The 217,240-nt window shown below is 41.5% G+C and overlaps 3 protein-coding genes and 2 long non-coding RNA genes across 15 annotated transcripts; 2 read left to right on the top strand and 3 right to left on the bottom strand.

Moving 5' to 3' along the window:
* Nucleotides 1–357: 357 nt before the first annotated feature.
* Nucleotides 358–72,637, bottom strand: clmpb (CXADR like membrane protein b). Of its 10 annotated transcripts, XM_061827367.1 has the most exons (9): nt 21,435–26,773; nt 20,617–20,786; nt 20,397–20,495; nt 15,057–15,208; nt 10,032–10,230; nt 6,404–6,571; nt 4,906–5,028; nt 4,058–4,199; nt 358–3,642 (listed from the first exon to the last, which is right to left on the bottom strand). In XM_061827367.1, the coding sequence occupies exons 4-9, from the start codon at nt 15,168–15,170 to the stop codon at nt 3,306–3,308; spliced, it is 1,083 nt and encodes a 360-aa protein (XP_061683351.1). In that variant the 5' UTR covers nt 15,171–15,208; nt 20,397–20,495; nt 20,617–20,786; nt 21,435–26,773; the 3' UTR covers nt 358–3,305. The 10 variants fall into 10 exon arrangements, with proteins under 10 accessions (XP_061683351.1, XP_061683347.1, XP_061683348.1 ...); XM_061827363.1 differs by lacking the exons at nt 20,397–20,495; nt 20,617–20,786; nt 21,435–26,773 and adding exons at nt 56,504–56,643; nt 59,561–59,787; XM_061827364.1 differs by lacking the exons at nt 20,397–20,495; nt 20,617–20,786; nt 21,435–26,773 and adding exons at nt 52,483–52,529; nt 59,561–59,787.
* Nucleotides 72,638–79,063: 6,426 nt separating this feature from the next.
* Nucleotides 79,064–103,930, bottom strand: LOC133505088 (uncharacterized). Its single transcript, XR_009796146.1, has 4 exons — nt 103,594–103,930; nt 103,087–103,150; nt 80,774–80,827; nt 79,064–79,436 (listed from the first exon to the last, which is right to left on the bottom strand). It is a non-coding gene; the product is annotated as an uncharacterized LOC133505088 (long non-coding RNA).
* Nucleotides 103,931–109,688: 5,758 nt separating this feature from the next.
* Nucleotides 109,689–139,880, bottom strand: LOC133505089 (uncharacterized). The gene is made up of 6 exons (XR_009796147.1): nt 139,742–139,880; nt 138,385–138,488; nt 127,115–127,161; nt 126,889–127,015; nt 121,085–121,221; nt 109,689–110,743 (listed from the first exon to the last, which is right to left on the bottom strand). It is a non-coding gene; the product is annotated as an uncharacterized LOC133505089 (long non-coding RNA).
* On the top strand, nt 139,281–142,763 carry rbm7 (RNA binding motif protein 7). 2 transcript variants are annotated; one of them, XM_061827983.1, is made up of 5 exons: nt 139,281–139,481; nt 139,751–139,916; nt 141,547–141,616; nt 141,734–141,827; nt 141,944–142,763. In XM_061827983.1, the coding sequence occupies exons 1-5, from the start codon at nt 139,389–139,391 to the stop codon at nt 142,298–142,300; spliced, it is 780 nt and encodes a 259-aa protein (XP_061683967.1). In that variant the 5' UTR covers nt 139,281–139,388; the 3' UTR covers nt 142,301–142,763. The 2 variants fall into 2 exon arrangements, with proteins under 2 accessions (XP_061683967.1, XP_061683968.1); XM_061827984.1 differs by having other exon boundaries at nt 139,283–139,481; nt 139,754–139,916.
* Nucleotides 142,764–148,785: 6,022 nt separating this feature from the next.
* barx2 (BARX homeobox 2) lies at nt 148,786–161,814 on the top strand. The gene is made up of 4 exons (XM_061827813.1): nt 148,786–148,972; nt 155,160–155,478; nt 160,647–160,731; nt 161,492–161,814. Exons 1-4 carry the CDS (start codon nt 148,786–148,788, stop codon nt 161,798–161,800), a joined length of 900 nt encoding a protein of 299 aa, XP_061683797.1. The 3' UTR covers nt 161,801–161,814.
* Nucleotides 161,815–217,240: the final 55,426 nt, after the last annotated feature.

The raw sequence follows: 217,240 nt of genomic DNA, 5'->3' as shown, positions 1-217,240 counted from the left end.
TGTATGCTGATGCTAAAATGTTTCTTAATTTACTGTGCCGTAAATGATGAAGGCACCATGGCGATAGTTTGACTCTGGAACAGATCAATTCAATCTCTTTCCAGATGTTTTGAAATGAAACCAAATTGAAAGTTGAGAGCGTGGCGTTTGACTTTGAAGGTTCCATATAACTGTTCTGCATATCGCGAAAAAGTGGACAGGATATTCGTGGCATATTCCTGGTTAATCTGGCAAAAGCACAAGCAATGACCTCCATCGCAGGATGGATGCAATCCGTGCTTGTAGCAGTATTTGAAAAGCTGATTTTTCTAGCTTCTTCTCCATTCAAGGGTGTCATTTAGAACACAAAACAACCCATTTTCATATCACCTCTGGGTTTTCCGTTTGACTCTGGTGGAGGGAGCAAATCCCCCCTCATGTACCCGAAACTATTACGTCAAATGATAGATATCATGTGCATACTGCTTATCTATCTGTATTTACAATGCAAAACAATATTGGTTACAGAATGTACAATACATCGTCCCGTGGCACGGGCTTGCTCTACCATAACGGATACTTTCCACTGCTCCGGACTCGCCCCTTAGGGATGCCTCAACTTTTTCTTTTTTCTTTTTTTCGGCGCGACTTATTGAAGTGCATCGATATTCGTCCCGATTGATCTCAGCCGGTGAGACGGTGTGCTGGAGATAAGGACAGAGAAAGAAAGCGTGCAAAGGAAGAAGGGATTGCAAAGGCACACTAGATAGAGAGGCTACTTGCGCTATTTTAAGCAACGTTCAATCAAACTGCACTGGGTCTGTGACTATGTGACAAAAGGGGCATTGGCTGATAGCGCAGACGGTCCAATAACAAAGTGGGACCCGCTGATTCAGCCGGAGTGGCGGTCCGTTATAATGGATCCATTCAGAGTCCTGACAATGACACCGTACACACTCTACGACCAAAGTCATCATACTTCTCATTCCCTTTATCGGGCTTAATTCACTATGTTTTCACTATGATGCCTGAAAACGCCAGCCTCATCTCTTCTTTGGGTTATTATCAATAAGAATGGCAATGTCGAAAGTCGGAGGAAAGCGAGACAAGAGCAGAGGCTGCAAGAAACTCACGGAGGCAGAAAAGTTACTGAACTAGCGGACTGTTTTTTGTTTCTTTTTTTTGTGACAATCCTAACAACAGAGTGGCATCTCTCGTCCTGGCAACGCTATGAATCTCATGCCGCTCCAAAAAGTAGATCCGGCAACACGAAAAACTGCTGGGGAAATTCCTTTCGGAAACATTTACGATGATGATGGCGATTATGTAGTCCAGAGTGCTCAAGGTAGCAAATCTTTTGTCTACACTTCTGTATATCTGTGGGTTTTCTTTATGGAAATGATTTTTACCCGTAGGTCTTAGCAGCGTGCTATGATCTGCCAGGAACTCCTTTCTTTGCTTCCCATCGCATCCTCTCATTTCATGCGATGTGTTTTCGAGCTGTCATCAATTGCTTCTGATCAAATCAATTACCGTAATTTCCGGCCTACAAGCCGCGGCTTTTTTCACACGCTTTCAAACCTGGAAAAGGTAAGAATGAGACCGGTGGAATATATGTCCCGAGGAAGTAAATTTTACCAGCCCTATTAGCGCTGCGCTAGCTTTAGCGCTGTGCTAGTGGCCTGTCTCAGTGATATTTACTGGTAAGTTTTATTTTAACCGACCCTGTTAGCATTTGCTTTAGTGCGGCGCTAGCGTTAGCGCTGTGTTAGTGGCGTGTCTCAGTGATATTTACCGGTAAGTTTTATTTTAACCGACCCTATTAGTCTTAGCGCTAGCACGACTTAACTCTTTCTGTGTACCATCTTTTTTTGTAAATATCCCATGTTTCAATGTGGGTTTCAATGTGGGCACATCTGGCTTTTACACAGTTGCGGCGTATGTATTTACCAAATGGTATTTCCCTACAAATGTGCTCTGTGAGGCTTGTAACCAGGTGCGCTCTGTAGGCTGGAAATTATGGTACAGTTGATCCCACACAATTACAATCGTAAATAATAAAACATTACAAAGCTCAATTCATCTTTGTTATTAATTTCATCATCTTATTAGAAGAGTGAAAGCAGGTAGTAGAAGTGAAAACGAATTCTATTCGCTTGTGAATTCAGTAACTTACTGCAATGAAAACGACGGCATCGTCCTCGCTCCCCCCTTCAGCGCACATTCATGGTTAACACATTTTGGTTTCACTTCTGAAATGCAGCAGTTCAACAAAAATAAAGACAAAAACAATAACCCATTTTAAGGAATGGTGGCACTTTCTTATGATAACCAATCCGCCTGTCAACCATTCGACCAGTTCGGAAAAAAAAAAGAGAAACACATAAAACAAAGAAGGCGAAAAATTACTCCAGATGAGTTAATAGTTGCTTATTCCTTATATCAAAGCATGGTGTGTCTATAGGCCTAATACACGGGTACGTGTTTAATAGTAGTAAGGTATTCAGTACCAGAAAAGAGGTGAAGACTCGGTTAATGTCACTCCACTTGTTAGTGCTACATCCTTATACCTGAAGTTTGCCCAGCTGGTGGTGAAGCAGATTGGGCTGATCAGTCAGATGAGTGAGTCCAAGTCGGTTCCTGGTGGATTCCTCCCTTAAAAGAGAGGTGAACGGTGCACTCACAAGTACACGAATGCTCACTCACAAACACACATACACATTGAAATACTGTGTCTGGCCGCACGCACGGGGCACAACTGGGTCAAACCATGGGTGGCAAATGGAGTCTGTGGTTTTGGGTCAGGTGCTGGAAAGTGACATCATCCCACTGGAGAAGAAAACATCTGCAGTCTCCATCTCATACGTATCATTGGTGGAAGGGGTGTGGGGGGCTACGTCTACGATCATCCATTTGAGTGTTTTATCCGATTGTTGCCCCTTTTCTCCGTTACATCCCTAAAATTGTGATATGACAAATACTCGACGAGGCCGTCCGTCCAGCTCGCCGGGTGCAGTGCTTTCTTCCTTGAGTCGCAAGGCACAAACAGAGCCTTCTCTCTGAGCTTTTTTTTTTTTTTTTTTTTTTTTTTTACATTTTCTTTTATATAATTCAGTAGGGGGAAAGCATTTCATATTTTCCCTTTTTAGTATGCATTCATTAGAAGTAATTTTGGACTTATAGTATTGAATTTTTAATTACATCCCTTTAACTAGTTGCATTTCTTTGTTTATGGTAGAGTCTTAGTCTTTGGGAAGTGGGTACAGGGTTGGGGGGGCAGGAATTGGAGTCATGGCATGGCTGCAGGGAGGAGTTAGCTTTCAGTCCTACACAGTCTGGAAGGCCTTGGTCTGGGCAGGGACCATGAGGGTCGGCGGTGTCGGCCCAGACATATTCCTGGAGTTGAATTTGGGAGTGGTGGGGGGCTCGGTGTTCTTGGCCGGCACCACTGTGTTGTAGGCTGGAGGGGACTGAGGAAAACCCGGAGGTTGTCCATTTTCCTTGAGCGCCGCAACTGCAGGTGGGCGGGGGCGGTGGCCACGCTGGGCGCTGTTGTGCACCATCGACTGGGTGGAGGAGGCCCCTGAGCGTGAGCTGCCGGAGCGGGACGAGGAAAGCGAGTTGGGCTTCACCAGCTTGGCTTTGGGAGCCTCTGCGTCCTCCCTGTCGGGTGGACAAACACATAGGAACAAGAAGAATATTGTCAAGCTCCATGTACACTAGCTGACAAAATCGAATACAGTCCTCATCAGACCTTTGTATTTGTAAGGATAATGAGGAAAGAAATACAGTACAAATAAAGTAATGGCTGGGGGGTTGTTACCAACCTCACACCCAAGCGGTTGCCACATTGCCACTCCTCACTTGGTATACAAATAGAAAATATTCCATGCTGTATCACATTGCAATGTGACTCCAGGGAAAAAAGTTGGCATCTGCCCACCCGACAATTAATTGGGGTATTGCCTTTTAGAAAAGCGGCGACTACTTGAGGAAATGTAGTTTGTTCCCACAATTCTCAAAAATTTGACACAGACACGAAGTAAAGTAGTCCCAGCAAAAAGGAGGAAGCGCAAACCTTATCTCATTTGGAGTTTCCTCCTCCTCATACTTCTTTTTCTCTTTTGTTCTGAAGACAAGCCAGACGGTTAATATGACGATGAGCACACCCAGGGAAATTCCCACGACTGCGCCAGCCATCTTACCCATATCCTTCACACCTGCAAAAACACAACAGATTACATTAGATCCACGAATGACTTGGATGTTGCGTGATGGTCGGAGGGGCCGCTGGGGGCAGAATGGCCGCTGCACTTCTATCAAACTAACCCACGGGAGCTGTGGCTGCACATGCGACTTACCGCCACTAGGTGTCACTGAGCAGAGACTGTGTAATAAAAAATAAAGTGTCTTTGAGTCCTGATAAAAGTGTAACTCATACTGACATTTTTCTAACATTTTGACTGAATCTGGTAACCAAGCCAAACCAGAACACCCCCCCCCCAAAAAAAAAAAAAAACGAAAACAAAACTCAACCAGCCAAATCTTCAACAAATTGATTAGAAACTGGCAATTTTGCTTTGCTGTACACAATGAACTTATTGCACCATTAAGGGAATAAGGCCGGTAGTTCTGAGCTGACGTGCCAATTTGTTTACTTCTGACCCCCAACTGCTCTGGCGCTCTTGAAATGTATTAGTGTGACACTGAAACTTTAGTGCTGGAGCAAAGGTGGCGACCACTAACCACCAGTATGTTCAGTGCAGTCCCTTGTGCTGGTGCATTGGGGAAGTGTGGAAGTATGGGGGGAGAGAGAAAGGAAATGAATGCGATTCCATCTGCAGTTTGCAACAACAGCCATCAGTCAGTGTGACAGGTGGAGGTGAATGCCACAATGATTTGCCCCCCCCCCCCCCAAACACTCACGCTGCATTGGGACCTCAATGGTGCAGTTCTCCTCGCCCACGTCATTGCTGGCCGTGCACCTGTAGACCCCTGTGCTGTCCATGGTGAGGTTCCTCAGGGTCATGAGTTCAGGGTTCTTCAGATCTGAACAGCACAGACAAGTACGTCCACATTATGGTGTGGTGAAAGGTGGTAGCCTACTCAGGTAGGTATGACGTCGGAAGAGTATGCAATAAATCCGACAGACCTATTTAATGCCAAATGTCAAAAACAAACTGGTGAGACTCCGCCCACCTAGACACGAAACGATTAATTGTTTCAAATCAGGGGTGCCCAGACTTTTTTTTACCCCAAGATCTACTTTTCAAGCAGCCAGCCTCTCGTGAGCTATCGACAGGGGGTGGGGGATGATGGATGATGCTCCCCAAACCGTTTTAAGGTTAATGTTATGTTGCCTCCCAAATTCAAAATACAGAATTAGCTTTTTGTGCACTGTACTGTCTGTGCGCTCATCCTGGATCAGGCTGTGCCTAGGAGGAATTTTAAAATGACACACCATCTCATCCTGCACTTTCTACTTTGACTTCAGACCAGACCTTTCCCACTCGGAAAAGAGAAAATCTCGTCTAGTATAACCACTTTTTCTTTTATTAGTCACATACTCTGACAGTCATTGCATCTTAAAACAACAGCATTTCTTTTTTAACTTTCTCTCCATTAATATTCAAGGTAAACATAAGCAGCATGTCTAGCTCATCTTTGCTCTACGTTGCCCAGACTGTGTTGCTAACTAAAGCAGCGGTGGTGGACGCTGTCATTATAAAACACATTGACGGGCTGCGTAAGTACTGTGACATTTGTAATTATCAATGTGCGTCTTTAAGAGTCGTTGGGGGGAGTGTGGTGGAGCAGCAGTTATTGGAGAAATTTCCGCGTGCTGTCTAAAAGAAACCAGTGGCTTCTTCTTTTTTACAGTACGCATGTGAATTGTGCCGTTGGATGCAACAACCAGTCATCCCTCACTCATTGAATCACAATGCAAAATGCCACAAACTGAATAGCTATATGCTATACTTTCAATTTGCATTGGATTAACTTTTATTTTTTGCGCGCAACGCAGAATATCTGCGAAGAGACTGCATCAGCAGTGCACAATTGCGCACGCGCGCAGTTTAGAGGGAACATTGGCTGACATCTTTTCTTTTTTTTTGGCACGCCGACCAGTCGATTGCAATCGACGCATTGAGCACCCCTGTTCTAAAGTAACAGTACTCTCACTTAAGTATAATATTCAGCTTCTCTACTCACTTCTGATTTTAATTACTATACAGCTCTTTATGGAAAATGGAGATGTAACATATGACACATACTGTATAATAATGTCAAGGATTAAAAAAAAACGCTTGACTGGATAAATGAAGGACGTAAAAATTCCTATTATGAGAATGAATCCTTATTACACATCTTTGCATGCAGCGGGGTCAAATGCCTAATTATCGTATTTTTTTTCCCCCCTTACCTATAAGTGCCAGGTTTGGCAGTTTGCCAATGCTCTTCCCTTTGTCTAGCACTCGCTCCCACTTGTAGTTGATGGGGTCGGAACCGTCGCTGGACTTGCAGCTCAGCTTGACGTCGCTGCCTTCCAGGAGGTCGCCGTCCATCCGACATATTGGCTTGGAGGGTTTCACTGTTAAAGCAGGATGAAAACAACTCATACTTTAAATATTTATTATTAACACAATATTTGCAGTAGTGCATGAATAGAAGCTTGCTGAAATTGTCAACGTGTGTTCATGTGAATCTGTGAAGAAAACCCGTGTTTGCACTTTAGTTGTACTTTTGATTTGGGTGACCATTCATATCCAAACCTAGAAATTTATGCTTATCAATGGAAATAAAACATTCTATGGTGCGTCACCCAATTCCATTCATCCATTTTCTATTGGGTTTGGGTTCATTCTGGTCATGGCTGAGCTCGACCAACCTAACATATTTTTTGATTGTGGGAGGGAGCCGAAAACACGCACAAGAAAGGCGGAAAATATGCAACATTCACATGACAATGCTGGAGCCCAGCTTTGCAATATTAAAGTGGTAATATTACTGTAATAACGAAAAATTTCCTGTGGGAGAAATTAGGTATCTACTTATTGTAAGGACATAAAAGATCAAAAAGTGCCTGATATATTTTGCAATTACATATAGTGACTAAAGAATAACAAATACAATGATACAAAAGAACGAAGCCCGATAGTGTTACTAGTTTACTGTAGTACTAGAAAAGTAATAATTTGTAAACTAAAAAAGGTGCCTATTTTTTTTTTTTAACTCATAACCTCCTGTTTATTTTCCTCTGATAAGAAAACTCACTGTTTTTACAAGGCATCAGTTCACAACAATTTATACTGCATATAGTTCATAGTCTCACTGACCTATTACATGCAACACAACACAAATGATATTTCTCCTTCTACAGTATTGATCACCGACCCCCCCGAATATTTAGTACATAATATATCGATAAGGGCGGCACGGTGGATCAGCTGGTAACGCGTTGGCCTCACAGTTCAATCCTGGACCCGCCTGTGTGGAGTTTACATGTTCTCCCTGTTCCTGCGTGGGTTTCCTCCGGGCACTCCGGTTCCCTCCCACATTCCAAAAACATCCAATATTAATTGGACACTCTAAATTGCCCCTAGGTGGGATTTTGAGTGCGGCTGTTTGTCTCTATGTGACCTGCAATTGGCTGGCAACCAGGTCAGTGTGTACCCCGCCTCCTGCTTGTTGACAGCAGGGATAGGCTGCAGCGCACCCCGCGACCCTCGTGAGGATAAGCACCGAAGAAAATGTATGTACGTATGTATAAGTTTGATTACTGACCCGTGCTCCTCAACCGCAATTAAAAATTAAGATCACTTGTCAACCATTACCTCCAGCAGGCAAGTCTTCTTGCCATTTGAAAAACAGAAACTACTTAAAAAACGTAACACCGTTTATGGTCCATGTTGACACCTCTTGTACTGTTATAAACCTGTGAAATGTGAACATGTACCAAATAAAACTGACTTATTGTGAAATGTAATTTTTTTTTTGAGCGCATCAAGACTATAAAGCCAATGTATGTAGTGGTAAAGAAAATTGGTACGTATATTAAAAAGCTTGCAGACCTTAAAAGCGAAACATAACTTTTTGTTGCATAGATTTTGCTCATTGCAGTAACCCAGAGTGGGTTTTCTAGGCTGGCTTGTGAGTTGATCAGAATATTTGTGAGACATAAACAATAAACATATGGATGAAAATAAAGTTCAAACATGGGACTCAGTTTGCGACTGTTTAAACAGTTGATGGAGACCTGTTCAATGTCTGTTAAGCTGGCTCTGAATTCTGTTATTTTCTATTTTTTCCTCCCCGCCACAGCTCAAAGGTTTCAGTCGAGCAGCTGAACAGAGAGAACCACAGAAGAGAAGTGCTGGATGCTGCTGAAACGTGCGCTGCCTCTCTGCCTTTTAAACGCACCGGACAGCTTTGCTGAGCTATAAAAAAAGCGAAAATAGCTTGGCTTCTATCCCAGCAGCGTATTTTTAGATCAGTGGCGAGCTATTTTTAAACACTCCTTTTTCTATTTTGCCGTAGTCGCAGTGTCGTCTTTTGTGCGTTTGGCTGTGGCAAATTGTCTGCAGCGCTGCAGCACGTCCCAAAAGTTGCATTCTCGTCAGGTGACTTGTACGCAGGCGTTGGTAGCCCATCTGAATATTACAAGGAGTTTGTTGACGTGACTTAAAATGCTTGACAACAGGTCAAAAGCTTTTTTCTCTTTTCCAAATAACTAATTATTCAATTCATTTCTAGAAAAATAACTTATCAATTCTCCAAATAATTTATCAACACATCTATTGATGGGTCTTCAAAAGTCTGGCAGTACTTGTTAGTAGCTGTTTCACAGTCAAACTACAACTCACACCGATTGACAATTCTTCTCAACTGTTCAGTAAAACTAACATGCAAGCATAGGGAAAATATCTTCAAGGCAAAAGTGAAGATTTGAACCCCAATCTTGCAGCTTCGGGAGTGTCAGCTTAAAGTAACTGAATCAGGAATAAAAAGCTGCACAAGCACATGCGACGACCCTGCTCACAAAAATATACAATTCATGGGTGCAAGCTGCTGTAAATCTACAATTGAAATCCACAATCAGGTGTGTTTTCGGAAACTGGCTCATAAAAACGAGCATTCGCAATCCACAGGCAGCAGGGCCCATAAACAACCTGCCTGGCATCAAGCTATTATCTCGGGGAGCCAAATGCAAATGTCCGTCCCTCTCAAAATCGAAAGTGTCACCGTGGAAGCTGAGGGCAATTTGTAAAAACGGAGGCACTAACTCACTGAAATGTCTTTATGGAAGCGAGATGAGAGTGAGAGGATTAACAGACTGTTCTATTAGAAAACCAATAACCGCGGGCCGAACTAATCTCCCATGATGTTTTAATAAATCGCTCGCTTTTCCGTCACTGAGATGATCTCGCTCTTCCCGCCGGACTCTGTGCCTGGCTTGAGTGGTAGGCTCGCCACCCTTTTTTTTTTTTTTTTTTTTTTTGCCGTTTGTCCTTCGGAATTGTTTGGCGTTGAGCATGCAATGATGCACATTTCCACTGTGCTAACTCTGGAGCTTGTTGGACAAATGAGGGAAAATAGAAATGAATGCAAAATAGGGAGATGAAATAGACAATTATGACTTCGCTGAGGATTAAGGAGGCCAAAACAAGCTATCCAGCCCCCGCCCCGCGTACACCCACACACACAATTTGTGTAAATAATTTTCCTAAGAAGCTTATGTGGGGTTTAAGGGAAGGCAGTTGTAATTATAGATTTCACCTAACTTATAGAGCACATTTTCCTCAAAAGGCCACAAATGCATGGAGTGCAAAGTCACATTTATTGAGAATCAAAATCATAACTCAGTCGCATGTTTTTGGTCGCACCTCATTAACAGGCTAACAGAAAACCCAATCAGTCAGTCTGAATCAAATTGAATCATTAGAGCAGTCAGCACGGCGGAAGAAATGTGCGAGGGCAATGACCCATTCAAGAGGTGTGTGTGTGTACATGTAGCGGTTGTAATGCCTGTGTGCCTGCGTTCGGACCCTTACCCAGCACAATGAGGTTGACTTGGCTCCAGTGGTACTTCCCCCCAGTCTTGACCTTGCAGTAGTACTCCCCAGAGTCAGTCAGCAGCAGGTCACTGATCAGCAGGGAGACGTCGCCACCCAGGTACTCCCCGGCAAAGGACAAGCGGCTGGCATCGGTGCCCTCATTAGTGTACACGTGGCCGCCGAAGAACGTAATGATCTAGAAGAGAAACACATCAGAGGCTGCCATTAATGTTGCTTAGCCAACTGTGCTCAAACCTTCGAAACCAAATTTAGCTAAGTGGTCCCCAGCCACTGGCCCAACGACATTAAGCCCACAGATTAAATTTCCTCATTTTAATTTTTTCTTGCACTTACAGTGAAGAAAATAAGTATTTGAACACCCTGCTAAATTGCAAGTTCTCCCACTTAGAAATCATGGAGGGGCGTGAAATTTTCATCGTAGGTGCATGCACGCTGTGAGAGATGATCTAAAAACAAGAATCCAGAAATTACAATGTATGATTTTTTTTTATGGATGATTTATATGTGTGATACCCATGTAAATAAGTATTTGAACACCTGAGAAAACCAATGTTAATATTTGGTACAGTAGCCTTTGTTTACAATTACAGAGGTCAAACGTTTCCTGTAGTTGTTCACCATGTTTGCATACACTGCAGGAGGGATTTCGGCCGACTCCTCCATACAGACCTTTTCTAGATCAGACAGGTTTCTGGGCTGTCGCGGAGAAACACAGAGTTTCAGCTCCCTCTAAAGATTTTCTATTGGGTTTAGGTCTGAAAACTTGCTAGGCCATGCCAGAACCTTGATATGGTTCTTACGGAGCCACTCCTTGGTTTTCCTGGCTGTGTGCTTCGGGTCACAGTCATGTTGAAAGACCCAGCCACGACCCATCTTCAATCCTCTAACCGAGGGAAAGAGGTTGTTCCCCAAAATCTCAATACATGGCCGCGGTCATCCTCTCCTTAATAGAGTGCAGTCGTCCAGTCCCATGTGCAGAAAAACACCCCCAAAGCATGATGCTACCACCCACATGCTTTACAGTAGGGATGGCGTTCTTGGGATGGAATTCATCATTCACCTTTCTCCAAAAATGGTCAGTGGAATTATGACCAAAATTCCATTTTGGTTCATCTGAGCACAAAACCTTCACCCATGACTCCTCTGTATCATCCAAATGGTCATTGGCGAACTTAAAATGGGCCTTGACATGTGCTGTTTTAAGCCAGGGAACCTTCCTTGCCATGCATGATTTCAAACCGTGACGTCTTAGTGTATTACCGACAGTCACCTTGGGAACGGTGGTCCCAGCTCTCTTCAGGTCATTAACTAAGTCCTGTCATATAGTCCTGGGCTGATTCCTTACCACTCTAAGGATCATTGAGACCGCACGAGGTGATATCTTCCGTGGGGTTCCACTCCGAATGAGATTTACCGTCATGTTTAGCTTCTTCCATTTTCTAATGATTGCTGCCATTCACATTGTCTCTCAGTGCAGAAATATCTAACTTGCAGTTACAGCCAACTAGTTATGTAAAATTTTCATTATCCAATGTGATGTACATTTTCACGGAACAGCCAAATTGACTAAATAATAAAAAAGTATTCTGATACTGAGATTATTTTTATCCCGAGTGGAAAAGACGGGATGTTAACAGCGTTTATAAAATGTCTGACTTATTCCATTCCCACATCCAGAGAATCCTTTTACAACTAAGTATAAAATTAAAATGACCTTTTTATTTAATGCACTCACTTGGTGTGTGTGTGTTTCCTGCCAATTTTTATTTGAATTAAAAACCCTGAGTTAGTAAAAATAGAGAAGCGGTACAGTGGTTAGTAAAAATGGTAAAAGTAGAAAATTAGTATTAATAGTGGCTCAGATGAACAATTCCTCATGAGATTTGAATAGAAGTAAAACAAAAAAAAAAAAGAACAGTTTTTTGTAAGGGTGTAAATAGCATTTGGGCGCTATAATCTGGATCAGATGGCAAGCGTTTGCTTGTGTGTGTAACATCTTCCCAAAATAAACAAAGCAACATTAATACAGTATGACTAAAAGTGTCGTTGTTATGCTTTCAGAACTGAACTGTTATACAGTTCAAAGTTGGGGCTGTTGAAAAGAAAAGCGATGAGTTCTTTCTCTGCATCTCTATCTACCGTATATCTGTGAGCCTCTGTCTGGCTGCATGCATGCTCACAAATACAAACACAGCTGTCACAGTGGCCCATTACTCAGGGCGAATGAGAGCCTGCAGATGGGGCCCGCTAAGTGCTGGTGCCACAGCGCATCACTGGTGACCAAACAGGCGCCACCTGCCGTGACCACAGGTGACGAACTGACCCCTACATCCACCAAATCCACCCCCCCCCCAAAAAAAAAAGTCAGGCTCGTCGCATGAATGGTCATTGACAATACTGTACATTACAGTGCTACAGTCCCACAAAAACAAAATGTATCATCTGTCACGGTCTCCATTTTCTGAGCCGATTATCCTCACTAGGGTTCTGGGAGTACTGGAGCCTATCCCAGCTATCGAGTAAGAGGCGGGGTACACCCTCAACTGGTTATCGGGTAATCGCAGGGAACATATAAAAAAAAAAAAAGCAACCAACAGACTCTCATCGACACCTAAAGGCAATTTAGAGTCTTCAATGAAGCTAACATGCATGTTTTTGGGATGTGGGAGGAAACCAGAGTGCCCGGAGAAGGCACGAGGATAACATGTAAACTCCACAGGGCCGAGCTGGGGATTTGAACCCCAGTCCCCAGAACTGTGAGGCAGACTCTCTAACCAGACGCTGCCAAGATAGACATACCCACACAACATGGGTGTGCCCTTGGAGATGCACTTGCTAAATGAGACCTCGGTGTCAGAAAGTTTGCGTCGGAAGGCAGAGTGTAAATTTAACACCTACTGGGACTATTACCAAACAGTTGATTAGATACAGATGTAAAAACGAAAAACGAAAAAAAGATCGAGATCTTTTAATGAATTTTATTCGGTTCTGAAGGTGTACCTGATATTGTGATCGGGGACCCTATTTTAGTGATGACAGCTTGACCTAGAACCTGCGGTCTGGCCTCTCATGGATCTGAACAAACGTTGCCTACACAATAGCTGAGAGGGGCTTAATGTTGCAAGACGCACACTCTCTCTCTGACAGTACAAAAGAATGATTTATTCATTGGGCTACAGGCGCACTCTCTTCAACCTAATCAAATTTTCAGATGTTTGATTTTAATTAATGGCGCCTTCAATGTTATCTTCCCGTTAAATATTCATTGCATTGTAGCGGCCCACCCCCTCTGAATCATGAAAGCTTCAGACAGATGCTCCCTTCCCTTCTTCCCGTCCTCTTCCTGCTCTTTTCTGTGTCGCTGTGTTGCACTCCCATGTGCTAACGCACCAGGACACAAACAAACGACTTCCAAATGGAGAATATAAGATATCACTTTCCTCTACCAGACAGCTAGTGAGATTTGACACGCAGATGCTATGTTCATTTTGTCTCAACAAAGTTTATAACCCTACGACGGAGAAAGTTTGTTCCAAGGGACACTGGCAAAAAACATTTCTGTATCGTATGATATAATTGAGAGGAAGGAATTGAATTAGCTGGGAAAAGTACACCTCTATGGAGATTTATTGCACTTTTATTGCAACATTTTTGAGTGTATTGGCACATCCATATTGGCTGATAATCTCAGAAGTGATGTCACGAGTGTGCCAACTTGCCAGTTTCCTCATAGGCAATGCTTATTTGAAAAATGAAAATAAAAAATTAAGTACCTTATTTTCCGCACTATGAGGTTCACCGCATTATAAGGCCCAGCTTCAATGAATGGCCAATTTTAAAACATTTTTCCATGTATAAGGCGCAGCGGATTATAAGGCGCATAGAATAGACGCTACAGTAGAGGCTGGGGTTACGTTGTACGTTACATGTGCATCCATTAGATGGAGCTGCACCAAAGGCTTTTGAGAAAATTAAAGGCTTTTAGGTGCGTCTTATAGTGTGGAAAATACGGTACATACATAAAGCAACATTTTGTAGGATTAAATAAAAATAACACTTGGCATTGCGTCGTATGCCATTTACATGGAGGTGCTGTACATGAATGGAATAGTAGCTTTTATATTCCTGGCGATCGTTGACAATCAAAAATGCAAGCTTTGAAGATTAAGGTCGGCAGATGAAGGCCACATTTACAACTACATTGCATGGAGACTGTTTACTTATACACCTGAGCAACTTCACCCTAAAATTGAAGTCAAGCTCATGGTCACAATGACGGTAACGCCGCCAATGTGCTGCAAGGGCCAAATTCCTATTAAAAGCATGACAAAGCACTGATGTCTACGTAATCAGGCGCTTCCAGCCTCATAGCGGCAAGTTAACGCAATGCATAGATTTCAACTTTGCGTGAAAACACAACATGGCATTGCATCTTCCTCATGTGAAGGAGGATGTTGCTTTGTCAGCCTATTTGGGCGTGTTGTAATGTGGCCTAAAGACTATCATGAGTGTAGAATGTGTCGTGTATTATTTAATTTATAATGTCAGCAACAGATCAAGTTTTGCAGCACAAGACAAAATGTCCAACAACAACGTAATTGAAATTACTGCCTGCAGACAGCATTTGGATGGGTTGGAACAGTTGCCGGAAGGTGTCTGGTGTTCTATGCTAGAAATTAAATGGAGCTTCTTTTGAAGCCATTTATCCTCAATGTTCTTTACATAATGTCGTTTCTGTCTTGTATTAAATGTATATCTCTATCGTTCTGCATATAATAATTCAGATTGCTAATGTACATTCATGATACGGACATTATTATCCTTCAGTTTCTCACCATACACTGTATAATAAACTGTAATCACTTCCATTTTAGTTATAAGCATGTTCGCATTATTTTGGGTGCGATTATGAGCTCAAATGCAAATGTGCCAGTACTAAAAAAAAAAGGATGATTGCACTCATTTTGACAACAGTAAAAGATAATAAACATCTCTTCTCACCACTTTCTGTTTGGAGTTTGGTTTCTGCAGGAGCCACTCAATATCAATCGAGCCGGATGATTGGAACTGGTGGTGGCATGGCAATGTGGCGTTGTCCCCGACTACCTTCTTCATCTCGGTCTGGGCACCTCCTGACAGCGGACTGAGGAGGACTGGGGGTAGAGAAAGAAACCGAAGAGACAAATGTCATTGAGCGCCGACCGAACTGAAGACATGTGACGGATGTTGTAAATTAGATAAAGAAGCCTGCAGTGAGAGGAAAGAAACAGACTTGGGAGCACAGATCAACGATTGTCTGGGAGATGAAATGTGGAAAAAGATGACAAAGTGGAATTGTTTTTCGATTCTCTTGTAAGTAGTGTTGCAACAAAAAGGTATAATTTCATTTTATTTTTCTATTGCCGTTCACTGAAATGTTATCAACTTCAACATACAGTTCTAACCTCCCAAAAGGCAAGGTCAAAAGATAAAAATCAAGCCAGTGAGTGGAAGAGACTACAGGAGTACATGGCTCTGAGGTCCAATTCTGAATTTGAGCACAATTTTTAGGAACAATATAATGTCACATTTGAATAAAAAAACATCTAACCCATCTCATGAATAATAAGATCATTGTTCTACAGGGATTTTCAACTGGCGATTTTCAATTTGAGTCACCGACCCATCGAGGGTGTGTCGCGGACAGGTAGTCAAAAAAAAAAAAAAAAAATTCATTGGTTGCTCTGTTTATGACAATCTCGTTTTTTACTTTAATACAACAAAGGTGTACAAACCATTCATCATTTCATTTTGGGGGGGCTTTTTGCCAACACTAATACATACATGCTATCACTTGCTCTCAAAATGCCGACCCTCGTGAGGATAAGCGGTGAAGAAAATGGATGGATGGATATTATGGAGAAAAAAACCCTCAATCACAAAAGACTACATGAATGAATGAATTAGCCAAAGATCCAAATAACTGATGATCATTGCGCTAATTGCTTTCCAAGAATCATCAACAAAAACACTTGAACTCCATCATATTGTATGACAGCTCCTATCTACATTTATGATATAACTTTAGCTCCCGTGCTCATCTGACATCAGCCTGACATCTGAATAACACATGGCCGAAATAAAACTGCAAAATCTTCTTCCCTGTTAATTTGATAAAATCTTAGGACTACATTAAACCTAAGTCCTAAATAAATAACAAAACAAACCCCAGGCCACTCTGTTAAGTGCTCACGTTGCAGTAAACAAAATAATAAAAAAACACATATAGCTATAACTACATGATTGGGTGTGTGTTTTTAACGAGTGACTCAGGGCAGGGACTGTCGCATCCCAAGTCTCTGAAAGGGGAGCAGCGGTTCAAATACACCAGAGTACATTGGACCCCATGGTGGGCTTGAGTGGAATTAGCCAGGGGCGTCACGGAGGTTTTTAAAAGTTGTGTGCGCGCAATCCTGAGGATTTGTCCCATTGCTGAGAATAGTGGACTCCCACCACCTGCTTCAAACATGAAAATACTGCAGAGCTCCAGCGGGCTTGCACACTAAAATGTGTCCAGATATTTTTGGCCCTTCAACATTTAACTTAACTACCTGCTTTTAATTTAATTGCGGTGTGACTCAACAGCTTGTGGGGTTTGTAAGCTCTGAAAATAACATTATCCAGCCTCGCTCACGATCATTCGGTCCCACGTTGTATATCTTGTCTATATTATTCATTATAATGCTGAATAATCGTCCCTCCTGCTTTCAACTTTGTGCTACGTCTTTAACATTTTGCTCTGTGGACCGAACTCCTTACAAAGCACGAAGATGCAGACCCCTTTTCTCTTTTGCTTTGTCCCCATTTCTGCACCAAAAGTTGTAAAAGTGAGCGGAGTTCAACAAATCCATGTTTCCATGAAGCACATCCTCTTTTTCCCCATGGTACAATTTGGGATCGAGCTTCTTTTGCTGGACGGTTTTATTGGCGGTAACTCGAGAATTGCACAAGCTTGGGAATTGTGACAGGATTGTGGCACAATAGCGTGGGTTCAACTTGTCACTAAAGTCAAAGAATGAAGATATCACACTTCTTACAGAGATGCTGCACCTACTGTCACTCGAGAAAGGAAAGCGCTCGGTGTAAATGTGTTTATACTGTCAAATGTTATGGCGAGAGACAATGTGGTCCGAGACTGCATCAGCGCCAAGTGGGCACCTGTCCACTGGTTTCCCGGTCCATCCTAACACAGCAGGTCCTTCCGAGCGGTCCCACAAGTGAGCTCTGGGCCAATGAAAATGTCAGCCCAGGGCTGTGAAGCCAAAGTGTCAGCGCTGACGCAGGACACAAAAGGGAAAGAGCAGCCGTCCATAAACAGCTTTTTCAAGCATGCGCGTGCCATCATTTGCCTGCTTTCAGCAGTTCTTTGAGTTTTGTTGCATCTCTGTTTCTTTTTTTCCCCCCAGTACAGTCACTGTCAAGTCAGATGAAAAGAGAAAGAATACTTGACAGCATAGACATTTTTTTTTGTCTCCCTTTGACAGGAACTGTTTTTGATGTCCTGCTGTTATTGGACCTTTAAATCACCAGTCAGCAGAAAAATATGGGACATTGATTACCAGTGGAGATGTCTACGACTTTTTGATGCATTGTCATTCCTCTTTCAGGTTCCAATGTTTCAAGGATTTGGATTCATGAGTGTTTGGTGGCTTAAACTTCACGGGAGAGGTTAATGGTTGGTGGTGGGTCTTGATGCTATGTCCAATGTCTTCCCTTGACTCCTCAGTCTCTGGAATCACTCAAGCATGTCAGATACTCAGTGCAAAATCCTGCAGTGTGCCAAAGGGTTGATAAGAGCCCTCTGTGCGCCCTTTTCACCTCCCACCTCCTTCTCAACTGCTCCGACTGTAGGCTCTGTAAATCCGGAAGTCTCCCAGTAGATATGGCACGGTTGACCAGATAGAGTGGGGGGAGGGGGGCACTCTAATCTTTTTCAAGCACAACACACTATAAAACAATTTCCCTGAACCGACTTTTCAACAGTCCCACAAACAAGGAAGGTAAAGACAGCCCCTTCGTGATCATGTAAAAATTATATTGGCCACCCGTAACATTAACAGGCTTGCAAAATCCAACACAATTCACAATCTGTATCGAAACGTATGATTTTCATGGCTGTCCAGTTTTGTCGAAAACTGTGGAACTCCCTATCTTTTCTTCTTTGAGCGATCATTTGCACGATTAGTTGTTACTACCTGCTCTGCGTTGGACCCTTCTGCGCCTGCGCACATCGACTGCTGTGGTGAACTACGCCACCCTCGCGAGGACAAACTGTTCCTGCTCATTTGCATTGCCTACGTGACAGAAATGACATTGTACAGTATGTAGTGATGAGGCCTCTGCGAGCCATATGCAACATCAACAGAGCCAGATATGGCTCGTGAGCCATAGGTTTTCAACCCCTAGCCTACAATATCTTGCAAAATTAAAACAAACCATTATCCAGATCTGGGGACGTCCTCAAAACTGTTAGTGGAAAAACTGGTGAAGTAGCTTAGTTGCATAATTAGAAGCTGACAAAGTAACACTGAAGAAAACAAACAGAATGAAAACATAGCCTCCTTGATGTCCATGATAGAGGCAATAAGTACCTCTCTGACAGCAAATAGAGAGGGAGAGAATTTTTGATTCAGCCCTTAAATTGGCTCTCATTAGACTGCGGAGGTGCACGTTGTAAAATATCCACATAGTGTTGATGCCGAAAATGGTTTGTGACAGAAAGAAATCACACTATTTGTCAGAGTGAGAAATGAGGGGGGTTTGGTTGGTACGTAATCACCTCTCTCCAGTTTGCCAGTTATTTATGGTGGGGAGGGGTGTGTTTGTGACCGACGCCACGCTGCCAAAATAAGCTCGCTTCGATGGGAGTTTGTTCGCTTTTTCATAGTGTACGCAGCTGGGACATTTGGACTGCTGGACTGCATCATTTATGTCAACAACAACTGATACTGAATTTCCCCATTGTGGCATCTTTGCACACACAGTATATCAAAGTATGACAGCTTTCGAAACAGCAATCACTTGGAAAGCTACAGTAAAATCCATTGCAACCACAAAAGCATTCAGTAGAACACAGATCTCGAACAAGATTGAAATAACATGTTTAAAACAAACATCGTTAAAAAAAAAGTATTACATGTTACAGAAGTGCAATTGTATTCATTGTGAAAAAAAAAGGGGGTTTATGCACTAAGCATGAAATAAAAGGTTTTACAAACTGAAAATATCCCACCTCACCCCACAAGATTACTGTAGTTTACGGGCTATAAGTGGCGACTTTTTTCACATCCTTTCAACCCTGCGGTATATGTGGTGATGCGGCTAATTTGCGCATTTTTTTCCCAACGGCCACAAGGGGGCACTTGAACGGAAAAGGTAAGAGGGAGACCGGTGGTATATATGTGCCAAGGAAGGGGCTTTTACTGGTCCGGCCCCGTTAGCGTTGCGCTAGCGTGTTACTGCCATGTCTCAGTGATTTTTACCAGTAGGTTTTTTTTTTCCAACCAGCCCCGTTAGCTTGGTGGCGCTAGCGTTAGCGTTAACACGGCGGCGCTAGTGTTAAACTCTCTGTGTACCGTTTTTGTAAATATCTCGTGTTTCAATGTGGGTTTCAATGTGGGCACTTGCGGCTTTTACACAGATGTTTATGTGTAATCCTGCTAATCTAATCTACAAAACCGAATTAAAAAAATGCAGAAACCAACCAAGAGGGGTCAAAACTGTAATACACAACACTATAAAAGAGTTTAAAGCCAGATGTAATGTAGTCAGAGTCATGTTCATAAATTCTCACGCCTTCATCAGATTCCACGAGGACAAGTAAAAGGTCAACTAAAAGGATACGGATATGTTGCGGGAGGGAGTTAAATGTTGAAGAGAGTTGTGACCTAGTTGGTTCCACGTCCTGAGCTATGTCTATGGCTGAGCTTTGCGCTGCCATTCGAGTCCGAGGTTTGGACGTCCCTGCAGCACGACGGGAAACTACTCTAGCATGTCATGATTAACAAAAGAAAAACGGGGTTCAAACACAAGGTCTGCAAAGAGAAAGAGAGAGTGGAATGGACACAAAGGGTGAAAAAAAGGGAGGAACCGACTTCTATGAATAGGCCCTAGGGGGAGTTGTGCTCCAGTAAATCTGCCTCAAAGAGCCCTGCAATCTTATTATAGTGTGACCAGAGAGACAGACAGACAGACGGAATGACGGGGCAGGCCTGGATCTTTCACACTGCCTAAAGTCAAGCCTCATATCCTCTCAGTCAGCACAGAGGGGATGCGGCCCTCGCCATCTCCAATGCTCGTGACCTCTGGTGCGCTCGTCTCGTACATCAAAGAGGGTGAGCTGTGCAGGACGGGACGGGAGGGGAGGAGGACGGATGGTGCAATGCCTGACTCGCTGCAGACCTTTTGAAAGTCACAAGTGTGGAGGGAAAATTCCACCATCACAAAGGGAGTATTTCGACACAGGTTAGCAAATACACAAAAAGGAGAATGGGGCGAGGGCTTCATGCGTGACAACACTTACGGAGGGGGTGAACATGTCAGAAAGACACTTCCCGCTGATCTGCATAATGGAAACGTTGGGGTAAAATCAGCGCCTTTGCTATTGTACTCCGTGAGTTCGACTGCAGCTGTCACAGTCACACTTGCACGACTCACTCACTTTCCCCTTCTCCTTCCAACAGCACCTTTATGCTTGTTAGGAAAGGGAAGACATTTGTAAAGGCTGCCTTTATCAAAAGTCAAGCATGACCTAAATTAGAGATTCAAAGGGCAAACATTAGGGCCTATAAATACCACCATCGTGGCTGCAAGTTACATCTTACATTATTCTCTCTCTCTCTCTCTCTCTCGTTATCTTCGCGGGATTTCAGACAGTGTTGCTTGAAAGGCAGAAAAGTCTTTAGATGTCTCAGCAGACAGCAGGCTGCCTCCAGTTGTTACTCCGCAGTGCAAAAACAACCCGCATGCTCATTCTGTAAGACTTCTCCCATTTCATCCGGGCTCTGCTTTTATTAATTATCGCTTCTAAATGGCTAATTGTTTTAAACGTACTCTGTTACTGTGCATCATTTAAATACATAGATGTTTTGCATGCAGTCCACTAGTTGCTTTAGAAATTGACTCTTTCATTGGCTCAGGTCTTAAAATCTGCCCGACACTAGGTCAGCAATAGTTGTACAAAACTATACGGACGTTATCGTCATGTTCTTGGGACTATAGTGAAGCCTCTGAGGCTGAAGTAGAATTTCAAGTAAAATGTTTTTGTCATTGCGATAATTTAGGTGGAGATTTTCAGAATTTTTCTATAACAAGTGTGAATCACAACTTATCTTTTCTTACCTTATTTTCAGAAAGAAATCTCACAAGTCTCATGACGTAATTACTTTCTTCTTTTTCTTTTGGGTTGTCCCGATTAGGGGTCGCCACAGCGTGTCATCTTTTTCCATCTAAGCCTATCTCATGCATCCTCCTCTCTCACACCAACTGTCCTCATGTCTTCCCTCACAACATCAATCCACCTTTTCTTTGGTCTTCCTCTCTCTCTTTTGCCTGGCAGCTCCACCCTCAGCACCCTTTTACCAATATACTCCCTCTCCCGCCTCTGAACATGTCCAAACCACCGAAGTCTTCTTTCTCTAACCTTGTCTCCAAAACATCCATCTTTGGCTGTCCCTCTAATCAGCTCATTTCTAAACCTATCCCACCTGTTTACACCAAGCGAGAACCTCAGCATCTTCATTTCTGCTACCTCCAGTTCTGCTTCCTGTCATTTCTTCAGAGCCACCGTCTCTAAACCGTACATCATGGCCGGCCTCACCACTGTTTTATAAACTTTGCCCTTCATTCTAGCGGATACTCTGTCACATAGACGTGACATGACGTAATTGCTTTATTTTCTTTAAACACTGCATTATAAAAGCTGCCGATCAAACCTAGGAGTATACTCAGATGAGTCCCTTTTTGACCCTGCCGATACACGTAACCACGTTGGACTCACAGTCTGAGTCACAGTTCCTCCATTTTCCACTGTCAAAATGGAACAAGTATGTTTCCAAGTTTCCAAGAAGTCAAATGTCAAGGGTATAAAGTACCATCAAGGATCTCACCACGCAAGGTTACAATTTAGACAATTTTCAAATTATACATGTGAGAGAGAGATATGAAAGATGTGAAAAAATACCTTCCAAGTGCAGGCTTTACCCCTCATATTAACCTTAGCCCACACATTTCTGAGAGGTGTGATTGGAGTGGAAAAGAAGGAATGCAATCATTCTCAAGATAATCCCTTGAAATGGGAGGAAAGGGGTGCAGGTGAAAGGGAAAAGACAAGACAGACCACTGGGAAAGGGGGGAAAAAGGCGGCGACGAAAAACCTCAGAGGCCTGAATAATGTTGTTCATCTTGTGCATTCATTAGCATTGCTGAAATGTTGCACGAGAAGGACGCCATCCCATCGGCGCGTTCCCAAACCGGAGACAAAATTAGTTCCACGACAGCCATTTTTATTCCGCCCCAAGTATTCAGCTTTTTTTCTCTTTGCATATTAGGGGAGCAGGAATAATATGGCGAGGGGAAGTTAATTACACCATTGCCCATAGGATGGAAGGGCAGTAAAAGTTGCTTACAGTGCAATCCACAATGTATCAGCGCAGTATCTGCTGGAACCTTCCACACCCTTGGGTGTAGCTGTCCATAATGCAACAGCAGCTCCATTAATCTTCTGCTTTTAGTTTTTTTCCCCCTCCCTTCTTTTGCCTAAGCGTTTATTTAAATGGTCCAAAAACAGAATTGAGAACCATTTTAGGAAAACAACACTGTTTCTTTGATTCTACAGAACCTTTAATCATTTGAATTCAAGCTATTTTGTTGGATGTGACTTTAGTGATTTAAAAAAAATATATATTTCTTTCATGCTGACTTTACTCAATACTTTGATGTTTAGTACAACAACACTATCTTAACTAGCTAAATTATTTGGCGGAACAGCTGATGTAAAAATCTGAAGTGAAGCCATTTTTGAACCATTTTTACCAACCTGAATTGGTAATAACAATAAATGGGATTCATTCATTTTCAGATAAAAATGGTAATAAAAAAGTAGTAGAAGAAAATGTCACAATATCACAAGCATAAAAGAATACATTTAATTCGCTGAAGTATGTTCTTTTAAAGAAAAAAATGGATTGGATTTTTTTCACAGAAGAGGGACTTTTTCTCAAAATATTACCATTATTCTCATTAAATGCATTAAAGTGCCATCTTTATTTTTGTCATGCTACAACGTCTTTTAATTTAAGCAAATTTATTGTACCCCCCCCCCACTTTCTTCATTTCTTCTTTTGGTGGTTTCTTTAGAATTCAAACACCTTTCCCACACATTTCCATCTAATTAGTTAAAATACATGTAAACTTTTGATTGTACTGACCATTGTGGTCACACTGGCCACAATCACATCAGTTTAAATCTTTGTGTCACGCTATTCTTCCTCCCGTCAATGTGTCTGCATGATTGGCAAGCTCTCAAGCGGTCCATTTTCCAGCAGATAACGTGCCTCACTTTCATGAAGCACTGATGCCGACCTTCTTTTTTTATGCATTTCTGCAGTAATAGGCGGCCTAAACCCGACGCCACATCTGCTTATTTGATGTGTTTCACGATGAGTCTGAGACAATGGAAAAGCATGGAATCTCCTGTATGTCACACATGAAACTATGAAAATATTTTTACCTATTAAAGCTAAAAAAAACCCATATATACATATATATGTTTTTACAAATGAAACAGACTTTGGTATGTGTTAAAGAGCGGAGAATAATAATAATATGCGCTTCGTTTCAAATCAGCTATTTTTACCAAAACATATCCATATCCCATGAAAGGAATATTTTTAAGACATATATCAAATGTGGTTTCCCTTTCCCAACAGAACATTCCTGCTCGGTGTATTTTCTGTATTCCTAAGTATTCAATGAGGCTTTGTCCCACAGCTGAGCTTATTTTTCGGTCTGAGTGGCATGAAGTTATTTTTGTTGGCGAGGGTCGAAGAATAAAGGAAAATATTCGTCACGTTGCTGTTGCAGGAACAAAAGCCACAGTGTGCAACTTTTAAACTCAGAGAAAAGTTGCCCTTTTGCAGAATTATCATTTTTTTTTGTTCGCCCATATTTGCCTAACAGATGGTACAGTGCAAAGCAGAGTGAACAGTATTCATTAAGAGAGCTTTGCCTGCTGCTGATCATCTTAAATGTATCCTGTTGGGCGTCGGTATATATTTTTGTACATTAGCAAAGTGCTGCTGGTGAGATGCGGGACAGATGGCTTGATCTCAACTTCCGTACTCACAAGAGCTCATGCAAACAACTTTCCTCCTCAGGTAAAGTGGAGATCATGACGTGAGGCAGCTTCTTGATACACCCCCCCCCCCCTCCTTCCCACACACAATTTATGCCTTCTAATCAGAATTTGTGGCTGGCAAGCGTGAGAGTGAAACCCTCTCACATTGTTGGCACACAGAGACATGGGCACTGACCTCAGAGGATCAATACTGAATAAGCTTTTGCGCTGCCAAGTCCGTTTTGCTGCAATATGCAATTTTGTTTTTCTTTTTGTCTATTAGGTTGAAAATCGAGCTGACTAGGTGTAAGACCACAGGAAGTGGAAGGTTGCGTTTTCACCCACATTCCCGCTTGTGATGGTTGCTTCACAGTTTCGGGAGATAAATGAAAGGTTTGAATTCTCACCACCTCATGTGCTATGAAGGTAATAAATCCCTGATTTATGACGTGGAACACAATACTCCATTTTGAGTGGAGTCGAACAGCCTACCTAAAGACCACAGAAGACTACATTTGGTAAAACATAATGAACAAGAAGTGCAATAGCAGGCAGAGTGCTTGTCACACTTGTAGGTATCCTCATAAAAACCTGCCCTACTATAATAACGAGAACCACAGCCAGTCAAGTAGCCGAAACGTGACCCCATTTATGGTCTTTGCATCTGTTGAATGTAGCCCATTTGTCCTGAGCTGGACTAAAATCACAGGTTTCCAAAATACTTTTGTTCATGACATATATTGTCATCATTTTGACAAGTATGTCAAACTTGGACAATATAAAGTTAGTTGCAAAACTGACCGACACAATTTTTTTGGGAGATGCATGTGTTACATTTGACAACCATTCTTCTCCAGCCCTTCTCGTCTCTTTCCACACATGGATACAATTCCATTATTGATGTCAGTGTGATTATTTTTCATCGTCCAATGAAAAACATACATCCCCAATCAATTTTGTGATGTTTCATTTCAACTGAAAATCCTCCCCCTAAAATAATACTGTCCATCTGTTTCATTTGACAGCAACAATCATTCTTCTTCACGTCTTCGAAAACATGGATATGATTCCGTTACATAGGTCGGTGCGATTATTCGTCACTCTCCAATATCTGAGTTGACCTGGGCTTGGACAGTGAAGCCTATCTCAGCTGAATCTCTAATTCACTTCCCTGCATCCAAGCGAGAGAAGGAACAGAATACGGCAGAGCAGCTCCCATGTTGAACATTTCAGCGGCTAATTGAAAACAGACGGGACGCCGACTCCCCCTCTCCATCCGCCCAGCTCTGCCGCTCTCCGCATCAATGACATATTAACGACGTCATCCATTTAATGGCACACATGACGTTTCATATCACTAAATCAGTAAGGGGGGGCGGGGGTAATAACAACATAGCCTTTCGCAGGAATATGAATATTCTTTTGTTACAGCTGTGCCAGACTGCAGCTGTGGAGGACAAAGAGCTAACCAATCTATCTGGGAAGAACCGAATGATGGGTGTACCATTTCCCCAGAGGTGAGCGGATGCCATGTGTGTTTTGGCAGCAGTGTACTGAGAGACGTTGGCTGGTGGGCCAGCTGACACGGTGGAAGTGCCTACGTGATGGCTATGGAGGTCAAACTAGGCGGCGAAGCTTCCAGGAAAGGCATCACCTTGACTCATTTAGGAGGGCTAATGGAACCAAACACCAGCTGTCCTTTTGTGTAGCCCATTCACGTCAGACACTCGTTTATTCACCTGCAAGACGTATGGGGAACAAATATAGATCACAAGGGGAGTGTGATGTATCTTGTGAATTGCAGAGAGGAAGTACAGGTGACTGAATGAGACTTTTATAATTCCCTCAGAAGCTTTGATTCTTGAGCAATTCATTAAAAAAAATTGAAATCTTACATATTGGAGGCATGGTGGACTGCTAGTTAGCACATCGACCTCACCATTCTGAGGACCGGAGTGCAAATCGCTGCGTTGCCTGTGTGGAGTTTGCATACTCTCCCCGTCACTGCGTGGGTTTACACCGGGTACTCCAGTTTCTGACCAAACTCCAAAAATATGATAGGTGTCATAAGTGTGAATATTAATTGTTAGTTAATAGTTAGTTAATTGGTTGTCCATATGTGCCCCGCGACTGACAGGTAACCAGTTTAAGGTGTACTGTGCCGCTCAACCGAAGATAGCTGGGATTAGTTTCAGCACTCATGGGATGCTTGTGAGGATGAGCGGATAAATGGAAGGATGGCTTTTACACATGACCAGTTTTGATCTTTTTGAAAGAATGAGTTAAACACACTATTTGCTGAGGATAGGGACGGAGCCCTGTCATGAATACAGAAAAATTGTGAGTAATAGATCCCTGCAATTATGTTTATGATGGACCTCCATATTCTGAGCCGTTTATCGTCGCAAGGGTCACGGGAGTGCTGGAGTCAATCCCAGCTGTCATCAGGCAGGAGGCAGCGTACACCCTGAACTGGTGGCCAGCCAATTGCAGGGCACATGGAGACAGACAGCAGGCGCACTCACAATCACACCTAGGGGCAATTTAGAGTCTTCAATGAATGCATATTTTTGGGATGTGGGATGAAACTGGAGTGCCCGAAGAAAACCCATGCAGGCAGCGGAAGAAACTTGCAAACTCCACACAGGCGGGGCCGGGATTTGAATCCCAGTCCTTAAAAATGTGAAGTGAAAACAATTTAATAACATTTAAAGTTCATCTTAAAATATTAGGCTTCAAAATAAATGGCTTACAGATTATTTGATTGCTGTTTAAATTGTTTGCTTATTTACAATTATTGTTCAAAAACTCACATCTTTGTTTTTATTGAATTCTTAAGGCCCTAAGAGGCCAGAAGATAGAAGCAAAAAGCGATAGTTCACAGCATTATTAGATTTGCATTGGAATGCATTTCTTCATTATTTTCACATTTCTTTCACCAAAACAATTGTGGAATTCGAAATTTAAGACATTTACATTGAATGGATTGGTAGTCTTCAGAAAACAATGCTATAATCACAGATAAAAGAGACTGCTGAATAATCACTGGCAGGCAGGGGTTGCCCAGTACATTTGTTAATCAGTGCATATGTAGTTAATGTGATTATTTTTTTTTCTTATCCTCAGTAGAATAAACTCACACTTCCAGAGAGAATGACAAACTCCTCCAAACATATACGCTTGGCCTTTGAGCACTCGTAGCACGTGTGCACACACACTAGCACACACATCTCCAGAGTCTCGAAAAGGAATGTCCACAAGGCCTCATCGCAAGGGCGGAGAGAAGATTGAAACCAGATGAACAAAGTTCTGACACAGCCTGCTCACAGGACCCATATTTCACTCCCCAAAGCCTGATTAAAATGAGGCGAGGCACGAGCTGGGCCAGGGCGGCGTATTGTGGCTCTGAGAAGGACAATTGCTCGCAGTGACACCACCGGTAAAGAGGAAACAGGCCAAAGGTCGCACCTTGACTCTGCGCAATTTGTTCACGCTGTTCGAGTTGCGGTTTCCTCAGTAGAGCAAAGCTCTCATACGACAGCAGCAAACAAACTCCCTTAGATTTCAACTGGATGTTTCAAGGAAGAATTTGAGCTATTCATTTTGAGGCTAGAACAGCAGAGAAAATATAATTAGGACGCTAATCTGGAAACAGTTAAATGAAGAACAAAAGAAAATGAGGGCAAACCGCAAGAAGAGAGAAATGACAGGCGTTGTTGCATTCCACATACAGCAGCCCAAACTTTTACTATTACACACAAAGTCAATTTTTTTTGTGGTTGTGTCACTCAAAATTATGATTCCATGTTTCATTCATAGGTTAACCTCATTTGAGCTTCATCAAAGATTATATTTAATTTTGAAATGAGTGTTTACATTTCCATGTGTAACACTTCACACTGAGTGTGTGTGTGTATTAAACCAACGGTCCAGCCTGTGCCAGCAATTAGATGCGGTCGGCTAAAGCGGGCGCAAATCTACACCAACTTTCCGCCACCAAATTGTCGCACCTCATCTTTCAGGAGACACCATCGCAGTTTCGGAATCCCCAACCTGGTGTAGACCGGTCTTCCGAATTGACAAATAAATGCAGCCAAGCTCTGCATTTGCACAAAAATCAAGATCTACAGACATTTGCACCTAGTCATCGATGCACAGCTAACAAAAAAGACCCCAAAACATTAATACATTTCAAACTGTGTCAAAACAATATTAATAACACTGTTGAACCACATCTCATTCATCTCGCAGGTGTAGCTATTAAAGTTGTTTGTGAATATACTTTACATTAATACATCAATATAAATATATTATTTTCTCCATTGTGGCTATAAGCAGACGAAAAGACGTCCCGACGGTAAAGGAAGACAAAATGACTCCTTTCTGCCTGAACTTATTAGCGGGCTCATCAGACGCGTGGCATCTTGCCATGGATGGTGTCACATGGTGAGGTGTGTGGTGAGAGTGTGTGCGCTGGCGGGAGCGTCATTTGCGCAGTTTGGACATGTATTTAGGGACAAGCCTGGAGGGAGTCTGGCTACTTCGAGTGCGTTAAGCCTAACACATGTGCAAGTGTGACTGAGTGATTAGTGGCGTGTTCATTGACTGTCGGCGTGCCGTCTGTCGCGCGCGAGGACTCCATACCGCTTGGCCTGCTTGCAGCTGGTCCGTCCCGCACGCGCCGCGGTGCCAAACATGCTCCCAAGCTCCATCGCTTTGACATTTTCGTTATTTTACAAACATAAGGAGTTATGGTATGCCTGCTAAGGCACACAAGTAAATAAGTGCCAACCCATTCCAATTTATAGTCATGTTTAATCTTTGTATCGGTCCGTTGTGGTTAAGAGGGAGCTAAGTCGAAAGCCGAAGCTCTCAATTTACCAGTCGATCTATGTTCCTACCCTCACCTATGGGCACGAGCTGTGGGTCGTGACTGAAAGAACAAGATACAAGTGGCCGAAATGAGTTTCCTCCGCAGGGTGTCCGGGCTCTCCCTTAGAGTAAGAAGCTCGGTCATCAGGGAGGGCTCAGTGTCGAGCCGATGCTCCTTCGCATTGAGAGGAGCCAGATGAGGTGGCTGGGGCATCTGATTCGGATTCCTCCCGGACGCCTCCCTGGTGAGGTGTTCCAGGCGTGTCCCACCGGAAAGAGACCCCAAGGACGACCCAGGAAATGCTGGAGAGACTATGTCCCTTGTTTGGCTTGGGAACGCATCGGGATCCCTCTGAAAGAGCTGGAAGAAGTGGCTGGAGAAGGGAAGTCTGAGTATCCCTGCTGAAGCTACTTCCCCCGCGACCCGACCCGGAAAAGCGGTAGATAACAGATGGATGGATGGAGTTGTGGTATGCCTGCAAAGGCACACAAGTAAATAAGAGCCAGCCCATTCCAATTTATAGTAATGTTTAATCTGCATCGACGTGGTCAATGAGAGGTTAATCTTAGTAAATGTGTGCTAAATGGCCTGTTTTGACATCATCTCACAAGATGTAGACGAGTTAATTAAAAGTGAAATTAAAAGGAGGTATTTATCTTGTGGAGAGCAGTGTTCTGCCGTAGCGCATGACTTCAAAGTAACCTGTGGGATCAGTTGTGGTTTTCTAGTAATGAAAGGCCTTATCAAAACAAGTATGAGCACAATTGCTTTGTCCACAAACTGACTAATTACATTTAAGCAAAGCTAAATTATAACAGCATACATCACATCTGAGCATGAGAACATGAGACCCCTTCCAGTGAAACGCACGAACACTCTTACGCCATCATGTCATCAGCCACGATGTACGGGTTAGAAGCAGTGGCACTGGAAAGACGACAGGAAGCAGAGCTGGAAGTGGCGGAAATGAAGACGCTGAAGTTTGCTCTAGGAGTGAGCAGGTTGGATAGGTTTAGAAATTAGCTCATCAGAGGGGTGGCAGAGGTTAGATGTTCTGGAGAAGAAGAAAAAAAAAAAAAAATCACACAGAACAAACGATTCTTTGGACAGGTCCAGGGAAGAGATAGTGAGTATATTGGTAGACGGACGACGAGGATGTAGCTGCCGGTCAAGAGAGCGAAGAGGACTACATATTTGATACTGACTAATGCCAAGGGCGGCCAGTTTGATACAAACTTCTGGAATAAGACGTTTGCTTAAATGACTTGGTGTGAAAATATCTTCTCATTGTTGTATTACCTGCTAGCTGCACAAACGTGATGGTTAGGTCGTAGGTTGCAATACTGACCTCTGAACTAATCGATTAAAGAAATAAAACAAAGATAGTCATTTCCAAATGAAAGTTTGATTTGAAAACAAAAAATACAAACAATAAAACTGAGTGCTAACTCACTGCTGAGCTATTTTTAGAACAGCCCCGCGTGCTACTCATTGGTTCTTGGGGACACCAGCTTGGTAACTTGTGATTTAATTTGAAATGTTAATTGGTAAGGATTCATAAACCATGTATAAGCCCAGAGGCTTTTTTTCCACAAGAGTAGGCTTCTGTAAAGTGTTACTGAGCTGATTTTATTAGCGTTGCTTTAGTTATGTATTTATTTGTCCAGTGATTGGGTGGTGATCAGTTTAGAGTGTATCCCACCTTTCCCCCAAAGTCATCTGAGACAGATTCCAGCTCACCTGCAACCTTTGCGAACATAAACAGAACAGCGCTCAGGAAAATAGACAGATGGATAGTTCATTTCTAATGTCATTGTAGCTACTGTGATGATTAAGCCTGTTACACTAAATAATGACAGTTTTATAAACAGTTAACACTAAAATTAACCTCATGGAAAAATGGTTTCATAGTGTGCTTTTTGGAGTTGTGTTAAGTCAACTGATAATCTTTCAATAAAGCTACAACGAATTAACTCTACTGGGTGTTGTGGATGTAAAGGGGCCCACCATAAAAGAGAAACATATCTTGATGTAAAAGAAGTTCCCCAATGATATGACTTAAAGTAAGTGGAAGGGCATAAAAGTTGAGGCGGTGGAAACATTCGGAGATTAATTCAGACGGTGACAGAACCTTTCAGCTTCATCCGGCCATTCCAAAATGATTTAAACACAGTACACAGAATGATGTAGGATTTGCATCAAGAAGACTTATGCTTTGAAATGTGTAATGTGAATGTACAAGAATGCTCCGTGTGCACACAAGGAGGCAAAGTAGCTGCGCAAGTAGCCTGCTCGCTGGCTGCCCTGTGGGCACCACTGGCGGCTGAGGCCTCCCTCCAGATGAATCATAAACAACTCCCTTGGCCTCTGTGACTTAATCCCCTGTGACATCGCCACAGGGAAACGGTGAAAACGAGAGACGGGAGAGAGAGGAAAACAAGGCCGATGCTAACTTTCAAGTGAATTAAACATTAGAATGAATGTGTATGAGGTGTATCTGCGGATATGTCACGGAGGTGAGGTCGTAATTTAACAGATGATAGCATATGGTTGCAGGGGTGGATTTTTGGGCTTTAATTTTGGCCCTAATAAAAACAGGATTCACTTCATCTCATGCTCTACCTCCACGCCTCGTCTTTTTGTTCATGTGTGCATTATGTAAATGGGGCTTTTCATTTAAATATGGCTACACAGCTTGAATTTGTGTAATAGACAAGGGGTGGCAGCTAAGGCCATCATCAAAATAGCGCTTCTTCAAGGCAACAGTGAGCGTACCCTGAAGAAAGCAACTAATTAATTTATTTTTGGAAGCAAGAATCTGGAATCTTCTGGTTAGACATGCTATATTTTATCCTTCGGGCTTCTTCAGTACATAGGCAACACCTCCTTCTTTGGGGGGGGGGGGTGTAAAAAAAAAAAAAAGGATATCATTGAGCAGGAGTAGGCAGTTTACTCGAACCAAGCCAAGGTGCTGGATTTGTGCTCTCTGAAAGTTTCTAAACTGATTTGCTGGCACATTTTCCAACTTGTGCTGATACAAGGAGCTTTGTGTTTGAGATTAATGAAAGATGTTTTGCTCTTTGGCATTTTAGATCCCACGCAAAGGTTAAAAACAGCCCCCGACCAGCGAAAGGTTTACGTGGCGTGCCGCCGACAAGGTTCTGCTCACTACAAGAAACAATTCTCTTTTTTAGGTTATGATATATTTTTTTTTTTGTCGTTGTTGTTCTGATTTTTTTCCAATTACATCTGTCTCTGTATTTCTGCTGGAGACGAGGTTCATTTCAGTCTGTACAATAAAAGCCACCTGATGAAATATTGGTCTGTATAAAGCATTTTACTATTTCTGCTGGTGGCTGCAAAGTTTTTGCCCATTCATGTGTTAAATTGGAAATGTTTTTTTTTATATTTACTTTATGTATTTATTAATAGTCCTGCAATGCAACTACATTTGATAATGGACTGAGCCAACATAATACTGTAAATGATCCAAATGTACATAAAACGTAATTTCAAAGTGCAAATGCACACACAAAAGGTCAAAATATTTGGACACACTTTGTTCCTTTCCTTAATGCCAAACATCCATCCATCCATTTTCTTTTGCCGCTTATCCTCATCAGGGTTGCGGGCAGTGCTGGAGCCTATCCCAGCTGTCAACGGGCAGGAGGCGGGGTACATTCTGAACTGGTTGCCAGCCAATCACAGGACACATAGAAGCAAACATCCACACTCACAATCACACTTAGGAGCAATTTAGAGTAGAGTTTAATGTTGCATGTTTTTGGAATGTGGGAGGATACGGGAGTGCCCAGAGAAAACCCACACAGGGGGGTCCGGGATCGAACCAGGGACATCAGAACTGTGAGACTAATGCTTTCCAGCTGACCCACCGTGCCGCCCATGCCAAACATAATTTTTGAAAATATGCCCAAGTCAACTTTGGTGAGTTCACCATGTTTTTCTTTCGGCTTGTCCATTGTAAATCATAATCACATACCATACCAATACCATCATATAATCACTACCATAATATAATCATACCAAATCTCCCAAACATAAAATGGATGGATGGGAATTCTTACAATTATTTACAAAATGTTTCTGCTATAATGTAGTTTCTTTCAAACTGCTCACAGCTGCAGCATATTGCATTTTCACAATGTGCTGCTTTCATTAAATTTTTAATTTATTTTTTGCAAAGAAATGCTTCTTATGACTAAGAAACGGTAAGCACAGACATACGACCCCCTACCGTGCTAGGATATAGCGGCTATGGCTGGGGCTCAATAAGAACAAACAGGTGTGTCTTCGGAATTCTCAATAACAATAGCATAAAAGAATGGTGTGGGATTAATCAGGATAGAACATGCAAACACGTGACGCCCGTGATGCCGGCGACACACAGTGTCCGCAGCCCGCTCGTCTGAGAATGCACAGTGCTGTGATACCACAGATGCCTGGAAGCATTCCTACATGATGACATCTATTCCTGTATGCAATATATGATACTTTTGATGATATTTTTCAAAATATAATTCCTTAGCATGGAATGGCCCTGATCTTATACAATTAGAATTTCTGGGAAAATAAGGCCTCTAAATTCACGCAAAATTTTGAACGGACCGGAAGTTACGAGAGGTTAAGTTACGTTAGCAAAGTTGTGTTTTTGAAGTTATTGCACACTGGTTTTACATTTACAGTGGACAATTAAAGTGGCACTTAACAGGCCCATAAAATGTCATCTAAATTCAACACGCCATAGCGAAGAGTAATATAAACAAGCGTGGTGAAATGGAATCGATGGAAATTAAAAAAAAAAAAAACACTACTGAATATCAAATCAGCCTTCAAAAACTTGATGCACATCTATTGGAATCAAAATAAATATAAATAAATAATATAATAATATAAAATAAAATACCTCTTCATGGCAGAGGTGATTGGGAAAAAAAGATAAAAATAAAAAAGCAGTGATGCAGTCCCGAGTTGAATGACAAAAGCAAATGTTTAGCAATCAACATTGTATATGTGTCTGTCTCAAAAGTAAATTTAGAATATACATCTATCCATTTTACGAGCCGCTTAGCCTCACAAGAGTCGCAAGAGTGCTGGGGCCAAAGCCAGCTGTCATCGGGCAGGAGGCGGGGTACACCCTGAACTGGTTGCCAGCCAATTGCAGGGCACATGGAGACAGAACAATCACACCTTAGAATATACACATAAATACAAATTATTTTAACACAACACCCCTTCTTTGCATTTTTTCCACTGTCAAGTCGATGGTCTAGACTAAACACAGCAGTCAAAATTCATTTGTAACGGTTTATTCTGCCCAGTGTAGCCAATCATGTAGAATTTCACCCTTGCTAGATTAGCCATTAACCAGTATGCTTAGTAAAGAGGTCAAAAGAAAGGTTTTCTTTGTCTTCTTGTTCATATTAATATTTTCAACAGGAATGGCTGCCTGTCAGTGATGAGGAGTGACACTTATGGCTCCGCATGAGAAGCCAGGCTAATAAGGAGATAACAGGAAAGGTTAAAATGGAGGGAGCCGGAGCAGCCTCTTATTCTCCGTGCATTTGTGTACAAACGCTAAACATAACAGTACAGTATGTCGTGTCCCGTTCCTATGAGCACATATATGTCCATAAATAAATGAATAAATACATACATAAGTTATATGTACATATGCACACACAAACATTAAGAACGCTGTCCACATAACTGAGTGAGTAAGAAATGCAATGAGGGACGCATTGTATGATGATTATGTGTGATGGGGAAAAGCCTTCTTTGTGCTTTAATGGGCAGAAGAGTTTCGCCTGGAGCGAGGTCTTTTGGAGCATTGCACGATGTCCTCTTCGCTTTCCCCATACTCCAAGGCTGGAGAATGTAAATACTTAATTACATAAAGGAAGCACTCACGTAGACACAGTTTAGATTATGCATGTCTAGCGCATTCCTAACACACACACACACACACACAAATGCACCTATGCTCGCACGAGGAAATAATGCTGTCCTAAGCATCGTGCTACCAACTCCACGGCGTGACCTTCAAGACACAATGTTCTTTGTCCCTGAGGTGTCCTTGATGACTCCCGGAGCAGAGTGAGAGGGGGCGGAAAGAGCATCCACATGATAGTCGGGATTTAACGGGAGAATGGGTGGGGCGAGGTGAGTGGGTTGGTGTTCTCCCATCCTATCTTACCGTACTGGAAATACCAAGTGTCCGCTGGCTGTGATGTTGCAGGTCTACTGAGTATTAAGCGAATGCATCTCTCATGTTAATGTTCCCTGTAATGGAGCTAATTTATATTCCAAGCACGACCCTTTAATCCGCCCGCTACTCTGTACAGTATGTCGATTACCACAGCGGCGAAGAAACAAATGAAGGGAAAAGCTTAATGACATTTGAAAGGCTGAAGTCAGTGAATTCTTGAAAAACCTCGAAGATTAAAAGATGGTCAGTGAACGTCTGCGCTCCAGTTGGCTGATTGATGCTACAGCGCCACTAGGCTTTAGTGGAAATTAGCTATAATATCAGTCTTGTCTACTTTCACTCGCTTTTAATTTGCAGAATCTTGTTGTCAAAAGAACACATCAGCATCAGCCTGCTAACTAACTAATCAAGCGACAAAAAACGCAAAAGGCAAAGCAACGCGCAACTTCTTGCTTGCGTATAGGAAACAAACGTTTTTAATCGGTAATGTTAGCATGCACACACCCATTATCAATCATCAAGTTGAATGGAATCGGTTGGAGTGCTCTTGTAACCGTGGACGTTGTAACCATCAGAAAATGGTGGTGTATATACAAAGATTATTTTTATACTAAGTAGAATGTAGTTTTCAGACATAGTGCTACTCAATTCTTGTGAGAACAGGCTCCTGGATGTTGAAAGGTTTGATGTGTGAATTTTGGGATCGATACGGTACGGTAGCAAAAGACTGATCTTAGCGCTTGCACATGTGCCATTGTAAATGGACCATCCACTGCTGCAAATGGACTGCTCCCCTGATCCAGAGTTTCATTACTGCCACAAGTTCTACTTAATGAAGAGAATGGAAAAGTGCACCGTTGGTAAAAATGCATCTTTCAACTCCCAAAAATAACGTTTTCATTATTATCTGATATAAAAAGGTCTTCTGCAGTCCACTTCAGTTTTATAGCCCTCCAGAGGTGCAATTCTCGCTGACAAGGGATGCATTATGTATTTGTATTTCCTCTGCAATACAATCAAGAACGCATCGGTCTATGAAGGCAAAAGGTGGTGCCCTGGGATTTAGCCAGAGAGTAAAATATTCAGAGGTTAGAGGTCAAACCAGTCACAGCTGCTCCAGAGTCCCTGGCCGACGGGCTAGTGGGACACATGGACACTAACCAGACACGCACATTCACTCTGTCTCTCTCAAACACATATAAAGCCAAAACGGGGGATCTTTTGCAGCGCACATGATATTCAGTAAACCAATCAACAAAGTGAATGTGTTACATCAACGTCATCCCGTTGTGTTGTGTTACAATTCCCCTTGTAGCGACAGACTCTTGTGTGGGTATTAAGCATCAACAAAAGGACACCAACATTCTGGATAGTGCATTTTATCTACCCGTCTATCTCACATCATCAAATTCAGTTGAAATTTGCAGTTTTTAAGATTTTCCCCACAAGTCCCTCCCCATCTGCCTGATGACAGGACTGCAAGTCATTTTTTCATGGGAAGCCAACAATTTATGGTCCAACCATGCTAAAAACCCCAGTAAACCACTGCGGTCAGGCCGGCCCCCCAGTCGGAAAGATGAAGTCAAACCAGCCACCCCGATCATTGTTCATTCCAGACATTACAGTAACATGTCGCTAATGAGCTGCTTTGGGACAAAAAATGAAAACTTGACAAATAATGCACAGACAGACATTAATGCTTTGGATTTAAAAGCATGAAACAATATACTCTCTCCAATGCATGACATTGAGTCCAACACTGAGAGAAAAGACCGTGTGCCAGAATTGCATCCAGGGAGGTTCTGAAGTTGCAAAATATAATTAAGGTCAGTTTAAAGCTCCATGTATTTCTGCCATTGATCCTGATTTTAAAAGATTATTTCAAATAAATGTGCATCCACGCTGATATACAAATGCTCCTTCAACAATTCACAATCAGAACAACATTAAAAATCACGTTAAAATCATGGATATATTTGTGGATTTGAAAAATGCAGGTATATTTTTGCCGACAATTTTGAGACAAATCCCTTCTCATAGAATTCTAACATTTAGAGCATGTTGACCTTGCATATATTTTCCAACAAAATCTTTTAAGAAAACTGCTGAAAACTGTCTTCTTGGATATGATGAAAACAGTTTTTAGGGTTTTATTTCAGTTAGTTGGCTGTGAAATATTTGCTTGCTGGAAAAATGTACAATATGCTGAAGCCTTGTCACAGATGACAAATAAGCATCCCTGTGGCTAAGGCCAAATTCGAGTTCCCAAACCTCTGGTGCAAAATCTTTAACAATCACTCTGAGGAAACTTCAGCTCCACTGACAGATGCTACAGGAACAGAAATGAAAAAGTCAAAAGGGAATGTGTTGTTCAAATAGAGGGGATTAAACAAAAGGTTTCCACTTTCAATAAATGATTTTTTTTTTTTTTTTGTAAACAGACGTCCACGTTCATTGGAAACATTCAAGAGTTTCAATTCCAGAGACACACGGACAAAATGCATTTTGCTTTCTTTGTACTGCATATATGGACAAACAAACAGATACACACTCAGAGACACAAAAAACTGCCCTCTGTCATCGTGCATGACCCTTTGCATCTTTGACCAACAGTGACATTCCTGACTTGGGCTGTCTGAGCTTTGTTTGGATTAGCTGAGAGGGAGCAGAACCCCCATTCAGTCCCACTGGCTGACGCATGCCACGCGCCCGCCTGCTATACACACACACACACACACACACACACACACACACACACACACACACACACACACACTCACTCCAAACCTTGCGTGCAGAACCACAGGACACAGAGGTAAGTACATTTCCTCAGAAGTCCATGTACACACACGTACACAGACGGGCTAGTCGTGTGGCCTTATACAGGCATGGTGGCGATCCATTGCCTTTCATGGGAGCCGACTCCGTGACATCCACTCCTCAGGCTCTGTGTTCTCCGCAGTTCAGCTAGCTCACAGTTGGAGGGGGGCGGGGAGATGGAGATAAAAAGCCAGAGGAAGGAAAGTGAATAGAGAAAGGACGGGATGGGGAATGTGATGTGTGATGAAAGCAAGAAGGAAGCAGAATGGATGAAGCACGCACAGTTTAGGTCGCGGACATCTGGCACTTGACTCTTCTCCTCGAAAAAACCCTCTTTTCACCTGAGAAACGTATGCTGAATGAGGACAGTGGCACGAATGTAGAGGAATATACACCTCAGCTTCTAAAAGCTTAACCTAATGCACAAATAAATCCTCTCGGTCTTCATAAACACGTTGTCATCCTTTCACAGCTGAATACCGTTTGACACATTACATAGAATGAGTTTTTTTTTTTTTTCTGCACGTAAGCAGTCAAAGTGTAACACGGGATAAAAGCCCTGATACTTGCAGGCTCTAACATGAAACAAGGAAAAATAGGAGTGAATCAACAACGTATTAAAACCATCCCACCTGTTTAAAAAGGCTAATTGTTGACAAAGAATGCCAACGCAAGCTCATGCAAAATAATTAAAATGCATGTAAAATCTGTCCATGGATCTGTACTTTAAATGTTTAAAACATTCGTGGACCAGACTGGGCAGCTTCCAGCGAGAGAAGAGAATAATGTCACATCGTTTGTTGTGACACATTTTGGTTCACTGGGATGTTCTCACATGTTTATCTTTGATTACAAAGCATCCAAATCAATTAGACAAAATTTCAGATTTGGGGTTGGTTATTAAAATACAACAGAGCAAATATAGTAGAGAGAAAGCAAAAACTGCAAAAATCTGCTCATTATGCCAAAGTGAAAAAAAATCACATTTAACAAAACTTTCCACATTGAAAAAGTGTGAAAACTACAAAAGAACAGACTTTCCTGACAATTGCGATCCTAATTCATTTTATTTGACTCTCAATAATTCATTCTTTACCACACTAAGCAATGATAAATTAAATTACTGTAGAAAGAAAAGCTGTTCCATTGTAAGTTAAAGTGATATGAGTTACTTTTGAGCTCCAATTGAATTATGATTACTAATTCACTCCAATTTCAATCATGACTACGCATAGAACGGGTGATAATGGGAAGGCTTTAAGTACATGCATTTATTAGATCATCCATTTATAATTAGAAGTGGAACTGTGTAACACGGGTCAATCCTTACAGTGTCACGTTAAAGAAAGGTTTTTATGATGGCATATCCCTGTTTTGCGGCTCCAACAGGAGAATCTGGTTGAATAAACAGCAAGACTCGCACATGACTCAGGGGAGTCATCTCCGCCTCATAACAAATGAATGAGCGGGGCTAAGGCTGGACTACATATGCACAACACGGCAGGAACGCTGAAACAGTGGAGGGAGGGGCGTTTATGGAGGTTGCAGAAATTCGCCGTCTTGAATATTGATACTAACTTTAAACATAATGACGCATTTTTTTTTTCAAACCACTGCTCACGGAGCCGGGTGGAGGGGAAAAAGTGCAGCGGGTGCCGACCGCAGTCTTGCATATATGTATGATGCATAACAGTCGGCCAAGTGGGTGTGAGATGACGTCCCAAATGAGTCACAGGGGGGAGCTGCTCTGAATGCTGTGGCGGAGGACGAGAGATGTCCGGCTCAAACAGCTGCCAGTATCCTCCCTATTTGCTGTCAAGAGCCCAGACGATAACAGTGACTAGAATAAATAGTGAGGTCAGAACTTGGAGCTGAAGCACAACCGCTGTACAGTGCAACCATTTTTGTACCGCGGGCCGCTTTAGAACGTACCAACGTTACACTTCTCGCCGAGCCCTTTACCGGCCAACCCCTCCAGGAAAATAATGCACATTTCCATCAGCAATCCTACACTGCAGTGCTCTGCACCCTCCAGCACCATCACCCCCCCCCCCTTCAATGGGCCCAAGACCCAATCCATCATTCCCGAGTATGTTGGCCTCAAGGCATTGCCTGAGAGCTCGCGCGACCCCTCCCGCTCTGCTTCTCCCAAATGTAATGAGTGGGAGATGCAAAAAGAGGAGAAGTCAAATAGGGTGCCAAGCAGAGGAGGAGGTGAGTCATGGAGTCAACCACAAGGTGATGGACTGTGAAGGAGACAGGAGGGTGTGGTGCAATGGGGTGACGGGAGGCCACTTGTGCTCAGCTTTTTGCTGCCGTGACACACTACTTTCAGAGTTTCAGTTTAGTTTTAAATTTAAATGCATTGTATGTATTTGTATTCCCCTTTCCCTCAAATGTGTGCATACTGTGTCAGATGGAGTCTATACAATGCTGAGATTCCCAAATGGTACCACCACCACTAAGTACAGGAGTTTATTTTTAATCATTGTTTGTCTTTTGGAAGGAATATGTGTGCTGGTTCTCTTTCTTTCTTTCATTTTGCCTCATCTTGACTCCATATTTTCTACTTCGTTTTCCTATTTGTCTTTATTTACAGTTCCACATCCTATATGGCCTCCCTCCTCTAATTAATACACCAGCCCTTCTGTAATCAACTCTCAGCATTTTATCTCCTGTCCATTGTCTCATTAGCTTACAGCTACTACAGGACTCCTATGAGAGGCCAGATGAGACCCACATAGTACAGTGACCTTCGTTTGACAGAGGCGCAGCTATCAGTGACAAGCTATCAGCCTCATTGTCGACAAAGGTGCCCGCACATACATGCACAGTGCAAGAAATAATAGGCAGCACGATGCCGTCACACACACACACATTTATTCCAGAACTTCACGGTGTGTTAGCAGCCTTCAACAAGCTATTGGCCAAGGTTAGAGGTGACATTTTCAGTAGAAAAGAATTGACAGCCATCTTGGCCTCCTCCCTGCATCCTGCCCTATTTCATCACACGGCCTTTTACATAGATGATGGGGATGTGCTTCCGAGGCCAGGAGATGTGGCCAGAGTCCTGAGAAGCATCCACACAAAACACACACTCACGGGCCATGCAGTAAATAATGCCCATCAAGCTGTATTTTAATCAGCCTCAGGGATGCATGGCTGCGTCATCGATGCAGTGGGTGCTGTCAGAAGCGACCGTAGAGACCTAGAAGGTCAGTGATCAGACCCTCAGGTTGAATCTTCAAGGCGTGATAGTGGCAAGTTAGCAAAATGCCGGCCCATAAAATCCTGGGATGAAATAAAGACCGGCAGAGAGGAGTAACAACCTTGGGAGTGCACATATTTGCAAGATGGATATGGGCGGTGGAGACTCTCAATCTATCTTCGGCAGATCAATCGCTGGGAGTCAAACTACCATCTCTTACCTCATTCTACCTGCAATTTATTTGAATCGGCAGAATAAGACAGATGGCAAATAAGTCTTCACAGCAACCTCTGCTCAGATGAAATGCTGCATTTGGAAGGAAGCCGCAGACAGGATGGTGATTGCTAATTGTTTTGATTAGCTTTCCTGCTCAGATACAGGTTAAATATGGTTACAGGTTTAATATGGCAGACATTACATCATGCTCTTGCGTTCGACTTTCATTCCATTCTGGTAAGAAATGTCCTTTTATGCAACAAGATACAAGGGAAAGAATGGGAAAAAGGAAGAGAAGATAAATGGCAAGTGTGGTTAACTATAATGACATCAAGGGAACATTTGATGTCTTTGGATTTGGGGTAGCGGAACTGAGATTAAGGTTGCAAACATGTACAGCTTGTGCCAAAGAGAGATGGGCCTTGGCTGTGCCAAGAGATTTTGCAACTTGCTACATCCTGCAAGGCCCAGACATGCCATATTCCTCTCATGTCACCAAACATCTGGCGCCCAAATGCATCGAAGCTCATCAGCGTCTGAGAAACCAGATTCCTCCAGCCCATTGCCCCCCTCTCGTCTAGTTGAGACCGGTCTGAGTCATTGGACAGCTCTTATAAGTATTTTAGGACAACTTTTATCTTGAACTTCAATACGCATACCTTGCATTCATGAATTGCATGCATTATGGACACTTCAAGAGCTACAATGCAGTCGAATTACAGAAAGTAGTTCTACAAAGAAAAATTAACAAATAAAAACATGACTTTTCTAGACTTCTCACACTATCATTGAAAAATTTCAACTTGGTTCACAAAAGAAAAGATATGGAGATGTTGTTGCACTGTTAGAAAAGAAGCACCCGCAGAATGAAAACCAAAGCTGGATGTATGTAAAATCACACCATGGCACCATGTGGCTGTCTTAGTATACAACACCAGCTGGAAAAATAAAACAGCAAGGCAATCGAGTTATTGCCGACCGTCATTTCTCAGGTTCTCCTATCCTCTGATCTCTGGCTGGCCTCACAATAAATAACAGAACACGCCTTGAGGTTTACAGACTCTCTGCCTCCTTCCTCTTCCTCACAGAGAGGCAAGGATGAAGCAGAGTCCCGAGAGGATGCAAGGCTCGTCTTCAATGGCTCTCTCTGTGAGTCAAGCACACGCACAACAGAAATCATCTTATTATCAGTCATGTCTGATCCTAAGGCTGAGCTGTCATTGCCTATTTACATTCCTTGCCATTTTCCAAGACATGCTAGCAATGCAATAGATGCTGAGAAGTGGGCTGTTGTGTTAATTAACTTGAGAGGGACTGACACTTTTAAACACAAACCGATTTAGCCATTAATGAAAGATCTCTGTTGTTTAACACGACCGTCTGTGCATAAACCAGCCTCGCTTTGACCCGTCTATGACCAGCATGACAGTGTGAGGATGCCAGGCTCAATCTGAGAGTAATACGGGGGGAGGTGTCTCTCTTGCTCAAATGGATCATCTCGCTCCAGCTCCCCGGATGAGGCGAGAAATAATTTGTGGGGACAGGCAGAGTCTCAAAGAAGACAATGATTCAACTGGATGGCCGACGTCCCAAAGAGATGAAATTTAACTCATTGGGAAACGTCACGACTCCTTCCCAAAGAGATGAAAGCCCACAAGAAATCATCTCGTGGCTTCATTTCAATAAGCAAAGCATAACAAATTTATTTTTATAGTGCATTTCATACACAAGATAACTCGATGTGCTTCCCGGGATTAAGGGTAATAGCTAATTGCATTGCTGTAAATTCAACAAACAGTCACCTCTGTCTTAAACACCTGTGATTATTTGTAGCCAGCAGGATCCAAAGAAGCACATGTCAGAGCAAAAGAGGTCAGGCAACTGTTAAACAAGCTAATTAAAATAAACTCTAATAGGGCAGAAGGATGCGCTGGGAGATGAGGATTAACACTTTAAACCATTAAAGCCCTCTGTCATTAGTGTTCACCGCTTCTTGCTTTACAGTGCTGAAGATTATGCTCCTTCGGGTCACAGCTAAGTACGGCGGAGTGATGGATGGATGGATCGACGACGACAACAATGCATCATCTTCACAGCCATCTACAAGCAGCGCAAAAAGCAATAAGTGTGCTGTCGCTATACGTATCGCATGAAACTGTTTTTACCTCCAGCAAGGTTAAAAGTCAGAAATATTTCTCTGGTTGCTCGGATTACTCAAAAAAAAAAACAACAGAAGCATACAGTACATTAATTTTGTTGGAGCTTTGCCACGTTATTCACATTTCCTTAAAATGTGCAAGTCCATCTAATAGACACAATGTCCTTATTTATTGGTGGGTGTGTCCTCCCCCTAAAATAGCTAAACACCTCCTTCAAATGATTTTCTTCTCACGAAACAACTGGGAGCTAGACATTTGTTTTCATATCTGGATGTTAAACAATGATCTGATGAGCCCATTTGACCACCATCGCTGAAAGACGCCACCACCAAATATGTTACCAATCTCTCAGGTTGATTGAAATTAATCCAATGTTGTAAGAAAAATGTGCAAAATTTAAAGATAATCTTATGTGAAGATGCTAAACCATCTTATGACGATTAGTGTATTTTAATAAATAACTTTTACTGATTGGGGTGCAAAATTATTGATAAATTATTTCTGTGAATTTGTATGTTTATTATATATTTCTTCTTCTCCTGTTTCTCCATCCATGGTGCACTGGACCTCGAAAAAAAAAAAAAAAAAAAAAAAAAACCCTACACCCACAACCGCTATAGTGGCAATGCAGTCAACGTGGTTTTCTTCCCACTGTTGTCAGAGAAATGGCTTTTCTGTGTTTGCTGTTTCAGTTTCAATTGAACATTCCCCTGCCACTGATTAAAAATAGTACAGTCCCATCATTTTATGTCTTCTTCAATTAACCAGGAAGTGGCATGTTAACTTACCCCCCCCCCAAAAAAAACCCCAAACCCTACATATATGTACACACATATATAAAACAAACAAATTTGAGTATACCATATGTAAAAAAATTCATTGGCCATGGCACTGAAAATTAGCTGGACTGGGAAAAAAAAACATACCCTTTGTATTTTTATTTGGCTTCATGCCCTAATTGTTAGTGTAAACAGATGCACGCACACACGTAACACACATGCACGCAAGGCGCACACACGCAAAACACATGCACGCAACACACACACACACACACACACACACACACACACACACACACACACACAGTTCAACTCCACACTCCCTCTCCTGATGATTATAAGCCTCACTTAATGTGATTGAGAGTCTCCTGGTGTTTTAATTTTGGAGTATACTTGTTTAGTATGACTCACTGGGAGATCACAAAATGTCTGCCAGTATAAAGCTTCATTTTTTTTTAAAGTCTCATATGAATTTGTCAATGCATTTTTTATGATTGTATGTTAGCTCTTCTCTGTTTATGCTTCTACATTTAAGGGCACCTAAAAGGCCGGGCTATTGTTTCTCACATGAATGAGTCCCACTTCTGTATAATAAACATTAATCATACATTTTATGCATTTTTGGTCAAATAAAAATGAGAATGTACACATACAAAGTTGTGATTGGTTGATTGCATTTATTCTTTCATTGTAAGCAGTGGGAGGGGCATGTGAACTGTGCTGGACCCTCAAGGGTATGTGCAAGATTAAGTGACAGATTTACATTTTGTTTTAGGGTGTGTGATTTGTGGCAAATAAAAATAAATTAATAAATAATTACTCAGCATTTATTATGACTATTATTTTTTACTGTTAAGGTGGCATCATTGCTTAACATTTTGGGAAACAAAATGATGGGATGATCAAATATTTCCTTATGAAAGGACTAAAAAATGTTGTGGATAATTCAATGTAAAATATTTTTTCAGGACAACATTCCTTTATTGCATTGCAAAACTGTCTGTCCATTAAAAGATAGATATTTTCTTGATTAAAAAAAAATGGCAAAGGTATGAACTTAAACGGCAAAATCCACCCTTGATGGACTCCTGGGAGATTTTGGATCAACTCGTCAGACATCGTTGCCACTAAATGACAATGAGCGATGCAAAGCAAACGCGCAACTGCTCGCATGTGTTCAAATCACTTTTGCAAGAATTCTTTGGAGCATCCTTTCCTCGCCTGTTGCGGTCGTAAATAACTCATCCACTCAAAAGGAAGGGAGGGGCTAATGAAGTCAACTGTAAGCCACTGCACTGCGTAACTAAAGCTTGCTTGCCGGCCACAGCACAGGACTGCTCCTCACCAGGGTGCCCGGTGCTTCGCGTCATCTTATCACGCAGCGGCGTAGGTCTGTTCATGAATCAGTCAGATCTTGCTGATTTTAACTTGTGTGCTCGCCTCTGCCTCACGCTCAGTCTCCACGCAGCAGAGATAGCTTGCCAACGGAGTCATTAGAAAACCGTTGACAGGACTCGGAGGTAAAATGCAATGCACATTAAGTGGACAGATAACAGGAGCCCTCGTAGTGTAAGGTCCTGCCTTTTAAACACGTGCCACGCTATCATCTTGATGTCTTTGTGCCATAACATCATTCCCTAGTTTGGAAAGTGAGGTAAATCGGATTCGGAAAACAAGTGGATTAACTTAATCACCCCTCGGCTTTGACAATGACCTTCGCTTCAGAGGCATAATAAGGATTAGTTAGAAATGCAAGGACATATGCCATGCAGAAGAAAAAGATTAGAGTTCTCCCGTGACAGGATGATTGAAATGTGCTATTCTCCATCCCTCCATGGCGAGGGGCCGTGATAAAAGGGCAGCGAGAGATGTATCATAATCGTTTTGAACGGCTGTGATCTCCAAACGGGATATTTGGAAGTGAGACAATGAAGTACTGTCAACGGTGTCTTCTCTGATGAGAAATCCACTGTCACTGTACAGAAATGTAGCTAAACTAACCATAATAGCATTACAGAAAGAGGCTGGGGAGGAAGTTTACATTTACATTTGCGCTATCGATTCCAACATTTCTGATGTATGCCCTTCATTTTTGTCATTACAGCATGCAAATGGACAATATTTCTGATAAGCCGTGGTACAGTCATTTATTGATCAGCTGCACAGAAAGGAAGTTATTCCCGGAACTGTATGAAAGACAATACTAGCAAGCCACTTCATAGCGTGCCGTGGACAAAGATAAATTGATAACAAGCGGAGACCTTCAGCCTGATGTCTGGAAAAGGTGACGTCGGGGGGAATGGAGGCAACAAAATCTCCAATAGATAGGAAAAGATGGTGACCGATCGCCATAACTGAACATGCTGATCAGTTTGTAAAAACTTGCCAGAAAACTGTTCAAGATTCAAGAGCTATTTTTTGGAATAAAATGATACACAGAGGACAGGCAGACAATGTGCTGAGGTGGATTGACTGGAGGACACGGCTGTCCATCGCTGCTGGGATCAGGATTTGTGCTAGTTATAGAAGGGAAATGCGGCATCTGTGTGTGCTGATCTATCTTGTAGATTTGTATGCGTGTGTACGTGTTTGTGTTCATTTTAAGACATGAATGAATTGGAGCTGTTTTCCCTGCAGATCAGGGCGTAGCAGCAGGGTGCAGATATGCTGCAATCTGTAAAATGCGCACATTGCTACGCATATTCCACTGCCTGCGTGATCCAGCCTCTCTCTTTTGACCATTTACGCCTCGTTTTCCATTTTATTTATCTTTTTTTGTATCACTGCCTCAGTTCTTACCCCTGGAGACTCAAGTTTCACTTTCAGAGAAATTACATTAAAACATGGTGACTGCAGTTACATAACAGGAATGGTTACTTGAGCAACATCTTCATCTGTTTATGTGCAGATCAGCTCCCACAGCCTTTGCCTATGTGAAAAAAACCCATCTATGAATGAATAGAAGTACGTTTCTTTCGGCTTGTCCTGTTAGGGGTCGCCACAGCGTGACATCTCAAGATGAACGCTCATATTTGCTTGGCACAGTTTTTAAGCCAGAGGCTCTTCCTGCCGCAACCCCTCTTTGGGAGCAGAGGCACCAGTGAGATACCAACTCACGACTCCTGGTTTACCAAACCAATGCTCTAACCACTGAGCTATGGGGCCTCCTTTATCTACCTATATATCTATGAATGAATGAATTAGTAAATGTCATTATACATCATACAGTGAGATAGGAGAGCTTCTCCTGTGTCAGTGCATACACAAGTGCAAGGTAAAAATAAATACATTAAAATATGGGTGCAGACTGCACTGTGCTGGCTCTGCTCAGATTGACTCAACTTTATATGGATTGATCAAGTGATGCTGAGAGCTAATTGGTTGAGAAGATTCATCATCATTTCAAAAACTTAACATTTGAGGGCGTTAAGAAATTACAGAAATATCATGCAAGCTAAAGTTAGCTTACCTTACTCACTCCTGTGTCTTATCTCTGGATACAGCAGAATTGGACTTCACAGTCTCCAATTGATCCTGCGGCCCTAAGTAGTCCCCAGACTAAAATGTATAGCCTGACTGTGGTGAACGCTGTTGCCACATTCGGAGAAATAAATACAGCAAACGCTTGTTCTCATCAATTTTTGCTATTTTCAGGTCATTTTTCTGAAGTCTTTTTTTTTTTTTTGTATCCCTGTTTCCTGTGAGAGTACTTTGAAGTCGAAAATCAACTACACCAAAAAAGGCAAGTAGAGCTAGTGGGCAATAATCTTATGACACGGCAGTTCATCAATTAGTAAATCAATCTGGTTTAGACAAGATGCCTTAGTTACTAGTCTAACAATTAGTCAGCCAATATACTAATGTTTGGAAATTGACATCCAAACCATTGTGGGTTCCCACTTTGGGGAAAATTGAGTGGAAGATGTTAGCTGCAATACAGAGATTAATATTTTGAATTGTAATGAGTTGAAAAGAGCTGGTGTCAGAGTTTAAGTCTATATAGTGCAGGGCAAAGCTATACTGTATGTGCCCAATGAGGCATCTAAAAGTTAAATGTACCTCAAATGCTGCCTCTCAAACTCAAAATGAGGGAGAAAGCTGCACTATTAGTTGCGTTAGCACCACAAACAAATCAACATTTGCAATTTTCTTACTGTCTACTGCACTTCCTCCTCTCATTCATTTCCGTTGTTCCTGTATGATTGAATATTTATTACTCTGCATTTCCACTCGGGCATGGCACCTTTCACTTCTGGCAGGATGCAATCCTGCATAGTCACTGCTGAAAAAGGTGTTAAAAACATGGCTCACACAAACACAAACACACACACAACACACACACACACACACACACACACACACACACACACGTGTGCATGCCTCATTGACCCTCAGCAGCAGATGAGGCTCAGTGGTAATGGGTTAACTTTCTTGCGAGAGCAATGTAAACAGATTGATTAGTCCACGACTGCACAATACTGACTCGTCCAGCAGCTCACCATCAAGACAGGGATGCAAATTTGGCGAGCACAAGATACTTGTAAAGGGCTCCCATCCGTACCCTTTTGTTAAACACTTGGTTCTCTCCCAAGCTTCTATTTTCAGCGCCAAGGTCTTCCAGTAAGGGGGAGGGGGTTTCAGAGTTGTGAAAAGGTTAGAGAAGGTGAAAGCCCACCTGAAGCAGCTTCACTAAATGACTGTGGACAAACAAGGACCCTAGAGAAAAGCGCTGGTGTGATTAGGAATATGTCCCCATGGAGATGGCGCGTAAGGATGATTGTGAGGATTGTTACTGGTGACAGAAGCCAGCAGGTAACGTGCAGCAGAAAAGCTTTTGGGTGTGGATACACTTTTTTCCCCCCCACAAAAAAAAAATCCTAATGTCACCATGGCAGAACTGTTTGGAGGGTGCTCTGGGCCATTGGGGAGGATGATAGATGAGTCGCCAAGCAGCCTCTCCTGCCTCACACACGCACACACACAACCATGCACGTAAACTCACAGAAACAACCACTGAGTTATGCTGTGGGACCTTTGGTTTTCAATCCTTTTCCGGATGCTGGTTAATCAATTTTCAAAATGTGATAAGACGTCATGTGAGATGAGATGATGTTATACTATACATGGCAGTGGTTTGACTTCTGAAGATTTATTTTATTTTACACTGTAGTACAATTAATTTATCCTAAATACACATAACACTTAGACAAAACCTGTAGATTTAAAAAAGAAGAGGATACTTAATCTTATGTCACTTGCACTAACTTGCAACTAACTCTATATTATGAGAGGTGATGGAAAAAACTCCACTGTATACATTAAAAAAAAAAATCACAATGACAAAGCGTGTTCGTCATTATCCTCATATTAGTGTTTGCGGATGCACATAATCAGTGACTACACACATATAGAAGGATGTTCTCATCTGGGGCCATGTGGGGATAAACCAACACAGGTATTCTCACAAAAGCTTTGAGTGATTTATTGGTGTCCTTGCGTGCTCGTATTAATCACCGGCATGAGCGCGCCAGATGCAGATATTTGCATGTATCCCCCCATGCACTCACTCAAAAAGCATCCTGGTTTCATTATAACTGCGGCCCCGGCTAATGCTACAAGATCAATGGCAGAACCTCTCTCCCCACTTATTTCTGTGACCTAAAAGCTCGAGTGCTTCCATGCAGAGCACCCTGCAGCGTTTATTCCTTCAATGACAGAGCACCAGACTTTGAAAAGTAGCCCCTCAGGTCATCCCACTGCTCACGCTCCATACATCGATGACTTTCCCCGCTAACCAACGCACCATTGATCATAACACCAGTCATGAGGGGTAGTGGGATTTAGGCAATTACAGAAACAGCTGATCTTATGCGGAACATGCAGAAAAGTGAATTTCCATGCTTCTGTCAATAACATGGCTCATTTTAATTTTAATAAGCAATTTTGCAACTTCAACAATATGAATGCCAGATTGGGACAATAATGTAATAGTTAAATTGAAGCTCTTAAGCATCTGGTATCTGATTACAACATATTTACAGTATCTGTAAAAGATTACAGATGTCCTCTTTTTGGGTGAAATCAGATTACTGTAATTCCATTACATCTAATCAAATGCTCCTCCGCTGGCCCTGCTGAGCACACCAAAAAGTTCTCTCTTTACTTTCCGCATGCAGATATAGGCCTAAGTGGGCAGTGAAGGAGAAATATGTCTAGTCTCTGGTGAGCAAAGCATATACAGCTGAGTGGCCATCCATCATGACCCTGAGGCGGAGAGCTACAGCGCACACGCCCTGCCTGCTCAGACCTTTCGTCTCATCAGAGGGCAAGGGGATTTGGAGGTGGAGGACACTTAGAGTAAAGGAAAATTCTTTCAAGGTAAGGGGGAGGGTGTCATGTAAAAGCTGAATTGCGGGGGAAGTAGTGAGGGGATGTTAGACCACTGAGATTGATGAACTCAGCTTTTGCACTTGTAGTTGTTTTCCCTGCAGCACAATACACAGTTGTACATTGCTATGATTACTTGTACTCAAGCCAAGACTGCGAGTCACAATATTAGGATGAATGACCATGCAGGTGGGTCCCCTGAAACATCATTCATACCTCTATTACATTTCGGCAACATGTCCCCAAACAGTGACCAGATATTTTGTGTATAACCAATGAAGCAACTGAATAAGTGGGATGACTGGAGAGTCAGGGCACAGTTTTTATGACTAGCAAATATAAAAAAAAAAAAAAAAAAAAAAAAAAAGGGAGGTCTGCGACACTGTGGGCACGAACAACCAATTTCAGTCACGTCCAATCAAAGGGGCTTCTCCCCTTCCCTTTAACAAGACAATGCGTAACAACAGCAATCTGTTAATTGTCACTTCTATTAGCCAGCGCAGCATACTGAAAATGTGAGCGGGTACCCTTACTAAATACAGAATGAGCTGAGGATGAATGCTGGGTATATTAAATATATCTGTGGACCTTAGATATTTATCTCAACACTCAATCATTTGTGTGCTCATCACATCACATAACAGTGATGATAATGATAATGGGCTTTATTAATTTATTTCTACCATGATTCAGAGCGTTTAATACCCACTGTTCACACATTTATGTGTTAAATATATCTGGCATCTACCACACATTTATGCAGATCTAATGTAACCCTCTACCTGTGCTCAAAAATAAATTCACCAGAAATTGCGTTAGACCAGCCTCTGTCTACCTACTATGTCGAATTTAAATGTGGTCCCAGTAGATATAAGTCCAGACCAACTTTATGCCACCAAATTGTGAATCTGCAAAGATACATGCAGTTTTGTGGAAATCAGGACATGACAGTTTTTCGTGCAGCTGTCCACGAGATGTCTACGAAAACAGAGCCCACTGTCCTTTATGATAGGCTGAGTTGTTGATGAGGGTGTAGTGGAAATGACTTTTAATGACAGCACCACTGATGTCACTCTGGTGGTTCGGGTTATCCATCATTACAATTGGAGTAAAGGTCAACAATTTTTTCCACATGAAGAAAAAGGTTAGTCATGTCATCTCTACGTGGTACAGACTGCAAAATATGCCTGCAGCGTAACAAAAAGAGCATCTATTGATGTACACAATTTTCTTATCAATGAACTTCCAAATTCGAAATAGCTCCAGGATTATAAAGTGCAATATTTAACAAAATAATGAGAAAGATCAAAAGTGCACAAAAACAAAATCACAAATTTCACAAGATTGTCTCATTAGACATTTGCTGCGACAAACTAAGGACTAACCTGTTTTGATCTTTTTTTGTGTGTTTGATTCCAACAAAGAAGGGTCACTGTTATGACAAAAATGAGAAGTATAAAGATCATGATATAACTGAAAATTGAAATTTGTATAACATGGGGAAACAATATGCATGACTCTCTCCTAACTGTTCAGCACAATACCGCTATCAAGTCATCCATCAATCCATCCATCCATCCATTTTCTTTTGCCGCTTATCCTCACAAGGGTCGTGGGGAGTGCTGGAGCCTATCCCACCTGTCAACAGGCAGGAGGCAGGGTACACCATGAACTGGTTTTCAGGCAATCGCAGGGCACATAGAGACATAGCTGCACTCACGATCACACCGAGGGCAATTTAGAGTGTCCAATTAATGTTGCATGTTTTTGGGATGTGGGAGGAAACCAGAGTGCCTGGAGAAAACACACGCAGGCACTGGGAGAACATGCAAACTCCGCACAGGGAGGGCTGGGATTGAATCTGGGTCCTCACAACTGTGAAGCCAACGCTTGTCAGCTGCTCCATCGTGCCGCCATCAAGTCAACGATTGGTGGAAAATAAAAAAAAAAAAAACAGAAAATATATATGTAATACATACAGAAAAAGGTGAGCTGATTTATCTTCCGCCATTTTTGATATTACTGGACTGGACATTACTTACTGCCAGCCCTCCTGATGCATCTGGCCCCCAACACTGGACGTTTGCCATCTGCCCCACTGACTTGGCTTTTTTCGTGGTTAAAGGAGTGCAGAATAGGTGGATCCTCTCCAAACTAACTCCAGTGTGTCTAAGCTGCTTGCATGGATTCTCCTTCCTAACCAAGCTCATATACATCCATACTCTTGATCACATTTACTTTACCTCGTCAAAGGATGAGTGCACATTTGTATTCTTTAATGCGTCTAATTATTATACCATTGGTTAACTTATATGGTAGTTAAGAGTATTACTTAAATTATTGCCTGAATATCCATCCAGTTTCTGAGCCGCTTATCCTCATGAGGGTCAGGGGGATGTATGCGTGATGATATCTCATTCAGTTAACTGACAACCCACCCCCCCCAAAAAAAAAAAAAAAAAAAAAACATGCACCCTGACATGTCGTGTCTGGGGTTATTTTAGCCAGTGGCATACAAACAAGCTCAACTGTCAGTGCAGCTTTTTTTTTTGTTTTGTTTTTTTTTTTGCAACATGTGCATTTATTCTGGCGTCCTTGCCTCACTGTGCACCTTTTGTGTCCTGTAACTGAAAACCGTCAGCGCTGTCATTCTGCCACTTCAGAAACATCCACACGAACAACAAATGTAATCCCCTTGTATTGATCCACTCGCGGTAATCGGCAAAGTCAAATATTTTAAATTGGGGATGTGGGAAAAAAAAACATCCACAAAAGTGATGAAACAGTGAAACAGGTGTACAGTGTGATGTCATTAATTATGGCAGCCACATTCTGTAGACTAAGTTTTAGGAGACGGCCATCGATTTTGGGCAAATCTTTCCAGACATCTCCTCTTTCCAGTTCAGTACGCCTTCTCCCAGCTAATGAGCGCTCGCCTTCGTTGCCTGTCGAGTGAGACGTTCTTTTTCATGCCGCGTGTCAGGAAACACTGCTGATACATTACCAGGGAGGAGAGATGTAAGCGGGAGAACGTTAAGGGGAGAAAAGTATGATGACTAAGCCTGAGCTTTAAGACAGACAACGATGTCCCCTAATCCCTTCTGAGCAGCCATAAGCCTTCCGTTATCACTCGTTAGAATTGTGCATCCCTTAAACACATTAATGCAGGCCTTAATGCTACTTTCTTTTGTTCACCACGGTGGCTGTTTATTGCCATAAAAAGGATACAACATGCATAATGATGTCATTTTATTGTCTAACTATTTGCGGTGATTCTACTCACTCCCTGCTGATATGAGCACACACTGACGAAGAAACTACGTTGGAAAGAAATGTTATCCCTCTTGTATGACTAGGATCGCATCGCTCTCAAACTGCAGCGTACGCTGACTTGATAGCTGGCCTTCAGCAGCCCCACATCCTCTCAGTCTGTCAACCAGTAAAAGCTCTTTTAGCACCATGAATAACTTATATCGTAAAATAAACACAGTAAACACCCAGGTCAACAGAACACATAGGCAAAGGAAGGAAAGTGGCTCCGTGCTGGAAATTTAGCCACGTACTGCATACAGTGGTTCTAATTTGCAGCTTTGAGTTTATGTCAAATGGACAATGTATAGTAGTGCACACAATGGCCTGAATGTGCATGGATGAGTTATTTAAAGTACAGGGATGAGAATGACCAATTTGGAAAAAAACACTGAAAATGTCTGCCTTGGGGGGTTTCAAAGAGGGGTGCACAATTTTTTTTTTTTTTTTTTTTATAAAACACACTGTTAACTGGTGACCTCTGGTTACTTCTAACAGTGTAAATACAGGACAATCATAATATTTTGAAAACTTAAAATCCAAACAACCAACATAATTTTGTCAGACTTTAGACATAAAAATGTAGACTGAGGGAACCCTGATATCAAATAGGCTACTCCACTTACAAGTTGTACTTCAGAAATAAGTACACAAGTACAAAGTTTTTCAAGCCATGCCCATTTGAAACAGTTTTTTACCCCGTGGTGTTTATCAATTTCCCCGGCACGATCTTCATCTTTTCACTCCAAGACTTACTTCCATACTGGCAAACGCGCAGACCGCTCAATAACATATGCGTACGTATGTCTATAAGTTAGAACTATGCCGTAATAAACCAAATGCTGGAAATGGGAATATTGTCGTTATTATGAACAACAATTTTAATGCAAAGAAATAGCAATGCCGTTTTCCGCTATCACAGCCGTGACTAATTTCACGACGAGTGTTGCTGTTAGATGCTGGCGGCCGGTCTTGATCACAGCCCCGCCCCGCGTCAAGCCGTACCCTAACCCAAGTTTTCTCAACGGATTTACGTTTCACAAAAATGACAATTTGAGCTAAAAAAAAAACTTGGAATTCTAAGAATCCACGGAAAATTCTCATCCCTGAAAATAGTGTACACTTGATCCAAGCGTGGCAGCACGGTGGAGTAGCTGTAGAGTGTCGGCCTCACAGTTTTGAGGACTGGAGATCAAATACCGGCCATGTCTGCGTGGAGTTTGCATGTTCTTCCTGTGCCTGCGTAGGTTTTCTCCTGGCACTCCTTCCACATCCCCAAAACATGCGTTGATTTGAGACTCTAAATTGTGATTGTGAGTGCCGCTGTTGGCTGTCTTTGTACCCTGCGATTGGCTGGCAACCAGTTCAGGGTTTACCCTTCCTCCTACTCAACTAGGATAGGCTCCAGCACTCCCGTGACCCTCGTAAGGATAAGCAGCTCAGAAAATGGATGGATGGATGGATGGATGGATGATCCGAATGTACGCTACTGTGCAAATTCAACAGCAGCATCCGTGTTTGTTGGCCGAAAGCCAGACTACAGCCTGGTTTGGTCACTCATCAATCACATGATACATAAAGACAGACAACCATTCACAGTTGCATTAACTAAGTAAGAGGTGAACCCACGCAACCGGCATGGATGTCAGGCAAATTAATCACTACAACATCAGTGACTCAAAGCATGCTCAACGAATTTTTAACAAAATATATTGCAATCTCAAATCCTCAAGTCGTAGTATATTTGTGTAAGTGGGCGTGTGTGTGTGTGTAATTTTGCATTGCAGTACATTATTTACTATACACATTTTCCCAGTGATTTTTTTTTCTCTATTTCGATGAATTAATGTCATTATAAAAAAATCCTGAAAGGTCAATTAAGATGGGCATTAGTTTGATCGGAGAATTGATTTTATTTTCCATGACTGTATTTCTACTGGATTGCTACATTATGATACACAATCCTGTAGATACCCACAAATCGCCCATATTACTTCCGTGTTTTCTTCCACTCTTTTTGGGAGTGACTGAGCAGACACGTTGTAAATATGCTGAAATGCTTTCTGTGATTGCCAGCTGTCAAGGGTTTGGACTGACCGGGGAGAAGCACGACCACAGGGCGACAATGACAGCATACGTTGCTGGGGGTCTTCTTCTGTATTCTGACTGCAGCATGGTTAAGATGCTTCCTGTTTGCTGAGCCAGCAGATGACTTGCCTTGCTCTTTCAGCCTTTTACTGAACCAAAGCGAGATAGACTTAATTGCCTCATTAGCAAAAGGGGCCGGCGAGGAGTCGGCGTCATCCACACGGTTCAATGTCAAACGTGCAACTGAGAGGGTAAGGCCAAAAGTGCAACCGCTGTGTTTATTTCTCACATGTGGAAAAATGCGGTCAGATGATCGGTAACCAGACAATTTCATTTTATTGAGATTTACTATGTATCTTTCATTTGTCTGAATTTCAGAAGGTAACGCCTCATGCTCCTGCTATGAGGTAACTCTCCAAACGGTCTACTTTTAAGCTTGAATCCATCGAGAAAGAAGTGTCATCATGCCAACAAATTATTTTAAGAGCCTGATTGTGCAGACCGCTTCAGTATTTCATCCTACACAGCATATTTGGGATGTGGACAATAAATCAAGACAAATGTTAACACTCTGGATTCCCCTCTTAAAAATGACTACAAAATAAAAATGTCTGTAGCTGAGAGGAAATGGCATGTCTTTTTGTTAGATAAACATTTTTGAGAGAGAGATAAAACATAGGAGCAGCACAGCAGTTTCCAAAAATAGTACATTATACTTCTTTTTCTAGTAACTAACAAAAACTCATAAGAAGTGTAACTATTTAAACGTCAAAGTTCAAGGTCTTGCCAACCATGTTTCTATGCAGTCTTGAGCTTTTGGCAGTCTGATGAATGCGACTCCGTAATTGACTAGATGCCAGCTTTTGTTTAATACTTAACGATCTTGTCTTGGAATGATACAGCTAGCATTCATTTTTTTGAAAAAGATCTCGTAAAGGCGGCACGGTGGATCAGCTGGTAAAGCATTGGCCTTACAGTTCTGAGGACCCAGGTTCGATCCCGTCCCCCCCCCTGTGTGGAGTTTGCATGTTCTCCCCATGCCTGCGTATGTTTTCTCTGGGCACTCCAGTTTCCTCCCACATCCCAAAAACATGCAAAATTAATCGGACGCTCTAAATTGCCCCTAGGTGTGATCGTGAGTGCGGCTGTTTGTCTCAATGTGCCGTGCGATTGGCTGGCAACCATCACTGCCTCTTGCCCGTTGACAACTGGGGTAGGCTGCAGCACTCCCCGCGACCCTCTTGAGGATAAGCAGCAAACAAAATAGATGGATGGATGGATCTCGTGAAGATCTTGCATTATCTCAAGGTTTGCAAACAGTTGTTTTTAAATGGGATACAATGTTATCTAACATCACAAAAAAAGAAAATGCAAGCTGAGAGAAATATGTTTTTGCCACAGAAACAAAATATTTACACATGCTTTAAAGATAAGATAAGATGCTATGGGATATTACATTTGTAAAATTATGAAAGATTTACACATTTAGTAAAAAAAAAAAATAACTGGGCATTCACAGCAACTACTGGTCCCAGTGAATGACGTATTTGTAATATTTTTAGTTGGAGTACTGCATATGTGGATATGAACTTAACATGCATACGGCAAAACTTAATGTGAATCCCATGTCCACTTCGATAGAGAATCATTACACAAAAGTAATTAATACAATTTTTGCTTTCACTAGGTGAAGACTCTAATCACGACTTGGACTCGAGTCAGACTCGACAATATGTGACAAGACTTGCACCTCGTCTTGAAAAGCAATGACTCATGACTTCAGTGGGACCTGAACCCATTGACTTGAAAAGACATACCACTTTAAACAAAAGAACTGGGAAAGCATAACTTTGGAACGTTTGATAAAATATCAACTGGGTCTAAAACATTTACATTTAATGTCTATGAACAGATGCCTGCCTTGTACTTGAGAAAATGAGAGTTCTCTCAGTAAACGGTTCATGTAAGATACCACACGCAACATCGCAAGGGTGTATTACTTAAAGGCTTTGGGCTATACAGCCGTGACTATGAGGCCACATTTAAAAAATGCACAGCTCCACATCTGCATGGGCAGTATGGTGTTAGATTCCATTTCATCAACCAGTCATGTCTAACGAGTTGGAAAATCTAAAGGTGTTGGCACCATCTGTTCTGAAGCACTTTGCAGGAAAGAGGGGGAAAAAGGATACAGCACATGGCCAGCCTCGGAGCTGCCGAATAAATTACTTTTATCTTCTACACAAACAAACTCTTCATTCGTGACCCCTCGGCCGACCGAAGAACGCTGAACTCATGAGTCTGCCACACCGATGGGAGTACTGCAATCACGTATTGCTATTGCATACTTAATAATTGAGTCTTATAATTAATCAATGACAGCCAGTTAACACGGTTTATGCTGTGGTATGAAAAACCCAATTGCTGGCATTGTGGTTAGATAATTAAACCAGCCATCCATCAAATACCTTGCTGTGCAAAAGAGTGGGACTGTACTGGCAACCCGTTTGTCCAATATAGCCAATTGTCCATTACATTGAAGCGCTATGATTTTTTTTGAGGTCCTATTACTGTCCATCCATCCATTCATTTTCTCTATCGCTTATCCTCACTAGGGTCGCAGGCATGCCAGCTATCTTCGAAAGAGGGGTGACACATCATGGACTGGTCGCCAGCCAACGCTGCTAAAAATTTTCTATACAAAATCTGTAGAATTCTATAGAATTTGTACAGAACAACTTGTTCTATAGAACTTTGGCTGTGATTTTCTATAGAATTTCCACAGAACAATAGAATTTCTATAGGACTTGGGTCCCAAAGCTCTATAGTTCTTTAGAAATTCTTTAAAAATGTTGTATACATTTTTTTTTTTTTTGCAGAGAATCGCAGGGCAATATAAACAACCATTCAGTAGACCATTGTACCCTCACATAATTACAATGGTTATTGTTTTATATGTTTTTTTTTTTCGTGGCTTCTTACGCCCAGCTCAGTACAAAGTTACTGTAAGTCGATGTATTAAAAGCTTTGGAATGGTAGAAAGGTTCACATTTTATGCAAACTTACCATTTGGGTGTGCCTGGTCTTGGCGACATTGTTGATCTTATGGTACTCACTGTAGGCGCGTCACTTTCATGAGCCGGGAGGAATTAGAGAACCAAATTTATTCCCAAAGGCAAATAGCTTCACCAAAAAAAAAAAAAAAAAAACTGTTTTTCTACCAAAAACAACATGTTGCACAGTCCAGAGAATTGTGTTGTCTGTTTGTCAGAAGTAACACAGGTGCCATGCTACTGTCACTCTGCTCTATGTAGAATAGACAATAGATACAAGAAAACTACCGTAACATGGCCGCCAGGACAATCGACCACATTCAACATGGCTGCCAGGTTGCCACGGCAGTTACGCGTCTTGCAATTGGATCTGGTAATATTGTATACGTACCTGTGAGGGCAAGTTCCTCCATTGTGGCACAGGGCCACTAAATAAAAGTGGCCAATTCTGCAAACTAACTGACTTTATCGACACCAATTATATATATTTAGATACATCCTTCGCTCTCGACAGCCTTTTTTAACATTTATTTTAATCAAGGTTTCCCTAAACTTTATAACTTGGACAAATTATATGATACTGTACTGTATGTAGTCTTGCTATTTTGAGTGAGAGGTTGCTTACCCCCATGACTCATGTTGGTTTTGGCAGAACTCGTGAAAACTCACTAGTTGATGGCAGCAACTCCAAAAAGAGTATGCACAACTTTTGGTAGAAAATGCGACCGGAATTATGAATTCGACAATGCAGAATGATTTTACAAAACAACTATATAAAAGTAAGTTTCTTTCGCCTTGTCCCGTTAGGGGTCGCCACAGCGTGACATCTCAGAAACGCTCATATTTGTTTGGCAGAGTTTTTACGATGCCCTTCCTGACGCAACCCCTCTTGGCCGGAGGCCCCAGTGGGATATGAACTCACGACCCCTGGTTTACCAAACCAATGCTGTTGATATAAACAGCATTAATTGTGTTTTCCTCCAAGTAATATTCCTCAGACACAAAACAAAATCCCAACTCATGCTTCATTCTGATATTTTGTTGCGAACAAAACAGATGACTACGTTTTGTCATGGTGTTTAAATCTTGTACAGGTAACTGGTTCATCTCCCACCGCACTGATCAATGACTACTTGACCCCTTCCACGGCGTACCAGACACCATCAGTCTTATGGTCCTGCCATTGCAGCGGCTGAAGATAAATGTCTGTAGGGCAGAAAGGTTTTTCCTGATTAAAGCCATAAATGCTTTAGGCAAGAGTGGCAAGCAAAAGGAGGAAATGGAGTGAGACAATAGCGCAAACAGGGTTCCAAACACCTAATGGAGTGTTCTGCTTGCTGGGCTAATAGACTGCTTCAAATTGAAAGGAACAGCAGGCGCCTAAACAGAGCGCCGTGGAACATTTCCTCCACTTCATTCAGCCACAAAACCAAATGGAAAAGCGAAAGGAGATGGAAAAAGACACGCCAGGGTTGCTATTATTTGGTGCAGTACTGGTTGCTTTGATTGTTCTGCAATCAATCCTGCCCATTGAGTAACAGCCGAATGTCATACTGAAGACATGCAAGCTTCATGTCGCTGTGCTTAAATGGAATAAATGCAACACATTTGTAACTGTGTATTATTCTGTCTACATTATCCCCCTTCAAGACTAATGGTACAAGACCCCCTGTGGTCTGTGCCAACCTGTACACACGTGAACTCTTGCTGATTTGTATCCCAGTAGCTTGCTTTAATATCCACACGGATATTTGGACATGATAATCAATAATCACAGTGTGAGACCAATCTCAGACAAGTGTGGAGTGTGGATTCAGACAAGTACGCCTCATAACTAATTAAAAGTGCTTAGCTGCTGGTAAGAAAAGAAATCAACTGTTGGCAGAGAGGTTACCAGTCTTAGGGCATCCTGCCAATCATTGAGAAAACTGACAGGGACTTGGCACCAGTGAAATGAAACATCATTTTGGGTGCCACCATTTCGTGCAGCAAATTGGAATTTTCAAGTACGCTTTTCAGTCACAGCCCTTGAGAATCTTGATCACTTTTCTCGTCCCGACAATACCCTTGAGAAATGGTGCCCACGAAACATGGAGTTCAGAGTCTTATGGCGATGTAAAGATGGAATTGATTGATTTGTAATTGTGACTTGAAAAAATGGGTTGTTTTCACTGACGTCACATTTTTTGCTGAATTTGCCGCACACCGCTGCGCGCCACCATTTAACCTCGCTACCTAACGCATACCCAGTGTGTACTTTCACTTACTGTTTGTGTTTTTGTGTTTCACAGGCGTCTCGGGACCTGCTAACCATCAAAGAGCCTTCTTCTGACTTTTTTTCAACAACTCTCGCCAATTCGCCGAAGTTTTTTCCAGAGTTACTAGTCGGCGCACTCTTCAAAGCCTTGCAATCTGGGATACAAGTCCGACTTCGAAAGCGGGGACATTGTCTAACGCCTCCGACGAAAGACTTTGGATATTCTGCGGCTCTGTGCCTCACGGTGACTTGTCTTTGTGGACGATTGCCCGACGCTGCCATCCTGCTGCCCGGTCTCAACCTCCATCGTGCTGATGTGTCGCCGAGCTAAGCTAACAAGCTTAATCGATACTCTTTTCAGAAGGCCAAAATTACAGTTAAGATCGTTTTTTGTTAGTCACTTGAAAGATTTGAGAATTTTGTGAAATACTGGATTTGTTTATTCTTTTGTCTTTCTGCCATTGTCATCAAATTTTAAACAAATAATAAACGTTTCGCTTTGCTTGTGGTGAACTAACATACAGGTTTTACTTTTTGAAAAAACAAAAAAAAAGAATAAATAGATTTTGCCTCAATATTAAAAAAATAATATTCCACCGCCTTTCGTAATCCGTGTTCGCATACAGGTAAATCCTCCTTCGTAATTTCTGTCACATAGAGTAAAAGATCAAGGGCACAATACTGTGCCTTTGTTACGCAGTCCTGAGTCGCATGATGTGTGTATGCCAGGTAGCCTAATAGTCAGTCTGGGCTTGATGTGCTGTTGGTCGCGTCTTCAATAAATGCAGTTAGAAACATAATGTCGTCCTCCTTGCCTATCTATGAGTAACGTCACGTGAAAACAACCCATTGAGGCACAATAGAGTGCAGTTACCTGGATGCAAACAGCATGTCGTCACTAGTTTGCAATTGAAAGAATAACAAGATGACATTTACATCTAATCATTCACAATGACTTGCTGCATAAAATGTTTTGTTGGCTACACTGCAGGAGATTTTACTGATAACGCTGACATACACAAGATGTTGTGTGATTTGGAGCAAGAAGCAAAAATATTTGCACAAGCTACTTTCTGGCATATACAGATAGATGTGATATTTGGATTTTTTCCTCATTAGCTCATTGTCTCCGTGATGTACCCACAAAACGAAAAGTCTCAGACTCCAAGCTCCCTCTGAGCAATACATATTTATCCTTTTAAGCTGTTTATTCTCCAGCGCAGTTGGATTGCAGAATTAACTGCACGGAGAATAGATTCAGACAGATTTACCGTATCTGGTCTCGGCAACAGAGAATATACATTAGATGAAAATGCTGTCTTTGCACCAACAGTTATTAGTAACAGAGCGCTTTAGAGCTCCGCAATGGCGCCATCTTAACATTTATAAACATATTGCTCAAAAATATGAAATTGCGAGACATTTAGAATTGCTATCACCTTAGCTGTTCCAGGCAAAGAGTGCTTTAGTTGTGTTGGTCAGAGACTAAATCTTTTTTACTGCAATGTCAATAACTGTGGGCAACTCCACAGCGAGGTGAATCAGCACAAGAGTTCCATGCTCCGCTTCCCCAGCGTTCAACGAGTATTTATTCATCATTTGATCTTAGTACTGCTTACATAAAACAATCAATAGTCTTTGATTAAAGTGGTGATAAAAAACACATTTTTTTTTGTTTGAGTAAATGTAAATGTTTAGTATGCATCGTAATCTCTTGGTTGTATTGGAATGAGAAGAAATGCACTAAAATCATGCTTTACCTAATCAAATACACTTTAATTTAATTGATGTTTGCTTCATGCATAAATAGTGTTACCATAGACTGAGCACGGGAAACTGGATGATGTCTATTAAAAAAGGTGAAACATGAACTAACTCACAATTTTAGGGCAATATTGTATTCTGTCTGTTTTTTACATGCTTAGCCTGCACACTGCTCAGGTGAGCCGATTCTCTCGTTTTTTACTTCTGATACGAATATGTGCACAGCCGGCCATGAAGTGTGACTCACTGAAGATAAATACCTGCCGAGTGGAGTTTCCCTTAAAATCTGAAATTAGCCCTCCCAGCAGATGGCAAGTTCAAGCACCGTTCAACAAACAGGCTACTTTGAAGGATCATGTGTTTTTTGTATTCGGTAATGAGAAAATACTGAACAATAAGCACTTTGTAAAAATGTGTGCTCGGTTAAATATGAGAGCAAATGCCCACCTTGCTCTCATACAGTAAATGTCCAAATGATAAACAGTAATTAAATGGACGGCAGAATGGGCACGGTTAGAAAAGTGCGGAGCTTCTTCAGCGTACGGGGGAATATGCTCTGAAGTGAATAATAGAGACATTGCGATGTACAGTGTCATGACAAAAAGTGTGTGAAATCATTTGTGAAAATACTGTAATTTCCGGCCTATAAGCTGTGACTTTTTTCACATGCTTTCAACCCTGCGTGCATTTTTTCTAACGGCCGCAAGGGGGCACTCGAGCGGGAAAGGTAAGAGTGAGACCAGTGGAATATATGTGCCGAGGAAGTGACATTTACCAGTCCGGCCCTGTTAGCGGTGCACTACCGTGTTACTGCAGTGTCTCAGTGATTTTTACCATTAGGTTTTTTTTTTAACTCGCGTTAGCATTAGCATGGCGGCGCTAGCATTAAACTCTCTTATGTGCCGTCTTTCTTTTTAAATATATCGTGTTTCAATGTCGGTTTCAATGTGGGTACTTGCGGCTTTTACACGGCTGGGGCCCATGTATGTACCAAATGGTATTTTCTTTACAAATGTACTGGCCGTGGCTTATAACCAGGTGCACTCTGTAGGCCGGGAATCACCCCACCGTTGCTTAACTGGAATGCTAAATTTGACCAACATGTTAGCTGTAATAAATGATACCGATATCTGTCAGAAAATGACCAGCATGCTTAAATGTAGTCATTGGTGCAGTCATTACTGTAACTTTTACCTCGTAATTTTTAATAACACAACAAACTAGTAGTTGTAGTAGGAGCATGATTAGATGTTGCAGTAAGTAACTAACAAGGATTGGGACATTATGGTATCGTGTACAGTATCTCTAAATTGAAAGGAAAATCTCAAGTGGCACTTTCCATTAAGGCCATCGAGCAGTTGGCCTCACATTTTTTTTTCCAGCAAATAGAAAGCAATATTTGCATCTGCTCCAGTGGCTTTCATGGTTATTCCCTACTACACATAAATCAAAATCCCTCCCTTTGCAGGGATTCTACAGGTCTATAAAGCTTACAGGTAACTGGGGGCCTATATTTCTATAGGGCCGTTAATGGCTCATACGGACACATTGCAGTTATCCGCCTCTGAACCCGCATCGGTAGTTATTATCCCAAGTGGTTGGTTCTGATTAAAGTAGTGGGTATTTTGTTTTGTTTGTTGGATTATCAAATTTTGAATTAGTAAAACATTGTGTAACGGAAAGGAACTCTGAACAAGAAAAATGTTGATAACAGATTTAAAAGGTAATATAATTATCTTTAGGATACTATTCTTCATGTTTCACTGTTGTTGTCATGATGGGAAATTTTTAATCAGGTTTGGGTTTTGCTGTTGGAGTAATGCATCCACTGTATGGTTATGGGCCCAATATGCAAGCTGAACGGCAGTATTTTAATCACGGAAGTTAATATCAAGCTGATGTTAACCTCAGAAGATGAAACATTTGGATTTCAACAAAAAGTACAACGTTTCCATCACAGTCAAATGTGAACTCACTTGAGTCTTCAGACAAAGGAGGAAACTGAAGTACATCTCATCTGCAGCATTAGAGCATCCACTGTATCTTTCACATGCTAACTTCGATTGGTGCTTTTAATGTGTTAGGGTTTGTATTCTATTGCTTTACTGTTTAAAAAGGAACTTTTGTCTCTGCATGATAGCATTTACTGTGGTGATAACAGCCACAGTATCTTCCTGGAATCATCATCACCCCTTTATTTACAAACTTTTCTCTGAGATCAGACAAGATCAGGCCGTTATGTGAAAACACACAGGTAGTTTTTACATTCATCTATTTTACGCAAGCTGTCCTGAATTGTTTGTTTTCCGCATAGCAGCATTCTAGGGAGGTGATGTCATGTGTGGCCCGCGCACATGCGGCTCATTTAAAGTAAATGCAAGTCTCTACGGAACATCTGCCAAACATTAGCAGTAAAGTGAAATGGGCAGTTCCTGTTCTTACATTTCAGAATAATCTGGCAGTCATTTTCCTCGTGAAGGATGGAAAAAAAAAACTTGGCAAGTTTATCAGTCAGAAACCCAACAGCAACCCAGCTCTGTTAATGCATGTTCCTTGTGTTTAACAAGCTCCGAGTGACAAAAGGCCAATACAGATGAGGGCCGGGGATAACTTGGAAGCAAAGGTTTTGAAAACGGCAGCAAAACAATGTTAAGAAAATGTCAAAAACCAAATTGAAAACTTAGACGGAAAATTCCCTACATCCACTCCAATGTTGTGACCTTTATTCTTACCTTCCACGTCTTCAGCTACAATTAAAAAAAAAAAAAAAAAAACACACTGTGACCTTTTGCTTGCTCTAGTAAAAACACAAACTGAACAAAAAGTGCATTTCTACTTACAAGCATTCTAATAATGGTAGCTGGCTGGTAGCGACAGAATAAAGAGGATCAGACTAAAAGCACTGCAATCAATGAAACATGAAGAAGACCTCAGGTACAGAAAAAGGACAGCTTGTTTGTCAGGCAAGCGCTCTGTGGTTGGGAAGGCCACACGTGTCGACGGGAAGTGCTTGGAAGACAAACCAGTGTCTGTAAATAACATGGGTCAACTGTTGGGAAGACCTTCTGTAGTCATCTTTACGGCGCTTCAGTCACCCCTGATGAAGAACGTTTCCTAGTCCACATTTCCTTGCCCCTGCCGACCCCCTATCGGCTTTACAGACCAGCCTGAATGTTATACAGTGAAGAAAATAAGTATTTGAACACCGTGCTATATTGCAAGTTCTCCCACTTAGAAATCATGGAGGGGTCAGAAATTTTCCTCGGAGGTGCATGTGCACTGTGAGAGCAATAATTTAAAAAGAAAAATCCATTTTAACGATTTATTTGTGTGATACAGCTGGAAATGAGTATTTGAACACCTTTTATAAGCAAGAATTCTGACCCTCAAAGACCTGTGAGTCCGCCTTTAAAAGTTCACCTCCACTCCATGTATTATCCTGAATCAGATGGACCTGTTTGAGGTCATTAGCTGCGACATCCCAGAAACCTGTCTGACCAGTAAGACTCAAACTTATAACATGGCCAAGACCAAAGAGCTCTCCAAATACGCCAGAGACAAAATTGTACAACTCCACACGGCTGGAAAGGGGTACGGAGAAATTGCCAAGCATCTTGGTGAAAGAGGGTCCACTGTTGGACCAATCATTAGAAAATGGAAGAAGCTAAACATGAGAGTCAATCTCAATCGGAGTGGAGCCCCATGTAAGATATCACCTTGTTGGGTCTCAATGATCCTTAGAGAGGTGAGGAATCAGCCAAAAACTATACGACAGGACTTGGTCAATGACGTGAAAAGAGCTGGGACCACCGTTTCCAAGGTGGCTGTTGGTAATGCACTAAAAACGTCATGGTTTGAAATCGTGCAAGGCACGGAAGGTTCCCCTGCTTAAACCAGCACACGTCAAGGCCCATCTTAAGTTTGCCAATGACCATTTGGATGATACAGAGGAGTCGTAGGAGAAGGTTTTGTGGTCATATGAGACCAAAATTGAAGTTTTTGGTCATAATTCCAGTAACCGTTTGGATGAAGATGAATGAGTTCCATCCCAAGAACACCGTCCCTACAGTGAACCGTGGGGGTGGTAGCATCATGCTTTGGGGGTATTTTTCTGAACATGGTACAGGACGACTGCACTGTATTAAGGAGAGGATGACCGCAGCCACGTATTGTGAAATTATAGGGAACAACCTCTTTCCCTCAGTCAGAGCATTGAAGATGGGTCGTGGCTGGGTCTTTCAACATGACAATGACCCGAAGCACACAGCCAAGAAAACCAAAGAGTGGGTCCGTAAGAAGCATATGAAGGTTCTGGTGTGGCCTAGCCAGTTTCCAGACTTAAACCCAATAGAAAATCTTTGTAGGGAGCAGAAACTCCATGTTTCTCGGCGACACCCCAGAAATCTGTCTGATCTAGAGAAGATCTCCGTGGAGGAGTGGGCCAAAATCTCTTCTGCAGTGTTTTGAAACTTGGTGAACAACTACAGGAAACATTTGACCTCTGTAATTGCAAACAAAGGCTACTGTACCAAATATTAACATTGGTTTTCTCAGGTGTTCAAATGCTTTTTTTGCAGCTGTATCCCACAAATAAATCATTAAAAAATCATCCATTATGATTTCTGGATTTTTTTCTTTTTTTTTTTAGATATATAGCAATATAGCAGACTGTTGAAATACTTGTTTTTTTCTTCATTGTAACATCCGACTTGGTGGAAAAAGAAAGTCCTTTAAGCAGTTGGTGCAATGTAATCACAGCTGTTGCCCGTTTCTCCTCCTGAATCTGCACTGCACTGTACACTCCCGGATGAAAATCCACAGGATATTGATTCCTGAGACGATTTGCATTGTCTGTTCATCGTGAGTGTGCGTGTGTGTGTGGCTCTGCATCATCAAGTGCAAATTAATTGTGCCTGCCAATTAAAGCGAGAGTGGAAATCATTTGAGGGTTTACGCTACTGCAACGTGATATGAAGGTTAATTCCATTTCCACTTAGATCGCCACTTGATTGGCAAATACTTTAAATATGTTACAGTACGAGTCCCGCAAAGTATATCTGGCAAATTCCACACCAAGCTACAGTTTTTCAAGCAAGCACATGAGGTGTGCCGCCGTGTCCAACGTGAAAAACGATCAACACAACACCAAAACAGAACCTTAATGCTTGGTAACGAGATGTCAACAAGCTGTGGGTTTGTGGAAATGTCAAGACGTCGGCCACCGTGTGTGCGTGTGGGAGTGTGATTCAGGCGCAAACACATCAAGATGTCACTTCATAACCCCTGGCTCAGGAGGCTCCTGTCATCTTCACATTTCTGATATCGTCAGCCAAGCCCCGCAGACACGCTAAATATAGAATGGGGACAGAAGTTGCTGTTTGTAGCCACTGCTCTGCTCATCTCCATCCAACGCGAGCCGCGTGCATTGACGCCGCCCCGTCCTCTTCAAGAGTCGTGCATGCAGACAGGAGCTCCTTCACGGGCCAATAATTCCACCAGCAGACTGCAACCCCATGAATGCAGGCATTGGATCTCCTTTACAGATTGTCACATGCGTCTTATTCTTCCCAATTACATTTCTGTCAAGTGCCTTAGAGTTTGTCATTCCGTCTTGGAAAGTTATCCCCTCGTTCCCGATCAGTCTCTGGAGGGCAGATGGCCGCTCCTTTGTCGGTCCGCTTTACCTGTGCGAATCAAGCCCCGCGGCGGGCGGAGTTACTCGATTTGACCTTGTTTCTCATTTTGTATTCGACAAAATACAAGAGGCAGTCATGGAGGCTACTGCGGCAATTAATTGCATTGCTTATCTCTAAAGGCACCAGTGGAAATTACATCGGCAATAGATATTAAATGAAGGAAATTGGGTAACTTGAAAGGATGTAGCCAAATAGAAAAGTAAAGAGGCACGATGAATGAATATTGATACTTTGACAATCGAGCTTCCTTTTTTTGCGTGGCCGCTCAGTATCGTTCCATGCGGAAAAAAATCCTTTAAGTCGCAGCAAAAGCAGAGAACCTAAATAGTTCCATAGATCACTCTAGACAGGAAAAATGTTTTTGCTGACATGCTTCAATGCGAGGCACATAAGAGTAAGATGAAACTTTGCAGTACTTTTGGGCTCATAAAATTCTGAAGGAGGAGAAAGGCCTCACTGAAAAAGAGAGAGAGACAAAGAGAACAAATAGAAAGAAAAAAGTAGAATAAAGCAGTGTCTTGAAAAAAATGACAGTGTGCTGATAAAATTATCCTCAACAGTCCTCAGATTAGTTACTAAATCATAAACTACTTTACTGTAGTAATGCTCTAAGACTATTTTCACAAAAATGAAATCCTCAAGAGTTCATTTTTGAAATATTTTGTCTTTTTATAACATTACCACTCTACTAAACAATACTTTTTCATAACAACTTTACTTTATTGTTTAAAAAAATTATTCATTTGTTCTCATAAAATTCCAAATAGATTTTTTTATTGATTAAAATATTTCATAAAATTCTGTCTATATTCTACTGATATGCCAGTTTTACGCTTGTAAATTTGCACATTTACTCTCATATATAATGACATTTATATTCTCGTAAAATTACAATAATAGATAAATAAAACCTTGGATGAGCTGCAACCTAACCCAGCTGACTTTTAGCAAGAGGCTGGCGACACCCTGAACTGCACGCCAGCCAATCCCACAACCATTCACACTCACATTGACACCTGTGGACAATGTAGTCCCGAGTAAATGTAAAATGCGTGTTTTTGGAACGTTGGAGGAAGCGGGAGCACCCTCAGAAAACCCAAGCGAGCACAAGGAGATCATGCAAATTCCAAAAAGGAAGTTCTGAGTGGCAATTTGAACCCAGAACCTCTCAACTGGAAGGCAGACCTGCTTAACACTACATCACCTTATGTTCTTTTGTGTCAAAGGCCTTTAGGCTTCAATAATACATCTATCCATCAATTTTCTTTATCCTCACGAGGGTCGCAGGGATTGCTGGAGCCTATCCCAGCTGTCAAGGGGCTGGAGGCGGGCTACACCCTGAACTGGTTGCCAGGCAATTGCAGGCCACATAGAGACAAACAATCGCACTCACAATCACACCTAGGTGCAATTTAGAGTTGTCCAATGTTGCATGTTTTTGGGATGTGGGAGGAAACCGGAGTGCCTGAAGGAAACCCACGCAGGCACAGGGGAGAAGATGCAAACTCCGCACAGGTGGGTGCGGGATTGAACCCGGGACCTCAGAACTGTGAGGCCAATGCTTTACCAACTGATACACCATTCCACCCTTCAATCATAAATTATATAAAAACTATATGTAGCTTGTAGATATGGATGCAGATATACTGTAAAAGATGGTGTGCTACCTATATTGCCATCATTATGTCACTTTGATCATCATTAAGTTGAGCTAAAACAAACACATCCGACCTGACGAGGTAACCCCCCCCCCAAAAAAAAAAAAAAAAAAATAATAATAAAAATGTGCGTCAGCTCCTGCATTAAATTGCAGTCCGAGACCATACGAGACCATTTGCCCAGGACGGGACACATTTGGGAGCACAGAAATGCAACCCACCATATGCAATCCGTTACCTTCAATTACAGCTACTGTACTCTTATTTTGTTGACTCATAACTGATTGGGAACAAACCCAGACTGAGTATATTGCAAGTAACTCAGTCCAATTACATATGTAACTCATTTACAGGTGCAAGAAGAATCCCCGTGGAGCATAAACAAAGCATTCACTCTACAACTAAACTAAAGGTATGAAATTTTAAACACTAAGCCTGCAGTCTATTGACTCCTTTCCAAACTGCAAGTGTCCCACACTCCAACACGACTGCTGGAGTCCGACCAGACCAAACAAGCCCCGCAGAACTTCGGCGGTCTAACGGCAAACACACATGGGGATTCCTAACTTTTGCACGAACAAAGAAACCTTGGCTTGTTCATACAATTTTTGTTGCATAGTCCTAGGTTTAAATTACGCCAACTCCCAAATTGGGATTTTTGTCCCATTTGACTGCAGGTGATGGGAAAAAAAAGTGGGAGGAGGTATGAGACAGCTTACTGGAAGTCAGTTTTTACACACTGTCTCACTGGGCTACATTAACTCCCAGCCAGAGGATTCATAGTGGAATTAAAGAGTCCTTAATTGAGTTTGGAGCCTGCTGGATACTCTTGTCTTTAGCGCATTACTACAATAAGTAGCGGTATTCATGTACAGAGAAAGAGGAGCCACAGAAAAAAAATGCAGCCACAGTCATGATAACAACGACCATAAAGATTTGATTTCTTTGAATTATTTTGTGATCTTTATAATTAAGTGTGCTACGAAACTCTTTAAGGCATAAAACCTGACCGTATCCCAAGATTTTTTTTGGTCTGAAAATGTAATTAACACAACATAAAACGTATACAAAACGTGCAACCAAAATGCTGATTTTTTTTTTTTTTGCATCCTTTGTCATAACAAAAACATATTTACAAGACAGAGGTCAAGCTAACTTTTTAAGTGTCTCCCCCAAAAAACGTGTGTTTTCATTACGCAAATAAATATACCGCAAGCTCTTTCTTTAGAGATGAAAGACACACGACAACAGAAGAATAATAATTATTTATATTCACAGTGACATCATTTGGAGTCAAGGCTGCACGGTGCCAGATCATGTATTGCCAAGGACTCTCTTATTGTACACAGAGAAATGCATTCAATAAGATCGTGGAAAAAAGTCCCCCTTTGCCTTTGTCTCATTAATTAATCCAAATTAAAGAACAGAGGGAAGGTGATGAGACTTACCCAGAAACAAATAGCGAAAGGTTGCAGACATCGCGGCAGGAAATCCCACAGACAAAAAAAAAAAAAAAAAAAAAAAAAAAGGAGGTGGAAACAATGCACTGAAGACGCCGTCACATTCACAAGCGACTGGCGAATTGAACGCGAGAGAATGTCGGCAAAACAGCGCAAAAATGTTGACACAGGGACATCATGTGTCTCCGCGCGCCTTCGATGTCATCGTTCTTGCGGCGGGGGACGGACGCACTTGGCCTCGGATCAAAGTTCCTGCCTGAAAAAAAGCTGCGTGGTGTTGTGCGTGCGGCGTGGGACGGTGTCGCGCGCGGACTCCACTCGGTCTCCTCCTCGCACGAGGCTCCCCTTCTCCTCCGCTGCACAAAATACCAGCGAGCAGGAGGAGGAGGAGGAGGAGGAGGAGGAGGAAGAAGAGGAGGGCGAATAGGTGGATGAGGATGCTGAAGGATGGAGACCTCTAGAGTCTGAACTTCTCCTACACTGCACAACAATGAATTTCTTGTTTTTATGGTTGAATTATTGTTAGTTATTATTGACTAGCAATGCAAAGTGCAGTGAGGGAGCACAATTTTTTTAATCACTTTGTAAACATTTTCTCATTTGGATTTACAAAAATAAGAATACTCAGTTTGTATCAACATTGTCCTGTTCCTTGAGTACATCCATCCGTCCATTTTCTTCACCGCTTATCCTCACGAGGGTCGGGGGGCGTGCTGGCGCCTGTCCCAGCTGTCAAAGGCCACATAGAGACAAACAGCTGCACTCACAATCACACCTAGGGGCAATTTAGAGTCCAATTAATGTTGCATGTTTTTTGGGATGTGGGAGGAAACCGGAGTGGCCGGAGGAAACCCACGCAGGCACGGGTAGAACACCCAAACTCCACACAGGCGGGTCCAGGATTGAACCTGTGACCTCAGACGTGTGAGACCAACGCTTTCCAGCTTAGTCACCGTGAAGCCTCCAGTGATATTTTCATGCATCACAAATACATATTTGCTTCCTTAACATTCCTGATCATATGTTTGAATTTTGATTGACAGCGATTTATTAAATGAGCAGATGTAAACTGTCAATATGTACAAATATTTTAATTCTTATTCTGCTACTTGATTTGAAAGTCCTAAAATAGCACGAGATTTCACCTCAGTTTTATTTAATTGTGCTTTAAATTGTCAAATCCCAACAGTAGAAATCTCGAGGTACTTAAAAACATGGATCAATTGTAGTGGATAACCACATTAAAGAGACCCAACAGATCTCCCGCATGAGCAGCCAATTTGGTAACAGAGGCAGTTCTTTGAATGAACATGATAATGATTCAGCATGGGGAAGACATTCGCCTCGACTGGCGTACTTGCTGTTCTTTGTTGTGAATGAGACAGCCGAAAGAGAAAACTATCCATGGGATTGCCAGCAGGTCATCGCACTTACATACCACTGAGAAGGGTCTTCTCATATCATCCTTATACAACCCTCGTGCACTCATAATCACACCTAGGGGCAATTTAGAGTGTCCAATTAATGTTGCATGTTTTTTTGAGATGTCGGAGGAAACCGGAGTGCTGGGAGAAAACCCATGCAGGCACGGGGAGAAACATGCAAACTCCACACAGGTCCGGGATTGAACCCGGGACTTGAGAACTGTGAGGCCAACGCTTTACCAGCTGACCCACCGTGCCACCTTTTTCTTTATATTTCTATTTATTTATTTATTCATTATTATTATATTTTTTTTAACAGATTGCAGCACTATTTAGCTTGGAAGATTGGGACCGATTTTTTTGTTCTTTCCTCTTCAGCGGCAATCATTTTGACCGTTTCTATAGACTTGACCATTTCTATTAAACAGCAACTGTATTAGTTAAAACAACATTCTTGTTCGTCTGAAATAATTTCCCATACAGCACATGTGTTGGGTGTGATTAAATTATGCAGGCATGTGAACATATGCAAAATAAATTGCTTGTGTATTTATTTATTTATTTGTGTATTTACATTTTTTAGCCATTTAAGTCGGATGAGATGAAGCAAGAAACGCCGCCTGTTCTAATTTCAAAGGGCTCCATATAGTCTCCAGGGCTATTTATAGTTTTCAGGCTGAGATGACGCATGTTTGTGATCAAAGGGGGTTTAATACATCTCTTTGGACTCAGGTTGCTTTATTTTTTTTCTTTACTTAAGAAAAAAAAGGTCTCATTTTGGGATTATGTGATCAATCCTTCCCCCTGACCAAAAAAAAAAAAAAAAGACGCATTTGTTCCTCTTCCATCAACTCTTGGTTCAGGATTTTCACTAGAGGTGAAAGTGGTCTAATCTGGGTAAAGAACGGTTCTCTGCTCTGAGAAATTGAAAGAAATGAACCCCCCCTTTCAGTCTTCCCGACAATCGACAGCAATAACAAAAGGCTTCTCCCTCCCCGGTGGCCTCTCTTCTGTTTCACTCGCTCTTTTTCCTCTCTTTCTCTCCCTCCGTCAAGTGGCCTGCTCTTCAGCCCCAGCACCAGCCTTGCTCTTTTCCTTTCCGTCCCAATATCTAAATGGCTTGTGACGACGTATCGCGAGCGCTCACTCGCAAAGCGCACGACGCAACACGCAGACAGACATCGCTTGATGGGAGACGGAGCGACAAATACGCGGCATAATTCGAGGCGTCGTAGCAAGACGGAGATAAGATGAAGCAAAATGGTGTCTTCAGTCGTGCGTAGCACTGACAATACTCCTCTGTTTTTTTTCTCTTCTCCTTTGTTGATTTTTCTTTGTATTTCACCTGGATAAAAAAAAAAAAAAGGTCACATCAGAAAATCTGTACCGAAGCGGAGCGAACATCAACAGAAACACTTCACAGCTGATGTCAAAAGATGATGGATGTCTTTTAAAATATGCTTGCCATGCAATTACAACTGTTATGGAAGTTGTGATTAAAAAAAAGAAAGCCAGAAAAAGAAAAGAGGATTTCCCAATGTTTCCATAAAAGCAGAAGACTTGTGGCGAAGTGTTGTAAATGGCTAAATATGTCAGGCTATACAGTTTAGAACCCAACCACAATTTATGGGAGTAAAATGCCTCAAAAGACATACAAATAATCAAAGGTTGAATTGTCATCATGCGACACATCTGGCATTGAGTGAAATTGTGGTGGATTTTTTTTTTTTTCACGCCACAAAAGACAACCAGAGTGTTCGTTTTTGTACCCGTGTTTGTGTACATTTTCTCCTGGTACTCTGGTTCATCCTGAGGTTCTCGCTCGGAGAGAGCAGGTTGGATAGGATTAGAAACTAACTAATTAGAGGGACAGCCAAAGTTGGATGTTTTGGAGACAAGGTTAGAGAGTGCTGAGGATGGAGCTGCCAGGCAAAAGAGCGAGAGGAAGACCAAAGAAAAGTTTGATGGATTCAGTGAAGGAGGACATGAAGACTGTGGGTGTTAGAGAGGAAGACGCACGAGATCGCCTTAGATGGAAAGAGATGACACACTGTGGCGACCCCTAACAAGGATAAGCCAAAAGAAAAAGAAGGAGAAAGCAATTACGTCATGAGACTCGTGAGATTTTTTTCTGAAAATAAGGTAATATAAGATAAATTGTGGAGGACAGTGGGTGTTAGAGAGGAAGATGCACGAGATAGGCTTAGATGGAAAAAATGACACGCTGTGGCGGCCACTAATCGAGACAAGTCGAAAGGAAAAGAAGAAGAAGACTCTGGTTCCTCGTGTATCTAAAATCATGTGGGTTAAGTTAATTGACATTGGTTGACTATTGACCAGTCGGGGGTCTACCCTGCCTGTCACATGACCCTAACCATCTGACATTCATTCGCAAAGGGGTAAGTAGTTGTATATTCAAAATAAGATGACCTAAAACACTGCAAGCTCAGTTAATCAAGATCTCATAAGTAAATAATTTGGAACAAATAATTTTCAGTGTTTCTGTGGTATAACAAGTCATAGGTGTGACTAACACTGGTCAGAATCCAAACATGTGAGATCATGAGTGCTCTTTCAAAAGATGACCTCACCTTAGTTAAAATGGATGGCCGGGGAGGCATGAAATATGATACCAGTTCATTGTTGATTGCAGCCCAACGCATTTGAGTTACATATCTCACATGGGGTCTGGTTGGTGCCATGAGGGGCAACCTGCCTGTTTGGTGGCTTGGCCTTTGTGTATGATGCACAGCACCCCGATGCAGATGGCGTCACAGATGGCTGATATTTATACCAAAGGGCTTTGAGAAGTCACCAGTGTGGAAATTGCTCTTTCTCCCACCACAACACACTCACCCCACTCATGTCACCATGCGCTGGCGACACATATCAGTTTACGACATTACAGTAAAACAGACTTTTATACTTTTGCATGTATCCATTCATTTTCTGAGCCGCTTATCCTCACGAGGGCCGCGGGAGTCCTGGAGCCAATCCCTGCTGTCGTATGGCAGTAGGCAGGGTACACCCTGAACTGGTTGCCAGGAAATCACAGGGCACATGGAGCCAGGCAACAGTCGCATTCACGATCACACCAAGGGGCAATTTAGAGTCTCCAACTAATGCATGTTTTGGGGATGTGGGAGGAAACCAGAGTGCCCACGCAGGCTTGGGGAAAACATGCAAACGCCACACGGCCGGGGCTGGGATTGAACCCTGGACCTCAGAACTCAGCTTTGCCACCATGCCGTATATACATATGCAATTCATCCATCCATCCATCCATGCAACCATTTTCTTAGCCGCTTATGCTCACAAGGGTGGCGGGGAGTGCTGGAGCCTATCCCAGCTGTCAACGGGCAGGAGGCGGAGTGCACCCTGACCTGGTTGCCACCCAATCGCAGGGCACATAGTATATATATGTATAAATATATTACCGTATACAGTATATATATATAGGCATCAGCTAGTGATTTCATATTTTAAATGGTTTCAGAATAAATTCCGAGTATGGAAAATCATTGGCTTGGAAACTGGCATGTGCAAAGTGTGTGGACGCTCACTCTGGGGATCACGTAGTATTTGGAGCGGCAATGAAGGGTGATAAACCTCCGTCACCACCCCACACAATCTGTAGATTATTGACTTGGGTGTGGGGTGGGGTTGTCTAAGGTCCCGGGGTTGCCACCTCGAGGCCTTCGCACAGGGCACCAATAAGGCAAGGACTGGTCGTGGTTCATGCCTACTTTTAAGTGGTGAGCTGGCAAAAAGTGCAATGCATTATCATATTCGCTTTTAGTGGAAAATACGATATAAAAAAAAACAACTTCCAAGCGCAATGTGTATTCTTGCATTTTTTTCTATTGGAGCTTTCCTGCTTTTTTTATTACTTTCAGTGGATTTGCAGTTGGGATCACGACAACAAGACACACCTCAGACCTGTGTGCTGAGAAGAGGATAAGCACTTCATCCACTGTTTTTATGGTGCAGAGCAGCAGTATCTGCCTCACGATGACATCACGGGGATGCGTTAGCGAGTCGCCGATCCGCCCTACAAACACACGCAAAGCACATTAAGATGTCTGGCCTCAGCCACCTCTTTGCAGCGGCCTCGGGGAATGAGAAATGGATAGTTAAAAGGATTCTTGAGTAAAAATATGAAGGTGGAAGAAAATTGTTTTGTTTAAGCCTTCATTTCCTGGAGGCCTATTCTTAGGTATCGGCGTAATGCGTCACCGTTAGTGTTTCATTGTTCAAAGGGAGAGGGCGTTCCATACGAGAGATTTATGTGAGTATCTTGATTTATAGATTCAAATGGGATAGATGTTGATGGTCTAGTAAAGCAGGTTCTCCCTCTACTATCACCACGCCAACATGGAACTGCATATCAAGCCAAATAAAGAAATTAACACAGCACAGCATGAGGATCTCGAGAGGAATACAGTACATGCAGTGTGAATGTTTTTTTTAAAGAAGCAATTGTCATATTGAACTGGAAATGTATTCATATATGTTGATGACCTCAATGTATCTCACTCACCTTCGTACAATCGTTGACACTGCGTACTGTATGTATACATCCATCCATCCATTATCTTTGGCGCTTTTCCTCACGAGGGTCGCGGGGAGTGCTAGAGCCTATCCCGGCTGTCAACGGGCAGGAGGCGGGGTACACCCTGAACAGGTTGCCAGCCAATCGCAGGGCACATGGAGACAAACATCCGCACTCACACCGAGGGGCAATTTAGTGTCCAATTAATGTTGCATGTTTTTTTGTGGGAGGAAACCAGAGCGCCTGGAGGAAACCCACGCGGCCACAGGGAGAACATGCAAACGCCACACAGGCGGGTCCGAGATTGAACCCGGGACCTCAGAACTGTGAGGCCAACGCTTTACCAGCTGAGTCACCGTGCCGCCCTGTATGTATACATATGATGATAAAATCCACATAAATACCCTTTTTATGTATTAATTTCATCCAAGAAAAAGATACACAGTTTGAAAGTGATGCAATCAAACCTGTGACAAGTGTTTTGCACACTTGAATGTATGAATGTATGTAACTATATGTTAACCTGACAATGTTTATGGTGATGCTAGCGGTGAGGAAATAAAATAAGTGTCCTATCCTGGTACATCATAATTACTGACAATTACAACAGGCGATATGGTGGTTGCTAATGGGATCATAATCTTTGGTGTACCATTTAAGGCATTATCAACATGGAATATAACCATACAACATTCCTTTTAAATGACATGCTGACAACATTTTATTTCACCTTAAAAACATTTCTTTGTGATCAGTTTTATTTTGCTGTTCCTGCAGAAAAAAAAGGAGCTTTTGCCCATTTTAGACAACTTCCTGTCATGTCCTGTTCCACATGATCCAGTGAGCGCAGCACTCGTCTTCTTGTACTGCAAAGCCCAGCAAGTTCAAAAGTGGATGTTCCCCATCAATTTATTTATGGGTGTTTCTTGGGGAACACGAGGCATGGGAGGAGGACTTTAGAAACAAGTTACCGTGCTCTAATTAGAGAAAAGGCTGAATTGCATACAGGAACCCAGCAGCGAGGTGTTCTCCTGCACATCCGTTGGTGCGCGTATGTGGTGAGATGACAAATGATGAGCTGAGAAAAAAAAAAAGCAGTTCAGCAAGTGAATGAATTCATCAACCCCAAGTGAGAGTAAATGGTGAAGTAAACCAAACACACGTGATGCGCCTATGATTGATAGTTGTTTATCTTAAATTGCAAGAATGTCTTTGGGAAAGGTGATAATGTTAAATTGTAGCTGCAGCCCGGGTGCAGGATAAACAGATCAATCATGTTGGAATGCAATTTCCACCACCTTGCATGCTGCATTACAGTGCATTTCCTCAATAACAGCGGGAGTTGGAGAATGCTGTATCATACTGCGTCTGCGGCTTTGAAAAAGAGTCAAATGGAGTTGAAATTAAATGTGATTACTAATAACTAAAATCTCGCAACAATGATACTATAAATCCATCCAGAAATTTATGGATTCTTTTCAAGGTCACAGGTGAACTCGAGCTCATCAACTCCTGATTTTGTCTCAGAAACAACGTAGACCATGAATTGGAACTTTAAACTAGTGGCCAGTCAATTACTGGACACATTGTGTACAAACAATTATCAGCTGGTAAAGCGTTGGCCTCACAATTCTGAGGACCCGGGTTCAATCCCGGCCCCTCCTGTGTGGAGTTTGCATGTTCTCTCCGTGCCTGCGTGGGTTTTCTCCGGGCACTCTGGTTTCCTTCCCAAAAACATGCAACACTAATTGGACAGTCTAAATTGCCCCTAGGTGTGATTGTGATTGCGACTGTTTGTCTCTATGTGCCCTCTGATTGGCTGGCAACCAGTTCAGGATGTACCCCGCCTCTTGCCCGTTGACAGCTGGGATAGGCTCCAGCACACTCTGTGACCCTTGTGAGGATAACTGGCAAAGAAAATGGATGGATGGACATTCACAACCTATGGAAAGCTTTGAATCTTCAATGACCCCGCCATGAATGTCGCACCGGGGCAGCACCGACTGCCGGAAAAAAATTCCTCGTGTGTTTTTACACACTTGGCCAATAAAGCTGATTCTGATTCTGATGCATGTTTTGGATTGTGGGAGCCAGGAAACCTGAGCACCCAAATAAATAACATGCGAGGACAAGGTGAACATGCAAACTGCAGTTCTCACTTGATCTGAGATAAAAACCGAGAATCTATGACTCGGAGGCTGATGTGCTAAACATTATTTTGGTGAGACTCAAAGCTCAAAAAGCCGACTGCTTGAGCCTCAGAAGCTTGTCTCGATCTTCAACCTGTAACATTAATTATGGTCCAATTAGCGTCAATTTTGTCATTCAGTTCCTTGTTAAAGAAAACAAATAGCTCAGAAACACCGAACAGTTGGCATTATACATTCAAAAACAATAAGGTCAGATCAAGTTCACCTTTTTTGTGAGTGTTGGTTCTACTTGTGAGCTGTCATGTTATATATGGGTCACCTAAAAAAAAAAGAATTACATTAAAATTGGCACCTGTAGTGTTAATCCTAGCTGCTTCTTTATCACAGCACAAGGTGCTGATTGGTATGCCAGACAAGTTAGAAGCTTGTCAAGATGGATCTGTGTGATTATTCTTATGGCTCCAGCTGTCTGGTAGGGGGAAGGGGATCGTACACTACCGCACAGAACCAAGAAAAGGAGCTGATTTGTCTCTGATTGAAAACATAAATTGAACGCCTTCTTTGTTATTGATTGCTTTTGTCTTTTCAGGTTCATCGGCACGAGGTGGGGAGCCTGTGATCCCGCTTGTTTGAAAAACAGAGAAAGATAAGGCGACTGGAAAAGAAGAAGACACGTTAGACGGATCGCAAGTTTCTCAGGGTGTTTGGTTTTGGAGTCCATTCCATCCAATATTTGTAGTACCGCTCTTTACGTGATGAACTGGTCTCCTTTCCTCGTCATCGGGAGTGAATGATGCGAGGCATACTGCATGTTGGAAGAGCAGTCACGTAAATCAGCCTGCCATCTGCACCATATGATACTGGATGTCACGTGGAGGCTGCTGGAGCAACGCACATTTCTCAAAAATTCCTCTATTCATTACTGAAGAAAATGGACATTTTGTAGATACAGACTTGGATTGGAGACATATTTTAGAATAATCAACAGCAGCATTTGTTCTTTTAACAGATGTTGGCCAGGAGTGTATGATTTTCTCAACCACAAGTCGAAGGAGGTGAGAATTTCATTCAACAATTGCAATAAAGAAAATGTGACCAATATTTTAAGATTATATTTGGTGACATTGAAGTATAATACAAAATTAAAACTGTGATTATGTAGAAATGCAAGAAAATAAACTGCAAGGAAGTTGCATAGTTCTCTGGAAAGTTACGCAAAAAAAAAAAAAAAATGCCAAGTTATGAGGTCTATTGGAACATTAAGTCACCTTTGTAGAATCATTTTCAATATTCAACACTAAACTTACCGTATTTTTCGCACTATAAGGTGCACCTAAAAGCCTTTAATTTCCTCAAAAGCCAATGGTGCGCCTTATAATCCGGTGCGCCTTATGGATATATATATGGATCAATATTGAGCCTTTAGTGCAGCTCCATCTAATGGCTGCATAACGTAACCCCAGCCTCTACTGTAGCGTCTATTCTATGCGCCTTATAATCCGGTGCGCCTTATATTTGGGAAACGTTTTAATATACTCCATTCATTGGAGGTGAGCCTTATAATGCGGAGCACCTTATAGTGTGTGAAATACGGTATTTACAACATATGTTACCATGCCATGTATGTGTTTTGGTGCTGCTATTTTTGTTGGCAACACAGATAACACTGGATTACAAATATACAAGTGCGTGTACATTAGCATCTGTAAACTGAAAATTACAGCATCTATTTGAGATGGGTATTTATTTCTCGTATGCTGAGGAAATACACAATTAACAGGGCCAAGGTGTTTTTTTTTAAAGGAGGAATAAAGTCTCTGATCTAGTGACGTTTCCTGAATAAATGTAGTACTAAGAGATAAGCACAAGATCGAAAACGGTGTGCATTGAGAAAGGGATATTCCGTCTCCTTGCTTCTCTGACCCAATATCATAACAGTATTATCAGTTTGACTAAGGATGGTGGTATTTCCCTCACTACGATACACCTAACAAGCAATGCATTGACTAGGTGCATGTTGAAATCTTGTAATTCTAAGGAGACGGTTTTATAGTCTGCCTGCACCCTTCCAAGGGAAGGAGAGGTTCCCATATTAGCTTCAAAGGGCAGATGCAGAGAAGGCTTCGATACATAATTGCCTGGTTAGAAGAGTGGAAAAAAACATTTCATGGTTGTTTTACAATTTTTCCTGAACAAAGGACGGTGACTATTTGAAGGTATACAACGTTAATACTTCTCCAAACAAATAACATAAAGTGACAGTGGTGTATGTGCATTAGTAGATGGCAAAGATTTTTATTCCAAAGTGACACCGCATGTTAATGTGCGCTTTTGTCCTTCAACAAAGCGGTTTCATTTGGACGGTCCAAGACTGAAGGATGCGTCTCAGTCCCCTGGGGACCTCTCAGGCACCAGAGCTTGCAAGGTCAAATATGTCATTGCGTGTATTATTTGCAGCGAGCATATCACTTTATTTCAATTCATAGGCATGAAATGATCTATTATGGAGCAGGCCAAGTATATTACAAAGACAATTACACACTGGTGACGGTAAAAAGGTAGAAATGAAATAGGCTCCAAGCTAATGATGAAACATTATTACCACGTTTATCTACTCTATGTTGACTTACCTTCCATACTGCAAAGATTTTGGGGCAGGAATATGATAATAGGGTTTGAACAGGTTTTTTTCATAAGCAAATCCTTTTATAAAAGGACGGGAAAAAAACCTGTATTGGTCACAGCTTTTTCTACACTCAAAGCTGAGAACTATTCTAAAGCCCAGCCAATTTTCCAGACCGACTATGTGCTGAGGCGTGACCGATGCAGCTGCCAGTGAAGCATAATCATTTCTTTGACAAGTCCTAGCAAGAAAGAATGACAAGAAATAAAAAATTCAACACAAAGGACGGTGGTCCCTATTGGGTATTATGCACCATGTGACACACATCTGAGTGTGTAAGGGTCTTTCATAAAAAAAAAAAAAAAAAATATATATATATATAATATATATATATATATATATATATATATATATATTTTTTTTTTTTTTTTTTTTTAAATAAAGATCACAGAGACTTACCCTGACGAAATGTCAGTGATGCATAAATGCCTCAGTGTCTCAGTGCAGTGACCATATTACTTAATGAAGAAAATGGCATTACTCAAGATTGCCAGGAGCCTAAAATTAAAACCTGAGCACACTGGAAATTACAAATCATCCTACCTTTTTTTTTTTTTTCAGGATGTCTAATAATGGAGCTTATCTCTGCTGTTGAAGGGAAAATGTTGAACCACACCCGAGCCAGTCAATCACACTGTGAGAGCCAATCTTAAAAGTCAGCTCCTCACAAATACAAGTGACTTGATTAGAGGCATTCAAATGAGATGTGGGAAGTATATTTTCTTTGTGGGAGACATTTTTCACAAAGCGTGCTTCAGCATAGTGATTCCCAACATATGTGGCAGGGAACGTTAGTGTGTTGTAAAAGATCATCATATGTGCAGTGTGAAATTATCCAATTTCACTTCGTCCATCCATCCATTTCCTATTGTGACTATACCGATTATCCTCATTAAGGTGGTTGCTGCGATGGAGGCTATTCCAGCTGACTTTGGGTGAGAGGTGGAGTACACCTTGAACTGGCCACCAGACAATCACAATCAATTTCAATTAATTGATAAATTAATGGCGGCACGGTACATCAGCTGGAAAATGTTGCCCTCACAGATCTGAGGTCCAGGGTTCGATCCCGGACCCGCCTGTGTGGAGTTTGCATGGGTTTTCTCCGGGCACTCCAGTTTCCTCCCACATCCCAAAAACATGCAACATTAACGAGAAACTCTAAATTGACCCTAGGTGTGATTGTGAATGCGGATGTTTGTCTCAATGTGCCCTGCGATTGGCTGGCAACCAGTTCAGGGTGTACCCCGCCTCCTGCCCGTCAACATCTGGGGTAAGCTCCAGCACTCCCGTGACCCTTATGAGGATAAGTGGATAAGACAATGGATGGATGGGACTATTTGTGACATTTTCTTTTCGTGGTATGAGAGCTTTCTCAAGTAAAATATGTGCCTTTGCTCATTATATGTTGAGGAATACTTTCTTAGAGATCACAAACACACTCTACTTCTGACATTAACGACATGTACTAAACTAACAAGAACACAAAAAAATCCCCTTGATTTATTTTTTTTTTAAATCCCGAGCAGTCTTTTGCGTACCAAATCCAAACCAATTGTAAACCTACCAGCTCTGACACACTCATTGACTTACTTTCATTTATTTACTTAATCTGTATCGCTGGATGATATACGTCAGTGAAAGACTGGTTAGAACATCTGCCTCACAGTTCTGAGGACCCGGGTTCAAATCCTGTGTGTTGAGTTTGCATGTTCTCCCAGTGCCTGTGTGGGTTTCCTCCGGAGATTCTGGTATCCTAACCACGTTCCCGGGAAGTGTGGTCCATTGATTGAAGACTCTAAATTGCCCATTAATGTAAATGTGAGTGCAAATCGTTGTTTGTTTATATGCGCCCTGTGATTGTTGACAGTGACTACAGTGTCCCAGAAGGTAATTGGGATTGGCTCCAGAATGCCCACGAACCTAGTGAGGATAATCATACAGAAAACGCAGAAAATGGGTGGATGTATATCCTTGGAAAAAAAAGCAAGTGCTACCTAAAGTGCCATATTTGACACGTTGTTGAGGATAAAGCCTTCCTGTGATGCTCACTAGAATAAAAAAAAAAAAAAACAAAAGCAAATTGTGTCAACTTTCTTCCTCAGCACTCAAATCTCCACCTCTGTCCTCAGCTTTCAGACAAAGAACAGGATTCATTTGTCACTGGAGAGGGAAAATAGTCCCACGTTCTTTCTTTCTTTCTTTCTGATGAAAGTGCCGAACGGTTACATTCTGTGTGGCATTTGAGGCAAAATTACAATAACTTCAGCTTAAAGCCTTGGAGGTCCTTTCCCTCACGTCAGTCTACATTCTGTAGCTCCTTCCTCACTGAAAACGTAATTTATGGTGGTCTTAATTTGTCCTGATAGGATCCTGCCTTGTACACAACCAGTCACAGCTTGGTTCCGAGTGAGTCCCGATGAGAAACATTCTGTTTAAAACTAACTAGCTTGAGCAGAGAAGAATGTGTAACTGCTGGTCTCCTGTGGGGAGGGGGCTCACCCCTACATACAACATAGATTGACCCACTGGCATCCACACGTTCCAATACTACAGGTAATGAATATGATAATAGAGGTGCGTAGGTCATAAGTGTCAGTCATGTCAGGTAATGTGACATGTACGCCGTGGAAGCTGTCAAGCTGATTGAGTCGATGCAAAGACTCCAGAGAGGTGGACTGGTGAACACAATCAAATGCAGCTACTAGTGCTTGCCTCCCCTGGGATGCCTTGCAGCTACGCGAAATGAAGATGGCCTCCAACCTCTTGCAACAAAAATAGTTTGCAGTTTAAAATTTATTCAAATGGTCTTGCCCAACATAAATCTAACAGAATGCATTGACTGGGAAGAATGTTGTCACCGTTACAACTAAATGCAAACGGCGATCGTATCAATTTTAGAGTTTGTTTGGAACATTAAGCGTGATTACATAAATTGGACACACATTTAGTCATAGTGCCAAGAAAACTTGTCAACAAAAAACAAGGGTGAACAAACCTGAACTTGTCTAAGAGCAGGCGAAGCTTGACTAGTATTTGTATTTTATATTGGACACGAAACAACCAACATATTGACTCTGGTCAGACTTAATAATTCATTTTTTTACAAGACATTTTTCTTTTTTACCAGCGGAACCGGAATGATGGATGGTAAATCAAGAATTAAATGGATAGCACGGTTGATTAGCTGGTAAAGCATTGGCCTCACCGTTCTGAGGTTCCAGGTTCAATCCCGGACCCGCCTGTGTGGAGTTTGCATGTCCTCCCTGTGCCTGTGTGGGTTTTCTCCGGGCACTCCGGTTTCCTCCCACATTTAAAAAAATCATGCAACATTAATTGGACACTAAATTGTCCATTGTGAGTGTGGCTGTTTGTCTCCATGTGCCCTGCGATGGGCTAGCAACCAGTTCAGCCTCCTGCCCGTTGACAACTGGGACAGGCTCCAGCACTCCCTGCGACCCTCGTGAGGATAAGCGGCAAAGAAAATGGATGGATGGATACCAGTGGAACCCTCCCCATCTCCATCATCACTTCCAGGAAAGTTTTAGAATATTACGAATGTACTGTAAGTAGAGTCACTGATGGTGTAGCGGTACTCACGCCTGCCTTTGGTACGGGCAGCCGCTCAGTGATGGTGTAGATATCTGCCCTGTGACTGACTGACGACCAGTTCAGGGTGTAGTCCAGCTTTTGCCCGAAGCTAGCTGGGATAGGCTCCAGTATTCCTGCAATCCTTCTGAGGATAAGCGGCTTGGATAACCCTATGACATGACGTACTGTATGTTTAAGTAAAATGAAAAATCAACTCTGCCACTGTGAATCTCTTCAACGTTTTATTACACCAGTGATATCTGACCCGAGGAAAATTAATAATATCCAATTAATGCGGAGCATTTAAAGTTGTGAACCCTAATCGACGGTTTGACTCAGACGTTATAACGGCTTTAATTTAAAAGTCAAAGGTTGTGGCATCACACTAGATTCTGTTGCTTTGCACAGACGCGATAGCATTGTGACCGGAGATGTCGTGTGCTCAACACCAATGTATACTTAGCGATGAAATACAACTCGTGACACATTCTCACATTTAATGAGCTTGGACACCGGAGTGGGGTTTCGTAGGAAACAAATTACAAACTAGCATGCAGCTGTCACTTTGTTTTAGTCAGGACGGCCACCCACAAAATATCAAGCAGCTCATTAGGGCATTGAGAGCTATAACTGCTGAACATAGAAAAAAAAAAAGACTCAATGAACTGTAAATAATTCTGGTTTCTATTGGATATTTATGTTCTGTCAAAGGATGTGGAAAGGTTTTGATGTGGAAGTGCGACTAATCGAGATCCTGCTATAAGATTCATCAAGTATTCACGATAACGTGTTGTTCTCCACGTGAGATTTTATGGTATTAAATGTTGGAATTCAGTCTTCTGAATGTAGTCTAATAAGATAAGGTTAAACATGTTTTTCTTTTCTCTCTCTCATTTTTTTTTTTTTTTTTTTTTTAAATCCATGACATGCCTGGTGGGGGTGGTTGCCATTTATGCATGACTGAACCGATTCGGTCAACATAGTCCGCTTCTGCGCTGTAGGTGGATAGCTGAGCTCCATTTAATGATTCTCACACAAGAAGCTAAACAAGGGAATTAAAAGGCAAAAAGGTTCCATGCATCTTTGATGTGCTTGCAATCCACTTTGATCCTCTTCCAAGTCTGCCTGCTGCCATTTTATCGCAAACACAAGTTGTTAAGTTCTGGACTGCTTGATTTGTTAGTCTCGCTAAATGAATTTGTTGGGTTGATTCCAGCTGCGAGTCCGCTCGCTCTTCGTGCGCTGTTGCATTTTCTAGCTCCCCATCTACAGTTATAATTATCTGCTCTCTCTCTCTCGCTTTTTCACGCTCCCTTATACGTGCGTGAATATATCCGCTAGTAGACAGTAAAAGCTGAAGGTGAATCCACAGGTCACAAGCATCTCTTTTTATAGACATGCAAATTTAAGGAATGCACTGCTTTGTTTGCATTTTAAACTGCATGCCTGCAAGGCTGCGAATACAATTGAAGGTTGAACAGAGACAATTCAGATTTTTCTTTGCTCCCAACTGCAACTATTCAAAAATCAGCCATAGCCTGGGTAAACAGAAATAACGTGAAAGCAGATATCCTCATATTGGAATCAGGTCATTTTCAGAAGTGAATAAACATTGGATGAGGATCAGATAGAGATATCGGAACCAGCTCTCTTTCAGATGTGCATAAAAATTGCGTATGCATCAGATACAGGATGTGCAAGTGCGGCTGCACCGTCAACAGATATACTGTAGGATCCACCCTTTAGATGGCAGCCTGATACAGCAATACTTCACACACGTCCTACCAAATAATACAAATAATATAGTGCATGCACGCATCCACGCACACAAACAAATAACAAAAGCCATGTTTGTCACGAGCCATCGGTGCGGAGGAGGTCCAAAATGCAGGACTCCGAGGCAAAGGCATAATGTCCAGTGGGTTTTATTTCTGAAGTAGTGTCCGCACACGATAACACGGTGCAAACTCACTAACGCAAGGCAACAAACTGGCAAATGCCAGTGACAAAAACTCCAACTTTAATGCCTGTCCAATGACAGTCCCAATGTGAACCAGCTGTGAGGAGTGACATGGCCATGCCCCTTTTGGCAGTGGCCAAGTCTTGCTCACGACAATGATACATAGAAATTATCGTAAAAGCATAGATGATGAAGGTGCAGGTGATGCCCGTCAGTGCTGTAATTCTGACATGACCAGAATTTAACCCAAGTGGGGTGAATCTATATAGGTCAACAAAAATGCAGTATATATAAAGCGAATGTAATAGCACATAAATATTGCAATGTAAATATTCCCTGCTGGCACTGAGCACCAAAATAGTAACCACTGTGTTCTATTGAATTACATTTCAAAATTGTTGTATTTGTTTATTCACCAAACTTGAACCGAATACCCCCAAAATGCAGATAACAATTGCATAGGTTTATGCAATAGACGGGGACAACACTAAGGAATGCAATAAGTAAATCAAAACATTTAAACATTACATACTATTTTGTAGTCCAGAAATGAGCATCATCATTGTTGTTGTTGTGATTGTTTTGATATAATAGTATTGTATGCTACAATATTTCGACTATGTAATGGTCTACCCTTTCACTGCGGACTGCGTTCCCTGTGGGGGTGTTATTTGGGTAGACATTTGTAAATGCCATGCATGGGCGTATTATGGTGATACACCCCTGCTAAAAATTTTCTATAAAACATTTCTGAAGACTTTCTAAAAGACTATAGAATGTCTATGGAAATTCTATTGTTCTGTAGAAGTTCTATAGAAAATCACAGCCAAAGGTCTATAGAACAAGTTGTTTTGTACAAATTCTATAGATTTCTACAGAAATTTTTTTTAAGCAGGGATTGATAGGGTAGGCCTATATCTAACCTGTCCGTTTAATATGAAGCCACATTGAAAGACACATTGTATGATTCATTTCTGTCCACATTTGACAGGCTTGCATCAGAGTATTTGATTCCATGCTTTTTTTTTTCCTGTTCATGTTGCAACGACTGATATGGTATGCTAGCTGTGATGCTAATATTCTAAATAAAAGGAATTAAATCAGCACCAGTCACACTTGCAGGGTTCAGAATTCAAAGGGTGGCCATGACAACAGGGAAATAATAAGAAGCCCAAAGCCAGCCTTCCATTTGTATGACTTTTTCCACTGCATTATTACCCCTGTGGTAACTCCAAAAGTGGTTATTGGAGAATAGGCTACAATCTTGGAAGCTTTATTCATTTGTGTCTTTTGTCAACTGTACTAAGAACCATTCCATCAAGCCAATCAATATTTCGAATCAGACCATTTTGAAAGGGACTGAGAGTGAAAGAAGCCAGTCTGTTTCTCCTCCTTTGGCAGGAGGGGAAAGGAAGTGTCATGGGTTCAAAAAGTAAAAAAAAAAAAAAAAAAAAAAAAAGAATGAACGCTTGTTTTGCAAAATGAAATGTGAAGAACGCTTACTCAGAGCAAGAGGTGTACTTTTCTCATCAGCATTAGCGCCCCAATGTCAAGGAGGACTACATCACTGACTTTATAAAAAAGTAGCTCTTCACTGTTCATTTAAGAACTTATTTCACAGCTTGGCGACACCGTTTTTTTTTTTTTTTTTTTTTTGCTACTGTCTGAGTCAAGGGAAATGATTTTAGCACTCTTGTGAAAACTTAATGAAACTACATTTTGCATTTTGACTACTAATTCTGCTCTGATTGATACAGTAAAAGGCCTTGAGGGTGGAGTGTCGGTAAGAGGATGCGTATCTAAATTCAGGCAAAACTCTCCTTGATAACGCAAAGGAAGACGTCACCGGATTACCGCTATCTTGAAAGCGGTGAAACGCCGCACAACGAAATGTCATATGCTCTGTCACTTGTAATCAAAGTCAAGGTAATTGGCCTTTACTTGTGAAGCGCTTTTCTACTTGCAAGGTACTCAAAAGGCTTTTACGCTGTCACCTCATTTACCTGCTCGTACAATGAATCATGGCATTTAAGGTAATGAAAAGGAAAATTAACAGCTCATTCACACACTGATGATGCATTACCAGGAGCAAGGATACACATGTTGTACTACCTTCTGTTAAAGTGTATGTCAGGACCCTAACACACCTTTTTGCTAATATTAACAATTAGAAAGATGGAGGCATGCAGTGGAAAGGAGAGGAATGAAGATTAGCCGAAGTAAAACAGTATATATGCGTGAATGAGAGGTGGTTGGGGAAGAGTGAAGCTCCAGGGAGAAGAGATAGCTAGGGTGGACGACAGCAAATACTTCGGGTCAACAATACAGAGTAACGGAGAGTGTGGTAAGGAAGTGAAAAAACGGGTCCAAGCGGGGTGGAACAGTTGGCGGAAGGTGTCTGCTGTTCTATGTGACAGAAGAGTCTCCGCTAGGATGAAGGGCAAAATCTGTAAAACAGTGGTGAGACCGGCCATGATGGACGGATTAGAGACGGTGGCACTGAAAAAACAACAACAGGAAGCAGAAATGAAGATGTTGAGGTTCTCGCTTGGAGTGAGCAGGTTGGACAGGATTAGAAATGAGCTCATTAGAGGTACAGCCAAAGTTGGATGTTTTGGAGACAAGGTTACAGAGAGCAGACTTCGATGGTTTGGACATGTCCAGAGACGAGAGAGTGAGTATATTGGTAGAAGGCTGCGGAGGATGGAGCTACCAGGCAAAAGAGCGAAAGGAAGACCAAAGAAAAGGTTGATGGTGGTTGTGAGGGAAGACATGAGGTCAGTGGGTGTTAGAGAGGAAAATGCACGAGATGGGCTTAGATGGAAAAAGATGAAATGCTGTGGTGACTTCTAATCGGGACAAGCCGAAAGGAAAAGAAGAAGTTTTTATGCGAATGCGAATCTTACTGTAAATCCATTATGAATGAAACATTTTTATTTTTAAATTATCTCCAACAAATGATCGCACACTGCTGGATTCGCCGGAAATGAAGCTGAAACAGCCGATCAAGGGCGTGACGTAGGACATTGTGACAACAACATGGATCCCGTAGGAATACACTGTAAGAACGCTGATGAATTTTCCGATAATTCGAGCGATGAACATTATTCTGAAGGGTCCCACGAAGACGCTGAAGAATATGAGCTTTACGAAGGCGGTTATCAATTTGAGCCAGTTAGACAGCACACACGTTCAAATTCAGACGAAGTAGCTGGCCACGAAGAAGCCGACACAGCAGTCAGACCCGTGGAGGATATGCCTCGTGATGGAAACACTGACTGGTAAGCATTTGTGAAGTTCTCGTTTGGTTTAGTTAGTCAAAACACACAGAAGCCGATAACATCGTCTAAGTTGGTATATTTTCACAAATAAGGATTTTAATAAACGTAATCCATTTAAAATGTTGCCACGTTTATTTGAGAGCTATAGCTGGTCATAACTTACTTCACCATAAATATAATTTCACGTGGTAAACCGATCCCATAACCAGACAGTACCCAGAAACGTCCAAACCCCATTTTTGTCACAATTTTCCCAAGATGCCATGAGCAGAACTGCAAAACCTTATGCTGAAAGCCGGTATCCTGTCCTTTTGTTTGGGCACTAAATGCTTAAAATCCAATTGACTCCCAACTTATCATCGTTCCAAAACAGCCCATCCCAGATTTTGTGACGACAGAGGTCCGCCCACTAAATGAGTAGTTTTGCAGGGAAGAGAAACTCGGTCAAAGGTTCCGGACTTTAATTCATAACCACTTAAAACATCGAACAGAGTATGCATTTTAGGGAACAGTTGAACATATATTTTCGTGTAGAAAAGATAATTTGGGTTAGAAGTTACACATTCCATACACTTTAACAGTGGTGGTGGACAGTTTTATACTGATGCTTACATATAAAAGTATGTCCATAAATACAAAATAAAATGTGTCAAAATATTTGGTTATTAATGTGTGCATTGTTCGCAGCTTCACTTATTGGGATTCTAATGGAAAATATACAACTATCAACAAATTATAAGAAAAATAATATGGGTTGCTATATCAAACATTGCTAACAGAACATGGCACAAAAACAAAAATGGAATGAATTGATGGGTGATGAACAAATAACCTCCTTGGTGGAGATAACAATGCATAAGTGAGGAAGGCAAAATAAAGCATCAAGGTCCAGCACCAGCTGTTAAAAATAGCTGCCCATCCCGGCATGTTCAATACCTTCCAGCGGTTCACTTCCTAATAATAGCAAAAATACACACATGACTGAGGGCTACTGCAAACATGGTGGGGAGAGGGAGCGCTAGAGTAACGAGCCCGGAGGACAGTAGGCGCTCGGGTTATGGTAATTCTTTCGGAAGACAAGCTTCCTCCTCAGGACATTGCGCTCACTTCACCCAGTCCCTTCGTTCCATTTAATGAGCTCCAACAGACAGGAATTGTGTACATGGAGAGGAGGCACAAAGCAAAAGATGGCATGTTGATTGACTGCATGCTTGTCCACTGGAAACAAAAATAATTTCCAGAAAACAATACAGTGTCTAACACTGGAAGCATCCAAGTCAAAGGAGGAACACCAAAGGGGGCATTAAAGTGCCACTGTCATGAAATGGATGATTTTTAGTATGTTATTAATGAAAAAAAAAACAGCAGCTGGTATGGACCCATCCATTTTTTTCCAAACATGATTTTGACGTATATGGCTTTTTGTAACTCCCGCCATGAAAATCCTCTCGAGGGATTTGGTTTTGACAAGAAGCAGGAAGTGACATTAAGCACTCAAGCAGACTCTTTTGTTTCTCATAGTTTTACCTGCGGGAAGGGAGCTCGTTGTTCCTTCGTGTTAGCCAAAATGCCGGCTCGTCGCATTGCTGGATATTGCTCGAACACTCGTGAGGATGGATTTACCCTTCATAAGTTTCGAAGAGAACCGGTTCGTTGGAAAAAATGGATTGCACGGGTGCAAAGGATGAGAGCTTCGTGGCTTCCAAATAACAGGTAGGTGTGTAAACAGATACTTAAAAATAAACAATAATTGGGGGGGCGGGGGTAATCCATAAATCAGGGGTGCTAAATGTGTCAATCTGCGCATCGGAGGCTTCTTGGCCGAGCCTCCGTGTCTCGAAGTAGGTGGGCGTACGAGCCGCTGCTGAAGCCGTGGTTTCAAGTCCGGGGTGATGTCACGGGCAGTAGATGCAGCCAATATGGCGACCACTTGGATGTCGAATGAGACCTCCGCAACTTTGCGCATGGATGACGGGCTCTCCGCTCACATTTATTTTTTCGTATAGACATTGAAGTGAATAATGTTATGTGTATTTTTCAATTCAATATCTATTTTAGAATGTTTAGAGGGATGACAATTGGGCTTCAAGCAACGTATTTGGCAATTAGGTTTCCTAATTGGTGTCCTGCGGAACCTCCAAAGTAAACAATTCTTTTCAGAATTCAAGTTGTCTCACATGAGTGAAAGGGTACATCTGTAGCAGAGTATTCTGACTGTTGTGCAAACGCAAGACTCTCTCCAGACCAGTGATGGACAATTTCAGTGCAGCAGAGGGCTTCTCCGTGACATTTTAGTGGCAGAAAATCGGTCTAAATTGATGACTGCTCAGAACACATCTATGTATTAGAGCTAGGTAGAATGGTGTTCTAACAAGATGCCACTTTAGTTGTCCTGTACTCTAATTACTATTGCGCCAAAGCTGTGATCATGGTCACAGGGAGGGGAAATGTCTACTCTATGATGGATGATTGTAACTAAGATGGTCCAATAGCACATAGACCTTTTAAAATTCATTAAATAGTTCCCTTACTTAGGATAAGCCATTTGCTTGCCAGAGTCATTATACTTGCAAATCACTGGCATCGTGCATGCGGAAACCCATTTTACATATCTGGCCACTGCAGCGGAATATCCTCTGTCACTTATTTGGGATAAACACGTAGTGTGTTGGTTTTATTTTTTCTACCCAATAAGTCTGAACATGATAAACATGAGAGTTGTGCTTGAAGGACCAATGTTCTCCGAGGCCAGCCTGAGTGATGCCACTTCAAGTCGGAGTGGGTTTTGTGCGATTCGGAAGACAAATTACTCAAAATGTGATGGGAAGAAAAAAAAAGATGAGAAGTCCCACCAGTGCAAAGAATGGAGGTGCTCAGAGAAATACGCTTCGGTGGACGGCTTGGAAAGTGGAGCACAAGCACAACGGATGAGATCCGGAATACAATGAAAAATGAATACAGCCAACGATATAGGTCCTAATTTTAAAATGTTTGTCAATGGGAAAGGTATGATCATTTCAAAATGCTCAGTCTAACGGGGTGTTTACTAGTCCCTCCATTGCGGCCAGGAGTAAATTTAGCACGACTTAATGCGGTCTCTTATCCCACTGTTGCATCATGCAGAAAGGTGAACAAATTAAATTAAACAAAACTTGGATTATTATGGTTTCACTAACACATAGTCTGGTCTGATGATTGGATAAAACCAGATTGTGATAACACATTTTGCCTTCTTTCTCATTAATTATACAAATTTATCATTACTGCATGATAACCGGGGGAGGCAAATTAGCTTTAAAGATAAAAAAAAAAAAAAAAAAGAAGCGCAAAAATGTGCATCTGCCAAGGAGGTTTGTATTATTGTGTCAGAATGTAACCAAAAATGGAACTTGTAGTTGAGTATGAGCTCAATTGTATCGCTATGGATAAAGGTACTGTCATGAGCGGGGCTGGAGCACTGCCAGGACGGGCGTGACATGGTCACCCCTCTGGGCAGTGCCACCTCTGGCACTCGTCACAGCTGTTGCACATTCGGCATGTTAATTGACCATGTATTTAAGTTGGCATTTTTGTCACGGGCATTTGCCAGTTCATTGAGTTTGCATTGGGTCACTGGGTGCGGACACTACCTCTGCAACAAAACCCACTGGACATTATACCTTTGTCTCGGAGTCCTGCATTCAGGTCCTACCCCGCACTGATTTTTTGTGACAGGTACAGTTGTGTGCAACTTTTTTCCCCTGCCTATGTGGCCATTTTTAATATTAGTTTGCCCTTAAAAAGGTTGCCACTGAGCACCATGGTAGTGTTGCAACTGCTGATTTTTAAATAAATAAATATCATTTTGCATTCTGCAAAACACAATACGTTACCCCGCGAAGATTGAATCTAAACCCTCAGCGCTCATGCCCTAATCCAGTCAATTCAAGTGGTTAATTGGATATCGGAAAGGCCGAGAAAAGTCGCGGAATATTGAATGGTGTCCGTGTCAAACTTTGAAACGGAAAAGGGGTCAAGTGGAAAAGTCATCTCGACGCATGCACCAATGAGGGCCGCTTTAAAAGTGATTATTCCCATATGATTTCTCCCTTGTGCTAAGATGTGGTCAGTCACCAGAGCCACACTAATGACCGAGTTAAACTCCGGAACAAATATGAGCGTCTCAGTAATCCAAATATAGACACGCTGAAGATTGTAACATGGAACCTAGAAACTAATTAAAGTTTGCCCGAGTGGCGTGTGGGGCTACGAGAGCATCCGCGTGAGACATTTTCTCCTCATTATGCCGGGGGGGAGGGTATCACTATGAACCTCATCAAGCGCTTTGTGTCTCATTCTATTGGCCCAACACCAGACACAATAACTTGTCTCATTCGAGGATTCTGTTTGACATTTGAGGAAGAAGCGAGTCGAAGCGACGTCGCGCAGCAAAGCAAATCTCCTCAGAAAATCAAGGCTGCCTGATGCTGGCGAAAGGGGGCTGATGTTTAAAAATAACACCTTGCCAGTCGTGACCCATATTTTCCTCAAAAATAACTCACTATAAGATCCGAAACTGAGAACATGGGAGTTAGAAATCAAATCTGCTTTGCAGTTCCGTCACACTCTCGAATACCAGCAGCATGACGCTCCAGTGGAGAAAAAAATAAACTTTTCATCAGATATTTTACATGTATTTACTGTGCCCTCCGATTTATGGGGTTATTATAAAACAACCCTAATCACACTATAAATCTGAAGTGTTTTAAAATTCTTACCTTGACCTTTCTCCCTGTGAGCATTTACCCGTTACGCAGTTTGTGTGACACATTTCCTACCAGGAAGCGCTTTTGTTCATTTGAGGCCAGAAGAGGTTTACAGCCGTAAACTTCAGAATTAGCCCACCTTGTGAGCAGCTCTCTGTTATTTTTACAAGTTCCACATAATGAATGAATATCACCTACATGGATAAATCTGCAATACAAACATATTTATAGTGGAATGATGAATACTTCATGGGGGAAAAGATCCTGATGGTTGAGAAGTTGGAAATGTGCCATTTATTTTCTCAATTGGTCCAATAAGAATGGAGAAGTTGGCCTTCCCCTGCAACACTAAACGTTCATATGAATACATATATTTACATATGGATTTGGATTAAATAGTTTGCTCAGTGGGCGGCACAGTGGCTCAGCTGGTAAAGCGTTGGCCTCACAGTTCTGAGGTGCCGGGTTCAATTCTGTACATGCCTGTGTGGAGTTTGCATGTTGTCCCCATACCTGCGTGGGTTTTCTCTTCCTCCCACATCCCAAAAACATGCAACATTAATTGGACACTCTAAATTGCCTCTGTGAGTACGGCTGTTTGTCTCTCTGTACCCTGCGATTGGCTGGAAACCAGTTCAGGGTGTACCCCTGCCCTTTGACAGCTGGGATAAGCTCCAGCACTCCTTGTGACCCTTGTGAGGATAAGCGGCTAAAAAATGGATGGATAGTATGCTAAGTGGTTGGGAACTTTGTGTCTTCCTGGATTTTTCCAAGGATCCATCCATCAATTTTCTCAATGCGTATATTTGGTGACGGTGCCATTCTTCCAAGTCAGTTTTGCCAAGAAGACATATTTATTCACATTAAATTTTATATCCTCTATTTATCTTAATATTTTTTGTGACAAGCATGAAAGTACAACAATGTCACTGTTGAAGGAAAAGTACATCTCATGGTTTTTCCCCACGCTTGAGCATGAAAACGCGTATTAGGCCAAGGCAATATTTCCCAACATTTTTTCATCCAGGAACCCATTTTGCATTAGAATTATTCCTTGGCACACCATCACACAAAAATATTGAAATAATGATAATCTTGTCTCAGTGTACTCAACAGACGGAGTCAAATGTGAAATCTGGATGCCACTTGCTTGAACACAGAGCTAATATGCTCGCAGAAGCCATGACATATTCTGCTGTATACTGTAAATAGTAAGAGGCACCTACACAGATTTGTTGAATCTTCAGCTATCTAATTATAGCGCCTCTACAGTAATTATTCTGCCTGTCACAATATGTAATTAGCGTACAGTAGATAGATGAATGAGGAGACAGTATACTGTATTTGTAATAAGTGGTCATTTTCAGAGAACGCATATGAAATTCGACATTTCCTCCTACAGGACCTCTCATGATCTTTCAAGGCACAATTAGCATGCCATGGCACTTTGGTTGCAAAACACTTGGCCAAGGTGTGTGTTATGCTAAATTGCTTCCCGAGTGGTGTCCGCGAACATATTTTTCCTTGTTTTGTCTTCAAGCGAACCAATTCTGATTAAAACACAAAACACAGCATTTGGACATACTGTGGATCACCTGCTTATTATCAGATACCGATAATAAATTGGGTCTGAGGATTACGAATTCCCGATGAAGCAAAATGAGTTCTAAATTTGAAAAACAAAAACGCGTAAAATGTATTTAAAAAAAAATGCATCCATGTTGTTTTTAATGGCAAACAATATCTTTGTCTGATCCATCTCGATGCAAAGTCAAATCAATATAGAAAGATAAAAGCAATCTCAGTTGATTCTGTTTCCAATTGTCATGGGAAATCTTATTTAACAAGTTCGCACGCTTATATCTTTGACAAATCTCATCTCATTGGCTTGTAATTGGCTCCATTTATGTAATATCCATAAACACTAGTGGCTAGAGATGAGACTTTTGCTTGTTTGGCCACACTAACTTTAAATGAGTGTCTCAAATCATGTTTGACGTTGAAATGAACCAAAGTGCCACTAATTTGTTCCAGCCTCCTAAAAAAACCCAAAACAAAACAAAAAAAAACGAACCATCATTTTGGGATATTTCTTAGTTGAATGAGGGGGAAAAAAAAAAAAGCACTGTAAAACATTACACTTGATATAAAGATGGATCTCTATTTTAGTTGGGTTGGTTTTGTTTGTTTCCCGTGTCTCGTGTGCTCGTTTTAGCTGTGTGCACCTGTTCACGTTGACCCTCCTCCCCTGTGTTGACCAATCAGCTCCCTCCAGCCACTCGTGTCTTGTCTAGCTGTTCCTCGTTGTCTCCTCAATCTCTTTCAGTTCTTGTCAGTCCATTGTGATTTTCCTTGTTGATGTCCTGTTTGTCCGTGGCCATGTATTGTCTCTCTAGGCCACGTCTGGTCCTGTTTCCTATTTAGGTTCATCTATGTTTTTCTTTGATTATTTGGTTCTTGTTATCAAACTATCTGTAAATATACTTTTTTGAAATTCCAGGACTCCCTCTTACCTTCCTCGCCTTCACTAGCCCAGACCGTGGCAAACATACTGTAATTAGAATATGAATAGAATTTAAAAATACTTCAGCTGTTTTTGTCACACATTCTCCTGCACTCTTCCTTTTGTGCGGGACAAGAGTGGGAAAACACCCCAGCTACAGCACAGATTATTTTGACGTACAGTATGTCTTCTATAATTGTTTAGGAATTGAAAGCATGCTTGGTGCGCTGTGTTATGTAAATGATTCCTTGTGGGCTGCTTCATGTCACATCTCATATTGAAACAGTGACAAGTATAATCCTGTTGCTAAGAATGACATTGTTGGGATGCTGTACATGACAAAATAAAAAGAAATCCGCCACAATCATTATTTTACATGCAGGTGAAAGTGGACAGAGTGGCATTCGTAGAATTAGCCTTAAATTTTTTTTAAAAAACCCAAACAACAAACGCCAAACCCCCGCAGACGCAATGTGTGCAGTCTGTCGTGAGATGAGCAGCGAACGGCGCCGCTTTCAGATACCTAAACGAATCGCTGAGAAGCAGCTAGCTGGCGTTTGAGCCATATCTTCACTCTGCAGTACCCCGGCGACACGGGAAGCCAACTTAGAGATTTCAGTAAGCGGGTCACTTGCTAATGAAAGCTGCCGGCACTGGACACATATATAAACGCCTCGTAGGGGTATTGGAGATCAAAAGGTAAACAAAACAGAAGTTTGTTACACTGAAATGAAAGAATTATTAGCCACTTTCTTAGGTATCCCAGTCAAACCCAGTTACTTCAAATACATGCTCAATATATTTAAAAATTTGTGACCCCTTAAATATGTTCTACAGCAAGGCAGAAAAACCTGCAATCCTCAATTTTTCGTGAGCTACTGTCATGTACTGTATTGCCACCATTGCTTGTACTTGGTTTAACTAACACGCGGTACATGAGTCAAACGTTGATGAATTCTGCTCATACACAATGTAGTCCCCATACACTCGCCACCATCTTAGAACAGGCTGCTTATTTTATATTAATGCTCTTTGATGTGCAATTATTCCACACAACAGTGTGAGCATGCCAGGAGCGAGTCAGGAGAAGGTCATAGTCTTATACATTCATACATGATGAGGAAACATGATGACATGCAGGATGCATCTATGACAAGCGAATTCAAATAGATTGTTCAACATTTCTGTAAATCTAAGAAGAAACAAATGGACATGAACTTTTCATCCGTCTAAGTAACATTTTAAGTGATTCAGTCATTTAATTTCTTTTCTCTGTTTTTTATGTGCCCTCCATCAGTGGAATTGTCCCCCCCCCCCCAATTATAATGCAATCACTGTATTGTGAGCTTATCGGTAGCAGAGGAAAAATATTGGAACTTTGTTACCCTCAATTGTAATCAAAAACACACACACACTAATAGTACGGGTTTGGACTCACCCTCAAAAATCTTGATTTGCTATTTATTTTGAGAGTAATGGATTATTATCAAATCCGAATTGAATCACAACTTCTATTCTGGATAAAAAAAGATGTCAATGTTCAACAAATAAAAACAGAAAATTGGTGATTTGATAATTATATTGAAACTGAAAGTGAGTACGCTGCTGTCTTTTTAGTTACTTGTTCTCCCTCCAGAAATGATTTTTCTTTATAGTTTAAAATGCCTTACGTTAACCAGGATCCCTTGTGTTGGTTTTGAGCCTGTCGGTGCCGTAAATCCTGGCTGCCTTGGACCAGCTGCCTCCCTTCTATCTTGCTCGCATCATCTCCCACGCTCTGATGGGTTAACTTCATCCCATTCATTCTCCTGCATCCCCCAATGCTAATTTCCAGCTTCGGTTGGTGCTGCCATGAATATTTGTGCAGTTTCTCGTGCTTGACGATCGAACGCCTAATTCTGCAGACATCATCTCGATGGAAGATTACAGACATGATCCCCGTCCCCACTCCGAGTGCTGAGGCCAAATGTGCACATCTCCAGAATCAATGCACAGGAGCTGAAACCAGTGTCAGCATAAACAAAAGGCAAAAATGTGAAATATTTTATTTTTTTAAAGTAAATGGGGAGTGACAGGAGTCACAGCTTTTGTTAGAATAAATTTTGTATGCTATTCATAAATTCATAGGGAATCAAATCCTGAAATTCTGATGGTGCTTTTGTTTTTTTCAGCAGGTTTGACTCCCTGTTTGAATCACCGCCAATTTATGAATAGCCCCAGCTAATAGTAAAACAACTTTAAAAACAGTCTATTTGAATTTCATGTTGGATGATAAAGGCATCATGAGAGTGTGATTCGTGTTTCCTGTTTTAACATTCTTAAATATGACAAGCCTAAAAAGAATAGTTTAAAAAAAAAAAAAAAAAAAAAATCGAAAAAAACAATCAACAGGGATCGTAAATAATAGGGACACATGATGCAAAAAGGAAACAAAAATGTAGAGGAGTTATGTATTTCTTCATTATATAGTTTGGTTGCATTCTGCACTGTATGACCACATGATGGGCGGCACAATTGCAGAAGCGCCCCTGCGTGTTTTTCTACTATTTAACCTGCATTATTGTTTGTTGGTGGCTCAGCTGGTAAAGCGTTCGCCTCACGGTTCTGAGGTCCCGGGTTCTAGCCTGGACACGCCTGTGTGAAGTTTGCATGTTCCCCCCGTGCTTCCGTGGGTTTCCTCCGGGCACTCCGGTTTCCTCGAACTTCCCCAAAACATGCAACATTAATTGGACAATCTAAATTGCCCTGAGGTGTGATTGTGAGTGCTGCTCTTTGTCTCTATGTGCCCTGCGATAGGCTGGCAACCAGTTCAGGGTGTACCCCGCCTCCTGCCCGTTGACAGCTGGGATAGGCTCCAGCACTTCCCGCAACTCTCGTGAAGATAAGGGGCAACGAAAATGGATGGATGGATATTGCATTCACTGCTGAGTTTTCATATCGCTCTCTTCCATTGACTGAGCCATACCGCCATCGGCCAACCAATCAACTTCCTGTGTGTTCTACATTACCGCTGTATCCTTATTCCCCCCCCCCTTAATTTTTTTTACTTATAACCTGCTTTCCCCCCCCCCCCCCACGATGGTGTCAACCCACAGCAACCCCTCGCAGTGCTCGGTTTACACTTCACTGATCCGATGTCATCACTCTTTCATATCTTGCCAGGTAGAATTGGCCTCTTTTTCTTCTTCCTGTTGTTCGACCACTAAAAATAAAGCTGCCTTTTGTGAAACTGCCACAAGGCTCCGGTCTGGTCCTCCACAGGGCTTAGAACCTCACTTCCTGACAAACACAATCTACTTTCAGCAGTTGGTCATGTGCAGATGTAGAACATGTCGGACACACTGCTGTTTTCGTGAGTGTACAAGTTTAGAAAAGTAGAAGCTTCCGTGACAAAAATGCATTATTTTTCCTTAGGACACGCTGGGTCCAAACCACATTTCAACCCAATATTTGTATTTGGAAAAAAAATCCAGGACTGTTTCTCTCAATAACAATATTAAATTTGTTTTGGGTACAAAACATTCTATGTTCAGAAAGTGTGTGCATCACCCACTTTTAATAATGTTACATTACATATTAACGCAGGAAGGAGTGCATTATGAAGAAGTTGGTTTTCATGATTAATTTAAAGTCCAAATGCATTTTTTTTTTTACACTTAGTTTTGATCTATAACACAACTCATCCATATTCTATTCCGATTGTCACGCTTCATTTTGTGGCGAGAGGGAATCTTTACCAGATGCGAGTTGCCAGTCAGTTAAGGGAAAAGTATGGGGACAAAAAATACTAAAAATTCACACGTTGGGATTTTTACCTCACGGAACCCCCAAAACAGAGCTGGTTGAATAAACACCACGCAAAGTGTACCACCAATTCACCTGCACAGGAAAAAAAAAAAAAAAATCCCATTACTCTTCAATACAAATGAAATGAATCCATCTTTTTTTTTTTTAACTGAGATTGTGTGGTCATTTAATTACATGCAAAAAAAAAAAAAAAAAAAATTTATATATATATATATATATTCCTGGTTTACTGCAATAAGTTCCATGCCTTGAGACCTTTAAAAATATAAAATGCATTTTGTAATCTTCAAACAATTCATATTGATCGATGAAAGATTTGTCACTGAAATGAAAAGCCTGTGATGAAAACATTATCCCTCGGGGATTCATAACATGCATGGCTGCTGTTTGGAATAAAAATCAAAGCAGGCCACATGACAGCGGTTTTCAAAACACGGAAAACTAACGGGAAATTGTTGTATGCCGACATAATCAAATGTCATACAATAAGATAAGAAACCAAGATTGTCACGAACCTCTGGTGCGGGGCTGGAACCAAATACAGGACTCCAAGACGAGGACATGATGTTAGGCGTAGTTTTATTCAAAGCTGAGGTCATACACGGTGTAAGCAGTTCAAAAAGGCAGAGGTACAGAAATGGTAAGCAAAGGCAGGATCCAAAAACGTGAAGCGAGGTCTGATGACTATGAGAACTATAAACTAAGACAGGACTAAGCTGAAGCGGTACAGAAACACTGTGACAAGGATAGCTTAACACTACACTATTTTCAGTGGTAGCCATTCCTACTGTCAATGAATGTAACGCACTAATAAGGGCACAATGCACAACGAACTGGCAAATGCCAGTGACCAAAACTCCAACTTAAATACACCATCTAATTACAGTCCCAATGTCAAACAGCTGTGAGCGGTAACAGGTGACACCGACCAGGGCGGTGGCCACGCCCCCCTTGGCCGTGGTCCAGCCTGGCTCATGACAAAGATAAAGACAAATGAAGGTAATGTGTATTAATTCCATGATGGGAACAATTGCAAAATCCTTCTCTGTATGATGCACTTCAATTGTACACTATAGCAAACTGCAAACAGACAATAATGAAAATATGACTCTCTTTTAATGACGATATTGGATGTCATCAAATTTTGCAGTTGTACCTAATGAAATGTCCATTATTGGGATGGTGCTGCATACTGTGCCAAAAAACACTGCAGTTGCTAAGACTTGACTTGACAAACAGTATACTTCTCATTTGATTGTCACTGATCATGAATGAATAAGCAAATAGAACGAGGCAAGATTGAACAGATTTGTCATCTCAGTCGCTGGTTTTAAATCGCACCGATAGCGGGAATTTAAGAGGATAATTCTGTGTTCAGTACTTTTTGAATAATGGATTGCCAGGCAGTTGTCTTCACAGAGTTGTCTTATAGCAGTAAAGCCCACTCAAAGTGCTGAATGATGCAGTGGCGTGGCTGGATTAGTCCGTTAAATTTAAGAAAAGGTCATAATGCTTAGTCAGTGGAACTATGACTTGAGGATGAAAATTTGATTGAGTGTGCCCCCTCCGTGTTGGCACGCTGCTGGGACTCAAAGAATGCCCTTAAACATTTTGTCCCGTCAGCGTGTTCCAAACGTAGAATTATAAGAATCCCCTGTAAACACACTTTGCTTAACAATGGACAGGAGCATAGTTTTATCACAGAAAGATAAAAATCTTTTGTGGATCATACAAAGCAATTCTAATCTGCATCAAGATAACTCATGTGATTGCTATTCTTGAATAATATATGACATTTTGATGTGCACAATAGCAGACATTCACAGGAAACTCGAAGAGTTTAAAAAGTTTTGTAAGTCAGGTGTGCAATATTTCCCCCCTCTGTCCTTTCACAGTAACTGCCAAAGAACAGTAGACGGTCACACATATTGATTAGTGGTCAAGGAAGAAAGCAAAAGATTGTTTCATCACAGATGGAACTGCACACACGGATGGATACTCCGAACCGGGCAGCCGATGTCCTCAGGCTCGACAAAATATTTTAAGATTGGAAATTGGGTAAAAAACAATATTAACCCTCTGTTAACCAAGCAGGGTTCCAGGTTATCTGAAATTGTGACCAGTTTTTTTCAATGTTAAAAATGGACGAAAAGATCATATCCATGTTCAGATTGAAAATGAGATTTGATCAACACTGGTCAATAATGGCAAATGCCGAGTCGGTAAACTGGAAAAGGGGTCCTAATGGACCATGTGCAAAAATGCAACATGGGTCAACAGAGGGTTAACTTGACACACACTAATCAGAAGGTTGTAATTTGCTGTCAGTTTTAAAACCATGTTATTGTAAATTCCAAACTCACATGAAATTTCTCGACCTTCACGACGAGAATAAATTATTTAAATATATTTTACGAATGCAGCAAAATTAGAACCCACGAGTTCAAGATGTTGTTTGGGGGCTAGCCTGATGAAATATACTATATTATTGATTGTTTGACTGTTTGTAGTGTCTATATACTTTATAATGTGTAATGAATTGAGATGTGAACATATCTTTAATATAAGTAGAACAAAATGGATGGTGATAAAATGCTTTAGTTGTATTGACTTTACAAAATTCACTTATCTTAAAATGCCTTCATTTGTTTTGTTTTAAGTTTTTTACAATATTTGTAACGGAAAGTGAACTCGAGTGGTGTTCAAAAAACATTTTACATGTGGCCAAACCGTGAAGTAGATTCTCCACTTCATAAAAATCCCAATGTACAATAATAATTCAATGAATGATTTTCGACACGGCGGCACGGTTGCTCAGCTGGTAAAATGTTGGCCTCACAGTTCTGAGGACCCGGGTTCAATCTAGGCCACGCCTGTGTGAAATTTGCATGTTCTCCCCGCACCTGTGTGGTTTTTCTCCGGGCACTCCGGTTTCCTCCCACATCCCAAAAACATGCAACATTAATTGGACACTCTAAATTGCCCCAAGGTGTGATTGTGAGTGCGACTGTTTGTCTCTATGTGCCCTGCGATTGCCTGGCAACCAGTTCAGTGTGTACCCCACCTCCTGCCTTTTATCAGCTGGGCAAGGCTCCAGCACTCACCACGACCTTTGTGGGGATAAGCAGCAAAGAAAATGGATCGATGAATGGATTTTCAACACAGCCAGTGACATCACTGACCGACCAATTGTGTTGCTTACTATGACTGACATGTAGTCCAGCAAGTGACATGACCATAATGCTGGCCAATTATAGTGGAAATTCTTCAAAATTTTAATATTTTGGAGGCATTTTAAATGCCACAAAGATGACATATTAAAGGAAAAGTGGACACCTGGTCAGTCCAATTTATCCCCCGCAAGCATCCCCTGCAGCAGGGAGAGTAAATTGTATATTAAGGGGTGAGCTGCTCTTTGCTGGTGCTCGTATACTTATGCAAGTCAATAAACGGCACGCCGGACGGCCCATTTGCATTGGGCCTCTGCAGTCTCGCGCCTCTCGGTTCTAAATGAAATGCCAGTCAAACTGACGTTGCCCTTCACCATATCAAAGTACAATTGATTGGACTACAGCGTGAGTATTGACATTGGCTGCTTGATCTTAAAAGAGTGTGATATCACAACGGCATACGAACCGTGTTGTTGACTTCCTCGCACCCTGCACCAATTACTTACTTGGGCTCTCTCTTCTGGTCCTGTAAATATAAGAGCGCTTCGAATGAATGTGCAACAGCCAAAGGTGATCCCGTCAACCTTTCGAGATTTGAAAATTGTTAGACGGTGGGGAAAAAATGGTGAGTGCAGTGCTTCAGTTGAACAGTTAAAACAATCTCTCGGTACGAACATGCAGTAATTCCCTCCTGGGTTCAACAAATAACCAAAAGGTATGTTTTCAACAAATGATTACTTTGGAAATACTGTGTGCATCTTTTTACTGCACACATCTACGTTTTTGCGTTATAAATGCATTGCATTGATTTTCACCAAAGGTTCGCTTTCCCGTCAACAAGTGAGGTCCTTTCGCCATCATGTTAACGTTGTGGGAGGCAGCATTGATTTTATTTTAAAGGGCGTAGGGGCCAACTTGAGCCTCTCTGAAATCCTGCGTCCACAGGCTGGTGCTACCCATCAGAACGGCTTCTGTTCTTATTTTTAAAGACACAACCTTGTAGAGAAGATGCTAAAATGTTGTCAGCTTTATGACTGAATAAGGCATTAAATGTGAAAACATACGTATGACCCTCAGATTTATCTCTCAGCTCATTGCGGGACTTGGTGGAAATTGATATCCACTGTACATTCTAGTTTTAACATATAAAAATAAAGAGCACAAAAAAGTACAAAGCAGAAGTGATCTCATAATGTTCAGTGATGGCACCAAAGCAAACATTGAATCACAGCGGCTAATTGGTGCTCTCTATTACCCATTGTGTCAAGCCAAAAGGAAAAAAAAATGAACCCGCAGGTGTATTTATCATAATTAGTCTTCTCAAAGCAACTGCAGGAAGGGGCTGATTCTCCTGCCAGTGGGGTGCAAGAGCGAGCAGCTGCTCTCAAAGGGTGGACAAGAAAAGGAACACGTCTTGGACAAAGTAAAAACTCCCATTGGCAATATTTGAAGGACAAATACGCCCGCGTATAGAGCTCGTGCACCTACGTCATAAAATCACGTGACTTTTGTTTACCTGGCCATGTTGCCGGTCAAGCTAAGCATTGCTCCATGCTAAGTCGGTTGGAGACGACACGGAAATATGTCTTGTCGAACGACGCCCAGAGTCTTGTTGAATACCGTCAGACATTTAGAAGGTGAAAATAAACGACGGTACGTGGAAAAATTAGATCAACTCGGCATAGAGGACTTGTATTTAATGCCGAAATCAGTGTTTTCGGCGATAAAAAATTGGACTGTTAATTCACATCCGCTTGTCTTGGACAACTGGATATACACATGGATCTGGCGAATAAGTTTTCGAGATTTACACGGAAAAGTTTAAAGCTGATAAAAGTCTGGACGCATTTGAATACTTTGTTGCTGGATCTGTTCTCATCAGGAATAAATCCCAGATAGTGACAGTTAACCTCCATCAATCTTTTCAGCTAATATTTAAATAAACATTCATTAACTATGATTGGAAAACAAAAGAGGATGGAGTCATCTCCATGGAACGCACATGGAAGCGATTGTGGCCACACTTCACCTCCACAAACCTCTACGACAGACATTTTTTTTTTAACACTCATTGTTCTCAAATGAATCAACATGGTATTATAAATACTTAATGGGAATTTGAGATTGAGAAGAATAATTCCTACCAGAAATGAAGTGATCGCTACACAAGCGTGTGTGTATTTTGGTTGGGCACCACCCATCCATGTTTAATTGCCGAAATCCATTGATATTTTCTGGTCTTTTCAGCCGGTATTCCATAGAATGACCTCTTTGAATACCCGTCTCGTCTGTTGTGACAACCAACACCACAACAGGTCTCGGGTATTGTAAATATTCTCCTCTGGTTCAATGTCTCCCACAATGTCGAGCAGCTTTGTTTGACCGGGAATATGGCACCGTGAAAATGGTGACGTCACGTCCACGAGCTCTATATTGACCCCACAGTAATATAATGTACAATATAATATATTCTCATCCCACTGTCAGGACTGTCCAACTAAAACATTGAATAGAGACCAGTGCAGGGTGATGAAAAAAGTGGGTAAACATCTCCCACAACATGGGCATGTGTATTTATAAATATTCAACATCCATCAATACTGTGTAATCCCTAAAATTAATTTGTCGTGAAGAAATTGATATACAACTACAAATGAGCTAATTAGGTTCGACAAAATGTTATTTACATTTATTGCTCCACATTCCCATACACTCCATTTTCCACTTTAACCACGATCCGCTACATCTCCATCGATAAGACAACTACCTCAGCCCAGTCGAGAATCAATCTCTTGCTTTTGCCTTAGGAGAATTCTTTCCAAATGGAATTGATTGAGGCGAAAGGTTAATAGGCATGCGTGAGCCAGGCAACATAAATAGTTTGTAAAAGGGACAGATGGAAATGGATTCTCACATGAGAGAAGGTTAACTAAATTTTCTCTTGCCACCTAATGTATATTTCCGGCCCTATTCTGTATCAATATGTCGTCAGGTAGCCAGATGGCACGGAGTCACTGTGGGAATACAATAAACTGGCAGGCACAAGAGCTTCTAGAGCAAATGGAGAAAAAGAGACAGAGGAATATAAGGTAGTGAAGGCGGACGGGGGGAAAGCACACATAATGAAATTCAATTATAAATACAACAAACAAGCTACAGAACATAGAAACAAAGCAAAATGCACAATTGCAACTAGAGTGCCACCATGATTGAATAATACGTTGATATGGTGCCAAATTGCACACCATCATCATTATTGCACGATCAGATCAAAACATTCTCTGCTGAAAGAAAGCAAAGCAAATTTATTTGTATGGCGTATTTCATACACAAGCTAAATCAATGTGCTTTACATGATTAAAAAGATTTGAATACCAAGAGATAAAACATTTAAAATGGGTTAAAAAACAATCAAAATTATATATATATGTGTGTGTTAAAAATGACAAAAATAAAAAGACTTTTCAATCTGGATTTAAAAACAATCACATTTGGGGTTGACTTCACTTCTGTTGCTAATTTATTCCATTTGTGAGCAGCATAATAGCTAAATGCTGCTTCACCATCTTTGCCTTGGACTCTGCGCTCCACTATTTGATCCGAGTCGGTCGATCTCAGAGCTCTACTGGGTTTCTGTTCCATAAGCATTCCTTTCATGTACTTTGAATGCTTATTTTTGGGAGTGGGGTTGTGGGCAATGGAACGGATTACACTATTTACATGTAAAATGCACTTCGACTTACGAAACATTCACATTACAAAACGACTTTTGGAACAGAATAATTTTGTAAGTAGAGGTACAAAAAGTGAAATGAAATAAAGTTCAATCCATAACTTGGCCCCGTGTGTTTACAAAGCAGATGTGGTCCCTAGTGTAGGACTTGTCATTACACATTTGTGGCAATTTCAAGGATTTGGTACAACCGGACCCAGTATTTCAACAGTGAGGGACCAGAAACAGTGTTGGAATACATACAACTATGTACAAATAAATGTGTCCCCAATAAATGCTTCACCTGGAATGCACTAGATGCCTAGTGCTCCATAACTGAGTTTATACATGAATATTATTGTAATAACCTTATAATAAAGCCCAAACCTAGCCATAATCCCACAACAAAGGATATCATTAACATTAAGTGTAAATGTTGCTTTATTACACGAGTATTACAATGTGTTTGACTGTCTTACTTGATTCAGATTCAAACCGAACAAGCGCAAGCTGGAAGAAGATCAATTCGTGCCACACTGCAGCAGGCAGGCCCGGAGGGAGGGACGGGACGTCACCTGCTGTCAGAACGCAGGACCTCCAGCGTGCTGATGCACGTTCTGTGCGGCCCGCTCGTTCAGCTGTTCATTCCGCTTCCATTCTAAAAATACCCGACGTTTTCCAGCGAGTAAAGCAAACTCAAAAACAAAAACAGAGCCTTTGTCTCTCCGCTGGGATGGGGGTAATCCCTGGACATCTGTCCACGAGGCATCCTCAGAGATGCGCCTGTGGAGAACAAAGTCTGCTCATTTATTTTGGTCACTGACATCGTGACAGCAACAATAGGTGAGGAATGACTAAATCCGGTCATCAGCATTGTGAACATAACTAGAAATGTTTTGAAATTTTACAAACTTGAAACTGGTCAAAAATTTGGAAAAAAACAACAACAACCCTGTTTGAGAACAGACCAATGGTATCGATTTGAGAAAGAAATATTCAATTTGCCAAATATAAACCTGACAGTGATGATATGCAACATGGAAAATAACATCATCTTAAGATAAATTTTTGAAATGAATTAAAATTAAGTTCACAAAAAACACAACTTCACCAAAATGAAGCATCAACACATTCTTATACTGTGATGGTTGCTGTTTGTAGTGGCGCACTGTATAAAAAGTTGTTCATATATTGTGGTTACTGTTGAAGCTACATATTATTTCTATAGATATTGAATATATGTATTTGCACATGTATTATACACTGAATGTATATTAATCCTTTTCTGATATGGTCAAACAAAAAATAGCATGATTATTTTGAGAAGGCAGAATGTTTTTGGGACTCCTTTAGAGTAAGCAGCAATACATAATGAATTGTTTCTTGGGTAGTAGTGTACGTATCTGGTAAAGAAAATAAAATCATAATAAACAGTATAATGAGAGGCACGGCTGGAAAAGCGTTGGCCTCACAGTTCTGAGGACCCGGGTTCAATCCTGACCCCGCCTGTGTGGAGTTTACATGTTCTCCCCCGTGCCTGCGTGGGTTTTCTCCGGGCACTCCGGTTTCCTCCCACATCCCAAAAACATGCAACATTAATTGGACACTCAAAATTGCCCCTAGGTGTGATTGTGAGTGCGACTGTCGTCTGTCTCTATGTGTCCTGTGATTGGCTGGCATCTCAGCTGTACCCCCACCTCTTGCCCGTTGACAGCTGGGATAGGCTCCAGGACTCTCCATGACCCTTGTGAGGATAAGCGGTAAAGAACATGGATGGATGGATGGAAGCAACCAATATGTTTATGTTGCCTGGCTCACACACACCTATTTTGCTTCAATCAATTCCATTTGAAAAGAATTCTCCCAAGGCAAAGCAAGAGATTGATTCTCTATTGGGTCGAGGTAGTTGTCTATCGATGGAGATGTTGCTGATCGTGGTTAAAGTGGAAAATGGAGTGTATGGGAATGTGGGATAACAAATGTAAATATCACTATGTTCAACCTAATTTGCAACATTGTAGTTGTATGTTTTTCTTCATGACAGATTAATTTTCGGGATTGCACAGCATTGTTGGATGGATATGCAGGCAAACATGCTGTACTGTTTTACCATCGAGCTCTGTTTTTTTTTCCTTATATTTTGACACGTTTTTCCTACACAAGTCAAGTGGTGTGATGGATATAAACCAAATTTTCAGGTCCAGACCACATACTATATATAAAGTGCGAGCTGCCAGAAACTCTTTCTTTCTTTCCATGATTGCGTACTGTTCTGCTCAGTGTTAAATGAGAGGCTGCGCTGTGATTGTACCAGACAAACGTCGATGTCCGGCAAGGAAGTTTGGCTTTGGCTCCGAGCCACTGCGTCCGCCAGTCTCAAATGTTTATTTTAACACTCGCACCACAATATCAGACACATCTGCATTATGTCAATCTTATGGATTACTGTACAGAAATAGTATGAAAAAAATCCAACTTTGCAAAAGTAATAGTATTCGGAAAGGTGGCATTAGGTAAAAAATAGCAGTGTGAAAGGAAACACAAGAATGAATGCAGTTTTCAAAACCAACAGAAATGAAAATATTGGAGGCTTTTCACCCATGCTTATTTTTATGATTAAATATGATATGATTAAAAAAATCTATATCATACCAGGAGTTTGCATGCTCTCCCCGTCTTTGTGTGGGTTTTTCTCCAGGCACTCCGGTTTCCTCCCACATCCCAAAAGCATGCATTGATTGGACACTCTAAATTGGCTCTTGTCTGTCTCCATGTGCCCTGCGATTGGCTGGCAACCAGTTCAGGGTGGACCCTGCCAACTTCCCCATGACAGGTGGGATAGGTTCAGGCAGTTCCGTGACCCTCGTGAGGATAAGTGGCTCGGAAAATGGATGGATGGATTATCATACTGATGATTAAAGAGTAACAAATGGGTTAACAGCATGCATTCAGTGAATTTAACCTTTCCAGGAGATGAGCTTACTAATTAACCCTTTCACCTGATAACCAGTATTGTGTAGCAAATAATATTTGCAAAGTAATAATCACTGCAACCTCAAGATGAACCATGTCAGCATTCAGCAAAGTGTTTTGACATTTTTTTGAATTCTCTTCTATCTTCTCGTCATTTTTGTAATTAGCTGAGAGGTCCCAGCTAATTTCTACATTTACAAGGGCGTCAGGCCAATATTTTGTTTGCTTGAATACACAGTGAAGTGAATTTAGTTTTCCTTGTCTTCTATTAATATAGAAAAGGTCCTATAATATTTTGAAATCTAAGGAAGATGGGACTTTGGCAGGTGACACTTTGTGTGTGACCAATTTCCCAGAAATAACACTTTGGCAGATCTCCCTTCACTCATTTGCTCATGAACTAATGATTCTTGTGTACACTGTGTAATATTGATTTGGTGTAAGATGTTTGAGGAACTGCAAAATGAACACAAGTGGAGATGTGTGTGCCATGCAGGGCGAACGAATCCCCAAAGGTGATACATGTACACTAATTGAAAAAATATATGAAGAAGATTTTGTTAAGATAACAAAGCGGAAAATAAAAACACCTGCAGCATGAGGTGGGGGTTGGGGTGGTGGGCAGACAGCAACTTTTTTTACATTTTTGAAACCATCAAATTAGGACATATGAGCCCACTATTACATTATACTACATAATATAATACATATCTGTTCTGCTTATTGTGTAGTAAATAGTTTCTCAGATTTTCTCGAGGCCTACTTACAGAATGTCTTCAACACTTCTTGTCAGATCTTGCTGTTTTGGAGACTTACTGTTCATCAGAACATGCTATCATTGGATTCAAGGAAAAAGGCTCCAAATGGACAGATGGATGGATGGCTGGATGGATGGATGGACGAATGGCTGGATGAGTGGTTGACTCATAACTGGGGCTTCATTTTAGCTACTGCTCAAAAATATCAGCAACTGAAATGCTGAAAAACATTTGAATTGGTATCTCTCAAAAATCCAATTAATACATTTTTTTCAGTCTTTGCACAACTTCAACAACTATCATCTAATCTATGTGTATGTACTATATATATGTACAGAATAAGGTATTGAGAAACAATCTCTAAATTCACTTCACAGGGTCTTTAAGCTCTGTTCCCCTGAAGCGGGTCAGAGGATTTAATAATTCAAGGATCCTGTTTGTAGACTTCAGTTTTGTATTCCAGACCATCATCCCCAAAATGCTCAGTATCTCGCCTGTCATTTGCCACGGGATTAATAATTTCCTGACAAGCAGGACACACCAGGTGAGATTGGGGGACACCTCCTCATCCACGCTACACAGTATACACTACATAAGGCTTTTACAAATTGAAAGTACTTTACCTCTTTTATGGATTTCAATGGCATTCACAAATCTCAGGGTGAGTTCCAATTTCCATGATTTGAAACCAGCCTCAGCTGTCAGTCATTCACACCTGTGTGATGTTTCTGGGTTTATTCCTAGATTATATGCAGTTGGATTTTCAGAAGTCTGGATGGGAGAATCCGCGTTGATAAAAAGTACACCACGACACGCACGACTAGATGAATATGGCCCAATACGCCTCGGCACTTGGCCATTCTGCTTTGTGACTTTACATTCATCCATCCAGCCATCCATTTTTAGGACCACTTCTCCTCACTAGGGCCACAGGCGTGGTGGAGCCTATCCATCCACTTTCTTTGCCACTTATCCTCACGAGGATCGCAGGGAGTGGAGCCTATCCCAGCTGTCAACGGGTAGGAGGCAGGGTACACCCTGAACTGGTTGCCGGCCAATCACAGGGCACTTCAAGACAAAGAGCCGCACTCACAATCACACCAAGGGGCAATTTAGAGTGTCCAATTAATTTGCCCGGAGGAAACCCACGCAGGCATGGGGAGAACATGCAAACTCCACACAGAGGGGTCTGGGACCGGACACGAACTGTGAGGCCGACACCATGGTGGAGCCTATTCCAGCTTCATTTGGGTGAAAGGCAAGGTACACCCTGAACTGGTCACCAGTAAATCGCCGGGCACGTTGAAACAAGGAACAATTCTCACTCACGTCACACCCAAGCCAACTTAAAGTCTCCACTCAACCTACCTCGCATGTTTTCGGAATGTGGGAGGAAACCGGAGTACCTGGAGAAACCACATGCAGGCACGGGGAAACGTGCAAACTCCACACAGGCAGGGTCAGGACACCGGTCCTCCGAACTGTGAGGCGGATGCGGTAACCAGTCATCCACCATGCATGTATGGTTTTTGCAATTTCTTGCGGGGCCAGTCCTTGGAGTCCATGTCAACGTAGCCAGTGGGTGTTTTAATTGAGTCGATTGCATTGTGCCACCGAAAAAGTGAAGCATCTGTTGCGCAGCATGCTTCTTTTGGATAGGATTCCTGCCCCCTTTACATTTAACAGGATAAGTGGAAGATTAGCGCGTTTCCCTAACTGAAAGACTCCATTTCATTCACCCACAAGGCAGTTACAGAACACAGTGCAACTATTGCACTATCCATTTGCACCACCTCCGTAGGGAAAAAGGTGACTCTTCCTGTTTGTTTTCCGCCCAAGTGCCAAAAGGACAGTGTTCCTCACACCATACTCTAAATGTACTTGTGAATGACCACCATTAGAAATCCCCCATATTGCCACTGAAAGCCTCTGTCATCCACCCGAGGGTTCTTTGTATCGCCTAGAAAAATGTCAATAAGCTGTCTCGCACATACAGTATTGACCTTAAACTGCAAACATAGCAGGTGCCTAAATCGGGAAATTTGATCCCTAAGAAGATTATCCGATTATAGCGTGAAGAACCACTGTGAGGAGGAGTGAAGTGCCTGACTGTTGACCTTCTTATTTCCAACCAATTACTTAACCATATTGCCCTATTTATTCTTTTATCCAGCCTTTCATGTACATCAAAGTTTGCCGATGATGATGGTCTGCAGTGGTCCCTGAGGGGGTGAAGGAGTGCGGTGACCGAAATTGTTTTCCCTATCTAAATAAATTTGTTGATTGGGCTGTCGTTGATAGATATTTTTCCCACTCGAAAGAAATTCATCAACAACGGTTGGGGAGTGGGGGGTGGGATTAATGCCTACCCAAACCTGTTAGGATACTTATTCCTTACTCCACCCCTTGCACACCACGGATCAGAAGAACAACGGTTTTCATCCATGGAGATGTAGTTTTCTCCCTTTTAACAGCACTTTCTCCTGTATCTTCACACGAGAGGAGGAAAGAAATCTGGTGACTGACAACCTGTCTTCCTCTGATTATCTGACTATGAATTATTCATGCGCACACTAGTTCCCTGAAGCCTTGGCACAAGCATATTCAGCTATTTTAGAATCTTGTATTGTCAAGCGGCGGTGGTGACGGAAACCTAAAACTTATTCGTGGAAGATTCTCAGCTTCGGCTTAGATTCACTCGGACGTTCCATTCCTTTGTCAGGTTATGCGTCAGCCTATTATTAGTACTGTAGATCAATGTTGTCTGTTTTTTCTTTTTCTGACCATCACACACTTATCACCCATTACACCAAGGCCCATTTACCACATCATGTCAGGCTGACTATTATTTCTCTTTATGCACTGGAGCACGAGAGGCTAATGTTGGTTCCGATCGCTAACGTAGAAAGCAGATGTCCCCGAATCTGCGTCAGCAAAATGACAAATGTGCTTAATGTAGCCAGATCTGCATCACCAAGTTAAGACATAAAATGGCGTCAATGATTGCAGTTGACAGGGCTATTTAGGCAAAAAATAAAAATAAAAAACAACCACTAGGCATTTCGATGATTTAATAAGGAGTAATAATGAAAGGAGTTACGTGAAAATATTTTTAAAAAAAAAATGCCGATGGAAGTAACATCACAACCAAGTCATCAGGCACAGTCATCCGGTAACCTTGCCCCCAGGAGCGTGCTTGGGTAATGATCAAATAAAATAATGCTGTAACTCAGCATTTAGAGGGCAAATGCCCTATTATGGAAGTGAACGACTTAGATGAACAAGGCTATGAATTCTTGATTTTAGTAGATGGTTATAGAGGGACCTTCGTTGTGCCAAATGCCGGTTTTCCCGTAGTACTTAAATGTCGAGGAGCAGATTTGCTCCACAGATAATCGACGAGAATGTATTCTTTAATTGATTTTGTTCCTCGTGTGTTCATGAACTTAAATTCATTATCATTTTCATGATCGTGGCAGCATCTTTAGATCGTTTTAGAATGCCTGCCACTTAAGTAGTTTTAAGTGGTGTTAATTGTGCAGCGACACAAATTTGTGCTTCTAAGACATCAATTTGTTTATTAATTAATTTATTTATCAATCTATTTTTCTTTTAATTTATCAATCACCGATAAAGAATGAATAAAGAAAGCTTTGGTCAACAAGTTCAGGGTGTACCCCGCCTCCTGCCCGTTGACAGCTGGGATAGGCTCCAGCACTCCCCACGACACTTGTGAGGATGAGCGGCTAAGAAAATGGATGGATAGATGGACTATTAGTTGTGAGGCTGGCCCTATTTTGGGTCGCCCACCAGATCGTCTTTTTCAAGTTCCAAAAAGTTTAATCAAATTTCAGGAAGGTACTTTCCAAATGTAGGTCGTGGGCTCCACCTACCCTTAGTACTCAACCTAGACTGGCACCCGGTGACCAGTATTCTTTACAATTGGTTTGGTTTGCAACGATAGAGAAACACGATGTGACTTGTGTCTTTCCTGAAATTGTAAGCTGCGCCGGTGGGATGGTGACTGCGACAGCTCCAGATACGGCGCGACATCCTGCGTCACAGTGCAACCCGCCAATTTATTCAACAAAGAAGCCGACGGAGATTTCTGCTTTCAGACAATATTCGCAAAGAAGCTAATCATCTTTGAAACCTCGCTCCATCATAATCCACCGTGCAGACTGAGAATCCTTTTTAAAGGTGGATACCCCTGTGATCAAACAATCTGTTAATCGACCAACATTTTCATGAAAAATATGTCTTTAAAATTATAATAGTCTATACAAGCAACATTAATTGGACACTAAATTGCCCCCAAGTGTGATTGTGTTTGTCTCTGACTGACTGTTTGTCTCGATGTGCCCTGCAATTGGCTGGCAACCAGTTCAGGGTGTACCCCGCCTCCTCCCCTCGACCCTCATGAGGATAAGTGGCAAAGAAAATGGATGGATGGATGGATGTGCCTGATTGGTGAGCAGTTCATAGTGGATCCCACCAGTAGCCAGGAGTCAACTGAGATAAATTTCCGCTAACCTTTGACCCTGAAAAAATTAGAAAAATACATGAATGGATGATCGACAATACTGTCGTTTGCAGCAGTTTCTCCAATCAGCACCAGGCATCCTGAAAGCAATGGTTTCGATGGAAGAGGGTGTGTTTCCATCATGAGTGAAATTGCAAAAATAAACAATTCATTTCAAAATATGTACCATAATTTCCGGCCTATAAGGGGCGACTTTTTTCACATGCTTTCAACCCTGCGGTTTATGCGGTGATGCGGCTAATTTCGGCATTTTTTTTCTAACGGCCGCAAGGGGGCACTCGAGCAGAAAAGGTAAGAGTGACACCAATGGAATACATGTGCCGAGGGAAGTGACTTTTACCAGTATGTTTATTTTTTTTTTAAGTTAGCGGTGTGCTAGCGTAAGCTCTGTGCTAACCTGTTGTTGCTGTGTTACTGCCATGTCTCAGTGATTTTTACCGATGTTTTTTTTTTAACCGGCCCCGTTAGCACCACGCTAATGTTAGCGCCACGCTAGCGTTTTTCTGCTGTGCTACTACCACGTCTCAGTGATTTAGGTATATATTTTTTTTTTTTTTTTTTTTAACCAGCTCTGTTAGTGCTGTGCTACGGTGTTGCAACTGTGTAGATGTGGCTTTTTTTCTTTACGGGTATGTTTTTTTTTCTTTAACCAGGCCCGTTCGTGCTACCGTGTTGTTCCTATGTTAAGCTAAGCTTAGGTATTAAAACTTTGAAAACCCTTTCTGTGTACCGTCTTTCTTTGTAAGTATCTTGTGTTTCAATGTGGGTTTCAATATGAGCACTTGCGGCTTTTACACACGTGGGGCTTATGTATGAAGCAAATATAATCAGGTGCGCTCTGTGGGACAGAAATGACGGTAACTTTTTTAAATTTGTGGAAACATGAAGTTGGTGTCTATCATTTGGGTGGCAGGAACGGTTTCATTCTGATAACTTATTAAAAAGAAAACTGGAAAAAGCTTTTGGCTCATATATCATAAATTGCATCTTAGTAGAGCGTGCAGGTGTAGCAATAAAGTGTCAGTTTACTTTTGCAAAAGTTTCCTTTGCTGTGTACAAAGAGGCCTTTCATGCATGCAGTCACTGGAGTGGATTTGGCAGAGGTGCACATTGAGGTGTTATTGATTTGACAGACTCCAGCCCACAGCTCGCGTTTGAAGTCTCTCCATCCTTCTGTCATAGCGTGTTGTCTCTCAGCTTCTGTAACGGGCCTGTAACTGCCAAAAGTCATTCTTCACTTGGAGTCAAAAAAAACAACACACCTGTTTCACAACTGAGATTTTGGGTTGTCAGGTTGAAGGATGGCACAAAAGTAGCTTCTGAAAGTTTCCCCTCTCAATAATGTTCCTCCTCATTTTATCTATGTATTGTTATGTTTTACCCAATACGTAGTCTCTATCTGTCATTTTCCACTTAGGCTTATCCCACCAGGCCTCTTGTCCTCACACTGCACTCTCACAATGCGTTCGGCCATCTCTTATGAAACACTCCTTTTCCCCGAGCTAGGCTCATTCGTCTGTATCCTGCCCTAAATTTTACCTTCCATTAAAACACGGATCCCCGAGGTTTATGATTAAATGTTTCAGAGCTTCTCTCGCTTTATGTAGTTTGTCATGAAAATTGGATCTAAATACATTTATGACTTACTAGTTAATACCGGTTATATATACACGGTATATATAAATGGGATTTCACACCTAAAATGAGATTGACAGGTATGAATTATACGATTGCCCAGTGATATATTACATATACTTTTGATTCATTTCGAAGAGTCATATGTTCAGTATATAACATTGTGTTTAAGGACTTCCCGATCCTAGTAAAAGAAAGATGGAAGCTGCCAGTGGTTGATGGTAGAATATGCAACGCGCAGGTTGCATGCGGGCACAATGGGAGGTGGAGATTGGCTCCACAAAGTATGGAAAAAAAAAGAACCCAACGTTGTTAGTGCTGACTGTCTATGTGCGCGAGATGCGATGTGACAGTTGAGCAGAACTGTGAGGGCAGAGATGATTTCACAAATGGTAGCCCAAGGGACCATTGGTTTTCGGGGGAGGGAGGGAGGTTGAACAGGGCGTAGGGTGGGCGATGTGGAGCATGCTGGGGAAGAACGGATTGAGAGGGTCAGAACGGTTAACTATCTGCAATGCACCCCGGAATTTCCCTTACTCCGCTCTGCTCTTTGTTATTTTACAGGTTTAAATTATTATTGTGCTGATTTTAGGATTTGGGTTTCTTTGTTTCGTAGATGATATGGTGCTGTGGAAATGATTTTATAATATTTGTAATAATATATATTTTTCACGAGCTCATCATTGCAGAGTGTATTATCCAAAATTAATTATCTGATTTCAATGCTTCTCCAACATTATTGACACTCCTGATACATCCTTCCATCCATTGCAGCTTATCCTCACAAGGATCACAGGAGAGCAGGAGCCTATCGCAGCTAGCTTCGGGCGGAAGGCAGACTACACCCTGAACTGGTCGCCAGTCAGTCACAGGACAGATATCGACACCATCAATGAGCGAGAATTAATGCCACGCTGCTCACGCCAAAGTCAGGCGTGTGTAGCACTACACCATCAGTGAATACTTCCTCCTGATATATAAATATTTTATTTTATCGTATGAGGGAAATTAAATTATGTCTGATGTACACAGAAACACTATTCTAGTCAAACTATTAAAAACTACAATGATATTTATTTTAAAAAAATGTAGACACTGTGAAAATTTCAGAGTCTTGGTCTAATGATGCAGTTTTCATTTTTTGATTTTATTTTTATTTGAAGCACTCAGGGCTGGGGACAAAAGAGACTGTTGAAGTATAAAAAGTGCAAGTACCTGTCCTGGGTCGTCCACGAGGTCTCATTCCAGTGGGATATGCCTGGAAAACCTCACCAGGGAGTAGTCCGGGAGGCATCCGGATCAGATGCCCCAACCACCTCATCTGGTTCCTCCCAGTGAGACCATCTTACAGCCTGGTAAAAATACAATGACAATGTTTGTCCCGATTTTGAAACTTCCCGACCAAAATTGTATTATGCCAGATGATGTTATGTCTTCACAGAACTATTAAGAATCACTCTTTACTGACGAAAATGGGAATGGCCATGAATAAAAAATATTTTACCCGATGTCAGGTAAAGTGGATTCCCCATACGACCATAAGGAGCATTTTCCTCACCAAGGCTTGTTGTGACATCATTGCCATTTTACGTTTCCGCTTCCAGCAAACTTTGGGAACACTCAAGTAACATTAGTGAATACCCGCAAGTGTTTCTTCTTCACTTTTGTGAGATCAAATGTGATCACGCAAGATTTCTTCCTGAGAGGACTGGTGTGGTGTTCTGTGTTGAGATTATTGGAGCAGACCACACACAATACAACCCAAACTGTTGAACGCTTGGTTTCTTTTATCTTTATAGGTGAGGTCTGCCATAGATTTAAAAAAAAAAAAAATCTTTCAAGATTCGAAAAATCCTTGTATGCGTCACCCCTATAGCCCCGATGCATTTGTCGGTTCAACAGCTTTTGAATGGTTTCATGTTGACAGATTTTTAAAAATGCCTGCCTGCATGCGGACGTAGCACTTCTCCGAGGAGCGAGAGCCTGCAACGTTACAAATGAATAAATCAGCGGCTCCGAAAAAACATCACACAAGCCCTGAGCGTTATAATAAAATTTTAATTTATTGTGGGGATGTTGTATTATACTGCCGTGGTGTTATCTAGGTGTACCTATAAATTGGCAAAGGGAATAAAGCTGCCAGAAAAGCTTCATTCATCTTTCCACGCACTTTATGAGTCTGTGTTTTCACACAAGAGGTATGAAAGTATTTTTTCTCAATACAATATAATTAAATTATTTACATGAAATTGTCACATTGGCATCTATATCAACCAAAAGGCTAATAATGGGCACATCTGAACCAATTCTAGAACTGTATATAGCACACTACTCCTGATTCTACTTCCATTTCGTGCCTAGACATGAACGACATCTGCATGTACTAATGGGGAAAACATTAATCATGACAACTTTAGCATCGGTGCATAGGCCTGTCATGACAATGTTTTTAATGAAAATATATTTTCCCAAAAACTATCACAATAAACGATTATATCATTGCTTTTTTAATGCCTCTCCTGAATCCTGAATAATAAGGACCATATTTACTTTTAAAATGATTTATTTTCATCTACCCATCCATTTTTTGAGCCGCTTATCCTCACAAGGGTCGCAGGAGTGCTGGCGCCTAATCCCAGCTATCATTGGGCAGGAGACAGGATACACCCTAAATTGGTAGCCAGCCAATCACGGGGCACATAGAGACAGACAGATGCACTCACAATCACACCTAGGGTCAATTTAGAGTGTCCAATTAATGTTGCATGTTTATGGGATGTGGGAGGAAACCCGAGTGCTCAGAGACAACCCACGCAGGTACGCTTAGAACACGCAAACTTCACAGGCGGGGCCAGGATTTGAACCCCAATCCTCAAAACTGCTGCTTCACCGTGCCATCAGTGACTCCTTATTCCATTTATCCATCCATTTTCTTGGCTGCTTATCCTCACAAGGGTCACAGGAGTGCTGGAGCCTATCCCAGCTGTCAACAAGCAGGAGGCGGGGTACACCCTGAACTGGCTGCCAGCCAATCGCAGGGCACATCAAGACAAACAGCCGCACTCACAATCACACCTAGGGGCAATTTCGAGTGTCCAATTAATGTTGCATGTTTTTGGGATATGGGAGGAAACCGGCGTGCCCGGAGGAAACCCACGCAGGCACGGGGAGAACATGCAAACTCCAAACAGGCAGGGCTTGGATTGGGATCGAACCCGGGTCCTGAGAACTTTAAGAGGCCAACGCTTTCCAGCTGATCCACCATTCCGCCGCATTTATTATTATTTCAAGTCATGATTGATGTTCTGGTTTCTCAATTAAATACTTTTTCTTTACTTGGTGATATGATATGGTCTGAAATAAAGAATTAAGGACTGCAGGACTAGCCTGGTTTACAATGAACCTAACCCTAATATTACGATTATCATCCGTTAAGAAGCCCAAACCGCGTAAAAATGGCCCATACAAAAACCACAATCTGACAAACAAGCTAAATCCGAATGGGATTTGATTTGGTTTCACAGGTGGAGAATATTCTTTTTGCCAAACCAATCGGAAGTAGATTTTTACTGTGCACACTGTCATTCAGAATAGACCCGGGAAAAGCTCTGTTTGCACGATGACATCATCGTTGACGCCCGCTGTAAATAATAATACTCTGAAAGTGTCTTTTATTGACACTCCTGTTGAAGTTCACAATCAAACTGAACCGACATATTCAAAAGAATTACACCTATCGAATGTAAAAATAGGTACAGCAGGGGGTCTCAAACTCAATTTACCTTGGGGCCGCTGGAGGCAGAATCTGGCTGAGGATGTGCGTGCGCGCACGTGCAATTTAATTATACATTTTTTTAATCCAATCTTCTCAAACGTAGTTGTTAATTTTTTAACACAAAATGAGATACCCAAGGACCTCGGTGTAAAGAGGTTCTTTGCATAACTAACTAATAAAACCCTCAATGGCAACACTGCTGTAAATTTGACTCAATGAAAAAATGTTTCTCTGCTTGTATCAAGTCATACACCCCACCGCAATTGGTCAGCTCATCAGCTCCATACACAACACTATATAGTTGAGGGTCCCACTACCATTAAACTTTCATGCTAAGGTGGGGGGCCACAAAATACTGTCCCAGGGCCGCAAATGGCCCCGAGGCCGCCATTTTGAGACCACTGAACTTGAATAATGAATATTGGTACACAAACACTTTACAGGAGTACTGTACACAAACGGGCAACATTTGGAGATATGTTCTTAAAACACTGTAAAAAAAAAAAAAAAACAGTTATACATTATATTATTATAACAGACGGCATGGTGGCGAAGCTGGTAAAGCGTTGGCCTCACAGTTCTGATGTCCCGGGTTCGATCCCAGCCCCACCTGGGTGGAGTTTGCATGTTTTCCCCGTGCTTGCGTGGGTTTACTCCTGGCACTCCGGTTTCCTCCCACATCCCAAAAACAAGCAACATTAATTGGACGCTCTTAATTGCCCCTAGGTGCGATTGTGAGTGCGGTTGTTTGTCTCCATGTGCCCTGCGATTGGTTGCCAACCAGTTTAGGGTGTACCCTGCCTCCTGCCCGTTGACAGCTGCGACAGGCTCTGGCACTAACCACGACCTTCGTGAGGATAAGTGGCAAAGAAAATGGATGGATGGATTAAATAATTATCATAAACAATAAATAAACTATCAACAAGGAAAGAAAAAAAGAAACAACTGCCAGGTCTATACAATAATATAGGGCAAGATAAATGGTGCAAAATATTTTTTGCACCATTAACATGATATAACCTATACATTATTGATTCAACAGTGTGTAAAGCGGTGTAAATATTTTGCCATTGATATGGGCCGATGTCACCCGTGTCTCGGCCCCACTTTCGGCTCAATGCCCGAGGCAATTGCCTGGGTTGCCAGAAATGACCATTTGTAATAGAAGACGTTTTGTTCCAGCTCTTCGAGTCGATCCAATCGGATTTTGCCCAGCGCTGTGGTCGCAGTGCTTGCAAAATGTTTAATAATAGGCATATAAACAACATTCTAGATTCCATTAACATGCTACTGTACGTCCACACTTGAATCCCTGCTTTCGGCACGGGCAAAATTAATCACAGATGCCATAAAGCGTGAGGATAACCGCATGCACACACACAGATAATGACCGCGTGTCAGCAGCGCTGCGAGTGTGCAAAGTAAGAGCGAGAAAATCAGAAAAACCTTTAAACATTTTAAATAGCCGCAGCAATCTCTCACGCAAGCAAGCCCCATTAATTAAAAGGATATGCCCCGGTGAAGTTCGAGTGAAATCTCTTTCTCATTCATTCAAGGATACGTCTTTTAGAATGAGTTTTACTCTGCCGGTGCTAAAAAAAAAAAAAAAAAATCTTATAATCTAGACTGCAGACTTTAGCATAATTGGATAAGGATGATTTATGGCAGGTGGAGAGGAATGATGAGGGAAAATTTTTACCCCCTTTGCACTCTTTCTCTCATTTAGTCTTGCAGCTCATACACGCGAGGGAGTTCTTAATGTGTCTGATTGACGTTCTCATGTCATTGGGAGATTTGTTTATGCAGGTTAAGTTCGACTTAATTCGCCAAGACGGGTCTGTCTTTATTTTTTTTTTTTTAAATGCAACGACTTATTGTACATCCAAAGACAAACTTCACTCAAGGTGTTTTGTCGAGTTAAAAATGAAATGTTCAACATTTGGTGGTGACAAAATTATATTGTACGTTGAAGCTGGTGTTTTCTGTACTGGAAACACAAGTGGTCATAAATCAAGCTGTCATAAGTAATTTTGATTGGAGCACCAAGTCCAAGGAAAACTAAATGAACATTTTATTGCTGAACTCGAGTCTAACATCACTATGGTAACGTTGGATTAGACCTGAAGTCTAAAAATAGATTGTGCATGCAATTAAATTAAAATTAATTATTACAATTAAATGCAAGTAGCAAGCGGCCTGAAGATTGTTGTAGTGGAGTGAAAATACGCTTTCTTTTTAACATCCATCCATCCATCCATCCATCCATCCATCTATCCATCCAGTTTCTTTGTCGCTTATCCTCACGAGGAGTGCTGGAGCCTGTCCCAGCTGTCAACGGGCAGGAGGCGGGTAGACTCTGAACAGGTTGCCAGCCAATCGCAGGGCACATAGAGACAAGCAGCCGCACACAATCACACCTAGGGGCAATTTAGAGTGTCCAATGAACGTTGCATGTTTTTGGGATGTGGGAGGGAACTGGAGTGCCCAGAGAAAACCCACAGAGGCACGGGGAGAACATGAAAACTACACACAGGCGGGTCTGGGATTGAACCCAGGACCTGAAAACTGTGAGGTCAACACTTTTAGCAGTTTGCCCTGCAATTGGCTGGTAACCAGTTCAGGGTATACAGCGCGTCCTCACCGTTGACAGCTGGGATAAGCCCAGCACTCCCTGTGACCCTCATGAGGATAAGCAGCAAAGAAAAGGGATGGATGGTTGCTTAGCCAAAACATTTCAAAATGAAATTGTCGCAAGGTGTGATTGTCAGAGTGAATTGTTTTTCTCAAAGGGTCCTGCAATCAGAGACCAGTCCAGCATGTAACCCACCTCAGTTATAATGCTATTTTAATTTTATTCTAGTCGTATCACTATGTATCTCTGTAAAATTACTACTTCAGTCTTGATAAATGACAACTTCATTTTGTTTAGAATATTGCCAGAATGTCCTATGAAAAAGTATCTACCAAACTATGATTAATAACATTTGGACTTTGTCGCAATTACAACTTCATTCGTCTCTTGCATATTATTTTCAAAGTTATCCAACAACTGATTTGTAGTTATGAATTACAACTAAACTTTTTGCCTTTTACAAAATCCCTCTATTCTTTGCCCTTGAACTTCCTTTTTTCATTTTCTTTTTGTGCGGCCGCGCTTGAGTAAGCGCGTGCATATGCATGTGTCGATCCATTTCCATTTCTCTTCTTATTCATGTGTCATTGGTTTCCTGTGTTGTGGCTTTACCGTTGGATGTTTGCTCGGGGGCGTGCGGCCATTTCAGGTAAAACGACAGTCCTTTCCCTTCGACTTCCTCCCTAGGGGAGACTCCTCGGGGGAGGTCTGGTTGTTGGAGCAAAACTTTCTGGCGTGCCTTCAGAGCGGAAAGTAAAGGAGGTTGCTTGCCACTGCTGCGGAGCGTGCTTTGGGGAGTTGAAACTGGAGATAGACGGAACGGCGGCTTTAAAAATACCTCTGCATGGGAGCTTTTAACTTGTTCACCGCTGTAGTACAGTCCATCTTGAGGATAAAAAGGAACATCATTAATTCATACAAAGCATTGGAATTAATTGCATCACTTGCGTAGCCACTATATTATATTCATCTCTGTGTGGCATGGCTACGCGTGACCGATTCACAGCAAATTCAACTTGTAGAGATATTCTTAGGGAGTGGGCTTCATTGTCGCCTTTTATCGCAGCTGTATAATGAATGAAAATAAGTGGAGTGATGATGATAATGACGTGGTGAGAGGATGTGAAGCTAATGGCACGGACGTCGCAGTGGACACGTTGCTGATAAAATGACAATTACCAACTGCTGGCGCCGAGTCGCACATTTATATTTGGGCAACGCTCGGAGCAATGTGTAGTCTTAATGTGTCGTCCCCCGTCAGTCTTGGTCGGCCGCGCTATTTCTAATAACTCTGCCCCCACAGCAAAGCACCGAATAGCTCGCTTTCTCTCATTATATGAATGTGGTTCCAATGTGTATGCCATTATTTACAGTGAAGAAAATAAGTATTTGAACACCCTGCTGTATTGCAAGTTCTCCCACTTAGAAATCAAGGAGGGGTCTGAAATTTTAATTGTAGGTGCGTGTCCACTGTGAGAGAGATAATATAAAAAGAAAAATCCAGAAATCACAATGTAAGATTTTTTTTTAACGATTGATTTGTGTGATACAGCTGCAAATAAGTATTTGAACACCTGAGAAAACTGATGTTAATATTTGGTACGGTAGCCTTTGTTTGCAATTAGAGAGGTCAAATGTTTCCTGTAGTTGTTCACCAGGTTTGCACATAGATAGACGTGTTCAAACACTTATATTGCAGAACACTATCCCTACTGTGAAGCATTGGGGCAGTAGCATTATGCTTAGGAGCTGTTTTTCTGCACATGGGACAGGACTGCACTGTATTAAGGAGAGGAGGACCGCATCAGAGCATTGAAGATAGGTTGTGGCTGGGTCTTTCAACATGACCCGAAGCACACAGCCAGGAAAATCAAGGAGTGGCTTCGTAAGAAGCCGATCAAGGTTCTGGCATGGCCTAGCCAGTCTCCCGATATAAACCCAATAGAAAATCTTTAAAGGAAACTCTGTTTCTCAGCGGTAGCCCAGGAACCTGTCTGATCTAGAGAAGATCTGTTAGAGGAGTGGGCCAAAATCCCTGCTGCAGTGTGTGCAAACCTGGTGAACAACTACAGGAAATGTTTGACCTCTGTAATTGCAAACAAAGGCTACTGTACCAAATTTTAACATTGGTTTTCTCAGGTGTTCAAATACTTATTTGCAACTGTATCACACAAATGAATCATTAAAAAAAAAGCATACATTTTGATTTCTGGATTTTTCTTTTTAGATTATCTCTTTCACAGTGGACAAGCACCCACAATGAAAATTTCAGACCTCTCCATGATTTCCAAGTGGGAGAATGTGCAATATAGCAAGGTGTTCAAATATTTATTTTCTTCACTGTGAACCTGTGAACCGGTGACATGAATTAAAACTTTTTCAAATCATATGAATGCAACAATTATGCTGTCTTGTTTTACATATTTATTTTATAGCATCTAGTTTTGTGTTGTATTGTTCAAATATTGTTCAATATACACTATATGTACCTATAAAGAGGCACTTCATTTTACTTTACTTTATTTTACTTTTTAATTATTGTACAAATGAAAATAAATGATTCAGAGTTCTTAATCACCTTTATATGCTGTATCTTTTTGTATAATCTTACTGTTAAACTCTTATTTTCATATCGAATGTGAAGGACTTCCACAAGACGTGCATATATTCCAGATCAAAACTGCTTAACACTTTTTCATCCTATTACTTGCACTGTACGCAGTTTTAATTGTGTTTTTTTTTTTTTTACATTTTGTCATTTTTATTGTTTTTATCCCGTTTTAAATGTTTAATCTCTTTGTTTTCAAATGCCTTTAATCATGTAAAACACACTGAGTTAGCTCGTGTATGAAATGCACTATACAAATAAATTTGCTTTGCTTTGATTTGCTTTAACGGGTTGTTATAACTTTATGATGCTTCTCAAGGTGATTTTATTTCAAAAGCATTGATTTGTAAATGGTGATTAGCTGATCTTGTTGTGCAATATTGATTTCCTTCCCGGTGGTCTTCTGGACCTTCTAAGCAGTTTGCTTATCTTTGTGTAGCATCATAACGGAAGAAGAAAAAAACAATTAAGGGAAAAAAGGCAAAAAGTAAAAGCAATGCTTCTAGAATAGTGATCACCCCAAACTTCAGTCCCTTCAGACGTGGTCTATTAATTTATACATCATGAGGAGAATTGCTTATCTTGCTACTTTTGCTCTAGCGGGACACAGTATTTCCATCAAACGCTGAGTCCGACACTCTCCTCGGCACCGGCTAATGAACGCTGTAGAACAAGAATCGATTTGGGATTAGCCCATCATTTCTCTTCTCATTTTCATTCTCTTCCTGGCATTGGTTTGTTTGTCTTTCTTGACTGATGATATACACCCGTGCCGCACTTTATGACTCAGTGCCCTCTCTTTGCAAATCACGAAAAAGCAAAACGATAAATCACCTTTTTCGACAATATAATCTGCCTACAATACTCTGCTCGTGAGGACAGAATGCAGTGCCATAAAGTGGAAGCATGTGTTGTTATTACGGCCGCACGCTTCGCACACCGATGTGATTTATGGAATGCGGCCATCGCCTCTCCAATTCCGATATATACCCGCCTGCATAATTACAAGCAACAGCATTTTCTCCTGTACCGCGGTCACACCGCGCAGGCTCATGTACGTAATTTATTTACTTTCCGACACATTTTAAATAGAAACCATCAAACCACAAAGTAACCTTGGTGAATCATCCGAGTACAGTTTTAGCGTTGTCACTTGGCGGGAAAACACGTTGGGAATTTGCTAATTTATGACCTTTCTCATACCCGTGCGGAAGTCGCTGCTGGAGTGCAATCTTTTTATTAACAATATCAGTATGAAATATGATAAACATGAAACTCTAATGGCCTGATGTTAACTTTCTTCATATAATAGAATGTCTGCCGTGCTTTCCTAGACAATGAATAAATGAATGAACGATTCTATTTGATAACCCGGTCGCCTCCGATTCAATGTGACTTTGTTGTCATTTGTCCTCTGCATCACGTCAACGCTATCAATATCCCTCAGTATTCCATCAACAGTATCTGTCGGTTAATGTATGAACCTCAACTTTTTGTAACCACTAGGACAGCGCCCCCCCCCTTCCCCCTCCACTTCTAGATCACCAGACAGAGCGTATAAAATGAACATTTCATAGGGCTTCAACATCTGCCAGTCAAATTTATGTAGTCATATTGCCAATAAATAGTTGAAAGACTGCTGGGATATGACATCCCGGAGTGCAGCGTCAAAGAGCTGCTCTAGGTGTGTTGATACAAGGTCCGTTTTTGAAAGAATCAGTGGTTCATACTTGAATCGAGTGGGCCAGCCAACTGTAGCATAGTGTGCGTCAAGAAAATGAAAAGTGATGTAAAAATAACAGTCTAATGGTATCTCATGAAAATATCACAGTGAGAGTTAGACAAACCATCCCTTGGCTGACTACAAATTCAGTTGCCTCCACTCACTTTGAAATAAGAACGACCAAAGACGTCCAAAGTGTCTATGGAGAGAGATAGTGGAAGATGGCGCGACTTAAAGAAAAATGTCATCTGAAGTGCAGCAGAAATATACATCCATCCATCCATTCTCTACCGCTTTTCCGGGTCGGGTCGCGGAGGAAGTAGCTTCAGCAGGGATACCCAGAATTCCCTTTCCCCAGGCACTTCTTCCAGCTCTTCCGAAGGGATCCCGAGGCGTTCCCAGGCCAGCCGAGAGACATAGTCTCTCCAGCGTGTCCTGGGTCGTCCTCGGGGTTTCTTTCTGGTGGGAAATGCCCGGAACACCTCACCAGGGAGGCATCTAGGAGGCATCCGGATCAGATGCCCCAGCCACCTCATCTGGCTCCTCTCAATGCTGAGTAGTGGCTCGACACTGAGCCCCTCCTAAATGACCGAGCACCTCACCCTATCTATAAAGGAGAGCCCGGACACCCTGCGGAGGAAACTCATTTCGGCCGCTTGTATCTGGGATCTTGCTCTTTCGGTCACGACCCACAGCTCATGCCCATTGCTGAGGCGGCCGACCAGAGCTGTGGCCGTAAGGTGGCAGCAACCCACGGACACGTTGGTAGACACTAACAGTGAGGGACGCTGTCAAGCTGAAGAAGGAGTCCTATCGCTCATTTCTGGCCTGTGGCACTCCTGTGGGACTCCTGTGGGACTGGCAGATGTTGAAAGATACATATCCGCTGAAATATGTGCGAGCAGGAACTGAATTTGCATCATTTATATTTGGATGTGAATTCCTGAACTTGAATAATTGCATTATAAAACAAACGTGAATTTGAAAGAAAAAACGGAAGGACGACATAGTCACTTGTGTGTGATTTGTTACTCCGATACAATGTCCTTCCCTATGCTAAAAAGGGAGCACCTTTTTTATTGCTTTATGGCCATGTGATGCAATTCACAGAGGTTAAGGAAATGTGCCAGAAAGGTTAAAATACTGGCAATGGTTAAACATTTTCCTGGAGTGTCCGTCTGTTACATCCTCAATAACAAAGATATTGATTGACCAAGGAGGAGATCGATGTATCGCTTATCAATTGCTATTCCTGCACTACCAGAATGTCTGTCACAGCTAATTTGAAATTGAATCTGTCAAACCTAATCTAAAATGATCAAACAGAATATGAAAGTATACCATTTGAATTTTCAATGCAGTTTCATTCAGTGTGAAAATGCAATGGTTCAAGTTCAACATTCATTCATTCATTAATTTCCTGAGGCGCTTATCCCCACAAGGGTCGCAGGAGTCCTGGAGCCAATCCCAGGTGTCAACAGGTTTGAGGCAGTGACCAACCCTGAACTGGTTCCCAGGCAATCGCAGGGCACATAAAGACAGACAACAGTGGCAATCATACCGAGGGACAAGTAAGAGTCTTCAATGAATGCATGTTTTGGGGATGTGGGAGAAAACTGGAGTGGCTGGAGAAAACCCACACAAGCGGAGGGAGAACATGCACACTTCACACGGGTGGGGCCGGGATTGGAACCCCGGTCCTCAGAACTGCGAGGCTAACCCAGCCAGTTTTATGTGAGCTTCAGGTTGCTCCATAATTGGTTATCGTTCCGTTTCGTGTTATTACTTTATTCCTAATGCAGTTTTTGCGGAATGCATCACACACATTAGCAATTTTAGCGCTTGGCGATGTAGTTCAGTGTCCATGTGTCTTTTAATTAATGAATTCAATTTTTTGATCGGCAGTTGCCAGATTGTCAGCCTGAACTGCAGATGCCAGCTAATCGAGAGGGTTCTAACGTGGAGACCTTCCCTGTGAAGCAAACATTTGCATCTGGAGGAATTGGCACAACATCCTGTGATCAGCTGATTACCATAGCGATGGAAAGCTTCAAAGAGAAACATCTTCTTCTTATGGGGTTGAGCTCCAAGTTATAGGTTATGAGTTGGAGACTTGGCTGTCTCTGCGGGCCTGTTCTGCTCAGCAGCAGGAATATGGGACACTCCACTGTTGATTATAACGAAGTTGGGTAGGGGGGAAAGAAAGCTTACTTCTTTCTAGCTGTAAAAAGGTGAAATAGTTTTTTTTTTTTTTATACAGAGCTCATTATGTTCTCTGGAGGTGTTTGTGGTTGTTTAAAATAACAGACAAGGGAAAAGAGGGCAATCAATGAGAGAAAAAAAAGAAGAGATTGCAATGGGACATCCATGAAAGATTAGACATTTGTGATGAGATGAGCATTAAGCTATGGGGGACCATCTTTTAATTAGTTCCCAGGAACCTTCCCTTCCAAACTGTGTTCTTTACAAGGAATGAATCAGGAATGAGCACGGTTTTCTGAAATTTGCAGACACCCCACTTTTTGACGGCTTTTGAAGGGGTTGAGGTAAAACGGGAAGTGGCGTGGGGACACTTTTATTGCAACGCACATTACCCTGAAGTTAACATTTGTCACATGCTGAATGAAGAATATGGGGATCGGGTCTCATTAATACTGTAGAAGCTAAAGGAGATTTGAATCCTGTCTTTTTTATGTGGTGGGGTGGGGAACGATGCCAAGCACAACTTTCTCTCTTTCTCTTTCGGACACTGCTGGTCAGCACTGCAGCACTGAAGCGACAGGGCAGATTTCTCCCTTTAACGTGGGTGGAAGGGAAAAGGACGCAAGACGTGAGAGCGGCGCTGGAAATGAATGTAAAGTCACTCCGTGTCAATGTAGCAGCAACACGCAGCCCCGATATTAAGATAACAAGCAAACAGGAGCAGAAGATGCGGCCTACATGGACAACCCCTGCAAATGTATTGCATCCATTTTGGTGGGATTGTGCCAAATTAAAGTGGCAGGCTGCCAGTGATCAACTCTTGTCTGTCTGCATGTGTGCGAGAGAGAAAGAGAGCGTGAGACTCTTCATCCAGCATCTAAAAAAACAGGAGGATGCCCAAACTGTCAACTGCAGTCCTGTTATTGACTGTCGAGAAACTGAGTTCAGGACTTTCAGTAGAATTATTTTTTATGACACTCAATTCAGTTTCTAAAGTGCCACTGTCATGAAATGGATGATTTTTAGTATGTTATTATTGAAAAAAACGGTATGGACCCATCCATTTTTTCAAACATGATTTTGACGTATATGACTTTTTGTAACTCCCGTCGTGAAAATCTCTCGAGAGATTTGTTTTCGACAAGAAGCAGAACGTGACGTTAGAGGCAGTAGCGCGCTCAAGCGGAGTCGTTTGTTTCTAATATTTTTACCTGCGGGAAGGTAGCTCGTTGTTCCTTCGTATTAGCCAAAATGCCAGCTTGTTGCATTGCTGGATATTGCTCGAACACTCGGGAGGATGGATTTACCCTTCATAAGCGTCCAAGAGACCCGGTTCGTCGTGAAAAATGGATTGCATGGGTGCAAAGGACGAGAGCTTCGTGGGTTCCAAATGACAGGTAGGTGTGTATAGAGCAACTAAAAAAAAAAAAAAAAAGTTGGGGGATAGGACGTAATCCTTTCAGAACGTATCAAAAGATCAGCGTCCATAAGTCAGAGGTGCTAATTGTGTTGATGTGCCTGTAGGCGCCGTGTCCGCTGATCACGGCTTCAGCCGAGCTTCCGTTTCCCATGAGCCGCCGCCAAAGCCGTGCTTGTCCGGCTGGCTCATACACACTGTCTGGGAGCCTGTTGTTAGTTAGAAGTGATCCGCATATCATCTAAATATGACTCGGAACAATGGGGTAATATTGCCCCAGACACTTCACTCAATTGTGAGATGTTCTCTTCTTTGATAAGAGTTTCAGTGTCCCATAGTGGGTGGCACAGTGAGTTTTCAATGGCGAATGTCCCGGTGTGACATAATGAACAGACGATGCAGGCAATATGGCTATCACTTGGATGTCGAATGAGACTTCTGCAACTTTGCGCATGGATGACATGCTCTCCACTCATATTTATCTTTTCGTATAGACATTGAAGTGAATAATTTTATCCATATTTTTCATTTCAATATCTATTTTAAAATGTTTATAGGGATGACACTTGACCTTTAAACGAGAGACATTGAAAAAGCTCCCAGAACTGTCTGTGTTTTCACTATGTTTGCACAATTTTGTGCATAACATGCACCTGTTGGTCTTTGAGGAGTCATGGGAAAATGCTAAATCAGTCAGAGCGTAAGTCATGTAAGCTGTATGTTTGTTTTTGATGGGACCGTAGGGGAGGTGTTCTGCAACCATCCCCAGAACTGTTTGTGTTTCCGGCATATTTGCACACGTTTCTGCATAATCATGAGCTTGTTGGTCATGGTTGAATGTCAAAACAAAGAGAGTAAAACAGCATAAGAATGATCATACTTATTAAAGAAGGAACAGAGGTCAAAGGTCAGAGAGTGCCTTGACACAGGGGCAAGATCAGCACCTGGAAAGAAGTACCAGAAACCTCTGTTTCCGGCTCTAACACAAAGTCAAAGAGAATAGAGTCCACCTCAGCCACAATTCTATTCAGGATAAGTGGCATAGAAAAAGAAATGATGGGTTTGGAACATGTATGTTTTGGAATACTGGAGGATAAAAGTACCAGGAGAAAATACATGCGATCATGGGGAGAACATGCCAACTCAACACAGATTGATTTAAAATAAGATTATCATACTACCTCTCTGGTAAAAATAGTTTTTGGTCATGAACGGGGCTGGAGCACTGCCAGGAAGGGCGTGGCCTGGTCACCGCTCTGGGCGGTGCCACCTCTGGCACTCGTCACGGCTGTCGCGCATTCGGCATGTTAATTGACCGTGTATTTATGTTGGAGTTTACGTCATGGCCATTTGCCAGTTCATTGACTTTACACCGGGTCACCGGGTGCAGACACCGCTTCTGCAATAAAACCCACTGGACATTGTGCCTCTGTCTTGGAGTCCTGCATTTGGGTCCTCTGAAGCACCGATAGTTTGTGACAGTTTTTACGTCTACACATTGGTGGACACATACTTTGGGATGAGTCTGATGGTTCACATTTTTTTAAAGCAAAAATAGTCTATTCCTGAAAATCTCACATGTAGAGGGCTGAACACCAATCCTGGTGGCTGTAAGCATGGCCTGTGACCAGAAGTGAAGTGAAGAGAAGACTGCCATTTCTACACCCTGCTCAAATGATTTATGATTTATCCAAATCCTTCCGCTTGAATGCAGCAGTGGGTGTCCGTCCCAACAATACTGCACGTTGCATTTCTAAAGAAACAGGCTTTAAACTGCGTGAGAAATAGCAAGCTCTTCTGTGAAAAGCCACTGCCGAAGAGGGATAGCTTTGTCAAAAGTGAATGTGAATCCAACAAATATTCACATAGATTTAATAGTTCCATGTCACGCAAATTAATGGACAGGAAGTGAAGGACAGCGACGTCAGGGTCGCTGAAAGTGGGACTGAGTGCCAACAGCAATGGCGTTCGTCGGTCAAGTAAAAGGAAGTGTCTGGCCACCAGTCAATCATTTCACAGGCTCATCAAACGCTCCAGGCCGGAGTTCAGAAGTGGAATTTACTCTGTGTTAAGTGTGTGTGCGTGTGTGTAATGTATTTACATTAGTTGTATGTGCAGTGATGGGATTACACATGGATCTGACACGGTCCCATTTCCAGTCCATCCTCCTTGGATATTAAGTAGCTCCATGTAAAAATAAATAATAATCATGTTTCTGTTTCACTATTAATGAAAACAATGAGGTCAAATTCAAATCAGATTCATCCAAGAGTTAAGGCATAAAAACAGAAATAAATGTGCTTGTGTTTTAATGATGGGGGGAAGCATGTCACTCTTCCAAATTTAGCTCTATTGGGTTCATTTGAATGCAATCAATTAATATGCTTAAATCGTCAGTGTTGTAATATATGGCCATTCATTTTTCAGTGTACAGTACACATGCAGTCAATAAATCATGTATTTTGACAATCAATCTATGTCCATTCATATCTATGCGGTGTGAATATGAGTGCGGACGGTTGCTTATCTACATCAGCCCTGCAAATTAAGTGGAAACCTCTCCACGGATGTACCCCACTTTTTGATCAAAGTCAGATGCAATTGGCTCCTGTAACCCCAATGACGATAAGAGGTATAGAAAAATCATGGATGAACTTTGATGGTATTATTTAATTATCATTACTAGTCGTAACATAGTATACCTACAAATGTACCTTACAATTTCAGCTTATTTATTCTTACACCTTAAAAAAACGTCCTCTGTGATTAACAGCTATTGGGGCCTAAAAACTACAAGCTGTCACAGCACCATGAATGGATCAATGCTGCCATCTACTGTTCTACTGCAGTTTTGTTAATACTGTAGTTTTGCGAGCAAAACAGATAAAATGAAAAAGCATGAAAGGAAACCACAACGTAGTTCCATTTCATCACAGAACGTCCCATTAAAACATATTACAACCGAGTTGTACTCACTTATGACAATGCTGAGAACATATTCAAAACACTTTTAAAAAAAAATGTATCTGACTTTCATCTCTACATAAGGCAATTGAGAACAAATTCTCATTTGAAATGTCAATCTGTCTGTGAATAGCGAAATAAAACAAAGCAAATAGAAATAACTATACATTTAATCACTAGGATATACTTTGTATTCTAATTTTATTGGGTTTGTTGTATTTTTTTAAAAGCATTTTCAACAGATTCCTTTGCATCCGGCCTTGCAGCAGTTTTATTATTTTTAACAGAAACACAACAAGAGAAGCACAATTTCACAACCAAAAGTTGTCATCATTACCACAGCAGGGATGTTCAAAACACAATAATTTGAGTCCATATTTCAGCGAGGCTTCAAGTACAATATATCAAATTAGTAAGGCAACAACTTGCAACCAACTTGGATATTTCATCAACTAGCCTAAAATAGTTAAAAATGTAGTCATTACAAGCCATAACTGTCTTACTCGAGCTTCAACAAGCCCGTGAAACAAGTGCAGTCACTGAGGTGTGAAAGACAAAAGCGTTACACTTTCAAAGGTTTAAAAAATATATATATACGCAGCGATGACACCAATTATGATGGAAGGAACTAAGCCTCTCTTGGCACTCGGTTGACCTCCGCTGTAAGTGATGTCATAAACACCAGGAGCACTTGGTTACGGGCACTTGAGCCTCTGACTAAATCATTCACTGTATTTAAAAGGCCGAGGGGAGACTTATCAGTGTGCAACAGCCGAGCTGTTAAAGTAATTGGAAATGAAAATGATAAGAGGAGCAGCGACAGCGGGCGTGCACACTGCGGTGTGAGATTCAACTGAATGCTGTAATTAAGACACACAGCTGTGGGATGTTTAAATCTGAAACATCTTCAACAGATCATGTTTCAAAAGTAGGCAACTCGCTACTGGAGAGATGCTAATCTGCTTCTCGATGACTATCGAGGTGCCCTTGAGAAATGAATACAGACAACCCCCCCCCCCCGCCCTCATCCTGGCTAAGAGGTGCAGTGCTGTTTGCACATCCTCATCATTGTGACATCTCTGCTTGCATGCCTCCATGTGTGTGATCTGGTTCTGTGTGGTGTGCAACACACACTCAGACAAACGCAAATCCATGAATTGACCAGTACACTTCCAAGGATGTCAACTACAATACCTTTCTGTGACTCTTCCAGTGTCTCTGTAGTTGTTGACGATTACTGCTGATGTCCCGGTGATGAAACTCGGTGACACTATAAGCTTGGTGGCTATTGATGCAATCTGTATTAGTGACGTGAAAATGAAAAATCTTTACCGAAAGGAAAATCCCAGAATGAGGAAGGCAAAAATCAAAAAAAAAAAAAGAAAAAAAAAAACAAACAAAAACCGAAGAGAAATTACTATACCAATTATTTGTAAAATTCCATTCATGTCTATGAACTGCCAGTCTATAGAAATCCACTTCTACAACAATTTGTCTGAATTTGTTTTTAAAATTCTATCAAGAACATTATAGTGGGACGGTTATTGCAGTTAATTATGTAATAAACTAAAATATAATTATGCATACTGTTCAACTGCACAATATAATATCAATCAAATGGAATTGTTTAGATCCTTGTAGCTGTTAAGCTTTAGTTCATTGATGACGTCTTTTGCCGGGAATATGAAAAGTCCTATTGTGTGAGCAGTGTTTGAACGCACCTTGTGTTTTTCCTATTGCGTCTCCCGACCAAAATAATCAAATATTGTAGAAAATAAATACATATTGAAATAATTTGAATAAATATTGAAGTAAATTAACATGGAAACGATTAAATAAATAATTAAAAATGTCCTCACACGTAATATATAAAATGTATATACGTCCTACTAGAGATAATGAATAATTTCACATTTACATATAACTTGTACAAACGAGTCTAGAATTGTCCATAACATGGTACAGTATTTTAAAGCGTCTTTGTCAAATATGCAGTTTTTCAGCCGAGACTCTAGATGGCAGTAGTGTATTGGTTGAAGGAAAAGGATGCTTCTTAATAAAGCGAAAAAGAATTCAGCCCCTGATGTACGCCATTAAACCATGACGTCACCAATCGGGTTTCGTTTTTAGCAGAGCCTTTGCAAAGCAAGCGTTTGTTAGCATCTCCTGGAGCGCGGCCGGGCTAGGCAAAAATAATAATGGGTCTCGATGAAGAAGCTGACCGGACGCTTTTTATTCGGAATTTGGATATACGGGTGACGGAGGAGCTTTTATTCGAGCTCTTCTTGCAGGTAATGTTTTGTGTTTTCTTTGCTAGCTGCCTTTGCTAGTAGTCGCTCGAGAGTTCCTGGTAGCACCACCCGGTCGAACGAAAGCCTAATAAATAGTCCTGAAATTAACAGACCTTAATGTTAAATATCCTCACAGTAAGGTCAGATCGCTTTCAAAGTTAAAATGAAATTGTACAATCTGGGCAGTCAAAAAAAATGATCACTTAAAATGTTAGCAAAACATAGCTAGCATCGGTTATTTCGGCACAACATTAACGAACCTCTCTCAGCAGGCAGGACCTCTCATCAAAACCAAAATCCCAAAAGATGGCGATGGCAAACAGAAAACGTTTGGTTTTGCAGTCTACAAACACGAGGAGTCGGTTCCGTATGCCATGCAGCTCCTAAACGGGACGTCGCTGTTTGGTAGAATGATCCATGTGCAATTCCGATCAGGTATGGTACATTTGCGGAAATGCCGCCCCACCCAACGTAATTTATGAACGATCAATTAGCCTACCGCTGGAAAGAGGAAATTTTAATATGAATTTGAAGCACATAATACAGGCACCAACTAGCTAATAATTGAAGGTCACGGTTTTGGTATATAGTCTCGAATTCATGATAATGGGAGACCACGTCATGTGTAGTTAAACTTGGAAAGTGTGTTAAAGCTTCCATTTTTCTATGGTGGGCCAGTGTCCCTGTAAACCTGTCAATATAAAATATATTACCTGATTCAAATCCTTGCAAATGGACCTCATACCCGACTGATGCAACTATTTCCCTTTGCTTCCCTTTCCCTGTGTCCATTCAAATTTTCAATCATTGATTCCATACTTGGTTGTACAAGCGCCACAGGTAAGAAAATATAAAAATCTTCCACATATACAGTGTAAAACGGTCTTAATGAGCTGTACAGCAAATTACAGTAATGAGGGTGTCAATTAAGTACATGTCAAGAACCACATTCACTAGACTATTGCAAGAGAATTCCAGTTTGCCTCAAAAATCATAGATGCCCTTATGTAGATGTCACTTTAAATGGTCTTCAGATACAAACATTGCAGTGACGTGACTTGAGCTTGGAAAGTAGAATAGGTTTTCTGAAACAATTGTCTACACCATTTTTTTCTTTCTCATGTATAGCAGTCTTTAAACAATAAAATATGAGCGTGAATGTGTATATGCGACCCACAACTGACTGGTGTCCACCTTTCAAGTGAGAACCCACCCTTCAAACCTGAGGCGAGTGAAGTTGTTGACAAAGAGGTCCAAAATACTTGGTGAGAGGTGCAGAAGTTGGAAGTGATGAAAATAGTTTGATGGCAGGGATTGCCTCAAATGGTTGTGCAACACGGTGACTCAGATTGAAAGCGTTGGCCTCACAGTTCTGAGGTCCCGGGTTCAATCGCGGACCCGCCTGTGTGGAGTTTGCATGTTTTCCACGTGCCTGCATGGGTTTTCTCTGGGAACTCCAGTATCCTCCCACATCCCAAATACATGCAACATTAATTGGACACTATAAATTGCCAATAGGTGTGATTGTGAGTGCGCCTGTTTGTCTCCATGTGCCCTGCGATTGTCTGGCAACCAGTTCAAGGTGTACCCCGCCTCCTGCCTGTTGACAGCTGGGATAGACTCCAGCACACCCCGCAACCCTTGTGTGGATAAACGGCTAAGAAAATGGATGGTTGTTAAACAAATGAGGGTGAAACTATTTGTCCATGCCTGTTTCATGAGAATTTTCTTTTAACATAATTCTACTGAACCACAATCCAGAACCAATTCTCAGTTTCATTTCACTTAAATTATGTATTATTACTTTTGCCAGATTCAAGTTATTCCTGTGACCACTGTTGGGCTTTCCTTAATAGAGGGAAACAAAAAATGTCCATGTAATTTTTTTTCCCGCCACTACACCTCCAAATAAGCACCATTAAAGAGTAATTGTAAATATAATTTTGGAGTCAAGATTGAAATATTTTTGTATTTGATTAAATGATTGATAGAATCAATATTACATTCAGTGTAGTTGTAGGTTAGGATAACTCACTAAATCGATTTTGTTTGTACCTCATTTTAGGCAGCACTCACAGCAACAGTCCTGTTCACTCAAGTCCGACGTCAAGTACTCCTAATCCCCACGGGCTGAGGTGAGGCCGTCCGTGTAGAAAAGGTTTTAGTTAAGACTGCCATCACTGGTTAATGTTTCTTTTTTTTGTGTGTGTGGTCGAGAAGGGACCAACTATTTTAACGGTGTTTCTTTCCAGGATGTCGCCGCAGTTCATGTCTCCTCAATACACTCCTCCAGCTCTAACGCAAAGGTCCTTTTCATCCCCAGATAGTCTGCAGAAGCATGCCATGGTAAGCCCCCGTTTAAAAAAAATAAATAAAGTCGAGACAAAGACGGAGGTGCGGCCTGGATTCTGTTGGTGCCCTCCTCCATTACAAAATGTTTTTTTGTCTCCCTCTGTTCCAAGATGAACATGATGTGCCAGCAGCAGCAGCAGCTTCATCAGTTATCCAACGACTTCTCCAAGAGCACTCCGAGGCATCCGTCTGCAGGTGGCGCAGGCAGCTTCAGGCAGCGCGACAGCACCCCCTACCGGCCGCACCCATCTCAGGCGAATAGCTGCAGAAGGAACCAGCGCTACGGCGACGACACCCAGGGACGACATCATCATCCGCAGCATAGGAACAACTACCACCAGCAGAACGCCTGGGGGGGCGGCGGCGGTGGCGGCGGCCGTCACTACGAGGGCCGGGGTACCAGCAGGCACCACGAGGAGATCAGCAGTAACCGTGGTTACCAAGATAGTAGGTGGAGACGCTACTAATCCAGGGGAAAGAAAATCAATCATGATTATGTGGACACTTTCGAACACTTGCTCAGGTTGTTTTCTATATAATCCGAGAACATTTATTATCTTTACCTTCCCCCCTATTTTCTTTTTATAGTTTTAAACTTTGTACTCGATGTGAGCCATCTCACGTCACACCAGGCCAATGATGGAAATGTGGTTGTTTATGACAACAAGCAAAATGGACATTGTATAGGAACACTGGCCTGTTTTTATATTTAAAAAAAAAAAAGTTGCAAATGGTGCTCATTGTAGTTGTACAATGTTCAGGTCATTCAAAAAAAAAAAAAAAAAAAGACACCAGCACCACTACGTCTGCAATTTTGCGCTCAGTAAAAAAAAAAAATCCTTTTTAATTTTTGTAATCTTGATTTTTGTAAAACAAACTTGTAATGTTTTAAAGGAATCATAATTTCATTATAAACATTATTTGGCTTAAGATTTCCGTCCTATTTCATCACTGCGCTATTGTACACAGCACAATGGACCTTTCCGGTGGTGTTCTTAAGCTCCGCCCCTTAGTCATGTCCAACAAGCTTCCAAAATGCCAACTGAACAGAACATGTTTGAAGTCGATTCCCTACTAGACTATTTCACGCAAGGATATGTACACGGAATTAAGATTTTTGACGGAGCAGGACGCAATGTCAGTTACAGCCAAATGTTGGCGATCGATGCAAAAAATGTTTGTCATTTTCCAAAGCCTAAAACACAGATGAGGAAGTGTCTACGATGGACTAAGGCTCGCGGAAGAGCGCACGTACAACTAAACGTGGACGATATCAACAAACACAAGGCTGTATGTTCAAAGGTAAGTGAGGGAGAAGTATCTTTGAGTTTGATTGAATTATTATCAGTGCTTTATACATTGCAGGAGAACAACTTTCACTTTGATAGTGTATCGTTTACCTGCTGAATGAAGTGTGTCATGTTTTATGTCGAAGAGTCGGTCGGGTTCGTGATACGTAAATGCGTGGTGTCATGCAAGAGAAATGTCTATTTGCCCATTTGTATCACCCACTCACTTATAAAGACTACAATGATATTACTTGTGATCTTTCCAAGTAAAAAGTACTCACCCTGCTTTACATGCGCAGTATGATTCCACAATTTTAACCTGTTGGATTTCAGTATGAAGTCTGTGAGGTGTCAAAACTTTTTTGCATCGATCGCTAATGTTTCACCCTAACTCTGACGTTGCGTCCTGCTTCATCCAAAATTTTAATTCCGTGTACATATCCTTGCATGAGATAGTTGAGACTTCTCTGTTGAACTCTCTTGGACAAGTCTGACGCATTTAGCAAAAAAAAAAAAAAATATCCCACTATTATCTGGAATATGCGATAGAGGATCCAGTTCAAACCTGTTATGTTCAGTCACCATTTTGGAAAATTATGTGGCATGCCAACTGTAGCAAAGGGGGGCGGAGCTGAAGATCGCCAGTCGGGAAGGTCCATTCAATCAAACTCTGAGAAGATACTTCTCCCTCACTTACCTTCGAACATACACCCTTGTGTTTGTTGATATTGTCCACATTTAGTTGCACGTGCGCTCTTCCGCGAGCCTTAATCCATTCTGGACACTTCTTCAACTGTGTTTTAGGCTTTGGAAAAAGAAACAACCAGGACCCTTGTAACCTAGCAGGATATCTTTCATCAGAATTGTACGCAGCCCCGAAAGGGACATTGAGGGGAAAAAAAAACTAACTGGTTTCTCATTGTAATGAGTAAGTTTCTCATTGTTATGAGAAACTTTCTCTTTGTAATGAGTAACTAGTCCATTCCATGTGTGCATGTATTAAAGACCCTTATTCCTTATTCAGGAAGCTCCCGCTAGCAGGTAAATAAGCCACGACTACCTGAACCCAGGAAGCTACGGCTATCAGATAAATAAGCTACGACCCACTGGTAGCCGTTTTCCGACCCTCTCATTGTAATGAGTAACTTACTCAGTTATGATGAGTAAGTTACTCATTACGATGACATTGTTACTCATTACAATTAGGATCCAGTTATTTATTTCTTTTTTTCAATGTCCCTTTAAGGGCTCCGTAGAATTGCACGTTCCCCAAGCATAGGACCATTTTCTTGGTAACATTAACTTTTCCAAGCGCACGCTACTGACAACCAACATTGTTCGTGGGACAATCCAGCGAGAGGGGCGTGTTCAAGCCAGGGGTTGAGACAATGCGGCTATCTGATTGGCTATTATTGTACGAGTGATTGACAAGTCGGAAAGGTCCATTGAACGCTGCGGGTTTGGCTGTGGAACGCGTGGCCTTAAGTGCACCTATAAATGTCTCACTGTGTAACTAATATGCTTGTGCTGTGGGTTAGGAAGTAATCTACAGGTGGCGCCACACATATCCTTTCAATGAAGCCAATTACTGCGGTAAATGTATCCCGACCACATGATCAGCTCCTACATGTGACCTTTCTATTTAAGATTTTTCTTTTTTCAGGGCTTGATGCGGATTTGTCATCCGGTCGGTTCACTCCGATAAGTGCAATTATGCGGAGGTTTTTCTCGTCACCCCAAAGCGGGCGCGGACCGGCTATTCCGGGACAATCCTCTCGGAACAGGAGCCGCTTTGATCCGCGGCGTCTCATGTTGCTTTCGTTCTCTTCGCATCCCCGCCTAGGTGTCCCGGCAACAAAGTGAGGATCACGTCCCATAGCAACCGACGACGAGGTTATAATCTAGCCTTCCGAAAGCGCTTAAAGCTGCCCGGTCGCAAAGGAGGAACAATTACAGCGTCAGCTTCGTGTGGCAGTAAAGGTGTATTTACACCCTTCTGTGTGCCCTAATCAATTCTATCCTCTGCTGGCTGTCAGGCGGAAGGCCTTTATTATTATTGTGACACGTGGTGGTATTACTGCTTTAATTGCTTGATCTGGCTGGCGTCTCCTACTCTGAAGCGGTCAGATTAGCCTGCGAGCTGCTGGAGCTACTTCAAGTCCGCCCCACCCCAGTGACCCACATCACTCCCCCAGCCTTCAACAACTACTGTCCTTGCACATAGATTTGAATATGATATTTATTAGACTTCCTTCGAGGTGAAATTACTGTACACCTGCATAATTTGAAGAACTCCAGACCTGCGTGCTTTAAAAAGCAATGCTTTTGGCGAGTGAGAGGTATTAAACAATTATTTTTGTTTATTGTAACATTACTTTCTGTGTGCATTGTACATGATTTCCTCAAGTTTACCTTCAATTTACTGGCCACATCATTATATGTAACTGTGCAATAGAATGCGGTCCAATACAGTAGCAGTACAAAAAAAAAAAGTTTTAGTCTCATAAGAAATCTTTTATGAAATGTTGTAATTGGTAATCGTGTGTGTGTGTCCTTATATTGTGGAGGTGTCCCTAATGAAGTGACCGCAAGTCTGTATAGTGAGTACAGTGTTTACAGGTGCAACAGTTTCTAAAATATCTCCAATTTCTTGCCTTCCTCAATAACATGCAGAACATAAAGTTAACTTTTACTTTATTAACCCTTAAAAGAATCACTGCATTATTTAAAGTTTTACTTTTTAATAGAAAACCATTTGGAACAAAATGATAAAGATCAGTGTTGATTAAGGACAACTCCCTTGAAATTAAGTCCACAATAATAGGTTCATATACAGTCTCTGTGTGTGTGTGTGTGTGTCTATATATATATATCTATATATTTATATAGATATATATATAGACACACACAACACATGTAGCGTGAATAGTGTACTATATTATGTGCCACAGTTCTCGCCATTCATTTTTTCCCCAAATAATCTCCTTTATAATTTGATCATATAATTCTGTATCTTATTTTTTGGTATGTATTTTTGTTAAAAACCTTTCTATTGTATTAAAAGTGAAAATACACACAATATAATCTAAATTACAGATTAAAGGTCATTTAAATTAGGCTATAGCTGTAATAATGTTCTACCATTAGAATCTTAAACAGCATACAGGTACTGTATTTTCACAAAAGTAAGTTATATTTAAAATGTTGATAATTTCACTTCAGTAAATAGCAAAACTGTGCACTTTTTAAGGTTATAACTTAAAAATAATTATGCCCTATTTTGAGCCATTTTGTAGTCATTAATTTGAAGGGACAAAATAAGAGACACTCATTTTATACACTGCACTTTAATTGCAAGTGTAAACTAAACTAAACTTGCATTTGTATTTTATTTTATAGCAATTAGCAGTAAATAAAAAAGAAGTTCAAAACATTTTTTTGGTCATGGGAAAATTATCTTTTTATTTAGCAGAATTCAGAGATGGTCCTAAATCACTTATGTGCGAGTCAGGAGAAAGTTACAAGTCACATGGGGAAGAAAAAAAAAATCCAAGTTAAGTCATCGCTTGGTTTAAGCAAATCGCAGGTAAAGACATACAATCTTCCGCCAGTTTCTACATACATTGGAGCCCTAATTAAATGCCCCCACAACAAATCATAACTAAAAAAATTTATTCACACCTTATATAAGTTAAATGAACTACAACTGTAATAATGATTGTATTTCAAACTCAATTTTGCTTATGTTTTTATCTGAGCAAACTATAAAAAGGACTTTGTGGGGACAGCTTTGTAACTCCTGCGGTTCTTAAGAGAACCCCATTAAACAAAAGCCACGACCGGCACATCAATTTACAGTATTTACAGTGGATTTCAAAAGTGTACACACCCCTGTTAAAAGTCCAGGCTTTTATGTAAAAAAAAAAAAAAAAAAACATATACCCAGTATATCATAAATATTTTCACAGCTTTTTCTTTTTTATTTAAACGTGTCCTAAACTTCACAACTTACTTGATGAACCTTGAAATCTTTTTCATGACTTTGGAGGTGGCTGCGTTCAGAATGAAAGAACCTCATTTAGAAGCACGGACTGGGCAACCGACAATTGTCGTCAGATTATAGCTCATGTTTCAGAAGCTACCGTCTCAATTTTTAAAACAGTGCAGACAGCTTTATCACAGAGCGGACGCAACAGATGATATTTAAATGTTGACACTTCAATAAACACGTTCAGTAGTGCGAAAATCATATTGACACAATGCTGCTCCCAATTTGTATTGTACTAACTAACTGACGCGGAATGCGCTTTCGTCACGACTTTTTTATTATTGCTGTGATCATAATGTAAAGTGATCCGATACAGCAGACCGATAACGCACCTGGCATCTTCCAGCGCCAACCCTTTCGTCATGCTCACAAGTGTCTCCACAACTGACTACTACCAACACTGCTTCACTTCTTAAAAAAAAGTCAAACGGTCTTTATCAGGTGGCATGGTGGATCAGCTGGTAAAGCGTTTGGCCTCACAGTTCTGAGGTCCCGGGTTCAATCCTGGACCCGCCTGTGTGGAGTTTGCATGTTCTCCCTGTGCCTGTGTGGGTTTCCTCCCACATTCCAAGAACATGTAACATTAATTGGACACTCTGAATTGCCCCTAGGTGTGATTGTGAGTGCGGCTGTTTGTCTCTATGTGCCCTGCAATTGGCTGGCAACCAGTTCAGTGTGTACCCCGCCTCCTGCCCGTTGACAGCTGGGATAGGCTCCAGCACTCCCAGTGACCCTCGTGAGGATAGGTGGCGAAGAAAATGGATGGATGCTCTGCTAAACATTTTCTATAGAAATTCAATAGAAATCTATAGAATTCTGTAGAAATCTATAGAATTTGTACAGAACAACTTGTTCTACAGAACTTTGGCTGTGATTTTCTATCAAATTTCTACAGAACAATAGAATTTCTATAGAAATTCTATAGGACTTGGCTCCTAAAGTTCTATAGTTTTACTTTTGTGCTTCTTTAGAAATGTTCTATAGAAAATTTTTCATCAGGGTGGATTGACGGTCTTTATTAAAATACAATATTTGTGTATTTGACAAGCAAGTCATTAGTCCAAAACTGGCATCTTGATTCTCCCTCAATACCTGGCATTGTTATACATTGTGCACTTATACCTCTACAATTAATTGAACTGGGCTAATTAATCCATGTTCAATTATCTTAACTGTATACTACATCAGATAGGGCGGGGGACTGAATGACCGAAAAAAGTGCATTATTTCCAACCTCAACATAGCAAAAGAAAAACGGAACGATTGAATTGAGATAAATTAGTCCTCCGCGATTGGTTTAGGTCGGGACAGTCCATCATGCAGAGGAGGGTGGGAACAGATGGAGGAAGAGAGTGAGAGAGAGAGAGAGAGAGAGAGAGAGAGAGAGAGAGAGAGGATGCGTGTTGGTTTATATAGAAGTGGATATGGGTTCGTGCACGCGTTCGTGCAGCCTCCACCGAATGTTCTTGCCATAAAATGAGAGCGCAGTAGTCGAGGTGGCGGTGTAGCAAAAGTGTCCGAGACCAGTGGCTTTCTCCCGGCCTCCCCCCACTTCCAAGTCTCCTTGCACTTGTTTCGACACTTTCCCACCCAGGAAGCCAGCCAGCCAGCCAGCATGCACTGTCAAGCCGAGGTGAGGCTCTCCTCCCCCGGCCAGCTGAAGGCTGCCAGGCGGCGCTACAAGACCTTCATGATCGACGAGATCCTCTCCAAGGAGGCTTGTGATTATTTTGAGAAGTTTTCCCTCTACTCCGTGTGCCCGTCGCTCGTCGTCCGGCCGAAGCCTCTTCACTCATGTTCGGGTAAGAAAAATCCTCATCTTAACGCACCCGAAAAGTTCAAATAGTTGAAGGAATTGCGGGCGTAAAGGGCGCTTGGCTCACTTTTGCGCACGCTTTTACCCACTGGGCAAATTTAATATTGAATGCATTTTAATGTCATATATAGACTATATATATATATATATATATATATATATATATATATATATATATATAATGGATACAAAACGTGACATGTTTAATACATTCATTTGACAGTTGTACAACATTTGAAATTTGAAATTAAACATTTTCTAGCCACTTAATGACTAATTATTGCTCAAACCCAGTTATCCTTTTGATGTACTGTATATACTTTGTCTTCTCCGCTGATTTCAAAGCATTTTCGTATAAATTTACTTGTGGAAGTTTTAAAAATCAAGCCAGTTAAATGATCCCTTGCGGCTAAGGGCGGCTGACTATGTGTAAGTTATGACAATTTATGTTAAGAAATGAAACCAAGAAGGCATTTGTATGCCTTTTTTCTCCATTGAAATTTTCCGTTTTAATTTAGCTTCTAACAGATTTAGGAAATTTACATTACATTACATAATATATCAAAATTGCCTGCAAGTTTTCTTACTAAAAATGTGGAGACATCACGCCAAACTTTTTTAAAATAGCAACAAAACATGTATTCAGTGTCACAGATGTGTTCAATTTGAATGTTATTCACCAGGAAAAAAATGACATAGATAGATAGATACGTAACTCTAAAGCTACATAGTTCTGTTGCTCCATAGATAGATAGATAGATGGATAGATAATTAACTATAAAGCTAATAGCTCTGTTGATACATAGATGTATAGATATATAGAGCTGTCAATTCATTTCGAGGGGGTTCTCAGTAGCATGCGTGGTACTGCTTGCTCCACTAACCATTAAAGATAATTGCTCTAAAGTCTGCAATAATAGCCAGCGCAACTTGATGATGACAGTGTTGGTGGTGATGGGCAGTGGTGGTGGGTGGGGTGTGAGGGGGATACAAAAATAGGAGGAGTGATCCCCTCATCACTGTGATACGGTGTATGCCAGAGGGCACTACGGCTGGCACCGCACCGCTTCGATGGATAGAGTAACCCGCTTCAGGGCGTCGGGACACGGCACCCACTTATTTGGAGCGGCGGGGGCGTGAGACACACTATATTCCCACAACATCTACTGCCTTAAGGGCTTGATATAGAAGCCGTGAGGGTGACGTGGGCCTCGGCAGTGAAAGTTTGCACCGAACTCGAGGAGTTGAGGGATGTCGTGACCCCTTACTACCAGCAGATGCCATTAAACGACGTAGGTGGCGAAAGAACGTGACCGCAAGGTGCCGATAACCAATTGTTGCTTATCAATACCTTTGCTACTTCCTCAGTCCACTTTCTACATTTTAACACAGATCAGGTAATGTGTTCTAAAAAGCGAACAGCATATTTCATATGGGAGACTCGGGGCAGGGCTTTTTTAGCTGCGTAAGATCAACACCCACTGTGGCCTAATCTCAATTGAGAGCCTGGTCAAAAATCCAATCAAAACAAGAAAAGTGTGTTTGTGCGTGGGTTCGTGTATGTGTGTGATGGTTTTGTATAGGCTTAAAGTGAAATCCAAACGAGCGAAAGAGAGTTCATCCCATTTTAAACCCCAAATCTGTGTCAAACAATAAAGCCTGCCATTAAGCAAAACGCTGCCTTGTTAGGCCCGATTATGACTGTGTCAACACATGCGAGCCAGTACGCACACACGCGCACACCCACACACTTTTCAGTCAACATTTATACAAAAAAGAAAAAGGACACAATGATTTGTGTTTTAAAGTTATTTAACTGCAGTGTGCTTTTTGCTTCCACTTAGATTTGAGCTTTGTCATATCAAACCGTAATTCAATCAGTTGCGTGTCTGGGAATGCCTTTTTCTTTTGTGTCCTGAAGCTGAATAAAATAATTCAATTCATCAATTTTGCGAAATGTACTAACTTGAGGGACAGTAAAAGCCCCGCGGCATGGCGTCATATCCACTTTTCAGTGCCACATTTGATTTTTTTTTTTTTGTTGAGTATCACTTCTGGGATCCATAAGAGTAGTTTTTACACATTACTTTAAAAAGCATTTGAATTCAAGCAGAAAATAGTCATGAAAAATACCTTGAATGTGGAAGGAAACTATATTTTAGCATGAATGCCAACAGAAGAAATAAAGGAACAAGTATTGATAGTACTGTATACAGATAAAATATAAATATGCCTATACATACAGACAAGCTTGTTCTAACAATGCTTTCTTAATTAAAATCTCAATTAAATTAAATTATTTATGGATTTATATTACAGTAACTTTGAATACACTTATTTATTTTATCAATCATACATTATAGACATTCATGAAATAGCAATTTCATGCATATTTTTCCATGAAAAATAATTATTTTTATTTTTTTTGCTTCACAATACTGTATTTTAGTGTCTAAAGGTGATGAATTTGGGGTTTTCGTTTGGTGTAAGCTATAATCAAAATTAATTGAAATTATGCATGCAATATTTACTATAAAAATAATGAAATACGTGTCATGCACCTCTACCTTTGTGTACCCACCACCTCCACCTACTGTGTACCTTAACTTCACTTTGAGTACTAACCAACTCAATAAAGCCTTTGAGACAAATTTAATTTATTGAGATGTACCTGTAAAAATGTCCCAAATTTGGAAATACATACTTTTCATCACACTGATTTTTTTTATTCTTACACAAAAATAATAACAATAACACATGTATTTTTTTTTACTTTTTAGAAGGTTGTGCACTATATTTACCTTCTCCTTTAATCCTTAGCACATTTTTTCCATCTGCTTTCCAAATTCAAAGATGTGGCTTGATTATATAAAAAAAACATTTTTTTCCATCCCTGCCAAAAATCCTGATATTTTTTTAATTTCCCCCTTGCTGCACCTTAGAAATTTGTTGTGTTTTTGTTTTGTTTTCCTGATAAAAATAAAAACAAACACATTTGTAGGTACTTTCAAATTGGATAAAAATATTCTGGGTGGTTATAAGACTAACATACATGACACAAGCTCGTCTTGTCTTGTCTGACAGTCTACCGTGTACAATTGTAGTTCAAGTGTACTATTGGAAAACAGTCAAGTTCAAATGTAACTCGGTGCTTCCCTTTATGTATGCTTCCCTTCTAAATTCTTGTAAGAACAGTTCGTTAACAAGTATGTATGCGCCCAATGGAGGAAATGTTGTTGATAGTGTCCGTAATAAAAAGGAAATTGAACATCTTGATCTATTCTTAGCCGTAATGATTACCGTTAAGCATTTCTTACATAGCGACCTTGATTATCAAGCGTATCTGTTGCACTTGTGCTCTTTGCAGTTCCTTAAACAGTTTATTTGTAGCCTATTGACAGGACGTGGCTCTTGTCAACAGCGTGTCAGATTTGAGCTCATGAGAGACGTCCATGCCGTCAGTGGAAAGTCACCGGCGACGCTAACATTCTCCTCTTTTGCTCTTTCTTTGTGTGTCTGTCACCCAAACGTCAAGCGCATTGCTGAAAGGATGTCTTCTCTCCCCCCCCCAACCCGACAAATCATATCTCCTTTTTTTGCTATTCAACAGTTTAAGCAGCACTACAACTCATACGGTTATTACCTGATATGACAGGTGTCAACGGAGATGATTTATTGTGAGAAACGCATCGTGCTAAAACCTAACTAGTAGCTGTGCACACACACACACACACACACACACACACACACACACACACACACACACACACACACACAAAGAAATCTTGTCAAGGCCTGTTGGAACTGCAGCAATCTCATGAGGGAGGATTACTGTAGTATGACCTCAGCACCTTAACATGATGTCATCGTCAGCTGCAGGCACTGTCTCTTTGTGTTTGTACCTGTACCTCCGTGTGTGTGTGTGTGTGTGTGTACTGTACATGTGTGTGCGGGTGTTTGTCTCGAGCGCAAGCAGGTGTGCCCATATAGGTGCATGTATGGATCGTGCATGCTCACGATGACACCCTCCATTATCATGTATGCTTTCCGCTTCTTGTACGTCTCCGAAGATTCTACAGTATATGTAAGAGTCTTTTATAGGCTTTACGACACTGCAAGACGAGGCACGCTTGGAGTTCTCTCTAAGTGCCTTATTTGTCATTGATTTTTCGCCTACAAGTGCAACGCTAATACGGTACATAAAAAAGTCAGGTTCATAACACTTTGCTGATAAGTGGTGGATTTATATTCTTCTGCCGCAACATTACATACAGCTGTGTGTGGATGTCTGAATTCAATATGACCATCCATTTTCTCAGGAGGGTCACGGGTGAGCTGGAGCGTAGTTCGGCTGACTTTGGGAGAGATGCTGGGAACGCCCTGGATTGGTCAACAGCTAATCGCAGGGCTCATATGCAAAAATACATTGGCAGCAAGTACAAAAACCAGAATGTCTTGATTGTGAGTGAGTGAGTGAGTGAGTGAGTACACACATTTAAAGGTCAAGTGTCATCCCTATAAACATTCTAAAATAGATAGTGGAATGAAAAATACATATAACATTATTCACTTCAATGTCTATACGAAAAAATAAATATGAGCGGAGAGCCCGTCATCCATGCTCAAAGTTGTGGAAGTGTCATTCGACATCTAAGTGGTCGCCATATTGGGTGCATCTCCTGCCCGTGACGTCACCCCGGACATTCGCCATTGAAAACACGCTGCGGCCCCTACAGTGGGAGATGCCCACGCACGGCCAAGCCACCTCCTCGCCCGATCCACCTCCGCGTGACGGTGATAAACGTCAAGTTCCGCAGCGGAGATGAGCCACTGCGACTGACAAGGCCGGTAGCGATCCACAAGACCTGCGGAGGCCGTCCTTCAGCGGGTGCTGAACGGAAGCCTTCCAATGCGCAGATTGACACATTTAGCACCCCTGATTTATGGATTACCCCCGCCCCCCCAATTATTGTTTATTTTGAAGTATCTGTATACACACCTACCTGTCATTTGGAACCCACCAACCTCTCATCCTTTGCACCCGTGGAATCCATTTTTCACGATGAACCGGGTCTCTTGGAAACTTATGAAGGGTAAATCCATCCTCCCGAATGTTGGAGCAATATCCAGCAATGCAACAAGCCGGCATTTTAGCTAACACGAAGGAATAACGAGCGACCTTCCCGCGGGTAAAACTAATAGAAACAAACCAGTCCGCTTGAGGATGCTCCTGCTCCGTACGTCACTTCCTGCTTCTTCTTGAAAACAAATACCTCGAGAGGATTTTCATGGCGGGAGTTACAAAAAGCCAAATGCGTCAAAATCAAGTCTTGTGGTGAAAAAAAGGCATGGGTCCATACCGGCTGACGTTTTTTTTCATTAAAAACAAATTAAAAATCATGCATTTCATGACAGTGGCACTTTAGACTCGTCAGTAATACGCCAATCAGCACTTTTTTGTTGTCACGAATAGATTTTGTTGTTATTTTATTTTCTGCGAGGCCGTTTTTGTTTGATGCCTTTGCTTCTGGGAGATACTGTGTGACATCGACTTTCATTGACTCACCGCATCCATTCAATTAAACATCTTACTCACCCCCTCCACTTCCCTCCTATCGGCTCCAGACAAGTGTTACTTTTCATTGATCCTGGCGTCTTGCTCCTTCTGCGCGCTCTGACAGAGGGCAGGTTCGAATATGTGTGCACTTGCATGACTGCATCCACGAGTGGGAGATCACAGGAAAGAGAGAAAAATACACACACACACACAAAACATTCATACTTTAATACATCGGACCATGTTTGACTTGATTTTGGAGGTTTTTATTATGGCTGATTGAGTGTGCGCATGTACATCACTGTGTCACCTGTTCATATTTAACCCGACATGCAAAATAATCATTCATGTGAAGGGTCGAGAGGAGCGGTGTAAAACACAAACCTGCGTCATCGAGGTCAGCGCCCTTTACAAGAACAAGGCCAAGAGTAAAACACTTTTCACACCAAACACCGGGCAATTAATAATTGAGCAATTACACGCGGTCGATAACAGGATAAGAGCTTCCTTAAAACTCACAGTGAGTGACCCTGCTTTCATCTGTTGCTCCAGTGTTTATTACATTGTTATAAGGGATTTAAATCCTGTGCGTTTGTGTGTGTGTGTGATGTTTCAGGCTCCTCTTCACTACGTGCCTACCCACTCCTCTCGGTCATCACACGGCAGCCCCCCAACCACCCCGGCCACCTCCCACACGCACCTCCGTCTCCGGGCGGAGTGCCAGGCCACCTCCCGCTACTGTCACCCCAGCACGGCCGAGGCTCCGAGACGTCGCCCAGCCAAACGCCCCTCAGCATCAGCAGCGACTCGGAGACAGAGCGCGGCACCCCCCGCCTGAAGAAGCCCCGTCGCAGCCGCACCATCTTCACGGAGCTGCAGCTGATGGGGCTCGAGAAGAAGTTCCAGAAGCAAAAGTACCTTTCCACACCTGACAGGTCGGTCTAGTTATTAATAAGAATAGGTTTGACTTTTACTGAAGTTATCCTGCACGTTGTGTCATCGAGTTCACGCTATTGTTATTCTCTAACACCTTTCACATCATTAGAAGACATGAAAAAATGCTACAAAGCATTAGAAGGTTGAATGGGACCATCAAATTAAGGTTACTTCAGCTCAAATTCTAATCCTAAAGGAATCTGTAAAGGAATTTTTCAATGAGTCAACGTTCCATTAAACAAGGTTTGTCAAGCCAATGTGTTAATACTGAAATATTCAAAGAAAATTTTCATTTCCATTCACGACTTAATAACACAAACTGAAATAAAATGGTATTTCTATGTTGACAGAATAAAAATAAAAAGTCAAATCCAATAAAACATGACCCCTGCCATGGATCCCAAACTGTTTTACCACCGTGTCGCCTGACTTCATTATGGTGTTTGTGAGACATATTCACATGACCCACTGTGGGTTAAAACAAGTGGAGAAAAAAAAATGAAAATAATTTTTTTGTTGGAGGAAGCTAACACCTCCAAGAACCCCCTCCCACACACACACCCCGACACACACGCTAACAGCCAGTTAGCATTTAGCAGGCCAGATGACTTTGACAACTCACACATTCACATATTAAATATTATTTGAGATAAATAAGAAGAGGCCCTGTAGCTCAGTGGTTAGAGCACTGGTTTGATAAACCAGGGGTTGTGGGTTCGTATCCCACTGGGGCCTCCACTCCCTGAGAAGGGTTGCGTCAGGAAGGGCATCCGGCGTAAAAATTGTGCCAAACATATGTGCGTTCATCTGAGATGACACGCTGTGGCGACCCCGAAAGGGACAAGCCGAAAGAAACTTACTATTTGAGATAAATAAGACCACTGATTTAGCTGAAAACAGTTGCCACTAACTCGTTTTTCCCCCTTGCAATTTTTAAAGTGGCTGCCTTTGGAAAGCCCAAAAAGGTCAGTTCCATCATCCTTAAACTGTCCACAAAATGGTGCACCTCGCAATGTCTTTGCTTGTGAGCAATTCAGGGAAGATCCTTTTCTACCCAATAATGGCACCCACCTGTTCTCAACTAACCTTACTGAAGATTCCTCAACTTTACCCGCAACATTTTTTTTTCTGTGGCCCTCCGAGCTATATTGTGACAACCTATTCACTTATTGGGCTGTTCGCTATCTTGAAAGTGGCCTATACATGCTTAAAATCAACAACTGTCTTTTACCGCATCCATCCATTCATTTTCCTTGCCGCTTATCCTCACGAGGCTCGCGGGGTGTGCTGGAGCCTCTCCCAGCTGTCAATGGGCAGGAGGCGGGGTACACCCTGAACTGGTTGCCAGCCAATCACAGGGCATATCGGGACAAACAGCACGCAGGTGTGGGGAGAACATGCAAACTCCACACAGGCGGGGCCGGGATTGAACCCGGGTCCTCCGAACTGTGGGGCCAACGCTTTACCATCTGAGACCACCGTGCTGCCCATTCAAATTATAATCTTGCCAAATAATCCAAGTTTTTACTAAAAAAATAAAAATAAAATATCTACCTGTATCTGATGATGATTTTATATGCAAATGCAGCAAAAGACAGTTACTTCTTTTTTATTTTATTTTTATTTTTATCAATTATGTAACACCTTACATGTTTTCTGTTCCTACCGAAGCCTGCGTGTCGGCGGGGGGACAGGTACCGAAGAATTTTTCAATAAGGCCGCTCCTACCACGCAACTGCCGCTTAGCTTGTTCATGTTAGCCTCAAACACAATGAATGGGCTGCCTGACTAATGCCATCCCGATTATATGAGAATGCCACGTCCAATTTCTGCAGCACTTGTCCTCATTCGGGTCACGGGTCAGTTGTGGGGGGATACACCTAGGATCGAAGCCAATCCCGAATTACAATCTTCTTCTTCTTTTCCTTTCGGCTTGCTCCGATTAGGGGTCGCCACAGCGTGTCATATTTTTCCATCTCAGCCTATCTCGTGCATCTTCCTCTCTAATACCCACAGTCTTCATGTCCTCCCTCACAACATCCATCAATCTTTTCTTTTGTCTTCCTCTCGCTCTTTTGCCTGGCAGATCAATCCTCAGCACCCTCTACCAATATACTCACTCTCTCGCCTCTGGACATGTCCAAACCGTCGAACTCTGCTCTCTCGAACCTTGTCTACAAAACATCCAACTTTGGCTGTCCCTTTAATGAGCTCATTTCTAATCCTATCCAACCTGCTCACTCCGAGCGAGAACCTCCACATCTTCATTTTCGCCACCTCAAGTTCTGCCTTCTGTTGTTTCTTCAGTTCCACCGTCTCTAATCTGTCCATCATGGCCGACCTCACCACTGTTTTATAGACTTTGCCTTTCATCCTAGCGGCGACTCTTCTGTCACATCACATCAGACACCTTCCGCCAACTCTTCCACCCTGCTTGGACCCGTTTCTTCACTTCCTTACCACACTCACCATTGCTCTGGATTGTTGATCCCAAGTATTTGAAGCCACCGACCCTTGCTATCTCTTCTCCCTGGAGCTTCACCCCCCCTGCCCCCCTCTCATTCATGCACAAAACAATAGGTGGAACAATACAGTACACCATTCAGTGAAATATGGTTCCTGATTATTGTCTCTCTGATGGTGCCAATCAAAACTGAGCATTAATATCTATGCAAAGGCAGAGTTGTAATACATGTGCAAGTGTTGATGCTTTAATCTGTTATTATCAACATGCAACCCATATCGCTAAGAAAAAAACATTCATACAGGGGACTTTTAGCTTTGCCCTGGCACATGAACATTACTTAAGTTGTGACATTTTGATAACCTGCATATCTGGCATAGAGTACATTTCCAAAGTACAAGACATGCACGTACACACAACTCCACAAAACCGCAAACGCAATTATCAAGCGGTGGTTAAGCTAACGTCGTAAATTTTTATTTGTCCCGTGGGGAACGTCTCGTGTAATGTGAATTTTGGCCAAGCCAGAGTATTACCTCAGCATTCTAGTTCAGACAAGAGTAATGTTTTCACCCCCGAGCTCTTTAATGGTAAAATAAAGAAGAAGAAGAAGGGGGGTGGGGGGGAAACACAGCCGTATTCATGAAAAAAGGGAACTCAGGCCAATGCAAGCAAATGTATTAAAGCGAATTACGTCAAATCTTTCAAACACGTGCAGGTGTATATAATGGACGCTTAGCTTCATACAATAAAATGGTGTGAACTACACTGCTTTTTTTCGTTGTTGTCGTTATCTGTAGCGCCACAGTCTTTGTAATACGGCATTGAGGCCTTGATGTAAAGTCAGACAATATTTGAATATTTGATTGATGGATTGATAGATATATTAGAAAAGCACCACTTATGAACTTTTACATTCCTGCATACATGCATGGTTGAGCACTGAATTTGAGATGAGTAAATCTATTATAGCTGCAAGTCAGATGTATCTCATCTCATTGTGGATAACGCACTGTAATATTAAATATCTCATTTGAACTTGGCTAGAGGTGTTGGAAAAGTCACTCTGTCTCCTCTTAAATCACATCGCCAACAGCATAACGGCTCAGTGATCAAAACCCCCGTTTTGTGTACGCATGGTTGGACGATAATTTGGCCTTGACAATAATATGGCATTCCAGTGCTGTTATGAAGATGAACTAACTTCAAAATCTTAAAACCCTCATGAGAGGTGAGTTATGCTCCAATACATCAAAACATTCCAACAATAATTATGATACTTAACCTTCCTTGTTCTCAATACATACTCTCTACTGTAGCTGATTTAGCTGTTTTAAAATGAGCACCCAAGACTGAGAACAAGGAATGAAAATCACAATACATAAAATTTTTGCCATGAGTTTCTTCTTTACCATACCCACAAAAAGCCAAATAAAAACCAAAAGCTGCTGCTGAAATGGATTCTGAATGTCATGGGGCACATTTTAGTTACTGTTTCGCTCACGTGGCTGTTATGACTGTAAAACCATATGAATGTTCAATTGCCTCATCATATAATTACATACACAGAACAAATTGAGGAACAACTAGTTTTGTAAAAATAGGTCACTGGTAATAGCGTCTTAAATTATGGTTCAAATTACTGTAAAAAAGAGGAAAAAGGGATTTGATTAAAAAAGTTTGCAATATCTCAACATTATCACAGTTTGAAATAAATTTTGGTTCAGATTTGAGGAAAAATGATGGAGTCTCACACAAATGATTTGCTTTTGTGGGTCACATAAAATGATGTGGCAGGCCAATTCTGGCACCCGGGCCCTGAGTTTTACACCTGTTCTTATATGTAAATATATATATAAACCCTCAAAAGATTTGAAGGCGAAATTCCACATTTCTATTGTGATGAAAGGCCTCCATTTGGAATGAGGACAAATATTTGTTTGTTTTTTTGGTAATATTATTAACAGTGTTACTGTTTTGTGTTGAACATATTGGTACTTTTGTTTGATTTACTGTATCTTAAAATAGAAAATAATGATTTCTTTTGGGGGGGAATTTCTCTGCTGTGATCGTCATTGGCATCATGGCAACGGAAATAATTATATTTTGTTACACCCAAAACTAAACGGTTAGTCATAGCCTGAAAGGAAGTAGTTAGCAAATAAATAGACTCAATTGTTTCCTCTAAACAAAGAAGCTTCATTAGGTGAGGTGATTCATTTTACAGATATTTCTTGACTTGAACACAGTATAAAAATAACACACGTAGTTGTGAAGATTTCCCGGTTCTGACAGACTTTGCAAAAAAGTAGAAGACTAAATTCGTTTTCAGATAAGCATTTTTCCCCTTCTTAAATTGAAAGGCGATCAGATTATGCAAGCGCAAGTAGCCGTGCTAGTCAGGGAACATGCACATGTGGTGGATGCATCCACTACTTCTGCAAACTCAGATTGCTGATTGCAGATGTTTCAAACAGTGCAGGTGTGAGAGCATTCAAACTTGCCATCTTTGATACAGGATTCAAAGGCACTGTTTCTGAATGGAGTTCCGCTATTAGCTGTAGTAATAAAATCAAAGCATTCACTTCATTAGACCTTGTTTCTTAACAGTGTCATTCAAAACAGACAGTTACTGTTTTTTTTTTTTTTAATTACTTTTTTTTCTTCCAAGCAGCAATTGTGAAACATTGAATTTTATTTCAGGTTAGACTTGGCACAGTCCCTTGGCCTCACACAACTTCAGGTGAAGACATGGTACCAAAACAGGCGCATGAAGTGGAAGAAGATGGTAAGTGATACGATATTATAGATGCTAAAAGTTTAGAATCCTTGGACGATATACTGTCCGAATGGAATTTTCCCATTGAAAATAATGTACTGAGATTGACTGGGAACCAGTTTAGGGTTTTCCATGCCTCTTGCTCAGAGGCTGCCTGGGGACAAGCTCCAGCATCCCTGCGACCCTAGTGAGGATAAGTCCTACGGAAAATGAATGGATGGATGGACCTATTTGTGTGACAATTAATATTAATTGTCACAATTAATTAATCTTCAGGTGGCACAGAAAATAAAAAAATGTGTTAAAGAAATCAAGATGTATGTATACTGTTAAAATATTACTAATCAGGTCAATAATGTAAAAAAAAACGTACATGTGATGTGCAGTAACTTTAGAGGCACACAGTATTTTGTTTAGATACATTTTGGTCAGTTTCCAAATTGTACGGGCTTTTTTGGCTTAATGGTTCCACTATGCTTTCCATATTGTTCCATCCTTCCTTTCCATCCTTTCAGACAGCTTGAAATAATGAAGATCCACTTTTGGGGGCAAGGTCGAAGGAGTGAGTGATGGTAATGACAAAAACACTTTGTCAAAGGGGGGGCAGGTCAACAAGTGAGATTGTTAACTCAGAAGATAAACGAGTGCAAAAAGGGCATCCCGCAGTCATGTATGTCTTCCCTTGATGACTATATCGCAGCCGCTGCCTTTGACTACTGAAGTCATTTATTTCGAGAACAGTCCACAGAGATCATGTGTGTATTTGTAGGTGCTCAAAGGAGGTCAGGAGGCACCTACCAAGCCTAAGGGCAGACCTAAGAAGAACTCAATTCCCACCACCGAGGAAATAGAAGCCGAGGAGCGGCGGCTGAAGCAGGAAGAAGAGGAGCAGCTGAGAAAGATGGAGGGAAACCCCACGCCGGCTCACGCAGAAGAAACTGCGCCTCAGCTGGATCCTGACGTTCACAGCTCTGTGCCGTCGCCCACACCACAACGTCAGAGCCTGGCGAGGGGGGCGGAGGGCGCGGAGAAGGCAAGTCCTCTCTTAATACCCTCAGAGACTCACGCAGAGAGCTAAGCAACAAGAACACAACCAAAGACTCATTCCCCCCCGCCCCAAACCCTGCAAACAAATAGTGCCTCATGATCACTTTACTCACACGTTTGCTATCAGAGGAGCTACACACACTCAATGTACGTATGAACGAAACATTTTGGTTTTCGCTACCATTTAAACAAACGTCAAATTTCATTCTTTTGGATCCAATTCTTTCTCTTTTCACCCGCCCACTCTGTGGCGGCGTCTCAGAAAAGCCAAAGAAAAAGCAAATCCTGGGGAACAAAGTCTTTGGAGGCGCACTGAATTCACGTCTCAGAAGATACGCCAAAGTGCTTCATGATTTTCTTGCCCGGATAAACCGTCGTTCTCGTTTACGAGTACAATCTTTAGGGCCTCACAACTTCAGCGGTTCTGCTGGAAATCCTGTTTATCGCTTCTCCAGACAAGTTGGTGTAATAAAGGGAAAAGTTAAGGTAAGAAGCATGTCGGAGCTTGAAGTACGGTGGCCTAAAAGGGATAAAAATGATAATAGTAATAAAAAAAAGCTACAGATTTACTGGACACGGTTCAAGTCGGGGGAATCTGCCTCTGCCAACCTACAATCTTATCTTAAAAACAACAAAAATATTTTTATTTCGGAATGTCAACATTTGGTGATATATGATTGTTATTGGACAGTGACAGGAAAATGCCTTCAATTGATGGAAAATGAGAGTAAAAAACAAAAGTGTACGTATAACGGCGGAGTGTAAATACCTTGTTGCAGTTCATGTAGTTTTAAGGAAAAACGCTGGCCGGAGAACAAAATGAACCCAAAATGTCACGAGCGCAGATGATGTAAACGGTACATCAATTTCATCACTCATAAGAAATATAATTTATACAAAGAGAATGATTGCAGTGGTACCTTTGCTACAAATGCAGTGTACAGTATGTCCTATCTCAAGTAGGCCAATGAAGCCTTAAATAGTCACAATCGTGATATTTATTATAGAACGAAATGATTGACCGCCAAGCTGCCTCACGTGATGCATGTGCCAAAATGTTAGGATATTCCTTACTGTGTTGTAACGACAGTACATAGCATTATTTCACTGCCCAAAAAAAGAAAATCATAACACATATTACAGTGCCTTGTCGGTTTCAGAGGGAAGCAAATCGGGTATATTTTCAAGTTACTTTCAAACTTGCCATTTGAGTTCTTCTAGGAAGCTTTATATTACATATTTGTTTAACGTTGTACCTGCAAATACTGTAGAAATGTGTAAATTATAAGATATATGGTCCTTTTGATATCTGTATGTATACAACAGTATTTTTAACTGCTGTTTGAAATTTGGATTAGTGAAATAGTTTGTATGTATCGTGTCGCAGCCGCCCAGGATCTTTTGCTTCTCTTGCGGTGTCAGGACGGCTCCTCTTTCTGCCTCAAAAGCCATTAGGAACTTTTAAGCTGTCAGAGAATCTCCAAAGAAATAAATTACAGCCTCTTTGCCAAAGATACACAACAACATTTAAAGTGTCAGATGTTTTTCAGCCTGCAGGCTTTCGCCGTCTTTAACTGCCTGTGACCGGCTTTGCCTCAAAAGCTTTCGTTCACCTTGCAAGCAGTTTTGCAGCTCGAATAAGAACATGTAATTGTAATTGATTTATATGAAAAATGCAGTATTTTTTTTTCCTGATGTAAATAATGTTTGTTTGCTGAGCTCTTTTACTGTCTTTCAGGTTTGTGTGTTTATGTATTTAAATGCACTTATCGGATACCAAGTCGCGTTTCCATGTTACTATTATGGCTGTTTTTGCCTTTTCGTTGGTTGAATTTTGTTTTTACATTTGAACCTTCTGATGAAACCTATTAAAGTGCCACTACAGATTCATTGCTTGATTCGAATTCCCAAGCGTCTTTTACTTCACGTTACCGCGCTGTGTGCATCCATTCTCCACATGCGCTTTCCTTATTCGGGTCACGGGTGAGCCGGAGCTTGTCTCAGCTGACAGTCGGAGTCCACCCTGGAATAGTTGCCAGCCAGTCGCAACCCCTCACGGAAATAAAGCGAACATTACAGAGAAGTCCGAAAGAACAGTTGTCGGAGGCCAACTTGTCTGCTGTGTCATGAATATTAAATATTTGCCACAAACAAAGAACTGTGTATTTAAAAAGAAAACTAAATGATCTCCATACTGTGTATAGTTGTGACCAAGTGGGGAAGTGGCCCACAAGATCGAGCAACAGGAGCTGCCGCATGTGCCATTTTATAACACGCAATACCACAACGACAAGATCATCGTGGAACCGGATATGTTTGGAGAAGGCCTGGAATCCACTTTGCGGCATTCACTTTTCATCGATTGCGTGAGTGGGAACGTAGACACCTCACGCAGGAAGGCCGGATTTCATTTGAGATTTGAGCCTCTCAGAATTGTGAGGCATTTTTGCTTGTTGGTCCAACATGCTGCCGGCTGACAACCGGTAGCGTATTTCTTTTCATGGGGTGATCGTTGAAAAGGATTTCACAATGTATGCGCAGAACATGAATATATGAGCTGCACAATTAAATTTGTTTTAAATCATGTAACAGAAAATTAATTTAATTTGTATTAATAAATTATCAATAATATTATTGTTAATTATTAATAAATAATTATTCATAACTTAGTTGTTTAATTAATTTGAATTAATACAATTTTTAGGGTCAGGGTTTTGACATGTAAACAAACCCACATCTCCAAGATAAAAAATTAAAAAAGTTGATTTAAGATAATTTGATGCAGCTGAATTTGCCTTATTTGATGTTATTTTATATTAAAAAAAATACGGGGGTTCAGTAAGATTCTTTTACTAACTCATTTTATATTTTTTGTTTAATGTAAATGCGGGCGGCACTGTGGATCCGGTGGTAAAGCGTTGGCCTCACAGTTCCGAGGTCCTGGGTTCAATCCCAGACCTGCCTGTGTGGAGTTTGCATGTTCTCCCCGTGCCTGTGTGGGTTTCCTCCGGGCACTCCGGTTTCCTCCCACATCCCAAAAACATGTAACATTAATTGGACACACTAAAATTGCCCCTAGGTGCGATTGTGTGCGACTGTTTGTCTTGTTGTGCCCTGCGATTGGCTGGCAACCACTTCAGGGTGTACCCTGCCTCCTGCCCGTTGAGAGCTGGGATAGGCTCCAGCACTCCCCGCGACCCTTGTGAGGATGAGCTACAAAGAAAATGGATGGATGGATAATGTGTAATGTCTAATTGAAAATAAATCAATCCCGAATTTAATTAGTTATTAGTAACTTACTTTTTACTTTACTCTACTTTTTACTGTTTTCTTTTTTTCACTGAACGCTTATTCTTACTCAAGTAATATTCTGAAGGACTACATTTCATTTTTACTTTGGTCATAGTACTGTAAAATAACACAACTCTTGAGTGCAATTTTCGGCTCCCCGAAACACCTCCGATGATGTCCCTCCCCGGCACCACACCCAACTGTCGGAGCACAGTGGTTGTGATTGGAAATCACTACTCTATTTGACTATCCAAATACTTTAAGTCTGGCTTGTGCTGTAGACGACGCGAGCGTCAGGGTGCATCAATCCGTGCCACATCAATCGTTTGAAGACGCGGTGTCCTAGCGGGCCATACATTTACGCGAACAAAGCATTTAAGCACCCCGTGTCCCGAGATTTCTCATTTTCATGTGCTACAACAGACAGATGGCCGCGAGTGCGCCAAAGGGCTCCACTCTGACCCCATGCAAAGCGAAGAACGCTCTCAAGTGTATTTTTAGTGCCAAACACCAGACTTGGATGATTTCTAAAGCAAACAGTGGGGGTTAGCGCTGAGTGATCTGTGCTGCGCTTTCACGCCTTGAGTAAACACTCTTAATGTGTGTCCGATACCTGTGCATTTCAACAATGGAGGCGCTTACACACATTACAGGTATTTTTTTTAAACATTCTACTGTGCATATATTGATCACTTAAATTAAATCCACACTTTTAGATTTCTTGCATCCTACTCTATGTACTGAATGTCAGATACGAAGTACATCAATGTGTATTTTTTCTGTTCCTCTTAAATCGATATAAATAGTTTATGGTATATTCTTACCTGTTTATGTTATGACAATTCACACTTATGCATAGGTCAAAATTTTATTTGGATAACATTCTAAATTTGTACCCCAGTAAAAAGTCCTTGAGGTCTCAACATGGGCCAAAAATACTGGAGTATTTTGAGTGTTTTACTACGGTCGTTGGATGTCATCAGATATGCCAGTGCACATAATATAGACATAAATCAATCATTTAAATAAAGTATTTGGGTACTCCAGAGTATCCAAGCGTGCCCAAGTATAAGTGTAAAATGCTGCAATTTGGAAACAATGAAAATGCAGGTTCAATTAAGTTTTACAATACAACTACACGTCGAACAGTGGATGACTGGTTGGAGCGTCTGCTTCACAGTTCTGAGAAACAGGGTTCAAATCCTGTCCCTGCTTGGTGTGACATTTGCAAGTTTTCTCCGGGCACTCCGGTTTCCTCCCACATCTCGAAAACATGCATTAATTGGACACTCCAAAATTGCCCTTAGGTGTTGTTGTGAATGCGACTGTTGTCTGTCTCCGTGTGCCCTGCGATTGCCTGGCAACCAGTTCAGGTTGACAGCTGGGATAGGCTCCAGCACTCCTGCAACCCTTGTGAGGATAACCGGCTCAGGTAATGGATGGATGGCTATACAACTTCAGCAGTGTTAATTCAATTTAGGGTATGAGTAATGCACAAACTTTTTCAAAACTATTAAAATGTCTGTGACAACTGCTGGCAAAGACTGCAGACAATTTCCCTCTCAAATTTCCTATGCAGGCAAAGGTCTTGGCGAGCAAGTTTTCAAGGCTGTGCACTTTACAGGTCTCTACACGGGAACCTCGAGGGTAATTGTTGTACAGCAAGGTAAGAACGACTTCCTGAAAGAGCCCCGCAGTGTCACACTGGCGGCCTAATTGGAGCACCTGTTATTTTTGCACTGTTCCAAGTTCACCTGCAGGTCACCGGAGTGGAGTAGTGTCAAGCCCGAGTCCCGACCCTCCCCAAAATCCACCCACCCACTAAGAAATCCATCGCATACCTTCACCTGTCAGCTTAGTGCAGGCAATTAGTCTCGATGTGACACACTAAGTGGGCGTAGCTCTCTCCATCTTGACAGAGGAAGTTGTGTCTAAATGTTGACACTGGAAGCAACAGCAGGGCTTAACTGAGTAAATACAGGTGGATACGTTCTCCGGTGCACACAAAGTGGCCTATTGTCTTTGTTTTTAACAGTGTATCAGTCATCAGGCGTGGCAATTGCTTTGCCTCATGTAATGCATGTACAGGACATGTGAGTGACGTCGACGGTTACATATTGCGCAAGACGTGTAACTCTGTCGTCGCCAGTTTGGCTTCGGTTGGTAATAAAACTGCAATGTGTGACCAAAAAAAAAAAAAAAAAAAAAAAAAAAGACTGTCGAGGGGCGCCAGGACTGGTTAGAGCGTCAGCCTCGCAGTTCTGAGGACCGGGATTGAACTCACGACCCCGCCTGTGTGGGTTTTGCATGTTCTCGCCGTGCTTCGGTGGGTTTTTTCCGGGCACTCCCATATTCCAAAAACTTGGAACAATTGGACGCTAAATTGCCCCTAGGTGTGACTGTGAGTGCGGAGGTTGTTTGTCTCAATGTGCCCTGCGATTGGCTGACAAACAGTCCAGGGTGTACCCTGCTTCCTTCTTTAAGATGGCTGGAATAGCCTCCAGCACTCCGCGACCCTTGTGAGGACAAGCGGATCAGATAATGGATAGATGGATAACTGTCAAGACTGTTGATGGGGTTTGGGTATTTAAAGTACTAATATTATATTGTGCCCATTCTGTGACCCCAAATTACTTTTTGCGTCATATTGCTTTTCAGGCTCACTCTTGTTCCGTGCTAATTTCGGTGTGTTTGTTTGAAACAAAGGTTCAAATACATTATTATCTTTATTTATTTTACTCGTCATGATTCACTTTTTCTCCCAATGCTTGCCTGGGTTTTTTTCCGGGTACCCCTGGACGGCATCCTCCCGCATTCCAAAAATGTGCATGTTAGGTTAAAAGAATACTCAAAATATTGTGAACATGTGTGTGAATGATTGCTTGTTTATATGTACCATATTTATGTGCGGCTCGTGACCAGTACGGGGCAAAGCTGTAAAAAAAAAACAAAAAAAAACATTCTGGACACTCTTTAAACACACACCGCTGCTCTGTCACTGGTTAAATCCACATTAGATGGTTTATGGATGCACTGTTGCTGACCAGGGTCTGCATTCCTGGCATTGCCTTGGTTTAGTCTCGGTCGGTTGTTGAGCTTTTTTTAAGTGGATATTTGGCAATTTTTGAGAAAATTGTTGACTGTGTGTCTGTAGGCTGTCCCACTCATCCCCGACAAGGCGTGTCGATGCATAGTTTCGTGAAAACCCAGAAATGCGTTGCCTGTGGGAAGTAAACTTCGTTTTAATCTGATTTCAACAAACCTTAGCTTTGTTACTTTGAACAGATGAATAATGAATACAGTTTGTATAAAAAAATGTTGATTTTTGAAAAGGATGGTACAGTTGACTACTTATGTCTTCACCCCTTCTTATGGGCTTTGTAAAAAAGAAAAAGACACGCACCTCACAGAAAAGCAGATGGCACACAGGTGCAAATAAATGGCGCTGCAGATCGACGACGACCAAGTTTTGGAGTTTGATTATTGCTTTAAAGATAGCCTATACGGAGATATTTTCTTAAGCAATGTAATACGTTTAGTCAATTGCCTTGAAATGGTTTAAACATTTGACACGTCCAAGAGAGCTTCATCAGCTGGCTGCACCAGCACATTGCAAATGCTGCACGTTCAGGGAGTCCTCGGTCTACGACTGAGATCTATTCCTAGAGTCGCGACTTAACTCGAATTTTGACTTAAGTCGGATTCCACTATTAAAGTCAGAATTTACATCAAAATACTTTGTATAAAAAACAAATACAGTGAAATAAACAATATGATGTACTTAGCATGACTGCTGAGAGGTGGATGGAGAAGATGAAGGGGATGAAGATGCGAAGGAACCTTGTCCTCAATCCTCTCCATCTCGACAAGTATCAAAGAACTTGGTTTTGTGATTATTGTATCCGACCTAGGAGCAAAACCCTTCCCATACGCTAAAATACGGGCTTTGTCTTTAATAACTGTCACCTCGGTCGACTGACTGAAGCCTTGGTGGTGTTGGTGTCTCTCCTTTCTCCAGTCTTTTTGTGATCTTGAGCTTCATTTCCATGGTCATGGATTTTCTTTTGGCTGCAGAAGCATTGCGAAAAGACACAGCTTTCTTCTTAGGGGTCATAATTTCTAAAAAGGAGGGCAAAAAATGCAAAGATAATCCCAGTGAACAAACATGGACAAGCATTAGCCAGACGGACGGGGGACGGGCGTTGTAAAGTCAAAACGTCTTAGGTCGAGATCATCTCCCTGTATTGAAAAAGTTTCACTAATGTCATTGATGTCATGGGTCTCGCTGTTTCAGCATGATTCTATTTTTTATTAAAACTGTGTTGTTGAAACTGTGGGGTTATGTTCTTCTATTAATGTTAATGCAGACTAGTTCCATACTCAGTAATAAAATGTCCTTTTTCTTTATTGTCCACTTTATCCTGTAGTTAGGTTTGAACAATAAGTTTGGGAAACATATCAGTTTATAGCACTTCTCTTAAATTCAAATATGTCAAGCATACGGCGAGGTAGGAAGTGTCATTGTTAGCATGTCTCCGTGAGATTATTGCGATAATTGCAAACCAGCTGCGCCTCACGGTGGAAAAAAAAAAAAGTGTGCCTTGTACATAGATCACAGTTGGACGCCGAGGGCCATGACATGAAATGTTGCTTTTTAACAAGCTGACATAAGAAAAGACTGGAGTACTGCATATGAATCAAGCAGGCAGATATTTATTATTAATTAAAATAAATGAGTTGTAGTGTAATGATGCAGTCCCTGTCAATGAGGAATTAACACACTCGGAAAAACCGTTGTAAAATCTTGACGGATCCAAAAACTCCTTGAGTCTTGGGAGTCACAAATAGTTGGATGTTGCCCTTCGGTGTTGTAGGTGCCAGTCACACATTATAAAATGGCTCCCAGCTGCCGGACACAGCACGGTTGTTGCTCTGCAATCGTCATGAGGATAAGCGATATCGGAAAAAAAATGCTTTTTGCAATTTGGTTTATTTGATGAACAACAGGAGTAAACACTGCTTTGTTTGTTTATGAATCATAGCATGTGCTACAATTTATTTGATTCTCCTGCTCAAGTATCACATGAAAATCTCTCTCTATATATATATTTTAGATTTAACTCTTGTGGTTTCACTTTTATTCATTTATTATCTGGTTTCTACTCATTGAAAATGAACAGACCCTGAAGAGATTAGCAGTACATGTTATGATGGCAGCAGAATTAGCAAAACATCAACAATGCAAATGTTTGGATTGTTTGATTGGATTTTTTTCCCCACGTATTTTGCTGTACTTCTACTGAAGTACTTTTACCGAAGTACAGCAAAATGCTAGGTTATGCTATGCCGATTACTCCTATTGATCTGAGTTGGGCCTAGTGGAAGGAATGTGGAAGGAAAGTTGTCAAATTTGAGCCCACCATCCACGTCTTTCTATGAAAACGATCAGATTTACCCAGTAATGCAATACAGTAGCTGTGGTCGTCAACACAAAATGAAACAAAGCTGGCCAGCTGTTTATCTTTTCCTGCTCTGTCTGACATTTTCATATAGGACCTCATTCATCACTTTGAATGTAAAACTTTATTGCCAAATCCTTAAATGTCCAGTTAAGCACTTTGCTGATAACTCTTTCTTCAAAATCATTTACACCTTATGTGACACTTTTAGGATGAGTTATTATCCATGTTCTCACTGCCTTCCTTGATTCTTTACAAGGGCTCCTTTCAGCGTTGCCTGACACCCTAAATTTGGGCTTTTTATTGAAACGTATTTACGTAACAGGCTTTACTGTACCGTGTAATGGACAAACACCGAGAATGGATTTTACAAAGCAAGCCGGAGACATGTTAGTGTGACAAGTGGCTTCGGTGGGAGAGGGGCTGAGGGCAGGGTGGGGAGGTGGGCGTTTGGGGGTGGAGGGTGGGGGCGCTGCCAGCTGTGAAATGTGGGATCAAGCAAGTGGCCGAATGGCTGAGCAATTGCGTATTTGTTGAAAGCTCGTTTCATAGGTCCTGCCCAAATGAACTAAATGAAGTAAACCAAGGAAACGTGTGTGTGTGTTTCTTGGACTCAACATTGCTTGATGTAAAATCATTCTTGAGGTCACACTTTGACACAAATCCTGCACTAGGATGATTTCCTGTGCTGACAGAAAGGACTTCCCTTGTTGCCACGGGTGAAGACTTCCATCTTTCTGACGTGTGTGTGCACATTTATATGTGTACGTTTTTTTTGTGAATGTGTGTATAGGCTTAACGTCGCTGAAAGTGTGATGGCTTGAGCCAGCAGGCAGGTAATGACCTCAGTCGTGCCATTTTTTCCCTACCTCAAATATTTCCACTGTGAAAAAAAAAAAATAAAACCAGTATATTTGGTGATCGGCACGCTGTGAGTTCCTTTTATTTTCTCGACAAGTTTAGTTAGTTCTCCCGTGTCAAATGCGCTGACAGGAGAACATGTCGCGGATGCTGGGAAAGGTCGGCATTTTTTTTTTTTGAAATTCCGTATTTTTCGTCTTTGGCTCGTGTCAGGGTGCAGCAGGCTATGCCTACGTTCAACCCATATTTTTTTTTTATGAATGAAAAAAGTCAAACCGAACATTCTATTCTACTTCAACACTGTATTTTCCCACACTTCCTGAAGTATCACCATTAATTGATCTTACAGTACAAGGCAGCATGAGTCACTGGTGAGTTATTCACTACTTGTTACTGATGGTTGCCATTCATAACAGCACTAAACTATAGAAATAATCACATCCGATGCAGCTGTTATTGTTTGTCAAAATTAGTAAGATTACCCACACTTTCAGTTTTATGATAGGAACAGTTAAAAATAATCATGCCGAATCTTTACGATGTCTTTCGAGAGTGAGCAGGAGGAAACTGCAGAATTAAGAATTTATCAATTATCATCTCTTAATCATAACACTGAAAAAACAGACTGCTTAAAAGTTTCTTCTTTGAAAAGATATTGAGCTAAAAAATATACAAATATTTACATTAAAGCAGGAAATAGTAACAAGAAATGAAGCACAGAACAAAAATAATTGTCATGCTGAACTGGTCACACCATAACTTATTACAAAACAAACAATAAAAAGATACTTTGAAAACAATTAGTGCATATTGGTGCATACCGACATATTAAATATACATTTTTCACTGTTTGCTTTTGAATGTTCTCACTATATTATTTAAAATGAATTGGCAGCTTGTCCCCCAAATGTCGAATATCAAAGAAAAAAGTTTGCCACTTGTGTATTTTTTTGACACTTCCATTAAAACGGGACATTTCCATTTTGACATATGCACAGATCATCATTCATTTTTTTTTTTTTTGAGCTCGAGGAAAAAAAAAATGCCTTTATGTTTGACAATGCACTCGAGTGAGTCAGTCCCTCTTAACTTGCTGTCATGGGGCATCAAAAACGCTCGGCTCCACGCACAAACGAGACCAGCGAGGCCTGCCAAAGGTTCGTCCTCTTCTCCACCTGTTGTGACGCTGGTTGCTATAAACATTTGAGCAATTTGAAATGAGTATGCAATACTGTAATGTTTCTTTCAAGATGTTATCTGCACTCAGCTGGCTCCGAGCCAGGCACTCGAGGCTGTGTGCACAGGTTGAAACACATACATGCAGTCACTCATAAGCTCACATTCATACGCTGTGTGTGTGGTGTGTGTGTGTGTGGTGTGTGTGTGTGTGTGTGTGCGCATTTGGGGGTGAACAAGGAGGGGACGCCACAAGGATGAGGAGGTGGGCTGGCTGTCCTCGGCCCTGACACGACGTGCTCCATTTGCCCCGAGCGCGACACGCACAAACAACATTGCAAGCTGGTGAAGCAAAAGGAAAAGGCTCTGAGCCATGGCTAGAATATAGATAATTTCATAAGCACTTAAAGTTGCTGAAACACACGGCAAGGCAGATGGACGAGATATTTAATGGCATATTTACACCTTAGAATGTGTGTATGCGTACGTGTTAACTGACGGAAAGATACTCTGTCATAGTGTCAACAGCTGGGAAATGGAGGCAGCGAGTGAAAGACATCTATTCTTTGACAACATAGATCACACTGTGAAATACCACCGCTATTATTGTTGTTGTTATTGTTTTTTCCTAATACGGACTGAATGCGTTTGTATTAAACTACTTTAAGTTTTTTTTTTGGAAGCAGAAAAACAATTATTATTATTATTATTATTACTGTTATTATTATTGCATTAACCATGTCATATTGACCTACACAATTTGTCATACAAAATAGAAATGAAAAATAATCAACTGCAGGGTGAAACTGTTGATCACAAACATGCTATTAATTGCGCATTATTTTTTTTTTAGTACCATTTTAACATCAAGACAACTTAATTGTCATACAAGTATAAAAACTAACCACGGGTAAAAAAAATCACATCACTCACGAAAACTGACAAAAGCATGTTAGCACGTTTGTGCTATCTAATTTTTGAAATGTAAAAAGACGCTAATCCCTGTTCCAGGAAAACGACTTTGCTAACGCGTGACACTCCTTATGTCAATGAAGTTTCAGTCTTACTACTTAATTTGTGAGTTTGCTTCCATCACTTATCATTCATTCACCTCATTGACGACACCATTTGTTGCCGTAAGTTCCTCTCATAGTTAAAATATGCGTGATCCAGTGGTTACAGTTGAAGCGCTGTTATTAATTATGGAGTGTGAAAATTATGTACTTTTTGACTAAATGCCAGCGAACTCATCACTTTTCATCCACTCCTCATTCCAGCGAAATATTCCGCCAATGATTCAAACTTGTCTCAGAACTATACAAGCGCCATGCATATGTTCACACCTGTTCACAGATTTATTGCTTCGAAATTATCTCTTGTGGCTTTCTTTCTTGCATTGATGTTTTCACTTGCCCATTTTTGCTGTTGACATACGACGCCGCAATGTCAGTGGTGTCACACGATTTAAATCAGGTGAGATTCGACAAAATAATGTGTGTTTAAGAAATTCACACTTTAGTTTTGCATCCAATTAGAGCAAATATTAAGCATTTTTAATGGATAAAAGAGTTGTAAGAAATGACTGCTGTGATCAAGCCTGTTAATTTGTCTTCAAAATCATTTCGAAGGTAGAATCGTTTGTCAATACAAAAATTGTTGGGTTATTTAAGGATTCTGAATTGCCCATAGGTGTGAAAATGAGTGTGAAGGGTCATTTGCTACAGTACATGTACCCTACGATTGAGTGGCGACCATTCCAGGGTGTACCTTGCCAAGTGGTTAGCGATATTACTCAACAAAACTCGGCTTTATTTTTGGAGAACTAAGTGTAAAAATAAAACAAAAACAAAAAAAACATCTGGAACCAAGTGCTGTACATAAGATGGCCCTCCAACAAAATACATGTAACAAAATATAAAAATGAGTGGCAGCACAGTGGCGCAGCTGGTAAAGTTTTGGCCTCACAGTTCTGAGGACCCGGGTTTGATCCTGGCCCCGGCTGTGTGGAGTTTGCATGTTCTCCCCGTGCCTGCGTGGGTTTTCTCCAGGCACTCCAGTCTCTTCCCACATCCCAAACACACGCAACATTAATTGTACACTCTAAATTGCCCCTAGGTGTGATTGTGAGTGCGGATGTTTGTCTCCGTGTGCCCTGCAATTGGCTGGAAACCAGCTCAGGTTGTACCCCGCCTCCTGCCCGTTGACAGCTGGGATAGGTTCCAGCACGCCCCATGACTCTCATGAGGATAAGTGGCAAAGAAAATGGATGGATGGATGAATAAAAATGAGTTTTGATTGTACAAAAATATATGAGAATATGGTCAAAGGGTGTACTCTTGTCTTCTGATTCATCTACTGAGAATGCAGCATCTGGAGCAACTGGGGATACAGTATCTTGCTCAAGAACACTCTGGCACCATCATAGGGGTTCAAGATTGAAACCACAACCTTCGGGTTGCAGCTAAGTCGCTGTCTAATCTGCCGAAAGGAGCAAGTGCTGTTCCTTTACAGTGTGTTTGTTACATCAGTGTTTCAATGCACTACATTATTACCATGTAATATTTACCGTCATTTCTAATCAAAAACATACTGTACTGAAGAACATATCTGGAGTGAAATCTTGTATGAGTCAAGCAGACCAGGAAAAGCTCATCCATGCTTTTATCTCAAATAGACTTGACTACTGTAATGGTCTTCTGACTTCTTCTTCTTTTCCTTTCGGCTTGTCCCGTTAGGGGTCGCCACAGCGTGTCATCTTTTGCCATCTTAGCCTATCTCCTGCATCTTCCTCTCGAACCCCAACTGCCCTCATGTCTTCCCTCACCACATCCATAAACCTTCTCTTTGGTCTTCCTCTCGCTCTTTTGCCTGGGAGCGCCATCCTCAGCATCCTTCTACCAATATACTCACTCTCTCGCCTCTGAACATGTCCAAACCATCGAAGTCTGCTCTCTCGAATCTTGTCTCCAAAACATCCAGCTTTGGCTGTCCCTCTAATGAGCTCATTTCTAATCCTATCCAACCTGGTCACTCCGAGCGAGAACCTCAACATCTTCATTTCTGCCACCTCCAGTTCAGCTTCCTGTCGTTTCTTCAGTGCCACCGTCTCTAATCCGTAATCATGGCCGGCCTCACCACTGTTTTGTAAACTTTGCCCTTCATCCTAGCAGAGACTCTTCTGTCACATAACACACCAGACACCTTTCGCCAGCTGTTCCAACCTGCTTGGACCCGTTTCTTCACTTCCTGACCACACTCTCCATTGCTCTGTATTGTTGACCCCAAGTATTTGAAAGTCCCCACCCTCGCTATCTTCGCCCTGTAGCCTCACACTTCCCCCTCCACCCCTCTCAGTCACGCGCATATATTCTGTTTTACTTCGGCTAATCTTCATTCCTCTCCTTTCCAGTGCATGTCTCCATCTTTCTAATTGCTCCTCTGCGTGCTCCCTGCTTTCACTGCATATCACAATATCATCAGCGAACATCATGGTCCAAGGGGATTCCAGTCTAACCTCATCTGTCAGCCTATCCATTACCACTGCAAACAGGAAGGGGCTCAGAGCTGATCCCTGATGCAGTCCCACCTCCACCTTAAATTCCTCTGTCACACCTAAGGCACACCTCACCATTGTTCTGCTGCCATCATACATGTCCTGTACTATTTTAACATACTTCTCTGCCACACCAGACTTACGCATGCAGTATCACAGTTCCTCTCTTGGTACTCTGTCATAGGCTTTCTCTAGATCCACAAAGACACAATGTAGCTCCTTCTGACCAACTCTGTACTTTTTCACTAGCATCCTCAAGGCAAATAATGCATCTGTGGTACTCTTTCTAGGCATGAAACCATACTGTTGCTCGCAGATACTTACTTCTGTCCTGAGTCTAGCCTCCACTACTCTTTCCCATAACTTCATTGTGTGGCTCATCAACTTTATTCCTCTATAGTTCCCACAGCTCTGAACATCCCCTTTGTTCTTAAAAATGGGAACTAGAACACTTTCCTCCATTCTTCAGGCATCTTTTCGCCCGCTAGTATTCTGTTGAATAAGTTGGTCAAAAACTCCACAGCCATCTCTCCAAATTGCTTCCATACCTCTACCGGTATGTCATCAGGACCAACTGCCTTTCCATTTTTCATCCTTTGTAGTGCCTTTCTGACTTCCCCCTTAGTAATCATTTCACTTCCTGGTCCTTCACTCTTGCCTCTTCAACTCTTCCTTCTCTCTCATTTTCTTCATTCATCAACTTCTCAAAGTATTCTTTCCATCTATTTAGTACACTACCGGCACCAGTCAACACATTTCCATCTCTATCCTTAATCACCCTTACCTGCTGCACATCCTTCCCATCTCTATCCCTCTGTCTGGCCAACCTGTAGAGATCCTTTTCTCCTTCTTTCGTGTCCAACCTGGTGTACATGTCTTCATATGCCTCTTGTTTAGCCTTTGCCACCTCTACCTTTGCCCTACGTCGCATCTCGATGTACCTTTCGCCTCTCCTCAGTCCTCTCAGTATCCCACTTCTTCTTCGCTAATCTCTTTCCTTGTATGACTCCCTGTATTTTGGGGTTCCACCACCAAGTCTCCTTCTCCCCTTTCCTACCAGATGACACACCAAGTACTCTCCTGCCTGTCTCTCTGATCACCTTGGCTGTCGTCGTCCAGTCTTCCGGGAGCTTCGGTTGTCCATCGAGAGCCTGTCTCACCTCTTTCCGGAAGGCCGCACGACATTCTTCCTTTCTCAGCTTCCACCACATGGTTCTCTGCTCTACCTTTGTCTTCTTAATCTTCCTACCCACCACCAGAATCATCCTACATACTACCATCCTATGCTGTCGAGCTACACTCTCCCTACCACTACTTTACAGTCAGTAACCTCCTTCAGATTACATCGTCTGCACAAAATATAATCTACCTGCGTGGTTCTACCTCCGCTCTTGTAGGTCACTATATGTTCCTCCCTCTTCTGGAAATAGTGTTCACTACAGCCATCTCCATCCTTTTTGCAAAGTCCACCACCATCTGCCCTTCAAAGTTCCTTTCCTGGATGCCGTACTTACCCATCACTTCTTCATCGCCCCTGTTTCCTTTACCAATATGTCCATTACAATCTGCACCAATCACAACTCTCTCGCTGTCTGGGATGCTCAGAACTACTTCATCTAGTTCCTTCCAGAATTTCTCTTTCAACTCTAGGTCACATCCTACCTGTGGTGCATAGCCGCTAACCACATTATACATAACACCCTCAATTTCAAATTTTAGTCTCATCACTCGATCTGATACTCTTTTTACCTCCAAGACATTCTTAGCCAGCTCTTCCTTAAAATAACCCCGACTCCATTTCTCTTCCCATCTACTCCGTGGTAGAATAATTTAAACCCTGCTCCCAAACTCTAGCCTTACTACCTTTCCACCTGCTCTCTTGGATGCACAGAATATCAACCTTCTCCTAATCATCATGTCAACCAACTCCTGTGCTTTTCCTGTCATAGTCCCAACATTCAAAGTCCCTACACTCAGTTGTAGGCTCTGTGCATTCCTCTTTTTCTTCTGACGCTGGATCCGGTTTCCTCCTCTTCTTTGTCTTCGACCCACAGTAGCTGAATTTCCACCGACGCCCTGTAGGTTAGCAGTGCCGGGGGCGGGCGTTGTTAACCCGGGCCACGACCGATCCGGTATGGGATTCTTTAGATGAACGCTCATATTGTTTGGCACAGTTTTTACGCCGGATGCCCTTCCTGACGCAACCCTCTGCATTTATCCGGGCTTGGGACCGGCCTACAGATTGCACTGGTTTGTGCCCCCATAGGGCTGCATTAATGGTCTTCTGACTGGACTCCCCAAAAAGAGTATTAAACATCTGCAGCTCATTCAGAATGCTCCAGCTCGCGTTCTGACCAAAACAAAGCCGTCAGAGCACATAACGCCAATCCTAAAGTCCTTGCACTGGCTTCCAGTCGGCTTTAGAATAGATTTTAAAGTTCTGCTACTGGTCTATAAATCACTAAATGATTTAGGTCCTGTATACATGAAAGAAATGCTTACGGGGTACAAACCCAGTCGAGCTCTGAGATCGACTGACTCGGGTCAAATAGTGGAGCGCAGAGTCCAAAGCAAACATGGTGAAGCAGCATTTAGCTTTTATGCTGCACACAAATGAAAGAAGTTGCCAACAGAGGTGAGGTCAGCCCCAAGTGAGAATGTTTTTTTAAATCCAGGTTGAAAACATGCTTTGTAGAATATATACACTTTTTGATCATATTACTTGCACTGTACGTGGTTTTGTCTTTTTTTTTAAAAAATATTTTGTTTGTCATTTTTTTTTTAGTTTTTATGCCGTTTTAAATGTTTTATCTGTTTTTATCTATTTGTTTTCAAATGCCTTTAACCATGTAAAGCACATTGAGTTACCTCGTGTATGAAATGTGCTGTACAAATAAATTTGCTTTGCTTTGCTTTATATATGATATATGCATGACAGACAGCTATTGGGTTTTCATTTTTACATTTCAAATTATAATAATTAATAGTTTTAAAATGTCATTTTATGTTTTGAATTAGTGACATGTCATATAAATTTAAAACGATGTTAATTGTATGGAATTTCTTTGTAAGTGTATGTAAATCACCGATGGAGTGGGCGGCATTTTAAAATCATGACACAGGCGGAACAATGAATAATGCTGTGCCTTAGAAAATTGATTTAAGGATAGTTTTCATCAGATAAATTCACCTTTATCTGCCCCACAAATGTAAATTAAATTATATTGCGTATAAAAGCGTATTCAGTCCTTCTTCAAAAGCCATTTTTGCCACAGTATTGAAGGTAATAGCAACTAGTGTGTAGCTCAAACCCAATATTTATGAAGAAAAAATGAAAGACCCACTAATATCATTAACATGTTAGCATGAATGGAAAGCACACAGAGAACTATTTTGGTTCACAGGATACACACAGTAATTAGCAGACACACATCGGTTAAAGAAAGACATGTTGTCGTAACATTTCCTGCAGGACCAGTTTATTAATGACACTCAACATGAACATGTCCACAGGTCAAACTTAAGTCATTTCAAGAAGATCAAAGTATGAACGCGATTGCGCTCGCTGTAAATGCATCGACAAAATGCATTACAGGCCTGATGATGTTTTTCTTTCCTGCAGAGTGGGTGGGAGTGATCCAATTTTCTTGATTAATGGGGTCTAGGTGCTTCCTGATGGGTAATTAAACTGAGGGGGTTGAGAGGAATTAAAAAAGAAGACGACTGAAATCACTGCAGGTTGCGGAACGATGAACCGAAAGCAACATCCGAGCTTTGTCGATCAGCAGATTAAAAATAACAAGAAGGGTGGAAAAAAAAATGTCACGACTATTTTTTTTATTCTTGCACCACTGGTGAAACGGTACCAGAGCCTCAGAGGGGATTTTCCTTGCAGTGGAGGGGCTTATTAGAATCGGATCTGCTGCTGATTGAAATGAATCAGCCAATATCACAACGCCTTATAACTCGATCCCGGGGACAGATGGAGCCGTCATCCGAGAGGACACTTTTCTTTAATCCTCACTTCACTCGTGCGCTTTGCCATTCTGGGATGTCAGAGAAAGGGAAAAAAAAGGGGTGGGTGGGGGGGCTGACGACTCTTTAAGCTTCGGGACACATATGGAAATGCACACTCAAGCAAACGTATTCTTTAAACACACGTTAAGTCCGAAAGGCATCTGTTGCGTTGCCTTGCGAGGGCAAAGTAATTTCACGGAGACCCAAAAATAACAGAAAGGTGTAAAGGAGAGTGTTTTCTTAGTTTTCCACATGTCATGTAGCGTTCAGAGATGTTTGTTGTTGGTGTCGGAGGTCAGCAACCTGGCATTGACTTACTCTGTCGACTTTTTAATGAGGTCATGTTTCAAGGCAAATCCCAAATAAATAAAAGAAATGTTTTTTTCATTTACTTTTGGAGAATGCAGTCTTTAATACGTCCAACACCTTCTATGTCAAAATTTGGTGAATTTAATAAGATTTTTCCACAAATACTATTGGTCACTCCTCACATGGGTCTGGTATTTTCACACATTTATGACCAAACCAAAGCCTTAATATGGTTGATGATACAATATTAAAGGCTCAACAACCATGCCATTTTTTTGGGGTTTCTTTTTATCTCTTCCAGAAAAGTGACGGTTTTGGAAATGCAAAGACTTAGCATGACGGCAGTGACATGTTGTTTTACAGTGATTGAAAGTTTTCTCTTTAATTCGGTGGAGATTTGAGCGTTACGCTTGGTCACAGCCGATATCCTCTTGGCCACCCTTGTCCCTTTTCCACTGCATTGCATCAACTCTGCTGCACAGCTCAATTCTCTTTTGGCATTTTCCATTGGCAGAAGTAGGTACTTTGATTTCAGGCATGCAAAACTGATCGCTTATGAGTTATGTAAATTACTGTTGGCCACTCATTGCTTCAAGCTAATTCATTATTTCCGTTTCGTTACATTGACATAAACATTCACATACACGCCAATGTTATGTCATTTTGTTTTGTTTATTTGTTTACTATACCAGGACCATGGACAATGTAACAGATGTAGCTATCCAGCCGATTGCCGTCTGCGGTTCCTGAGCAGGAAAGTATAACTGAAGATGTCACAAAAATGTCATCAATTTAGTGAGAAAATCCAGTTGAAAAATCCATTGAGTATACAAATCTGCCCTGAGAAGAAAAGATGTCGTTTTTTGAGTCAGTGATGCAAAATTGTCCCAAATTAGTTAAAAAAAAAAACCAGACAACTTGTATTTTTTTGGGGGGTGAAATAGTGTAATTATACCCAGGCACTTGAAATGATCAACAATATTTATTGCCTCATTGTTAACTAATAAAGTATGTCAGGTGTCACATTTCTCTTGATAGGAAAATGCAAGACCACCGTTTTCCACACATCAAGAGTAAGACAAAAGTGAGTTCGCAAAATTGATATACTGTTCAATAATGCAGTTCTTGATGTATTATTTTAGCATAGGTGATGATAATAGTGTTTTTTTTTCAGGCGAATGTGAACCTCTGGACAAATTAAAGGCATATCATTACTATATAAGCTGAATAAAACTGGCCCAACAATCAATCTCTGTGGAACTCCACCCAGCAAAATATCTGCAAATCTCATTCATTCTTATGCAAATCAGTTGAGATTTCTCACTTTTTTCTTGAATTTTGTCCGCTATCCAGTAAGAAAAAAAATCCTTTATCTGACATTGAAAGATACATTTGGTTGCAGGTTGCAATCATTTTTTTAATAATCATCATAATCCCTCAAGAAGAACTGCACACAAGTGACCAAATTCTCAACATTCAGTGATTATCCATAAAATCTAGTTTTCGACATTACATGTCGATACCTTAGTCTATTGGATATAATCTCAAATGAATTCTCGCTATTCCTGAAATTGTTATGAGGGGAAAAAAAAAAATCAGTTGAGATTTATGACTGTTGGAAAAGTGACTCAATGAGATACTATGAAGGGTATGTTTTATAACAAGCATGACTCAAAACTACTTTGGAGAGGGGCGTGGCTTGGGCTCAGGAAATTTTTAAACTGGAATATCTTTATTTCCCATTATGAAAAGCCAAAAAGGTAGTTGTTTGTTCCACTTACAGGACACAGTGGTCAGCCTGTCTCTTGTAAAGCTTGAGGAAGAGAAGTATTTAATTCCACGATAAACCTCGATGGCCCCAATGTAGTTATTTGTGTGTAATCACAGGTATCCCTTCAGCATTGTAAGGTTAAAATAGTTATGTATTCAGGCAATGTAAACATGAAGCATGTTGTAATTGTTGTTGCATGATGGAGCGGGGACTGCTTACGACGGAGGCTCAATGTCATCATTGTTGAAAGTCAGCCTCAGATACGAACGGCTTTGGATAGAAATCGAGTAAGAGTGGTTATGCTTGAGCGACAGTATACAAAGAAGGTCCGTGTTGTGTGCTGAATGGCAAAATCAGAAGAACACAAATGATTTACTTAGAATTACTCAGGCTTTAACAGCGGGCTATGCTGAGCAGAACAGTGGACATTCCAGTCAGAAAATATATATTTACTCTTTGCACACTGTGCATGAAAACATACATCTCATGCATTTTTTCCACACAGGATTTTTAAGTGAGTAAATGGCTGGTTGTCACTATTATGTGCAACATTACCCATTTTGATCACAATTGTGTGTTTTCCATCAATGAGTCATTGTCACAGTTAGTGTTTCTTTACAATAGGGGCAACAATATTTCGACACAATCTCTTCTTTGCCTCTGCTATATTTAAAATTTGTCAAATTGTAGTTCATGTCTTTATGACATGAAAAATAAAAATAAAAGCTTTATAAGGTTCCATCAGTAATTTCCCCGTCGGAGCAGTTCAAACAACTTGCGTTATCCACTCGTTGAAATTGCATTAAGTGTGAATTACTGAGAACAAAGGTCTCGCAGGCTCTTCCAGACCAGTGCACACACAAATTATCATTTTCATAATTGGATTAAACCTCAAAGTGAGTTTTGAGACCTCCCACATTCAAGTTAGCAGGGAAACAAAAAAAAAAAAAACACTTGCTACAAGATTTCCATCTCATAAGAGATTCGGTTTCTCTCTGTCTGCTAAACACGGATGCTCGTAAGGGATTCTTCATTTTATGGCGACAGTAAATCCATCGTCTCCAAAATCCAGAAATGAGCACTCTTCCCACATAAAAAAAATGTTCCAAATAAATAAACAATTGGTATCTTCCGCTTAATCTCCGCCCCTTTCCCCTTTGTCCTCAGGTAAAAAAGAAATTGTTGGCACACGCACACATGTTGAGAGCTCCGGCACTCATGGCGTACCAACCCCTGTGACAATAATCCTGATTGATGTATGAGTGTGTGTGTGTGTGTATAGGTGCGTGCATCCCTGTGGGTTTGTTGTGCAAGTTTTTCATACGGCCGCTGCTGTGTTCTCAACAGCAACCTGCTGGGTGAGCCGAGTCCTCAGATTGACTCAAACTGATGACACGTGTCAGAAGAAAGCAACCTGTTCAGTCAGCAGTCGTTAACACTGTTAACATTAACGAACATCACAAAGTCCAGCCTTTCACGTCAGCCAGCTATTTATTCATTTCTTGGATGATTTTGCAATACAGTATATCGTCAGCTCTGTGACGTAATCTGCACACAATAATTGCCGGCTGGCGTGAAGTTGAACGCAATCCGTTCCAGGATGCTGATTTGGTAATACTATATGTATGATGAACGCTCATATATGTTTGGCACAGTTTTACGCCGGATGCGCTTCCTGACGCAACCCTCTGCATTTATCTGGGCTTGGGACCGGCCGACAGGTAGCACAATAATGTGCTGCCCAACGGGCTGCAGATAATCAAAAAGAAGCAATCAAATAAGCAAAGTCAGCACAAAAGTTACACAATTTACATACTACCTAATCTGTGTAAAAGTTAAGGTCAAATGAAAGCAATCGCAATAAACACTGTCAACACATAAGGTACACAAATCAGATACTACTTGTGTTAAAAAATATAAAGCATTTGGTGATTTAAAGGATACGTGGATGGAGGGGATTCAAACCATGTTTGGTCTTCGTTGTATACTCCACATAGGTAATAGCGTTAGCGCGCCAGGCTAACTTGGGCCGAGCAGCTTCAACGCGAGCGATACGGCACCAATTTGGGTACTAAGATAAGACTTGCTAGATTTCTTAAGTCCTCACGGCCCTCGTCGTACAAGTTATGAAGTTACTCACGTTCGATGTTTCTTCAACATCCACGAATTGATCACAAATGCGTCCCGTTCTTAGCAAGCTAAGCTAAGGCATACTAGGCCGTATATGTAGTTTCAAGCATCCCAATTTTAAAAAGCAGAAAAGTGAAATAATCTGTTATCTTGATGTAGCCACATTTTAAAATAATATTAATTATCATAATAGAGACCAACAGGCAGTTGCATTTTTTGAAAATGTTTATTTGTAAAGGAAAATACTGTAGAAATAATCTGTTATGGGTTCAACCTGTCCCTATCATTACGAAAATATTTTTTAAAGTAACATTTAACTGCTGAATAAGTTAACCATCGTTAATCATGATGATTATTATGAGGAATGAACAATAAAACACTCAGTTAAATGACTGATGACAGAAGTTCTACACTAAAATGCCATCGATGCACTTCGCTTGCACGTCAAGTATGAAAAGAAGTTAACGACTGTAGATTGTAAACGTAGACACGTACACAGCACACACACACAAACACACACACACACACGCCACCGTACTTTTTTTTGTTTGTCAACACAGTGGATAAAAATGTCCCTTTTCTGCGTGACAGCAGTTAGATGTTCCAGGTTTTGTGTGGCTTTCCGAGCGTATTTTTTTTCCCCGTAAATGTTGGTATGACTTCAGAGGGATCTCCGTGGTTCCGCTGAAGTACAAGTGCACAAAGAGATCAAGACTTTGACACTGTGACTCAAAAGTTGCAATCTTGGCAGTGGCCTTTTTCTGCAATGCATTACTGCGCACCGTGCACCCTAGGTTTAAAGTCGCTCAAGGGAGCAATGACCCATTGTCGAGCATTTATGTTCTGAACAAAGAGCAAAGCACCAGGAGCATGGCAGGTCTTATTTAAGGGCAAGTGCACCACGGGGTTGACAGCGGTGATGTCATCAGTACGAGGCCTAACTAGAGTGGCTCTTGGAGCCATTTGAGAAGCCTGTTCCTAATTCCTCTGTATTTACTACCAAATCCAACGTGCTGTGTTTTTCTGTAGAACCGTGACTTAAAGATATAGACTGTCAAACTGTCACCATCACAAAACCTTCAGTTGACAGGCAATTTTTTTTAAAGTACCCTTCAAACAGTCTTAACATTCATACATGTGAAAGAGAAGTTACGAGACTTCGAGTTCTCGTTTTGATTTTATGGTTTCTTCTTTGGTATCTCCTGTTTGAAACCTTCTGTGGCCACACCACAAAAAAAAAATAAAAAAAAAAGTTAAATGCTTGTGGAATTAATCCTTCAGATGCTGCTTGAGCTGATGTTTCGTGAATGGTAATATGCATGTATTTCATTATCATGGTGCAGTTCTTAACCAATCTTAACCAATTCAATGCTCTACTTGGCATGTACACAGAGTATAACATTTAAGCCTGGTTTCTAACAATATTCCCACAGCTGTAGAAATTTTACCATAGAGTTACAGTGAAGAAAATTAGTATTTGAACACCCTGCTATATTGCAAGTTTTGCCACGTAGAAATCATAGCGGGATCTGAAATTTTCATCGTAGGTGCATGTCCACTGTGAGAGAGATAATCTAAAAAGAAAAATCCAGAAATCAAAATGTATGCTTTTTTAAATGATTTATTTGTGGGATACACCTGCAAATAAGTATTTGAACACCAAAGAAAACCAATGTTAATATTTGGTACAGTAGCCTTTGTTTGCAATTACTGAGGTTAAATGTTTCCTGTAGTTGTTCACCAGGTTTGCACACACTGGAGGAGGGATTTTGGCCCACTCCTCCACACAGATCCTCTCTAGATCAGACAGGTTTCCGGGCTGTCGCTGAGAAGCACAGAGTTTCAGCTCCCTCCAAAGGCTTTCTAATGGGTTTTGGTCTGGAGACTGGCTAGACCACACCTGAACCTTGATATGCTTCCTACAGAGCCACTCCTTGGATTTCCTGGCTGTGTGCTTCGAGTCATTGTCATGTTGAAAGACCCAGCCACGACCCATCTTCAATGTTCTGACTGAGGGAAAGAGGTTGTTCCCCAAAATCTCACAATACATGGCCGCGGTCATCCTCTTCTTAATACAGTACAGTCATTCTGCCCCATGTGCAGAAAAACACCCCCAAAGCATGATGCTACCATGGCCATGTTTCAAAGTAGGGATGGTCTTCTTGGGATGAAACTCATCATTCGCCTTCCTCCAAACACGGTTAGTGAAATTATTACCAAAACATTCAATTTTGGTCTCATCTGATCACAAAATCTTTTCCCATGACTCCTCTGTATCATCCAAATGGTCATTGGCAAACTTAAGACGGGCCAGTGGAATTACAATTTCCAATTTACCTAACATTCTTTGTTCATGCTCATTAGGATTTAAGAACTTTCTGCTCCCACTGTGACAACATTAACCCAACAACGGAAGCATAGAATAAAAATTTGGGATGGCGATTACATTTTTGATCTCCTGCCATTTTCAATGAGCTCATCTTTCGCGCACTTGCAAAGGCTTCCACTTGTTCATCTGAAGAACCAAATCCTCCCCGAATTAGACAGAGATTAGTGCTGGATCACGCTTCCTCTGAGAATCCCAGCCAGAGAGCAGCTATTATATCCATCAGAGGAGACAGTGGTAGCACCTGTTACTTCACAGTTGCTTAGAAGACTAGAGTCCGGCTCCTCCTCTTTATTCAATCGAAACAAAGTCTGTAACATTGAAAAACAAAAAGGAATCCCGTTTTAACCTTTTCATGTCTTCTCCAATGGAGCAATTGCACTTTCAAGCCCCGTTGTCGGAATGTGTTTCGGATTTTATAACATGACTTCATACCCTGGCAAAAGATGGCTCTGAGAGTGCATGAATGTGGCCCGAGAGGCTTTTGCCTAGTTGTGTGTGCGCCTGCAAGCACTTTACAACCAGCTATGCGAGTCGTGATTCACTAAAATGCAATTATCTTAAAAAAAAAAAAAAAGTGCACTTTTAAAGTGGAAGAAAATTGACACGAGAAGAGTTCATAAAAAGTCGGAGTTATTTACATGTATAACTGTTCAAATGGGTGTTAATGTTGTCGAGGTTTGGTAATGGAAAAGTGGAGGGGAGTGGACGCTCTCAATTAACAACCGCTCTTAAAACACTGCAGAATTGCAGGTGCAACACCTCTTACGGCAGTAAAATATGAGCTTGTCTTTAAATTACTGGACGTTATAACCTGTTATGACACATTTGCAGTGCTTTTATATGTTTCGAGTTGTAAAGTGAGATCTATCTTAGGACAGCCTGCCCGGGAAGAAAACACTGTAATGATACTTGATGAGAAGAAATGCATTAATGCATTCTTAAGAGATTTAAGGGATGATCACACCCCACCCGCCCTCTTGGGACCAAATTGCAAAGACCGCACCTATCCTTGAACAAACTCTTCAAAGATGCATTTACATGGAAATGACAGGTCGAGCGAGCGTAGTAATGGTTTAGCATTATCCGAGCCAGAGTCAGTCAGTCGGAGTGCACTTTTTACAGTGTTTTGATAGCAGCAGATAAAAGAATAATGAGCGGAATCGAAGCTTCAAATAAAAGGTTCAGGATACAAAGCCGTCATGTGTGCAATGTGGCCTCTGTAAGTGTGTCTCTTACTCAAGCTTTTTCTTTATCAGGACACTCATCTCCTAAATACACTATTTGTCTTTGGCAATAAATCTGATCAAACAATTGACAATCGAGAGACAAGCAAGACAGGTAAGAGTAGATTGGCAAAACAACCTGCTGCTGTTGCTTGGGAACGTCCAAACAAACATCGTCAGGAAGAGGTATTTGGGTATAAATCAGCCTGAAGGGACAAGGGACCAGTCTGTCACTGAAGCACAGCGAGCCAGTTTCACAAGGGAGGCTGGCCAAGTATCATCCAGCATGAAATACCAGCGACTAATTATTTAGCTCTTTCCGTTCCTTCCATTTGACCTTCTCTTTCTCGCACACTTTCTGGATGTCCATCGCTGGCACCTCACAATAATATTCAAATGTGGCATCTCATTGTAAAATAGTACTTTTACCGTGTGAATACAAAAATATGCATACTACTGTACATATTTCGTACATGGATATGGTTTCCTCTGGGACCGTTGGGATCTTTTTGAACCGGAATTCACTCATGTCATCTTTATCAGGTACAAGGCATGTTCTATAGGGTTTTAGTCTGGAGATGAACTTGGCCAGTAAAAAAACAACAAACGAACACTTTTTGGGGTTTGTTTTGGTTGTTTTTTGCTACATTATCTTCCTGCATGATCAAAGACATAGAACTCTGTTTGATCGCATTTCATTTTAAGATGGCAAACAAAGTGCTTCTGTATACTTCTAAGTTTATTTTGCAGCCTTCATCATGTTGTTCATCAAGTAAACCCTTTTCAGAAGACGCCATCCAAGCATGTGACATTGCCTCCACTTTCACAGAAGAGCTTCAATGTTTGGGTTTTTATCAGCAAATTTTTCTTTCTCAAAGCTTTGCCTCTTCCACCACTTTGGTAAAGGTTAAACTTTGTCTTGTCGGTCCATGAGTCTTTCTCCCAGAATTAGTCTGGCCTTGTTTTTGTTGTTGCTCATGGGTGCCTTGCATTTTATGGTGTAGCCTCTGCGAACAGTACATTACTGATGACCTTCAATGCTGCCTTGTCGACGTTGTTGCTCATGTCACAAATACACAGTTTGTCTTTGCATGATCTTTACAGCTCTTGTGATGTCTGTCTTCGACTGATTCTCTTTTTCTTGATCTACCCGTTCAAGGTCTGTTACTTAGTACCCTAGTGGTTACTTTTTTCATACATACCTATATATTGTAAATGACTTCTTGGGGCCTATCTTCGAGAAAGGCAGAGAAAAACATCAAAAGTGTGCTTAGAATTTGTCAGGTTGGGATTTTTTTGTGTAAGGGTAGCCCCAGCAGATATGCGGGTGGGCTTGCAATCGATTTGTGCCGCCTCCGATCAAAGCGGGTCCTTTCATTCCCTTTAATTCTGTCACAATAACAATCTCGACAAAAACATTTATGTGTGATGATGGGTAATCCCTGCAGTCTGTGTGTAAATAGAGAATTCAAAATAAGATGGTGATAACTGCTGGCAAGATACATGTCCACGGATTTCAGTATCTGTTCACCAAAATCACTTTAGGCTAGCGGTGTACTGTATGCCATTATTTAGATGTGGTCTTAATAGGCATAGATTTAGATGTACTTTCTGTCAACAAATTCTCAGTCCGTGAGGTGAATTTCCAGGGACACTCCACCCATGACTGGTCTGACAAATTCAGGATACGCTAGCATTTGCACCCTGGTGCAGTTGCACTGTCACTCAGCCCTGAAGTGCCAATCAGTTTTGCACTTTAGTGACTGTACCTTATATTGAGCACCTAGCTATTACCAGCTGATCAGACGTTAACGTCCACCACTGCCAATCTCAGTCCGGACCCTGCATCTCGAGAGTTTACCAAAACGATTTCAGTATTGTCAACCACACGAGGAGCCTCACGTACCTGTCGGATCTCCACTGGAATCTTGTATCGCACTGCTCTTCTCTCTCAAGCCAGGTGGCTATCAGCTGGTGGCAAATGCTAGCTTACCCTCTGCTAACATAGTACCTTTGAGGAATGCATTACAAAAAGAGCAAAAAACACAGACAGGTGTGAATGGACGCATTTTTCAGCAAATAGTTTAAGTTATGTTCAACAGAAAAAATGTGCATTTACTGTAGCTTCGAAATATTATTAAATAGGATGTTGACCAGCAATTATGCGCTACCTTTGAGGTTTTACATTTTTTTCACCAAGTCCCGACATAAAAACGATTGAGCCGTCATACAGTGTTAAAAAGCTGTTGCCCCCCATGAAAATCAAACCTACAGTATATTTATTCCAGGATGTGCAAGGTCAGTGGTCTAAATTGACCTCATGAACCTGATCAACCTAAGAAGAGCCATGCTGAGCATGCGATCATGGGAGCACGCGAGCGAGCGTTCAGCTTGCAGCATGTAATTTTCTTTCCGCTCAAGTTGCCGGCGCAGATGACAGACGAGGTAAAAGGCTCCAGCCAAGTGAATGTGAGACGTGCGCGCACTAACCACAGTATAGTCAGTATCGCTGTTCAGCTGAGGTGAAACTCTCTCGGTTTCGATGCACTTCTGTTCCACCGAGTAGTCTGGGGACATTCCTTGAATGAACAGGGCACTCTTAAACAGACTTGCACACGCCCCTGTCACATGCTTAATGCGGCCTTGCAGGGACTTCAGCATCTCATAATGTGTTTCTCTTCTTGACATGTTAATCTGCGGAATGTGCGTGAAAAGATGGCGAAGGCCTCCTTGAGGCTTAGTGGCCTGCTTTTCAGCACCTCTGGATCACTCCGCCGTGACAGGCATGATTTAATGACCTTGCACACACACACACACACACACACACCACACACACACACACACACACGTATGCAGTCTTTTGCATCGTGTAAAGAGCATTTTGCAGATTTTTTCATTTTGAAAAGCATCAAAATGGCACACGCCGAAAGATCACCATGCCAAACTGAGATCTTTGACGTGTACATCACGCGTTCACAAGCACGAGACCCGAGGAAGTTCTCCAATTTCAAAAGGGAAGCATGATTCCAGTCACGTGTAAATACCCTCACAAACAAGATCCTATTTTTAATCGGGATAAGAAATAGATTACAATCGAGGCTGACGTGAAGCCGTCGCCTTGAGGTTCCATTAATGATTTCTTCTACACATCTTAGGTATAGATAGCCTGATTGCAACTCCTCACTTGACGCATGCAGGCTGAACTGTATCAGCCCAGCTGCTGCCAAGATCACTCCACACTCGCGGCTTGGTGCCGTGCCGCGAATCGGGCTAATGGGCCCGGTGTTACTTCATCACACTTCTAAGTGTTGCTCCATTAAAGAGAGGCGGCAATGACTGCAGAGGCACTAATAAAGCCATTCAGACGAGAGCGAATCCCTTGAGTTTTCACGACTAAGCTTGAGAGTCGTTGACAAGATTGTCCAAAAGGCGCAGGTGTATCCTTCCACTACAACATTGACTTTTGCGCTGCACATTTCAGTATGTAGATGTCTTTTGCTTGTTCTCATCTAAGCACATATGTAGGCCTGATTCACTTTAACAGATGCACACCATTATTTTTCTATTCAAGAAATTTAGCTCAATCTGTCATAAATTGGAAGGTTCAAATTCTAGTGTTGCAAGTTCCAGTAACACTGTAAAACTTATCTTCGGTATGTAACGCAATCAAATGGACCCTCAGCCGGTATGAATTAATTGTGTAATGCATATAGTGCAAAACAATGCACTGTTCTTTAGGCATTAAAATACTATAATTATCCATCCATTCATCCATTTTCTTCTCCACTTATCCTCACAAGGGTCTCGGGGCATGCTGGAGCCTATCCCAGCTCTCAATGGGCAGGAGGTAGGTAACACCCTGAACTGGTTGCCAGCCAATCCCAGGGCACATACAGCCGCAGTCACAATCACACCTACGAACACCTTAAAGTGTCAAAATAATGTTGCAGGTTTTTGGGATGTGGGAGAAAACCAGAGTACCTGGAGGAAACCCAGGCAGGCACTGGGAGAACATGCAAACTCCACACAGGTGGGTCTGGAAGCTGATCCACCGTTCCACCAAATACTATAATTAGTTATAGAAAATCAAACAAACGAAAAAAAATTCAAATGGCATAATATTCAGCAGAACAAAGTTCACAATTTTCAATTATCATGCTTTACTGATTTTTTCAAAATGTATTTTTACTGAAGGCAAATGTGGAAACAAATGTCAAAAACAACAACAACAAAAAAATCACCTTGGCCAAACTGTACATATATTGGCGTGAAACTTGCTGAAATAGCAACCCTGCTAGAAAAACAATAAACTGATTTTCCTTTAACTGTAGTCATATATTTCCCCTTGAGCACATCAGGGCAGCCAACAGTTGGATTAAAACATTTGTTTTCAATCTAACATCAGTTATCGGAAAGGAAATGGCTCAATATCATACTTTTTACACTGAGACAGAAGAAAACAAATGAAAAGAAATGAGGGTTGACATGAAAGCGCCTTAAACACAAATGTTGAGATTATATTAGGGAAAGGTGGTCAAAAATCTCAAATTACTTTTCACTACCTTTAATGATGAAAAGCATCTCCAAAAAGATGATTAATTGCTGCGGATTCCAACAGAGTACTGTCAGTTTCAAACTCTCCTTCGCAAAAACTTAAAGCATGATTTTAAAGCATGGCATCAACCGAAATTACACAACTGCTTTACAAAACTCAGAGTTTGAAGTGTGAAGAGTGACATTTTGGCACATCTGTCAACACATCGCCGCGATCATGCTGGGTGTGAACACTGGTATAAATCATTTATGCGGGCAGAGTTGCTGTTATGACGATCTGTAGCTTTGCAACATTAAAAAAAAAAAAGGAACGCTAAAAATCTACATTTTTAATGCTAATATTAATTTGTTACAAAAATGAAATGAAATATGCTGTCTCAGTTTTGGATATGGCGCTTAAATGTAGTTTTTATTTTTACATTTTCATAATATCCTTGTTCAAACAGAATTCTCAGGTTTGGACACGCATAGCTCGTCTCTTGCCAGATGGATCCGAGTTGTTTTGCCCCTGCATCGCTTGTGATCCCAGAGAATCCCCAGGATCACTTCATGTCACATAAATACACGTCATTTTCGCTAATATATCCAGTTACAAATACGGGAGCGCACGGTAGTTGCTTAGGAACAAGGCAGAAAGTCAAATCATAACAAATAGCAGTCCGATATCATCAATTTTCATCTGGAGGCTACAGGTAAACTTCGATGATAAATGGACTGGAATGCAAACTGTCACTCAACAGAGCACAACTCCGTCCGTCAAGGCCATCCTTCCAGGGTACACCCTGAATTAGTCGCTCGTCAATCCTGTGGCGTATACCGACAAACAACAATTCAAATTCATATTCACCCCTATGGAACATTTAGAGGCTCGCACTGCTGCCCTATCACTGTCTGAATTTGGATCAGCAACAATGTGTACGCCTTCATAGACAAGATATGCAACATCATTTTATTGGTAAGGTTCATTTTTGATAGCATAGGCTTTGTTTGATTTCCGGTTTCATGGTCGTAACTGTTACTTCACAGTACGCAAAAAAAAAAAAGTAAAATAAAATAAAAAAATAAGGTCAAAGATTTGCGGAAGTTTGAAAAAATCAGCTGACATCTTGCTTGACGTAATTCATGAGATTTTTTTTTTTCCCCCAAAAGATTTTTGTCCAACTTGTTCAACTAGGGAAGTTCCGCCGTAAAAATAATTGTCTTCCATTGAATGAAGTACGGCTGAACGGTGGCTAAACTGGAAATCGTTCTATCCGCCTGTGTGGAGTTTGGCATGTTCTCCCCGTGCCTGCGTGGGTTTTCTCCGGCCACTCCGGTCTCCTCCCACATCCCAAAAACATGCAACATTAATTGGACACTTCAAATTGCCCCTAGGTGTGATTGTGAGTGCGACTGTTTGTCTCGATGTGTCCTGTGATTGGCTGGCAATCAGTTCAGGGTGTACCCTGTCTCCTGCCCGCTGACCCATGACCCTCATGAGGATAAGCAGCGAAGAAAATGGATGGATGAATGAAGGACACTTACTGTGTTTTGGACAAAAAGAACAGCAAAACCTTCAATGGCCTCAAATTGGGAAATGTACAAAAAAAAGATTTTAGTGCACTCCAATCAGGATTTTTTTTTAAAATAACATAGCGTAATAGATGCAGTAAAAATCTCTTTGCTCCTGTTTTTGCAGAAGCTGATTAGCGTTTCCCCACTACGTTGATTGTGTTATCAAGAATATTTAAGAAAATGGCCATTACTGCTTTGACAAGCAATGCGAAGGAACATTTTTTCAGTGCTTTGTCACCAAGGGTTAAGAAACAGCTGATAACGAGCCTTTGAGATAAGCTAAGTAAACACCAGTTAATCCTTGCTGTAAAACGTGCGTGAGTTCCAAGCTGCCAATATGTTGTCATTGCTTTTCCAAGACTTTCCGACCCGCTTGTTTGACTTCAGGAGCAAATGTCAGAAACCTGGAGAACAACCGTGCGTCTCAATCATTGTACGTCTTTTAGTACCTTCAGGTCAGCTCTTCATTGAGTTTTTATTAGGTTAAAGCAAAGACATCCATACTATCTGCCCCCGGGAGGGGAGGAGGGGGGGGGGGGGGGCGAAAGGTTAGAGGAACAGGAAGCAAGCAAAGCAGCTATTCATAACTGTTAAAAACTTAAGCCTTCCTCTAGGTCTTAGCTGCCGATAGAATAACGTCCATTGACTGATAAGGAGGAGGGGGTCGTCTTTCAGCGCGCATTCTCCTGCGGGGCTTACTTCGAGAAATGTACAATTCTCCATTCAGTCGAGATGAGCAGTGGCGCTGAAGAAGAAAAAGAAACGCGCAAGAGAGCCTGGAAATCTGTCAGCGAGCGAGGGGCAATTTGTCAGAGTTAGAAATCCAGAAAGACGCCAAAGAAATATTTGCATCTAAGCCGGGTCTCGGAGATAAATGACAGACAGAAATGTGGAAGGACAGAAAATATGTTGTCAGGCGCTTAGGGGCTGTCAGGTACACGTCCAGGACCGATCATGCAATCGCGGGTTAGCCGGTTCAAAAAAAGCGGCCCGACTCGGAGGGGAGCTTTGGTCCAGCAGGTGAAACGGGACAATTGCCCAATTCAGTTCTTGCAAATTCCACAAATCAAAATATGTTTAGTTTGCTTGCGAGTAAATCATAAATAGATATTTTCTTTAACCCTACATGGAGGACGATTTTCCTCTTTTGATCTATTTATAGGCATATGTTGTCTTGTCCTGTTTCCTTTTTTTTAAGACTACACTTTGAAAACAAATTCAATCTTTCCAGTTATGCAAAAAATTGGGAAAAAAACAACCACAAAGCAATTGACGAGGCGACATTTAAGAGAAGGATTACTCTAACACCTTTTGAATAAATTATTGTAACCACTATAATTATTTCAGATTTCTTCATTTTTACTTAACTAGTTGTCTTCAATGTGCTCCACCCACTTCAAAATACTTCTTTTTAGCGTTGTACTTTCTCATTTATTATTTTTAAATCAAAATATTTAAGTAAGAATCCCCCCCCAAATTTTACAAAGTTAGTTATATTAAAAAATAATAGTAATAATAATAGAGGAGGATGCATGAGATAGGCTGAGATGGAAAAAGATGACACGCTGTGTGAAGTTAAATAAAAGTAAATCTTTTTTTTTAAGTAATTTGCTGGTTAGCTATATTAATAACATCTAAATACATTGGTCAACAATGTTCTTTAATTTGTTTATTCTATGTTGACTATAGTGAAAATCCTTTGAGATATGTAGTGAGTATTTATGTAATACAATATTTTCAGGTGCTGCAAAATCCTGAAGTACTGTCCCCCCCCCCGGAAGTTTTCAAGTACAAATAATCCTTGAGTTTGACCATGAAAACACACATACACATATACAGGCTGTAGTTAAGAATATATATAATATAATATATATAATATGTCACTCAATCTCGAGTTATTGTTAGAGTCCATTATCTTAAATTTAAATGATTGTTGTTGTTGTGTGCTTCGTTGCCACAAAGGGGCATTATGCTGTACACAATTGAGCACTTGCAGTTAAAATAAAACAAAAGCACTTAAAAACCAGTTTACTTAGATGCTGTGCTTATTGATTTAATCAAATCAAATACTGTCGACGTTGATTGGTATAAATGCCGCACTCATATTGTGCCCCATCTTGGAATGGCAGACATTTGTGCAGGTGCACAGAAAAGTTGTTTGGTCAAAATGATAAGGTGGCTGCTTGCGATGACAGATTTAAAACAAATATTACAAATGGAAAACTACAAGTTGTCGTCCGCTGCCTTGTTATTTGCCGTTTGAGTTACGATGCTTAGATAATGCATCCGTCTTTCTTTTCGTGAAAGAGGGTCTGCGTCAGCCGCGGAAGCTATTATTCACTGCCATTTTGCCATTCTAAATTATATCCTGCGCATTAAATGAGTCACACTTTTGAAATGGAATTTGTTTATACAGCAATTGAGCTGAATGCTGCCTTATTGTAGGGTGTGATTAAACCAGGAAACAAACAATGAATATACTTTTTTTCTTCTCCTGGCATGCGAGGTGTGCTGCATTCATTTTTTTTTTTTTTTTTTTTACAATGGTCACAACAACAGTTGACAAAAACAATTGCAACAACACTGTTCAAATCTCAGGTGTTTGTTTTAGTTACGGAGAAATCCAGTGCGTTGCAAAAGGAATTATGAATGGCTCAAAATGATTCAAAACCTTTAGGCTTCTTCTTATCTAGGTTTAATCATCCATCCATCTATTATCTGAGCCGCTTATCCTCACAAGGGTCGTGGGCGAGTTTAATCACAGACACTATAAAGGGAAATCCAGTGCTTGCATGAACAGTGTATCCAGTAGGTCATGTAATATGTACCCTATTTTGACAATGTGATGCTAAATCCTTTCTCATTAAATCGTGTTTTGAGAAGATTTTTGTCGACAATTACGAATTTTCAGGGGCGCTGCCATTTTCAGAAGTCACATGTTGCCAAGCTTCGGTGGCGGCGGAGGCCTTTAGCCTAGCTTCGGCTTCGTTAGCCCCGGACGCCGAAGCAAGGCTAAAGGCCTCCCCGGACGTCGAAGCTCGGCTCGCGGCCCGCCGCCGGAGCTCGTGGCCCGCCTTCGGTGGCGGCGGGTCCCGGGGGCCTTTGTTTACGCACTTTTGTCGTGCGTAGGCCACTGAGTAGTCAGACTCAGCGTCATTCCGCCCGAAGAAAAATCCGAATATTCAACATTAATTACAGCCACAAGTTCGAATCTGTATGGAAGTATTCCTCCGTTTTCCCGATCAACCGATACTGCTATTTCTTCATCAGATGAGGATAGATCCGAGAAATCAGCGCTGGGCATAAATGGTGTCCCATGTAATCCAGCGTTTGGAACGGCACGGTACACGTCACGTACGCCCACGTAGCTCACGTGACTTGCGAAGATGGCAGCACCCCTGAAAATTCGTAATTGTCGATAAAAATCTTCTCAAAACACTATTAAATGAGAGGATTTAACATCACATTGTCGAAATCGGGTACATATTACATGACCTATTGGATTCAGTGTTAATGCAAGCGCTGGATTTCCCCTTTAAAGTGTCTGTGATTAAACCCACCCATGACCCTTGTGAAGATAAGCGGGTCAGATAATGGATGGATGGATGATTAAACCCAGAGAAGAACAAGCTTAAAGGTTTTGAATCATTTTGAACCATTCATAATTCCCTCTCCCTATAAATGTTGACATTGGCAGGTGTGTTCAGACTCCGATTTAACACTCGTTTGAATGTGATGTCTTCATTCTGAGTGCCGCTACGTACCCAGTTACGAGACGGTCTGCACACTTGTAAAACCACAACATGATCTCAGCTGTTCCACGCCAGATCCTGGAGCCAAGACTCAAACCCTGAACCTCACCTCACCCCCATCAAATTTATAGCGGTACAGGAAAAAAAAATTGGGAATGTGGCATGACTGTGGGAATGGACGCAAAATGCCACCGAGACATAAAGATATTCGCAAAGAAAGAAAATTACAATACTTGTAACAGTTTTGGCCACACTTCTTAGAAACTGTAGACAATTGTATGATTGAAAAATAAAGCGTTCAACGGTAAGGCCATTTGAATGCCCTTGACAACTCTATTGCTAATCAAAATAGCAGCCCGCATGTAAGTCAACACTCGGATTAATTTACTTTTTAGAAACATTGTTCATTCATATTAATAAAAGTTAGTATCCAAAAAAAAAAAAGCATTGCCCCAAAAATGACACTTCCCCCATCTGCATTTGAGGAAATGATACATCTTGTTTCAATTACGAAGTTGTACAATAAATCACGTACACGTTTTGTAGCACTTTGTTGCACACTGTATAACATTATTGTTGGAAAAGACATGGAGGCGAAGGGGAGTTAGAGGAAAGTAAAATTCAAGGGAAACTTTCCATTGAAGGCAGTTGAGGAATAAATGGGAATTAATTCATTCATACGACAAACTGTTCAACAATATTAAACAATGTTTTACTATCAGCGGACATCCGGGCAGACGAAAATATTTTTAAAATTGAAAACAAACAGTTATGACATTTACCATTTAGGACTTGTTTAGTGGGTGAGAGTGTTTAGTGTTTGCTTCAAGTCCCAACTCCGCCTGTGTGGAGTTTGCATGTTCTCCCCGTGCCTGCGTGGGTTTTCTCCGGGCACTCCGGTTTCCTCCCACATCCTAAAACAATGCAACATTAATTGGACACTCTAAATTGCCCGTAGGTGTGAATGAGAGTGCGACTGTTGTCTGTCTCCATGTGCCCTGCGATTTGCTGGCCACCAGTTAAGAGTGTACCCCATCTCCTGCCCGTTGACAGCTAGGATAGGCTCCAGCACTCCTCGCGACCCTTGTGAGGATAAGCGGAAAAGAAAATGGATGGATAGACTTGTTTAGCACAACATTTAAACTTCAAGCAGTTATTGAATGTGAATAAAGTTAATAACTTTAAGATAATACTCATGATTACAAATTACAGAAAGTCAACTGTTTGAATAATCAATTACCCTTAAAATAAATTAATGCCATATTTTTTTTTGGGGGGGGCGATCTATTTACATCAAAGCCAAAAGTCTACACTTCAATCACATTTTAAACTGACAGGTGTATAATAGAGAAATCCTTTAAAATCAGAATCAGAATCAGCTTTAATGGCCAAGTTTGTAAAAATAAACAATGAATTTTTCTACAGCAGTTGGTGCTGCCCTGGTACGAACAAAGAATAAGGAACAACATAGTAACAAGAACAAAGAAAAAAATACACGAATGGAATGAGTATGACACACATTCTAGTAAATTCTCATAAATTCCCGTTAGTTTCAATTGAGCATTTCCAAATTTATGTTCTAATATTCTCACGGTCAAGGGTCATTCACCCTCTGCATTGAAGATGGCTGTCTTGTCAGCAAATAGTCTCCTCCCAGGGAAATGTCTAAAGTGACGCCTCGTGGAACTGGATGTAAAAAAAAAAAAAAAAAAAGTTTAATGTCAAGTTGCACAGGTGCCAGGTAGCTCAATATTACACCGGCTGAGAAAGTTAATGGTGGCAGAGGGGATCATTACCCCGCGGTTTCGTGCTGGAATAGAGCGCAGACACCCGGCAGCTGCCAGTACACATGCAAAACCTTTCGTCTTACTTCCACATCCCATTATGGCGCACGCATCGGCCCGAGCCTTGTTATTGGTCACAGGAGGAGACGTCCACGTATTTATGAAGAATGGTTTCATTTATAAAGCGGCTCATAAAAAAAAAAAAAAAAAAAAATCAGAGCCTTGGGTTGGTTTCTCCTTCAAAATATCTGAACTTGGTAACCCGTTATGTTGAAGTAATAGTCTGCAGTGGTTTGCCAATTACTCTTCATTGATGTGTTTAATTTTCAGTGATGGTCAAGTCAAAAGGTAGGACAAAGTGGTTGCTTTCAAAGTCACAATCCTCATGTCTTTCCCCTCCGGTCCCAAGTCAAGTCCCAATTGAGACAAGGAAGTCCTACACTGTTTGCAAGGCCTTTTAATGATTTTTTTTCCACATCAAACTCAAGGTAAGTATTAATATATAAATTATATGTATATGGGCGGCACGGTGAACAACTTGTTCGCAGACAGCCTCGCTGTTCTGAGAATCCGGGTTTAAACCTGGCCTTGGCTTTTTGAAATTGACTTGCGTGGATTTTCTCCAGATACTACTCCGATTTCCTCCCAGATTCCAAAAACCATGCATCTTTTTAGTTTTTACAATCAATAACGTCCACATTATTTCATTATTGTTTCTATATATGTTACCAGTACTTCATGTGGAATGTGCACCTTATGTAACTAATTTATGTGACTCATTTATTGTTGATTCATGTTGCGGTGATAACATCATTTTAGAGCTGGGACGACTCGATGCAATTGACTTTCGACTTCATAGCCAACTGAAGTGACTACACCACAGTATGTGACTTAACAAGTCACCTCTTTTAGAGTTGGAAATATACATTTTATTTAAGAGTTTGTCTTTCTTTTTGTTTTTAAGATGAAAAAATGACTTGGGAATCATTCACGGCAACTTGGGAAGACAGTCTGCATTGTTGCGCACTTGTCGGACTGAAGTAGGCAACTGCATGAATAATGATGGAAGGAGCTCAAAAGATAAGATTTGGATTCAAGGACTACGCTCTCAATGAAGTCTGCAAAAAGAAGAAGGCAATTAACATCGTTTTCAACTCACGCATTAAAGCCACAATAAGAACAATATCCGACTTCATCAGTCGCTAGTTAACTTAACAGTGCAGCTCTCTGGTAAAAAAAAAAATGTTTTATAAGCTGATTTGACACAATTTAAAATAGAAATGTTGTGATTGTGAATGTTTTAGTGCAACAAAGTAACATATGATGATGGTCCGAACCTTTTGTTTCAGTTCATAGTCACACAAAAGTTATTTTTTCACTCTTATGCACTCTTCAGCAGAAACTAGAGCTTCAAGGTGGAATGCCAACTACAAAATACAGAAGAAGTGAAGGGGTGTTGCTAGCGTTGTGTGGTGGAAAAAAAAAAAATAAAAAAAAATGGAGAGTCAGGGCATCTTAATTAATAAACACAATTAATTTAACTAGAGGCTTTCATCACGTTTGAAATACGACTTTAAAACAATTCACTGCACATCAATCATAATCTCAGTTGTAGTTTGATCAACTTTTACAAGGTGTGAATACTTTTTGTAAATGTTGATTTGTGAAATAATGCATTATTATTATTCATTATATGATTGCGACTGGAGCAAGATTGTATGAACGAACTTGCGACTTGCTGAAACCAAGTAGTGACTTGACTCCCCCCCGACAAGGACTTAAGACTTGCTTGAGACTTGAAGGTTAAAACTTGTAACTTATTTGTGACTGTATGTGACTTCCTCACTTTCTTTGCATGCCGTCATGTGTGGCGCGTTATAATTGAGCACTGGCAAGACGAGTCCAATGTGGCCAAGTCGAAGGACGAGAAGGAAACCAAGTAATGAAGGACACAATGGCCGAGAAGTTATTTGTGGACTCTGACTCCATGCCTGGCGACAAAATGTGAAGTCTAAATGTGTTTATTTTTACGAGGGCCATACTTTAGAAATTCCCTCATATGGACCTAAGTGGTCACTTTTACATGCAGATTTTTGTCCCCTCCAACACCAACAAACACATCCACAATTAATATCCTTTTTTTAATGTTTCGTTTCACTTGGAACATGAATTTATGGCCTCTAATCCAAGGCATAGCATTAACCTGAAATTGGCAGATAGTTAAACTGATGTTTTTTTTTTTTTTTTCCCAGCACTATGTTTTTATTGGGTCGTGCATTGTCAGAGTGAATAGCTATAAAATATTACACATTTTCTCAGCGATGGAGTGTTTGAGTTATGTTGTAACAAAATTGCGCTAGTTGTGGTCTGTGTACAATCTAAACTTAGAAATTAATGATATTCTGTTTCAGGAGGTTTAGTGACCTTAAATGTCTTTGGAATTGAAATCATGTGTATGGTAAAAAAAAATAATTAATTAGAATGATGGTTGGTTGACCTCTCTATGAATTCATATTTCTGAAAAAAAAAATCCTCCAAAATAATGGCAATTATTCACAGGTAACAACTTGTTAAACTTTCCTGGTAGTTTATCAAGAACCCAGTTAACATTGTTAACAGTCAATATAATTAATACGGTTATGACAGGGTCTTCCCCCCAAAAAAAATTTACATAATTTCTTAGTTCAACACCAAAGCCAGTTCTCACCCAAAATATGACACATGTAGACTTAAATTGTAAAACCCAAGTGGAACTAATAAGTGGAGTTTATATTTAATGTTTGTATCAGTTTTTCATCAGGCTAAATGCCAATTTGTGAGCTACAATATTCTCAAACAAAGTTAAACAAGCATGTGCAGCGTAGCGTACATTTTGGAAGAATAACACCTGCAAGAAAAGCAGATTTGTACACAGCATGAAAATTTTTTAAACAGGACGATAAAAAGGATAACGTGTGTCTTTGATTTATTATTCTTTACCTGGGGCATTTAGTTATTCAGTTATGCAGATTTCAAAGTAGGACTTATTAAGCCTATATTAAGAAATTTAATGATAACAATTTGTATTTACTGAGCCCACCCAGTGGCTTACTTCATTAATAATTTCTTATTGTCAATTTATTGTTGAATCACAAAGCTAATTTGCATAAATATATAACTTGGGCAATTTTAAAACTACAAGCAAGATTTGAATAAAGCCTCATTTGACAAATTTCTCCCCCCCTCGTGTCTCTGACCAAAGCCTCGCCACATACTGACGTGCACGAGATACGCCATGAAAACAGGCCAACATTAGCCGCGGTTGCTAGTTTGGTAGCATGACTTAATGCAGAACAGAGTGTTAGCATGACAATAAGTCTGATTGGTTTGAAGTGTTGCAGTGTACTGTATATTAAAAATCCAAAAGTAGTGCTCAAGCTACTTGACGAGCACGAATGTTGCTTTGCATTGTTTCTGAATTGCCTCAGCTGTCTTCCATCGCTGAAAGGTAGCTCCTCTCTTTGCCCTTGTTTCATCCCCATTTCTTTGTTTTTAACTTTTGTTGTTAACAGCGGGGTGGATATTCCATAACAGTTTTGGGAAAGCTCCTCAAGCCTAAAAATAATAGGGAACTGCGAAATAGTGCAAGGACGCGGCGGCGTACCCGCTGTACGTGTGCCAGCGAGTGCAGGAAAATGATTGACACTTTGTCAGTCACCCTGTTTCCGGTTGGTTATTTTTCCTCAGGCACGGTGGTTTCTCACAAATCAAAATAGAGACCAAAAAAAGGTACACGACGGAGCCAGAGAGGTCTGATTTTTTTTTTTTTTTTTTAGATAATTTTTCTAATACACTACTGCTATGTCAGACTGACTGTTCTAATAAAACAGTTTTAACTAGAATGAAAGTGAAGTGAAAGTTTTTCTTTTAATTGGAAACTCACCCTGAACCCTTATTGGTGCTTACCACACAAAGCGTATTCATAGACCAAAGCGTTTCTCCACTAGATAGTTGCAATCCTCAATGACCCAGCTGGAAGTCATACTCTCAGTCAGGAATAGAGGGGATTTGTTGTTCATGAAGTGATCTTGCTTCACTGTCACTTAACTGCTCTGTGTCTGATGGGAAATAGAACAGAAAGCCACATGCAGGAGATGAAAGTGTGCAGCTCAAAGCGGACTTGTGATAATCGTGGTGGTCTTCGACTCCCCCCCCGCCCCATCCCAGCCTTCCCGCTATATGCTCACTTTTAGCCACTCAGCCACCTTTTGAGCAGGCAATAGTGCACATGTGATCTAACAGCAATAAAATGCCAAATAAAACTTATGGACAGCCATTGGCAGAGTGCAGGAGCCCGTGCAACACAATGGATCATTGTTATGGAATGGATGATGTCATGACTCGGCTGCTGCTTTTCCCTTCCACTCATTTGTTAACGGGGGGGGGGGGAGCACTCATTATATCTCAGTGTATCTCTGGTGATGTCATGTCTCCTTTAGTGCAACTTTGCACAAATGTGTTACATTTAAAAATGCATTATAAAGCAAAAAACAAAAAAACGATATACTATATTCTTACCAGTTAAGGTTTACAGGGGTGTCAGACTCATTTTTGGCGCGGGCCACATTCTATTTACGGTTTCTCTCGAGGGGCCATTATGTCTGTTAAATCACATAAATATTAAATCACCACCTTGTATTATTATTATTACATAGACAACAAGTGACTAGTTTTGAATCAAAGGTCAGGGATAACTTTCTAACTGTTGTTCAAGTTACTGTAAAAAGGGGTTTGGTAACAGAAACATGATTGCAAATATTTATTCGGTTTCCAAGTTTCTAAATATTTTGTACACATTTTAGCAAGAATCAATGCAGTTCAAGTACTTGCTTTTGTGGGCCACAAAAAATGATGTGGCGTGCCGGGTCTGGCCCCCTGGACTTCGGTTTGACACCTGTGGTATAAAAAGATTAGCATCATGATCATTATCATGATTTTCATCACCAAGGCTGCATAAATCTGCGTGAGAAAGAACCCCGTCACTGCTTGAGAGTGAGTGATTGTCCAAGATGGAACATTTTCTTCACGATCTCTGGTCCCAAACTGATTTAAATGTCTCCATCTTCAGCCGCCATCTTCATGAATTCAATCATACTTTTTGCATTCCTTGCACGAATGCTGCTCCCCCATCAGAAAACAGCAAAGTAGATCGAACTCGCTGTTTTAAACTGGTACAACATCTCCAACATGTTGCAGCACACAAGCAAGGAAATGAGCCTCCTCGGGAAATCCTGCTTTTCCGCTTCTTACAAACATGTTGAAGTGTGTTCCCACGTAATTGTACCATTGCACACTCCCAATCTCCCTCCCTAAAATGGTGAAAGGCTGAGTGGTGGTCCTGGTCCTCTTGAAGTCAAACTAGTTTGTTAGTGTTGCTAGTGTTGAGGCAAGACAAAGCTTGTGCCTGCACCAGTCCGCAAAGCCGCCTACCAACCAACTGCACTCCCATCTCCTCTCCATCCCTAAGATACATCCCACCAATGAGGAGTCGTCCGACAACTTCTGCAGATGGTACAAGGGGAAAAGAAGTGGAGACAAAACTAAAGGGAGATGCAACAGTCCCTGGTAGTGTGCCAAAATTTCAAATCACAACATCCGAGGGAGTGCTCCTCAAACACACAAATTGAGTTCTGACGCAAACTGACGCACGTGATTTACTAACCTAACTAACAAATATCGGGACATTCATTCTTGGCTCGATAATGTGTGCAACTAGCAGCGTGACAACCGGACTGTGCAGGAAAGGGGTCAGCCTACTTTTTGTCCTGTATCCCCATTGGTTCCATTCGCTGTCCATATTGAAGACAGACCAATGGACAACTTCCTATTAATTGTCTGTAAGAAAAAAAAAAAAAAAAACAGCATTTCCTCAGTGGGCCTCTTTGCCTGTGCATCCCTTGCTACTATGATCCGACAAATCAAAATGTTTTGTTTTTCAATTTAAATGAACGTTTTTCAATGTTTGTTTCCACAAACATTACAAGCATCTTGATGGGCAGGCAGGGCCCCTTACAGCACCTTACAAGCTGACCTCAACAGTGCCAGAAGAGAATAAACTGTATGGAAAATTGATCTATGGAAGTTTTACAACAAAGGCCACCGAATAGTGGAAGTCACATCTCACAACTGCAGGGGGAGCAGAAAAAAAGAAAAAAGTTAATGCCAAATGTATGTACAAACTTTCAGTCAGTCTACATTTGGTACTGTACTTGTTTGTTCAAAAATACCCGTGATTACTTTACATTTCTACATATTTTTAATATGCTAGCTTTACAGAAGATGACAAAATGGTTCCTCCCCAGCCGACCACAACGCTTTTTATCATTCAACGCTTATTTTGCAAGTTAAGTGAACATTTGGATTCCTGCCACGATAAACTTTATGTGTATAATAATTCACCTACAAGATGGCTCGGCAGGTAGTAATTAGGCAGATCAGCTATAAAACTTCCCAGCGAATGTCAAGACTCAAAAGAGGGCAAAGGGTTTACGTTCCTTAGGAAATATCTCTTTATATAACCTAATGTGATTTAATGTCAGGATGTTCAGGTTAATTGATAAGATCCCTTTTTGACTAATGTGCTTGGTGTTTTATTTAACTTCTTCCATAGGTTTACTGTAGACACCAAAACAAAAAAGTGCAAGAATTTCTCTGATTTATTTTGCATTTGACTGGTCACTTGTTGTTAAGCAGAGATCTATCATATTCCATCATATTTTCCAATGAAAACTGTAACAGTGATGTAATAAATTAATGTACCCAAATATATTTGTTGGAAGAAATAAAACTAACTGGAACAAGAAAGCAGAAAATAAAAGTAGGTGGTTTTTAAAAAAAAAAAAACACATTGAATGCATTGACTTCTCAGTACATGAGATAATTTCATTTGACAGGAAAATGAGTGCAGCACAAAAATGTTACAGCAAAGTAGAGATTGTGGAGTACAGTGGAGTACTTCAGTGTGCAACATGATACGTAAATGTTAGCATTACTTTTAGCTATTTCTTGTCTTTGTTTCGATGACCTGGCATTGACAAATCACCTTGACCAATGAGGGACCAACAGAGGTTTTCGGTTACTCGTGTGGTACCAAACTCGGAGGATCAGAAAGTGGAAATAGTATCTGATTTTGGTAACAATGTGGATTTAAAAAAAAAAAAAAAACAATTAGAAAAAAAAAAGCCAAGTACTGTGCAGTGGAATTCACCAGCCATCAGGGAGTCACTTCGAACTTTAAAAAGCATTATTGGCATTGTGACAAAAGTTAATTTATACACAATAATTCCATAAAAATCAGTAGTCAATATCACAAAAAGACACGAAACAGTGAATTTTGTTTTTGTACCTTTTTTTTTTTTTTTTAAAACCTGATGGAACCTCATCTTAGATGTGTGTGAAACTAAAGAACGCCGGCTTTGTCCTAAGCCCCGTTCTGTCTCCCCGGTCTCCCAGTGCCATCCCCAGTGATCGCCAATACTCGGCCCACCAGCCCACAAGAAGGACCAGCCGAGCCTTCCGCGCTCCAACCATCCAGCGCTCCGTCACCCTGGCGTCGCATGACATTCTTTCCCACAGGCAGTCGCATAGTTCCAGCGTCTCCTCATGCGAGGGGGCCTGGGACTCCGCAACAGGCGGGGGGCACTTCAAAGGCCGGCCGGCCCACAGCTGCAGCCTGTCGCTCCAGCAGCCAGCTCCAGTTTGTAATCATTATTAAAGGCTTGACCTCGGCGGCATCTCTGCCGCTGTTCACACCCCCTTTCCACCCGTGATAACGCTGCATGAGGCTCCTCTCAAGGCGACTCCTGCTACTCATCAGTGATACGCCTGAAATATTGTTCCGTGCTTTTGTCGCATTGGCGTGCGATACGTGAGATCCGTGTTACTGGGACGTCTCATTGATTGCAGTAGCTCATCTGTATGGCCTCGTGCTTTGAACCTGGAGGGTCCAGGTTGAGGTGCCGCTGTGGACAAAGTGGCACCTAGTCGTTGAAGAAATGCTAGTCTGTTTCCCGACAACTGTTGAGGTGCCCTTGAACAAAACGGAGACCCCGCCCGGCTCAAGATTCAATCGTTGCATACCTGGATGTGATCTGGTTCTCTTTGTTGTGTAGCACAAATATACAGGAGAGAATAAGTTCAATTTCCCCTTCAAGGATTCCAGTGAGGATAGTTTATCCAAAAAGTTATGGAGTTCAAAAGATGCTTTGTGCTAATAACCCAAAGGGGTTATGTGTAAGTTTTCAGATACATGTCTAAACATGAAAAAGTATTCATAGACTGTTGAGTGCATGTCGGGGATAGTGAAATGGGATGTTTTATTTAGTTTTTCCAAAAAAAGACGGTAGATTTTGACATTTAACCATATGCTGTGATGTCATCCAAAGAAGACGGGCAAACAGTGAAAATTGAATTAAGGACAGTTTTGATCTTTGCTGTAGTATTAAACAACATCAATTTCTTTGATGTAAAACTCGTATGTTGAAAAATCATCAGAAAACTATTTTATTCAAGAAAATAAATAAATAAATAATGCTTGCACTCATGCCCTACGAAGTGCGGTGAAGAGATCTCGGAAATTCGAGAGTTGTCGGATGCAGGAGGAATTACAAAATGGAGGGAAATTGGGCTGATGAGACTTTTAAAAACTAATAATCATGCTAACGACACAGTACAACACGCTAATATGCTCTTTCAGAGTCCTCTTGTGATTCACTTTCTATGCTCCTTATCCTGTTCAGGTTTGCAGGTTTGTATAGCTAGAAAATAAAATATGCTAGACTTTTAAGTTGTAGGGTTATCATAGTGCCAAATTGCTGGTAATGGTTGATGTGACACTAAACACAATAATGGGGTTCAAATCCTGTAGTCTGATTCATTGGTCCATAACTTATAATATCATATTATTGTAATACTAGGTTATTCAAATGGAACTGTATCTCATAATATACGACTGGGGTGTCAAACTCATTTTTCTCGCTGGCCACGTTGTAGTTCTGGTATCCCTCAGAGGGCCGCTACGACTGTGAAACAAAAATATTGAATCATCTCATCATATTTACATAATCAATTCATGAACTAGTTTTGGAATCGGAAATCAGGGGAAATGGTTTTTTTTCTCCAACTATTCATGTTTGGTAACACAAAAATGCTTGTAATATCTCAACTTTACTATTCATGATACACGACAATTCGAAATTTTGGTCCAGATTTTTACAAGAATCGTGGAAATTGACGCTGTAGATTTGGCTTTGTGGGCCACATAAAATCGTGCGGTGGGCTGGATCTGGCCCCTGGGCCTTGAGTTTGACACCTGTGGCATACATGAATACAAGAGTATCACAATGACAGTAATAAATACAATAGTTTCGATTGACCATGGCAGAGAGGAATAAATCTATTACTATCCCATATCACAATGAAGGCTGTCTAAAATGTTTGACTTTTTTAGTGTAACAAATTAATGCAAAAGTAAAAAAAAAAAAAAAAAAGAAAATAAATAAGGAAAGCTTAGCTGTGGCTACAGTTGCTCCTGCTTGTACATTTGTGATGAAGGAAGAAAACTGGCAGAGTTTAACATATTTCAAAGCACATCTCAGTCGTGCTTCCGCAAGTAATTATTATTCATTGATTATAATTTCCTTTTTTCTGTTTCTTTTTCAAGACAAGCAAATGTCTATTATTGAGAAGTTACAGCACTTCAATCAACAACCCTGGAGATGTTTTTATCAATGATGAGACAGACGGACAGACAGAGAGAAGAGATACAGTACGTCGCAACTACAGTAGAACGCAATAATGTCTGGGCATGCATTGAAACATCTGTATCTATAGTGCGCAGGCAGTAAACTGAATCTCAATAAAAGTGCAGTTCTGCACATCCGTTATTCAGCATTACGTTAGGTGATAACAATCATCGGAAGCACAATAGCCTCATGCTTGAAGCATTCTAAAAAAGAAAAAAAAATTAGCAACAGATGTTTATGTGCCAACAGGCAGAATACCGTGCTTTTATTTATTTATTTTTCCATCATCAAGGTCTAATGCTCGATACAGATACGATGTTATTGAGTCACTCCAAAACAAGAGCAGCAGCAGGTGTACAATAATAGCAGGCCAGCCGAACGAGTGGGCGTTGTCCCGACCAGGTGTGCTTACAAAAATATGGCGCTCGATAACCCTTCATTAAAGATTCCTCTCATTGTATGACACTCCGATAAGGCGTGTGTTTGACCTCGATCGACATGCGCTTAATAATCAATGTGCGCCATAAGTCACCGCTGTTTATTGGAGTTGTATGTCGCGTTTCCACATGTACGGTGTTTTGAAAGCTGTCTGGCCTGGTTTGCGTGCAATAAATCCAGCCTGCACCTTGGCTTCAAATTGTCAGGTTGCAAGCTACGTGGCGTTAATTGCATAGTTTTATGATGATCTCTTTATGAAGAGAATTTATGGTCATCCCTTTTTTGGTTGTCAACAAATGTCAACATTTTTTTTTTTTCAAGAAATTTTAACGGAATATCAAATGTTGTGTTATCCGTCACCAGAAAGTTAGAAAGTCAAAGGAATGTGCTGGAATCATCAGAAACATAAAGGGTGAAAAACTAAGTAGGCCAAAATGACTTTGAACCACCGGCATGAATGACTTAGATTCCTCTGTATGTTTTACGACCTTGATGGGGTTATTATTCCCCAAAAAAATCTGCTTTTCTTTTTGTACTAATCACTGTAATTTCAGTCCTTATAAGATGCCCCTAAGATTGTTCATTTGACATACAAACTGATACCGTGGAACATCAGATCTGGCTTTTCTGTTATCAGGCGCTCCTGATTTAGCTCGTGACAAATAAATACATTTTCTTGGCTTCTGTGCTGCAACTGGTGAGAGCGTTGACCTCGCAGTTCTGAGGGCCGGGGTTCGAACCCTGGCCCCGCCTGTGTGGGGTTTGTATGTTCTCCTGGTGCCTGCGTGGGTTTTCTCCAGGCACTCTGGTTTTCCCACATGCATTCAGACTCTAAATTTCCCCCAGTTGTGATTGTGAGTGCGACTGTTGTTCGTTTCTATGTACCCTGCAATTGGCTGGCAACCAGTTCAGGGTGTACCCCACCTCCCTGCCTCCTGCCTGATGACAGCTGGGATAAGCTCCAGCGCTCCCGTGACACTTGTGAGGATAAGTGGCTCGCAAAATGAACGTATGGAGGGCCTCTGTGCTTTCCCAGTTCATTTATTTAGTTTGTATTCTCTTTCAAACCTGCAATAGGTCTGCGTAGTTTGGTTTTATGGATACTTTAGAAGAGATGGTTCACATACCATATTGTTGCTGCATCCATCTCCGTCTATATAAAGTTAGTGCCGTCCGCGTCAAACCGCCTGCACAAACAAGCCCGACTACTGCGCTGTCATAATAGAAATCACTCAGCGGAAGCTCACAAGACGAACATCCTCTGAAAACATTACGCCGCAGTTCTCTGTCATGTTACACGTCTGGCATTTTCTGATTGTTTTGAGTGCAGGTCCTGGTATTCATGGCATTGTGCGCCCTATGCCAATTAGATGGAAAAGGATATGATCGAATGCACCCTCGGCTATCTCAGCTATTCTGTAGCATCATGGTAAAGACACAACAGGCTCTCGCGGAGTTTAGTGGACAGGGTGCTGACAGATTCAAACAGATGGAAAAACCTGTCGGTCCCCCTGCCGTCTCCTCTTTTTTGTCTCCCGTTCTCCTTTTGTTTTGTTGATTTGTTTTATTTTTGGTTTCTATACAATCAAGAGTCTATTGCGCTCCGAGCGTGGGGAGGTGTAGACAAAATACGATGGTGGCAAAAGACAAGAGGGGTACCATGGGCTGAGAGACCCCCCGAGGATGCCGTGGCAGGGGGGACGCCGGGAATGTCTCGGGGGTCCCGCCGGCACGAGCCTCCGACACTTAACAAGCGCCTTGCAGTTGTCCTCTGCCTTGACCTCGTCTCGGCTTGAGCGTGCATAGTCTCAGGGATGTGATCAGTCTTACTGGCATCTTAGAAGAACATCCATGAATAGCAGCACGTCCGTAGAGAGGTTATAGCGATTTAATAACATCTCTGAGACAGATTTTTATCTTTTTTTCCACTTCCTGTAAGACATTTTGGGGTTTATAATGGGCCAGCTCAAGAATTCTTGTTACAACATAATAGAGTTTGTGTGGAGAGTAACAACCCTAACAACCCTGGCGCAATACATGTTCTCAGGTAGGCTGTGGATCATATAATATATAAACTAAATAATAATATCACATGGGTAAAGGCTTGGGATAAATTAAAGAGCATAAAAACTGATTGTTTGAGAGAAAAATAAATATCTAATCAGAACTATGAGGCTAAAGCTCTATAGCTGTGCCACCGTGCCACCTACATATATATCCACTCATCTATTTTCCTAGCCGCTTATCCTCACAAAGGTTGCGGGTGTGCTGGGGCTGATCCCAGCTCTTAATGGGCAGATGGCAGGGTGCATCCTGAAGTGGTTGCCAGCCAATCGCAGGGCACAGAGAGACAGAACAGTCGCACTAACAATCACACCTATGCGCAATTAGAGTCTCCAATGAATGCATGATTTCGGAATGTGGGAGGAAAGCGGAGTGCCCGGAGAAAACCCACACAGGCACGTGGAGAACATGCAAACTCCACACAGGCAGGGCCAGGATTGAACCCTGGACCTCAGAACTGTGAAGCCAACGCTTGAAAGCTGCTCCACCGTGCCAACATTTCACAATGCATCACATTGATAAATCAAAAATAAATGAGTGATGACTAACGGCTAATTCATTCCATTTTTCATGTTCATTGAGTCCCAAAAATTCCTGCAAAATTCAAGCCAGGGCCTGACATGCCGAGAGTCAAGGAAGTGTTTCAATATTAATACAGCAGGATTTGTAGGGTTAAACATCCTCCAGGTACAATTAAAGATGTAACTTTTTCTGAAAAATATATTCCTGACTTTGGGCGCCAGTTCAAGAAGCAGCAAGGAAGGACTAGAACAGTATGTTGCTGGTCACATCAACAAAAGGAACCCCCACCGTCACCAAGTGGTGTTACAAGAGGAAGAAAATTACTGTAAAACAAAGAAAATTCTTAGTACTGCTTAAAATTAGATGCTCTAAAAAAATGAATACTGACAGGACGCCAGACGGAGGAATATCGGACAGCTGACTGTTTTGGCTCAGTTGAGATCAAGGATTCACAGATCCACAAAAAAAGAAGCGTCTCCTGATGGCGCGGGTGTCTTCATATCAAAATCCACCCCCCCCCCCAAGTCGATGCTTCTCAAAGCTCCACCATTAACAATAAACGCTCAACATGCCGAGCAGTTAATGCCGTGGATATTTGCCAAGTGTGGACTCCATGCAAACTGAGCCGGTCTGTTCCCTGGTGCCTTTGGGGATTCGCAAAATGCCTGCCCGTGTGTTGTAGGACACAAGACTGTGCTTTGGAAAACGTAGCTTTTAATGTTTTCTTAATTGAGGGACATTAATCAATTGCGCTCCATCAGCAGAGGCTAAGACGGCCAATAAGCATCTGCCCACCCCCACGCCCCCTCCATCGAGCTCTCTGACCCGAGACCAGCTGGCCCGCGACCCACGCTCTGCCGCAAGAAATCACTTTTGACTCCATCCATCAAAGCTACATTAATATTCCATCTTAAGCTGCCCACTGCTTGGACCGCACTCATGGGCTTAATTACACTTCGGCCTCGCTTGTGGAAGGTGACCGCAGAAAGCCGGCAACTGTCAGTTACCATACACTTTTACCCCATCGGGGACTAAAGGGGACTCTTTCGGGATTGCCTGCGCGCTTTGGCGTGTACATACCGTGTACGAGGGACTGGAAGCGAGCGGGGGGGGTTAGGTATCACAAACCGGGGACAATGGCAACAACTGCGCATCTAATTTAGCTCCTTGTTTATCACAAGTTGGTAATCAGATCCAGCGCACAATAGCGCTGAGCACAATGGAATGGTGATCAGGGAGCTATTGTTTTTCAAGCTAATTAGCCCCTGAATCCCAATCCCGGAGATAAATGTGGTTAAAAGCGGCATACGCCACTTGTACCATTAAGAAGAGCCTTACAAGTGCATGTTATTTGGGGATCTCTTACATGATGGCCTAGTTATCTGCTCACCCAGCTCTACTGCTTTGTAGAACACGGGTCGAAGGGAGCCCAGTCACATCCCAGCAGTTTTTATTCATCGAATAGCAACAGTTTCTAGATGTTGGTGGTGAATATGTGATCTATACCAGGGGAAAAAAATTATGTCGTTCACTAATATGAATAGGAGCAAGTGAGGCTCTTTCAAAATATTCACTTTTTTTTTTTTTTTGCCTAGTTCTCTCAGTTTCTTAATGGTTAGAGCACTGGAGCACTGGTTTGGTAACCCAGGGGTTGCGGGTTCGTATTTCACTGGGGCCTCCACTCCCTGAGAAGGGTTGCGTCAGGAAGGGCATCCAGCGTAAAAAATTGTGCCAAACATATATATGCGTAACCTCTGTGGCGACCCCGAAAGGGACAAGCCGAAAGAAACACACACACAACACTCACTCTCTTAAGCAACCTGCTTCTTCCCCAAAGTAGACGTAATGTGAATCAGTTTCAACTTTTGCCAATGCAAATCACTTTTTTTTTTTTCCTTTCGGCTCGTCCAGTTAGGGGTCGCCACAGCATGTCATCTTTTTCCATCTAAGCCTATCTCGTGCATCTTCCTCTCTAACCCCAACTCCCCTCATGTCTTCCCTCACCACATCCATAAACCTTCTCTTTGCTCTTCCTCTCACTCTTTTTCCTGGCAGCTCCATCCTCAGCACCCTTCTGCCTATATACTCACTCTCTCGCCTCTGAACTTGTCCAAACCATCGAAGTCTGCTCACTCAAACCTTGTCTCCAAAAACATCCAACTTTGGCTATCCCTCTAATGATCTCATTTCTGATCCTATCCAACCTGTTCACTCCGAGCGAGAACCTCAGCATCTTCATTTCTGCCACCTCAAGTTCTGCTTTCTGTTGTCTCTTCAGTGCCACCGTCTCTAATCCGTACATCATGGCCGGCCTCACCACCGTTTTATAAACTTCGCCCTTCATCCTAGCGGAGACTCTTCTGTCACATAGAACACCAGACACCTTCCACCAAATCGTTTAGCAGGACAGGATTTGATCGTGGAGCCCATCTCAGCTGTTTCTGGGTGAGAGGTGGGATTCTTGACTGTTTTAAAGCCTGACTTCACATACCTTGCAACATTTTTTGTATCTATTCATTCTTTGCCTGTCTTGTTATTACGACAGTTTTGTGTCATGTGTGAAATTTTCAAGACATTTTTGGTTGCACTTTAATGTTTGCTCCACATTTGTATTGTTTTCTTTATAGCAGTTACTTGTAGAACTTCTTAATGTAATATGACCAGTTATGTTAAAATTACATTTTAAAAAAATAACAGTACAGTACACTATACGCATTTTATGTTGCCAGTTTTGATTTCACTTGTTTTTGTTCAATGGAGAAAATGCCTTTATTCAACTCTGTATGTATTTTTGTTACATTGCTGGTCTGAAACATCTCATCATTCTCATTTCCTCATTCTCATCTCATCTTAGTTTCTTATTGTAACAGATGTTCACCCTCCACAAAGGTTGTTAAAAAAAGAAAACGCATGAAAATTCATTTCCACTGGATAAGAAAACTCACATTCAACAAGGTAGGACTTTTGTCATGACTACTTTGAGAAATTCTTTTTTCACGTCTTTTGCATATCAAATAAATTGACTGTAAGGAATGACAATAAATATGCTGCTGTATTAGTATTGAAATGATAAAATATTGTTTACAGCTTGTCAATTATTTAAATTCTGGTGTGGCAATGTGCGCTGCTGTATTTCTTTCAAAACTCTGTTACTTTCATTGTTATAAAATTAACCTGGATTATTTTGGTTTCAGGTGGCGCGGTGGATGATCGGTTGATTATCTTCGGGCGAGAGGTGGCAGACACCCTGAAGTGGTTTCCAGCCAGCCGCAGGGCACAGAGAAACAATCATTCACACTCACACCTATGGGCAATTTACATTCTTCAATTCGTTTTGGGATGCGGCATGGGGAGATCATTGAAAATCCACATAGGCGGGTTTGGGATTTTAATTCCGGTCCTCATAACTGGGAGAGATTCTTCATCGATCTGGACCACATATCATCCAAAAGAGACATTTATGTGCAACGTCCTTCCACAATATTTTGGGATATATTAATTAATGACAGGCAGCACGGTGGCTCAGCTGGTACAGCGTTGGCCTCACAGTTCTGAGGTCAAGGGTTTAATCCGGGACCCATCTGTGTGGAGTTTGCATGTTCTCCCCGTGTCTGCGCGGGTTTCCTCCGGCCACTCCGGTTTCCTCCCACATTCCAAAAACATGCAACATTAATTGGACACTCTAAATTGCCCCGAGGTGTGATTGTGAGTGCAACTGCTGTCTGTCTCCATGTGCCCTGCGATTGGCCGGCAACCAGTTCATTGTGTACCCCGCCTCCTGCCCGTTGACAGCCGGGATCGGCTCCAGCACTCCCCGCGACCCTCGTGAGGATAAGCGGCGAAGAAAATGGATGGATGGATGGGTAATGACAAAATATAACAATATATAGAAATATAATTCGACGTGTTTCGTCAGCCACCTCATCGACTGACCTTCATTGTTGTTTCAAACATTCAGCATGACATGTGGAAACTCTTACAGCCACTAAAAGCAAGAGTTCCTAACCGCCTTTGTGGAAACAACCTTTGACCTTAGGGCATTAACCCCTGACCGGCAACAGGTGAAGACGATGTCTTTCCAGCCCGTCGCACCAAGTGTGAGGGGCCTTCTCGCATCTCTTCTCAGCTCTTTAAGCAAATATTATCGTTTTGCTGAGGAGCACTCCAGACGAAGACGGTGGAGGCTACATGTGAGGTCTCGCGGCACATGTCGTTGTCGGGGGTTAATGCTGTGTCTGCAACAAGACGGGATCTCGAGATCGGTGAGCAAATGTAGAAAACAACTCAAACACCTGTTTGGTACGCGGGGTTGGAGACAATACTGTACTGGGAAGCAAGTAAAAACATCGAGGTAGGGGAATAACCCGGGATTTATTAGAAGCTCTCAGGAGAAGTTGACGATGAGTAGTGTTTAGTCTAAAGCCATTAAATGAAGTAATGAGGCAAAAGGAAACTGTGTGGGCAAGGCCATTTACTACTAACATTGTTTAGATGACGGTTAATTATAATTTGGGTGCATCCACTGCTTGATGAGGTACATACCAAACATTGTTTATCTGTCAAGACTGTAATAGCCCCAAATTCTTGATTGACACTGTAACAATTTTTTATTCCAGAATCTTTCTGTTTTCCCATTTATCAGATTGTTCTCCGTCCAGGGCTTATGTCGGTTCATAATGGGACCAAAGGCACAGAGTGGTCTGTTGGCTGCGGACCAAACGGACAAACTTTGATCTGCAACTGTTTCCTTGTCGGGACCCGGTGGATTCATGAGCCAGTTGGGAGGAGTTGGGGGGGGGGGGGGAGGGCAGACGATGAAAAAAAAAAAAAAAGAAAAGAAAG

Source organism: Syngnathoides biaculeatus, chromosome 8, assembly GCF_019802595.1.
Source record: "Syngnathoides biaculeatus isolate LvHL_M chromosome 8, ASM1980259v1, whole genome shotgun sequence".
NCBI lineage: Eukaryota > Metazoa > Chordata > Actinopteri > Syngnathiformes > Syngnathidae > Syngnathoides > Syngnathoides biaculeatus.
This window is presented reverse-complemented; position numbering and strand designations above follow the sequence as displayed.

What these genes read in the sequence shown, in the direction of transcription:
- clmpb (XM_061827363.1), bottom strand. Translation starts at nt 59,589, where the DNA reads ATGTCGCCAAGACCAGGCACACCCAAATG. An exon ending in TGTGGTCGTGCTTCTCCCCG is followed by an intron (nt 15,209 to 56,503) that starts GTCAGTCCAAAC and finishes CTCTACCCCCAG; the next exon opens with TCCTCCTCAGTCCGCTGTCA. An exon ending in AGTCAACCTCATTGTGCTGG is followed by an intron (nt 6,572 to 10,031) that starts GTAAGGGTCCGA and finishes CTGCTTTAACAG; the next exon opens with TGAAACCCTCCAAGCCAATA.
- rbm7 (XM_061827983.1), top strand. Translation starts at nt 139,389, where the DNA reads ATGGGTCTCGATGAAGAAGCTGACCGGACGCTTTTTATTCGGAATTTG. An exon ending in TATTCGAGCTCTTCTTGCAG is followed by an intron (nt 139,482 to 139,750) that starts GTAATGTTTTGT and finishes AACCTCTCTCAG; the next exon opens with CAGGCAGGACCTCTCATCAA. An exon ending in CCTAATCCCCACGGGCTGAG is followed by an intron (nt 141,617 to 141,733) that starts GTGAGGCCGTCC and finishes GTTTCTTTCCAG; the next exon opens with GATGTCGCCGCAGTTCATGT.
- barx2 (XM_061827813.1), top strand. Translation starts at nt 148,786, where the DNA reads ATGCACTGTCAAGCCGAGGTGAGGCTCTCCTCCCCCGGCCAGCTGAAG. An exon ending in GCCTCTTCACTCATGTTCGG is followed by an intron (nt 148,973 to 155,159) that starts GTAAGAAAAATC and finishes GTGATGTTTCAG; the next exon opens with GCTCCTCTTCACTACGTGCC. An exon ending in TACCTTTCCACACCTGACAG is followed by an intron (nt 155,479 to 160,646) that starts GTCGGTCTAGTT and finishes ATTTTATTTCAG; the next exon opens with GTTAGACTTGGCACAGTCCC.